The sequence below is a fragment of the Carcharhinus amblyrhynchos genome, chromosome 25, assembly GCF_965287045.1.
Source record: "Carcharhinus amblyrhynchos chromosome 25, sCarAmb.v2.hapA, whole genome shotgun sequence".
Taxonomy (NCBI): Eukaryota; Metazoa; Chordata; class Chondrichthyes; order Carcharhiniformes; family Carcharhinidae; genus Carcharhinus; species Carcharhinus amblyrhynchos.
Window position 1 is genome coordinate 42346462 of NC_137348.1, and position 286518 is coordinate 42632979.

The window sequence follows — 286518 nt, forward strand, 5'->3', positions numbered from 1 at the left end:
TAGATGTTCCAGGGTTGAGTGCAGGGCATTTGCTGTGGACCTGTTGCGACAGTAGGCAAACTGTAGTGGATCCAACTAGTCCAGGAGGCTGGGATTGATTCATGCCATGACTAACCTTTTGAAGCACTTCATCATGATGGATGTCAGAGCCACCGGCCAATAGTCATTAAGGCACGCTGCTTGGTTTTTCTTAGGTACCGGGGTGATGGTCATCTTCTTGAAGCAGATAGGGACCTCAAAGAGAGGTTGAAGATGTCTGTGAATACCTCTGCCAGCTGATCTGTGCAGGATCGGAGTGCACGTCCGGGTATTCCATCTGGGCCAGTCACTTTCCGTTGGTCGACCTTCAAGAAAGCTGCTCTGACATAGAACATAGAACATAGAACACTACAGCACAAACAGGCCCTTCGGCCCACGAGTTGCGCCGATCACATCAACACCTACCAATCATAGACCTATCTATAACCCCCAATCTCACTAAATCCCATATACTCATCCAGAAGTCTTTTAAAAGACCCCAGCGAGTTCGCCTCCACCACCACTGACGGCAGCCGATTCCACTCACTCACCACCCTCTGAGTGAAAAACTTACCCCTAACATCACTTCTGTACTTGCCTCCCCACACCTTAAATCTGTGTCCTTTCGTAGCGACCATTTCAACCCGGGGAAATAGCCTCTGAGAATCCACCCTATCTATTCCTCTCAACATCTGCAATAGTGACTCCAGATACAGCTTCACCCAGGGTGGAGAGCAAGCTCTCACTGACCTCTTGCTCAAAACGGGCGTTGAATGCATTGAACTCATCAGGGAGGGGTGCATTCAAGCCGGCGATTTTACATGCTTTCATTTTGTAGCCTGTTTTGCAGACCTTGCCATAGTCAGCAGGCATCAATGTGACTAACCTGGGACTCTAGCTTAGATGTGGGTATGCCGGCGTTGGACTGGCGTAAACACAGTAAAAAGTCTGACAACACCAGGTTTTAGTCCAACCTATTTATTTGATAATATACTCACAAGCTTTCGGGGTTAGTCCCTTCGTCAGGTGAATGGAGAGTGAATGGAGAGTCTGAGGCCAGAACTCTCCATTCACCTGACGAAGGGACTAACCCCGAAAGCTTGTGAGTATATTATCAAATAAATAGGTTGGACTAAAACCTGGTGTTGTCAGACTTTTTACTCTAGCTTAGTCCAGTATTGTCTTTTGGCAACTTTGATGGATCTCCTTAGATCGTATCTGGCTTTCTTGTATAAGTCTGGAGCAATATCTTGAGGAACCATCAAGAGACCAAGCCATCTTGGACTGGGAGTTGTACAAAGAGAAAGGATTAGTAGATAATTTAGTTAGGAGAGAATCATTGGGGATGAGCGACCATAATATGGTAGAATTCTTTGTCAAGGTGGATAATGATGTAGCTGATTCTGAGCCCAGGGTACTGAATGTCAATAAAGGTATGATGGACTGGGAAATATTGAAAGGAAAGACAGTAGACAGGCAATGGCAGTCATTTAAGGAACAAATAGGTGAACTTCAGAAGTTGTTTATTCCTGTTTAGCACAGGAGAGGTAGGGGAATTGTGGCCAAACCATGGATTACAAGGAAATTTGGAATAGTCTCAAATTCAAAGAAGCAGCATACAAATTGATTTGATCTATTATTGTCATATACAGTAGTATACAGTGAAAAGTATTGTTTCTTGCGTGCTATAGCGACAAAGCATACTGTTCATGGAGAAGGAAAGAAGCAAGTGCAGAATATAGTGTTGCAGTCATAGCTAAGGTGTAGAGAAAGATCAGCTTAATATGAAGTAGGTCCATTCAAAAGTCTGATGGCAGCAGGGAAGGCGCTGTTTTTGAGTCGGTTGGTATGTATTCTCGGACTTTTGTATCTTTTTCCTGATGGAAGAGACGATACCCAGGGTATGTGGGGTCCTTAATTATGCTGGCTGCTTTTCTGAAGCAGTGGGAAGTGTAGACGGTGTCAATAGGTGGGAGGCTGGTTTGAGTGATGGACTGGGCTTCGTTCACAACCCTTTGTAGTTTCTCATGGTCTTGGAGAGACCAGGAGCCATACCAAACTGTAATGCAGCCAGAAAGAAAAAGCAATAGGCCTAAAGATTGGGAGCAGTTTAAATTTCAGCAAAGAAGGACTGACTAAAAAGGACAAAATAGAGTATTACAGTAAACTAGTGGGCAACACAAAAACTGACTGTAAAAGTTTTTATAGATATATAAAGTGAAAGAATTTGACAAAAACTTACAATCAGAAACAGGAGAATTCATAACAGGAAACAAAGAAATGGCTGAGGAATTAAATTTGTATTTTACTTCAGGTTTGTAATAGACGGTTCCGCTCTCTCTCTCTCTGGGGTTTGTAATAGAGGAGTCCCTCTCTCTGGGGTTTCTAACAGAGGGGTCCCTCTCTCTGGGGTTTATAACAGAGTGGTTGTAATAGAGCACCCAGAGGAAACACGGGGAGGACGTGCAAACTCCACACAGACAGCGACCCAAAGCTGGAATTGAACCAGGGTCCCTGGCAGCATGAGGCAACAGTGCTACTCACTGTGCAGCCCAAAATAGGCCTGTCCTCTGAGGATTGACCTCAGGACCTTCAGATTATGAGAGTGATGTGTTGTCCCCTGCACTAAGAAAGCACCAAGAGGGAGAAGGAGAGGCAATGTTTTGCCTCTGGTAACTGCAGTAGTTCATGTCAGCCTGAAGCAAACAATATTTAACATTTTTGTCCATATTTTTGTGCATTAGCACAAATTAGTGTAAAAAAGTCAAATCAACATAAAGTAATCTGGACTGAGATATGACTGAACAATTTGTGTGTCAGGGTTTTAGCCTGACAGAGTTTGTGGACAGTGACACTGTTCAGACTGAACACATTTGCTGTTAGCGACTCCATCTGAATCTCCCCAACGCAGAGTCCCAGGATTTACACAAACTCAGCAACATCTGAATAGATCTATTCCAGACTTCCAATAGCCTGTGAACCAGAGTTAACCAAATTGTGGGTTGTGACACCCGAGGGGCAGTGATCTACCAGGCAGCAATGACTGCCACAGCCTGGACTAGTTTCTATTGGTTGGTGGGTGCAGCCTCAGACTGCTCTCTGAAGCTGAATTGCTGCAAATCCGATGGAAAGCTAAGAGTTTGCTTCTTTCTGAGAAACCCCATTCGATCACTGTATACCCTAATGCCAAACAGGTTGAGTGTGCCAACCTGACAATCCTTCCAAACATGCCAATGGCTGGCGGGAAGAGCGAGAGAGATTCCTCATTGGCCACACTTGATGTGGGGTGGAGCCCCTCCAGATGCAAGCCCCCTGACGACAGACCAACAAACTGTTCCAGGAAAAACCAGAGTGGAAACAGACGGGATCTGTCTCAGTCGCCACTAGGTGTGGGAAGAGAATGGGAATTAGACAATGTACTAGCTACCTGTAAGGATAAATGAAAGGCATTTGGGAGCCCTTGGAGCAGTCCAGATGGAGGTGGAACTGAACTGTCACATGACTGTTGTAGCGGATTCAGCAATGAATCTTTATCAGCAGATTGCAAATCTCGCAGAGCTTGTTATGGAGCCCATGCCACAGTGAGATGATTGCTAATCCACTTAATATTGGAGACGCAGAAAGCGAGCCCAGTCCTGTTCCATGCTTGGAAAAACAACATTGGGAAGGGAAACCAAGAGGTCCTGTTTGGAGAACACTGAGAACTAGGAGCAAATGTATAGGAGACCTTTAACTTCCTGATTATTAGTGAAGCCCTGGACAAATTGGTGGCGACAAGCGGATCAGGCAGGTGAACCACGGCAAATGAGAGAGGTGGAAATAAGAGGTTCCATTTACTAGGGCACTGACACAGGACTGGAGCAGGAAGGAACTGTATTGCTGGGACACTGGGTCTGAGTGGAAAGGATAAATAATGCAGTTACTAGAACATTAAAACAGTTAATGGCGGTTTGAGGTTCAGGTGGAAGTCGCAATATAGACAAGAGTTCCAAAACAAATGAAGAAGAGAGTTGCTGTCAGAAATTCTGAAATCAAGACAGAAAGTACCGGAAACACACAGCAGATCAAGCAGTATCTGTGGAGAGAAACAGAGCTAACGTTTCAGGTCGAGAAGATCTTTCGTAGAATCCATACAGTGCATAAGGAGGCCATTTAGCCCATCGAGTCTGCACCAACAGCAATCCCACCCAGGCCCTATCACTGTAACCTCGTGTATTTACCCTGCTAATCATCCTAACAATAAGCAGCAATTTAGCATGGCCAATCACCTAACCCACAATCGCCTAATCTTTGGACTGTGGGAGGAAACTGGAACACTCGGAGGAAACCCGTGCAAACATGGAGAGAAAGTGCAAACTCCACACAGACAGTGACCTGAGGCTGGGATTGAACCCATGTCCCTGGCGCTGTGAGGCAGCAGTGTTAACCACTGTGACATCCAATTTCATTCTGATGAAAGATCACCAACCCTGAAACGTTAACTCGGTTTGTCTCTCTACAGAAGCTGCCTGACCTGCTGTGCGTTTCCGGCACTTTCTGTTTTTAATTCCAGCATCTGAAGTATTTCGCTTTGGTTGTGATCAGAAATTGTGCTTCAGGCAATGAAGGGAAAAAGTGAACAAAAAGATGATGAGACCCAGAGAGAGAAAAAAACCTCAGGAAACTGAAGTATGAGGGCAGGAGGGCAGGTTAGGGTGTGTAACTCAAATAAACATTTTCCACAGAAATTCAGAACACGTCATGAATGAATCACAAGTTCCACATGACTGCCATTATTGACTGAAGACTATAACAAGATGGTCAAAACTGGGAACTAAGTAGAACAGATCATAAAGGTTTATCAGAAAAATGGAGAAATGGTAAGTAGGGAGGAGAAAACACCACAATAATTCTCAAGAATCGATGGAGGGGTGGAGAGGCAGTGAACATTTCAAAGGTGAATTAAGAAACGGAACAAGGTGAGAGATCACTGTGGGAGTTCCTTATAGGCCTTCTGGTGGTGTAGTGGATGGTATAAGTACAGAGATTCGAGTAATAAATGGCAAAGCTGAGTGCTTTATAGGCGGTTGTTTAGAGATGGGGAAATGGGGAAAAGCAAACCAATATGTGTTAGAGATACTAGCCACATAAATATACTGGCTACAAGAGCAGGTCAGAGACTAGGAAGCCAGCAGCGAGTAACTCACCTCCTTACTCTCCAAAGCCTGTCTACATGTACAAGGTTAATGTCAGGAGTGTGATGGAATACTCTCCACTTACCTGGATGGGTGCAGCTCCAACAACATTCAGGAAGCTCAGCACCATCCAGGACAAAGCAGCCCCACTTGATTGGCACCACATCCACAAACATTTACTCCCTCCACCACCAATGAACAATGTGTGTACCATCAACAAGATGCACCTCAGCAACTCATCAAGTCTCCTTTGGTAGCACCTTCCAAACATACAACTGCTACCACCTGGAAGGACAGGATATTCACTCGTCTCCATGCAGGGCAAGCTTGTCCACAACAAGAGCCACATCCAGGAGCGTCCCAAATTCCGGGAGGATGTTGCCAAGTTGGTGGGAGAAGACAGAGATTGCTCCTGTGGGATAAGTAAGATCAGTCCCTCCCAGCAGGATAGTACAGATCAGCCCTCCAGGAGCTGATCACATCCTAACTTTCACAGTGAGTGACACATTCAGCCTGTTCATCAACAAAATCTACCTTCTCTCTCTTACTAGCAGGTCCAGACAGACTAGCAGGAAGCCCCCAGTCCCAGCAGCCACCTCAGAGGAGGAATCTGAGGTTCCATTTGAAGAACACCCTCCATTGTGTTCACCCTCCATCAGTGCAGAGACACATGCCCCAGTGCATTAGAGTTCTAGGTCAGGCTTGGGGTCACATTCTGGGTAAACCTAACAAAACATCTCCACAACAGGCAAGGGCAATGGCAGCCCAGGTCCCTGGCACTCGGGGGATTACTGGAGGTGATCCAGTCGCTGATGGTGAGCTCTGAGCACAGCCATGTCATACACACTGGAGACATATCAACAGGAGGTGGACAATCAGCTGGAACTGTAAGAGACAGTCAGCAGACAGGGCAAAGCATGAAGGAGTCTGTCCACATTCTCTCTTATCTCATGGATCAGAAATGGGAAAGGGGACAGCTCCTTGGAGACCTTGCTCCAGTAGATCCTGTAGATTTGTGCTTGTACCGGCATTCCATCACTATAGGCTTTCGTGGGATCCATCAGGGGCCAGGCAAGAAGAGCGTGGGACCTCCCTCCAGACACCCCTTTTCCTCAGGGAGTCAGGTGGGGCCCCTCCAGCACTCACCCAGAAGCTGGGTTCCCAGGGCCATCCACCTCAGTGACTTATAGGGTCCAGTCAATCCCAAACCTTTCTGCCTTTGGTCACATCACATCCAGCTGTCCAGGCCACAGAGGGAGCTCCTATACCACAGCTGGCTGGGCCCTCCAGAAATTGGCCCTCTAGAGAACGCTCACCAAATTGAAACATATAAGATGATTAGAGGTTTAGATAGGGTGGACAGTGATATCCTTTTTCCTCGGATGGAGAAAGCTAGCACGAGGGGGCATAGCTTTAAATTAAGGGGTCGTAGTTATAGGACGGATGTCAGGGGTAGGTTCTTTACCCAGAGGGTGGTGAGGGATTGGAATGCCCTGCCTGCTGCAGTTGCAAATGCGCCTAGTTTGGGGGCGTTTAAGAGATCCGTGGATAGGTTTATGGATGGTAAGGGTTTGGTTTAGGTTAGAGGGTCATTGTTTTTTAACTGGTCGGCGCAACATCGTGGGCCGAAGAGCCTGTTCTGCGCTGTAATGTTCTATGTTCTAAAGCCATCAAAGACAATGTGGCAGAGAGCAGGCTGGCTCCACCTCTGCTGTGGATGTTGGGGATGAACCTAGACATAGTGGGAGGTTAGAAAAATGAAGAAACTTTGGCTTCTGGGTGTTTAATTACTGTCTTTATCATGCACCTTTGCACACAGTTTCCCTTCAGGAGAATGGTCTCAACATTTGACAGCACTGCGAGGGTGGGCCATGTTCCCACTCAGTCATCACCTCCTTTTGTAAGCGTCACGTTCCCACAATGTATAGCTGACTCACGGTGGTTATTAGCTCTTGTGTTACATCAGGGAGATGTGTCTAACTCATCACTGGAAGTATCTGCAACTTATGTTAGAAACCTCTTTCTTTTGAGACAACATGCAGTTTGGTGTGTCCAATAACTTCGCAGGATTAGCTGCAATGTTTCTCACAATAAGGTAACTGTCTTCATTGGTAGCAGGCACAGCCACATAGTCTCTATAGGACACCCATTGGTGCATCCATAGAACCACAGAAAATTACAGCTCAGAAACAGGCCTTTTGGCCCTTCTTGTTTGTGCCAAACTATTTTTTGCCTAGTCCTACTGACCTGCACTTGAACCATATCTCTCCACACCCCTCTCACCCATGAACCCATCCAAGTTTTTCTTAAATGTTAAAAGTGACCCCGCATTTACCACTTTATCCGGCAGCTCATTCCACATTCCCACCACTCTCTGTGTGAAGAAGCCCCCCCTAATATTCCCTTTAAACTTTTCTCCTTTCACCCTTAACCCATGTCTTCTGGTTTTTTTTCTCCCCTAGCCTCAGTGGAAAAAGCCTGCTTGCATTCACTCTATCTATACCCATCAAAATCTTATACACTTCTATCAAATCTCCCCTCATTCTTCTACACTCCAGGGAATAAAGTCCTAACCTATTCAATCTCTCTCTGTAACTCAGCTTCTCAAATCCCGACAACATCCTTGTGAACCTTCTCTGCACTCTTTCAACCTTATTTACATCCTTCCTGTAACTAGGTGACCAAAACTGTACACAATACTCTAAATTCGGCCTCACCAATGCCTTATATAACCTTACCATAACACTCCAACTTTTATACTCGATACTCCAATTTATAAAGGCCAAAGTACCAAAAGCACTCTTTACGACCCTGTCCATCTGTGACGTCACTTTCAGGGAATTCTGTACCTGTATTCCCAGATCCCTCTGTTCAACTGCACTCTTCAGAGTCCTACCATTTAGCCTGTACGTTCTACTTTGGTTTGTCCTTCCAAAGTGCAATACCTCACACTTGTCTATGTTAAATTCCATTTGTCACTTTCCAGCTCATTTTTCGTTTATATCCGTTTACTAAGATTTTATTTGGGAGTTATTTCAAGATTTAAGTGAAAAATAATTTGATTTTGTTTTGGTCATCAGAACAATCTGCAGAATAAATCCTTCCAATTTGGAGTAAGTTGTTCCAGGCATGCCATCATTTAGCAAGATGCTTTATTTCAGCGGCAGTGGGTATTTGGATGTGGACAGGACTGTGGCTGAGGACAGGAATATTGCAATCTAATTTTTCAATCAAGTCTTCCACTCCTCTCACTGCTTTTATTATTCTGAGCTTCTTTATATAATGCAGCAAAATGTTAGATTCTTTGATGCCCCTGAGCTGTAAAAGTGTCTGTGACGGCTATCTGCAGTTGGAGAATGGTTGTTGGATCCACCCATGTGTTTGCTGGGCATTGCTTAGAGCTCTCACCCGCTGTGTTTCAGCCTTTTGGCTAAGATCAAGCATCAGATCAAGTCCAAGATGGGCTGCAAAGCCTCATTTTGTCAGCTTGGTTACTGTTTGTTTCCCTTGCATTGAATTGCATTCAATTGGATTTTGGATTTGGAGAGAGCAAGGAATGGATTTGGGTTTGTCCAGTCTGCTCTGAGGATTAGCTTTGTAACATTCAGAATGGAGTAAAACATCAAAAAGTAATTTAAAAAAACTCATTGTCAGTCAAAATCTCAGCAAGACATATTTAATCAATCCAAAGTCAGAACAGATGCTCATCCTGGGTTGTCACCTGATGATGGGGGTCACATGGTGTGTCATGAGGGTGGAGTTTGACAGGATTACCTGGGACCTCGGGCTGAATAGCTGTGTCAGTGAGAATTTGTATATTTGGCTAATAAATCTCTTGTTTGCTCAAAGTTTCTCGTGTAGTAATTAATATAACAGATCACGTAGAACTACAGAGTAAAACTGGGGAGGCAGTGGGGTGGTGGTATTGTCACTGGACTAATAATCCAGAGACCCAGGGTAAAGCTCTGAAGACACGGGTTCAAATCCTACATGGCAGATGAAATTTGAATTTAATAAAAATCTAGTGTCTAACGATAATTGTTGTAAAAACCCACCTGGTTCACTAATGATCTTCAGGGAAGGAAATCTACCATCCATACCTGGTCTGGCCTACATATGACTCCAGAGCCACAGCAATGTGGTTGATTCTCAGCTGGACTCTGAAATGAAGGGCAGTTAGGGATGGGCAAAAAATGCTGGCTCAGCCAATGACACCCCCATCCCATTAATGAATATAAAGCATCATGGATAAATGTAAGATCATACAGGGCAGGCTGGAATCAATTCAGGTGACTTACTGAATCGCATCTGGTGAGTTGTATCACTGAGCAGAAACAGACACAAGCCAGTATAGAATAACGTGAACACAATAATGCAGGTTTATTGAATCGGTGATAACTCGAAAAAGCTTTGAGAGGCAAAGGCCCACAAAGCAGCAAATAGTGTCACAAACTATAAACATCATTAGACTCTTAAAGTGACAGTGCAACAACACAACAACAGCTCCATGGCATGATGGCACAGTGGTTAGCACTGCTGTCTCACACAGCCAGGGACCCAGGTTCAATTCTGGCTTGGGTCACTGTCTGTGTGGAGTTTGCACATTCTCCCAGTGTCTGCATGGGTTTCTTCTGGGTGTTCCAGTTTCATCCCACAATCCAAAGGAAACTATGATGGCATGAGGCACGGGTTGGGCTGTGATGGATTGGGGAATGTTACTTAAAGGGATGACAGTGGAAAGGTGATGGCAAACATTGAAAGAGTGCATGAGTATCATTGGATCCTTTGTTGACTTTCTCAACCAGTTGGTTTAACGGCGTTGCCTTAACCAAAAATTATTCATAGAATCCCTACAGAACAGAAAGAGGCTGCACTGACCACAATCCCACCCAGGTCCTAACCCCATATCCCTACATATTTATCCTCTTATCCCTCTAACCTACGCATTTCAGGACACTAAGGGCAATTTTAGCATGGCCAATCAACCTAACATGCACATCTTTGGACTGTGTGAGGAAACTGGAGCACCCGGAGGAAACCCACACAGAGGAGAATGTGCAAACTCCACACAGACAGTGACCCAAGCCGGGAATTGAACTCAGGTCCCTGGAGCTGTGAAGCAGCAGTGCTAACCACTGTGCTACCGTGCCGCCCTCTCTGTGTGTTTTTGTGCACTGAATGAGCACATGGATGAACTGCAACAATTATTCAATCTTGTTTGGTGCAAAAATATAGGAAAGGTGGCCAAACCAGGAAAGAGGCATAAAAATTTGATCAAGAGAAGCAGCAGACCAGAGCATAGGGAGCAGTTTAGAATTCAACAACAAAAGACAAAGGCATTGATTAAGAAGGGGAAACTAGAGTATGAAAGCTTGCAGGGAAGAGAACATAAGAACATAAGAAATAGGAGCAGGAGTAGGCCATCTAGTCCTTTGAGCCTGCCCCGCCATTCAATAAGATCATGGTTGATCTGAAGTGGATCAGTTCCACTTTCCCGCTTTCTCCCCATAACCCTTAATTCCCTTGTCTATCAAAAACCTATCTACCCGCGTCTTAAATATATTTAACGAGGTAGCCTCTACCACTTCAACAGGCAGAGAATTCCAGAGATTCACCACCCTTTGAGTGAAGAAGTTCCTCCTCAACTCCGATCTAAACTGCCCTCCTAATCTTGAGGCTGTGTCCTCTGGTCCTGCTATCCTTTCTAAGCGGGAGGAATCTCTCTACCTCTACCCTATCTAGTCCCTTCGTTATCTTATACGTCTCTATAAGATCTCTCCTCAGCCTTCTAAACTCCAACGAGTACAGACCCAGTCTACTTAGTCTGTCTTCATAGGCCAACACCCTCATCTCTGGTATCAGCCTAGTGAACCTCCTCTAGGTAAGAGATAAACTAACAGATCAGAAATGTTTGACAAACACAGAATTTAGTGAGAGAGAGGAGATAAAGGAAATCAGGAAGGGAGAAGGAGGACAATGGACGGGAGGGGAAATGGGGGAGAGCAAAGAGGGTGGTGGAAGAGAGGGAGACAGGGAGGGAGTGAGGGAATGGTGGAGAGATGGAGGGGCAGAAAAGGGAAAGGGAGGGAAAGAATCGGAGGGAGAGAGTAGGAGGTAGGGATTGAGGGAGCGAGATAGTGACAGGTAGAGAGAGACAGGGAGAGGAAGACAGAGATAGAGAGGTAGTGAGAACGGACAGAGAGAGAGCGATGGGGCGAGGTGGATGTAGGGAAGATGACTGAAAGAGACAGAGCAAGATAGACAGTGAGAGAGAAGAAGGCAGAGAGAAAAAGAGAGACAGACAGACAGAGAGGTAAAGGGACAGAGAGACAGAGAAGGAGTGACAGAGGGGAAGAGACAGTCACAGAAAGAGACAGAGAGAGAGAGAGGGAGGGAGACAGACAGTGAGACAGAGAGAGAAAGGACAGAGAGAGCTAGAGATTGAAAGAAAGAGACAGAGGGAGACAGACAGAAAGAGAGACTGAAAGGGAGAGAGATTAAGAAGGATAGAGCGAGAGAGAGAGAGCGAGAGTCATAGAAAGGGAGAGAAAGAGGGTGATGGTGAGAAAAATAAATTAAATCAATAAGAACCAATAAGCACCTTGGATGATGATTAAAGATAGATGAAGGTGAGGAGACAGAGTCTTAGAATCCTCGACTGATTTGATTTATTATTGTCACATTTAATAGCATACAGTGAAAAGTGTTGTTTATTGCACACTATACAGACAAAGCATAACATTCATAGAGAAGGAAAGGAGAGGGTGCAGAATGTAGTGTTACAGTCTTAGCTAGGGTATAGAGAAAGATCAACTTAATGCGAGGTAGGTCCATTCAAAATGGCAGCAAGGAAGATGCTGTTCTTGAGTCAGTTGGTACGTGACTTCATACTTTTATATCTTTTTCCCAATCAAAGAAGTTGGAAGACAGAACACCCAGGGTGTGTGGGGGCTTAATTATGCTGGCTTGTTTCTGAGACGGCGGGAAGTATAGACAAAGTCAATGGATGGTAGGTTGGTTTGAGTGATGGACTCGGCTTTGTTCACAACACTTTGTAGGGTGGTCTTGGACAGGCAGGAGCCACACTAAGCTGTGATACAACCAGAAAGAATGTTTTCTGTGATGCATCTGTAAAAGGTGGTGAGACTCATTGCTGACATGCCAAATTTCCTTAGCTCCTGAGAAAGTAGAGATGTTGGTGGGCTTACTTAATTATATCATTGGCATGGAGGGACCAGGGCAAGTTGTTGGTGATCTGGACACCTAGATATTTGAAGATCTCGACCATTTCTATTTGATCCCCATTGCCCCAGATCACAGAGTTTAGAAATGAGTTTTATAGGAATAATGGTGTTGAAGGCTGAGCTGTAGTTGATAAATAGGAGTCTGACATATGTCTTTGTTATCTGGGTGTTCCAGGGTTGAGTTGCCAGGGAGGTGGTGTCTGCTGTGGAACTGTTGTGGTGATAGGTGAACTGTAGTGGATCCAGGCCATTTGGAAGGCTGGAAGTGATTCATGCCGTGACTAACCTTTCAAAGCAATACAATACAGCAAGTAGCCATTTGGCTCATTGAGTCTGTGCTAGCCCTTTGATCCATCCTGTTAATCCCACTCCCCCAGCTCTTCTTCATAACCCAGGTGAATCTTTCTCCTTCAAGTGTTAATTCAATTCCCTTTTGAAAGATATTATTAACTCAGCTTCCACCACACTTTCAGGCATTGCCTTCCAGATCACAACTTACTGCGTCAATGTTTCCTTATCTCCCACCAATCAACTTCAATCTGCCCCTCTGCTTAATCACTTTCCTGCCAATGGAAACACTTCCTCTATCAAAATCCTTCCTGATTTTCCTTTAAATCTCCTTTTAACCATCTCGAAGCAGAACTTTCCCAGAAAGGGAGTGGGAGAGAAGAATGGAAAGAGGATAAGGAGAGTGTGGATGCTGGGGAGAGCTGGAAGTGAGGGGGAGAGGGAGTGGGGAGTGAGAGAGAGAGAATGAGAGGAGTCATAGAATCATAGAATCCTATAGTGCAGAAGGGGACCATTCGGCCCATTGGGTCTGTACTGACCACAATGCCACCCAGGCCCTATCCCCATAATCCCCATGCACTTATCCTAGCTAGTGCCCCTGACACTTAGGGGCAATTTAGCATGGAGTGTGGGAGGAAACCAGAGCACCTGGAGGAAACCCACGCAGAAACGGGGAGAACATGCAGACTCCGCACAAACAGTCACCCAAGCTGGGAATCAAACCTGAGTCCCTGGCGCTGCATGGCAGCAGTGCTAACCACTGTGCCACTGTGCCACCCGTGCTGCACTTCTCTGAGAGGAAGGGAGAGTGAGAGGGAGAATGAGGGGAGAGAGAATGGTTGACGGAGGGAGGGAAAGGAAAAGAGAGAGTGTGGGAAAGGGAAGGGAGGAGAGGGAGGGAGAGGGGAAGAGGAAGAGTTGACAGAAGGAAAAAGGGACAGAGGGAAGAAGGGAGTGTGTGCGAGGGAGCGAGAGGAAAAAGGGGAGGGTTGACAAAGGATACAGGGAGGGAGGGAATGAGGGAGGGAGGTAAAAAAGGACGGAGAGAGGGAGATTACAAAAGCCTCTTGCTTTCTGCTTCAATATGGTTATCAGGGTGACAGTATTTCCATATCTATTTTCCTCTCTGGGATGGATTACCCATAGCAACCAGCTTTGAAAGGATGAGATTGAAAATGGTACAGCCAATCAGAGAGATTGAATCAGGAATTACAAATTTAGGACCAATAATAAGGGAGACTTTTGCAACCTCAGTGCCAATGATGCAGGAGCTGGATGCAGCATTGCAGCATCACTGGGAGCTGGGAGGAAAGGGGCTTCTCTCCTCCAGACAGTGAGAGGCCAGCGAGACAGACAGCAGCGGCGGAATCTGTGTTTGCAGTCACTCAGGCTGTGTCCCAGGCTGGCATCCTGAGCTGGGACTGCAGACAGGAGGCAGGCTCCGGGCAGGGGCGGGGGGGGGCTACACAGGCAGCAGCCCCACCAAGATGCAGCATCGCATGCCGCTCCTCATCACCTTCATGGTGCTGTTCCCGGTGCAAACCCAGACTGCGCCCAAAGTGGTGAATATCGGAGCGGTCCTGAGCACCAAGAAGACGGAGAATATCTTCAGGGAGGCGGTGGCGAAGGCGAACCGTAAACACGGCACCTTCAAAATCCAACTCAATGCCACGGCTGTCACTCACAAACCCAACGCCATCCAAATGGCCCTGGCAGTGTGTGAGGATCTCATCAGCAGCCAGGTAAACCTGCCAGCGACTCACTAGCACACTAACTAGCACACTAACCAACACTGAGCATTCTGCATGGGGACTAACATCAGCAACATCTATGATATCAGATATTAACCAGCAGGAACGTAAAATACTCACTGGCAGCTTTTACTAATCAGTAACATTGGGGATGGCGGGGGTGGGGGGGGCGGTAGGGTTGGGGATGGGGGTGGGGAAGGGGGGAATATAAATATAAAACATTTGAGGTTTAGGAACTAAACGTGATCACCGAGGATGGGGCGTCAGAATTTGCGGCAGTGACAAGGAGGGTGTTGGGGGAGGGGGCGGTGGGGGGGTTTTGGTGGAGGGCGTTTTGGGGGTGGGGGAATTGGGGAGAGGGCTGTTGGGGGGAAGGGGCTGTTGGGAGAGGGGAGGTTTTGGGGAGAGGGTATTAGGGAGAGGGTGTTGGGGAGGGGGTGTTGTGGGAGGAGGGTTTTGGGGTGAGAGATTTGTGGGGGGAGGGCGTTTTTGGGGAAGGGTTTTGGAGGAAGGGATGTTGGAGGAAGGGGGTGATGGGGGAGGGGGTTTTGGGAGGAGGGGATGTTGAGGGTGAGAGATTTGGGATGGGGAGGTGATTTGGGGTGGGGATTTGAGAATGAGCAGCCACTCTGGAGAATTCTGGAAAAATCATCTGGGGACTGGTCCCAAATATCTGAAGGAGAAATGTAAGAGTGGAGTGACTGGGGGCTGGCTGATGGAGTGACTGGGGGCTGGCTGATGGAGTGACTGAGGGCTGGCTGATGGAGTGACTGAGGGCTGGCTGATGGAGTGACTGAGGGCTGGCTGATGGAGTGATTGAGGGCCAGTGATGGAGTGACTGAGGGCTGGGTGATGGAGTGACTGAGGGAAGGGTGATGGAGTGACTGAGGGAAGGGTGATGGAGTGACTGAGGGAAGGGTGATGGAGTGACTGAGGGCTGGGTGATGGAGTGACTGAGGGAAGGGTGATGCCGTGAAGATCTTGCTGATGAATGGGATGGGGAGGATGTGGGACGGGGGAGTTGAATTTGAAATGCAACAAGAAGAATTTCCAGTGATCTTGGGCTTTCAGAATGCCATGTGGTCCCAAAGTAATATCAATAAATATTAACCCTGAACCATCAGGGCAGCCAACTAAAAACTTTCACACAGGCAACTGAAAGAGAGAGGGGTGGAGAGGTTTTGGGAAGGAATTCCAAACATTCCTATCTTGGGAGCTGAAGACATTGCCACCAATGATGGCTGAATGGAATGAGGGTACAATCGATTGGTGATTTCCACCCTAACCTCAGTCACTCCCTGACTGAAACTCTGCTCCCTGTGACCAGAATTCGTGCAGATACCTCAGAGGGTTGTAGAGGCTGCAGGAATGAGGGGCAGATGTGAAATTTAAACATCAGGGTGTTGCTAATGTAAATCAGCAATCAGAGGTAATGGCCATGCAGGTTTGGATATGAGATGTGGGCTGAGGGTTGCTGAGTGGTGAGAATGTAATGAAATTACATATTGAAGGAGCACTGTGTTTGGGTAAAATCAGATAACCGTTCAGCCAATTAACACACAAATGTTGATGCACATCTAACTCTTAATGCACAAAATATGATCCCTTTTGATGGTTTATATCTTAAACCTGCAACAAGCACTCAAACAGCTGACATCTAAAATAATATCTCCCTTTTTTATGTGGATGTTCTCTGGATATTTCAGGTATGTTTCACCCTTTTTAAAAAAAAATTTATATCAAATATAACTAGGTGCCGGGGAGCTGTCAGACAGAATTGCCTGTCTGATTAACCCTTCCCATGCTGGGGAAGTCTCTGCAGGTACTGCCTGGTATCTCCTGGCTTATTCTGACTCTGTTGAAACTCTTGAGTCCATTCACACTCCGTGGAGTGCTGATGTTGCATACAATCACACACTCATTGCCAAGTCATTTGCTAACCACCAAATCTGTGCATTGCTGGATATTACCCAGACTTTACAGCACCCAAGTGGGGTAACGGAGTTCTCCCAGTTCCAGTTTTCCATTGCCCTCCCCCCTCCCACCTCAATGGGCATAACCAGGATGGAGAGAGTGAGGAAAATCTATACAGATAATGTTTCCCAGCATTTCGGCATGTCCAAGAGTATTTGACAACCGATGTCGTATGATTAAAGAATAGTTCCTGATGTAATGTAGGAAATGCATCTAAATCTGGGCATAGCAAGATCCCATAAAAAGCACCATTTTAATGATCAGATAATCTATTTTAGTGATGATGGTTGAAGGGCTGCAGGCAGCACTTTACCAAGCATAAATAACCATGGAGCAATCTAGTTGAAGTCCGGGGTCACTCTTGCCCTTTAGGGTATGGTACCTGAGGAGGAGGCAAGGGATAAGTATTGGCCAGAACACCAGGGAGAGTTCCCCTGCTCTTCTTCCGTGGAATGTTTTGCTGAGGCTGAGAGGGGAGTTGCTTTAACGCTTCACCAGTAAAGCAGTAACTCACACAGAGCAATACTGAATTATACACTTCAATAATCTGATCCAGAAATGTAAGTGAGAGAGACCTTGCATTTGTGTAGTTCCTCAGGATGTTCTGAAGCACTTTACAGTCAATGAAGTCCTTTCGATGTGCAGTTTTTGTTATAATGTTGAACTAGCTCAGTGCTGCTTGTTGGATAGTTTTCTGCAGAATAAGTGTCATGTTTGTCTACACTAACATGTCTGTGGTTTAAATGCCAGCTATGTCTCTTTGTTAATATTAATTTATGTTTGTGGCACTGGGCTCCCAAGCAGCAGACTGAAGGAAGGAGGTTTGTTGCCTTCTGGGAGATTCTCCAGTTGGCCTATAAATAATGGTCATGCGGCCCTGTTGCTGAGTCTGTGTGTTTTAAGAAAGGAGATTCTTGGGATGGTGTTCATTAAAAAAGTTTTCATAGTCTTCTGAATGTTAATAGCAAGTCTTTACACATATATACATTAAGGAGTATCAGCAAGGAGATATCGCCATGTCAACATCTCCAACCAGCCCTGGCAGAACCCCACAATGATGCTAGGACTGGGTCATGTGCTCTTTTAGTTTATTTATTTGTGTCACAAGTAGGCTTGAAATTACTGCAAAAACCCCCTAGTCGCCACACTCCGGCACCTGTTTGGGTACACTAAGGGAGAAGTTAGCATGGCCAATGCACCTAACCAGCACATCTTGGAACGATGGGAGGAAACCAGAACACCCGGAGGAAACCCTCACAGACATGGGGAGAACGTGCAAACTCCACACAGCCAGTGACCCAAGCTGGAAATCGAACCCGGGTCCCTGGTGCTGAGGCAGCAATGCTAACCACTGTGCCACTCCACATCACTGTTGTAGGTGGTACTGTACCCAGTCCCACATTAACCCTATCTGTGCCAGACCCTTACACTACAGGGGTCAACTTAGCTTGCTCCACATTGGTACATACTTGGGAAACGTGCACCTTTCATGTTACCAAACTGTACTTCTTAGAAACAGAGACACAAACTAGCATTAATTATCTGCAGTATTGGATGAACACTGGAGAGTGATTCTTGTTTGGCCTTGTGCTCCACAGTTTTACAGCAACCACTACTAGCTCTGGCTGTAGTCAACTTCAGGAAGTGTAGTGAAACACATACCCCTGTCTACATCAATGGTGATGAAGTGGAAATGGTCGAGAGCTTCAGGTTTCTAGGTGTCCATATCACCAACAATGTGTCCTGATACCCCCCCATTCTGTGCTATAGTTAAGAAAGCCCACCAACAGCTCTACTTCCTCAGGAGGCTAAGGAAATTTGGTATGTCCGCTATGACTCTTTTACAAATGCATCACAGGAAGTATCCCTTCCGGATGTATTACAGCTTGGTATGGCTCCTGTTCTGAGTAAGGTTGAAAGAAATTGCAAAGAGTTTGGAGAATGGAGTTTGCACATCTCCCCTTGTCTGCGTGGGTTTCCTCCAGGTGCTCTGGTTTCCTCCCATAGTCCAAAGATGTGCAGGTTAGTTGGACTGGCCATGCTAAATTGACCTTCGGGTCCGAAGATTTGTAGGTTAGGGGAATTGGCAGAGTAAATATGTGGGGTTATGGGGATAGGACCTGGGTAGAATTGATCTTAGTGTAAGCTCAATGGGCTGAAAGGCCTTCTTCAGCATTGTAGGGATTCTATGAGTTGTGAATGAAGTCCAGTCCATCACACAAACCAGCCTCCCATGCATTCCGTCTACATTTCCCGCTGCCTCTGAAAAGCAGCCAGAAAATCAAAGACCCCACCTCAGGCATTCTCTCTTCCATCTTCTTCCATCAGGAAATACAAAAGTCTGAGGTCATGTACCAACCAACTCAAAAACAGCTTTTTCCCTGTTACCATCAGACTTTTGAATGGACCTACCTTATATTAAGCTGAGCTTTCTGTACACTGTAGCTATGACTAACACTACATTCTGCACTCTCTCCTTTCCTTCTCCCCCATGAACAGTATCTTTTGTCTGTATAGTGCAAAACAAACAATACTCTTCATTGTGTCCCAATACAGATGACAATAAGTCAAATCAAATCAGCCCTGCCTGTATCTGTGAAGTTCCTGTTCCACAGTTTACTGTAGCCCCTACCAGCTCCACCTATATCTGTGAAGTTCCTGTTCCACAGTTTACTGCAGCCCCTACCAGCTCCACCTATATCTGTGAAGTTCCTGTTCCACAGTTTACTGTAGCCCCTACCAGCTCCACCTGTATCTGTGGAATTCCTGTTCCACAGTTTACTGTAGCCCCTACCAGCTCCACCTGTATCTGTGGAATTCCTGTTCCACAGTTTACTGTAGCCCCTACCAGCTCCACCTGTATCTGTGAAGTTCCTGTTCCACAGTTTACAGCAGGTTTGATTAGCTCATTTGTGTTGAGTTTTTGCACACAGTGTAATGCTATTTCAGGATTCTCCCACCCACTCACGTCTGCTTGTGTTCTGTGGAATATTCTGAGTAAATGCCATTGTGAATTCCTTCAAGAGGCTGATGTAAGGCTCTGTATAATCTGTCCTATCTAATTACATATGATTTGCGCACTCATACAAATTGAATACGATCACCTTCTGCACATATCTGCAACATGTACCAACATGTGTGTACACATACCACTAAAGCACACTTATAATCATCTGTAGGATGCATGATCTGATCCCTTATCGCCAGCAAGGGTTAAACCCGACAATCACCGTCACCTCTCTCTCTCTGCAGTCATATGTGTGTCACTGCAATGTTAAAAATACAATGAAATCTGAAATAACAGAAACACTGCGCAATCCTGTCCTGGAATTGGCTGCATACAGTTTCAACTTGACTTTAGTAACAGCGTTCATTCGTTACTGCTCTTGTCAGATGCCGACTGACCCTGTTTCTGCCCGTACCTGAGATCCTCTGGTTCATTCCCTGAACTTGCCTTTACCCTGAGACAATCCCGTGTCCCTGATCTTCAGGGACAGACAGTGGCACAGAGGAAGCAGCTGAATCGGAAGGCTCCTTGCTCTAATGGGAGTTTGATTAGCAGTTTGTAGATAGTGTGTGTTCTTGAAAGCACTGACTGAGGTGGAGGGGGTGGGGGTGGTTTACATATTGGACACTGAACCTTAAATTTACGATGTGGATGTGCCGGCGTTGGACTGGGGTTTACTGCAGTGGGGTCCCTGGAACATTTGATTTGGATTTGTGCTGACCGCTCTCCATTAGTGATTTTGTGAGAGGTTATTTGCCTGTGAGTCTCAGTATCCCTTGCTGTGAGCTACTTCCAACTGACTGCATTGTTGATATGATGGACTCAGTGCAATAACCGTCCGATATTAAATGCTGCTTTAGGCAAATCATATTATAAACAGTTTAACTGCAATCTTCAAAAACCATCTGAAATCAGAGCCATATCCACGTCAGGATCCAACTGAGTTAGTGCTGCTGATGCAGTGCAGACCTCCGCATCCAGATTTACTAACACGCAGCAATATCGGTGCACAAAAAGAGCAAGAAAAGATCATTTTGACTCATTGGGCATTACCTCCGATCCTAACTCACCCGCCCGTTCCTACCTCATCCAAACATCCCCCACCCTACCTCACCCAAACACCCCCCCGACCCTAACTCACCCAAACCTCCTGAGCCTAACTCACCCAAACACCCCCCATCCAAACTCACCCAAACCCCCCCGACCCTAACTCACCCAAACACCCCCCATCCTAACTCACCCAAACCCCCCCGACCCTAACTCACCCAAACACCCCCCATCCTAACTCACCCAAACACCCCCCATCCTTAACTCACCCAAACACCCCCCATCCTTAACTCACCCAAACACCCCCCATCCTAACTCACCCAAACCCCCCCGACCCTAACTCACCCAAACCCCCCCGACCCTAACTCACCCAAACACCCCCCACCCTAACTCATCCAACCCCCCCCCCACCCTAACTCACCCAAACCCCCCACCCTAACTCACCCAAACACCCTGAGCCTAACTCACCCAAACCCCCCCCACCCTAACTCACCCAAATACCCTGACCCTAACTCACCCAAACCCCCCCCACCCTAACTCACCCAAACCCCCCCCACCCTAACTCACCCAAATACCCTGACCCTAACTCACCCAAACCCCCCCCACCCTAACTCACCCAAACACCCCCCCGACCCTAACTCACCCAAACACCCCCACCCTAACTCACCCAAACCCCCCCACCCTAACTCACCCAAACCCCCCCCACCCTAACTCACCCAAACCCCCCCACCCTAACTCACCCAAACCCCCCCCGCCCTAACTCACCCAAACCCCCCCCGCCCTAACTCACCCAAACCCCCCCGACCCTAACTCACCCAAACCCCCCCCCCGACCCTAACTCACCCAAACCCCCCCCCCCGACCCTAACTCACCCAAACCCCCCCACCCTAACTCACCCAAACCCCCCCGACCCTAACTCACCCAAACCCCCCCCCCCACCCTAACTCACCCAAACCCCCCCGACCCTAACTCACCCAAACCCCCCCGACCCTAACTCACCCAAACCCCCCCCCCCACCCTAACTCACCCAAACCCCCCCCACCCTAACTCACCCAAATACCCTGACCCTAACTCACCCAAACCCCCCCCGCCCTAACTCACCCAAACCCCCCCGACCCTAACTCACCCAAACCCCCCCCACCCTAACTCACCCAAACACCCCCCCGACCCTAACTCACCCAAACACCCTGAGCCTAACTCATCCAAACACCCCCCACCCTAACTCACCCAAACCCCCCCGACCCTAACTCACCCAAACCCCCCCCCACCCTAACTCACCCAAACCCCCCCCCCACCCTAACTCACCCAAACCCCCCCCACCCTAACTCACCCAAATACCCTGACCCTAACTCACCCAAACCCCCCCACCCTAACTCACCCAAACCCCCCCCGCCCTAACTCACCCAAACCCCCCCGACCCTAACTCACCCAAACCCCCCCCACCCTAACTCACCCAAACACCCCCCCGACCCTAACTCACCCAAACACCCCTGACCCTAACTCACCCAAACACCCCCCCGATCCTAACTCACCCAAACACCCCCCCCACCCTAACTCATCCAAACACCCCCCACCCTAACTCACCCAAACCCCCCTGACCCTAACTCACCCAAACACCCCCCCGACCCTAACTCACCCAAACCCCCCCACCCTAACTCACCCAAACCCCCCGACCCTAACTCACCCAAACCCCCCCCGCCCTAACTCACCCAAACCCCCCCGACCCTAACTCACCCAAACCCCCCCGACCCTAACTCACCCAAACACCCTGAGCCTAACTCATCCAAACACCCCCCACCCTAACTCACCCAAACCCCCCCGATCCTAACTCACCCAAACACCCCCCCGACCCTAACTCACCCAAACACCCTGAGCCTAACTCATCCAAACACCCCCCACCCTAACTCACCCAAACCCCCCTGACCCTAACTCACCCAAACACCCCCCCACCCTAACTCACCCAAACACCCCCCACCCCAACTCACCCAAACCCCCCCACCCCAACTCACCCAAACCCCCCCCCACCCTAACTCACCCAAACCCCCCCCACCCTAACTCACCCAAACACCCCCCCACCCTAACTCACCCAAACCCCCCCCACCCTAACTCACCCAAACCCCCCCCCACCCTAACTCACCCAAACCCCCCCACCCTAACTCATCCAAACCCCCCCCACCCTAACTCACCCAAACCCCCCCCACCCTAACTCACCCAAACCCCCCCCACCCTAACTCAACCAAAACCCCGAGCCTAACTCACCCAAACCCCCCTGACCCTAACTCACCCAAACACCCCCCACCCTAACTCACCCAAACACCCCCCACCCTAACTCACCCAAACATCCCCCACCCTAATTCACCCAAACCCCCCCGACCCTAACTCACCCAAACCCCCCCGACCCTAACTCATCCAAACCCACCCCACCCTAACTCACCCAAACCCCCCCGACCCTAACTCACCCAAACCCCCCTGACCTTAACTCACCCAACCCCCCCCACCCTAACTCACCCAAACCCCCCCAACCCTAACTCACCCAAACGCGCCCAACCCTAACTCACCCAAACCCCCTGAGCCTAACTCACCAAAATCCCCCCAACCCTAACTCACCCAAACCCCCTGAGCCTAACTCACCAAAATCCCCCCAACCCTAACTCACCCAAACCCCCCTGACCTTAACTCACCTGAAACCCCTGACCCTAACTCACCCGAAAGCCCCTACCCTAACTCACCCAAAACCCCCGACCTTAACTCACCCAAAACCCCCAACCCTAACTCACCCAAAACCCCCCGACCATGGAATAAGGGGAAATATGAAGACATCAGGAAGATAATTGGACGAGTAAACTGGAAGGAGGTGTTCTTGGGGAAAAGTACTGAAGGAAGGTGGCGGATTTTCAAGGAATGTTTGACTGGAGCTCTGCACGACAACGTTCCGATTAGACAAGGAGGTTTTGGTAGGTCGCGGGAACTGTGGTGCACGAAAGTTGTGATTAACCTAATCAGGAAGAAAAGAAAGGCGTACAAAAGGTTCAGAGAGCTAGGAGATGTTAAGGATCTCGAGGAGTATAAGGCTTGTAGAAAGAAGCTTAAAAAGGAAATTAGGAGAGCCAGAAGGGGTCATGAGAAGGCCTTGGCAGGTAAGATCAAGGAGAATCCCAAGGCCTTCTACAAATATGTGAAACGTAAAAGGATGAGAAGTGAAGGGATAGGACCTATAAAAGGTGAAGGGGGAAAAGTCTGTGTGGAACCGAAAGAAATGGCTGAGATGCTTAATGAGTACTTTGCCTCGGTATTCACGGTGGAAAGTGATCTGGGAGGTTGTACTACAGGTTTGCGGCAGTCTGAAAAGATTGAGTATGTGGATGTTAAGACAGAGGATGTGTTGGAACTTTTAAATTCTATCAAGATAGATAAGTCGCCGGGACCGGATGGGATGTACCCCAGGTTACTGTGGGAGGTGAGGGAAGTGATTGCAGAGCCCCTGGCAATAATCTTTGCATTGTCGATGGAGACGGGAGAGGTTCCGGAGGATTGGAGGATTGCGGATGTGGTTCCTATTTTCAAGAAAGGGAACAGGGATAGCCCAGGAAATTACCGACCGGTGAGTCTGACCTCAGTGGTTGGTAAGATGATGGAGAGGATTCTGAGGGACAAGATTTATGAGCATTTAGAGAAGTTTAGAATGATCAGAAATAGTCAGCATGGCTTTGTCAAGGGCAGGTCGTGCCTTACGGGCCTAGTTGAGTTCTTTGAAAATGTGACTGAACTCATTGACGAAAGAAGAGCGGTGGATGTGGTTTACGTGGGCTTCAGCAAGATGTTTGATAAGGTCCCCCATGCAAGACTTCTTGAGAAGGTGAGAGGGCATGGAATCCAAGGGGCTTTGGCCTTGTGGATCCAGAACTGGCTTGCCTGCAGAAGGCAGAGAGTGGTTGTGGATGGGTCTTTTTCTGCATGGAGGTCGGTCACCAGTGGAGTGCCCCAGGGATCTGTTCTAGGACCCTTGCTGTTTGCCATTTTCATAAATGACCTGGATGAGGAAGTGGAGGGATGGGTTAGTAAGTTCGCCGACGATACAAAGGTTGGTGGTGTTGTGGATAGTCTGGAGGGATGTCAGAAGTTGCAGCATGACATAGATAGGATGCAAGACTGGGCGGAGAAGTGGCAGATGGACTTTAACGTGGATAAATGTGTAGTGGTCCATTTTGGCAGAACCAATGGGATGAAGGAGTACAATATCAAGAGTAGGAGTCTTAGCAGTGTAGAGGAGCAGAAGGATCTTGGGGTCCGCGCTCAAATCGGCCTCCCAGGTGGAGGATGTGGTCAAGAAGGCGTATGGTGTACTGGCCTTCATTAATTGAGGGATTGTGTTTAGGAGTCGGGAGGTAATGCTGCAACTTCATAAGACCCTTGTCAGACTCCACTTGGAGTACTGAGAGGGTGCAGAGGAGATTTACAAGGATGTTGCCTGGATTGGGAGGCATGCCTTATGAAGATAGGTTGAGGGAGCTAGGTCTCTTCTCCCTGGAGAGATGAAAGTTGAGAGGCGACCTGATAAAGGTTTATAAAATGTTGACAGGAATAGATAGGGTGGATTCTCGGAGGCTATCTCCCAGGGCTGAAATGGTCGCTACGAGAGGACACTGGTTTAAGGTGCAGGGGAGCAGGTACAGAGGAGATGTTAGGGGTAAGTTTTTCACTCAGAGGGTGGTGAGTGAGTGGAATCGGCTGCCGTCGGTGGTAGTAGAGACGAACTCACTGGGGTCTTTTAAAAGACTTCGGATGAGTATATGGGATCTAATGGGATTGGGAGTTACAGATAGTTCTATGGCTTGGTATTTATGGATGCGATCAGCACAACTTGTGGGCCGAAGGGCCTGTTTGTGCTGTAGTGTTCTATGTTCTATGACCCTAACTCACCCAAAACCCCCGACCCTAACTCACCCAAACCCCCCCGACCCTAACTCATCCAAACCCCCCCGACCCTAACTCACCCAAACCCCCCCGACCCTAACTCACCCAAACCCCCCGACCCTAACTCACCCAAACCCCTCCGATCCTAACTCACCCAAACCCCCCCGACCCTAACTCACCCAAACCCCTCCGATCCTAACTCACCCAAACCCCCCCGACCCTAACTCACCCAAACCCCCCCGACCTTAACTCACCCAAACCCCCCGACCCTAACTCATCCAAACCCCTCCGATCCTAACTCACCCAACCCACCTCCACCCTAACTCACCCAAACCCCCCGACCCTAACTCACCCAAACCCCTCCGATCCTAACTCACCCAACCCACCTCCACCCTAACTCACCCAAACCCCCCGACAACGCCTCCTACCACCCCCTCCACCATCCCTGCACCCTAACCCTCCCATCACAATGTTTGTTGCTATTAGATGAACTCTGAGAACATCAGAAAGGCCCAGGAATGAGGTCTATATTTACCTGTTTTGGGCTGCAGCAATGGAGGCAGAAAAGAACATAAGGTGCTTGCAGAGTCTGAAGGACAGGAAGAGTTCTCATTAGGAAGCCTTACCCACCTTCAGTCTTCCAGGGGACATTTCTCCCCTTTACCCCAGCCAGGAGCAGTGTATTGGTGATGCCGATCCTCCATGGAGTTGCTCACAGAACCCTGCCACCTCTCGAAGCAGACCAGCAGCCTCAGAGCAGGGTGCCCAAAGTCATGTTGCCCCAAACCTTTTCACCAGTAAATCGTCCAGGTTGGAATCGGCGAGGCAGAAAACACCTTGTAGTTTTCCATGCATCGCTGCACCCACAAAGGCTCTGCGGAGCAAGAGAGAGGAAGAATCAAATGGAATGGGCTTTCCCACAGTGCAGTGTGCCATGGACAACACAGATGTGACCTTGAAGGTGCCATATCTCAATGCTGAGATGCATCCCAATTGCAGAGAGTGTCTGTTACACCCAGCACATTACCCTGCTGAATGATTACTATCTAGCAGCACTCATGATATATTCACCCCTTGCCAGCAATTTTCAGCCTCTCCATCAAACCCAAGGCTGGCTTCTTGGCAGTGAGGGTTATTTGCTCTGCACCTGTCTAATGACTCCCCTTCACAGCCCATGGCACGTGGCCAGTTCAGACAGCGAGAGGCAGGCTGCAATAAGGAGCAGATTTTCTGTGTGTTCTCTGAGCTGTTTGTGTGGAAGCCACCCCCTAGCAGAATGGATGGGCTTATGAATCTGTTGCCATCAAAGGGGCACAGCCTTTGCTGTCAAGTGTTTGGTGATCATTTCGGGAGGAGGAAGAGGGGAAGGAAGAAGAGAAAGGGAGAAGGAATCTGACAGACTTGTGTTCTGTTTGTGAGCATATCATCAGACGCTGGCTTCAAATGAAAGGCCAGATCCCCATTGTTCAACATTTCCCTGTCGCTATCCTCCTCCACAATGTTGAAATAAGATACGCAACTATTCAATACTATTTTGATCCAACATTGTGTACAATACTCAGCCTTGTCTCCTTGTTTCCTCTGCTGCCTGTATTGAGGTTGCCTTGTCCTGACCTAATGTTTTGACCCTAGTGGCTGCAGCATGGTTAGTGAGAAGCTGTTACCTTTCCTTGGGCTCTGCCAACAGCCTTGGAGGATGTGGCAAGGCTGCAGAGTTTTGATATGGGGTTGCTTTGCTCTGTTGGTCACATGCTGCTCTTGCTGTTTAACACACACAGCGCCGTGTGTTGGAGCTTCACCAAGCTGCGGAAAATCTGTTTGACTTGTGGGAAGTACACAACATAGGGGTAAATATAAAATCAAAAGACTTACATTTTGACAATGTCTTTCACAACCAGAGGACATCTTAAACTGTCTCATGGTCAATGAGCTGTAGCTACTGCTGTGATGTTGGAAATGTGGCAGCCAACATATGCACAGCAAGATCCCACAAATAGCAAAGAGCAGATCATCTGTCATTGTGATGTTGGCTGAGGGATAAATATTGTAAGAAGTTTGACAACACCAGGTTTAAGTCCAACTGATTTATTTGATAGTAAACTCACAAGCTTTCTATCAAATAAATCGGTTGGACTTAAACCTGGTGTTGTCAGACTTCTTACTGTGTTTACCCCAGTCCAACGCCGGCATCTCCACATCAGGATAAATATTGGCCAGGTCACTGGGGAGAACTCTCCTGTAAGATCAAATCAAGAATTTAGGAGGAATGTCTTTACTCAGAGACTGCTGGGAATGTGGAAGTCTTTACCACATGGGAGTCACCACTCCAGACACCAGTAATGCATTTAAAGGGAGGCTTGATATAAACAAGGGGAAAGGGAACACGGAGAAGTGGGTTTAGATGGCAAATGATAGGAGGCTTGTGAAGAGCCGGAACACTGGCACAGGCTCAGGCTGATAACCTGTTTTCAGTGAGGGGCAGGGAGGGGGAGAGGTGTGTAATTTCTTGACTGGGGAGGGGGAAAGAATGCACCAACTGGGCGTATTGTAAATTGTGTGGCCAGTGTAGAACTTCAGAAGCACATAGACAAATTGGTGCAGTGGGCAGATAGGTGGCAGATGAAGTTCAATGAGGAGAATTGTGCTGATGCATTTTGACAGGAAGAACAGAAGAGACAATATAACATAAGGGGGTAAAATTCTAAAAGGGGTGTAGGAGCAGATAAACTTGGATGGATGTGTGCATAGATCATTGAAGGTGACAGGACAGAGGAACAGTGCAGTTAATAAAGCATAAAGTATTCTGGACTTTATTAAAGTGATGGATAGACTTGAAACTGGGAGTGTTTTAGACCAGTTCTGAGGTGCCTCTACACACACTCTGCCTGAAAAAACTGGACTTCTGTGGAGCATGTCTATTTCACACTGATTCTGGATGGGCGAATGCAGAGATAAAGGGGTAAGTGCTGGTAGGGTTGGACGTGTGGCTCATTAAATCAATTTAAATGCATGCAAGCCTGCTTCCAGCGTGGCCCCAATCGTGGTCATTTTCAGGCCTTGGTAAAGGGGGAACTGGAATGGAGGCGGGTGTGGATCACATACTCGTTTCATGTCCTATTTTACCAAGATTTTGTGCCCTAAAACAGGCGCAATGCAAAAGTAAAACCTGGCCCTTAGAGTCCAAAAGCAAGGGCGAAATGCTGAACTTATACAAGACACTAATTAGACTTCAGCTGGAGTATTGTGTACAGTTCTGTGTGCCACACTATAAGAAAGATGTGAATGCATTGGAGAGAGAGCGCAGAACAATTTACAAGAATGGTTCCAGGGATGAGAAGGGTCAGTTATGAGGATGGATTGGAGAGGTTGGGCTAAAAGGAGATTTGATAGAGATCATGAGGAGGCTGGACAGAGTACATAGAAACTGATCCTCCTTAGAAAAGGATCAAGAACAAGAAGGCGCAGATATAAAGTGATCTGCAAAAGAAGCAAATGTGATGTGAGAAAGTAAGTTTTCACACAGCGAGCGGTTGGGGGTCTGGAATGTTCTGCCTTGAAATGGGGTGGAGGCAGATTCAATTGAGGCATTGGAATTAGATGATTATTTGAACAGAAACAATTTGCAGGGGGACAGGGAAAATGCAGGAGAATGGCACTAAATCATTATGTTTATTTGGAGAGCAGTGCAGACATGATGGGCTAAATGACCTCCTTCTGCACCATAACAATTCTATCAACTGGGGCAATAATGGAGAGAGAGAGAGTCAGGCGTGATGGACAAGTGTAAGGGAAAGAATGTTATTAATAACCAAGTGAAAAGGATTGAATATCTGAGTGAGGATATGAAACAGAGGAGTGAAATCAAGATTGCTCCTGGCTGATTGTGGTGGAGAGTCTGCGGGTTAATGATGCTGTGATATTGGAGGAGTTTTGTGTGTGTTTTCACATCATTTTGTGTGGTTCTTCCCCACCAGGTCTATGCGATATTGGTGAGTCACCCACCTGGTCCAAGTGACCATCTCACACCAACTCCTGTATCCTACACGGCTGGCTTCTATCGAATCCCTGTGATTGGCTTGACCACACGTATGTCAATATATTCTGACAAGGTAAGGGACACCCAACCAATAAGGGCGACTCGGTCTGAAATTTAATACCTCAAATTGGAGTGAGTCACTACCTTTTTCACATCATCTCTTGATAACAACTGAGTAAAATTCACAGTCAATGAGCAGAGATTCAGAGATTCCCACTTTAGTTACAGTCACAACTGGGGCCTTCCATTCTGTATACAAACTACCTGTTTCACTCAATGAGACTTTCTCCTGGATATCTAGTAGATTTCTAAGCGCTACAGAAGGTAGGTGGCTTGGAGTGCTAACTGAGCAGATATTGTACATCTATGCATTAGTATATTTTAATACATTAAAATAGCTTAGGGGAGTGGGAGGACAGGACACCTACTTGCATTGCCCCTAAGAAATTAGACAATGCCGTACAAAAATAGACAAATTATGTTAATAATACTAAATTCTTAGATACATAGAAAATAGGAGCAGGAGTAGGCCATTCGGCCCTTTGAGCCTGCTCTACCATTCATTATGATCTTGGCTGATCATCCATCTCAATACCACAATGTGATTGGCAAGCTGTCTTCTGTTAGAACATAGAACACTACAGCACAAACAGGCCCTTCAGCCCACAAGTTGTGCCGATCACATCTATACCTACCAGGCCGATCTATAACTCTCAATCCCATCCAGCGGTCTCTTAAAAGACCCCAGCGAGTTCGCCTCTACCACCACCGATGCAGCTGATTCCGTTCACTCACCACCCTCTGAGTGAAAAACTTACCCTGACATCTCCTCTGTATCTGCTCCCCAGCACCTTAAACCTGTGTCCTCTCGTAGCGATGTCCTGTAATGAGATGTTTCCTCAGTGGAGGGATATTTCCTCTGGATTTCTATCCAGCTCCCTTATATTGAATCTGTTCACTGTCCATTGATTGGTTTGTAGACAGGGTGAGCTCCTCTTGCTGCTGTTCGGCCGCTGAGTTATCTCATTGTTCAACAAGACCATAGTCATTATGTCTCCCTGTATATCAACTTCACCCTAGAATCCCTTCATAATTTTGGATAATAAAAACCAAGCAATCTCTGTTTTAAAATTAAACATTTGTTTTGAATTAATGGCCATTTGTAAAAGGTGGAGAAATCCCAAATATTTCTTAATTTCACTCCTGTGCTGTATGTGCTGAAGTTGTGCCTATGCTGTATGACTGGGGTAGGGGCTGTGCGACTGAGGGTGGGGCTCTGTCACTGGGGCAGAGACTCTGACTGGGGGAGGGGCTGCATGGCTGGTGGAGAGTAATGAACTCTTGGAAGAGTTCTGTGAGTTTGGGTTAAGGCAATGGCGTCTGGGGGAGAGGGAGGGTAGTTGTGTCAGATTGGTTGTTTCTGGGGGTGGGGGAGTTGCATCTGAGGTAGGGCGGTTGTGACTGTGGGATGGCAGTTGTGTCTGGGGGAGGTTGAGTTTGCGGGAGGTTGTGTCTGGGGGAGAGTTGTGTCTGGGGGAGAGTTGTGTCTGGGAGAGAGTTGAGACTGGGAGAGAGTTGTGTCTGGGAGAGAGTTGTGTCTGGGGGAGAGTTGTGTCTGGGAGAGAGTTGTGTCTGGGAGAGAGTTGAGACTGGGAGAGAGTTGTGTCTGGGAGAGAGTTGTGTCTGGCGGAGGGTGTGTTGAGTCTGGGACCTCTCTCTTTGCTGACTGATCCTGTGTTGTTCCACAGAGTATCCATTTGTCTTTTCTCCGCACTGTGCCACCGTACTCCCATCAAGCTCAGGTCTGGTTTGAAATGATGAGACGATTTCGGTGGGGACACATCATTCTGGTGGTTAGCAATGACCATGAGGGCCGAGCAGCTCAGAAGAAGCTGGAAACTCTCCTGGAAGAAAAGGAGTCAAAGGTTAGTGTGTAGCCTTTGTGTCAACCCCCAGCTGTCCTGTGTATGTAGATATCTGTACGTGAACACATTTTCTCTCCATTATGAACATGGCTAACATTATGCTTTAAGCATCTACGGTGTCTTGAGTGGTACCTGACAAAACTTGTATTTATCATTCCACGTGCTTCATCATAATCAATATCTGCTACGTGTAATCAGCGACAGGATGAGAGCCGTACACTGGAGCTGTGCAAAAAAAATCTACCTGCAGCTCTTCTTAAAGTTGGACCAAATCCTCCTCCCAATGGATCATTATCAACCCAGTGGCACCAGGATGCTGCCCACTGTCACCCTCTCTGTTAAGCTGCCACTCACCGCAGCACAGCTTCAACATGACTCCTGAGACCGCCACACTCCACCCGTCCCATTCCTCTCCCAGTCCCCATTCCTGGTCCAGTTAATGGAATGGATGAGAATGACTTTGACCCCACACCTTTCTTTAAGCCTCAAGGCATCTCCCGCTCCATTGGCCTTTTGTGTATTGAATGTGCAAAGAGAGTGAATTTACCACATTGGCAATCTGATTGCCAATAAATCCTGGTCTATTGGCCATAGGAGAGCTGCTCAAACCCAGAAGAAGACACAGCAACGTCAAGCAACTGATATATGAGTAAAGTAATTAACATTCCCACTTGAGAATCTCTCCAGCTGCTTCCCGCCCTCACCAGCTATCCCAGCGATTTACCCCTGAACATCCCCTCACCATCTCTCCCACCTCACTTACCCTCAAACATCCCCACCCCCAACCTTCCCACCTTCCCTATCCCTCCTTTTCTTCACCTCCCATCATATTTGTCTTGTTCAGATGGTGTAGGGTTAGTTGTGCCACTAACGCAAGGCGCTGACCATCACATTTGGGCAAATGATGCAGTGAGAATGGACTAGTTGAAGGGTGAATAGGTGAAGGGTCACTCATCCAGCTGGGTAAGGGGGTGACGGTAGCAGTCTGATCTTATGGAACAGTCTGTGAAAGCTCAGTTTTGTGTTTCGTGATTTGTTCAGAGTCAGTGGTCTGAATCAGTGAAAGGTCAGTATTCAGACAGGCTGAGGGGTCAGAGATTTGGATGGAATGAGAGGTCAGTGATTATGTTAGTTGAGGAGTTTCTGGCCTGGTTTAGCTCAGGTTAATGTTTCAGGTGGATTGGGATTTGATGATCCGCTGGTTTGATACTCACTGCCTGATGGGGCAGTTATCAATCTGGATTAGTGATTCCTGAACTCCTGGATCAGAGGTTAGAGATGCGGGGAGGAGGGGGGAGGGGGAGGTGAGGGGTTAGAAATGTGGGTGGGGTGAGATATCTTGGTGGGTGAGGGATTAGATATCTGGGTGGGATGAAAAGTTAGAGATGTGGGAGGAGTGAAGGGTTACAGATGTGGGTGGGGTGAGGGGTTAGAGATGTGAGTGGGGTGAGGGGTTAGATATCTGGGTGGGGTGAGGGGTTAGATACCTGAGTGGGGTTCGGGGTTAGATACCTGGGTGGGGTTCGGAATTAGATATCTGGGTGGGGTTCGGGGTTAGATACCTGGGTGGGGTTCGAGGTTAGATACCTGGGTGGGGTTCGGGGTTAGATATCTGGGTGGGGTTCGGGGTTAGATACCTGGGTGGGGTTCGGGGTTAGATATCTGGGTGGGGTTCGGGGTTAGATACCTGGGTGGGGTTCGGGGTTAGATACCTGGGTGGGGTTCGGGGTTAGATACCTGGGTGGGGTTCGGGGTTAGATACCTGGGTGGGGTTCGGGGTTAGATACCTGGGTGGGGTTCGGGGTTAGATACCTGGGTGGGGTTCGGGGTTAGATACCTGGGTGGGGTTCGGGGTTAGATACCTGGGTGGGGTTCGGGGTTAGATACCTGGGTGGGGTTCGGGGTTAGATACCTGGGTGGGGTTCGGGGTTAGATATCTGGGTGGGGTTCGGGGTTAGATACCTGGGTGGGGTTCGGGGTTAGATATCTGGGTGGGGCTCGGGGTTAGATATCTGGGTGGGGTTCGGGGTTAGATATCTGGGTGGGGTTTGGGATTAGATATCTGGGTGGGGTTCGGGGTTAGATACCTGGGTGGGGTTCGGGGTTAGATATTTGGGTGGGGTTTGGGGTTAGATATCTGGGTGGGGTTCGGGGTTAGATATCTGGGTGGAGTTCGGGGTTAGATATCTGGGTGGGGTTCGGGGTTAGATATCTGGGTGGGGTGAGGGGTTAGATATCTGGGTGGGGTTCGGGGTTAGATATCTGGGTGGGGTTCGGGGTTAGATATTTACATGGTATGAGGGGTTCGAGATATGGGGTGGGGTTATTTATCCAGGTTGGGTGAAGGCTTAGAGACCTGGATGGGAGTGACAGATGCGGGTGGATTGAGGGGTTAGATATCTGGGTGGGGTTCAGGGTTAGATACCTGGGTGGAGTGAGGGGTTAGATATCTGGGTGGGGTTCGGGGTTAGAAATCTGGGTGGGGTGAGGGGTTAGATACCTGGGTGGGTTTAGGGGTTAGATATCTGCGTGGAGTGAGGGGTTAGATACCTGGGTGGAGTGAGGGGTTAGATATCTGGGTGGGGTGAGGGGTCAGATATCTGGGTGGGGTGAGGGGTTAGATATCTGGGTGGGTTTAGGGGTTAGATATCTGGGTGGGATGAGGGGTTAGATACCTGGATGGAGTGAAGAGTTAGATATCTGGGTGGGGTTCGGGGTTAGATATCTGGGTGGGGTTCGGGGTTAGATATCTGGGTGGGGTTCGGGGTTAGATATCTGGGTGGGGTGAGGGGTTAGATATCTGGGTGGAGTGAGAGGTTAGATATCTGGGTGGGGTGAGGTGTTAGATATCTGGGTGGGGTGAGGGGTTAGATATCTGGGTGGGGTGAGGGGTTAGATATCTGGGTGGGGTGAGGGGTTAGATATCTGGGTGGAGTGAGGGGTTAGATATCTGGGTGGGGTGAGGGGTTAGATATCTGGGTGGAGTGAGGGGTTAGATATCTGGGTGGGGTGAGGGGTTAGATATCTGGGTGGGGTGAGGGGTTAGATATCTGGGTGGGGTGAGGGGTTAGATATCTGGGTGGGGTGAGGGGTTAGATATCTGGGTGGAGTGAGGGGTCAGATATCTGGGTGGGGTGAGGGGTCAGATATCTGGGTGGGGTGAGGGGTCAGATATCTGGGTGGGTTTAGGGGTTAGATACCTGGGTGGAGTGAGGGGTTAGATACCTGGGTGGGGTGAGGGGTTAGATATCTGGGTGGGGTGAGGGGTTAGATATCTGGGTGGGGTGAGGGGTTAGATATCTGGGTGGGGTTCGGGGTTAGATATCTGGGTGGTGTTCGGGGTTAGATATCTGGGTGGGGTTCGGGGTTAGATATCTGGGTGGGGTGAGGGGTTAGATATCTGGGTGGGGTGAGGGATTAGATATCTGGGTGGGGTGAGGGATTAGATATCTGGGTGGAGTGAGGGGTTAGATATCTGGGTGGGGTTCGGGGTTAGATACCTGGGTGGGGTGAGGGATTAGATATCTGGGTGGGGTTCGGGGTTAGATATCTGGGTGGGGTGAGGGGTTAGATACCTGGGTGGAGTGAGGGGTTAGATATCTGGGTGGGTTTAGGGGTTAGATATCTGGGTGGAGTGAGGGGTTAGATACCTGGGTGGAGTGAGGGGTTAGATATCTGGGTGGGGTTCGGGGTTAGATATCTGGGTGGGGTTCGGGGTTAGATATCTGGGTGGGGTGAGGGATTAGATATCTGGGTGGAGTGAGGGGTTAGATATCTGGGTGGGTTTAGGGGTTAGATATCTGGGTGGAGTGAGGGGTTAGATACCTGGGTGGGGTTCGGGGTTAGATATCTGGGTGGGGTGAGGGGTTAGATATCTGGGTGGGGTTCGGGGTTAGATATCTGGGTGGGGTGAGGGGTTAGATATCTGGGTGGGGTTCGGGGTTAGATATCTGGGTGGGGTGAAGGGTTAGATATCTGGGTGGGGTGAAGGGTTAGATATCTGGGTGGGGTGAGGGTTTAGATATCTGGGTGGGGTTCGGGGTTAGATATCTGGGTGGGGTGAAGGGTTAGATATCTGGGTGGGGTTCGGGGTTAGATATCTGGGTGGGGTTCGGGGTTAGATACCTGGGTGGGGTTCGGGGTTAGATACCTGTGTGGGGTTCAGGATTAGATACCTGGGTGGGGTGAGGGGTTAGATATCTGGGTGGGGTTCGGGGTTAGATATCTGGGTGGGGTTCGGGGTTAGATATCTGGGTGGGGTTCGGGGTTAGATATCTGGGTGGATTGAGGGGTTAGATATCTGGGTGGATTGAGGGGTTAGATATCTGGGTGGATTGAGGGGTTAGATATCTGGGTGGGGTTCGGGGTTAGATATCTGGGTGGGGTGAGGGGTTAGATACCTGGGTGGGGTGAGAGGTTAGATACCTGGGTGGGGTGAGGGGTTAGATATCTGGGTGGGGTGAGGGGTTAGATATCTGGGTGGGGTGAGGGGTTAGATATGCAGGGGGCAGAGGAGGATGAGAGATGTGGATGGGATGAGGGGTTACAGATGTGGGTAGAATGAGGGGTAAGATCTCTGTGAGGGGTTAGATATCTGGATGGGGTGAGGGTTTAGAGATTGAGATGGGATGAGGGGTTAGATATCTAGGTGAGATAAGGGGTTAGAGATGTGGGGGAGGGGTGAGGGGGTAGAGATGCAGGGGGGCTGAGGGATTAGAGTTGTGGGGAGGGGTTAGAGATGTGGTAGGGTGAGGGGTTAGAGATGTGGTAGGGTGAGGGGTTAGAGATGCGATGGGTGAGGGGTCAGAGATGCGAGGGGGGGCATGAGGGGTTAGAGATGTGGGGGGTGTGAGGGGTTAGAGATGTGGTAGGGTGAGGGGTTAAAGATGTGGTAGTGTGAAGGGTCAGAGATGCGGGGTGGGGTGAGAGGTTAGAGATGCAGGAGGGGGCGTGAGGGGTCAGAGATGTGGTAGGGTGAGGGGTTAGAGATGCGATGGGTGAGGGGTCAGAGATGCCGGGGGGGAGGGGGCGTGAGGGATTAGAGATGTGGGGGTGCGTGAGGGGTTAGAGATGTGCTAGGTTGAGGGGTTAGAGATGTGGTAGTGTGAGGGGTCAGAGATGCGGGGTGGGGTGAGGGGTTAGAGATGCGGGGGGGGGCTGTGAGTGGTCAGAGATGTGGTAGGGTGAGGGGTTAGAGATGCAGGGGGGGTGAGGGGTTAGAGATGCAGGGGGGTGAGGAGTTAGAGATGCGGGGGGGTGAGGGGTTAGAGATGTGGGTGAGGAGAAGGGTTAGAGATGTGGGGGGGGGGTGAGGGGTTAGAGATGCAGGGGGGTGAGGGGTTAGAGATGCAGGGGGGTGAGGAGTTAGAGATGCGGGGGGGTGAGGGGTTAGAGATGTGGGTGAGGTGAAGGGTTAGAGATGTGGGGGGGGGTGAGGGGTTAGAGATGTGGGTGAGGTGAAGGGTTAGAGATGTGGGTGAGGTGAAGGGTTAGAGATGTGGGGTGGTGAGGGGTTAGAGATGCGGGGGGGGTGAGGGGTTAGAGATGCAGGGGGGTGAGGAGTTAGAGATGTGGGGGATGAGGGGTTAGAGATGCGGGGGGGGTGAGGAGTTAGAGATGTGGGGGGGGTGAGGGGTTAGAGATGTGGGTGAGGTGAAGGGTTAGAGATGTGGGGGGGTGAGGGGTTAGAGATGTGGGGGGGTGAGGGGTTAGAGGTGCAGGGGGGTGAGGGGTTAGAGATGTGGGTGAGGTGAAGGGTTAGAGATGTGGGGGGGGGGTGAGGGGTTAGAGCTGTGGGGGGGGTGAGGGGTTAGAGATGCAGGGGGGTGAGGGGTTAGAGATGCAGGGGGGTGAGGGGTTAGAGACGGGGGGGTGAGGGGTTAGAGACCGGGGGGGTGAGGGGTTAGAGATGCGGGGGGTGAGGGGTTAGAGATGCGGGGGGGTGAGGGGTTAGAGCTGTGGGGAGGGTGAGGGGTTAGAGATGCAGGGGGGTGAGGGGTTAGAGATGCAGGGGGGTGAGGGGTTAGAGATGTGGGGGGGTGAGGGGTTAGAGATGCGGGGGGGTGAGGGGTTAGAGCTGTGGGGGGGGTGAGGGGTTAGAGATGCAGGGGGGTGAGGGGTTAGAGATGCAGGGGGGTGAGGGGTTAGAGATGCGGGGGGGTGAGGGGTTAGAGATGCGGGGGGGTGAGGGGTTAGAGCTGTGGGGGGGGTGAGGGGTTAGAGATGCAGGGGGGTGAGGGGTTAGAGATGCAGGGGGGTGAGGGGTTAGAGATGCGGGGGGGTGAGGGGTTAGAGATGCGGGGGGGTGAGGGGTTAGAGCTGTGGGGGGGGTGAGGGGTTAGAGCTGTGGGGGGTGAGGGGTTAGAGATGTGGGGGGTGTGAGGGGTTAGAGATGCGGGGGGGTGAGGGGTTAGAGATGCGGGGGGGTGAGGGGTTAGAGATGCGGGGGGGGTGAGGGGTTAGAGATGTGAGTGAGGTGAAGGGTTAGAGATGTGCGGGGGGGTGAGGGGTTAGAGATGCAGGGGGATGAGGGGTTAGAGATGCAGGGGGGTGAGGGGTTAGAGATGTGGGTGGGGTGAAGGGTTAGAGATGTGAGTGGGGGTGAGGGGTTAGAGATGTGGGGGGTGAAGGGTCAGAGATGGGGGGGTGGTGAGGGATTAGAGATGCGGGGGTTGTGGGATGTGGGGTCCAGATGGAGAGAGGGTTTAGATGTCTGTCTGGGCTGAGCTGATGTGATTGAAATGGTGTGAAGGATAATGATTTGGATTGAGTAATGGCTCTGTCACCTCGACATAATATTTGTCCAGTGATCTGGGTGTTACGTATGGCTCCATGATCCAATGGGATTGAGTGTCAGTGATCCCAATGGAATGACAAGTGACTGTCCTGTGAGGGGAAACGGCCTTTCAATCTATGATGCTAAGCCCCCTCAGAATCTTAGTTCAATGAGATTGCCTATCTTTCAAATAAATGTCAGCAAATATAGGTGAACTCATGAGAGGACAGCCCTCTCACCCCTAGACCCAGGTAGTTTGTTTCACATCTTCACACACACTTTTCCATTGAGGAATAATGGGCAAGTGTTGGGAGGATTAGCAAGCTGATTACTAACCAATCTATTACAACCAAAGTATATCTTCGCTGTGCTGCCTCCAATATAACATTTAAATGTAATAAACACAGAAAATGTCAGAAGCACTCTGCACGACAGGCAATATCTGTGCTGAGAGAAACATCTGTTACTCATCCCAGATGAAGCCTTGCTTGCTGAACATTTCTGACATATTCTGTTTTTATTTCAGATGTCCAGCACCTGCAACTATTTGCTGAAGTATATCATGAAAATGGATTGTAAAAAGCTCCAGCACTGACCCTCAAAACACCCTAATTATAGCCTGACCCATTGGAAACACCCTATTTATCAATATCTGATTTCTCTAGCCATGAACATCTATTCCCAACTCCATAAGCCCTTGTGTAAGATCATTTTAGTGTGGCACTTTATCAAATTAATTAATACAATTTAAAAAGTCAAATATACTGCATCCACTGGTTCCCTATTATCTATTCTGGTAAATCTCAAAAATTCTAATACATGTTTCAAACATGATTGCCCTTTCATAAAGGCATGTTGCTTCTGCTTAATCCTGTTATGGTTTTACAAGTGCATTGTCACCACTTCCACAATAACAGATTCCAGGATTTTCCAGATGTCAGGCAAATTTTGTAGTTTCCTGTTTCCTCTCCCTTCTTTTCTCGAGTAACAGTGTTACAAGTTGTTTGAAGGTATTTTGTGGTGAAATGATCATGGTAACATTGCGGAAGGTGATTTTATGGTTATACCATGCAAATTCTGCTCTGAGAAGAGCGATTGTTATCTTCAGAGTTCCTTGGAAGAGGTGATAGGCCTGAAAATTTCAGCAGCGTACTCTGCCTATCTCCCAGAGGAACAGGTGAGGGAGGTCATTACCTACAGGTGGACGGTGGGATTATGGGCAGGATCTTACTGTTTATTGGTTGGCTGTTCCATTTGTAATATGTCAATATATATTAACATTCTTGCTGCTGATTGGTTGGCTGTACAGATGATAATGTGTTTCTTCACTAAGGGAAACCTAATCTCATTGCTGACTTTACACATGATTAACACACGCCCACTTGTTACTTGCTGCCTAATAACTCCTTTATTATGTATGGCAAGATCCAACCTCCCATACACTGTGCACATATGACAACGTATACACAGGACATAGGATCTTAATGTCCAACACAGCTCATTGAAGAAGCCTTTCTCCAGAAGAGCTGGAGATTTACCAACACCACGCCATCCCCAAAAACAACATCCTTTTGTGTAAAATTGAACACCATGGGATTAAGGGTAATGTATTAAGATGGATAGAAAATGACAGGAAACAATGAGTAGGAAAAAACAGGTATTTTTCTAAGCGGCAAGCAGTGACTAATGGCGTACCGCAGGGATCAGTGCTGGAGCCCTAGCTATTCAAAAATTTATTTATTAGTCACAAGTAGGCTTACATTGACACTGCAATGAAGTTATTGTGAAAATCCCTGAATCACTAGAATCCAGCGCCTGTTTGAGTACACGGAGAGAGAATTTAGCATAACTAATCCACGTAACCAGCACATCTTTGGATAATGGGAGGAAACCGGAGCACCCAGAGGAAGCCAATGCAGACACAGGGAGAACGTGCAAGCTCCACACAGACAGTGACTGAAGCCGCAAATTGAACCCAGGTCCCTGGGAGGCAGCAGTGCTACCACTGTGCCACTGTGGTGCCCATAGAGTTTACAATAGATAAAATAGGTAAAATAGGTCTTGATAGGTAAGTGCTGTCTATAGGTCACCTGTCCATACTTGTCCCAAAAAGAGAGTAATCACATTATATGTTAATGATTTAGATGAGGGAACGAAATGTAATATCTCTAAATTTGCAGATAACACAAAGCTGGATGGGAGAATGAGCTGTGAGGAGCATGCAGAGAAATATTGGTGTGATTCGGACAAGTTGAGTGACTGGGCAAATGCATGGCAGATGCAGTATAATGTGGATAAATGTGAGGTTATCCACTTTAGTAGTAATAACAGGAAGGCAGATTATTATCTGAATGGCTGTAAATTGAGAGAGGGGAATGTGCAATGAGACCTGGGTATTCTCATATACCAGTCATTGAAAGTAAGCATGCCAGTGCAGCAGGCAATGAAGAAGGCAAATGGTATGTTGGCCTTCATAGCGAGAGGATTCAAGTACACGAGCAGGAAAGTGTTGCTACAGGACCTTGGTGAGGCCACACCTAGAATTTTGTGTGCAGTTTTGGTCTCCTTTTCTGAGGAAGAATATTCTTGCTATGGAGGGAGTACAGCGAAGGCTTACCAGACTGATTCCTGGGATGGTGGGACTGACGCAAGAGAAGAGATTGAGTCGGTTAGGATTGTATTCACTGGGAGTTTAGAAGAATAAAGGAAGGTCTCGTAGAAACCTATAAACTCCAAACAGGATTAGACAGGGTAGATGCAGGAAAAATGTTCTGATGGTGGGGGAATCCAGACCAGGAGTCACAGAATGAAGGTACGGGTAGACCATTTGGACTGAGATGAAGAGAAATTTATTCACCCAGAGAGTGGCGAGCCTGTAGAATTTGCTACCACAGAAAGCAGTTGAGGTCAAAACATTGTATGTTTTCATGAAGAAATTAGATGTATCTCTTGGAGCTAAAGGGATCAAATTATATGGGGAGACTGTGGGAGCAGGTTATTGAGTTGGATGATCAACCATAGTTGCAATGAATGGCAGAGCAGTTCGAAGGGCCGAGTGACCTCCTCCTGGTCCTATTTTGTTTGTTTCTCCTCAGTGACATCTAACTACCTTTATTGTGCAAACACATTGCCAACCATCCTGCATAGTCAATCAATCAGGCACAAGAATGTTAACATGTTTTAATCTATTGTTAACATAGTAGCTGGACCAATCCTATCAATTCTACCAAGGAACTCTGAAGGTTTTTAGTCCCATTAATTTCTCTAGTACTCATTCTCTGCTGGTTATTAATCTCCTCACCCTTTGGTTCCTCAATATGTGTTTTGTGTCTACTACCATGAGGACAGACACAAGCTATCTGTTTAACATTTCTGCCATTTCCTTAATCCCTATTATAATTTCTCCTATCTCATCGTCCAGGGGTCAGTTGTTTCCTTTTACATCCCTCCTCCCTTTTCCATACTTGCAGAAGTTCCGACAGTTGTTTTTAATATTTCTCTAATTCTCCCAATCCTCATACCTGCTCTTCTTGGCAATATTATAAGCTTCTTATTCAAATCTAACACCAATCTAGCCATGACTGGATCTCTTTTCCTATGGACTGGTTCTTTCTTAAACGGGTGTATTCTCCTTGAGAATTTTGAGCTATTTCTTTAAATATTTGCCACTTGTTATTGCGCTCCATGTCTTTTAACCTTATCCCCCAACTAATCTTAAACAACTTGTCACTCATATCTATGCAATTGGCTTTATTTAAGTTGAAGTTTCTTGCTTGGTACGTCACTCTCAAACTGAGGCCAAGGTTTTCCATCTGTGGAAACAGCTCACCACTGGCCACCAATAGGATCTTCCAGTTCCACCGAAGCCAATGGCCATCTGCATTGCTCGCTGACTTCACCGTCAGGAAACCCAGCATGGACATTGCCTTTGTGAGACCGGACAATCCCAACCTTAATGTATAATTCTAACATATTCTCATTACTCAGCCCCATGCAGTCCTTTACTGTGAGATCACACTATACCTCCAACTCAAGATCTAAGATCAATTTATCACTACTCAGTTCCATGATGTATTGTTCTGGGAAACTGTATCGAAAGCTAAACAATGAACACATTCTACAAACTAATTGACCAATTTGCCTGGTTCACTGCTCTGAAGATTAAGTTCAGCGAGCGTCCGTAACCCAGACACAATGAGAGGGTCAATGTGCAGATGGTGGGAGGGAGATCAGTGTGCAGATGGAGGGAGGAGGTCAGTGTCCGGATGCAGGGAGGGGGTCAGTGTGCAGACAGAGGGAGGTCAGTGTGCAGATGGAGGGAGGGGGTCAGTGTGCAGACAGAGGGAGGTCAGTGTGCAGATGGAGGGAGGGGGTCAGTGTCCAGATGGAGGGAGGGGATCAGTGTCCGGATGGAGGGAGGGGGTCAGTGTGCAGATAGAGGGAGGGGGTCAGTGTCCAGATTAGGGTCAGGTTCCAGGATGGGGGTCGGGTTGTGGGTTGGGTACTGGATGGGGGTCGAGTTCCGGGATTGGGGGAGTCAGTTTCCAGATGAGGTTTGGGTTCCAGATGGGGGTCGAGTTCTGGATTGGGGTCGCTTTCTGGGATGGGTGTTCAGGTTCTGGATTGCGATTGGGTTCCGGGATGAAGGTTGAGTTCCGGATGAGGATTAGGTACCAAGATGGGGCTCGGGTTCCGAATGAGGGTCGGGTTCCAGGATGGGGGTTGGGTACCGGATGAGGGTCGGGTTCTGGAGTGGGGGTCAGGTTCCGGGACGGGGGTCAGACTCCTGCTGAGGGTTGGGTTCTGAATTGGGGTCGGGTTCCGGATGTAGGTCGAGTTCCGGGACGGTGCTCGGGTACTGGCTGAGGGTTGGGTTTTAGATGGGGGTCGGGTTCCGGGATAGGGGTCGGATTCCAGATGAGGGTTGGGTTCAGGATGTGAACCGGGTTCCGAATGAGAGTTGGGTTCTGGATGGAGGTTGGGTTCTGGATTGGGTCTTGTTTCCGGGATGAGGGTTGGGTTTCAGGATGGGGGTCGGGTTCTGGGATGGGGGTCAAGTTCCGGATGATGATTGGGTTCCAGATGAGGTTTGGGTTCTGCGATGGGTGTCGGGTTTCGGGTGGCAGTCGGGTTCCGATGGGTGACGTGTTCTGGATAAGGGTCATGTTCCGGATCAGGTTCGGATAGGGGACAGGTTCTGGATGAGAGTCGGGTTCCAGGATGGGGATCGGGTTCCGGATGAGGATTGGATTCCGGAATGGGGATGGGTTCCAGATGAGGGTCAGGTTCGGATCAGGGTCGGGTCCAGGTGAGGATCAGGTTCCGGAATGGGGGTCGGGTTCTGGATGAGGGTCAGGTTCGGATGAGGATTGGGTTCAGGATGAGGATCGGATTCTGGGGTGGAGGTCGGGGTCCGGGATGGAGGTCGAGTTCTGGGATGGGCAACAGGTTTCGGATGTCGGTAAGCATTCCAGATTAGGGTCAGTTTCCAGATTGGAGTCGTGTTCCAGATGTGGGTTGGGTTCTGGATAGGATGAACATTCTGGATGCGATGAGCTTACGGATTGGCTTCAGTTTCCAGATGAGGATCACGTTCTTGTTTTGGGTCCGGTTCCGGGATAGAGGTCGGGTTCTGGGATGGAGGTCGGGTTCCGGGATGGGGTCTGTGTCCAGAATGGGGGTTGGGTTCCGGATGGGAGTCAGGTTCCGGGATGGGGGTCGCAATCCAGGATGGAGGTCACATTCCAGGTAGGGGTCGGGTTCCGGGATGGGGTCGGGTTCCGGAATGGGAGTTGGATTCCGGATGGGGGTCTGATTCTGGGATGGGGATTGGGTTCCTGATGGGGGTCAGGTTCTGGGAGGGGGTCAGGTTCTGGGATGAGGGTTGGGTTCCTGATGGGGGTCAGGTTCCGGGAGAGGGGTCAGGTTTTGGAATGGTGGTTGGGCTCTGGCATGGGGGTCGGGTTCTGGGATGGGGATCGGGTTCCGGACTTCGGTAAGCATTCCAAATTGGGGTCAGTTTCCAGATTGGCGTCAGGTTCCAGATGGAGGGTCATGTTCCTGATTGAGGCCAGGTTCCGGGATGGGGATTGGGTTCTGGGACAGGGGTTAGATTCCAAGATGGGGGTCGGCTTCTGGGATGGGGGTCAGGGTCCGGGATGGAAGTCGAGTTCTGGGATGGGGGTCAGGTTCCGGGATGGAGGTCGAGTTCTGGGATGGGGGTCAGGTTCCGGGATGGGGGTCAGGTTCCGGGATGGGGGTCGGGTTCCAGGATGAGTGTCAGGTTCTGGGATGGAAGTCAGGGTCCGGGATGGAGGTCAAGTTCTGGGATGGGGGTCTGTTCTGTGATGGAGGTCAGGGTCCGGGATGGAGGTCCAGTTCTGGGATGGGGGTCAGATTCCGGGATGGAGGTCGGGTTCTGGGATGAGGGCCGGGTTCCAGGATGGGGGTTAGGTTCCAGGATGGGGTCGGGTTCTGGGGTCGAGGTCGAGTTCTGGGATGGGGGTCAGGTTCTGGGATGGGGGTCGAGTTCTGGGATGGGGGTCGAGTTCTGGGATGGGGGTCGAGTTCTGGGATGGGGGTTGAGTTCTGGGATGGGGATCAGGTTCTGAATTGGGGTCGGGTTCTGGGATGGGGGTCGGGTTCTGGGATGAGGGTCGGGTTTCCGAACGAGGGTCAGGTTCTGGGATGGGGTTCAGTTTCCGGGATAGAGATCGGGTTCTGGGATGAGGGTAGGGTTCCGGGATGGGGGTCGGGTTCCAGGATGGGGGTCGGGTTCCGGGATGGGGGTCAGGTTCTGGGATGGGGGTCTAGTTCTGGGATGGGGGAGGGGTCAGGGTCTGGATGGGGGCAGTGGTCAATGATAAAGATTGTTAACTCGTGTTGAGTTGTAAAATGCTAATTTCGTGTTCTCCCTGCTCTGACCTATCACTGTAATAGGAGGAGGCCATTCAGCTTCTTGCACCTGATCCCTCTTTGTATTAGATCATGGCTGATCCAGCTTAAACTCTTTGTTGCACATCTCTTGGCACTTTTGGGTCATGTCAGGACTAAGACGGTCAAGAAAGCTGCCCAAGTGATCATGAGAAATACCACAGCCGATGCCATCAACAAGGGGGAGGTTATCAACTTCCCAGCAAGAAATCTCACAGTGTATTGATCTATTGATTTTATCCATGAAAGCTCTGAAACTCCATGGGCTTAGGAGGAGAGAGATTCCAAATTTCTACTGTAATTTGAGTGAAAAGGTGCTTCCAATGTAATGTGACTCTAATTGTAAAATGATGTCACCTCGTTCTGAATTTTCTTACCAGAAGAAAGTTTTTTTTAATCAACCCAAACATTTAAACACCTATATTAGATCAATCCTCAACCTTTTATACTCAAGGGAACACAGGTTGTCTTCGAATGTCTTAACATTATCCTTAGACCAATAATACCAATTGCTGCAAGGCCTATATATACACAATATATATCATTTCTGAGGTACAGGACCCAATCCTGATCACAGTCTTTCAAATGTCTTTAACCAGAGTTTTATATGACTGCAGCATAACTTCCCCCACACTCTGTACTCTAACCCTATTTGAGATAAAGACCAACAATATATTAGTCGTTTTGATTACTTTCTGTGTCTTCATCCAAGTCATTGATAAGTAGGGTAAAATACCTTACATTTATCAAGCAGACAACATTACCTCATGTTTGCTAATAATGCTCTCTTCAGAACCTTCATAAATCTATATCAACAATGTCCATGGACACTCCCTCTCATCCACTGTCTGTGACCCCTTCAAAAAATACTCAGATTCATCTCACATGACTGACTGCACACAAATCTATGCTCATTCTGGCTAAGTTAAGAATTGTCTAACTGTTCAGTCACTCTGTCCCCAGTAGCAGATTCCAGTACCTTGCCCACAACGGAGGTTAGTCTCACAGGGTTGTGGTTATTTCCTGGTTTCTCTCCCACCCTTACAGTGTCAAAGATATACACAACACAGGAAATTGCCCTTCGGCCCATCATGTCTACGTTGGTCAAAGTCAAACCACCTAACTATTCTAATCCCATTTTCCAGCACTTGGCCCATAGCCTTGTATGCCTTGGCACTGCAAGTGCACATCCAAATTCTTCTTAAATGTTATGAGGGTCCTGCCTCCACCACCCTTTCAAGCAGAGAGTTCCAGACTCCCACCTCCTTTGGGTAAAAAAGATTTCTGTCACATCCCCTCTAAACCTCCAACCTCTTACCTTAAATCTCTGCCCCTGGTATTGATCCCTTCACCAAGGGGAAAGGTTTCTTCCTGTCTCTTCTGTCTACGCCCTACATAATTTTATACATCTCAATCATGTCCCTCCTCAGTCTCCTCTGCTCCAAGGAAAACAATCCCAATTTATCCAATCCCTCTTCATAACCATATAATGAAATGGTGTCTACAATTCCCAATCGAATGGCACAATTCCCAAGAGAGGGCTAGAAGAGATTGCAGAAAGGATGGGAGAGGCTGTAATAATGGGATGAGAATGTAAAATTTGACATGAGGATAATGGGTCAATGCAACATGGTGCAAAGTAAGATACAAGCCACGGAGTTTTGGAGGAGCTGAGGTTTATGGAGAGTGGAAGGAAGGCTTTGGAATAGTTCTGTTTAGAGTGGCAGAGAAATACAGGAGGATTTCAGCATCTGATGAACTGAGATGGGTAGAGAGAAAAGTGCTGTTACAGAGATAAAAGTAGGAGCTTTCATCCAGAAAGCCCAGAAACTCAACTCAGCAAGTTGTCTGCTTATGGTTAAATCTGATTAGAGACCTATTTGTAACAAAACACAGACCACTGTGGAGTGACAAGCCCAGAAAGACTAAGTAAGTACAAGGTGTGATAGATAGTCAAAGACAATGGCTTATAATTAGGTGAAATTTCTTCACTCGGAGGGTGGTGAACCAATGGAATTCTCTACCACAGGAAGCTGTGGAGACCAAGTCACTGAATATATTTAAGAAGGAAATATACAGGTTTCTAGACTCTAAATGTGTCAAGAGGTATGGGGCGAATGCTGGAGTATGGTGTTGAGATAGAAACATGTCTCAGCATGATTCAGCATTCCAGCTGACTTCTGCTCCTATTTTCTGTGTGATCATCCAAATTGATAAGGTCACTCTGCTAATGTGCTCAGAGTCACCTTAATGTGGCAATTGGAAGTAAATGGTGAAAAGAGTTACTGATATTTTGTTGAGTAGACCCATGGAATAACTCATTAGGAAAGATCATTAAAAGAAGTCAAGTGAAGATGTAACTAGATATGCTTCTACACAATCAAACAGTACCAAGGCATGAGCCTCACAGGTCAATGTGAGGAATTACACAGCAGAAACTAAGGGACATTTCTTCATCATTGGCCACTACATCTCATACAGCAAGATAACGAATTTGGAAGCAGGAATAATCACTGACCCACTTGAGACCTCTATTCAGCCATCAAACCAGTTCACGGATGAATCTAAGGACACAGTAACATACAGCCCAAAAACAGGATGGTAGAGTGAGTGGGACAGGAGGCAGATAAAATTCAATGCAAAGAAATATGAAGTGATTCATTTTGATAGGAAAAAGATGGAGAAACAATATAGAATTAAGGAAATAATTCTAAAAGGGTTGTGGGAGCAGAGAGACCCGGGAGTATATGTGCGTAGATCCTTGAAGGTGGCAGAACAGGTTGAGAGTGTGGCTAATAAAGCATAAAGCATCCTGGATTTTAACAATAGAGGCATACAGTGCAAAACAGGGAGTTAATTGTAAGAAACACTGGTTAGACTTCAGTGAGAGTATTTCACCCAGTTCTGGGAACCACACTTTGGAGATGGATTGGAGAAATTAGGACTGTTTGCCTTGGAGAAGGGAAAGTTGAGAATGTTTGGACAGAAGTGTTCAAAATCATCAGGGGTCTGGATAGAGCTGATAAGGCAAAACTCTGGCCATTGGTGGAAGGATTGAGAAACAGAAGGTACAGATTGAGGTAGTTGGGAAAAGAAGCAATGGAGACATGAGAAGAAACTTTTTTTCAAGTATTAATGTAAGCCTACTTATGACACTAATAAATAAACTTTTCAAACTAAACACTTGGAAGGATGATCTCATTTATGTTAGCTAAAAGAAGAGCAGAAATGACAGCCCAACTGGATGAGCAGGGTAAAGAAGAAGTCAGGGAGTCATAATATTGAAGAATATTAAAGAAATATGACAGATGTGAGGAGGGATGATGTGCTAGAATGGTTGAACTAAGGAATTAAAAGGGACAATCACATCACTGGGAAAGTACTACAGATCCCAATCAGAAAAGTAAATATATAGTGGAGCTGAGAATCAGCAAGGGGCAATAACCATGAGTAGGGGTTGTATATAGACCCCCAAACTGTAGTGATGATTTTGGGAATGGCATTCAACAGGAAATTTGAGACACATGCAGTTAAGGAACATCTGTAATTATGGGCAGCTTTAATTTACGTATAGATTAGGCAAATAAAATTAGTCACAATATGTTAGGGGAGGAATTCCTAGAGTGCGGATAAGATGGTTTTCTGGACTGAGGAACCAACAGGCCAACCTAGACTGGATATTGTGTAATGAGAAAGGAATAATTGGCAATCTAGTTGTGTGAGAACCTTGGGGATGAGCACCTGTAACATGATAGAATTTTTCATCAAGTTGGAGAGTGAATTGCTGGCTGTGAGACTAGTGTCCTGAATCTAAATAAAGGAAACTATGAATGGAGTGAGGCACGAGTTAGGCTGTGATTGGGGAATGTTACTTAAAGGGATGATGGGCAATAGCAAACACTCGAAGAGTGCATGGGTAAACTGCAACCATTATTCATTCCTGTCCGACGCAAAAATATAACAGGAAAGGTGACCAAATCATGGCTTACAAGGGAAATTTGTGATAGTATTAGATCCAATGGAGAGGCATATGGATTGGCCATAAAAAAAACAGACCTCAGGATTGGGAGCAGTTTAGAATTCAGAAAAGGAGGACAAAGGGATTGATTAAGAAAGGGAAAGTAGAATATGAGGATAAGCTTGTGGAGAACATAAAAACTGAATGTAAAAGCTTCTATAGGTATGCGAAGTGTAAAAGATTGGTGAAGACAAATGTAGGTCCCTTATAGTGAGAAACAGAGGAATTTATAACAGGGAACAAAGAAATGGCTGACCCACTAAATACATAGTTTGGTTCTGTCTTCACAACGGAGGACATAAATAATGCACCAGAAATGTTGGAGACACAGGGTTTAGTGAGAGGGAGGAACTAAAGAAAATCAGTAGTTCGGTATTAGTAGGAAAATGTTACTGATGAAATTAAAGGGATTGAAGAATGATAAATCCCCAGGGCCTGATAATCTACATCCCAGGAAGTGTCCCTGGAAATAGGAGATGCATTGGTGGTCATCTTGCAGGATTCTATAGACTCTGGAACAGTTCGTACAGATTGGAGGATAGCTAATGTAACCCCATTATTTAAAAAAGGAAGTAGAGAGAAAATAGGGAATTATAGAACAGCCAGCTTGATGTCAATAGCGGGGAAAATACTAGAGCCCATTACAAATGATTTAATTGCAGACCACATTGGAAAACAATGGCAGGATTGGACAGAGTCAGCATGGAATTACGAAAGGGAAATCATGCTTGACAAATCTACTGGAATTCTTTGAGGATGTAACCAGTGGAGTTGATGAGGAGGATCCAATGAGTGTGGTTTATTTGGACTTTCAGAAGGCTTTCGATAAAGTCCCACATAAAAGATTAGCTTGTAAAATTAAAGCACATGGGATTGGGGGAAGTGTGTTGGGATGGCTAGAAAACTGGTTGGCAGACAGGAAACAAAGTGTATGAAAATATGGGTCTTTTTCCAAATGGCAAGCAGTGACTGGTGGGACTTCGCAGGGATCAGCACTAGGATTCAGCTACTCACAATGTATCTTCATGATTTAGTTGGGGGAACTATACTTTTGAATTTGCAGATGATACAAAGCTGGGTGGTAGGGTAAGCTGTGAGAAGGATGCAGAAATGCTTCACTGTGATTTGGACAAGTTGAGTGAGTGGCAAATACATGGGAGATAGAATATAATGTGGGTATATGTGAGGTTATTCACTTTGGTAGCAAAAACAGAAAGGCAGATTATTAACTGAATGGCTATAGATTGCAAGAGGGGAATGTGCAACAGGATCTGGGTGTCCTCATACACCAGTTGATGAAGGCAGTAAAGAAGCCAAATAGTATGCTGGCCTTCATAGGGAGAGGATTTGAATACAGGAGCAGGGATGTCTTGGTGCAGTTATACAGGATCGTGAGGCCAGAGCTGGAATATTGTGTGCAATTTTAGTTTCCTTATCTGAGGGGGGGCGGGGAAAAGAGAGATAGAGAGAGAGGTGGGACTGATGTATGAGGAGAGATTGACTTGGTTGGAATTATATATGATGGAGTTTAGAAGAATGAGGGCAGATCTTATAGAAACCTATAAAATCCCAAACAGGACTAGACAGCATAGATGCAGGAAGGATGTTCCCAATGGCGGAGAATCCAGAACCAGGGCCACAGTCTGAGGATATGAGATAAACAGTTTAGGACTGAAATAAGAAGAAATCTCTTCATTCAGCATGGTGAATGTGTGAATTCGCTACCACAGAAAACAGTTGAGGCCAAAACCTATGTTTTCAAGGGGGGATTAGATACAGCACTTGGGGCTAAAGTGATCAAAGGATATTGGGAGGAAGTGGGAACTGTTTATGGAGTTGCATGATCATCAATGATTATAATGGATAATGGAGCAGAATGGTCTACTCCTGCTCCTATTTTCTGTTTCTATACAGGCAAATATTAAGACAAATATATAGGCGTTCTGAAAAGTGCAGAAGCACAAAGGCAGTAATAGTGGGAATGTCAACTACCCTAATATTAACTGGAATAAAATCACAGCGTTCTTACAATATTTTCAGCAGAATTTTTTTTTAGCTAGTTTGCAGCAAGCCCTACAAGAGATTTTGGGTTCAGTTTTAGAAAATAAATGAAAGGGGTATCAGTGGGAGAGCATTTTCTTGATTGTGATACTAACATATTTTAACTTTGAGTTAGTTATGGAAAAAGTTAAGGGTACACTGAGATTTGGCCGATTTAGTCTGCACCGACTCTCCAAAAGAACATCTTACCCAGGCCAAAAAAATCTCCTGTCAGATGCTGAGAGGTCAATACTGCAGGGAGCTGAGAGGAGTACAGAAAGCTCAGGAATGAAATTAAAAACAAAATTAGGACAGCAAAGACAGCATGAAAAATATGGCAAGTAAAATCAAGGAGAACGTTCAGATATTTAATAAATATATAAAGAGCAAAATGATAACTAAAGAAATAATAGGGCCAATTAGAGATCAAAATGTAACTTGAGTGTGGAGATGCAAGACATTGTTATGGTTTTTAATGAATACTTTGCATCTACTTTCACAAAAGAGCGTGACAAAGCACAGAGTGTAGCTAAGGAAGGGATTGTGATAAACACAGTGAGGGAGAAAATATCAAAATGTTTAATACCCTGAGTGGCAAAATCACTGGGCCTATATGGGACATATCCTTTGTTGCAAAGGGAAGAAATAGCAGAGAGTCTGACCATCATTTCACTATTCTCTCTGGCTACAAGCATTGTGCCGAAGGTCTGGAGGATTGCTAACTTTGTAGCATTTCTTAATAGGGGAAGAAAGGCTAATCCAAGTGTCAATACTGTGGCTTCAAGAGCAAGAGCAAGTAGCACACGGTCTGACTCCCCAAAGCCTGTCCACCATCTAAAAAGTCAGGAGTATGTGGAATATTCTCCACTTGCCTGGATGAGTGCAGCTCCAACAACGCTCAAGAAGCTCGATACCATCTAGGACATGGCAGCCCCGCATGATTGGCACCCCACCCACCCCCTTCAAACATTCATTCCCTCCACCACTGATGCACAGTGGCAGGTTTTCTTTGGCCTGGGTAAGATATTCTTTTGGAGAGTCGATGGAGACTCGAAGGGCTGAATAGCCTCCTTCTGCACTGTAGGGATTCTAGGAATTTGAATATTCCATGAATTCTATCCAGCTGTTTAATGTCCATTTTTACCAAATCATACCTCACCATAGTAACAAGACATATCAGGTGCACTGCAGCAACTCACCAAGGCTCCTTAGGCAACACCTTCCAAACCCATGACCACCTCCATCTAGGACAAGAGCAGCAGGCACATGGAAACACCACCACCTGGAGCTTCCCCTCCAAGTCATTCACCATCCTGACTTAGCAATATATTGCTGTTCCTTCACTGTTGCTGGATCAATATCCTGGAACTCTCTCCCTAATAGCATTGTGGATGTACCGACACCACATGGAGTGCAGCTGTTCCAGAAGGTAGCTCACTGCCACCTTCTCAGGGAAATTAGGGATGGGCAATAAATGCTGGCCTAGCTAATAAAGCCCACATCACAAATTTTTAATGAAGTAATTTTAAGCCACTCCATCTGGTACTTCTGATGGGCAAATTATTGGGGGGAAAAAAATCAGAGAATTGTCATTTAAAAAAGCCAGTATTAATTAAGCACAGCCAGCATAGATTTGCTGAGGGAAGGTGGTGTCTGACAATCTTGTTTGACATTTTTGAGAAGGAGACAGATTGATCAGTAAATTAACCACTCCTGGGACTGCAAAAGGTTAGGGTGCACGGACTTCGGGGGTAAGGTGTTAGCGTGGATTGAGGATTGGTTGTCTAACAGGAAGCAGAAAGTTGGAATCAATGGGTGCTTTTCTGGCGGTTGGTGACTCATGGAGTGCCGCAGGGATCGGTGCTGGAGCCTCAACTGTTTACCATTTACATAGATGATCTGGAGGAGGGGGCTGAATGTAGGGTAACAAAATTTGCTGATGACACGAAGATGAGTGGAAAAGCGAATTGCGTGGAAGGTGTGGAAAGACTGCAGAGGGATCGGGATAGGCTAAGCGAGTGGGCGAGGACCTGGCAGATGGAGCATAACGTTAGTAAATGTAAGGTTATCCGCTTTGGTAGAAATAATAGTAGGAGGGATTACTATTTAAAGGGCGAAAAGCTGCAGCATGCTATGATGCAGAGGGACCTGGGGGTCCTTGTGCACGAATCACAAAAACCCAGTCTGCAGGTGCAGCAGGTGATCAAGAAGGCGAATGGGATGTTGGCCTTCATAGCGAGGGGGATAGAATATAAAAGCAGGGAGGCCTTGCTGCAACTGTACAGGGCACTGGTGAGGCCTCAACTGGAGTACTGTGTGCAGTTTTGGTCCCCACATTTGCGAAAGGACATATTGGCCTTGGAGAGAGTGCAGAGAAGGTTCACCAGGCTGATACCGGAGATGAGGAGGTTAGCCTATGAAGAGAGACTGAATAGACTGGGTCTGTACTTGTTGGAGTTTAGAAGGCTGAGGGGGGGATCTTATAGAGACTTACAAGATAATGAAGGGGCTAGATAGGGTCGAGGTAGAGAGATTCTTCCCACTTAGAAAGGATAGCAGGACTAAAGGGCACAGCCTCAAAATAAGGCGGGGGGGGAGCAGTTTAGAACAGAGTTGAGGAGGAACTTCTTCACTCAAAGGGTGGTGAATCTCTGGAATTCTCTGCCCATTGAAGTGGTGGAGGCTACCTCACTGAATATATTTAAGTCTCGGGTAGATAGATTTCTGATAGACAGGGGAATTAAGGGTTATGGGGAGAAAGCAGGAAAGTGGAACTGATCCACTTCAGATCAGCCATAATCTTATTGAATGGCGGGGCAGGCTCGAAGGGCAAGATAGAACATAGAACATAGAACATTACAGCGCAGAACAGGCCCTTCGGCCCACGATGTTGCGCCGACCAGTTACAAAAACAATGACCCACTAGCCTATACCAATCCCTTTTCGTCCATAAACCTATCCAGAGATCTCTTAAACGCCCCCAAACTAGACGCATTTACAACTGCAGCAGGCAGGGCATTCCAATCCCTCACCACCCGCTGGGTAAAGAACCTACCCCTGACATCCGTCCTGTAGCTACCCCCCCTTAATTTAAAGCCATGCCCCCTCGTGCTAGCTTTCTCCATCCGAGGAAAAAGGCTATCACTATCCACCCTATCTAAACCTCTAATCATCTTATATGTTTCAATAAGATCCCCTCTTAGCCGCCTTCTTTCCAACGAAAACAACCCTAGATCCCTCAGTCTCTCCTCATAGGACCTCCCCACCATACCAGGCAACATCCTAGTAAACCTCCTCTGCACCCTCTCCAACGCCTCCACATCCTTCTTGTAATGCGGGGACCAGAACTGCACACAGTACTCCAAGTGCGGCCGCACCAGAGTAGTGTACAGTTGCAACATTACACTGCGACTCCTAAATTCAATCCCCCTACCAATAAACGCCAAGACACCGTACGCCTTCTTGACAACCTTATCTACTTGGTCTACTCCTGCTCCTATTTTTTATGTTCTTATGACCTGGGGCAAAGCTGAATCCAAAACTGGCTGAATGGCGGGAAGCAAAAGGTCAATGGGTGTTATTGTGAATGGAAGGCTGTTTCCAGGGGGATCCCACAGATTCACCACTGAATCACCACTGAATTCCTTGCTGTTTATTGAACAATTATTTAGACTTGCGTGGAGGGGGCATGGTTAAGCCATTTGCAGATGTGTAAAGAATTGGCTGTGTGGATGAGTGAGGAGGAGATGGCAGGAAGTGAACAATGGGCTTGTCAGACTGACAGAAAAGTGGCCAACAGAATTCACTCAGGAGAAATGTGAGGTTAGGGTTAGAGTGAACAAGGGGAAGGAAAACACAATAAATGGTGGGATACTGAGGCATGTAGAGGAACAGATCCCTGAATGATGCAGAGCAGGTAGATAAGGTCAACAAGTGGAATACTCTCTTTTATTGACTGACACCTAGAGTATAAAAGCAGAGTGGTTATGCTCAATGTGTTTAAAACACTAAATAGGCTACAGCTAGCATTCCATATACAGTGCAGGTCACTGCATTATGGGGATGGTGGCATAGTAGTAATGTCACTGAACTAGTAATCCAGAGGCTCAACTCCTCCATAGCTTGGGGACAAGGGGTTAAATTCCATCAAAGTAAGTGGTGGATCGGAATACCATAAGACATTGAAGCAGAAATAGGGTACTCAGCCCATCGAGTCCGCTTTGCCATTCAATGAGATCATGGCTGATCTAATATGATAATCCTCAACACCACTATCTATCTCAGCGCTGAATATACTCAATGACCCAGCCTCTACACCCCTCTGTGGTAAAGAATTCCACAGATGCACTACCCTCTGAGAGAAGAATTTACTCCTCATCTCTGTTTTAAATGGTGATTCTTACTCTGAGGTTATGCTGTCTGGTCCCAGACTCTCCCACAAGGGGAAGTAACCTCTCAGCATTTAACCTGTCAAGCTCCTGAGCAATGGCGGACCTACACTTTGTGAGTCCCCATCATTTCTGCGGCCCCCCCCAATGATGTCATGCCCTATTCCCCCCCCCCATGACATCACACGCCATCCCCAATGATGTCATACCTCGCCTCCAACGATATTTGCGTTTCAAATATTAAATAATTATTGGTCTTACTCCAGCTGATGTTCATCCTTCAAGAACGGAAGTTATCAACTCAGATTAGTATTTTACACTCCCAATTAATATTGCTAAATGTGACGATACAAACATTTATAAATAGTTTCAAAAACTTTCTAAAATATAACCTGTGTTGGTAGACACACGCCCATGTGTGTAACTTCAAGCCAGGCTACAACATAAGGCCACAGAGCCCTAGAATCATACAGCACAGAAACAGGCCCTTTGGCCCACCATGTTTATGCCAACCATCAAATACCAATCTACACTAATCCCATTTACCAGCACTTGGACCATAGCCTGCTAATGTCTTAATGATTTAAGTGCTTGTTCCAATACATCTTAAATGTTGTGAGACTAACTGCCTCCATCATCTTTTCAGGCAGCACATTCCATATTTCTGTCACCCTCTGGGTGAAAAATGTTTCCTCAGATCCTCTCTAAACCACTTACTCCCCACCTTAACCTACACCCTCTGGTCTTAGACACCTCAGACATGGGGAAAAATTCAAATGATTTACCCTATCCATGCCTCTCATAATTTTATATACCTCTATAGAGTAGAATATAGGGCTAACGGTAGGACTCTGAATAGTGTTGATGAACAGAGGGATCTAGGTGTATGTGTACATAGATCCCTGAAAGTTGGGAATCAAGTAGATAAGGTTGTTAGGAAGGCATACAGTGTCTTGGCGTTTATTGGTAGGGGGATTGAATTTAGGAGCCGCAGCGTCATGTTGCAACTGTACAAAACTCTGGTGCGGCCGCACTTGGAGTATTGTGTGCAGTTCTGGTCCCCACATTATAGGAAGGATGTGGAGGCATTGGAGAGGGTGCAGAGGAGGTTTACCAGGATGTTGCCTGGTATGGAGGGGAGGTCCTATGAGGAGAGACTGAGGGATTTGAGGTTGTTTTCGTTAGAAAGAAGGCGGCTAAGAGGGGATCTTATTGAAACATATAAGATGATTAGAGGTTTAGATAGGGTGGACAGTGATAGCCTTTTTCCTCGGATGGAGAAAGCTAGCACGAGGGGGCATAGCTTTAAATTAAGGGGTGGTAGTTATAGGACGGATGTCAGAGGTAGGTTCTTTACACAGAGGGTGGTGAGGGATTGGAATGCCCTGCCTGCTGCAGTTGTAAATGCGCCTAGTTTGGGGGCGTTTAAGAGATCCGTGGATAGGTTTATGGATGGAAAGGGATTGGTTTAGGTTAGAGGGTCATTGCTTTTTAATTGGTCGGCGCAACATCGTGGGCCGAAGGGCCTGTTCTGCGCTGTAATGTTCTATCAAATCTCCCCTCAGCCTCCTCTGTTCCAGGGAAAACAAAGACAGCCTATCTAGTCTCTCCTTGTAGCTGAAACTTTCCATCCCAGGCAACATCCTGGTGAATCTTCTCTGCACCCTCTCCAGTGAAATCCTTATTAAATTCATGAGCTCCATAGCAAAGTCTCAAATATATGCACAAGGTTTTCAAAAGTGGTTCTATTGCTTGGATTGTGTTCCCAACATTTTTTCATGATAATGTGGTGATATTCCACCTGTGGTCTAACCAATGTTTTATTAACTTGTACCATGTCCTCCCTACTCCAGTATTCTATGATGTGGAGACAGCGGCATTGAACTAGGGTAAGCACAGTTAGAAGTCTCCTAAATTCTTTTCCCCAGTTAATTAAGGCAGACATTCCATGTGCCTTCTTCACCACCCCATCAACCTGTGCTGCCACCTTCAGGGATCAATGGACTTGTACACCAAGGTCTCTTTATTCCTCAATACTCTGTAGAGACCTACCATTCACTGATTTGATTTGATTTATTATTGTCACATGTATTAGCATACAGTGAAAAGTATTGTTTCCTCACGATACAGACAGAGCATACCATTCATAGAGAAGGAAACAAGACAGTGCAGAATGTGGTGTTACAGTCACAGCTAGGATGTAGGGATAGATCAACTTAATGCAAGGTAGGTCCATTCAAAGTCTGATGGCAGCAGGGAAGAAGCTGTTCTTGAGTCGACTGGTACATGACCTCAGACTTTTGTATCATTTTCTCGACAGAAGAAGCTGGAAAAGAGAACGTCCGGGATGCGTGGGGTCCTTAATTATGCTGGCTGCTTTGCCAAGGCAGCAGGAAATGTAGACAGAGTCAGTGGATGGGAGGTTTGCATGATGGATTGAGCTACATTCATTATTTTTTGTAGCTTCCTGCTATCTTGGACAGAGCAGGAGCCATACCAAACTATGATATAACCAGAAAAAATGCTTTCTATGGCGCATCTGTAAAAGTTGGTGAGAGTTGTAGCTGACATGCCAAATATCCTTAGTCTTCTGTGAAAGTAGAGTCATTGGTGGGCTTTCTTAACTATAGTGTCGGCATGGGGGAACCAGGACAGGTTGTTGGTGATCTGGACATCTAAAAACTTGAAGCTCTTGACCCATTCTACTTTGTCCCCGTTGATGTAGACAAAGGCATGTTCTCCTCTACGCTTCCTGAAGTCAATGATAATCTCCTTCATTTTGTTGACATTGAGGGAGAAATTATTGTGTATATTATTGTGTATATCCTCCCTTCATTAGCCCATCCAAAATGCATCACCTTACACTTATCAGGATGAAATTCCATCTGCCATTGCTCTGTCCAACTTACCAGCTGATCAAAATCAGGCTGTAGCCTTAGACTATCCTCCTCACTATCAACAACATCACTAATATAACAAACACCAAGGGTCCTAGCATCGATCCCTGTGGTACACCACTGGTAACAGGCTACCAATCACAAAAACAACCTTCCACTTTTGCCCTTTGCCTCTTATTAACAAGCCAATATTGATTCCAATTTGCCAACTTGACTTGGATCCCACGGGTTCTAACATTTCAGTGCAGCCTTCTGTGTGGGAGCTTGTCAAAGGCTTTACTTAAGTGGGGTGGCACGGTAGCACTGTGGTTAGCACTACTGCTTCATAGTTCCAGGGTGTGGGAGGTGTTATCCTGGCCACTTTGGTTTTGTCCTTCTTCATCTTGTCTCTTTTGGTGATGAAATCGTTGAAGTTCTTGACATCTCATTCGGCTATGCTGGGCTGGGAATTGGGGCTGGGCTGAAGCCAGACACTCTCAGCCATCCCAACGACTCAGGGAGACAGGGCAGTGCAGGAGGGACTGGGATCTGACCAGAGCTGCCCGGAGCATTCTGTACAGGGGCATGGAAATTAGGGACAGCATTGGCAATAGATGGTCCACAATTTGCCACCTGGATTGCTGGAATTGACCTTCTGAAATCTGACTGGGCGGTTGCAATATCCTCAGTTTCTCATCTGTTGTCAGTGCACAGTATGATCGAATCCTCAGGGTTTTAACGGGAGGGGGTTGAGTATTAAGCTGGGCTAGCGTTTAATATAAAAAAGGACAACAAGTGTTTTTATAAATATATAAAAAGGAAGAGGCTGGCTAGGGTGAACGTTGGACCCTTAGAGGATGAGAAGGGGGACTTAGTGGTAGGGGATGGGGAAATGGCTGAGGTCTTGAATAACTTTTTTGTTTCGGTCTTCACGGAGGAGGATGTGAATACTTTGCCGGGTGTTAGAGATGGAAAGGTGGTAGGACTGGAGGGTCTCAATGACATTATTGTTACTACAGAGGCGGTGCTCGACAGACTGGAGGGACTGATTGTGGACAAGTCCCCAGGACCGGATGGAATGCATCCGAGGGTTCTGAAAGAAATGGCGGAGGTGATAGTGGATGCCTTGGTGGTTATTTTCCAAACGTCGCTGGATTCCGGGGAAGTGCCGGAAGATTGGAAAACGGCTAATGTTGTTTAAGAAGGGTGCCAGGCAAAAGGCAGGGAATTATAGGCCGGTTAGTTTAACATCTGTTGTAGGTAAAATGTTAGAATCCGTGATCAAGGAGGAAATAACTAGGCATCTTGAGGGGAATTGCTTGATAGAGCAGACGCAGCACGGTTTCGTTAAGGGGAAGTCGTGTCTGACAAATTTACTGGAGTTCTATGAGGATGTGTCTAGGGCGGTGGATAGAGGAGAGCCGGTGGATGTGGTCTTTCTTGATTTTCAGAAGGCGTTTGACAAGGTACCTCACAAGAGATTATTGCAGAGTTGGGGGTAGGGTGTTAGCATGGATAGAGGATTGGTTGTCAAATAGGAGGCAGAGAGTGGGGGTCAGTGGGTGCTATTCGGATTGGCGGTTGGTGACTAGTGGAGTGCCCCAGGGGTCGGTGCTGGGGCCTCAGCTATTTACCATTTATACAGATGATCTGGAGGAGGGAACCGAGTGTATGGTGTCGAAATTTGCTGATGACACCAAGATTGGTGGAACGGCAAATTGCGCGGAGGGTGTGGAGAGTCTACAGAAGGATCTAGATAGGCTGGGCGAATGGGCCAGGAACTGGCAAATGGAATTTAATATTGGCAAGTGTGAAGTTGTCCACTTTGGTAGGAATAATGGTAAGAAGGATTATTACTTACGTGGCGAAAAACTGCAGCAGGCGACGGTGCAGAGGGACCTCAGGGTCCTTGTGCATGAGTTGCAAAAACCCAGCCTGCAGGTGCAGCAGGTGGTCAGGAAGGCTAATGGGATGCTGGCCTTCATAGCGAGGGGGATTGAATATAAAAGTAGGGAGGTCTTGCTGCAGCTGTATAGGGCATTGGTGAGGCCGCAGCTGGAGTACTGTGTGCAGTTTTGGGCGCCGCACCTGCGCAAGGATATTTTGGCCTTGGAGGGAGTGCAGAGGAGGTTTACTAGGCTGATGCCAGAGTTGAAGGGGTTGAGCTATGAGGAGAGGCTGAATAAACTAGGCTTGTACTCGTTACAGTTTAGAAGAATGAGGGGAGATCTCATTGAGACATATAAGATGATGAATGGGATGGATAGGATAGAGGTGGAGAGACTCTTCCCACTCAGAAAGGACAGTAGGACTAGGGGGCACAGCCTCAAGATAAAGGGGGGGCCATTTAGAACGGAGTTGAGGAAGAACTTCTTCACTCAAAGGGTGGTAAGAGAGGGGATTAAGGGTTATGGGGAGAGGGCGGGAATGTGGAACTGAGCCACGACAGATCAGCCATAATCTTATTGAATGGCGGGGCAGGCTCGAAGGGCTAGATGGCCTACTCCTGCTCCTATTTCTTATGTTCTTATTAAACATGACTCTAATTGATCCCACAATCTAAGGGGACTCAACCAGAGTTCTGATGTTGTTCTGCATTGTCTGCTGATAGTTCTGCACTTTTTGGTGTGCTCAAGAGCCTGTCAGGCTCTAATTGATGCCCCCACAGCCAACAGCCAGCATGCAGTATGTTTACTGGTGAGGCCTTGTGCCAAGGCATGGTGTGTTTTGTTGTAAGTCCACCTCTGCCCCTGAGAATCCAATATGTCTCAATAAGGTCACCTCTCATTCTTCTAAACTCCCAGGCCCAACCTACTCAACCACTCCTCATAATAAAGTCCTTCCATACCCAGGGTCAACCTAGTGAACCTTCTCTGGGCAATTTCCTTAAGGAAAGATAAGGGGACTAAAACTGTTCACAGTATTCCAGCTGTGGTCTACTATACCTTGTATAGTTTTAGCAAAACTTCCTTATTTTTATTCTCCATCCCTTTTGAAATAAAAGCCAACATTCCATACCTGCTGAACTTGCATGTTAGTTTTTAGTGATTAATGCATGAAGACCCCAAATCTCTCTGTGCTGCAGCACTTTCTGCAGTCTTTCTCCATTTAAATAATATTCAGCTCCTTTATTCTTCCTACCAAAGTGCATCAATTCACATTTTCCAACATTATATTTCATCTGCCAAATTCCTCCACACACCTAACCTGCCCATATCCCTCTGCAGATTCTGTGTCATCCTCACCACTTGCCTTCTCATCTATTTTTGTGTCAGCCACAAACTTGGCAATAGAACATTCACTTCCCTCGTCCAAGTCATTAATATTTTTGTAAACAATTGTGGCCCCAGCACTGATCCCTGAAAGACTTCATCGTTACAGATTGCCATCTTGGAAATGCCCCTCTTATCCCAACTTTCTGTCGTCTGTCAGTTAGCCAATCCCCTATCCATGCTAATATACTACCCCCAACACCATGGGCTCTTATTTTATTAAGTAGCCTTTTATGCATCACTTTATCGAACGTTGTTTGGAAATCCAAGTATATTACATCTACTGTTTCCCCTTTATCTATCCTCCTTGCTACCTCCTCAAAAGATTCCAATAAATTTGTCAGGCATGATGTCTTCTTCATGAAGTCATGTTGTCTCTGCTTGATTATATTAATTATTTCTAAATGTTCTGCTATTACATCCGGGGGCAGCATGGTGGTTAGCACTGCTGCCTCACAGCGCAAGGGACCCAGGTTCAATTCCAGACTTGGGTAACTTTGGTAAAATGAGCTGTAGTCCAGAAGCCAGTGTTGAGGGTAATGAGGACTGAGGAAGGTATCAAGGTCGCAGGAGTGTACAGGCAGACAGGATGGTGGATTGAAGTGTATCTACTTCAATGCAAGGGGCATCCGAAATAAGGTAGGTGAATTTGGAGCGTGGATTGGTACTTGGGACTATGATGTTGTGGCTATTACAGAGATGTGGTCAGAACAGGGACAGGAATGGTTGTTGGCAGTTCCAGGGTATAGATGTTTCAGTAAGAATAGGGAAGGTGGTACAAGAGGTGGAGGAGTAGCATTGTTAATCAAGGATAGTTTAACGGCTGCTGAAAGGCATTTCAAGGGGGATCTGCCTACTGAGATAATATGGGCTGAAGTTAGAAATAGGAAAGGAGCGGTCACGTTGTTAGGAGTTTTCTATAGGCCCCCAAATAGTAATAGAGATGTAGAGGAGGAAATGGCAAAGCAGATTATGGATAGGTGTGGAGGTCACAGGGTAGTTATCATGGGTGACTTTAACTTTCCAAATATTGATTAGAATTTTTATAGGTGGAATAGTTCGGATGGGAGACTTTTTGTACAGTGTGTGCAGGAGGGTTTCCTGACACAATATGTGGATAAGCCGACAAGAGGTAGGGTCACATTGGACTTGGTACTGGGTAATGAACCGGGCCAAGTGTTAGATTTGTTTGTGGGAGAGCACTTTGGAAACAGTGACCACAATTCGGTGTCCTCCATTATTGCAATGGAGAGGGGTAGGGTCACACAGCAGGGCAAGATTGTAATTGGGGCAGGGGTAATTATGATGCGATTAGGCAAGAATTAGGGAGCATAAGATGGGAACAGAAACTGTCAGGGAAAGGCACAAATGAAAAGTGGTGCTTGTTCAAGGAACAAATACTGCGTGTCCTTGATAGGTATGTCCTTGTCAGGCAGGGAGGAAACAGCCGAGTGAGGGAACCATGGTTCACAAAGGAGGTTGAATGTCTTGTCAAGAGGAAAAAGGAAGTGTATGCAAGGATGAGAAAACAAGGTTCAGTTGGGTCGCTTGAGGATTACAAGGTAGCAAGGAATGAGCTTAAAAAAAGGACTTAGGACAGCTAGGAGGGGGCATGAAAAGTCTTTGGCGGGTCGGATCAAGGAAAACCCCAAGGCTTTTTACTCTTATGTGAGAAATAGAAGAATGACCAGGGTGAGGTTAGGGCCGGTCAAGGATAGTAGTGGGAACTCGTGCATGGAGTCAGAAGAGATAGGTGAGGCATTGAATGAATGCTTTTCTTCAGTGTTCACTAAGGAGAGGGCCCATGTTTTTGAGGATGAGAGTGTGATACAGACTGATAGGATGGAGGAGGTAGATCATATGAGGGAAGATGTATTAGCAATTTTGAAAAACTTGAGGGTCAATAAGTCCCCTGGGCCAGATGGGATACATTCTAGGATACTTGGGAGGCAAGGGATGAGATTGCGGAGACTTTAGCTTTGATCTTTGGGTCCTCACTGTCCATGGGGATTGTGCCAGAGGACTGGAGAGGGACGAATGTCAAGAAAGACATAGGAATGACCCTGGCAATTATAGGCCAGTTAGTCTTACTTCAGTGGCCAGTAAGTTAATGGAAAAGGTCCTGAGGGATAGGATTTATGACATTTGGAAAGATACAGCTTAATCTGGGATAGTTAGCACAGATTCTTGAGGGGTAAGTCTTGCCTCACAAATTTGATTGAATTCTTTGTGGAGGTAACCAAGTGTGTAGGTGAAGGTAGGGCAGTTGATGTTGTATACATGGATTTTAGTAAGGCATTTGATAAGGTTCCCCCTGGTAGGCTCATGAAGAAGGTGAGGAGGTGTGAGATAGAAGGAAATACGGCCGATTGGATAAATAACTGGCTGTATCATAGAACACAGATGGTGGTGGTGGAGGGAAAATTTTCAGACTGGAGGCCAGTTACCAGTGGTGTACCACAGGGATCAGTGCTGGGTCCTCTGCTATTTGTGATTTTAATCAATGACTTGGAAGAGGGGGCTGAAGGATGGGTTAGTAAATTTGCTGATGACACCAAGATTGGTGGAGTAGTGGATGATGTGGAGGGCTCTTGTAGGCTGCAAAGAGACATTGATAGGATGCAGAGCTGGGTCGAAAAGTGGCAGATGGAGTTTAATCCTGATAAGTGAAAGGTGATTCATTTTGGTAGGACAAACTTGAATGCGGATTACAGGATCAATGGCAGGGTTCTAAGGAATATGGAGGAACAGAGAGATCTTGGGGTTCATATCCACTGATCTCTGAAGGCTGCCACTCAAGTGGATGGTGTGTTAGCGTTTATTAACAAGGGGTTTGAGTTTAAGAGCCATGGGATTATGCTGCAACCGTACGGGACCTTGGTGAGACCACATTTGAAATATTGTGTTCAGTTCTGGACACTTCATTATAAGAAGGATGTGGAAACATTGGAAACAGTACAGAGGAGATTTACCAGGATGCTGCTTGGTTTGGAGGGTAGGTCATATGAGGAAAGCTTGAGGGAGCTAGGGCTTTTCTTTTTAGAGCGGAGGAGGGCGAGAGGCAACTTAACAGAGGTTTATAAGATGATGAAGGGGATAAATAGAGGGGACGTTCAGAGACTATTTCCTCGAGTGGATGTAGCTGTTACTAGGGGACATAACTATAAGGTTCATGGTGGGTGATATAGGAGGGGTGTCCGACGTAGATTCTTTACTCAGAGAGTGGTTGGGGTGTGGAATAGACTGCCTGCTGTGATAGTGGAGTCGGACACTTTAAGAACTTTCGAGCAGTTATTGGACAGGCACTTGGAACACACCAGAATGATAGGGAGTGGGATAGCTTGATCTTGGGTTTGGACATAGCTTGGCACAACATCGAGGGCCGAAGGGCCTGTACTGTGCTATAATTTTCTATGTTCTATGTATGTAATTATGTGGAGTTTGCATATTCTCCCTGTGTCTGCGTAGGTTTCCTCTGGGTGATCCTGTTTCCTCCCACAGTCCAAAGATATGCAGGGTTAGGTGGATTGGCAATGAAAGAATTGCCTCTTCATGCCAGGGGGACTAGCTAGGGTAAATACATGGGTTATGAGATAGGATCTGAGTGGGATTGTTGTCACTGCAGACTTGATGGGCTGAATGCCCTCCTTTCTGCACTGTAGGGCTTATATGATTGATAAAGGATTCTAACATTTTCCCAATGTGAATTCAATTAATAATTCTGGAATATAAAGCTAGTCTCAGTAAAGGTGAACACGAAACATCATCAATTGTCATAAAAACGCATCTGGTTCATTGATGACCTTTAGGGAAGGAAACCTGCTGTCATTGCCAGTCTGGCCTACATTCCTGATCCACAGCAGTGTGCTGATTCTTAACTGTCCTCTGAAATTGCCTCACAAGCCACTCGGTTTAGGGACAATTAGGGATGGGCAACAAACGTCAGCCTGGTCAGTGATGCCCACATCTCATGAAATAGCTTTGAATAGGGTGTGACTGCACTCAAGAGTGTACCAGAGGTGGTTCACAAAGGTGAAGAATCGAAGCTAAAGGATGAAAAATTGAATAGGCTTGTGTTATTTCCTAGAAATGGAGGAGCCTGAGGGGAGATTTAATTGTTGTGTATAAAGATAGGAGAGGCCTGGACAGCACCCATTCCCCTGAACAATGAACAACAACATCAATAACCAAATCATTGGTGAAACGATTAGAGGTGAGTTGAGGAATTTTTTGAGAATATTGGGAGTCTGGAACTCACTGCCTGAACTCTTGCTGCATTTAGAAACATTTGGACATGAACATCAAAGCCACTATAAACCAAGAGCTAGAAAATGGGATTTGTCTGATTAGAGCTTTTATCAGTTGGCATGCAGATGATGGGCTGAGTGGCCTCCTGTTGCAAATCTACGCTTCTATATCTCTCAGAATGAAAGATCCTTCTCACAAGACCAGTAGGTGTAAGTGTCCCTTCTCATTAGATCTCACAAATTGGAATGCAAGATCCCTCTCATTGGATCAGTAGGAATGAGATCTGTCTCATTGGGTCAATAAGAATGAGAGATTAGTCTCAGTAGATCACTTGGCTTCAGACATTTGCCCTAGACGTGATCCGGGATCACTCATGAGCTGGCTGGAGATCAACCAATTCTCCCACTGCAACACTGGGATCAAGCATTTGTCCAGTGAGAACTGTCCTCTCTGAATGGGAAGCTCTTCCGGATGTTGCGATTGAACAGCTTTGTTATTCATTGTTTCACTGGACATTCTCACTCTGGGAATGAAAGGAGGGGTTGTTGTCCGGGACTGATGGAGATCCACATTTTCCCTTTGCAACACTAAGAGACAAAGGGCCTCTTTTTGCCAGAAATACAGAAAAACCTCCTCCAAACTCCAAGATCTGCAAAGGATTGAGCTTTTCCTAATCCAGGGACCAGAAACAAACTCACCTCTTGTAATCCCGGAGTGGTTGCAGACTCCCTCCACATCAGTATCCTGATGTCACATTCTCTTGACCTCCACCACTGATCGGATACTGTCCCTATTCAACTTTAACATCATGTATTCCCATACCGGATGCTGGCACTCAATAAGCCCCATGCTATGGGGAGATATGATGTTAATCAGAATCACCATCTTGCCCATCCCCATCCCCAGCATCCCCTCCTTCCCCCACCAGCCCCTGCATTGCAACAATACAATGCAGCAAGTTGGCAAGCAGCCAATCAACAGGAAGGACTCACAAAGTCAGTGTCACTGAGCCAGTGGCACAGAAACTGCATCAGAAAGCTTATGTGATAGAACCACTCACACAGAACCAGTGTCATGGAGCCAGTGTGAAGAAGCCACATTTGTAGTGCCAATGTGCAAGAGATAGTCTCAGAAAGTCAGTAACAAACAGCCAGATTCACAGAGCCACTATCAAAGATCAAATTCACAGATCTAGTGTCCCAGGGTCAGAAGGCCAGTGAATCAATGATGGTGAAATGGAACCAATATCACAAGGTCAGTGTAACAGATGACAGAGTCAGGATTATACTGCCTGTATTACTGAGCCAACATTGAAGCCCCAGTCTCACAGAGCCTGTTACAGACCTACTTCCACACAACCTGGAATATTGTGCTGGTCTAATGTCACAACATTACTCACAACAGGGCTCACCTTAAGAAGGAGCAGTGCTTTGAAAGCTCATCTTACCAAATAAATCTGTTGGACTTTAACCTGGTATTGTGAGCCTTCTAACAATGTCACAACAGACTCACTGTAGTCCAGTCAGGGTCATAGATCCACTTTCATGGCGATAGTTTCAGAGTTGCGTCATTAAGCCAATCTCAAAAGCTCATTTCATAGATCCATTGTTCTGGAAAGAGTGTCACAGAGGCAGGTCAAAGTGCTGACGCCATGAGGATTTATAGCCCTGTATCCAGTGTTGCAGAGCAAATGTCATAGAACCAGTCTTCGAGAACCAGTGCTAGACAGCCAATGCCACAAGGCCAGTGTAACAGAACTAATGTCACTAAATGACTCTTTGTCACTGTGACAGAGAACCAGCTGCAAAAAACCAGTGTTACACCAGTTCAGCCAGTGCTCACTCAGTGTCACACCAATTCATACAGCCAGTGCTGAAAGCCAGTGTTATACAAATTCACATAGCCAGTGCCTCAGAGCCAGTGACACACCAATTCATATAGCCAATGCTCAGAGCCAGCGTTACATAGCCCATTCAAAGGGGCAGTGTATCACGGCCAGTCTCAGAGAGACAAAGAGAAGGGTCCAGATTTGGATGCAGAGATCCGATTGCACTGAGTTAGTGTTGTAGAGTCAGTGTTGTGGAACCTTTGATATGCAGCCAGTTTTATGGAGCCAATCCATGCCACAGATCAAGTACCATAAAGAGGGGATGTATTCATGAAGGCAGGGGGAATGGCTGAGGTATTAAAGGAATACTTTACATGTCTTTAACTAGCAAGAAAATGTTACTGAGGTCCTGGTGAAAGGAGGTAACTCAGATCCTGGATGGGCTGAACAGTGATGAAGGGCACGTATTAGAATGGCTGACTGTGTTAAAAATTAAGTCAGCAAGACCAGATAGGACACATCCAAGGATACTGAGGGAGGTGAAGGTGGAGATTGCAGCATTGGTGTTTCAGTCTTCCTTAGACTTGGGGTTGGCATCAAACACTTGGAGAATTACACTTTGTTCAAATACAAGTGTAAAGATAAACCTGGCAACTACAGGACAGTAAAAAGTCTGACAACACTAGGTTTTAGTCCAACCGATTTATTTGATAGTAAACTCACAAGCTTTCGAGGGGACTCCCTCTTCGTCAGGTGAATGGAGAGTTCTGGCCTCGGACAGAGCATATAAAGCACAGACAGTTTAGAGATTACTGATTAGAATGCGAATCTTTACACCTAACCTGCTGTTCAAGTCCTAAAGTGGCCGACAATGTCTGTGGAAGGAGCACTGATCACAGGTTAAAGAGATGCGTATTGTCTCCAGACAGCACAGTGAGTGAGGTTTTGCAAACCCAGGCAAGCCACGGGGGTTACAGATAGTGCAACATGAACCCTTAGGTGTAAATATTCACATTCTAATCAGTAATCTCTAAACTGTCTGTGCTTTATACGCTCTGTCTGAGGCCAGAACTCTCCATTCACCTGACGAAGAGGGAGTCCCCTCGAAAGCTTGTGAGTTTACTATCAAATAAATCGGTTGGACTAAAACCTGGTGTTGTCAGACTTTTTACTGTGTTTACCCCAGTCCAACGCCGGCACATCCACATCATAACTACAGGACAGTCAGTTTAGCCTCAGTAGCGGGAAGGATTTGCAAATGATAACTTGGGACAAAATTAACCAGTCACTCGGACAAATATGGATTAGTTAAGGAAAGCAAGCATGGAATTGTTAAGGAACAGCTGGATTTAACTACTTTTTAGGAGTTTTCTGAAGCAGCAACAGAGAGAGTTGATGAGGATAGTGTGGTTGGTGTACGTGGACTTCCAGAAGGCATTTGATAAAGTGTCTCACGACAGGCTTGACGGCAAAGTTGAGGCCCACAAAATAAAAGGGACAGAGACAGCAGAATTATGGAAGGAGTAAAGATGAACAGATGTTTTTCTGACTGGAGGGTGGTATACATGGGGAATCCTAGGGGTCGATGCGAGGACACCTGCTTCTTGATGCCTTCACTGGCTTCATGTCATTGATCCACAGCACTGCTCTGAAACATTGGCTGCAGATCTCTAGATTTGTGACACTGAATCTGTTTTTATTCATGATCTTGGCTTGGGTGCACAGGACACCATTCCAAAATCTGTATATCACACAAAACCTGGAAATATTGTGAAATGATAAACTTCAGGACAAATCCAGGTTGGTGAAATGGGCAGACAAGTGGCAGAAATTTAATGCAGACAAGTGTGAAGTGATTCAATTTGGTAGGAGAATAAAGAGATGCATTATAAAGCAAAGGGTACATTCTAACAGTGGGTGCAGGAGCAGAGAAAGCTGGTGGTATTTATATACAAATCATTGAAAGTGGCAGAACCAGCTGAGAGAGCGGTTAACGAATTATACTGGATCCTGTAGAGTTGATGTGTAGAGCAACTCTCAAAGATTCATTATCACAGACCTGACTTGCAGAGCCAGTATCTCAGATCCAGTGTCACACAGCCAGATTCACAAATCCGGTTTCACAATTCTAGTGTAACACAGCCATGCAGCCACAAAGGGCCAGCTACCTACCATACAGGTAGATTACAGTTACAGATTTCAGAGGCACCTTCACAGAGCCAGTATCACAGAGCTAATGTCATACAGTCAGTCTCACAGTGCCATTGCCATTGAGCCAGTGTAAGGCCGCCAGTGTCATAGTTCCATTTGCCCAGGGCCAGTGCAGCAGTGCTATAACAAGAGTGCCAGCCACCCAGAGCCAGTGTCACACAGGTAGATTCACATTGCCAGTATCACACAGCCAGTGGCACATAGAGCCAGTGGCACACAGAACCAGTATAGCATGACTAGTGCCACACGGAGCCAGTGCCACACGGAGCCAGTGCCACACGGAGCCAATGTCACACGGAGCCAGTGTCACACGGAGTCAGTGCAACGTGCAGCCAGTGTCACACTAAGCCAGTGTCACACAGAGCCAGTGCCACGTGGAGCCAGTGTCACACTGAGTCAGTGTCACACGGACCCAGTGTCACACGGACCCAGTGTCACACGGACCCAGTGTCACACAGAGCCAGCGTCACACAGAGCCAATGTCACACTGAGTCAGTGTCACACGGAGCCAGTGTCACACGGAGCCAGTGCCACGTGGAGCCAGTGTCACACTGACCCAGTGCCACATGGAGCCAGTGTCACACAGAGCCAATGTCACACAGAGTCAGTGTCACACTGAGCCAGTGTCACACGGAGCCAGTGCCACATGGAGGCAGTGTCACACGGAGCCAGTGCCACATGGAGGCAGTGTCACACGGAGCCAGTGCCGCACGGAGCCAGTGCCACACACAGCCAGTACAACACAGCCAGTGTCATGGAGCCTTCAAATAAGTGAGGAGCTGTTTTTTTTGCGAGCTCCAGTGATACGTTTGACCCTGAGGAGGAGAGAGGGTTAAATTGCTTACTACACGTCATTTTCAACTGTTTATAATATTCTTCTGTGTCTACATATTTTCTCTGTGCACATTACTCATCAGAATAAAAAAAGGAACTTTGAAAACAACGACCAACATTCGTATGACAGCAGGCGAGGACCAAAGGTATATTTGCATGTAAGACTGCACGAGCCAGCAATGGTAAACTAACGGAGTAGCTCAGCCACAGTCACACAGTAACCAATGAGACTGTTCTGGTAGCACGCTGTTAGTTTCAAACAGATTATTTTGGTTTGTCAATGAGAATGGTTAAAGAACATGAGTCGCCCCTACCTAACCAAATCTTGTTATAAGGACACATGCATGTTGAATAAAGACTAACTTGCAAGTTTCTTAAAGTACATTTTAGAAATCGAAGCCATGACCGTTTTCCTCTGACTTCACCCTGTTTAAGACTTTTTTTTGAAAGACCGACCAACTCTCTTTCAGGTTGAGATGCATTTCCCCCTCTCTATTCTACTCTATAAGATGCACGCACCCTTTTTTTGGTCTTGTTCTATCTTAGTTTGCATGCCCAGTACAGAGACCTCTGTAGCTCACATTGGCTCCACCCGGGCCCAGTTACCTGATCGCCTTTAAGCTGATCTATGCTGGAGATCAAAGGCGTCGTTGATGGAAAGAGGCCGAAAAGGATGGGTTTTGGACAAATCGTGTAGTAATTCTGAATCCCTGCACCAACTACAGGCTGAGAAGGTCCTACAGTTTGAACCAGGCACCACAAACATGACATCAATGCTGCTTGAAGCCAAGGAGTTGGAGGCCAGAGTCATCATCCTGTCAGCCAAGTAAGTGACAAACTGTCGAAGAATATCAACACCAGTTCCTGTCCTGTGTGTCTGTCTCCTCCTAGTTCCACCCTGAGCATTGTGGCCCACTCTCTACTCTGACACTCAGCAGACATCCAACTCCATCCCTCTAGTATCCATGCCCTCTGGTCTGTACACTCCCTCTCCAATTCTTGGGTCTGTAAACTCCCCCAGGTCTGTACAAACCCCCTCCATTCCCCTGGTCTGTACACTCCCCGGTCTGTACACTAATCTAGTCTTGTACACTCACTTAGTCTGTACACTTCCCTAGTTTGTATAATCCCCCAATCTGTACACTCCCCCAGGTCTGTACACTTCCCCTCCATTTCCCGATCTGTACATTCCTCAGTCTGTATACTCAGCCAAGTCTGTAACTCCCCCAGGTATGTACACTCCCCCTCCGCTCCCCAATCTGGATACTCCCTGGTCTGTACATTTCCCTAGTCTGTACACTTCCCTGGTCTGTATAATCCCTTGGTCTGTATATTCTCCCGGTCTGAATACCCCCTCATTCTGCACACTCCCCTCTATATTCCCCTTGTCTATACAGGTCCCCGGTCTGTACACTCCCCTAGTCTGTACACTCCCCTGGTCTGTACAGTCCCCTAGTCTGTATACTCCCCTAGTCTGTATACTCTCCCAGTCTGTATACTTTCCCGGTCTGAATACCCCTCATTCTGTATACTTCCCCCCTCCATTCCCCCTGTCTGTATATCTTCCCATGCTTCTGTCTGTTCCTGCTCCTTTTGTTAGGCTTTGTCTCCACCAGCTAAACTTCCACTGTATATATCTGTACCCAGCTCCATTTCCCCAGAGTCTTTGTATATCCAAGATGGTGGGGGCTAGGGGTACACCCCGCTCACAATCTGACAGCCCTACTTCCATTTTACACTCTAACGAGCACTGATTGGCATTAGGCGGAATTTCCACAGCTTGCCAATGTGGAAGCCTCCTCTTGGAGAGCTGCCCACCAATCAGATTGGCCAGCAGCTCTCCACCAACTCCATAAACAGCGCTGCAGTGGCTGGAAGAGGCACTACAAGGAGCTACCAGAACCAATGTCCCAGGAATGGGAAACTCAGGTAAGTGTCAGGGAGTCAAAGTGAGGAAGTTAGGGAAGGCCTAAGGTATTGCAAAGGGGTTGACTGTACCCAGTTTCACCCCGCAGAGTCGGACTGTACCCAGTTTCACCCCGCAGAGTCGGACTGTACCCAGTTTCACCCCGCAGAGTTGGACTGTACCCAGTTTCACCCCGCCGAGTTGGACTGTACCCAGATTCACCCCGCAGAGTCGGACTGTACCCAGTTTCACCCCGCCGAGTCGGACTGTACCCAGTTTCACCCCGCAGAGTCGGACTGTACCCAGTTTCACCCCGCAGAGTCGGACTGTACCCAGTTTCACCCCGCAGAGTCGGACTGTACCCAGTTTCACCCCGCAGAGTCGGACTGTACCCAGTTTCACCCCGCAGAGTCGGACTGTACCCAGTTTCACCCCGCAGAGTCGGACTGTACCCAGACTCACCCCGCAGAGTCGGACTGTACCCAGACTCACCCCGCAGAGTCGGACTGTACCCAGACTCACCCCGCAGAGTCGGACTGTACCCAGACTCACCCCGCAGAGTCGGACTGTACCCAGACTCACCCCGCAGAGTCGAACTGTACCCAGATTCACCCTGCAGAGTCGGTCTGTACCCAGATTCACTCTCCAGAGTCTGACTGTACCCAATGTGACTTCCCAAAACTATTTCCACAGCAAAATCTGTCTGGACTCAGTGTAATTTCCTGTGAAACACATTGTATCTTGCTGCATTCCTTCTGTGCCTCCATCTCAATTCACTCTGATTCTGTTTATACAGAACATCATTGCACCGATGCCCTTAGTATACACCTTCATTCCCAAAGTCTTTCTGTAACTCATTCAATTCCCATCAATGTGACTCCAGTTGTAATCCTGGAATCTAACAGCATTCAGCAACAATTCCCAGAATCCGTCTCTTCCAAGGTTCCTTTCTGTAAGTAGTTCCATTACACTGTGACTGGCTGTAACTGGTTCCATTACACTGTGACTGGCTGTAACTGGTTCCATTACACTGTGACTGGCTGTAACTTGTTCCATTACACTGTGACTGGTGTAACCAGCTCCATTAACACTGAGACAGGCAGCAAACATCTCCGGTACACTGCTTCTGGCTATAAGAAGTTCCATTAACATTGCGACTGGTGTAACTTGTTCCATTGAAACTGTGACTGGCTGTAAGTAGTTTCTTAGATACTGTGACGGGCTGTAACCCGCTCCATTGACACTGTGACTGGATGCAACGGCTCCATTAACATTGTGACTTGCTGTAACCAGCTCCAGTAAGACTGTGACTGGCTGTAATCAGTTCCATTAACACTGAGACTGGCTATAACCACTCCAGTAACACTGTGACTGACTATAACCAGCTCCATTGACACTGTGACTGGCTGTAACCCACTCCATCAGTACTAAGAACACTGAGACTGGCTGTAACCAGCTCCAATAACACTGATTGGCTGTAACCCGCTTCATTAACACTGTGACTGGCTGTAACCAGCTCCATTAACACTGTGACTGGCTGTAACCAGTTCCATTAACACTGAGACTGCCTGTAACCAGTCTACTAACACTGTGACTGGTTGTAACCAGCTCCATTAACACTGAGACTGGATGCAACCAGCTCCATTAACACTGAGACTGGCTGTAACCAGCTCCAATGACACTTTGATTGGCTGTAACAAGCCTCATTAACACTGCCACTGTCTGTAACCAGCTCCATTAACACTGTGACTGGCTGTAACCAGTTCCATTAACACTGTGACTGGCCGTAACCAGCTCCATTAACACTGTGACTGGCTGTAACCAGTTCCATTAACACTGTGACTGGCCGTAACCAGCTCCATTGATACTGTGACTGACTGTAATCAGTTCCACTAACACTGTGACTGGCCGTAATCAGTTCCATTAACACTGTGACTGGCCGTAACCAGCTCCACTGACACTGTGACTGGCCATAACCAGCCCCATTTACACTGTGACTGCCTGTAACCAGCTCCATTGACACTGTGACTCGCTGTAACCAGTTCTATTAACCCTGTGACTGGAGATAACCAGCTCCATTAACACTGTGACTGACTGTAACCAGCTCCATTGACACTGTGACTGACTGTAACCAGCTCCATTAACACTGTGACTGGCTGTAACCTGCTCCATCAACACTGAGAATACTGAGACTGGCTGTAACCAGCTCCAATAACACTGTGATTGGCTGTAACCAGCTCCATTAACACTGTGATTGGCTGTAACCAGCTCCATTAACACTGTGACTGGCAGTAAACAGCTCAATTAATACTGTAACTGGAGATAACCAGCTCCATTAACACTGTGACTGACTGTAACCAGCTCCAATAACACTGATTGGCTGTAACCAGCTCCATTAATACTGTGATTGGCAGTAACCAACTCGATTAACACTGTGACTGGCTGTACACAGCTCCATTACACTGAGACTGGCCGTAACCAGCTCCATTGACACTATGACTGACTGTAATCAGTTCCACTAACACTGTGACTGGCTGTAATCAGTTCCACTAACACTGTGACTGGCTGTAACCAGCCCCATTGACACTGTGACTGGCCGTAACCAGCTCCATTAACACTGTGACTGGCTGTAACCAGCTCCATTAACACTGTGATTGGCTGTAACCAGCTCCATTAACACTGTGATTGGCTGTAACCAGCTCCATTAACACTGTGACTGGCAGTAAACAGCTCAATTAATACTGTAACTGGAGATAACCAGCTCCATTAACACTGTGACTGACTGTAACCAGCTCCAATAACACTGTGATTGGCTGTAACCAGCTCCATTAACACTGTGATTGGCAGTAACCAACTCGATTAACACTGTGACTGGCTGTACACAGCTCCATTACACTGAGACTGGCCGTAACCAGCTCCATTGACACTATGACTGACTGTAATCAGTTCCACTAACACTGTGACTGGCTGTAATCAGTTCCACTAACACTGTGACTGGCTGTAACCAGCCCCATTGACACTGTGACTGGCCGTAACCAGCTCCATTAACACTGTGACTGGAGATAATCAGCTCCATTAACACTGTGACTGACTGTAACCAGCTCCATTAACACAGTGACTGGTTGTAACCCGCTCCATCAACACTGAGAACACTGAGACTGGCTGTAACCAGCTCCAATAACACTGTGATTGGCTGTAACCTGCTTCATTAACATTGCCACTGCCTGTAACCAGCTCCATTAACACTGTGACTGGCAGTAAACCTCTCAATTAACACTGTGACTGGCTGTACACACCTCCATTACACTGAGACTGGCTGTAATCAGTTCCATTAACACTGCAACCGGGGGTAACCAGCTCCATTAACACTGTGACTAGCAGTAACCAGCTCCATTAAAACTGTGACTGGCTGTAACCAGCTCCATTGAAACGGTGACTGGTTGTAACTAGCTTCCATTAATACTGTGACTGGGGGTAATGAGCTCCGTTAACCCTGAGTTCTAGAGAGGTTGAGGAAAGGATTGCGGAGACAATCCTGGATAGGAGTGAAAGTAATAGGGTAATTGTTATGGGGGACTTTAACTTTACTAATATTGATTGGAATAGCTATAGCTCTAGCTCATTAGAGGGGTCAGTTTTTGCACAAAGCGTGCAGGAAGGTTTTTTGACTCAGTATGTAGATAGACCAACTAGAGGTGAGGCTATATTGGATTTGGTGCTGGGAAATGAGCCAGACCAGGTGTTAGACTTGGAAGTTGGTGTGCATTTTGGTGATAGTGACCACAATTCGGTTACGTTCACCTTAGTGATGGAAAGGGATAGACTGGAACCTCGGGACAGTAGTTTTACCTGGGGGAAGGGTAATTATGAGGCTGTTAGGAGAGAATTAGGAAGCATAGGTTGGACTAGGAGACTACAGGGGCTGGGAACGTCCGAAATGTGGAGTTTTTTCAAGGAGCAGCTACTGCGAGTCCTTGGTATGTATGTCCCTGTCAGGCAAGGAGGTAATGGTCGAGCAAGGGAACCGTGGTGCACTAAAAAAGTTGTTTCGCTGGTTCAAAGGAAAAAGGAGGCTTATGTCAGGATGAGACTTGAGGGCTCAGGTAGTGCACTAGAAAGCTTTAGATTGGCTAGGAGGGAGTTAAAGAGTGAGTTAAGAAGAGCTACAAGAGGACACGAGAAGACTTTGGCTGATAGGATTAAGGAGAATCCTAAGGCGTTCTATAGATATGTTAAGAACAGAAGATTGGTTAGGGCAAGATTAGGGCCAGTAAGAGACTGCAGTGGGAAGTTATGTGTGGAACCGGAAGAGATTGGAGAGGCATTGAACCAATATTTTTCTTCGGTATTCACGCAGGGAGACATAAATGTAGCTGTGGAGAACACTGGGTTACAGGGTTGTAAACTGGATAGTATTGCAGTTGATAAGGAGGATGTGCTAGATATTCTTGAGCGTTTGAAAATAGATAAGTCCCCTGGGCCGGACGGGATTTACCCTAGGATTCTCTGGGAGGCAAGAGAGGCGATTGCAGAGCCTCTGGCTCTGATCTTCAGGTCGTCGTTGGTCACAGGTATAATGCCAGAGGATTGGAGGATAGCGAATGTTGTCCCATTGTTTAAGAAGGGAAACAGAGACTTCCCCGGGAATTATAGACCGGTGAGTCTTACTTCTGTTGTGGGCAAAGTTTTAGAAAAAATTATTAGGGATAGGATTTATAGTTATTTAGAGAGTAATGTATTGATTGGAGATAGTCAGCACGGTTTTGTGAAGGGTAGGTCGTGCCTTACTAACCTTATTGAGTTTTTTGAGAAAGTGACCAAAGAGGTGGATGGGGGTAAGGCAGTTGACGTGGTATATATGGACTTTAGTAAGGCGTTTGATAAGGTTCACCATGGAAGGCTTCTGCAGAAAATGCAGATGTATGGGATTGGGGGTGATTTAGTTAATTGGATCAGGAATTGGCTAGTAGATAGGAGACAGAGGGTGGTGGCTGATGGAAAGTATTCGTCATGGAGTTCGGTTACGAGTGGTGTGCCTCAGGGATCTGTTTTGGGGCCACTGCTGTTTGTAATTTTTATAAATGATCTGGATGAGAGTATAGTTGGGTGGATCAGTAAATTTGCTGATGACACCAAAGTCGGAGGAGTGGTAGATAGTGAAGAGGGGTGTCATAGTTTACAGAGAGACTTGGACAAGTTGCAGAGCTGGGCCGAGAGGTGTCGGATGGAGTTTAATGCGGATAAGTGTGAGGTAATTCACTTTGGCAGGAATAACAGATGTGTAGAGTATAGGGCTAGCGGTAGGACTCTGAATAGTGTTGATGAACAGAGGGATCTAGGTGTATGTGTACATAGATCCCTGAAAGTTGGGAATCAAGTAGATAAGGTAGTTAAGAAGGCATACGGTGTCTTGGCGTTTATTGGTAGGGGGAACTGAATTTAGGAGCCGCAATGTCATGTTGCAACTGTACAAAACTCTGGTGCGTCCGCACTTGGAGTATTGTGTGCAGTTCTGGTCCCCACATTATAGGAAGGATGTGGAGGCATTGGAGAGGGTGCAGAGGAGGTTTACCAGGATGTTGCCTGGTATGGAGGGAAGGTCCTATGAGGAGAGACTGAGGGATTTGGGGTTGTTTTCGTTAGAAAGAAGGCGGCTAAGAGGGGACCTTATTGAAACATATAAGATGATTAGAGGTTTAGATAGGGTGGACAGTGGTAGCCTTTTTCCTCGGATGGAGAAAGCTAGCACAAGGGGGCATAGCTTTAAATTAAGGGGTGGTAGATATAGGACGGATGTTAGAGGTAGGTTCTTTACCCAGAGAGTGGTGAGGGATTGGAATGCCCTGCCTGCTGCAGTTGTAGATGCGCCTAGTTTGGGGGCGTTTAAAAGATCCGTGGATAGGTTTATGGATGGAAAGGGATTGGTTTAGGTTAGAGGGTCATTGTTTTTTTAACTGGTCGGCACAACATCGTGGGCCGAAGGGCCTGTTCTGCGCTGTAATGTTCTATGTTTAACACTGTGACTGGCTGCACACAGCTCCATTCACACTGTGACTGCTTGTAACCAGCTCCATTCACACTGTGACTGCTTGTAACCAGCTCCATTCACACTGTGACTGCTTGTAACCAGCTCCATTCACACTGTGACTGCTTGTAACCAGCTCCATTCACACTGTGACTGCTTGTAACCAGCTCCATTCACACTGTGACTGCTTGTAACCAGCTCCATTCACACTGTGACTGCTTGTAACCAGCTCCATTCACACTGTGACTGCTTGTAACCAGCTCCATTCACACTGTGACTGCTTGTAACCAGCTCCACTGACACTGTGACTGGCTGTAATCTGTTCCATTAACACTGAGACTGGATGTAACCAGCTCCATTAACACTGTGACTGGCTGTAACCCGCTCCATTAACACTGCTACTGCCTGTAGCCAGCTCCATTAACACTGTGACTATATGTAACCAGCTCCATTACACTGACTGACTGTAACCAGCTCCACTGACACTGTGACTGGCTGTAATCTGTTCCATTAACACTGAGACTGGATGTAACCAGCTCCATTAACACTGTGACTGGCTGTAACCCGCTCCATTAACACTGCTACTGCCTGTAACCAGCTCCATTAACACTGTGACTATATGTAACCAGCTCCATTACACTGACTGGCTGTAACCAGCTCTGTTACACTGTAACTGGCTGTAAGCAGTTCCATTAACACTGTGACTGGCCGTAACCAGGTCCAATAACACTGTGGTTGGTTGTAACCTGCTTCATTAACACTGCCACTGCCTGTAGTCAGTTCCATTAACAATGTGACTGGCCGTAACCTGCTCCATTGACACTGAAAACACTGAGACTGGCTGTAACCAGCTCCAATAACACTGTAATTGGCTGTAACACGCTTCATTAACACTCCCACTGCCTGTAACCAGTTCCATTAACACTGTGACTGGCTGTAACCAGCTCCATTGATACTGGTGCTGGGGCCTCAGCTATTTACCATTTATATCGATGATCTGGAGGAGGGAACCGAATGTATGGTGTCGAAATTTGCTGACGACACCAAGATAGGTGGAACGGCAAATTGTGCGGAGGGTGTGGAAAGTCTGCAGAGGGATCTAGATAGGCTGGGCGAATGGGCCAGGAACTGGCAAATGGAATTTAATGTTGGCAAGTGTGAAGTTGTCCACTTTGGTAGGAATAATGGTAGGAAGGACTACTACTTACATGGCGAAAAACTGCAGCAGGCGACGGTGCAGAGGGACCTCGGGGTCCTTGTGCATGAGTTGCAAAAACCCAGCTTGCAGGTGCAGCAGGTGGTCAGGAAGGCAAATGGGATGCTGGCCTTCATAGCGAGGGGGATTGAATATAAAAGTAGGGAGGTATTGCTGCAACTGTACAGGGCACTGGTGAGGCCGCAGCTGGAGTACTGTGTGCAGTTTTGGTCACCGCACTTACGTAAGGATATCTTGGCCTTGGAGGGAGTGCAGAGGAGGTTTACTAGGCTGATACCGGAGTTGAGGGGATTGAGCTATGAGGAGAGGCTGAATAAACTAGGCTTGTACTCGTTAGAGTTTAGAAGAATGAGGGGAGATCTCATTGAGACATATAAGATGATGAATGGGATAGGTAGGATAGAGGTGGAGAGGCTCTTCCCGCTCAGAAAGGACAGTAGGACTAGAGGGCACAGCCTCAAGATAAGGGGGGGGGGGGCAGTTTAGAACGGAGTTGAGGAGGAACTTCTTCACTCAAAGGGTGGTGATCTCTTGAATTCTCAGCCCGTTGAAGTGGTGGAGGCTGCCTCGCTAAATATATTTAAGACGCGGGTAGATAGGTTTTTGATAGGCAAGGGGATTAAGGGTTATAGGGAGAGGGCAGGAAAGTGGAACTGAGCCACGTCAGATCAGCCATGATCTTATTGAATGGCGGGGCAGGCTCGAAGGGCTGGATGGCCTACTCCTCCTATTTCTTATGTTCTCATGTTCTTATGTGGCTGGCTGTAATCAGTTCCACAACACTGTGACTGGCTGTAACCAGCTCCATTGACACTGAGAACACTGAGACTGACTGTAAACAGCTCCAGTAACACTGTGAATGGCTGTAACCCACTTCATTAACACTGCCACTGCCTGTAACCAGCTCCATTAACACTGTGACAGGCTGTAACCAGCTCTGTTACACTGTGATTGGCTGTAACCAGTTCCATTAAAACTGTGACTGGAGATAACCAGCTCCATTAACACTGTGATTGACTGTAACCAGCTCCATTGACACTGTGACTGGCTGTAACCTGCTCCATCAACACTGAGAACACTGAGACTGGATCTAATTAGCTCCAATAACACTGTGATTGGCTGTAACCTGCTCCATTAACACTACCACTGCCTATAACCAGCTCCATTAACACTGAGTCTGGCTGTAACCAGCTCTGTTACACTGAGACTGGCTGGAACCAGTTCCTTTAACAGTGTGACTGACTGTAACCAGCTCCATTAACATTGTGACTGGCTGTAACTAGCTTCATTAAAACTGTGACTGGCTGTAAGCAGTTCCATTAATACTGTGATTGGCTGTAACCTGCTTATTTAACACTACAACTGCTCCATTAACAATGTGACTATCTGTACACAGCTCCATTGACACTGACTGGCTGTAACCCGCTCCATCAACACTGAGAACACTGAGACTGGCTCTAATTAGCTCCAATAACACTGTGATTAGCTGTAACCTGCTTCATTAATACTGCCACTGCCTGTAACCAGCTCCGTTACACTGCAACGGGCCGTAACCAGCTCCATTAACCCTGTGACTGGAGATAACCTAGTCCATTAACACTGTGACTGACTGTAACCAGATCCATTAACACTGTGACTGGCTGTAACTAGCTTCATTAAAACAGTGACTGGCTGTAACCAGTTCCATTAACAATGTGACTGGCTGTAACCTGCTCATTTAACACTGCAACTGGGGGTAACCAGCTCCATTGACAGTGTGACTGGCTGTTCACAGCTCCATTGACACTAAGACTGTGACAGCAGTAATCAGTTCCATTAAAACTGTGACTGGCTGTAACCTGCCCCACTGACACTGTGACAGGCTGTAACCTGCTCCATTAACACTGTGACTGCGGGTAATGAGCTCTGTTAACACTGTGACTGGCTGCACACAGCTCCATTACACTGACTGCCTGTAACCAGCTCCATTCACACTGTGACTGCCTGTAACCAGCTCCATTCACACTGTGACAGCCATAATCAGTTCCATTAACTCTGTGACAGGCTGTAACCTGCTCCACTGACACTGTGACAGGCTGTAACCTGCTCCACTGACACTGCGACAGGCTGTAACCTGCTCCACTGACACTGTGACAGGCTGTAACCTGCTCCACTGACACTGTCATTGGCAATAACAAGCTCCACTGGCACTGATACTGGCTGTAACCCACTCCAATAAAACTTTGACTGGTTGTAACATGCTCCATTGACACTGAGGCTAGCTGCAACCCACTCTATTTAACACTGAGTGGCTGCAACCAGCTCCTTTGCCACTGTGACTGGATCTCACCAGCTCTACTGACACTGTGGCCAGCTGTACACAGCCCCATTAACACTGTTACTGGCTGTAACTGGCTCCATTAACCCTATGATTGGCTGTAACAAGCTCTATTGATACTGTGACTGCCTGTAACCCGCTCCATTAACCCTGAGACTGGCTGTAACACTCTCCATTAACACTATGACTGTGTGTAACCCGCTCCATTAACACTGAGACTGGCCGTAACCCGCTACATTAACACTGAGACTGGCTGTAACACTCTCCATTAACACTATGACTGTGTGTAACCCGCTCCATTAACACTGAGACTGGCCGTAACCCGCTACATTAACACTGAGACTGGCTGTAACGCTCTCCATTAACACTATGACTGTGTGTAACCCGCTCCATCAACACTGAGACTGGCTGTAACCCTCTCCATTTACACTGTGACTGTGTGTAAACTGCTCCATTGACAGTGAGACTGGCTGTAATCCGTGCCATTTACACTATGCGTGTAACCTGCTCCATTAACACTGTGACTGGCTGTAATCCGCTCCATTAACACTGTGACTGGCTGTAACCACCTCCTTTGACACTCTGACAGGATGTAACCAGCTCCATTGACACTGTGGCTGGCTGTAATCTGCTCCATTAACACTGACTGGCTGTAACCCACTCCATTAACTCTAAGGCTGACTGTAACCCACTCCATTAACACTAAGGCTGACTGTAACCCGCTCCGTTAACGCTGAGACTGGCTGTAACCTGTGCCATTAACACTGAGACTGGCTTTAACCAGCTCCATTAACAGTCTGACTAGCTGTAACCAGCTCCATTAACAGTCTGACTGGCTGTAACCTGTTCCATTAACACTGGGACTGGCTGCAACCACCTCTTTTGATGTTCTGACGGGATGTAGCCTGCTCCATTAACAATGTGACTGGCTGTAACCTGCTCCATTAACACTAAGGCTGACTGTAACCAGCTCCATTAACAGTCTGACTGGCTGTAACCAGCTCCATTAACAGTCTGACTGGCTGTAACCAGCTCCACTAACAGTCTGACTGGCTATAACCTGCTTCATTAACACTGGGACTGGCTGCAACCACCTCCTTTGATAGTCTGACGGGATGTAATCTGCTCCATAAACACTGTGGCAGGTCGTAATCAGCTCCATTACAATAAGACTGGCTGTGACTTGCTCCATTAACACTGAGACTGGCTGTAACCATCTCCATTGACACTGTGAGTGGCTGTAACCAGCTCTGTTGACACTGTGACAGGTTGTAAATATCTCCATTAACACTGAGACTGGTTGTAACCCGCGCCATTAACACCGAGACTGGCTGTAACCTGCGCCATTAACAGTGTGACTGGCTGTAACCTACTCCATTACACTGCGACTGGCTGTAACCAGCTCCATTCACACCGTGACTGCCTGTAACTGGCTCCAGTGACAGACTGTAACCAGCTCTATTGACTCTGTCACTGGATGTAACGTGCTCCACTAACACTGTGACTGGCTGTAACAAGCTCCATTCACACCGTGACTGGCTGTAACCAGCTCTGTTGACACTGTTACAGGTTGTAAATATCTCCATTTATACTGAGACTAGCAGTAAACAGCTCCATGGACACAGAGACTGGCTCTAACCCACTCCATTAACACTGAGATTGGCTGTAACCTGCTCCATTAACATTGTGACGGGCTGTAGCCCGCTCCATTGACACTGTGACTGGCTGTAACCATTCCAGTAACACTGTGATTGGCTGTAACCTGCTCCATTACACTGTGACTGGTTGTAACCCACTCCATTAACACTGAGCCTGGCTGTAACCCGCTTCATTAACACTGAGACTGGCTGTAACCAGCTCGATTGATACTGTGACTGGTTGTAACCCACTCCACTAACACTAAGGCTGACTGTAACCAGCTCCATTAACACCTTGACTGGCTATAACCCGCTCCATTAACACTGAGACTGGCTGTAACCATCTCCATTGACACCGGAACTGGCTGTAACCAGCTGCATTAACACTGTGATTGGCTGTAACAAGCTCCACTGACACACTGATTGGCAGTACCCACTCCATTAGCACTGTGACTGGTTGTAACCTGCACCATTAACACTGTGACTGGCTGTAACCAGCTCCATTACCTGTAACCAGCTCCATTACAACTGTGACTGGTTGTAACAAGCTCCCTTATCACTGTGACTGGCTTAAGACAGCTCCATTAACACTGTGACTGGCTGCAATCAGCTCTATTGACACTGAGACTGGCTGTAATCTGCTCCATTGACACTGAGACAAGCTGTAACCAGGACCAGTGAGACTGTGACTGACTGTAACCAGCTCCATTAACACTGTGACTGGCTGTAACCAGTTCCATTTAACACTGAGACTGACTGTAACCAGCTTCATTAACACTGTGACTGGCTGTAACCAGCTCCATTGACACTGTGACTAGCTGTAACCAGCTCCATTAACACTAAGGCTGACTGTAACCTGCTCTATTAACACTTTGACTGGCTGCAACCATCTCCATGAACACTGTGATGGCTGTATCAAGCTCCATTGACAGTCACTGGCTGAACCAGCTGCATTAACATGTGATCAAGTGTAACCAGCTCCAGTAACACTGTGACAGACTGTAACCAGCTCCATTAACACTGTGACTGGCTCTAGCCAGGTGCATTAACACTGTGACTGTGTGTAACCAACTCCATTTAACTCTGTGACTGGCTGTAACCAGCTCCATTGTCACTGAGTGGATGTAACTCGCTCCATTAACACTGTGACTGGCTATAACCCTCTCCATATAAGACTGTGACTGTCTGTAAACCACTCCATTAACATAGTGACGGGCTGTAACATGCTCCATTGACACTGAGACAGGCTGTAACCAGGACCAGTGAAACTGTGACTGACTGTAAGCAGCGCCATTAACACTGTCACTGGCTGTAACCAGCTCCATTAACACTTTGACTGGCTCTAGCCAGCTGCATTAATAGTGTGACTGTGTGTAACCAACTCCATTTAACACTGAGACCAGCTGTATCCAGCTCCATTGTCACTGTGAGTGGATGCAACCTGCTCCATTAACACTGTGACTGGCTATAACCCTCTCCATATAACACTGTGACTGTCTGTAAACCACTCCATTAACACTGTGACGGGCTGTAACTCACGCCATTAACATTGTGACAGGCTGTAACTCATGCCATTAACACTGTGACGGGCTGTAACCCGCTCCATTAACACTAAGGCTGACTATAACCCGCTGCATTAACACAGACTGGCTGTAACCATCTCCATGAACACTGTGATTGGCTGTAACAAGCTCCATTGACACTGTGACTGCTGTAACCCACTCCATTAATACTGTGACTGTCTGTAACCAGCTCCATTGGCTCTGTTACTGGCTGTAACCACCTCCACTAATACTGCGACTGGTTGTCACCAGCTCCATTAACACTGTGACCGGCTCCATTTCCACTGTGACTGGCTTTAGCCAGGTGCATTAACATTGTGACTGTGTGTAACCAGCTCCATTTAACACTGAGATTGGCTGTACCCAGCTCCATTGTCACTGTGACTGGATGTAACCCGCTCCATTAACACTGAGACTGGCCAGAACCCTCTCCATTTAACACTGTGACTGTGTGTAAACCACTCCATTAACACTGTGACGGGCTGTAACTCACACCATTAACACTGTGACGGGCTGTAACCCGCTCTATTAACACTGAGACTGGCTGTAACCCACTCCATTAACACTGAGACTGGCTGTAACCCACGCCATTGATACTGTGACTGATGTAACCAGCTCCGTTGACACTGTGACTGGCTGTAACGCGCTCCATTAACACAGGGACTGGCTGTAACCCACTCCATTAACACTGAGACTGGTTGTAACCCGCTACATTAACACTGTAGCTGGCTGTAACCAGCTCCATTGACTCTGTGACTTAGAACAAAGAACAAACAAAGAACAGTACAGCACAGGAACAGGCCCTTTGGCCCTCCAAGCCTGTGCTGCTCATGCGCCCAACTAGACCATTTGTTTGTATCCCTCTATTCCCAGTCTGTTCATGTGGCTATCTAGATAAGTCTTAAACAATCCCAGCATGTCCGCCTCAACCACCTTGCAATCCCCCACAACCCTCTGTGTAAAATACATCCCACTGATATCTGTGTTGAACCTTGCCCCCTAACTTTGAACCTGTGACCCCTTGTGTTCGTCACCTCCAACCTGGGAAAAAGCTTCCCACTGTTCACCCTATCTATACCCTTCACAATTTTATACACCTCTATTAGGTCACCCCTCATCCTCCCAGGGAGAACAACCCCAGTTTACCCAATCTCTCCTCATAGCTAAGACCCTCCATACCAGGCAACATCCTGGTAAACCTTTTCTGTACTCTCTCCAAAGCCTCCGCGTCCTTCTGGTAGTGTGGGTTACTTGCTGTAACCCACTCCATTAACACTGTGACTGGCTGTAACCAGCTCTATGCAGACTGTGACTGCCTGTAACCAGCTCCATTGACACTGAGATTGGCTGTAATCTGCTCCATTAACACTGAGATTGGCTGTAACCCGCTCCATTAACACTGAGATTGGCTGTAACCCGCTCCATTAACACTGACACTGGCTGTAACCCGCTCCATTAACACTGACACTGGCTGTAACCCACTCCATTAACACTGAGACTGGCTGTAACCCGCTCCATTAACACTGAGATTGGCTGTAACCTGCTCCATTAACACTGAGATTGGCTGTAACCTGCTCCATTAACACTGAGATTGGCTGTAACCCGCTCCATTAACACTGAGATTGGCTGTAACCTGCTCCATTAACACTGAGATTGGCTGTAACCTGCTCCATTAACACTGTGACTGGCTGTAACCAGCTCCCTTAACACAGTGACCGGCTGTAACCAGCTCCATTGACAGTGATTGGCTGTTACCCACTCCACTGACACTGAGACTGGACGTAACCTGCTCCATTAACACTGTGACTGTGTGTAACCTGCTCCATTAACACCGACACTGGCTGTAACCAACTCCATTAACACTGAGGCTGGCTGTAACCCGCTCCATTAACACTGAGATTGGCTGTAACCTGCTCCATTAACACTGAGATTGGCTGAAACCCGCTCCATTAACACTGAGATTGGCTGTAACCCACTCCATTAACACTGTGACAAGCTGTAACCAGCTGCATTAACACTGTGACAGGTTGTAACCATCTACATTGGCACTGGTACTGGCTGTAACCAGCTCCAATGACACTGCGACTAGCTGTTACAAGCTCCATTGACACTGTGACTGGCTATAACCAGCTCCATTGACACTGTGACTGTCTGTAACCCGCACCATTAACACTGAGACTGGCTGTAACCTGCTCCATTAACACTGTGACAGACTGTAACCAGCTCCACTGACACTGTGACTGGCTAAAACCAGCTCCATTTAACACTGAGATTGGCTGTAACCAGCTCCATTGTCACTGTGACTGGATGTAACCCACTCCATTAACACTGTGACTGGATATAACACTCTCCATTAACACTGAGACTGTCTGTAACCAGCTTCATTAACACTGCGATTGGCTGTAACTTGTTCCAATGACACTGTGACTGGCTGTAAGCAGCTCCATTAACACTGTGGCTTAACAAACTCCACTGACAGTGTGACTGGCTGTAACCTGCTCCATTAACACTGCGACTGGATGTAACAAGCTGCATTAACACTGTGACAAGCTGTAACCAGTTCCATTAACACTGTGACTTGCTGTAACCCACCCTATTAACACTGTGGCTGGCTGTAACCAGCTCCATTCACACTGTGATTGCCTGTAACTGGCTCCATTGGCTCTGTGACAAATTGTAACTAGCTCCATTGACTCTGTGTTGGGCTCCGCTCCATTAACACTGACTGGCTATAACCCTCTCCATTAATACTGTGACTGTGTGTAACCCGTTCCATTAACACTGAGATTGGCCGTAACCCGCTCCATTAACACTGTGACTGGCTGTAACCAGGTCCGTTGACACTGTCACTGGCTGTAACCTGCTCCATTAACACTGAGACTGGCAGTTACCTGCCAATTAACACTGTGACTGACTATAACACACTCCATTAACACCGAGACTGGCTGTAACCAGCTCTATTTAACATTGAGACTGGCTGCAACCAGCTCCATTGTCACTGTGACTGGCTATAACCCTCTCCATTAACGCTGTGACTGTGTGTAACCTGCTCCATTAACACTGCGACTGGCTGTAATCCGCTCCATTAAAACTGAGACTGGCTGTAATCCGCTCCATTGACACTGAGACTGGTTCTAACCCACTCCATTAAAACTGAGATTGGCTGTAACCTGTTCCATTAACATTATGACTGGCTGTAACCTGCTCCATTGACACTATGACTTGTAACCTGCTCCATTAACACTGTGGCTAGCTGTAACCCACTCCATTACCACTGACACAGGCTGCAACACGCACCATTAATACTGTGGCCGACTGTAACCTGCTACATTAACACTGGCTGGATGTAACCAGCTCCACTGACTCTGTGACTGGCTGTAACCAGTTCCATTAACACTATGACTTGCTGTAATCCACTCCATTAACACTGGGACTGGCTGTAACCTGCTCCATTGACAATGTGATTGGCTGTAACCCACACCATTACACTGTGAGTGTCTGTATTCCACTTCAATCTGGTTTCCAATGGGGGTACCATAAGCATAGACATGGGTCAAGGGAGGTGTAGGAAAAATGCTTTGTTAAGATGGCGGTGCGGGCTCGTTGGGCCGAAGGGCCTGTTTCCCGTGCTGTGTTGTTCTTTGATGTTTTGTTCCATTATGACTGAGACTGGCTGTACACCACTCCATTGACACTGTGACTGGCTGTAACCAGCTCCATTAAAACTGTGACTGGCTGTACCCACACTATTAACACTGTGACTGGCTGTAACCCGCTGCATTGACACTGTGACGGGCTGTAACCCGCTCCATTAACACTGAGACTGGCAGTAACCAGCATCGTTAACACTGATACTGGCAGTAACCCATTCTATTGACACCGACTGGCTTTAACCAAGTCCATTGACACTGTGGCTGACTGTAATCAGCTCCATTAACACTGTGACCAGCTCTAACCAGCTCCATTGTCACTGTGACTGGCTGTAACCCATTTCTTTAACACTGTGACTGGCTGTAACCAGCCGCATTAATACTGTGACTGGCCTTAACCAGCTCCATTAACACTGTGACAGGCGGTAAACAGCTCCATTGACACTGTGACTGTCTGCAACCATCTAAATGAACACTGTGATGGGCTGTAACCAGCTGCATTAAGACTGTGACTGGCTGTAACCCGCCCTATTGACACTGTGACTGGCTGTAACCTGCTCCATTAACTGAGACTGGCAGTAACCTGCTCCATTGACACCGTGACTAGCTTTAACCAGATCCATTGACACTGTGGCTGACTGTAACCAGTTCCATTGTCACTGACCGGCTGTAACCAGCTCCATTGTCACTGCGGCTGTAACCAGGTCCACTGACACTGTGATGAGCTGTAACCCACTTCATTAACACTGCGACTGGCTGTAACCAGCTCTGTTTAATACTGCAACTGGCTGTAACCCTCTCCATTGCTACTGAGAATGGCTTAAACCAGCTCCACTGGCACTCTGACTCGCTGTAACCAGCTCCATTAACACTCAGACTGGCTGTAACCAGCTCCACTGACACTGTGACTGTCTGTACCCCGCTCCATTACCACTGAGACTGGGTGTAACCCGCTCTATTATCAGTGTGACTGGCTGTAACCAGATCCATTGATACTTTGACAGACTTGCCAGCTCCATTGACAGTGTGACTGGATGTAACCTGCTCCATTAACAATGTGACTGGCAGTAACCAGCTCCATTCACATAGTGATTGGCTGTAACCCGCTCCACTAATACTGTGGCTAGCTGTAACCCGCTCCATTACACTGAGACTGGCTGTAATCCGCTTCATTAACACTACAACTGGCTGTAACCAGCTCCATTGTCAGTGTTTCTGGCTGTAACCAGCTCCATTAACACCGTGACTGGCTGTAACCAGCCCATTTGACACTGACTGGTCTTAACCAGCTCCACTGACACTGACTGGCTGTAATCAGTTCCTTGGACACAGCGACTGGCTGTAACCAGATCCATTGACACCGTGACTGTTTGTAACCAGCTCCGTTAACACTGTGACTAGCTGTAACAGCTTCATTACCGCTCTGGCTGTAATAAGCTCCGTTAACACAGTGACTGGATGTAACCAGCTCCATTTACAAAGTGATTAGGCGTAATCTGCTCCATTGACACTGTGACTGCATGTAACCCGCTCCATTAACACTGAGACTGGGTGTAACCCGCTCCATTGACACTGTGGCTGGCTATAACCCGCTCTGTAACTACTGAGACTGGCTGTAAACAGCTCCATTAACACTGTAGCTGGCTGTAACCATCTCTATTAACAATGACTGGCTGTAACCAGCTCCATTAACACTGAGACTGGCTATAACCCGCTCCATTAATACTAAGACTGGCTGCAACCCACTCCAATCACACTGTGACTGACTGTAACCAGCTTCATTGACTCTGTGACAGACTGTAACCAGCTGCATTAAAACTGAGACTGCATGTAACCCACTCCACTAACACTGACTGTGTGTAACTCGCTCCATCAACACTGAGACTGGCTGTAACCTGCTCCATTAACACTGTAACCAGCTCCACTAACACTGTGACCGGCTGTAACCTGCTCGATTGACACTGTGACGGCTGTAACCTGCTCGATTGACACTGTGACTGGCTGTAACCATCTCCATTGACACTGTGACCTGCTGTAACCATCTCCATTGACACTGTGACTGGCTGTAACCATCTCCATTGACACTGTGACTGGCTGTAACCATCTCCATTGACACTGTGACCTGCTGTAACCATCTCCATTGACACTGTGACTGGCTGTAACCATCTCCATTGACACTGTGACTGGCTGTAACCATCTCCATTGACACTGTGACCGGCTGTAACCATCTCCATTGACACTGTGACCTGCTGTAACCAGCTCCATTAACACTGTGACAGGCTGCAAACCGCTCTATCAACACTAAGATTGATTATAACCCTCTCCATCATCACTGAGACTGACTATAACCCTCTCTATTAACACTGTGACTGTGTGTAACCTGCTCCATCAACACTGAGACTGATTATAACCTTCTCCATTAACACTGTGACTGTGTGTAACCCGCTCCATTATTAACACTGAGACTGGCTGTAATCCATTCCACTAACACTGAGACTAGCTGTAACCCGCTCCATTAACACTGACAGGTTGTAACCAGCTCCATTCACATTGTGACTGTCCACAACCAGCTCCACTAACACTGTGATTGGGTGTAACCTGCTCCATTGACACTGTGATTGGGTGTAACCTGCTCCAATGACACGGAGATTGGCTGTTCCCGCTCCATTAACACTGCGATTTGCGGTAACCAGTTTCATTAACACTGTGACTGGCTGTAAACAGGTCCATTCACACTGTGACTCGCTGTAACCAGCTCCATTGATACTGTGACAGATTAACCAGCTCCATTGACACTGTCACTGGATGTAACCTGCTCCATTAATAATGTGACCGCTGTAACCTGCTCTATTCACACTGTGACTGGTTGTAACCAGCTCCATTTACAGTGATTGGCTGTAACCAGCCCCATTCACACTGTGACTGGGTGTAACCCGCTCCATGAACACTGAGACTAGCTGTAACCAGCTCCATTAAAACTGAGACTGGATGTAAACCACTCCATTAACACTGTGACTGGGATGGATAGGATAGAGGTGGAGAGGGTCTTCCCACTCAGAAAGGACAGTAGGACTAGAGGGCACAGCCTCAAAATAAAGGGGGGGCGGTTTAGAACGGAGTTGAGGAGGAACTTCTTCACTCAAGGGGTGGGGAATCTCTGGAATTCTCTGCCCGTTGAAGTGGTGGAGGCTGCCTCGCTAAATATATTTAAGACGCGGGTTGATGGGTTTTTGATAAGAGAGGGGATTAAGGGTTATGGGGAGAGGGCGGGAAAGTGGAACTGAGCCACGACAGATCAGTCATGATCTTATTGAATGGCGGGGCAGGCTCGAGGGGCTAGATGGCCTACTCCTGCTCCTATTTCTTATGTTCTTATGACTGGCTGTATCCCGCTCCATTAACACTGATACTAGCTGTAACCCGCTTTATCAACAGAGACTGGTATAACCCTTTCCATTAACACCGAGACTGACTGTAACCCACTCCATTGACTCTGTGACTGGCTGTAACCCACTCCATTAACACTGTGACAGTTTGTAACTCGCTCCATTAACACTGAGACTGGCTCTAACCCACTCTATTAACACTGAGACTGGTTGTAATCTGCTCCATTAACACTGTGTGACTGGTTGTAACCAGTTCCATTCACACTGTGACTGGCCATAACCAGCTCCATTGACACTCTGACTGGATGTAACCAACTCCATTAACACTGTGACCGGCTGTAACCAGCTCCATTACCAGTGTGACTGGCTGTTACCTGCTGCATTAACACTGTGACGGGCTATAAGCAGCCCCATTGACACTGGGACTAGCTGTAAGCAGCTCCATTAACACTGTGACTGGCAGTTACCTGCCAACTGACACTGTACTGGCTATAACCCACTCCCTTGACACTGTAACTGCATGTAACTTACCCCGTTAACACTGTGACCAGCTGTAACCAGCTCCATTCACACTGTGACTGACTGTAACCAGCTCCGTTAAAACTGAGGCTGGCTGTAACTCCCTCCATTAACACTGAGACTGGATGTAACCCATTCCATTAACAATTGAGACTGACTGTAACCCACTCCATTGACTCTGAAACTGGCTGTAATCCACTCCATTAACACTGAGGCTCAATGTAACCCACTCCATTGACTCTGTGACTGGCTGTAACCCACTCCATTGACTCTGTGACTGGCTGTAACCCACTCCATTAACACTGACTGTGTGTAACCCGCTCCATTAACACTGTGGCTGGCTGTAACCCGCTCCATTGACTCTGTGACTGGCTGTAACCCACTCCATTAACACTGACTGTGTGTAACCCGCTCCATTAACACTGACTGTGTATAACCCGCTCCATTAACACTGAGACTGGCTGTAACCCGCTCCACTGACACTGTGACTGCATGTATCCTACCCCATTCACACTGTGACAGGCTGTAACCAGCTCCATTCACACTGACAGGCTGTAACCAGCTCCATTCACACTGTGACTGGCTGTAACAGCTCCATTCACACTGTGACTGGCTGTAACCAGCTCCATTACTCTGAGACTGGCTGTAACCCTCTCCATTAACACTTGACTGGCTGTAAACCGCTCCATTACACTGAGACTGGCTGTAACCCACTCCATTAATACTGGGACCAGCTGTAACCCGCCAGTTGACACTGTGACTGGCTGTAACCCACTCCATTAACACTGAGACTGGGTGTTATCCACTCCATTAACAGTGTAACTGGCTGTAACCCCGCCCCGTTAACACTGTGACTGGCTGCAACCATTCCAATGGCACAGTGACTGGATGTAACCAGCTCCATTAACACTGTGACTGGCTGTATTGTGCTTCATTGACACTCTGTCTGCCTGTAAATTGCTCCATTAACACTGAGACTGCCTGTTCCTGCGCCATTAACACTGAGACTTGCGGTAACCAGTTCCATTAACACTGTGACTGGCTGTAAACAGGTCCATTCACACTGTGACTCGCATAACCAGCTCCATTGACACTGTGACTGGTTGTAACCTGCTCCATTGACACTGTGATTGGCTGTAACCTGTTCCATTAACACTGTGACCGGCTGTAATCAGATCCATTTACACTGTGACTGGCTGTAACCCGCTTCATGAACACTGAGACTGGGTGTAACCCACTCCATTAACACTGAGACTGGCAGTAACCCACTCTATTAACACTGTGACTAGCTTTTACCTGTTGCATTGACACTCTGACATGCTGTAAGCAGCTCCATTAACACTCAGACTGGCTGTAACCAGCTGCATTGACACTGTGACTGGCTGTAACCCATTCCATTAACACTGTGACTGGCTGTGTCCCACTCCAATCACACTGTAACAGACTGTAACCAGTTCCATTGACACTGTGACCTACATTGCATGTAACCTACACCATTCACACTATGACCAGCTGTAACCATCTCCATTACCACTGTGATTGGCTGTAACTCCCTCCAATCATACTGTGACTGGCTGCAGCCATCTCCATTGACACTGTGTGTGTAATGCACTCCATTAACACTGAGACTGGCTGTAATCCACTCCATTAAAACTGAGAGTCACTGTAACAAGCTCTATTGATATTGTGACAGACTAACCAGCTCCATTGACACTGCCACGGGATGTAACCTGCTCCATTAACAATGTGACCGGCTGTAACCAGTTCCATTCATTCTGTGACTGGTTCTAACCAGCTCCATTTACATTGATTGGCTGTAACCAGCTCCTTTGACACTGTGACTGGCTGTAATCCGCTCCATGAACACTGAAATTGGCTGTAACCAGCTCCATTAAAACTTAGACTGACTGTAACTTGCTCCATTAACACTGTGGCTGGCTGTAACTGGCTCCATTACCAATTGAGACTGGCTGTAACCCGCTCTATTGACTCTGTGACTGGCTGTGACCCACTCCATTAACACTGTAACTGTGGGTAACCCGCTTCATTAACACTGAGACTGGCTGTAACTTGCTCCATTAACACAGAGTCTGGCTTTAACCCTCTCAATTGACACTGTGACTGCATGTAACCTACCATATTAAGACTGCGACCAGCTGTACCCAGCTCCCTTCACACTGTGACTGGCTGTAACCAGCTCCATTAAAACTGAGACTGGCTGTAACTTGCTCCATTACCAATTGAGACTGGATGTAACCCGCTCCATTAACACTGACTGTGTAACGCGCTCCATTAACATTGAGACTTGCTATAATCAGCTCCATGAACACTGTGACTGGCTGTAACCCACTCCATTAACACTGTGACTGGCTGTAACCTGCTCCATTAACACTTTGATTGGCTGTAATCAGCTCCATTAACACTGTGGCTGGCTGTAATCAGCTCCATTCACACTGAAACTGGCTGTAATCCACTCCATTAACACTGTGACTGGGTGTAACCAGCTCCATTACCAGTGTGACTGGCTGTTACCTGCTGCATTAACACTGGGACTAGCTGTAAGCAGCTCCATTAACACTGTGACTGGTAGTTACCTGCCAATTGACACTGTGACTGGCTATAACCCACTCCATTGACATTGTGATTGCATGTAACTTGCCCCATTAACACTGTGACCAGCTGTAACCAGTGCCATTCACACTGTGACTGACTGTAACCAGCTCCATTGACACTGTGACTGCATGTAACCTACCCCATTAACACTGTGACCAGCTGTTACCAGCTCCATTCACACTGTGACTGACTGTAACCAGCTCCATTAAAACTGAGACTATCTGTAACTCCCTCCATTAACACTGAGACTGAATGTAACCCATTCCATTAACACTGTGGTTGGCTGTAACCCGCTCCATTAACAATTGAGACTGACTGAAACTTGCTCCATTGACTCTGTGATTGGCTGTAACCCACTCCATTAACACTGTATAACCCGCTCCATTAACACTGAGACTGGCATAACCAGCTGCATTAACACTGTGACTGGCAGTTACCTGCTATCTGACACTGACTGGCTATAACCTGTTCCATTGACACTATGACTGCATTGTAACCTACCCCATTAAGACTGTGACCAGCTGTAACCAGCTCCATTGACACTGTGACTGCATGTTTCCTACCCCATTCACACTGTGACAGGCTGTAACCAGCTCCATTCACACTGTGACTGGCTGTAACCAGCTCCATTACACTGAGACTGGCTGAAACCCATTCCATTAACACTGAGACCAGCTGTAACCCACTCCATTAACAGTGAGACTGGCTGTAACTGGCTCCATTAACACTGTGACTGGCTGTAACCAGCTCCATTGACACTGTGACTGGCTGTAACCTGCTCCATTAACACTGAGACAAGCTGTAAGCAACTCCATTAACATTGAGACTAGCTGTAACCACTCCAATGGCACAGTGACTGGCTGTAACCATCTCCTTTGACACAGTGACAGGTTGTAACCAGCTACATTAACACTGTGACTGGCTGTATTGTGCTTCATTGACACTCTGTCTGCCTGTAAACTGCTCCATTGACACTGAAACTGGCTGTTCCCGCTCCACTAACACTGAGACTGGCTGTAACCCACTTCATTAACACGGAGACTTGCGGTAACCAGTTCCATTAACACTGTGACTGGTTGTAAACAGGTCCATTCACACTGTGACTCACTGTATCCAGCTCCATTGACACTGTGATTGGATGTAACCAGATCCATTTACACTGTGACTGGCTGTAACCAACTCCATTGACACTGTGACTGGTGGTAACCCACTCCATTAACGCTGTAACTGGCTGTAACCAGCTGCATTGACACTGTGCCTGTGTGACTGGCTGTATCCCACTCCAATCACACTGTGACAGACTGTAACCAGCTCCATTGACATTGTGACTGCATGTAACCATCTCCAATACCACTGTGATTGGCTGTTACCCGCTCCAATCACACTGTGACTGACTGTAGCCATCTCCATTGACACTGTGACTGGCTGTAGCCATCTCCATTGACACTGTGACTGGCTGTAGCCATCTCCATTGACACTGTGACTGGCTGTAGCCATCTCCATTGACACTGTGACTGGCTGTAACCAGCTCCATTAACACTGTGACTGGCTGTAACCCGCTCCTCTATACTCTGACTTACTGTAAACCGCTCCATTAACACTGAGACTGGGTGTACCCAGCTGCATTAACATTGTGACTAGCTGTAGCCAGCTCCATTGACACTGTGAGTTTCTGTAATCCGTTCCATTAACACCATGACTGGCTGTAACCCACTCCGTTAACACTGTGACTGGCTGTAACTCGCTCCATTAACACTGTGACTTGCTGTAACCAGCTCCATTAACACTGTGATTGGCTGCAACCATCTCCATTGACACTGAATGGCTGTAACCAGCTCCATTAACACTGTGACTGGCTGTAACAAGCCCCATTAACACTGTGACTGGCTGTAACTAGCTGCATTACCACTCTGGCTGTAACAAGCTCCATTAACACAGTGACTGGTGGTAACCTGTTCCATTACGCTGTGACTGGCTGTAACCCGCTCCGTTAACACTGAGACTGGCTGTAACCCGCTCCGTTAACACTGAGACTGGCTGTAACCCGCTCCATTAACACTGTGGTTGGCTGTACCCACTCCATTAACACTGGCTGGCTGTAGGGGCAGGACTGGCAGCTGAATAGGGACAGGAGTGGCAACTGAATATTCCGGGGTATAAGTGTTTTAGGCGAGACAGAGAAGAGGCTAGAAGAGGTGGGGGAGTAGCAATACTGGTTAGGGACAATATTACAGCGGTACAGAGGGTGGACAATTTAGAGGGGTCATGTAACGAGTCACTGTGGATGGAGCTCAGAAACAGGAAGGATGCAGTCACTATGCTTGGGGTATAGTACAGGCCCCCCAACAGCCCGCGGGAAGTGGAGGAACAGATATGTAAGGAGATTCTGGATAGGTGCAAAAAAAAAGGGTTGTTGTAGTGGGAGACTTTAATTTCCCTTGTATAGACTGGAAAGTGCTTAGGGCTGGGGGTCTGGATGAGGAGGAATTTATAAAATGCATACAGAAAGGTTCTTTGGAACAATATGTCGATAGTCCAATTATAGAGGGGACTATACTGGACCTAGTACTGGGGAATGAGCCCAGTCAGGTCATCAAAGTTTCAGTGGGGGAATATGTAGCGAATAGTGACCACAATTCTGTAAACTTTAGGATAGTCATGGAAAAGGATGAGTGTTGTCCAATGGGTAAGGTACTGAATTGGGGAAAGGCTAACTATAGCCAGATTAGGCAGGATCTCATGGCTCTTGATTGGGAGAGACTGTTCCGAGGGAAAATCCATATCTGGTATGTGGGAGTCTTTTAAGGAGCAGTTGATGGGGTTGCAGGACAGGCATGTGCCTGTAAAAAGGAAGGATAGGAAAGGTAGGATTCAAGAGCTGTGGATAACCGGGGAAATTGAGGGCCTGATCAAAAAGAAAAGAGAGGCATACATAAGGTCCGGGCAGCTAAAAACAGATGGAGCACAGGAGGAATACAGAGAGAGTAGAAAAGAACTCAAATGGGGAGTTAGAAGGGCAAAAAGGGGTCATGAAGTGTCCTTGGCAGAAAGGATTAAGGAGAATCCTAAGGCATTTTATTCACAAATTAGGAACAAGAGAGATGTCAGGGAAAAAATCAGCCCTCTCAGGGACAAAGGAGGGGAATTATGCTTAGAGTCCAAGGAAGTAGGTGAGATCCTAAATGAATACTTTGCATCAGTGTTCACAAAGGAGAGGGACGTTTGACTGGGAGTATCTCAGAGGGATGTGTTGACCCGTTAGAGAAAATCTCAATTACAAGGGAGGAAGTATAAATATAAAAGTAGGGAGGTCTTGCTGCAACTGTACAGGACACTGGTGAGGCCGCAGCTGGAGTACTGTGTGAAGTTTTGGTCGCCACACTTGCGCAACGATATTTTGGCCTTGGAAGTGCAGAGGAGGCTTACTAGGCTGATACCAGAGTTGAGGGGGTTGAACTATGAAGAGAGGCTGAATAGACTGGGTCTGTACTCATTGGAGGTTAGAAGGATGAGGGGGGATCTTACTGAGACGTATAAGATGATGAAGGGAATGGATAGGGTAGAGGTTGAGAGGTTCTTCTCGCTCAGAAAGGACAGCCTCAAGATAAGTGGGGGGCAGTTTAGAACAGAGTTGAGGAGGAACTTCTTCACTCAAAGGGTGGTGAATCTCTGGAATTCTCTGCCCGTTGAAGTGGTTGAGGCTACCTCGCTAAATATATTTAAGACACGGGTAGATAGGTTTTTGGTACGCAAGGGGATTAAGAGTTATGGGGAGAAAGCGGGAAAGTGGAACTGAGCCACTTCAGATCAGCCATGATCTTACTGAATGGCAGGGCAGGCTCGAAGGGCTAGATGGCCTACTCCTGCTCCTATTTCTTATGTTCTTAAGTGTTAGGTTTTCTAAAGAACATTAAGACAGACAAATCCCCAGGTCCTAATGGCATCTATCCTAGACTGCTCAGGATAGACTAGACAAGAGATGAAATTGCTGGGCCTCTAACAGAAATCTTTGTCTCTTCATTGAACACAGGTGAGGTCCCAGACGATTGGAGGATAGCGAATGTGGTCCCGTTATTTAAGAAGGGTAGCAAGGATAACCTGGGTAATCATAGGCTGGTGAGCTTGATGTGCATGGTAGGGAAATTGTTGGAGAGGATTCTTAAAGATAGGATGTATGCACATTTAGAACGGAATAATCTCATTAGTGATGGACAGCATGGTTTTGTAAGAGGGAGGTCATGCCTCACAAATTTAGTGGAGTTTTTTGAGGAGGTGACAAAAACGATTGACGAGGGAAGGGCCGTGGATGTCGTCTATATGGATTTTAGTAAAGCATTTGACAAAGTCCCTCATGGCAGGTTGGTGCAAAAGGTTAAATCACACAGGATAAAAGGAGAGCTGGCTAGATGGGTGGAGAACTGGCTTGGCTATAGAAGACAGAGGGTAGCAGCGGAAGAGTCTTTTTCCAGCTGGAGGTCTATGACTAGTGGTGTTCCACAGGGCTCTGTAAGGGGACCTCTGCTGTTTGTGATATATATAAATGATTTGGAAGAAGGTGTGACCAGTGTGATCAGTAACTTTGTGGACGACACAAAGATGGCTGGACTTGCGGATAGTGATGAACATTGTCAGAGAATACAGGATATAGATAGGCTGGAAAATTGGGCAGAGAAATGGCAAATGGAATTTAATCCAGGTAAATGTGAAGTGATGCATTTTGGTAGAACTAATGTAGGGGGAGCTATATAATAAATGGCAGAACCATCAAGAGTATAGACACACAGAGGGACCTGGGTGTGCAAGTCCACCGATCCTTAACGTTGGCAACACAGGTGGAGAAGGTGGTGAAGAAGGCATATGGCGTGCTTGCCTTTACAGGATGGGGCATAGAGTATAAGAGTTGGCGTATGATATTGCAGCTATATAGAACGTTGGTTAGGCCACATTTGGAATACTGTGTCCAGTTCTGGTCACCTCACTACGAGAAGTATGTGGAGGCTTTGGAGAGAGTGCAGAAAAGGTTTACCAGGATGTTACCTGATATGGGAGGTCTTAGCTATGAGGAGAAATTGGGTAAACTGGGGTTGTTCTCCCTGGAAAGACAGAGGGTGAGGGGCGACCTAACAGAGGTGTATAAAGTTATGAAGGGCATAGATAGGGTGAACAGTGGGAAACTTTTTCCCAGGGCGAGGTGATGAACACAAGAGGTCACAGGTTCAAGGTGAGGGGGGGCGAGGTTGAACACAGATGTCAGAGGGACATATTTTACACAGAGGGTGGGGGTGCCTGGAATGCACTGCCAAGCAAGGTGGTAGAGGCGGACACACTGGGATCGTTTAAGACTTATCTGGATAGCCACATGAACAGACTGGGAATGGAGAGATACAAACGAATAGTCTAGTTAGAAGCATGAACGGTGCAGGCTTGGAGGGCCGAAGGGCCTGTTTCCCGTGCTATTTTGTTCTTTGTAACCAGCCCCATTAACACTGTGACTGGCTGTAACCCGCTCCATCACCACTGTGTTTGAGTGTAACCAGCTCCATTAACACTGTGACTGGCTGTAACCAGCTGCATTATCACTCTGGCTGTACCCGCTCCATTAACACGGTGACTGGCTGTAACCAGCTGCATTATCACTCTGGCTGTAACAAGCTCCATTAACACAGTGACTGGTGGTAACCAGTTCCATTAGACTGTGACTGCTGTAATCTGCTCCATTAACACTTAGACTGATGGTATTCCACTCCATTAAGACTAAGACTGGGTGTACCCCGATCCATTAACACTGACTGGCTGTACCTGCTCCATTAATACTCTGGTTGCCTGTAACCAGCCCCATTGACACTGTGACTGGCTGTAACCCGCTCCATTAACATTGTGACTGGATGTTACCTGCTCCATTGACACTGGGACTGGCTGTAACCAGCTCCATTAACACTGGCTGTAACCAACTCAATTTGTACTGTGACTAGCTGCAACCAGTTCTGGCTGTAACCAGCTCCATTGACATTGTGACTGGCTGTTACCTGCTCCATTGACACTGTGACTGGCTGTAACTAACTCCACTGACACTGTCTTTGGCTGTAACTAAATCCATTGACACTGTGACTGGCCTTAATTAGCTCCATTAACACTGAGACTGGCTGTAACCAGTTCCATTAACACTGTGGCAATCTGTAACCAGCTCTTCTGACGCTGTAACTGGCTGTAACCATCTCCATTGATACTGTGACTGGCTGTCACCGGCTCCATTGACCCTGTGACTGTGACTCGCTGTAACCAGCTACATTGACACTGACTGGCTGTAACTAACTCCATTAACACTGTAACTGACTGTAACCAGCTGCATTACCACTCTGATGGCTGCAATAAGCTCCATTAACACAGTGACTGGCGGTAACCAGTTCCATTACACTGTGATTGGCTGTAACCTGCTCCATTAACACAGTGACTGGCGGTATTCCGCTCCATTAAGACTGAGACTGTCTGTACCCCACTCCACTAACACTGATTGGCTGTACCCACTGCATTAGCACTGAGACTGGCTGTAACCCGCTCCATTAAAATTGTGATTGGCTCTACCCATTCCACTAACACTGTGACTGGCTGTAACCAGCTCCATTACAACTTTGATTGGCTGTAACCAGCTGTATTACAATTCTGGCTGTAACAAGGTCTATTAACACAGTGATGGCTGTAACCAGCTCCATTAACACTCTAACTGGCAGTAACCAGCTCCATTAACAGTGTGACTGGCTGTAACCAGCTCCATTAACAGTGTGACTGGTTGTATCCAGCTCGATTACACAGTGACTGGCTGTAACCCACTCCATTAAGACTGAAACTAGCTGTACCCTGGTCCTTTAAAATTGTGACTGGCTGTACCCATTCCACTAACACTGTGACTGGCTGTAACCAGCTCCATTGACACTGTGACTGGCTGTAACCACCTACATTAAGACTTTGATTGGCTGTAACCAGCTGCGTTACCACTCTGGCTGTAACAAGGTCCATTAACACAGTGATGGCTGTAACAAGCTCCATTAACACTGTGACTGGCTGTTACCTGCTTGTTTGACACTGAGACTGGCTGTGACCAGCTCTATTGACATCAGACTGACTGTAACCCGCTCGATTATGACTGTGACTGGCAGTAACATGCTCCATTAACACTGAGACTGGCTGTAACCTGCTCCATTAACACTGAACTGGGTGTAACCATCTCCATCGACACTGTGGCTGTAACCATCTCCATTGAAACTGGGACTGGCTGTAACTCCCACCATTAAAATTGTGACTCACTACAACCAGCTCCATTGACACTGTGATTGGCTGCAACCTGCTCCATTACATTGTAACTGGCTGTAACCTGCTCCATAACCACTGTGACTGGCTGTAACCTGCTACACTGACAATGTGACTGGCTGTAACAAGCTACATTGACACTGTGACTGGCTGTAACAAGCTACATTGACACTGTGACTGGCCGTAACAAGCTACATTGATACTGTGACTGGCCTTAATCAGCTCCATTAACACTGACTGGCTGTAACCAAATCCATTAACACTGAGGCTGGCTGTAACCAGCTGCATTATCACTGTGACTGGCTATAACACGTTCCATTAACACTGAGACTGGCTGTAACCAGCTGCATTGACACTGTGACTGGCTGTAACCCGCTCCATTAACACTGTGACTGGCAGTTACCTTCCAATTGACACTGTGACTGGCCATATCGCGCTCCATTGACACTGTGACTGCATGTAACCTCTCACATTAAGACTGTGACCGGCTGTAACCAGCACCACAGACACTAAGACAGACTGTAACCTGCTCCATTCACACTGTGACTGGCTGTAACCAACTCCATTCACACTGTGACTGGCTGTAACCAGCTCCATTTGCACTGTGACTGGCCGTAACCAGCTCCATTTGCACTGTGACTGGCTGTAACCCGCTCCATTGACACTGTGACTGGCTGTAATAAGCTCCATTGACACTGTGACTGGCCTTAACTCGCTCCATTAACACTGACTGGCTATAACCAGCTCCATTAACACTGAGACTGGCTGTAACCAGCTGCATTATCACTGTGACTGGCTATAACACGTTCCATTGACACTGGGACTAGCTGTAACCAGCTGCATTAACACTGAGACTGGCTGTAACCAGCTGCATTGACACTGTGACTAGCAGTTACCTTCCAATTGACACTGTGACTGGCTATATCGCGCTCCATTGACACTGTGACTGCATGTAACCTACCACATTAAGACTGTGACCTGCTGTAACCAGCACCACTGACACTAAGACAGACTGTAACCAGCTCCATTCACACTGTGACTGGCTGTAACCAGCTCCATTCACACTGTGACTGGCTGTAGCCTGCTCCATTGATATTGTGACGGGCTGTAACCCGGTCCATAACCACTGTGACTGGCTGTAACCTGTTCCACTGACACTGTGACTCGCTGTAACCAGCTCCATTCACACTGTGACTGGCTGTAATCAGCACCACTGACACTAAGACAGACTGTAACCAGCTCCATTCACACTGTGACTGACTGTAACCAGCTCCATTCACACTGTGACTGGCTGTAACCAGCTCCATTCACACTGTGACTGGCTGTAACCAGCTCCATTCACGCTGTGACTGGCTGTAACCAGCTCCATTCACACTGTGACTAGCTGTAACCTGCTCCATTCACATTGTGACTAGCTGTAACCTGCTCCATTCACATTGTGACTAGCTGTAACCTGCTCCATTGACACCTTGACTGGCCATAGCAAGCTACATTGACACTGTGACTGGCCTTAACCAGCTCCATTAACACTGACTGGCTGTAACCAGCTCCATTAACACTGAGACTGGCTATAACCAGCTGCATTATCACTGTGACTGGCTATAACACGTTCCATTGACACTGAGACTAACAGTAACCAGCTGCATTAACACTGAGACTGGCTGTAACCAGCTGCATTGACACTGTGACTGGCTGTAACCCGCTCCATTAACACTGTGACTAGCAGTTACCTTCCAGTTGACACTGTGACTGGCTATATCACGCTCCATTGACACTGTGACTGCATGTAACCTACCACATTAAGACTGTGACCGGCTGTAACCAGCACCATTGACACTAAGACAGACTGTAACCAGCTCCATTCACACTGTGACTTGCTGTAACCTGCTCCAGTAACACTGACTGGCTGTAACCAGCTGCATTATCACTGTGACTGGCTATAACACATTCCATTGACACTGGGACTCGCTGTAACCAGCTCCATTGATACTGTGACTGGATGTAACCTGCTCCATTTATACAGTGATTGGCTGTAACGAGCTCCATTAACATTGTGACTGGCTGTAACCAGCTCCATAACCACTGAGAGTGGCCGTAACCTGCTCCATTAATGCTGAGGCAAGCTGTAACAAGCTCCATTGACACTGTGACTGGCTGTAACCCGCTCCATTAACAGTGTAACTGGGTGTAACTGCTGTAACTGGCTGTAACCCACTCCGTTAACACTGAGATTGGCTCTAAACTGCTCCAATAACACTGAGACCAGCTGCTCCCTGCTCCATTAAGACGGTGACTGGCTGTAACCTGCTCCATTACACTGCGACAGGCTGTAAACAGGTCCGTTCCCACTGTGACTCGCTGTAACCATCTCCATTGATACTGTGACTGGATGTAACCAGCTCATTTACACAGTGATTGGCTGTAACCAGCTCTATTGACACTGTGACTGTGTGTAACCCGCTCCATGAACACAGAGACTGGCTGTAACACTCTCCATTAACACTGCCTTTAACACTCTGACTGGATCTAACCAGCTCCATTTACACAGTGATTGGCTGTAACCTGCTCCATAACCACGGAGACTGGCTGTAACCAGCTCCATTAACACTGTGGCTGTCTATAACCAGGTCCATTGACACTGTGACTGGCTACAAACCACTCGTCTACACTGTGACTGGCTGTAAACTGCTCCATTGAACTGACTGGCTGTAACCAGCTCCATTAACACTGTGACTGGCTGTACCCACTCCATTAATACTGTGGTTGGCTGTAAACAGCCCCATTGACACAATGACTGTCTGTAACCAGGTACATTAAGACTTTGGCTGTAACCAGCTGCATTACCACTCTGGCTATAACAAGGCCCATTAACACAGTGATGGCTGTAACCTGCTCCATTAACATTGTGACTGGCTGTAACAAGCTACATTGACACAGTGAGTGGGTGGAACCAGCTCATTTACGACTGTGATTGGCTGTAACAAGCTACATTGACACTCTGACTGGCTGTAACCAGCTCATTTACGACTGTGACTGGCTGCAACCTGCTCCATTGACACTGAGACTGGCTATAACTTGCTCCATTAACACTGTGACTGGCTGTAACCTGCTCCATTGACACTGAGACTGGCTATAACTTGCTCCATTAACACTGTGACTGGCTGTAACCTGCTCCATTGACACAGGAACTAGCTAGAACCAGTTCATTAACACTGGCTGTAACCAGCTCCATTAACACTGAGACCAGTTGTAACCAGCTGCATTGACACTGTGACTAGCTGTATCCATATCATTAACACTGTGGCTGACTGTAGCCAGCCCCATTGACACTGTGACTGCCAGTAACCTGCACCATTAACGCTATGACTGGCTGTAACCAGCTCCCTGAACACTGTGACTGGCTGTAATCAGCTCCATTAACACTGTGACTGGCTGTAATCAGCTCCATTAACACTGTGACTGGCTGTAATCCGCTCCATTAACACTGTGACTGGCTGTAATCAGCTGCATTAACACTGAGACTGACTGTACCTCGCTCCATTAACACTGTGACTGTCTGTAACCAGATCCATTGACACTGTGACTGGCTGTAACCTGTTCAATTAACACTACATAGCTGTAACCAGCTCTATTGACACTAAGATTGGCTGTAATGAGCTCCATTAACACTGTGACTGGCTATAACAGCTCCTTTAACACTGTGATTGGATGTAAGCAGCTCCATTGACACTGTGACTGGTTGTTAGTAGTTCCATTTGCACTGTGACTGGCTGTAACCAGCTCCATTAACACCGTGACTGACTGTCACCAGATCCATTAACACTCTGACTGGCTGTAACCAACTCCATTTACACTGTGACTGGCTGTAACCCACACCATTAACACTGACTGGCTGTAACTCACTCCATTAACACTGTGACTGGCTGTAACCAGCTCAATTAACGCTGTGACTGGCTGTAACAAGGTACATTGTCACTGTAAGTCGCTAAACCCAGCTCAATTATCACTGTGATTGGTTGTACAAACTACATTGACACTGTGACCGGCCTTAACCAACTCCATTAACACTGAGACTGGCTGTGACCCACTCCATTAACACTGTGACAGTCTGTAGCCTGCCCCATTGATACTGTGACTGCCAGTAACCCACACCATTAATACTATGACTGGCTGTAACCAGCTCCCTGAACACTCTGGCTGTAATCAGCTCCATTAACACTGTGACTGCCTGTAACCAGCTGCATTAACGCTGTGACTGCCTGTAACCAGCTGCATTAACGCTGTAACTGCCTGTAACCAGCTGCATTAACACTGTGAACAGATGGAACCAGCTCCATTACCACTGTAATTGGCTGTAACACACTCCACTGGCACTGTGACTGGCTGTAACCAGCTCCATTGACACTGTGACTGGCTGCAACCCACTCCATTACACTGTGACTGGCTGTAATGCATTCCATGATCACTGAGACTAACTGTACCTCACTCCATTAACAGTGTGACTGTCTGTAACCAGCTCCATTGACACTGAGACTGGCTGTAATGAGCTCCATTAACACTGTGACTGGCTGTGACCCACTCCATCAACACTGGGACTGGCAGTATTCCATTCCATTAAGACTGAGACTGGCTGTAACCCGCTCCATTAACAGTGTGACTGGCTGTACCCGCTCCATTAACACTGTGGCTGGCTGTACCCGCTTCATTAACACTATGGCTGGCTATAAACGGCCCCATTGACACTGCAACTGTCTGTAACCAGGTACATTAAGACTTTGATTGGCAGTAACTAGCTGTAAACAGCCCCATTGACACTGCAACTGTCTGTAACCAGGTACATTAAGACTTTGATTGGCAGTAACCAGCTGTATTACCACTCTGGGTGTAACAAGGTCCATTAACACGGTGTGGCTATCACCAGCTCCATTACACTGAGACTGGCTGTAACCCACTCCATTAAGACTGAAACTGGTTATACTCCACTTGATTAACATTGTAACTGGCTGTACTTGTTCCACTAACACTGTGACTGGCTGTAATCAGCTTCATTAACACTGGGACTGGCTGTGACCCGCTCCAGTAACACTGTGACTGGCTGTAACCAGCAGCATTACCACTCTGGCTGTAACAAGCTCCACTAACATAGTGAATGGTGGTAACCAGTTCCATTACACTGTGACAGGCTGTAACCAGCTCCATTAACACTGTGACTTGCTGTAAACAGCTCCATTAACACTGTGACTGGCTGTAACCCACACCATTAACACTGTGACTGGCTGTATGTAACCCACTCCATTAACACTGTGACTGGCTGTAACCAGCTCAATCAACACTGTGACTGGCTGTAACAAGGTACATTGACACTGTAAGTGGCTGTATCCAGCTCAATTATCACTATGATTGGCTGTACAAGCTACAAAGACACTGTGACTGGCCTTAACCAGCTCCATTAACACTGTAACTGGCTGTAACCCACTCCATTAACACTGAGACTGGCTGTGACCTGCTCCATTAACACTGCGACTGGCTGTAAACAGCTCTATTAGAACTGTGACCGGCTGTAACCAGCTTAATGAACACTGTGATTGGCTGTAACCAGCTCTGTTATCACTGTGATTGGCTATAACCCGCTCCATTAACACTGTGACTGGCTGTAACCAGCTCCATTAACACTGTGACTGGCTGGAAGCCGCTCCATTACACCGTGACAGTCTGTAGCCTGCCCCATTGACACTGTGACTGCCGGTAACCAGCACCATTAACACTATGACTTGCTGTAACCAGCTCCCTGAATACTGTGACTGGCTGTAATTAGCTCCATTAACACTGTGACTGGCTGTAGCCAGCTCCATTAACACTATGACTGCCTGTAGTCAGCTGCATTAACACTGTGAACAGATGGAACCAGCTCCATTACCACTGTAATTGGCTGTAACATGCTCCATTGGCATTGTGACTGGCTGTAACCAGCTCCATTGACACTGTAACTGGCTGCAACCCACTCCATTACACTGTGACTGGCTGTAACACATTCCATGAACACTGAGACTGACTGTACCTCGCTCCATTAACACTGTGACTGTCTGTAACCAGCTCCATTGACACTGTGACTGGCTGTAACCAGCTCCATTGACACTGAGAATGGCTGTAATGAGCTCCATTAACACTGTGACTGGCAATAACAGCTCCATTAATACTGTGATTGGATGTAAGCAGCTCCACTGGCACTGACTAGTTGTAACTAGTTCCATTTGCATCATGACTGGCTATAATCAACTCCATTTACATTGCGACTGGCTGTAACCAACTCCATTGACACTGACTGGCAATAACAGCTCCATTAACACTGTGACTGTCTGTAACCACTTCCATTAACATTGCGACTAGCAGTATCCCTTGCCATTAACACTGTAACTGGCTGTAACCCGCTCCATCAACACTGTGACTGGCTGTAAGAACATAAGAAATAGGAGCAGGAGTAGGCCATCTAGCCCTTCGAGCCTGCCCCGCCATTCATCAAGATCATGGCTGATCTGAAGTGGATCAGTTCCACTTTCCTGCTTTCTCCCCATAACCCTTAATTCCCTTGTCTATCAAAAACCTATCTACCCGTGACTTAAATATATTTAGCGAGGTAGCCTCCACCACTTCAATGGGTAGAGAATTCCAGAGACTCACCACCCTTTGAGTGAAGAAGTTCCTTCTCAACTCCGATCTAAACTGCCCCCCCTTATTTTGAGGCTGTGCCCTCTAGTTCTGCTATCCTTCCTAAGCAGCAAGAATCTCTCTACCTCTACCCTATCTATCCCCTTCATTATCTTATATGTCTCTACAAGTTCCCCCCTCAGCTTTCTAAACTCCAATGAGTACAGACCCAGTCTATTTAGTCTCTCTTCATAGGCCAACCCCCTCATTTCCGGTATCAGCCTAGTGAACCTCCTCTGCACTCCCTCCAAGGCCAAAATATCCTTCTGCAAATGCGGCGACACTCCCTCCAAGGCCAAAATATCCATCTGCAAGTGCGACGACCAAAACTGCACACAGTACTCCAGCTGCGGCCTCACCAGTGCCCTGTACAGTTGCAGCAAGACCTCCCTGCTTTTATATTCTATCCCCCTCGATATAAAGGCCAACATCCCATTCACCTTCTTGATCACCTGCTGCACTTGCAGACTGGGTTTTTGCGATTCGTGCACAAGGACCCCCAGGGCCCTCTGCACCGTAGCATGCTGCAGCTTTTCGCCCTTTAAATAATAATCCCTCCTACTATTATTTCTACCAAAGTGGATAACCTCACATTTGCTAACATTATACTCCATCTGCCCCATTGACACTGCGACTGTCTGTAACCAGGTACATTAAGACTTTGATTGGCTGTAACCAGCAGTGTTACCACTCTGGCTGAAAAAAGGTCCATTAAAACTGTGACTGGCTGTAACCCGCTCCATTAAAACTGTGACTGGCTGTAACCTGCTCCATTAACACTGAGACTGGCTGTAACCCACTCCATTAAAACTGAAACTGGCTATACTCTGCTCAATTAACATTGTAATTGGCTGTACACATTCCACTAATACTGTGACTGGCTATAATCAGCTTCATTAACACTGCGACTGGCTGTGACCTGCTCCATTAACACTGCGACTGGCTGTAACCAGTTCCATTAACACTGTCACTGGCTGTAACCATCTCCGTTGACTGTGGAACTGGTTGTAACAAGCTGCATTAACACTGTGACTGGCTGTAAGCAGCTACATTGACACTGTGACTGGCTGTAACCTGGTCCATTAACACTGTGACTGGCTGTAACCAGCTCCAGTAACACTGAGACTGGCTGTAACCAGCTCCATTAACACTGTGACTGGCTGTAACCAGTTCCATTATGCTGTGACTGGCTGTAACCAGTTCCATTAACACTGCAACTGGCTGTAACCCGCTCCATTAACACTGAGACTGGCTGTGACCTGCTCCATTAACACTGCGACTGGCTGTAAGCAGTTCTATCAACACTGTGACCGGCTGTAACCAGCTTAATGAACAGTGTGATTGGCTGTAATCCGCTCTGTTATCACTATGATTGGCTATAACCCGCTCCATTAATACTGAAACTGACTGTAACCAGCTACATTAACACTGTGACTGGCTGGAAGTTGCTCCATTACAACGTGACTTGCTGTAACCTGCTACAGTAACACTGAGACTGGCTGTAACCAGCCCCATTGACACTGTGACTGGCTGTAACCAGCCCCATTAACACTGTGACTGGCTGGAACTCGCTCCATTGCAACGTGTCTCGCTGTAACCAGCCCCATTAACATTGAGACTGGCTGTAACCAGCCCCATTAACACTGAGACTGGCTGTAACCAGCCCCATTAACACTGAGACCGGCTGTAACCAGCTCCATTAACACTGTGATTGGCTGTAACCAGATACATTAAGACTTTGGCTGTAACCAGCTGTGTTACCACTCTGGCTGTAACAAGCTGCATTAATATAGTAACTGCCGGTAACCAGTTCCATTATGCTGTGACTGGTTGTAACCCACTCCATTAAAACTGTGATTGGCTGTAACCCACACCATTAACACTGTGAGTGGCTGTAAACAGCTCCATTACACTGTGACTGGCTGTACCCCACACCATTAACACTGTGACTGACTGTAACCCACTCCATTAACACTGTCACTGGCTGTAACCATATCCATTGACTTTGGGACTGGCTGTAACCAGCTCCAGTAACACTGAGACTGGCTGTAACCTGCTCCATTAAAACTGTGACAGGCTGTAACCAGCTCCATTGAAATTGTGACTGGCTGTAACCAGCTCCATTAACACTGTGACTGGCTGTAACCCACTCCATTAACACTGTCACTGGCTGTAACCATATCCATTGGCTTTGGGACTGGCTGTAACCAGCTCCAGTAACACTGAGACTGGCTGTAACCTGCTCCATTAAAACTGTGACAGGCTGTAACCAGCTCCATTGAAATTGTGACTGGCTGTAACCAGCTCCATTAACACTGTGACTAGCTGTAACCAGCTCAATGATGGCTGGCTGTAACCCACACCATTAACACTGTGACTAGCTGTAACAAGCTACATTGATACTGTGACTGGCCTTAACCAGCTCAATTATCAGTGTAACTGGCTGTAACCTGCTCCATTAATACTGTGGCTGGCTGTAACCTGCTCCGTTATCACTGTGATTGGCTATAACCCACTCCATTAACACTGCGACTGGCTGTGACCTGCTCCATTAACACTGCGAATGGCTGTCACCAGCTCCATTAACACGGTGACTGGCTGTAAACAGCTCCGTTAACACTGTGACCGGCTGTAACCAGCTCATGAACACTGTGATTGGCTGTAACGAGCTCCATTAACACTGTGACTTGTTGTAATCCGCTCCATTGACACTCTGACTGGCTGGAAGCCGCTCCATTACACTGTGACTGGCTATAACCCGCTGCTGTAACACTGTGACTGGCTGTAACCAGCTCCATTAACACAGTGACTGGCTGTAACCAGCTGCATTACCACTCTGGCTACAACAAGCTCCATTAACACAGTGACTGGTAGTAACCAGTTCCATTGCACTGAAACTGGCTGTAACCCGCTCTGTTGACACTGAGACTGGCAGTAACCAGCTTGTTGACACTGTGACTGGGTGTAACCCGCTTCATTAACACTGACTGGCTGTAACCTGCTCCATTAACATTGACTGGCTGTAACCTGCTCCATTAACACTGACTGGCTGTAACCCGCTCCATTAACATTGACTGGCTGTAACCTGCTCCATTAACACTGACTGGCTGTAACCCGCTCCATTAACATTGACTGGCTGTAACCTGCTCCATTAACATTGACTGGCTGTAACCTGCTCCATTAACACTGACTGGCTGTAACCTGCTCCATTAACATTGACTGGCTGTAACCTGCTCCATTAACACTGACTGGCTGTAACCCGCTCCATTAACATTGACTGGCTGTAACCTGCTCCATTAACATTGACTGGCTGTAACCCGCTCCATTAACACTGACTGGCTGTAACCCGCTCCATTAACAGTCTGGGCAGAATCTTTGCACAAATTTCAGTTTTGGGTTGAGAAAGTAGCATGGAGCCTCTGTGACAATGGGAACTGTTTCCTGCTGAATTGCATGGCACTTAAGGAAAATAATTAGTAGGTATGAGTTCCACACCTTTTCTGTTGGTGGGCAGCCAGAGGTTTTCCTCAGCCCTTCACTGGTCTGGGTGCCATATTTAGAAGCTGTCCTGCACAGCTCACACACTCAGAGTTCACTGGGAAATGATGGTGCCAGACCCAGGGATCACCCAGCACTCACACTTACTCACATTTACTTCAGGCACCTGCTAATCACAGTGGAGACTTTCCTCGATTATTAGTACCAATGCCCTGGGCAAAGATATGCAACTAGTGTGACTAATCATGTGTTTTACAGCAAGGAGGAGGCCCTTTGGCCCATCGTGTTTGTGCCATCCATCAAGCACTGATATATTCTAATCCCATTTTCCACCACTTTGTCTGTAACTTTGTATGCTATTGTGTTTCGAGAGATCATCTAAATGCTTCTTAAATGTTGTGAGGGTTCCTACCTTTACCACCCTTTCAGGCAGCGAGTTCCAGATTCCCACCACCCTCCAGGAGAAAATGTTTTTCCTTAAATTCCTCCTATATCTTAAGTCTATGCCACATGGTTACTTAACTCTCAACTCAGGGGAAAAGTTTCCTCTTGTCTACCCTCTCTATGTCCCTCATAAATTTGTACCTCAATCAGGTCCCCCCTCAGTCTTTTCTGCTCTAAGGAAAACAACTGCAGCCTAACCAGCCTCTCTTCATAGCTGAAATGCTCCAGTTCAGAAACCACAGTCGTGACTCTCCTTTGCACCCTTTCTAGTGCAATCACATCCTTCCTATAGTGTGGCGACCAGAGCTGCACACAGTACTCAAGCTGTGGCAACAAGCATTTTATACAGCTCCATCATAACCTCCCTGCTCTTATATTCTATGCCTCAGCTAATAAAGGCAAGTATACCATATGTCTTCTTAGCTATCTTATCTACTTGTCCTGTTGCTTTCAGGGATTTATGGACATGTACCCCAAGATCCCTCTGGTCCTCTGTACTTCCTGGTGTCCTGTCATTCATTGTGTTTTCCCTTGTTACCCCCAAAATGCATCACCTCACACTTTTCAAGGTTAAGTTCTATTTGCCGCTGTTCTGCCTATCTGACCAACCTGTCCTGTTACCTAAAGCTTTTCTTCTCACTATTTACCACACCACCATATCATCTATGAACTTACTGATCATAGCCCCAACTTCACGTCTGGATCATTAATGTACAAACAGTCAGCGACCCAGCACCAATCTGGATCACAGGCTTCCAGTCACAAAAACAACCTTCAGCCATCACTCTTCGCCTCCTGCCATGAAGGCAATTTTAGATCCAATTTGCCAAATTGCACTGGATCCCAAGGGCTTTTACCTTTTTGATCAGTCTCCTATACGGGACTTTGTTAAAAGTCTGACTGAAGTCCATGTAGACAACATCAATTGCACTGTTCTCATCTACACACTTAGTCACCTCCTTGAAAAATTCAATCAAATTTATTAGACATGATCTCCCCCTGATAAAGCCACACTGACTATCCTTGATAAATCTTTGCCTCTCCAAATGGAGATTAATTCTGTCCCTCAGAATTTCTTCTAATAATTTTGCTACCACTGATATTAAATGCACTGGTTTATTTCTTCTTAAATAATGGTACCACTGTCTTCTAGTCCTCTGGAACTTCTATGGCCAGAAAGGATTTGAAAATTAGCATCAGAACTCCTTCCATCTCCTCTCTTGCCTCACATAACAGCCTAGGATACATCTCATCTGGGCCTGGGGATTTGTCCAATTTTAAGCATGATAAAACCACTAATATCATCTCCCTCTCAATGCTAATCTCTTCAATTCGAGATTAATTAAACCTCCCTCTCTTCTTTCTATACCTACATTTTCTTTCTCCATAGTGAACACAGATGCAAAATACCCATTTGATACCTCACCTACATCTTTCAACTCCACACATAGATTGCGACTTTGGTCCTAAATGGACCCTACTCTTTCCCTGGTTACCCTCTTGCCCTTAATATACTTAGAAAACACCTTAAGGGTGTCCTTCTTAATGCCAGCATTTTCATGACCCCTCTTCAGCCTCCTAATTTTTTTAAGAACTCCCTGCATTTTCTCTATTCCAAGGCATCCACTGTTTTGTGGCCCTCTATCTGCCATAAATCTTTCTGTTTTTCCTTATCCAATCCTGTATATCCCTTGACATCCAAGATTCTCTGGACTTTTTGGTCCCACCTTTTACCTTCACTGGAAAATGTTGGCTTTGCACTCTCTCTGTTTCCATTTTGAATGATTCCCACTGCCCTGATATGAATCCTCCCACAAATAGCTGCTCCTGGTCCATTTTGGCCAGCTCCTGTCTTATGCTATTAACTTTCCTGGATTCACTTGAAGAATTGCATCCCCTCTAAGCTTTCACACTTTGATTATCCCAATTAATATTGAGGAAGTTGAAATCCTTCACTATTATTTCCCTATTACTTTTACACTTCTTTGAGATTTGCCTGCATTTCTGCTCTTATGTCTTTCCCTGACTTTTGGGGGGAGTGACAGTGGAGGTACTGGTAGTAGTGTTCAGTGGCAATGTCTTACAAAAGAGGATCGCCATCCAGTGCTGAAAGATGAAGACTCCTCTTTTCGCCAGAGTAAGTTACTCTTCTCATCACTCACAAACTCTCACACATACCCAACATACATCTACAGGAATGCCACTCACTGCCAGGTCAAGGGACTTCACCACTCACTCTCTCACACTCACATTCACCTCCCCTGCAGGCCAGGTCCTCATCACCTCCCTGGTCTCACTCACCACCCACACAGCCAGGCATCTTCACCATCTGCTCTGACAGCATCTATGAAGACAGAACAGAGCCAATGTTTAAAGTCTCGATGATTCTTCATCTAGACTCAAAATGTTGGCTCTATTCTCTCTCTACAGATGCTGTCAGACGTGCTGAGATTTTCCAACATTTTCTGTTTTTGGTTCAGATTCCAGCATTTGCTGTTACCTTTATCATCGGCACTGGCACGCACCCTGCTTACACTCACTCCATCTATCCTCATGCAGGACAAGAGGGAGAGATCCCAGACAGGTGAGCGATGCACTGGAGGTCCTCACAGAGGAGTCATCCAGCTGGGATAGTGAGGGTGTGGACTGTTCCCGTGCTGATGGTGAGGTTGGTAGTGTTCAACCAAGTGAGGACCCAGCACTGCATCATCCATCAGACTGCAATGCTGTGAGCATGTCCCCTGTTTCTCAGGCTCCTGCCACGCACTAATCTCCTCTCCTACTATAGCAGGCACATCTGGGAAGAGGCTCGGAGGGTCCACTAACCAGATCCTCGACCCCAAATCCTACAACAGCATAGAAGAATCCATATGGTTCACAGAGACCAACATAAAAGAACCATCATAGCTTTCACTCACACCTTCCACTAGCACAGAGACGCACAGCCCAATGGAACCTAATTCTAGAGTAGTCTTGGGGTGACAACATGGTGAACACATCACATTCTGCAGAAATAGGGGCGTCCAAGGATGCCAGCAAAGGATTGCTGGAGGCCAGAAATCTGCTGAGTGCCAGTCAGATGATGAGCCTTTGGACTCAGTCATGACTCAGCTGCTGAAGCTGCAGAGACAATCTGAGGAAAACCAGGAAGGAATGTCTGTACACTCCTCGGATTGAAAGGCTCCATGGAAAGTCAGACTGAGGTGATTGCACCAACATGCCCACACACTGTCAGACGAAGGGGCTAACCCGAAAGCTTGCGAGTATATTATCAAATAAATAGGTTGGACTAAAACCTGGTGTTGTCAGACTTTTTACTGTGTTTACACCAGTCCAACGCCGGCATACCCACATCAATGCCAGAGGATGGCAGGGCTTCTCTCAAGCTCATGCCAGCTGCCCCTCCCTCTCAAGAAGGAACAAAGGACCAGTGGACACCCATCAGGAGGTGCATCAGCTGGTGCACACCCTGGAACCACCTACTGCGGTGACTCTGGGAGTGTCCCATCCATCTGAGTCCCTCCTTCCAGTGGCTGCTTCAGCTCCAGCTCCACAGACTGAGGAGGGTGACACTGCCACATGGCAGCACTCCAGAAGCCTGCCAGGTCCTCCAGTGGTTGCCCATCAAGGTCATCACAGACAACAGGGTGTAGCATTCAGCAGACTACTGCGACCTTACAAAGAGTACAAAGAGTACAGCACAGGAACAGGCCCTTCGGCCCTCCAAGCCTGAGCCAATCATGTTGTCTAATCTAGACCAACTGCCTGTATTGCTCTATTCTCTGCCTATTCGTGTGTCTATCCAGATAAATCTTAGATGTCACTAACGTGTCTGTCTCAACCACCTCACTTCACGTGCCTTCCAGGCCCCCTTCACTCTTTGTGTAAAAAAGTTCCCCCACACATCTCCACTGAATGTTCCCCCCCTTATCTTGAACTTGTGCCCTGTTGTAATTGTCATTTCTGCCCTGGGGAAAAGCTTCCAACTGTTCACCCTATCTGTACCCCTCATAATTTTATAAACTTCCATCAGGTTGCCCCTCCACCTCGATCTTTCCAGGGAGAACAATCCCAGTTTATTCAACCTCTCTTCATAGCTAATACCCTCCATACCAGGCAACAGCCTGGTAAACCTTTCCTGCACTCTCTCCAAAGCCTCCATGTCCTTCAGGTAGTGTGGTAACCAGAGTTGGACACAGTATTCCAAATATGGCCCAACCAACGTTTTATATAACTGTAACATAATTTGCCAACTTTTATACTCGATGCTCCATCTGATGAAGGCAAGCATGCCGTATGATTTCTTCCCCACCTTTGCTGCCACTTTTAAGGATCTATAGACCTGCACACCCAGATCTCTCTGTGTGTCTATGCCCCTGAAAGTCCTGCCATTTATTTCATAGCTCCCACCTGAAATGGATCTACCAAAATGCATCACCTCGCATTTGTCCGGATTAAATTCCATCTGTCATTTCTCCGCCCAATTTTCCAGCCTATCAATATCCTGTGACAATTTTCATCACTATCTGCAACTCCACTTTCGTAACAAAAACAGAAAGGCAGGATATTATCTGAATGGCTATAAATTGAGAGAGGGAAATGTGCAATAAGACCTAGGTGTTCTCATACACCAGTTGTATGCAGATCCAGCAGATGGTAAAGAAGGCAAATGGTATGTTGGCCTTCATAGTGAGAGGATTCGAGTACAGGAGCAGAGTGTCTTGCTGCAATTATACAAGGCCTTGGTGAGGCCACATCTGGCAGGTTGTGTGCAGTTTTGGTCTCCTTATCTGAGGAAGGATGTTCTTGCTAAGAGGAAGTGCAGTGAATTCTGCCATGGATGCTGGGGTGCACCTAAAGTTAGCAACAGGGTAACGTAGGACAAGAAGTTGTAATTGCACAGTGTGAGTGCAAGTGTTAATCATTGTATATGGTTATGATGAGTAGTGTTCCCGTCAGGCTGAAGCGCAAAATTGATTCCAGCACAAGATAAAAGCAGAGTACACAGTCCAGAGCGTCCTCTCTGTGCTTTGTTCAACTTTTCCAGCGAACATTGGAACATTGATGACGTTCCTTCAGAGCAACTGAGCACATCAATCTTCCCTTTATCTCAGTGGGAATTCTAATGTCTGTCAGAATGTCCTGAGCTGGGGTCACAGAGTTCATTCACCCTCCCCATGAGCTCTCTGAATCTTTTGAGATGCTTTGTAGGTATAATGGGACGCTGCTGCATCCCCATGACAGCAACCTTAGTAGACAGGGTGTCTGCTCCATCAGACAAGGGAAGCTAAGTGAAGATAATGGGATGTTCTTACTGGATGTCCTCATCACCCTCCAAGAATCTAGCGGCAGTCAGCGTATCCCAATCTCATCTGCCTGATCTGAACATTGCCACTGCCTCATTGTTGACATCCTCTCCCAAGAGGAACTCCTCAGCCCCATCCCCTTCAATGTCCACCTTATTGGAGGACTCCATCTCCTCCGCAGGCAGTTCCTCCATGATTGAAGTACCAGGTTATGCAGGGAGCAGCAGCCACAATGCATGATACCCTCTGCTGGTGGTATTGCAGGACTCCACCAGACCAGTCCAGGCACTGGAGTCTTATCTTCAACACCCCTATGGCTGGCTCCACCACAGTGTGAGTTGCAGCATGGAATTTCACAGAGGTCACCTGTAGAGATTTGGAAGGAGCCACTGGCATAAAAATTGAACACCACCCTTCTCACTCTTCTAAAGTCCAGGGAATATAATCCTAACCGATTTAGTCTCTCCACATATGATAGACCTGCCATCCCAGGAACCAACCTTCCTCTAAAGCAAGGATGTCCTTCCTCAGAAAGGACACAAAAATTGCACACAATATTCCAGGTGTGGCCTCACCAACACCCTATACAATAGCAGCAAAACATCCCTATCCCTATACTCAAATCCTCTTGCCAACAAGGCCAACACATCCTTTGCTTTCTTTACTGTCTGCTGCACCTATGTGTTACTTTCAGTGACTGATGCACAAGGACATCAGGATCTTGCTGAGTATCGACCTCTCTCAATTTACACCCATTCAAATAATAATGTCAAACAATTCAAATGATAACAATGTGCATCTGTTTGTAACCAGTTCCATTAGCCTTATGTTTGTTCCATTCAGATTCCATGTCTATTTTTGTTTCTTTTCCAGAGTCTATCTTTAACCACGTCCTTTCTCAGACTCCTCAAGCCTTGGGGCTTCCAATTCCTTTTTTTGCAAAAATATACTTATGAATAAAATATCTAAAAGAGCATTACAAAACATTGTAAAATGCTCATTATAGAAAGTGCAATGATATTCAAACTATTTACATTGATCAAGTTGCACTGTGAGATGTTTCAGAACAATTATGCTACATGTAATATTCGGTGAGTCATCCAGCCCAAGGGGATTCTATATAATTCCCCTCTCCACAGTTCACTGTGGTTGAAAGATCTTAGACAGCAACTTTCCCGATTGCACCTCTGCAATGACTGCCCCAAGTTTTAGTGCATCCCTCAGTACTTAGTCCTGGGCTTTGGAATGTGCCAGTCTGCAACACTCGATCGGGGACAACTCCTTGCACTGGAAGATCAACAGGTTTCAGGCAGACCAAAGAGCATCTTTCACCACGTTGATGAACCTCCAGCAGCAGCTGATGTTTGTTTCAGTGTGCGTTCCTGGGAACAGTCCATAGAGCACAAAGTCCTGCATCACTGAGCTGCTTGGAATGAACTCAACAAATACTGCTGCACCTCACTCCAGACCTTCTCTGCAAAGGCACATTCCACAAGGTGGTGGACAACAATCTTTTTCCCACCATAGTCACCTCACGACAACATGCAGATGGGGTGTGATTCCGGACATGTAGGATCTGACAGGGAGAGCCTTTCTCACCACCAGCCAAGCTAGGTCTTGTCGCTTTTTTGAAAGTTTGGTGATGAGGCATTCTGTCAAATGATTCTGACAGTCTGCTAAGGGAACCATCTGATAGGATTCATCTTTTCCCTCAGGGCCTTGAGAATGTTACGTGCAGATCACTGCCTGATGGACTTGTGGTCGAATGTATTTTTATGCATCAATTTTTCCACAAGGAACAGGTGGTACGGCATAGTCCAACTGCTTGGAGTGTTCCGCGGCAGCGAGGCCAGACCCCTCCTTCACAACACCAGAATACGCAGAATCTCAGCATATAGTGACACTTTGTGTTTTCGAACTGAGGGTCTACATACAGCTTGATGTGCTTCTAATTACTTCCCCAGAGTTATTCTGTACTTCCTCCATTCTGCTTTGTCGAACAGTACCAGCTAGCTTTTTCCTGAGTTTGCCTGTACCAGTTTTTATTCACTGTGTCTATATGTACCATACAATCCATAGAATCCCTACAGTACAGAAGGAGGCTATCTGGCCCATTGAGACTGTACTGACCACAATCCCACTCAGGCCCTATTCCTGCATTCAACTTGAGTCCAAAGCTACCATGTGTAATCCGCTGCATTCCCCTGTCTCTAACCAACCACATCCCCTGGAATGTTTGCACCCGTCTCCGTAGCAACCTGATATAAGAATACAAGTATTCTGGAAATGTGAAATAAAAACTGAAAATGCTGGAAATGTCCAGCAGGTCTGGCAGCATCTGTGGAAAGATAAACAGAGTTAATGGGCAGAATTTTACGCCTAGCCTGCCACGGGAATTGGAGTAGGTGAGGGGCAGAATGGGAAGGTCCATTGACCTGGGGTGGGATTTTACGGTTTCGGGACGAGTGAGGCTGTAAAATTCCACCCCTGTTTTAGGGAGGGGGGGGTGTGGTGGGGGAGGGGGGAGTGGAAGGTGTAGGGGGGAGTGGGTGGTGTAGGGGGGGAAGGGGAAAGTGGGTGGTGTAGGGGGGAGTTCAGGGGGTATAGGGGGGAATGGGGGGTGTAGGGGAGGGGGAGTGTAGGGGGAGTGGGGGTTATTGGGGGAGGGAGGAATGGCGGGAGTGAGGATGTGTTGGGGTGTGGGAGGTTGAGGAGGGATTGGCAGGGGAGTGGGTGGGAGAGGAAGAGTGAGTGGGGAAGAGGGAGTGAGTGGGGGCTGGAGGGGAGGGGAAGGGGTGGGGGGAATGAGGATTGGCAGGGCTGGGGGGAGTTGGGAGAGGGGGCGCAGTGAAGGGGATGGGGAAGAAGTGGAGTTGGAGGGGGAGTGAGTGATGGGTAGAGGGGAGAGGGGATCGGTGGAGGTGGGGGAGGGGGAGTAGTGGGGGGGAGGGAGTAATTGGAGGGAGGAGTGGGGGGCTATGCTGGTGCATCTGTGAGAGCAGGATGCAAAAGTCAAAACTACAGAACCAATCAGATCAAATATTAGGTGGTAAAATCCAGGATTGTTTATCACCCACAGGCAGTTACCAAGAAAAATAACAAAGATGTCTTTAAGGGAAAACAATAAACAAAAGCAAAAGATAGACAGGAGGATGGGTTGAAAGGAGGATAGGTTAGATGATCAGGGTGAGAAGTTTGTATGGAGCATGAACACTATCAGGGCATTAGGCCAAATGGCCTGTTTTTGAGCTGTAAATACTTTGGAATAACATTCACGTGAGGGGGAGGATTCCTGTGAGCTCACCCCCTTCTGTGTCTTGTTCCTCCAGTTCTGGCTGTCTTTTCCCTCTGCCAGATCTTCCTCTGCCTCCTTGCAAAAGGATTCCTGATCAAGAAAGAAGCATAAAGTATGTAGCAGGTGGTGAAGGAACCAACAAGAGAGAAAAACATACCTGACCTCGTCCTTACCGATCTGCCAGTAGCAGATGCATCTGTCCATAACAGTATTGGTAAGAGTGGTCACCGCACAGTCCTTGTGAAGACGAAGTCCCACCTTCGCATTGAGAATAATGTCCATCATGTTGTGTGGCACCATTACGCTGCTAAATGCGCCAGTCTTCAAACAGATCTAGCAACTCAAAACTGGATGTCCATGAGGTGTTGTGGGCCATCGACAGAAGTGGAACTGTACTCCAGTGCAATCTGCAACCTCATGGTGTGGCACATCCTCCACTCAACCAATACCGTCAAGCTAGGGAATCAACCCTGGTTCAATGGAGAGTGCAGGAGAGCATGCCAGGAGCAGCACCAGGCATACCTAAAATTGAGGGTTCAATCTGGTGAAGTTACCAAATAAGACTACTTGCATGTCAAACAGCAAGTGATAGACCCAGAGCTAAGCGATCCCACAAACAATGGATCACATCTAAGATCTGCAGTCCTGCCACATCCAGCTGTGAATTTGGTGGACAATTAAACAACTCACTGGAGGAGGAGGCTCTCCAAATATCCCCATCCTCAATGGTGGAGGAGCCCAGCACATCAGTGCAAAAGATAAGGCTGAAACATTTGCACAATCTTCAGCCAGAAGAGACAAGTGGATGATCCATCTTGGTCTCCTCCAGTGGTCCCCACCATCTCAGATGCCAGTCTCCAGACAATTCGATTCACTCCACGTGAAGAAATGGCTGGAGGCACTGGATACTGCAAAGGCTGTGGGCCCTGACAATATTCTGGCAATTGTACCGAAGACTTGTGCTCCAGAACTTGCTCCTCTAGCCAGGCTCTTCCAGTACAGTTAAAACACTGGCATCTAGTCAACAATATGTAAAATTGTCCTATGTCCTGTACGCAAAAAGCAGGACAAATCCAATCTGTCTAAATTTCCACCCCCTTGGTCTACTCTCGATCATCAGTAAAGTGATGGAAGGGGTCATCAAAAGGGCTACAAGCAGCACCTGCTCAGCAATAACCTACTCAGTGGCAGCCTGTTGGATTCTGTCAGGGTCACTCAGCTCCTGATCTCATCACAGCCATGGTTCAAACATGAGCAAAACAGCGAACTCCAGAGGTGAAGTGATAATGACAGACTTTGACATCAAGGCCACATTCAACCGACTGTGGCATCAAGGAGCCCTAGCAAAACTGGATCAATGGGTATCAGGGGCAAACTCTCCACTGGTTGTGGTTGTGAAGGTCAGTCATCTCCACTCCAGGACAGCTCTACACAGTCCCTCAAGTTGGTCCTAGGCCCAACCATCTTCAGCTGCTTCATCAATGACCTTCCCTCCATCAAAAGGTCAGAAGTGGCGATACTTGCACAATGTTCAGCACCATTCGTGACTCTTCAGATACTAAATCAGTCCATGTTCAAATGCAACAAATGCAATATCCAGGCTTGGGCTGACAAGTGGCAAGTAACATTCGTGCCACACAAATGCCAGGCAATGACCATCCTCAATAAGAGGCAGCCTAACCATTCAATGGTATTACCATCACTTTATCTCCCATTGTCAACATCCTTGGGGTTACCATTGACCAGAAACTCAACAGGACTCACCACATAAACACAGTAGCTACAAGAACACGTCAGAGGTTGGGAATACTGGGGCGAGTAACACACTTCCTGACTCTCAAAGCCTGTCCACAATTTACAAGGCACAAGTCAGGAATGTGACAGAATGCTCCCCACTTGCCTGGATGGGTGCAGCTCCAACAACACTCAAGAAGCTTGACACCATCCAGGATAAAGCAGCCTATTTGATTGGCACCGCGTCTACAAACATCCAGTCCCTCCACCACTGATGTTAAGTAGCAGCAGTGTGTATTATCTACAAAAAGCACTGCAGCAATTCACCAAAGGTCCTTAGACAGCACCTTCCAAACCCATGACCACTTCCATCTAGAAGGACAAGGGCAGCAGATACCTGGGAATACCACCACCAAATTCAAGCTCCCCTCCAAGCCACCCACCATCCTGACTTGGAAATATATCATGATGTAGAGATGCCAGCTTTGGACTGTGGTAAACATAGTAAGAAGTCTCACAACACCAGGTTAAAGTCCAACAGGTTTATTTGGTAGCAAATGCCACTAGCTTTTGGAGTGCTGCTGCTTCATCAGGTGAGTGGGGAGTTCTGATCACAAACAGGGCATATAAAGGCACACACTCAGTTTACAGAATACTGATTAGAATTCAAGTCTTTACAGCTAATCAAGTCTTAAAGGTGCAGACAATGTGAGTGGAGATAGCATTAAGCACAGATTAAAGAGATGTGTATTGTCTCCAGACAGGACAGTAAATAAGATGTTACAAGCTCAGGCAAGTCATGGGGGTTACAAGTAGTGTGATTTGAACCCACAATCCCGGTTGAGGCCATTCTCACGTATGCGGAGCTTGGCTATCAGTCTGTACTCAGCGGCTCTGCGCTGTCATGTACTGTGAAGGCCACCTTGGAGGACATTTACCCGAAGATCATAGGCCAAATGCCCGTGACCACTGAAGTGTTCGCCAGCAGGAAGAGAAGTCTTGCCTGGTGATTGTCGAGCGATGTTCATTCATGCGTTGTCATAGTGTCTGCATGGTTTCCCCAATGTACCAAACCTCGGGACATCCTTTCCTGCAGCATATCAAGTAGACAACGTTGGCCTACCAGATGCGCTGCAGGAAAGGATGTCCCGAGGCTTGGTACACTGGGGAGACCATGTAGACGCTATGCCAACACATGAATGAACATCGCTCAACAATCACCAGGCAAGACTGTTCTCTTCCTGTTGGCGAACACTTCAGCGGTCACGGGCATTCAGACTCTGATCTTCAGGTAAACGTTCTCCAAAGTGGCCTTCACGGCATATGACAGCGCAGAGTCGCTGAACAGAGACTGATAGACAAATTCCACACACGAGGGTGGCCTCAACGCTATTTGTAACCCCCACGACTTGCCTGAGCTTGTAACATCTCACTGACTGTCCTGTCTGAAGACAATACACATCTCTTTAATCTATGCTTCATACTATCTCCACCCACATTGTCTGCACCTTTAAGACTTGATTAGTGTAAAGACTCGCATTCTAATCAATATTCTGTAAACTGAGTGTGTGCCTTTATATGCCTTCTTTGTGATTACAACTCCCCGCTCACCTGACGAAGGAGCAGCGCTCCAAAAGCTAGTGGCATTTGCTACCAAATAAACCTGTTGGATTTTAACCTGGTGTTGTGAGACTTCTTACTTGGAAATACATTGCTATTCCTTCACAGTCGCTAGGTCAAAATCCTGGAATTCCCTCCCTAATGGCGTTGTGGGTCAATCCACAGCACATGGACTGCAGCGATTCAAGAAGGCAGCTCACCACCACCTTCTCAAGGACAAGTAGGGATGGGCAATAAATTCTTGCCAGCCAGCGACACCCATGTCCCACAAATAAAAAAAAAGTGCAGACTTTCCTTTCAATGTCCCATCCAGAGTTGATGGGTGGGGATAGAGGGTGGCATTAGTCAGGCCACATCCATGTCCATTCCCAGTGATAGACCATCTTCTTCCCTGTTGGGCGGGGGCTGAGAGGGTAAATTTGGCCCACATAGATCCTCTGTTTTGCCTCTGAAGATTTGCTTGCTCTTGCTTCACGTTGTTCTCACTTTTCCCTCCTCCACTGATTTGTTAAAATTTACATTTCCAGAAGAACCTCCTTTGAAAAGTAACTGCATTGCTGGGAAGCCCAGTTGAGTTCTGAGCATCCTACAGGCCACAGCAAGCTGTTTACAATTATTCCAAGAGCAAAAATCTGAAAAGCAGGACAAGCAAAATGTCTGCAAAACTGCCCAGTACTTTAGCTGACAGCAGCTGATGACCCTTTCTAGACAGACTTTGGGGGAGAAATCAGCAACTAACGATTTCAAGTGGGGCAGGAACAGAAATGATGTGAAACATTGTGATTACATCGTCCAACCTTGATTAGCATTTATTTATAAATCCTGACCTATTTCAAGAGGAAGGTGTGATCATTGAAATTGAGGTCAGTTTGAAGTTGGAGTAACCACATTTGATGATGGATTGGGACTTTAGTCTCCCTAGATGGTCTGGTCCCTTCCATCCTGTGCTTTGACACTAATCAAGCGATAGGGACTTGATCAATCCATCAAAGTCTGACCCTTTGATCAGGATCAGAGAGAGCCTCAGTCCAAAATAAAGCAGAGAGGTGGTGAGATATTTATAATGAAAAGGTAGCCTGTGGAGTGTTCAGCAGTGGTTGAGTTTGTCAGCTCCAATCTCAATTCTCCACAACTATCTCGCCGAGAGAATTGATACCAAAGCTCGAAGGCTCCTTCCTTAGTCTGAGTGCCCAGTTATTTCACAGTGTATATAAACTGTCCAGTGATGCAGAATTTATTTCTTGTGTTTTGACATTGTCAAATCCAGCTGGACAGATCAACATCCAAGTGCCCACAAGCCCAGTGAGTCCATTACAGTAGTTACAGGCTGATAACTGCCTCATCAAACATTAATGTCTTCCTCTTCATCCTCCTCAGTGAAGATGATGCTGTAACAATGTACAAGACTGCAACACTGCTGAATATGACGGGGCCTGGCTATGTATGGCTTGTTGGAGAAAGAGAGATATCTGGCAGGGCCATGCAACATGTTCCAGAAGGTATGGTGACAGTAAATTGCTGAATTGCAATTCAAACCGTGTTCTTTAGTGTATCCACACCTTCCTCATCAATTTCCTTATGTGTCATCCAAACATACTGGCCTTCACATAGCCCTCACTGTAACATTCTGATACACCCAAACCTCTCACTGTAACACTTTGATATACCTCACACCCCTCACTGTAACTTTCTGATATATCCCAAACCCCTCACCATAAAATTCTGATATACCCCACGCCCCTCATTGTAACTTTCTGATATATCCCACACCCTTCACTGTAAAATTCTGATATACTCACACCCCTCACTGTAAAATTCTGATATAACCACACCCCTCACTGTAGCACTCTGATGTAGCCCACACCCCTCGTTGTAACACTGGTATAGCCCACAGCCCTCTTTGTAACAATCTGATATATCCCACACCTCTCACTGTAATACTCTCTGATACACCTCAGACCCCTCACAGTAACACTCTGACATAGCCCACAGCCCTCAATGTAATGCTCTGATCTACCCCATGCGCCTCACTGTAATATTCTCTGATACATCTCAAATCCCTCACTGTAATATTCTGATATACCCCACACCCCTCACTGTAAAAGTTTGATATAGCCCACACTCCTCACTTTAACACACTGATATAGCCCATACCCATCACTGTAACATTCTGATATACCCCATAGCCCTCACTGTAATACTCTTAGATACCCCACATCACTCACTATAACACTCTGATCGACCTCACACCTCTCACTGCAACACTGTGATATAGCCCACACCCCTCCCTGTTACACTCTGATGTACACCACACCCCTCACTGTAACACTCTTATATACCCCACGTCACTCACTATAACACTCTGGTCGACCCCACACTCCTCACTGCAACACTCTGATATAGCCCACACCACTCACTGTAACACTCTGATATATCCCAGACCCCTCACTGTAACACTCTGATATGTCCCAGACCCCTCACTGTAACACTCTGAAATAGTCCACACCACTCACTGTAACATTCTGATACACCCTATACCCCACAACTTCACTGTAACACTCTGATATACCTCACATCCCAGAATGTAACATTCTGATAAAGCCCACACCCCTCACTGTAACATCCGATATATCCCACAGCCCACTAAACACTCTGAAGTACCCCACACCCCTCACTGTAACTCTGATATATCTCACACTGCTCACTGTAGCATTCTGATATACTCCACACTGCTCACTGTAACACTTCAATGTAGCCCACACCCATCATTGTAACAATCTAATATAGTCTACACACCACATTGTAACACTCTGATATAGCCCACAGCCCTCTTGTGATATACCCCACACCCCTACTGTAATACTCTCTGATATACCCCACAACCCTCACCATAACTCTCTGTTATACCCCACAGCCCTCACTATAGCACTCTAATGTAGCCCACATCCCTCATTGTAACAATCTGATGTAGCCCACACACCTTATTGTAACACTGTGATATAGCCCACAGCCCTCTTTGTAACAACCTGATATACCCCGCATCCCACACTGTAATATTCTGATCTACCCCACATTACTCACTTTAACACTCTGATATACCCCACACCCCTCAATGTAACAATCTGACATACCCACACCTCTCACTGTAACACTCTGATATAGCCCACATCCCTCGTGGTAACATTCTGATATAGCCCGCACCGCTCACTGTAATGCTCTGATATAACCCATACCCCTCACTGTAACACTCTGATATAGCCCACACCCCTCACTGTAACATTTTGATATACACACCCTTCACTGTAACATTCTGATGTACCCCATGCCCCTCAATGTAACACTCTGATATACCCACACCCCTGACTAAACACTCTGATGTAGCCCACACACCCCTTTGTAACACTCTGATATATCCCACATCCCTTAGTGTTACACTGTGATTATAGCCCACAGCCCTCTTTGTAAAAATTTGATATACCAAACACCCCTCATTTTAATAGTCTCTGATATACGCCACACCCCTCAGTGTAAGGCTCCAATATGCCTCACCTGCCTCACTCTAATACTCTGCGATATACCTCACACCCCTCACTGTAAGACTCTGATATACCCCACACCCCTCACTGTAACACTCTGATAAATCCCACACCCCTCACTATAATATTCCGATATACCCCATATCTTTCACTGTAACACTCTGATATACCCTACAGCTCTCACAATAACATTGATATTACCCCACACCCCTCACTGTAACATTCTGATAACCCCACAACCCTCACTGTAACACTCTGATAAATCCCACACCCCTCACTATAATGTTCCGATATACCCCATATCTTTCACTGTAACACTCTGATATACCCTACAGCTCTCACAATAACATTGATATTACCCCACACCCCTCACTGTAACATTCTGATAACCCCACAACCCTCACTGTAACACTCTGATAAATCCCACACCCCTCACTATAATATTCCGATATACCCCATATCTTTCACTGTAACACTCTGATATACCCTATAGCTCTCACAATAACATTCTGATATTACCCCACACCCCTCACTGTAACATTCTGATAACCCCACATCCCTCACTGTAACACTCTGATAGACCCCACACCCCTCACTGTAACACTCTGATAGACCCCACACCCCTCACTATAACACTCTGTTGCATCTCATGACCCTCATAGTATCACTCTTATATCTCATATCCACTTTCTCCAAATATCAATGGATTTTGTCTGGCTCAGCAGATTTCCTGTATTGGGTTGGCACAATGGGTCTGGAACATCCCAGGCCACGGTTTTCTGCTTTGATATGTGCTGGTTTGAATTCCTGTGCAGGTGTAATTGGTTTGCAATTGATCGATGGTAAAAATGAAAGTGCTCACATTAATGACGCTGTTGGTATCGTGGCACAATCCATCCATGAACTCTTTGAAAAGGAAAACATTACTGACCCTCCGAAAGGTTGTGTAGGGAACACCAACATCTGGAAAACAGGACCACTGTTTAAAAGGTATGAAGTTAATTCCAGGCTTATATTCACTGTATTCATGATGCTGTATATCTTCATCTTTAAATAATCACCTCAATGCTTTGTGTGGAATGCTGGACCTGCTCCTTTTATATCCTACATGTTCACTGCTGGAAATGAATTTCTTTGGGAGTTTAAAATATGTTGTTAGCGGAACAAAAGTCAGTTAAAAGAAGTGTGGATGCTGTAGTGTAAAGGTCTGGCACGGAGAGGTTTAATGTGTACAGTACCATCCATATAGTGATGTAAGAAATCACATGGCTCAGTCCAAGGGTCAGTGTGGGCTGGAGTTGGGACTGGTTAAAGACCTCGACATGGGGATAATTCCTTGCCGATACTCATTACTGTATATAGAGTCACAGAGGTTTACAGTATGGGAAACAGACCCTCCGGCCCAACTTGTACATGCCGCCCATTTTTTTTAAAAACCCTAAGCTAATCCCAATTGCCCTCATTTGGCCCATGTCGCTCTATACCCATCTTACCCATGTAACTAGCTAAATACTTTTTAAAAGATAAAATTGTACCTGCTTCTAATACTACCTCTGGCAGCTTGTTCCAGACACTCACCACCCTCTGTGTGAAAAAACTGCCCCTCTGGACACTTTTGTATCTTTCCCTCCCACCTTAAACCTATGCCCTCTAGTTTTAGACTCCCCTACCTTTGGGAAAAGATATTGACTACCTACCTTGTCTATGCCCCTCATTATTTTATAGACCTCTATAAGGTCACCCCTCAGCCTCCTATGCTCCAGAGAAAAAAGTCCCAGTCTGTTCAGCCTCTCCTTATAATTCAATCCATCAAGTCCCAGTAGCATCCTAGTAAATCTTTTCTGCACTCTTTCTAGTTTAATAATACCCTTTTTATAATAGGGTGACCAGAATTGCACACAGTATTCCAAGTGTGGCCTTACCAATGTCTTGTACAACTTCAACAAAACATCCCAACTCCTGTATTCAATGTTCTGACCAATGAAACCAAGCATGTGTTTACAGTTACAAATAGTTAATAAAGACTTGCTGTTAACATGTAGAAGATTGTGAAGAATTCTTTAACAGACACATTCCGTAACCCCAACACCATCCCAACAGACTTTGTGGTTTACTGGAGAAAAGTGAGAAAGGAGAAAAGTGAGAAAGGAAGAGGTTCTGAGTGATCTGAATTTTCAGGATGGTAATCGCTTGGCGCCCATCATCCAGAAAGTCAGCAGGAAATGCCTCCTCACTGTCTCCAACAGATCCACTCTTATTTCATGCTCTAATGAACATTGATTGGTGGCAGTTTAGGTCTCACTTGGAAGGAAGTCCCACTTTGGCGAATTACTTGTTTTTTGTCTCCCTCTGATTTTGAATGTGTGATTGGCAGTTTTCCAATCAACTGGATCAATTGCCAGAATTTAGGTATTATGGAAGGTTATTGCCAAGTGCACCCACAATCTCTGCAAGTAGTCTCACCTGAGATCAGGAGCAGTATTGACCACATGGAGTTTAGGATAGGCTTGAGCCTCAGTAAAATAGTCCACAAGTCAGCACACACACATTAACATTTAGCCACTATCAATTTCAGGAGATAGGGCACTCAGATCTGATTAATTGTAGTTATGTCCACATTATAGTTGCTGAGGTGTTGTGTGTCCATTCCCCGCAGGGTTCTGCTGTCCACTAAATATCGTGAAGGCTTCACAGGACAAGTGGAGTTTAATGATGAAGGGGATCGAAAGTTTTCTAACTACAGCATTGTCAACGTACAGAAAGGGAAACTGGTGCAAATTGGAGTGTACAATGGGACAAACGTACGTATGAGAAACTGAGAGTTAACCTTAGCATTGAACTGGGATTGATCCTGACCCGGACACTACCCGAACACTGACCCTCATTGTTCCTGATCAAGTGTAGCACTGGGGGGAAACAAGCACATTGTTTAATTTTCTCTCTGTGAAGCAACCAGGGCGGCACAGTGGTGCAATGATTAGCACTGCTGTCTCACATGCCAGGGACTCAGTCATCTCAATGCCAGTGCTTAGTCATCTCCACCCCTGCCTCAACTAATCTGCTTCTGAAACCCTCATGCATGCTTCTGGTAGCTCCAGACTTCATGGCCGGTATATAACATTGCTTGGGCGAGGCTCATAAAATCCCACCCAAGGACAACAAAGGACAATTCCATTCTGCAAGCCATGCCCACCCATCCTGATTCCAGGGCAGGCGTGGTGGTAAAATTCCAGCCCAATATTCCAATGCTGTCCTCAGCTTCCACTGTCTGTAAACTGGAGTTCATCCAAAACACTGCAGATTGCCCATCTCCTTTCTCATAACGAGTCCTACTCACCAACACCCCTCTGCTCACTGATCTCTGCTGTCTCTCAATTCAGCAATTTAAATTTTTGAATCCTTGTTTTCAAATCACTCCATTCTTCACCCCTTCCTATCTCTCTCTTCCAGCCTAACAATCCTCTGGGATATTTACACACCTCTTGTACAATCCTGATTTTAATTACTCCATCACTGGCAGCCGTGCCTTCAGCAGCTTCAGTCCCTAATTCTGGAAATGCCTCCCTAAACACCTCTGTCTCTCTAAGCAATCTGACTTGATCAGAATCAACTTAAACATCCCTCCACTCACCATGCATAGTAAGAGAATAAGAACATAAGAACATAACATAAGAACATAAGAAATAGGAGCAGGAGTAGGCCATCTAGCCCTTCGAGCCTGCCCCACCATTCAATAAGATCATGGCTGATCTGAAGTGGCTCAGTTCCACTTTCCCGCTTTCTCCCCATAACCCTTAATCCCCTTGCCTACCAAAAACCTATCTACCCGCGTCTTAAATATATTTAGCAAGGCAGCCTCCACCACTTCAACGAGCAGAGAATTCCAGAGATTCACCACCCTTTGAGTGAATAAGTTCCTCCTCAACTCTGTTCTGAACTTACCCCCCCTTATCTTGAGGCTGTGCCCTCTAGTCCTGCTGTCCTTTCTGAGCGGGAAGAGCCTCTCTACCTCTACCCTATCCATCCCCTTCATCATCTTATACGTCTCAATATGATCCCCCCTCATCCTTCTAAACTCCAACGAGTACAAGCCCAGTCTATTCAGCCTCTCTTCATAGTTCAACCCCCTCAACTCCGGTATCAGCCTAGTGAACCTCCTCTGCACTCCCTCCAAGGCCAAAATATCGTTGCGCAAGTGCGGCGACCAAAAATGCACACAGTACTCCAGCTGCGGCCTCACCAGTGCCCTGTACAGTTGCAGCAAGACCTCCCTACTTTTATATTCAATCCCCCTCGCTATGAAGGCCAGCATCCCATTTGCCTTCCTGATCACCTGCTGCACCTGTAGGCTGGGTTTTTGCGACTCATGCACAAGGACCCCCAGGTCCCTTTGCACCGTAGCATGCTGCAGCTTTTTGCCCTTTAAGCAGTAGTCCCTCCTACTATTATTCCTGCCAAAGTGGATAACCTCACACTTGCCAACATTGTATTCCATCTGCCAGGTCCTCGCCCACTCGCTCAGCCTGTCTAGATCCCTCTGCAGGCTTTCTACACCCTCCGCACAATTTGCTTTTCCACTTATCTTTGTGTCATCAGCAAATTTCGACACCCTACACTCAGCTCCCTCCTCCAGATCATCTATATAAATGGTAAATAGCTGAGGCCCCAGCACCGATCCCTGGGGCACTCCACTAGTCACCAACCGCCAATCCAAATAGCACCCATTGACACCTACTCTCTGCCTCCTATTTGACAGCCAAACCTCTATCCACGCTAACACCTTACCCCCAACTCCATGCCCCCTAACCTTCTGTAACAACCTTTTGTGCAGCACCTTATCAAACACCTTCTGAAAATCAAGAAACACCACATCCACCGGTTCCCCTCTGTCCACTACACTAGACACATGCTCATAGAATTTCAAGAAATTCGTCAGACACGACTTCCCCTTAACGAATCTGTGCTGCGTCTGCTCTATCAAACAATTCTTCTCAAGATGCCTCGCTATTTCTTCTTTGATGACAGATTCAAGCATTTTTCCTACAACAGACGTTAAACTAACCAGCCTATAGTTCCCTGCCTTTTGCCTGCTACCCTTTTTAAACAGCGGCGTAACATTAGCCGTTTTCCATTAGCCATTTAACATTAGTCGTTTATAGAATGTGTGCTCTATACAAGATGCACTGCAGCAATTCACCAGTCATCCTTCAACAGCATCTTCTAAACCACAACCATCTAGAGACCTAGGTGCATATACCTGGGAACATTACCATCTGCATATTTCCCAGCAAGTCACTCACCATCCTGACTTGGGAATATATCACTGTTCCTTCACTGTCATCGGGTCAAAATCCTGGAACTCCTTCCCAAACAGCACTGAGGATGTACCTACACCACAGTCTGCAGCAGTTCAAAACGGCACCTCACCACTATCTTCTTAAGGTTGGTTAAGGATGGGCAATAAATGCTGGCCTAGCCAGTGGATGCCCAAATCCCACGAAATAATAAAATTTCTTATTCCTCCTTTAAGACATCATGGGCAGGATTTTACAGCCTCACTCATCCCGAAACTGTTAAATCCTACTCAATGGACCTTTCCACGATCCGCCCCAATTCCTGTGGTGGGCAAGGCAGTAAAATTCTGGCCAGCATCTTTGATCAAGCTTTTGATCATCTGATCTAATGGGAGACAACAGTGAGGGCTGTAGCAAGATATGCCAGTCACAAGACTCCCAGAGACTTGAGCGTAATGAGCTCCATGCTGGAAAGCAGCGCGGTGCTGATTATGATATTATTTAAAGTTTGTTTATTGGTCACAAGTAGGCTTACATTCACACTGCAATGAAGTGACTGTGAAAATCTCCAAATCGCCACACTCCGGTATCTGTTTGGTACACTGAGGGAGAAATTAGCATAGCTAACACACCTAACCAGCACGTCTTGGGACTATGGGAGGAAAACCACACAAACACGGGGAGAATATACAGACTCCGCACAGACAAACCGGGAATTGAACTGGGTCCCTGGTACCGTGAGGCAGCAGTGCTAACCACTGTGCCACCGTGCCACCATTGAAATTGCAATTTATGATTAGCGGACTCGGAACAGCATGCTCCAGGTCCACTAGCATCTCTCCCCATTGCCATCCCTACCCCACCCAATAGGAGTGGTTCTCTCCAGTGGTATTTATGACTACTGCCCACTAATGGGGGAGAGGCACCTTGACCCTGCTGCAGTGGATCTTAGGGCACTGAAGCCCCCCAGGAAGGTCAGGGGTCAGGGAAGACATCTTGGCACTGCCCACCAGGCACCTTGGCAGATCAGCGCATGCGATGGCCTGCTCAGCTTATGCTGCCAGTTTGTTGGGTGGGAATAGGCCCCAGCCTTTACTTTCCAGAGTGAATTCCACAGAAGCATTCTGCAATGCTTAGAGTGTCAGAGAATCGCTCTGGTAAGAACACTAAAAGAACTGGCAAGAAATACTCCTGTTTTCCCGCATGTTGGGCATTTGATTTTTTTTGGAAGAATCCCAGCCAATATCTCTTCCGTATGGTCTGGTGTCAAATTTTGTTTGATATCCCTTCTGTAAAGGGACTTGGAGAATTTTACAGTGTAAAGGTGCTATATGAATGCAAGTTATTGCTGGTTTTGTTGCATGGTGGTAAAATTAGGGTTAAGCCATATTTTAATTATTTCAATCAACCTAGCTCCCCAGAACTCCATGGTGAAGTGATAGATATTCACCTGACTTGACTGGCTCCCGGCATAGCTGACGCTAGTCAGCTCTCTCCTGATCTTGAAATCACTCTGATCTTGAAATCAGGAGGGTACGGATACAAGCCTCACTCCAGACACCTGAGCACAAAACCTAGGCAGATTCTTCACTGCAGTATTGGGGGAGTGCAGCATTGTCCAGAGTACCATATTTCAGATGGGATGTCAAACTGAGGCTCCATCTGACCTCTCATAGATATAAAAGGATTCCTGGTACCAGTCAAGAAAGGGGGAATTCTGGCCACTAATTACCCCTGAGCCAGCAGCACCACACAAGCAGAGTAACTGATTATCACATTGCTGTTTGTGGGAATTTGCTGTGTACAAATTGGTTGCCACGTTTCCTTCATCACAACAACAATACTTAAAAAATCCCTCACTGGCTGTAATGCACTTTAGGATACCATGAGAACCCAAGTTCTCCCTCATTTAATTGTTTATCCCGTTAAATGAAAAAAGAAATAACCCCTCACTTCTTTGTCTCAGACTTCCCATTCTACATTAGATGAACCTCGTAGGTAAAATGCAGGAATGCTCACAGGATTGTAAGTTAGGTGTTTTCTACCTTTATCTTTTATTAAGTATTCTCACCCTGCTGCATTGCTGTTACAACATAAAAAATGCAGCTCTGATCATCCTAAGAGAATTAATTTTGTTTTATGATTGCGTAAGAGCTTAAAATAACTCAGCCTTTTTGTGCTCACTGAAGCCCTGCTGTGAGTCTAATTGCACCAGAGTGATGTGGAGTTTTTCTGTGACTGTTGAACATGGGGTTGTTGGTGTGATAACAAGTACCCAGACCCATACACTGAGTTCATTTCTTCCACATTCTAATGTTTCTTTTAACCAAAGAAAAGTCAAAAATTTTGGTACTTGCCAAATCATAAAATGTTTAAATTGAACATCATATGTTAATCAATCATATCCACACCTCAGACCCAAAGATTGTAAAATACCACATACAGATAAATAAATAGAACAATTGGAAAGGTGATTTTCAGAACATTAAGTAGGTGGTTATTTACAGCTTGTGGCAAGTACAAGTTAAAGGGCATGTTGGCAGTTCTGACAAAATCATACAATACAGTGTAGAAGGAAGCATTTGGCCCATCAAGTCTACACTGACAACAATCCCGCCCATGCTCCATTCCCATAACCTTGCTACTCCCTCCAACACTAAGGAGCAAATTAGCATGGCCAAACAACTAATCCGCACATGTTTGGACTGTGAAAGGAAACTGGAGTGCCCAGAGGAAACCCATACAGACATGAGGAGAACATTCAAACTTCATACTGACAGTCACCCAAGGCCGGAATTGAAACCGGGTCCCTAGCGCTGTGAGGCAGCAGTGCTAACCACTGTGCCACCGCGGCACCCTTTTTTATACTGACAAAAGATTGAAAAAGATTGCATTTCCAGCTCCCTGTAATGTATTAATATTAATAATTTACTTATTATCTGTAATAGGATTGACTGCTAGTTGGACACATACAGATATCAATGATTGGAACAATCTTTGCTTAATAAAATCACTGAAAGACTTCCTGCAATCTAATTAATCATATTGAAAGTTGTAATCCACTTTTGGAATTTTTGAAATGTGGCAGTTCGGTATTTTCATAAATTTTCCCTGTTAGTCACTCCATGTCAATGGAAGTAAAACTTGTTGAGCTGGTAATAGAGCAGATGGTATTTTGTTAGAAGCTTCGGCTGGAATTTTCCGGCCATTCATGCTGGCCATTCACGCCAACAAGATTCTCCAGCCCCGCTGCTGTGAATGGAGATCTGGCTGATTGGTAAATTCTCCATCCTCACTTGCAGCAGTGACAGGGCGTGAATGGCCGGAGAATTCTGCCTTTGTGCTTAATTGTTCTCCCTTACTGAGTCTACCTTCCATATCGAGAATGTTTTTCTGACAGTATGTGATCAATTCCACAGGTTCTGCTGAATGACAAGAAAATAATTTGGCCAGGAGGAGAGTTAAATACACCCAAAGGCTTTCAGATGTCGACAAAATTGAAGGTAGAAACCTGGCAAAATTACTCTAGCAGTCCAGCAGCTGTGAGGCTAAAACATTGCATTCTCTGCAGTAATCCTGATGTCGAGAATAGTTCAACTTCAGTGCTTGAGTCATTATAGATAGGGATTAATGTCCAGTTTCACAATACAGAAACCAGGACTGCTAGCTATTCGTGCAGTAAGTTCCCAGTTAGCTGGACAGCTGGTTCTTGATGCAGAGCGACGCCAACAGCATGGGTTCAATGCCCCGAATCGGTTGAGGTTATTCATGAAGGCTCTGCCTTCTCAACCTTGCCCTTCACCTGAGGTGTGGTGATCCTCAGGTTAAATCACCACCAGTCAGCTCTCCCCCCTTCAAAGGGAGAGCAGCCTATGGTCACGGACTATGATGACTTTCCCCTTACTTTAAGCTCATGGTTTGACGTCCAAGTCAATATCAATGAAGGAGGAGAGGAGGGTGAATGGCCTGAATTGCAGTATGAAGGTAAGGGAAGAGTGTGAATCACCAATGATAGAGTAAAGGGATGAAAATCCCAGATTAATGTTCAGGGCTTATGCAGGAGAAGTGGCTCTGTTCTTTACTTACATTTTCAGACTAATAACGGTTGCAGTAACTGCAACACACTGTTTGTACTGAAAATAGTCCAACTATCTGTTCAATATACAATAACTTAGTCCCATACTTTCCAATCTAAGCTGCAAACTGGTACAGACTATATTCATTTATTCCAATCGATGATATATTCAAACCAACCTGAGTACAATGCCAGGGGTTTGCTGTTTTCCTCTCACTCGCAGGAGTGATCAATGATGCTGAAGACAAGGAAATCATTTCACATAAAACATTCCAACAACTATCAATCTGTGTATGTTTATGTAACATGATACAAGATCCTGGGAATAAATGAGGAGAATTGTATTGATTTCCACCATTGCTGAATGGGTTCAATAAAAAGCCTACATTGTGGAGTTCAGTGTGTGGCATCAGGGACCTATAATGGAAGATGTTTCAAACGTAATGGTAAAAGGCCTATTACAGCTGCTAAGAGGCTGGGTTATTTAACTTCAGCATTTACAGCCTAGATTTACACAACTCTCAGGACAATATTTTACCATTCTGATTCTAAATGCTGGGCGGACTTGAAACTGGGAGTGTTTTAGATCTGACTTTTAGAACCATTCTCTGCCTGAAAATAATATCAGCAATACTGAATTGTGCTGCAGAAGTCTGTGGGCGGGGCTTAATGCACCAAAAATCCTGCAGCTCCAATCAGTGCCTCCAACTACGCACACGCAGAAACAAATATGATAGAATGCTGCTCCCCTGCCACATTGCTCCCGAACTGAATAATGCCTCCCCATGGCCCCCACAGATATTGCCCTACCTCCCACAACATTACTGACCCCCTTATCCCACCACCTCCCTGCCACCCAGACCGATCACGGGCCCCTCCCCACTTTTCCCCCTCACTGATTTCAGGCAGACTGGCAGCGGACCTCCCTTACATAGAGAACATAGGACATTACAGTACAGTACAGGCCCTTCGGCCCTCAATGTTGTGCTGAGCTATGTCCAATCCCAAGATCAAGGTATCCCACTCCCTATAATTCACCCCTACTAATCTCATGCAGAGTGGCAGTGGACCCCCTTCCCCCTCACTGATCTCATGCAGAGCGGCCGCGGACCTCCCCGCCCCCCACCAATCTCCAGCAGAGAGCCAATGGACACTCAACACTTACCTCCTCACGAACCGGAGCACTCGAATTGGACTTTTATGGAGCATGTATGGTTTGCCCCATTTCTGGATGGGCGAACATGGAGGTCAAGGGGGAAGTGCTGGTAAAGTTGGGCATGCAGCCCATTAAGTCAACTTATGTGTATGCAAATGCATTTAAATGGCTGTTGCACCCATTTTGAGTGCGGCTCCGATCGCAGTCATTTTCGGGCCTTGGTAAAAGGGAAATGGGCACTGGCCTCATGCCTGACTTTACCAAGTTTTCGGGCTCAAAAATGGGTGCATAGTCTCCTGCCTTCAACATGAAGCTCCTAACTTTGAAGATTTTGTTCTAATGTATCATGTCTAAACTATAAACAATAATAACTCGTTACATTTGGGGAGATTTTTCTTACTTTCCATGTAAACTGTTTATAAACTGCTCACAAGGAAATACTTTATGTAGAAAGGTGATTAGATTTTTTTCACTTTATCCAAAGATTGTCAGTATTTATCAGGAGCCTTTTGTATATGTGAAGCCAACATTACCAGATGGAACATGTGAAGAAGAGTTTACAATTAGTGGTGACCCCATTAAAAAGGTGATCTGTACAGGACCCAATGCAACTGTGCCAGGTAAGCCATGTTATGTCACTATCACTGTTCGCAGCAAACATAATCTTGGGCAGAATTTTACGAACATCATCACACACTCAGACAATGTCTCAGTCAGCAGGCATGGGTCAGCAGCATGGCCATCAGCAGTTATGAAGCCACCCGAGAGGATTGTCTCTGCAATTGTTCCCAATATTATGGTGCTCGTGCTGTTTTTATGTGATCACATGGACACATGGCCAATCCATTTTTACAGTTTTCTCATCCAAGGGTGGGATGAAAGGGAACTAGAGGGAGCTAGTTCTGTCTGAGGCCAGAACTCTCCATTTACATGATGAAGGGACAAACCCCGGTAGCTAGTGAGTTTACTATCAAATAAATTGGTTGGACTTAAACCTGGTGTTGTCAGACTTTTTACAGCTAGAGGAAAGGCAGGCTGAGAATGAGGAGTTTTTGGGAGTGAGGTGAAGGGCTTTTTCTAAGCATTTTCAGTGTTATCTCTGCATTCTGTGGAAGGTTCAACATAGCCTGGAGCTTCAGGACATTGCTGTCCTCTGATGTTGGAAATCTGGGTTCCAAAGTTACCCTCCGTGTACGGTTCAGACCCACTTGCATTTGTGCAGATAGGTATAGTCTACTCAGTAGCATATCTGAGAAGGAGGCAGACAGGGGACAGATGGAGAGGAAGCCAGGTGGCTGCAGGCACAGAGTACTCAGGGAGGGTAAGGAGGAAATCCCCAAGGAAGACACCACTATTCACCTGTCAGAGTATACAAACAGTGAAGCAACTACCCTGACATGACTAAGGTGCAGTGCCACAGGAGACTATAGTTTTCAAGGGAAGCCGTCACGATCATTTGTCAGATGATTGGACCAGAGATAGCTTCCAGTTGTGTGGGTGGACACCTGATGCCGTGTCTTTCAAGATCACTGTGACACTAAACACATGCATGTGGAATTTTTCAGGGTAATCTTTATGAATTCCTGTGTCAGCTGCACACAAGCTGGTGACTGATGCTTTATTCAAAAGGGTGAGAACATTCATTCATTTCAAGTCTAAGTCAGCCAGGTGCAAGAGGCTTTGCTGTAATTGTAGTGGTCTTCCAGATCCAGGGTGCATTGATGGTACCCATGTGGCTGTCAAGGTGCCAGCTGGTCAGCCAGGTGCCTTTGTCAACAGGAAATGATTTCACTCCTTGATATTTAGATAGTTTGTAAGCACAAGACCCAGATTCTGTGGTCTGTGGGAGGTACCCTGTCTGCTCTCATGATGCCTACATTCTTCCTCACTGACAAGGCTGTACACGGCTCCAGCTCACCTCAAAGACTGGATACTGGGTGACGAATGAATTTGAAAAGGTGACTGATAATGCCTCTCTGACACCCAAAGACAGAGACAGAGAAAAGATATAATCACTGCCAGTATCCACAAGGTCAAGAGAGGACCATTAACCTGCTGAAGAGGAGGTTCCAATGCCTGGACCAATCTGGGGGTGCCACATTCACTCTGCTAGAGCGAGTGTCACTCCTATCATTGTCTGCTGTGCTCTTTCGAATGGGGAGCCACTGAACCAGGGAGCCGCTGATACTGCTGCACCTGCCTCAGAGGAGGAATCCAGCATTGACTCAGATACAGAAGTTGGCAGCCAAAAGGTGAGGACAAAGAGGCTGAAATCACAAACCTCCAGGGAGTCCAGGACACCAAGGAGGCCTTGATTCAGCATTTCTCGAACTAGGCTGGCAGGCCTGTCTTTCCCACTGAGTCTATGGGCACCACTTCCATCCAAACAACTCACACTTAACCACTCCATGAGCCCACTGTGGCATGACTGTCCAAGTAACAAAGTCAGATACTCCAAATGTTTCCCCTGGGGCACTGACGAGACTGACCACCTATCAAACTATACTGAAAACTTACAGCTTGTGGGTAAGCAGTGATAACATTAACTTAAAACAAAGCAAAACCATCCAGTTGGATCATTTATAAACTCAGGTGATATGAAAAGAAAACATAGGCTTCCAGTGCAAACTTCTGCTGAGGTCTTAAGCTAATGTTTGTGAATGTAACATGTAGGTGTCCCCCTTCTCCCCTCACAGAGAGTGGTATTAGAGGCAGGTTGCTGACTGTTATGTCCTGTTGGTATTGATGATCTTGGTGGTCATCCTCTGGTTGGAAGAGCCTGAGCAGGCACCTCCAGGGGGTTGCACTCAGCAAGGGCACACCTCACTGCCCAGGGCTCAGAGGATGGATCTGTGGATGGCATTGTAGCACAGTGGTTAGCACTGCTGCCTGACAGCACCTGGGACCCAGCTTTGATTCCCAACTTGTGTCACTGTGTGGACTTTGCATGTTCTCCCCGTGTCTGTGTGGATTTCCTCCGGGTATTCCAGTTTCCTCCCACAGTCTGAAAGAAATGCTGGTTAGGTGCATTGACTCGAACAGATGTCGAAGTGTGGCGACTAGGGGAATTTCACAGTAAATTCACTGTAGTGTTAATCTAAGTCTTACTTGTGGCTAATAAATGAACATTGACCGACAGAGGGTGGAGGAGCTGCTGTCCTCATTCAGAATGCCATGAGAAGAGGCCCCAGAAATGGTAGGCCGCTTGTGTGCCATTGTGAAGTTTATCCTCACCTCCCTGCTCATCAATGAAGGATGGGCACTCTCTGTGAGACAGGGTGCTGCACCCTCCTCCCACACTGTGACCTCCTGAGGTCAGTGTCCATGTGAGGGCTTGCAGGTCTTTTTGAAAAATCTGAGCCTGGCCCCAGGCTCAATGTTCTCCAGGATCTTTAACTGATGCAGGCTGGAAGCAATGGGACAGGAGCAGAAATTTCCCATTGAAATAAGAAAGTTATGGACCCCTTGAGGTCTCACATGCATTTCGAGCATTCTTCTTGACCATCTTAGCACTGATTCTAGGAAATACAATTTCTCAGTGTTAGATGATTTTAATTAACTATTAAGTGTTACTGCAGCAACATTCCATTCAGAAATTGTATTTTTAAGTTTACACTTTTTGACAATCATATGCATTTCAGATATTTTTAAACAACTGTGCTGTGATGTATTGAAATATAGAAGCTGTTAGTTAAGAAGAAGAGCAAAGAACAAAATCAGCCCGGAAAACAGGCCTTTCGGCCCAACGAGCCCGCGCCGCCATCTCAACACCACCAGTCCACCTCTCTACCCACGACCCCTGTCTAATGTTTTATGGCCATCCAGATTGAGGGAAATTGATTTAGGGACAACTTATTCCTGCCAATCAGCCTAACAGCACATCTTTGGGGTGTGGGAGGAAACTGGAGCACCCGGAGAAAACCCACGCAAGCACGGGGAGAATCCCACAGACACCGGCCCAAATCCATGTGTCTGCACAGCAATCAGTGATAGTCACTGAGCTGTCGTCTTGCCCAAAGTTGTAAGATGTTTTGATTGAAGCCATGATAACTGCGCTCCATGTTGTATTTGGCAGGTCGCCCCATTGTTCCTCAGTGCTGCTATGGATTCTGTATTGATTTGCTCATCAAGCTTGCAAGCACTCCTGCACTGAACTTTACCTATGAGGTTCACCTCGTCCAAGATGGGAAGTTTGGGACACAGGAACGAGTAGGTATTTCTTCTCTCATTTAACATGGTGAAGGAGTGAATGAGGGACAACTTGGGTAAGATCTGAAAACATGTACGGGGTTTGTGGTCCATTAATAACCCACAGTCAATTCATTGTGTATTAGATGTCATGAATCTTTAAATGTAAGATGTCTTCCCAAAGTTAGCCGTGAACAAAATGGATATAAAACGTGAGCGTACGTGAGTGTGTGCACGTGTCTGTGAATGTGTTTGTGTGAATGTGTGTGTCCGTCATTGTGTGTGTGCGTGTGTGTGTGTTGTGTCTCTCTGTGTGCCTGTGTACATACATATGTGTATTTTCCTACTTGTGGACTGAGAAATTCAATTTAAAATAACCCAGATTTAAAGCCTCTTTAATAAAAAAGGTCAGCTTAATTTTCATTATTGTTTTGGTAGGTACCTAACCCATAAACAGTGCTGGATGAAGTGCTGGGGGGGTGGTGGGAGCAGTGGCAGGTGGAGTTATCTGGCTAACTGTCCCAGCAATGAGGGATTTCCAACAGAGAAGTTCTAGAGTTTTGTGAAGAAAAGTCTCCAATCTGTTTTAAATAAATGTTAAAATGTTTTTTAAAAAAATGATTCGTACTGCAGCTTTGAAAGGGAAAAAATAGAACCAGTCAGAGACATTCTGAACCTGTATTGATACATTTGTTTGAAATACACCTGCAAAGAGAGGCCAACTACATCTGAGCAATAACTGTGTGCATGTGTCTGTTACACTTCATATGCCAATGCATTCAAAGCAGCAACCACAAGAAGAAACAACGGCAATGGACAGGCAAATCAGAAAAGACAGACAGTAACTCTCGTAAAGGGAATTCCTAAGCAACGCAAAACCTCAGCAGAGGAAATTAAGACTTCAAGGAAGGGACAGCACCACACTCAGAATAGATAGTAAAAAATCCTGGAGTCGGGGGAGCACACTGGAAAACCCAGGAGAAAGCTGAAGTACTGCAAGACCTCGGAGAGGGAGGAATACAAATGGAACTCAGCAACAGAGGTCGTAGAAAGGAACTCGAGAAAGGCCAATGAAATCCCAAGTAATGGATGCTATCTGTTTTGTGATCAGTGAGAGAACTGCTCATCTCAGAATGAAGCACCTCAAGGATTTGATCCATGGAACACATGTAGGACATCCTGTATCATCAACTCCAAGAGTAGAATCTGTTGAGGCAGAAACTGGAGCAGAGCTATTATCTCCCAGAGCCATTAATGGGAATTCTCTAGAGATACAATTGTATGATCAAATGACTTATCATGTGGAAAATACAAATGAGCTGGAGAAATTGGTATTCTGCAGAGAGGGAGAAACTGTCCGTGTTCCAGGGTGCTGTGGAGGACGTAGTAATGGAAAAACCCAAAGGGAGAACACAACTGTTGACCAAGTTAACAATTTAGGAGAATTGACTAATAAATATAACAAGAAGCAGGAAGAAATGTTGAACGTAGAAGTAGAGTTTGTTGCAACTACAACAAAAGCAACGTGTCAGTTCTCTGAAAACATGCAAAGCATGAGTAGGGAAAAATCATTATCAAATATTGTTAGAAGAGATTGTATCTTGGAAGAAATTCAGAAATGAATAAACTGAATGAATTTCAAAAGCAGAGCGATGGGCTAAAGAATGATTGTGATTCTCTTTGACAGGGGAAGTTATTCTGACTGAAAAACTGTAATAGTTTGAGGAAGAACTCCAACATGCTCAGCAATAGAGTGCTAAGCTGAATAAAGATGTCAGTGCACTGGAAATTTCTCATAAAGAGCTGGAAGTTGAGGTCGGAATGTTGAAGAAGCAATGTTTACAGAAGACAATGTAAAATAAGCTGAACTCCATGGAAAAGCCACTCGAAAATAAGAACATGTTCAGTGAAGAATTGGAGCAGGAGAATGAGAGCATGAATAACAGAAGCTTGGCAATGAGAAATTAACTGAAGGGATAAGAAATGATTGACACTGCAACAAAATTGGCAATTCAGAAAATAAACTAAGATTGTGCCACAATAATAGAAAAGCACAAGAATCAATATAATAAAATGGTTGATGAAAAAAATGCTGAATTAAAATGTTAGAAAGAGAAGAAACTTTATCACATGGGCCAAGTACCAGAAATAGAATGCCATCACTATTTCCTTCACATGTGACAGACAATTTGTGAATGAGTTCTCAAGACATAAGATTGTGTTGCATTGTGACGAAGGTACCTGCATACATTATAGAGTAAGATGCTTGACAAAGAAACAATCAACAGCGGAGAGTGACACTGTTCACAGAGTAAAGTATGTGGTCCTTGGTAAGTGCACAGTCTGGGACAGAACTCAGAAAGCAGCAAATCTGAATAGAAGGATCCCTTGGTTGGGATTTTGCGGCCTCGCTTGGGCGAGACTGGAAATTCCCACCTGAGGTCAACAGAGATATCTGTTGTTGGACTCTTGCTCGTGCTGATTCCGTGGTGGACAAAGTGGTAGGGTTCCAGCCTATATTTGAAATTGTGCATAGTTGAAGCCTACTTGTAGAAGTGTTACGTTAAAATGCAAACCTCAAGATTTCATCATTGAACAATCACTACATTGATTTGCCAATGTCTAACTTGTGTACATAATGTTTGTTTAGAATGTGGGTTTGAGTAAATCAATTTTGAACATTGTATATAAAAAGTTAAAGGTGAAGGGATGTAGTGATTGTTGTCTATTTCTTTAAGACAGCACAGTGGAAGAGGGTAACCTGGTTTGAGGGATCACTAGGAACTAAGAATGAATGAGGGTGGAGTCCTCTCTCAGGGTAGAGTACATCTGGAAGTCATGAAATAAGCATGTAAAGATAGGGACAGCCAAGGGCTGCACACCCCAATATCAAGTTTCTGTTTATCAGTAAATACCTTTTGTTCTTAACAAAGTCTGAAGTTTCTTGATGACGCTTGGGGTGCCATTACACAACATTTTGTATTCCTGCATGCTTGGATCCAGCACCTGGGAGAGAGTTTCAGGAGTCAATGATGATGTTTCTATTTTGTGCAGTATTTTAATGAGCTGATGACTACAAACACAACGTTGCAAAAATTCATTATTAATTTTTAGAATGCCATCAATCTTATGGAGGGTTGAAGACATGGTTACATCTTTGTGAGACTCGGTGGTGTGGAGTAAGTTCAGCAAATCCAATGGCCTGTGGGATCTTCAGTTCAGTCCATGGGCAAGAACTTGGTTTAATCTCCAGCTAAATAAATAAATGCCAGCAAGGCGGCATAGTGAACTGGCTGACTGTCCAAATTTGCTGCTTCAGTTTTTCCAGCAGATTTTAGGGGTTGGGAGATTGGTGTGGTCAATAAGTATGATACCAAGGGATTTGTGTACTTAAAGGTAAGTGATTGCATGGGAGGACAGAACGTTTGACTTATTTAAGATTGTTAAGCATTGCCAAAACTTGCAGCAGACAAGACAGGGAAGGAATTGTGGAAGCTCTAAAAATCCAACACAGAGGTACAAGTCAGACACAGTGCCAGAACATTTTCACCCCCATGCCACCAGCACCACCCTGAAGCTCTGGAAAAGAGGCCACACACAGCTGCAGGACTAGACGTTTCAGGTTTCTGTAGTTCAACAGATCCTCTATAGAGGGCAGTACCGCACCTTTGCTGGCACCAGATATACAAGACTTTACACAGGAACATCCTGAAAGTAATCCTCTTTGAAAAACCAGGATGATGGAATTGAGACCGTGATTCTCACATCCCAAAACATTAACGCAGCAGGCTGGCAGAATCCCACGGTGGCTGATTTGCAGGGTTTGCGCAAATGTTCGCACCCCACTTGCGTCTCCAGAGCCAGATTTCCGGTGGCGTCTGTTCCACACTGGAAATCGCAGAGAGATGCATAGACTATTTAAATGGTCATTTCAATTTCAGTTGCATGTAAATGGGGGTGGCATTTGCAGACCCCCAGATTTTGGCCGGGGGGGAAGGGTGCCCCTGGCCATTGGCACTATAAGAAGTCTCACAACACAAGGTTAAAGTCCAACAGGTTTATTTGGCAGCACAAGCTTTTGGAGTCCCAGGCTCCTTCTTCAGGTGAGTGAGGAGTTGTATTCACAAACAGGGCATATTTAGACACAAACTCAATTTACAAGATAATGGTTGGAATGCGAGTGTTTACAGGTAATCAAGTCTTAAAGGTACAGACAATGTGAGTGGAGAGAGAGTTAAGCACAGGTTAAAGAGATATTGTCTCCAGACAGGACAATTAGTGGGATTTTGCAAGCCCAGGCAAGTCATGGGGGTTACAGATAGTGTGACATGAATCCAAGATCCCAGTTGAGGCCATCCTCATGTGTGTGGAACTTGGCTATCAGTTTCTGCTCAGTGAATCTGCATTGTTGTGTGTCGCGAAGGCTGCCTTGGAAAATGCTTAACCAAAGATCAGAGGCTGAATGCCCATGACCGCTGAAGTGTTCTCCGAGTGGAAGGGAACACTCCTGCCTGGTGATTGTTGAGCAGTGTTCATTCATCCGTTGTCGTAGCGTCTGCATGGTCTCCCCAATGTACCATGCCTCGGGACATCCTTTCCTGCAGCGTATCAAGTAGACAACGTTGGCTGAGTCGCAAGTATAAGTACTGTGTGTTGGTAGACAGTGTTCTCACACGAGATGATGGCATCTGTGTCGATGATCCAGCACATCTTGCAGAGGTTGCTGTGGCAGGGTTGTGTGGTGTCGTGGTCACTGTTCTCTTGAAGGCTGGGTAGTTTGCAGCAGACAATGGCTTGTTTGAGGTTGTGCAGTTGTTTGAAGGCTAGAAGTGGGGGTGTGGGGATGACTTGGTGAGATGTTCGTCTTCATCGATGACATGTTGAAGGCTCTGGAGAAGATGTCATAGCTTCTCCACTCCAAGGAAATACTGGACAATGAGGGGTACTCTCTCTGCCCTGTCCCATGTTTGTCTTCTGAGAGGTCGGTGAGGTTTTTTGCTATAGTGTGTTGGAACTGTCAATTGATGTTCTTATGAGGGCATCTTTCAGCATCTGTAGATGTCTGTTGCGATCCTCCTCATCTGAGCAGATCCTGTGTACATGGAGAGCTTGTCCATAGGGGATTGCTTCTTTAATGTGTTTGGGGTGGAAGCTGAAGAAATGGAGCATCATGAGGTTATCCATGGGCTTGCGATACAGTGAAGTGCTGAGGTGACTGTCATTGATGGAGATGCATGTGTCTAAGAATGCAACCGATTCCAGAGAGTAGTCCGTGGTGAGTCTGATGGTATTCAGTTGACTCCATGTCTGCATATGCCCTGTTTGTGAACAGAACTTCTCACTCTCCTGAAGAAGGAGCCTGAGATGCCAAAAGCTTGTACTGCCAAATCTGGTGTTATGAGTCTTCTTACTGTGCTTACCTCAGTCCAACGCCAGCATCTCCACACCACTGGCACTTTGGCTGTAGACATCTGTGCCCCTGGCACTGCCCAAGGGACAAAGTGCCAATGCCCATTGGAGACCTTGGCCCTGCCCATTGGGCATCTTGGCACTGCCCACCAAGCACTGGGTAGTGCCAAGGGAACGGGGTTTGATGAGGCAGGGCTTACGGAGCGATCGGTAGGGGTAGGGGATCCCAATGCCATTCTGCAGTTGGGATTAGTGGCAGAAGGAGGGAAGCCAGCAATCGGGGTGGGTTGGGAGGGGGGTTGGCACTGCGGGTATTGACACTGTGGAGGGGGTAATGTGGGGGGGGGGGGGTGGTATGTGGAGGGGAGTGGCTGGAGACCGCGGCGGGCTGGGGGTGGGGCTTGTGGCTGGGCCGGGAAATAGTTGGCGGATGGAGAGCCAGTGTTGCGAAGGCACGGGGCTGGCCAGCGATTAGGAGGCTAGCAGTGCGGGGCCACTGCGCATGCAGCAATCTTGGCACTGACCGATCAGCGCATGTGCAGTGGCCCACTCAGCACACTGATTTCAGCCTCTCCAGTGGGAATTAATGATATTCACACTGGTGGCCTCTGCTTTCCACAGAGTGTGGGGTAATCTTGTCTGAACTCCCACTGAAGAAAAACAGCATGAATTACCCCAGTTTTCACGCAAATTCAACACTTAGTGCATGCAGCACTTTATGGCTTTGCTTGAGCGAGACTGGAAATTCCCACCCGAGCTCAATGGATATTTTCATTGGACCCTCCTGACCCGCTCCAATTCCATGGAGGGTAAGGTAGTAGAATTCCAGCATTAGAATTTACTTGTGACTAATAACTTTAGAATATTTTTGGGAAACTTACACCCAGAATGTTTGCAACTGAAGACAATCAGTTTGCAGAGGTGGGTTGGGAACGTTACTCAGAATTAGTTTCCAGTTCTCCCTCTCTTAATGTCTTTGCCATTAATGTTTCAGAATGCTCACACAGATGTTTTAACTATTTCCAGGTGAATAACAGCAATAAGAAGGAATGGAACGGGATGATGGGGGAGCTGCTGAGTGGGCTTGGTGACATGATTGTTGCCCCTCTCACCATCAATAATGAACGTGCTCAGTACATTGAATTCTCCAAACCATACAAATATCAAGGACTCACCATTCTAGTGAAGAAGGTATCGATCCAGCTAATCGATCCCCCAGCTCACTATTCACCCAACCATTCAACCATGTAATCATGCAGCTTTCTAGTCATCCATCATTGTCCGTCAAGGTGCTTCGCAATGTTTATAACAAGTAAATGAGGTTGGCTTTCTGTTTATTTATTCTTTTCACGGGATGTGGGATTCACTGGTAAGTCCAGCATTTATTGTCCATCCCTAATTGCCCTTGAGAAGGTAGTGTTGAGCTGCCTTCTTGAATTTGCTGCAGTCCAGTGGTGTTCGGGAGGGAGTTCCAAGATTTTGACCTAGTGACAGTGAAGAAACAGGTGATATATCTCCAAGTCAGGATGATGCGGAACTTGCAGGTGGTGGTGTTCCTAGCTATCTGCTGCCCTTGGCTTTCCACGTGGTAGAAGTTGCGGTTTTAGAAAATGCTGTTGAAGAGTGCTTGGCCAATTCCCGCAGTACATCTTGTAAATGCACACTACTGCCACTGTGCATTGGGTGGAAGGAGTGAATGTTTTACTAGGTACTTATCAGTGTTAAAGTTAGTTTACATTAACATTGCAATGAAGTTATTGTGAAAATCCCTTAGTCGCCACACTCCGGCACCTGCCTCGAGTACACTGAGATAGAATTTAGCATGGCCAATGCACCTAACCAGTGTGTCTTTCGGACTGTGGAAAAAAGCGGAGCACCCAGAAGAAACCCATGAAAACATGTGGAGAACATGCAGACTCTGCACACAAAGTAACTCAAGGTGGGAATCAAACCCAGGTCCCGGCGTTGTGAAGCAGCAGTGCTAACCACTGTGCCAATCCAGTGGGCTGTTTTGCCTTGCGTGTTGTTGGAGCCACATTCATTCAGGCAAGTGGAGAATATTCCACCATACTCCTACTTAGGCCTTGTAAATGATGGACATGCTTTCGGGAGTCAGGACATTTCCTCTCTGCAGAGTCCCTAGCCTGTGGCCTGTTCTTAAAGCCGCAGTATTTATATGACTAGTCCACTTCACTTTTTGATCAACGGTAACCCTCAGGATGTTGGTAGTATGGGAATTCAGTGATGGTAATGTCACTGAAAGTCAAGGTGCGATGGCTAGATTATCTTCTCTACAGAAGGGTTTAAGATTTCAGAGTGAGCAGGAGAAGTAGTAGTTAAGGAAAGGAGACTCTAGTTAAGAGTTTGGAAAACTGATAAGTGATAGACCAGAAGTAAAAACAGGAAATGGTCAAAATACTCAGCAGATCAGGCAGCATGTTTAGCGAGAAACATTGTTAATGCTTTGGACTGATATGATCCTCCATCAGATTTGAGGGAAAACAGAAATGTCACAGCTTACGGCACAGTCTCAAACAGTTCTGCCACCTTCAATGAAATACACCCTGGTCCCTCTTTTCCTGCGCATCATTGAGAGTCGCACACTTTATTTTATACTGTCTCTCCATGTTCTTCCTGCCAAAATAAATCATTCACGCTTTTCTGCATTGAATTTCATCTGTCACTCCCATTTCACAATCTGTCTGTGTTCTTTTGATGTTCCACATTATCCTCATCACAGTTCATGATTCTTCAAAATTTTTGTAACTGTGGACTATACACAAAGATTCTAGTCATTAATAATTATCAGGAAGAGCAGGACTCCAAACACAGACCCCTGGAAGAACTCCATCTTCCTCTGTTCTGATAAACAACTGTTCGCCACTACTTCCTGTTTCCTGTCACACAGCCAATGTCATATCCATGTTGTTACTGTCCCGTTTATCCTTTTGTTCACGAGTCTGTTGTGTAGCACTTTATCAAATGCCTTCTGGAAGTCCATGCTCATCACATCAACTGCATTACCCTCATTAATCTCGTCACAGACACACTATCCAATATCTCCTCCTTATCAAATTTAAACCCTTCAAGAATCTGAACTGCCAACTCTTCCACCATGACCTGTGCAAAATCATCTTCCTTGGGAAAGATGGATGCAAAGTATTAATTTAATATCTCATCTCTGCTCCTTGGTTCAATGCATAAATCTCCTGTTTTGGTCCCCAGTCAGCCACTGCTTCTTTTACCACCATTTTAATATTTATGTGCCTGTAGAAGACTTTTGGATTCTGTTTTGTGTTAGTTTCCAGTCTCTGCTCATATTCTCTCTTTGCTTCCACTGATTTGCTTTTTCAGTTCCCTCTGAATCTTCTACATTCAGTTTGGTTCTGAGTTGACATTTGTCATAAAAATACTTTTACTTCTTCAATTTTCCTTTTTTGATATCCAGGAAGCTCTGGAATTTTTGAACTTACCTTTTCCCTTTGTGGGACTATACCTTGACAATGCCCCAACTATCTCTTCTTCAAAGGTGCCCATTGTTCAGGTACAGTTTTGCCTCTCAGCCTTTTACCCCAACTTACTTGACCCAAATCAGTTCTTACCCTTTTGAAGTTGGCTTTCCCCATTGGTCTCACTTTGGATCAAAATTTGTCCTTTTCCATAATCAGCCTAGACACTGTGATACAATAATCACCATTCTCTAAATAATCCCCTTCTGACACTTGAGCTACTTGGCCAATCTGATGTCCAAAAATGAGGTCTCGCAATGCTGGCTGTCTGGATTGGAAATATATTGCTGTAGCAAATTCTCCTAAAAATACTCTCAGAACCCTTACCCTTTTCTGCCCTTTACACTTTGCTCTCCGAGTCTATATTTGGATAATTGAAGTCCTCCATTATAACTACTCGATCATTCTTGCAATTCACTTTAGTTTCTTTGAAAATTTACTTCCCAACACCATTCTCACTAGTTAATATCCTATAGGTTACACCAAGCAATGTAATCGCACCTTTTTTATTTCTTAGCTCTAGCCAGATAGATTCTGCCCGTGACCCCTTGTGGTGATCTTCTCACTGCAGCAATGCAATGTTCTTCTTAATCAATACTGTCACTCTTCCCCTTTTCTTTCTTCCTTTCCTCCATGTATTCAGGAATATTTAGGAGAATTCCCATCTCAGGCACTTTGAAAAGGGCCTGCCTGTGTGCTGCAACACTTAGTTGAATACAATTAAAAAATGATTAAAACAAAAAACAGCCCGTAAGCATTGCCCCCCCCATTTACAATCTCCATGCCCCATATGTGTCAACCTAAGCCATCTGACGCCCCCATTCCCATAGCCCCTCATACACCCCTGTGCCCCACATCCCTATGGCTCTTTATATAGCCCTATTCCAATTTAGTGCCAGCACATGACTCCACCCACCACCCTTTTCCCTTACCGCTCCATGCTACAACACCTAGTATCCACGATGGACGAACCTCAGGAGTTGTGTCAACATAAAATAAAATTATGTCTATTGGTGACATCACTATTTTAAACAAAAACACTCCCACTGATTTAAAAAATATATACATTGAAATTCCTTCAATGATTCTCTTATGAAAAAAAAATTATTCCATTACCACTTGGAACTGTCAATCTAATTGTTCACTTAACAGGCACCCACTGTGATATTATTAGATTGCAAAATCAGTTATTGCAACACACATCTCATTATGATAACCTCAGGTTCATGTCAATGGACAAAATAAAATATCAACTGATTATTTAAATTAAATTCCAGGCTGATTTTTTTGTATTTAAAGCCCAGCAGAGTTAAATCCATTGACGGTCTGACAGTTCCAATTAATTCATGCACTTTTTACACGTATTTACTTTTAACAATTCCAAAGAATGCCATACCTCTCTCAAAGGTGCCATATCCCTCTCAAAGGTGCCATATCCACAGGGTAATTTGGCAATCCAAATGAATCCAGCAAGTTCATTCCCTTTCTCCCTGCTTGCAGGGTGACCATATCAATAAACATGTTATCCATGAGGATCTCAAGCTTATGGATGTGTTGCAGTGATGCCAACTGCTGCTCACAATCTGAAACTTGGTAATGAGTGATTTTGATGGCTGTCAACCTCTTGGGTAGGAAAAAGTGGCCTGAGCAGAAAGAGACAGCAAGTACATTGAAGCTTATGGGAAGTGAGAGATTGAGATATGTTTATTTTGTTGTTTCCACTACATTACATACACTGCTGTAAGAATGAGGCCAACCTTGTGTACACTGACTGTTCTGTCTCTGTTTCTGTTATCCAGGAAATTCCGCGCAGTACTCTGGATTCATTCATGCAGCCGTTTCAGAGCACACTGTGGCTGCTGGTGGGCCTATCTGTTCATGTGGTAGCTGTGATGCTTTATCTCTTGGATAGATTCAGGTTTGTGACAATTCACTTTCTCCTTTTCCTCCCTTCATCTGATAGGATCAGATGCCTGTCTTTCCTCAGTCACAGTTACTTTTACAGATTGAAATTAAGGGCTGTAAAAAGGGCCTGGTTGATAGGTATGCAACATTTTGATGAATGGCAAGTCTGACAAAGAAGTGACAGAATTATCAACTCAATACTTGAGGTGTACAAAATATCAACGGTAAAAAGGAACAAAGAAATAAGTTGGGGTAAGGAAATTAATGAATTTACTCTAAGTTTTCTTTAATTGGTAATGGTGATGTTACTCAGACCTTAGAATACCTAAATATTGAGAAGTTGATGGACTTCAACAGTAAAAATAGAAAATGCTAGAAGTACTCAGCAGGATTGGCAACATTGTAGAGCAAGAAACAGTGCTGATTACTGACACTGATGGGGATTGAGGTAACCTAACATTAACTAGCCCTATACTACTGCAACAGGATGCCACCCTACAGCTCGACAGTCTGAGGTAAATTAGGGAAATTTCATCAGTTGGTTGCCCAAACGTCAAAATCGACCCCATTGTAATGTACTGAAAACCAGTGATTATTGTGACAACAGTGTAAATAGTAATTTTGTACCATTAACTTTCAATATTTCATTCTGTATCAAGGACTCTATCTTGTGAGGAAGACTTTTCAAGGATAATCTTTGATTGTTACATAAATTGGCAACCCATAGATCTCTGGTGATTGTAACATCTGAAGCTTCTTTCTTCCAGTCCTTTTGGGAGGTTTAAAGTGAACAGTGAGGAGGAGGAGGAAGATGCGCTGACACTGTCCTCAGCAATGTGGTTCTCCTGGGGTGTCCTCTTGAATTCTGGAATTGGAGAAGGTAAGAGGGAGGAAGGCTGGGTACCTACAGCATACACAGCCTCAGAGAATAATTACAGACTCCTACTGATGGTAATAATTCAGTTTCTTGTTTGCAGTTAGTCATACAGTCATAGAGGTTTACAGCATGGAAACAGACCTTTTGGCCCAACTTGTCCTCACCGCCCTTTTTTGTTTAAAACCCCTAAGCTAATCCCAACTGCCTGCATTTGGCCCATATCCCTCTATACTCATCGCCTCTACTACAATCTCTGGCAGCTTGTTCCAGACACTCACCGACCTCTGTGTGAAAAAATTGCCCCTCTGGGCATTTTTGTATCTCTCCCCTCTCACCTTAAACCTAAGCCCTCTAGTTTTAGATTTCTCTACCTTTGAATGCAGTCAGCCTGCATTCAGAAGAAACTCCCATTTCCCAATCAGTTCTCCTGCTCTGATTCCCAAACTATCATGCAGTTTGCTGCATAATTATAGATATAAATCAATATTTTTCATATTAAAAACAATGGTTTTAATATGGGGGTCTATATTCCCTGATCCAGTTATCCATTCTGTCTAACCCTGTCTCATCAGAAGATTCATTTGGGCTTGATTCCCTCTGTATAAACTATGGGAAATTTACTTGTTAAAAATCCAATCCAATTCTCAGCTGGTTCATTTATAATGAAGCATAGTCATTGACAAGACCCCTCCGAGTCAATTGTAAGTGTCTGGATGCTCAGGCAATTGGAACTTTCAATTCTTAAGTTGATAGATTTTTATTTGGTATGAGTATCATGAAATCATAGAATCCCTACAATGGAGAAGGAGGCCATTCGACCCATCAAGTCTGCACTGACCACAATCCCACCCAGGCCCTATCCCCATAACCCCAAGCATTTATCCTAACCAGTTCCCCTGTTACTAAGAGACAATTTAGTATGGCCAATCCACCTAACCTGCACATCTTTTGATTGTGGGAGGAAACTGAAGCACCTGGAGGAAACCCACGCGGAACACACAGAGAATGTGCAAACTCCACAGGTGGGTGAATGTCGTTGAATTCCAGTTCAGCCATGATCTAACTGAGTGACTTGAGGAGCTGAATGGCCTTTCCCTGTTCTGATGTTCTAATGCCTGCTCCTATGCTCCAAGACACATACATTACCAAATGAGGGGGGAGAATAAACAACTGACTTGGGAGAAGGCTAGAGTTTCATAAGCATTGCATTTGGACAGTGCTTTCTGGTGCTCTGGAATCTGAGAAAAACTGATTAGAAAGTGGAAAGTAAAGTGTCTTAGCAGTACAGAGAGGGTAGAGTGAGTCTGAGATGGTAAAGAATGAAGTCACTTAGCTCTAATATGATGCCTCTCCAATCTGCATTCCCAGGGGCTCCGAGAAGCTTTTCTGCTCGAATCTTGGGGATGGTTTGGGCTGGATTTGCTATGATTATTGTTGCCTCATACACTGCCAACCTGGCAGCTTTCCTGGTGTTGGACAGACCTGAGGAACGGATCACCGGAATCAACGATCCCAGGGTAAAGCTTTCATGCTAATATCACTGCTCCAAGTGCTGCAGCGACAGCACACCACAGAGCACATATCTCACAATTCTCACATCCTCAGATTGCATGAACTGTTGAGCAGAGCTTCTTAAACCACATCTCCGAATTCAATGATAGAAGTTACCACTGCCACTTTGTGATAATACTACGTTCATTAATGTTAGAATTCTCCACACTTCCACACTCAAATTTGAGATCATATTTTCACCCATGGCCACAACAGCTAACACAGTAAGAAGTCTCACAACTTATATAAAATCAAATAAACTGGTTGGACTTTAACCTGGTGTTGCAAGACTTCTACATAGAACATTACAGCACAGCACAGGTCCTTCAGCCCTCAATGTTGTGCCGAGCTATGTCCAATCCCAAGATCAAGCTATCCCACTCTCTATCATTCTGGTGTGCTTCATGTGCCTATCCAATAACCACTTGAAAGTTCCTGAAGTGTCTGACTCCACTATCACATGTTTACCCCAGTCCAACGCTGGCATCTCCACATCATCACAACAGCTAACCCCAGGTATTAACGTTTTTTTGGAACGAGTCCGCGGAATGCTTCTCCAGAAAGTAGTGATTTTTCACGCGTTATTTGGAAAGTATTTTAGTAGTATGCTGTAGAATTTTTGTACATATTTCAAATGCATACATGTTGTTGGATAGCTACCAGCTGTATCAGGCCCATTGTGGCAATCTCCTCTGCTTTTTGATATTTCTTTCAGTGAGTTTCTTACTGAGACACTTTAGTGAGCCTAGTTTTAACCAGAGTAACCACAAACACTTCAGATCTTTATAAAATGCTTCTTTATCTATTATTTTTCCCTGGTATTTTGAGTTTTGTTGTAGCAGGGAAGGTTAAACAAAGCTACCATTAAAATTGCCATTTTACTCCAATCTGAAGTCCACACTGGAATTGCCTTCCTAACTCACTAACTGTGGGATAAATTTTCAATGGAAATGTTAATTGTATCATTTCTGAACTGGTGGCTGATACCCAGGTGAAAATCTACCTCAGTGTCTCTAGTCATTGCGAATTTGAAGTAAGAACCCAAACTCTTATAACTGATTGTTATTTTGTTTACAGCTTCGAAATCCTTCCGATAAGTTTATTTATGCTACAGTGAAGCAGAGCTCTGTGGATATCTACTTCCGCAGGCAGGTGGAACTGAGCACCATGTACCGCCACATGGAGAAGCACAATTACGAAAATGCAGCTGACGCTATCCAGGCTGTACGAGATGGGTAATACTTTCAACAACCATTCATTAATCCTTCCCATACTGTTCCTGGAGATACAAAGTCATAGCACTTTTCCCTGTACAGTCCTGAATGCTTGTAAGCCAGATAGTTCAATTTTCCATTTCTCAGCCTAAGTTAACTGATGTCAGGAAAAGCAGCATTGAGATTTCTACAATTTCTTTTAGCAGCAATGACTAATGAAGTAAATATCAGCCAGCGACTCTCAAAAGCACAAAAGTATATAGTGAATGTTGCAAATGGTCCATAGTCATTTAGCCAGATGGCATTCATTCTCTAAAAATCACATCTGAAACCTGGGACAACTTGGTGAGATTGTGCAAGATGTGGTGTCTATGATGGATGCACTGGGTGATGCAGTGCATATTGAGGGTGATGCACTGAACCAGTCAGTGCAGGTTGTGTGTCTGAGCTACACAGGAACTCTCAGATTCCATCTCGAGTTGTTAATGTTAGTTGATCTCAGCTTGTGCAGCAGTTAGATGCATGACTGACATCAGTACCATGGGGTAAGTGAACAGGGAAAAATCAGACAAGATTCCCAGTCACAATCCAGAAAAGTCTGAAAAACATATTCTTGTCAACTGAGAACCATTTGAGGTTAAAGCCTGGTCTGTATATCCTTAGAATAAAGGTCAGAAATCCTGAAGTCTGTGAGGCTGAAGCCCAAGAAGGAGTCTTCCAATGTACGTAAAGAAAGAGCTGCATTTATATGCACCTTTCGCAACTGGACAACTCAAAACACCTTCCAGTCAATGAAGGCTATGGAGTGAAGCTTGGGGCAGTGCCTGTGCCTTAGATTTGAGCTCAGGCCAAAGCTGTGGCCACTTGGTCAAACTGTGAGGGGCTAGGGTGGTGTTGTCCATTCAGGGAGCAAGTGAAAGACAAGTCATCAATGTGGTGGCCAGCATCTGAATCACTGGCTGTCGAGATGCAGCTGCCAAGGTGAATGGGAAATAGAAGAACCCTGGGAGACAAAAGCTAACCTTCACTTTTGCAGTGATGTGTGCAAGGGAAAGATGGAGCCTGTGTAACTGGCTACCATTCTCTTGGCACATAGAGAGGAAAGGAGACATCAGTGGGGGGCCTGGCTCTCCAGAGGCACAAGAAGAACCCTGAGGAGGAATGGGTGCTTCACTGCCATAGGAGGGACCCCAGAGAGTGGCTGCTCAGAGGTATCATTCCAGATGGCTAACCTTCCTGCAGGCAAGTCAGAAGCAGTGTCGGCGAAGACTTTATCTGTCAAGGGAACTGGTGCCTTGCTTATGTATCCTTCTGCAGGAGTTGGTGCCACAGAGACTTGTAGAGCATCCACTCCCTGTGGCATTGGAAATCACAGCACTCTCAATGTTTACACAACTGGTTCTTTCCAGGGCTTCATACGTGTTCTTTGCGGCCTCGCGCAAATCTCCGCAGGCAGGTGCATCTAGGAGTTGTCAGATGCACTCTTCACTAGAGCACACAACTGAGTTTGTTTCAACCAGGATTTGCTCAGCTGTTCGGTTTTCTGTAGTTGCAGGATACCATTGAGTGCATTCACATAGCTCTCCGATAGCCATGGCATCAAGGAGTACAGTTCGTGAACTGCAAGGGCTCCCACTCACAAAATGTTCAGCTGGTCAGCGATCACACAAAATGCATCCTCCAGTGTGTCCTTGCTTCCCAGGGAGTGTGCATGATTCATACATCCTGAGCTACTCACAGTTCCCCGCCATGTTTGAAGATCTACAATGACTACAGTGATGGCTCTTTGGAGACAAAAGATACCCATTTAGGACATGGTTGATGATGCTAGCAGATTCAGTGAGGCTCACACTGCTACTCACACTTTGGTGGAACAGACCATAGTGATGCTAATGATTAGGTTCTGGTGCCTGGGCTGGGCTGCTGGAGCTTTGCAATACAATCCACAGAGTATGTCACACATCTTGGTCATCTGCTACACCCTTCATGGCCTGGCACTGCAATAGAGCTAGGAACTGGCTGAGGAGATGGAAGAGCAGCACGATAAGAAGCATGTCGAGGTGGTCAATAAACAGGAGGTCTTGGAAGGGAAGATGATGGCCGGGGCCAGTGGCAATGACCAAGCGGGGCAGACGAGTTACAGATGCCCTCATAATTGCCTAATTCATTGATGGTAATGAGACAAATTACTGAGGACATCCCATCATATTGACATTCCTTCCATGGTCATTGCTCTGAAACCTGACTGCTGACAACACACACCCTCACTGATAAGGCTCCTGTCACAGGAGACAGCAGCTGCCTATAGTCCCAGCAGCTGCAGTGAGCTCAAGAAGCCCTGCTGTCCTCTAGCATTGGCACTGATGGATCCTAGCAATCACCCGCACCACGGAGCGCGTATCCCATGCCACGAAGTGCGCGTCCCATACCAAGGAGCGAGTGTTCTGCAGCAGTGCAGAACTGAGATCTTGCACCAAGGTTTCCACGGCAGCCACCACTTTTACTGTGTTGATCTGGTGACCACGGAGTGTTGGCACTGTCGCCTTGGACAGAAAACAATAGGACTCCTCATTCTGTCGGGCAATTGAAGGTAAGTACCAGGTATCATTTCCTGATGCCCAGAGGCACATCAGCTGATTGGGCCTCAGTAGATTTCTAGCCTCTAGCAATTTTCTGAGCGGCAGCACCCTGGGTCATCCCTGTCTCCACTCGCTGTGGATCAGAGAAAGGGAGGTCCTCACCAGTTTGTGACCCCCAAGGCTTCTTTAAAACTCAGTCCCACCAAAATGTATTTCTCTGCGCTGGTGGAGGGTGTGGATGAAAGCTATGACAGTTCTTCAATGTCCACATCTGGGAAATCATCTTAGCTGATGTTGGAGCTCTTGTGGATCTGGCTAGTCGACTCCCTGAGCTGCTCCCCTTGTGTGTCTATGAGAGGAGGGAGATTTCTTTATGAATGGCAAGTGCCTTCATTTACAGAAGACATGAGTCACATCACCTTGATGTGATGGATGATGGTGTACTGGATCCTCACTTGGTTAATCAGCGCCCGCATCACCATTGGCACCATTGGCAAGTCGACTTCCTCCACAGCCAGCTGAAGGATTCCCTCCTTCAACTCAGGCATCCCTCCACCTATCTGGGATCTCTCCCTCTTGCTGTGTGCCAGCTTGTCCTGCATGAAGACAGGCGGAGTGTAAGCAGGACACTTGTCAAGGCAAATGCTAAGGATACTTGGCATGTGTGGTTGGTGAATAGGAACAGTGAGGTGATGAGGACATGACCCATAGGGGAGATGAAGATATGCATGGGAAAGCGAAGTGTGTCCCCACTGAGTTGGCAATGAGTGAGCTCCCTGTGAATGTATGATGGGTGTGGGTGTGTTAGAGTGGAGATGGGAAGGAAGACTTACCCTGGTTGAACAGAGATCATTCATCCTTTTGTGGCACTAACTGCCCATCCTCTGCAGGGGGTTGGCGTTGACCAGCACTGCTACCACCTCCCATGTTTTGTTGGTGTCCCTGATAGTTGGGTTCCTCCCTGTGAGGATACAGGATGTCATGCCGCTTCTCCACAGCATCTAGCAGTCTGTTGAGGGGGGCATCTGGGAACCTGGGGCAGATCTCCTTGCAGCAATGAGTAGCTGTAGACCAAGAAGTGGCTGATGTGTGCTGGAACTCCTTCATGATTAAAGTGATGGGATGATGGCGGGATGGGTCAATCCAAGGCCATGGAACCAGCATGAATCACGTGGTCTGAATTTTTTCTCTAAAGTGCGTAACACCACAGCGTGAAAACCTGCCATCGCCACCAACAGTTAAACACTGCTTTGCCCATCTGCTGCCATCACACTTCGCTAAATATAGGAAAAATTCCACCCTGTGCCTCAAGAAGAGTTGGATTGGGTTAATCTGGCTGGACTGTCAGAGAGAAAATTGATTCTTGTGATAGCAATAGGCAGGAGGTCAGATGGTCAGATTATAGCCTGTATATAATGCAGACTGGATGTTATGCTCAGTGTTGTAAAGTGACATTGAACATTTTTGTTAGATAAAACTAGTCACAGAAGAGTCAAACCATGAAATTAATTTGGGTAGATGGCAAGGGGTTGTTTGATACAGTTAAGTCCTGCTGCAATTCTGAAAGTGTTTTGGCGATATTTCTGAGATATTGATGGACTGTTAGACTATTCAGATCCTTTAATAGATACAGAGAAAACTGCTGTTAATCAGAGTTTGTTTCATTCTAGCAAATTACACGCATTCATCTGGGACTCGGCAGTTCTGGAGTTCGAAGCCTCCCAGAAGTGTGACCTCATCACCACAGGGGAACTATTCTTCCGATCAGGGTTTGGTATTGGGATGCGCAAGGACAGCCCATGGAAACAGGCTGTCTCACTCGCTATATTGAGGTAAGGACACACTATGCTAATGTTTCAGAAGCCAAGCTTATAGCTGCACCTTTATCTTCTTGGAGAGATCAGTGTTTGACATTGTAACCTTAAAATTTTCTAATCTATCTGGCTTTCCCCGTCACTCTGAGCCCACCACATTTAGTTTATCATACTCAAAGCTCAGCTCAGTCTAAATCAATCATTTCCCCCATATCCTCTCAAACTCAACACAATCATCCTTCTCAAAGAATAGTAAAGCACAGTAACAGGTCCTTCAGCCCACCAATTTTGTGCTGACACAGATGCCTCTCTAATATTTTCTTGCCTCTACATGGTCCATATCCCTCCACTCGCTGTCTATTCATATATCTATCCAGCTGCCTCTTGAATGTTGTTATAGAATCTGCTTCCACCACCTCCTCCGGCAGCATGTTCCAGTCATTCACTACCCTCTATGTGAAAAACTTGCCCCATACATCTCTTTCAAACTTTCTCCCTCTCACTTTCAATCCAAGCCCCTGAATAATTAACTCTTCGATCCTGGGAAAAAGACTCTGACCATCCATTCTATCCAACCCTGTCATAATCATGTAAACACATAAGAAGTCTCACAACACCAGGTTAAAGTCCAACAGGTTTATGTGGTAACAAAAGCCATTAGCTTTCGGAGTGCTGTCCCTTCATCAAGTATATGCGAGTTCTGTTCACAAACAGGGCATATAAAGACACAAACTCAATTTACAAAATAATGGTTGGAATGTGAATCTTTACAGGTAGTCAAGTCTTAAAGATACAGATAATGTGAGTGGAGAGAGGGTTAAGTACAGGTTAAAGAGATGTGTATTGTCTCCAGCCAGCACAGTTAGTGAGATTTTGCAAACCCTGACAAGTCATGGGGGTTACAGATAGTGTGACATGAACCCAAGACCCCATTTGAGGCTGTCCTCACGTGTGCAGAACTTGGCTATCAGACTCTGCTCAGCAACTCTGCATTATCGTGTGTCATGAAGGCTGCCTTGGAGAACACTTACCCAAAGATCAGAGGCCAAATGCCCATAACTGCTGAAGTGTTTCTCAACAGGAAGAGAACACTCTTACCAGGTGATTGTCGAGCGGTGTACATTCCTCCATTGTCATAGCATCTGCATGGTCTTCCTAATGTACCATGCCTTCGGACGTCCTTTCCTGCAGCATATCAGGTAGAAAACGTTGGCCGAGTTGTAAGAGTACGTACAGTGTACCTGGTGGATGGTGTTCTCACATGTGATGATGGCATCCATGTCGATGAACCGGCACGTCTTGCAGAGGTTGCTGTGGCAGGGTTGTGTGGTGTTGTAGTCACTGTTCTCCTAAAGGCTGGGTCGTTTGCTGTGGACAGTGGTCTGTTTGAGGTTGTGCGGTTGTTTGAAGGCAAGAAGTGGGGCTGAGGGGATGGCCTTGGCGAGATGTTCGTCTTCATCAATGACATGAAGGCTCCGGAGAAGATGTCGTAGCTTCTCCACTCTGGGGAGGTACTGGACGATGAAGGTACTCTGTCCGCCATGTTCCATGTTTGTCATCTGAGGAGGTTGGTGCGGTTTTTTGCTGTGGCGTGTCGGAACTGTCGATTGATGACTCGGCCAACATTGTCTACCTGATACGCTGCAGGAAAGGATATCCGGAGGCATGGTACATTGGGGAGAACATGCAGACGCTACGAGAACAGAGGAATGAACACCGCTCGACAATCACCAAGCAAGAGTGTTCTCTTTCTGCTGGGGAACACTTTTGTGGTTACAGGCACTCGGCCTCTGATCTTCGGGTAAGCGTTCTCCAAGGCAGCCTTCACGACACAGAGTCGCTGAGCAGAGACTGATAGCCAAGTTCTGCACACATGAGGACGGCCTCAACCGGGATCTTGGGTTCATGTCACACTATCTGTAACCCCCACGACTTGCCTGGGTTTGCAAAATCTCACTAACTGTCCTGGCTGGAGACAATACACATCTCTTTAACCTGTGCTTAATCCTCTCTCCATTCACATTGTCTGTACCTTTAAGACTTGATTATCTATAAAGACTCGCATTCCAACCATTATTTTGTAAATTAAGTTTGTATCTTTATGTGCGCTGTTTGTGAACAGAACTCCCACTTACCTGACGAAGGAGCAGCACTCCGAAAACTAGTGGCTTTTTCTATCAAATAAACCTGTTGGACTTTTAACCTGGTGTTGTCAGACTTCTTACTATGTTCACCCCAGTCCAACTTTGAATCTCCACATCATAATCATGTAAACCACTATCAGTTCCCCCTCATTCTCTGACGCTCCAATGAAAACAATCCAAATTTGTTCAATCTTTCTTCATAATCTATATCCTCCAAACCTGGCAACCTCCTGGTAAATCTCCTCTGCACCCCTTCCAATGCATCAATATTCTTCCGGTACTGTTGCGACCAGAATTATATACAATACTCCAAATGCAGTCTGACTAAAGTCTTATACAGCTGCAGCATGATTTTCCAATTCCTATACTCAATGTCTCGACTGATGAAAGCTACCATGCCATATGCCTTTTTGAACACCTTGTCCACTTGAGTTGCCACCTTCAGAGAACTGTGAATTTGCATGATCCCTCTGGATGCTAATATTTCTAAGGGCTCTATCATTTTCTGTATACTTTCCTTCTGCAGGAGACCTTCCAAATGGCATCATTTCACATTTGTCTGGGTTAAATTCCATCTACCATCTTTCAGCCCAGGTCTCTAGCCAATTTATATCCTGCTGTATCCTTTGACAATCCTTTTCACTATCCACTACTCCCCCAATTTTTGGAATGGAGTGGATAGTCAGAGCATTTTTTCCCAGAGTTAATTAACTTAATTACTCAGGGGCATAGATTGAAAGTGAGAGGGGGAAAGTTTAAAAGAGATGTATGGGGCAAAGTTTTTCACATAGAGAGTGGTGAATGCCTGGAACAACCTGCCAGAGAAGATGGTGGAAGCAGCTTCTGTAACAACTTTCAAAAAGCATTGGGATAGATACAAGAATAGACAGGGAATAGAACTGTATTGACCACATAGAGGCAAGAATATTCACTAATCAGACCACCGACATTTTCTTCCAAATCATTTATATAAATATTACAAACAACAGCGGCCCCAGCACTGATCCTTGTGGAACACCACTTATCACAGATCTCTAGTTAGAAAAGTTACCTTCCACTGCTATTCCCTACTCTCTATGCCCAAGCCAATTTTGCATCCATCTTACCAATTCACCCCAGATCCCATATGACTTCACCTTCTGTATCAGCCTGCCATGAGGAACCTTATCGAAGGCTTTACTAAAGTCCATGTATACAACATCCACTGCCCTGCCCTAGTCAATTCTTCTTGTCACTTCCTCAAATAACTCAAATCAAGTTTGGTAGATATGACCTCTCCTTCACAGAATCATGCTACTATCACTAATAAGTCTATTCTCTTCCAGATGTGAGTACATCCTGTCCCTAAGAATCTTCTCCAATAATTTCCCCACCACTCATATAAGGCTCACAGGCCTGTAATTTCCTGGATTATCTCTTCTGCCCTTCTTAAATAGGGAAACAATGTTAGCTACTCTCCAATCCTCTGGTACCTCACACGTGACTAAAGAGACACAAAGATTTTGACCAAGGCCTCAGCAATTTCTTCCCTTGCCTCTCTCAGTATTCTGGGATAGACCCTATGTGGTCTTGGGAACCAGTCCACCTTAATGTTTTTCAAAACCTCCAATACCTCCTTTTTAATCACAACATGTCCTAGAATGTCAACATCCTCCTTTCTACACTCACCATCCACCACAAAGTACTCATTAAGGACCTCATCCATCTCGTCTGGCTCTTGGACCTTTCCTTTCCTTAGCTACCCTCTTCTTCCTTATATATGCATAAAAAGCCTTAGGATTCTCCTTAACCCTGTCTGCCAAGGGCATTATATGGCTCCTTTTTGCCCGCCTAAGTCCCTGTTTAAGTTCTTTCCTGCTGTTTTTGTATTTGTCACAAGCCTTATCCACTTTCAATTTCCTGAAACTTACGTATGTCTCATTTTTCTTTTTCGCTAAGCTCACAATCTCTCTTGTAATCCAGGATTTCCGAATCTTGCCACCTTTATCCTTCATTTCCACAAAGACGCACTTGTCCTGAATTGTTAACAACTGACTTTTAAAAGACTCCCACTTATCGGATGTGAACTGACCCTCCAATAGCCAATCTCAGTCTACATTCTCTAGCTCCTGCCTACTGCTGTCATAGTTAGCCTTCCCCCAGTTTAGTACTTCCACTCTGGGACTACTCTTCTACAAGTATCTTGAAACTTATAGAATTGTGGTCACTGTTGCCAAAATCATCCCACACAGAGACATCAATCACCTGGGCTTGTTTCCCAGAACCAGGTTTTATTCAGCCCCTTTCCAAGTTAGACTATCTACATACTGCCTCAAGCAGCATTCTTGGACACACTGAACAAACCCTGCCTGGTCCAAGCCCCTGGCACTAAAGGAATCCCAGTCTATGTTGGGAAAGTTAAAATCGCCCATCACAACCCTGTTGCTGATACATCTTCCCATAATCTGCTGACATATCAGTTCCTCCATTTCACACTGGCTGTTGGGAGGTCTATAGTACAATCCCGACAGTGTGATTGCACCACTCCTATTCCTGAGTTCTACTCATATGGTCTCACTGCATGATCCCAACAAGATGTCCTCCCTCTGTACTGCTGTGACATTCTCCCTAATCAGAAATTGATCTACACGTTCTTTAATTCCTAGTCTGGATCGATCAGCTACTCTTAGAAGAGAATCCATAGAATCTCTACAGTGCAGAAGGAGGCCATTCAGCCCATTCAGCCTGCACCAACCACAATTCCACCCAGGCCCTATCCCCGCAACGCCATGTATTTACCCTGTTAATCTCCCTAACGCTGAGGGGCAATTTAGCATGATCAATCAATCTAATCCACATATCTTTCGGACTCTTTGTTGAGGTTTAGTTAGATGGATAATATCTAAACAGGTTAGAAACACTTAGCAGCAACTGTGGAAAGAACAGATAAATTAATGATCCCTTTAGCAATGCCCTCTCTGAGCTCACTTTGTCTATGGGATCCATCTCCAGTTTCCAGTTAAATTGCCGACCACCCAACTTCACTTATTTTGCCTCATATTATTGATACTTCTCTCCCTTCAGATACTGTCACTCTCTCTTTCAGAATTGGTGTCATCAGCCCGTCTTCAAAAAAACCAAACCTTCACCCCACTGTCTTTGCCTGTCACATAGGGTGCCTTATCCATCCCACAGATATTTTACCCTCCCAAAGTGTGTCTGATCTCTCCCATAGTGTGTTTTACACTCATAAAGTGTGCAAGTTTTAGATTATATGATGGTCTATACAAAGAACTTGTCATCAAACCTTTTGAATAAAAACAAATGTACAAAGTTTAAGGAAGCTTCAATCTAGAATCTGCTTAAATATTCTGGTTCCTCAATATGATTTTCCCAACACAAGTTTATGGAATTGCAAAATATGCATGACATACTGTCAAAGCAGAGTAATGATATATTTTCAGCAGAATTTAGCTATCAAATAAATCCACAAAATGACAAAATGTACAGCAAAGAAACAGGCCATTTGGCCCAACAGATCTATGCTAGCATTTATGTTCCAATGACCCTCCTCCTGCCCTACATTAAAATAACCTATTCTTGTTCCTCCCTCACATACTTGGCTTACATGCATCTAAATTATTTGCCTCAACTATCTCATGTGGTAGCAAGTTCAACTTTCAAACCACAATCTGGGTAAAGACATTTCTCCTGAAGTCCTTATTGGATTTTTGATATTCGTTGCTAGGATGTGGATGTTGCTGGATAGGCCAGCATTTGTTGTCCATCTCTAACTGCCCTTGTGACGCTGGTGGTTAGTGGCTTGCTCAGACATTTCAGAGAGCAAATAAGAGTCAACCACATTATCATGGATCTGGAGTTCACATAAGACCAGAGCGAGTAATTTCTTTCCCTAAAGGATATAAGTGAACCAGATGGATTTTTTAGTAGTTTTGAGGTGATCATTAACCAAGGCAACTTTTTATTCCAACTAAAACTCAGGTCTCCAGATTATGACATCTGAATTACTAGTCCAGTAAAACTGTCACTACACAACTATACCCTTGATTATTAATGGAAAAAACTTGATTCTTTGACAGTGATTGGCTCCAAATACTGTGATTTTCCAATATTTGTTTGCCCAGTTCCTGGAGGCACACCTCATCACCTTGCTCCATGCCTGTGGAATAGTGTGCCTTAAACTATATAATCTGTTATCTCTCTCTGATGGAGAGAGGTGTCCATGGTCCTTTGTGTACTAGAGTTAACTGGCATCATCATTACCACACCATTCAATAAACCTAGGTGGAGTCCAGGGGAAATTGGTGACACACAGGGAGATGAGTTCCCTAAAGCGCACACATACAAATTAGAAGCAGGAGTGGGCCATTTGGCCCCTCAAGCCAGTACCTAGAACATAATGTTCAGTTCCTCTCAAAAACTTTAGTAACTAGTTCTTTTTTTTTCATCTTTTTCTAGTTTCCATGAGAATGGCTTTATGGAGGACCTGGACAAGACCTGGGTTAGATATCAGGAGTGTGACTCTCGTAGCAATGCTCCAGCAACTCTGACCTTTGAAAACATGGCAGGTAAGCTATCCAAGTACCTGATGGAAAATTCCATATTTTGCTGCTTTGGAGGAGCCCTTAGGAATAAAAGACTTCAAGGACCCAATGCCTGATCAAATCACTTTTCAATCCCCTCTTAATCACACTGCCAGCATAATAATCAACCCAACATCATCCATTTGTATTGCCAGTATAGAAAGCAAAGGCAGGAAGGTACAATAGAGGCACAGGACTCGTTCCACAGCCTGGCACTACCATGGCGATTCGTAATGATCAAAGATGAGACAGTCAACTATTTTCATCCATCAATATGAGAACAATTGGATATCAGAATTTATTTTAAATTTAAAAGCCTGCCTTTTAGTGGTTTCTTGCAATTGCTGTTATACAACAGTCAATATTCACCTCTCCAGAGCTGCCAACATCCTCCAGGTAATTGGTGAAAGAGTAATGACCATGGAGAGAATTTGATAACTGGAAGGGCTGTTTCCAGGGTAACATGACAGCGAGCTTTGATTAAAGTTGTACTCGGCATTGATGAGTACAGGTTACCGCATCGTAGTCACATTTATGTTGTTTGTGACACAAGTTGCAGTCAACCTGTGAATGAAAATCTCGCAGCAAGGATTTGTTCAATGTTGTTCTCTGGGAGGCTAGAGAGGTGATTGCAGAGCCTCTGGCTCTGATCTTCAGGTCATCAGGTCATCGTTGGTCTCTGGTATAGTACCGGAAGATTGGAGGACAGCGAATGTTGTCCCCTTGTTTAAGAAGATGAACAGAGACTTCCCCGGGAATTATAGACCGGTGAGTCTTACTTCTGTTGTGGGCAAGGTTTTAGAAAGAATTATTAGGATAGGATTTATAGTTATCTGGAGAGTAATGAATTGATTAGAGACAGTCAGCATGGTTTTGTAGCAGGTAGGTCGTGCCTTACTAACCTTATTGAGTTCTTTGAGAAAGTGACCAAAGAGGTGGATAGGGGTAAGGCAGTTGACGTGGTGTATATGGATTTTAGTAAGGCGTTTGATAAGGTTCACCATGGTGGGCTTCTGCGGAAAATGCAGATGTATGGGATTGGGGGTAATCTAGGTACTTGGATCAGGAATTGGCTGGCAGATAGGAGACAGAGGGTGGTGGTTGATGGTGAATATTCGTCATGGAGTTCAGTTACGAGCGGTGTGCCTCAGGGATCTGTTTTGGGGCCACTGCTGTTTGTAATTTTTATTAATGATCTGGATGAGGGTATAGTTGGGTGGATTAGTAAGTTTGCTGATGACACCAAAGTCGGTGGTGTGGTAGATTGTGAGGAAGGGTGTCATAGTTTGCAAGGTGACTTAGACAGGTTGCAGAGCTGGGCCGCGAGGTGGCGGATGGAGCTTAATGTGGAGAAGTGTGAGGTAATTCATTTCGGTAGGAGTAACAGATGTGTTCAGTATAGGGCTAACGGGAGGACTTTGAATAGTGTGGAGGAGCAGAGGGATCTAGGTGTATGTGTACATAGATCCCTGAAGGTTGGGAATCAAGTAGATAAGGTAGTTAAGAAGGCATACGGTGTCTTGGCGTTTATTGGTAGGGGGATTGAATTTAGGAGTCGCAGCGTCATGTTGCAACTGTACACAACTCTGGTGCGGCCGCATTTGGAGTACTGTGTGCAGTTCTGGTCCCCACATTACAGGAAGGACGTTGAGGCTTTGGAGAGGGTGCAGAGGAGGTTTACCAGGATGTTGCCTGGTATGGAGGGGAGGTCATATGAGGAGAGACTGAGGGATTTGGGGTTGTTTTCGCTGGAAAGAAGGAGGCTAAGAGGGGATCTTATTGAAACATATAAGATGATTAGAGGTTTAGATAGGGTGGATAGTGATAGCCTTTTTCCTCGGATGGAGAATGCTAGCACGAGGGGGCATGGCTTTAAATTAAGGGGTGGTAGTTATAGGACGGATGTCAGGGGTAGTTTCTTTACCCAGAGGGTGGTGAGGGATTGGAATGCCCTGCCTGCTGCGGTTGTAAATGCGCCTAGTTTGGAGGCGTTTAAGAGATCTATGGATAGGTTTATGGACGAAAAGGGATTGGTTTAGATTAGTGGGTCAGTGGTTTTTTTTTAAAACACTGGTCGGCGCAACATCGTGGGCCGAAGGGCCTGTTCTGCGCTGTAATGTTCTATGTTCTATATGTTGTCACCCCTGACAAATACTCTGTGAGATTAGTTAACAACTGACACATACCCATCAAGCGTGTTAAGAATAGGTGTGACATACACTGATTAGAAAAGAAATGGGATTTGCTGGGACTTGCAATTTGAATCTTTTATTTGAGTTTCATTCTGGGGAATCAGTGCTTCCATCTCTCACTGAACTTTGTTCCTTATTTCCTTTCCTTTAGGTGTATTTATGTTGGTTGCTGGAGGGATTGTTGCAGGAATATTCTTGATATTCATTGAGATTGCTTACAAGCGCCACAAAGATGCTCGGAGGAAGCAGATGCAGTTGGCTTTTGCTGCTGTCAATGTTTGGAGAAAGAACCTGCAGGTATGTTTTAGAACTTGGTCCCAGAATCTTCCAGATCACATCACTGAGGTACTACTAGTGACATAAATCCTGCTTAAAGATTGCAAAATAGCATTCTTCTGTGCTATACCATTCAGCCTAGTGAGCCCAATCCCGTTCCTGGCACAAACAATTTAACTAATCCTTATAGATCTTGGAACCTTTTCTCTCAGATGTTTATCCAATTGAAAGTTACAGCTGAAGCTGCCTCCACCACACTCCCAGGCAGTACATTCCAGATCCTAACCATATGCTGTGTAAGGAAGTATTTCCTCATCTGACCATTGGTTCTTTTGCCAATTAATCACCTTAAATCACTGCCCCACCTTAAATCACTGCCCTCTACTTTAGGATCCTTCTGTGAATGAGAACAATGTCTCCTGATTCACTCTGCCCAGATTCCCCATGAATCTCTATCAAATATCCTCTTAACCTGCTCTTCTCTAAGGAGAACAGCCCCAGCTTAAGTACATTAGCACTTGGAAATAGGAGCGGGAGTACACAGTACAACCTGCTCAGTTATCCAATACAATCACAACTGAATTTCTGCCTCAGCTCCACTTTTCTGTCTGTTTGTCTTAACTCCCTGAGAGATTAACATTTCAGTTATCATTCCTCCGTAACCCTCTGGGATAGAAAGTTTTAAAGATTTGCAACCAGGTGAGTGAAGAAATTTCTCATCATCTCAGTCCTGAATCATTGTTCCCTTAAACTGAGACTGCTCCTATGTTCTAGACTCCTCAGCCAGCGGAAACAACCTCTGTATTTAACCCTGTCAAGCCCCTTCAAAGTCTTGCGTGTTTCAATGAGATCATCTCTCATTCTTCTAAACTCCAGAGAATATAGCCTCAATTTATTCAGCTTCTTATCACAGGAGAACCCTCTCATCCCAGGAACTAATCCAAAGAATCTTCGCTGTACCACCTCCAAGGCAAGTATATCCTTCCTTAGATACGGAGACCAAAACCATGCACCATACTTGAGGTATAATCTCACCATATACAACTATAGCAAGACTTTCTTGTTCTTGTACTCCAATCTCCTTGCAGTCAAGGCCAATATGCCATTTGTCTTTCTAATTGCTTGCTGCACCTGCATGTTAACTTTCTCTTTTCCTAGTATGAGTACAAGTCTCTCCAAACATCAACACTGAAAAGTTCCATACCTTTCAAAAATATTCTTTTTTAATTCTTACTACAAAATAAATAACCTAACACTTGCCTATAGTATATTTCATCTTTGGTTTGTTGCTCACTCACTCAACCTGTCTATAACTTTTTGCAACTCTTTGTGTCCTCCTCACAGCTTACGTTCCCAACTAGTTTTGTATCATCAATGTCACTCTCAGTCTCTTTATCTAAGTCATTAATATTGTTTGTAAATAGTATGGCCCTTACATTGATCTTTACGGCACTCAAAGTTACAATCTACCAATTTGAAGACACCCCATTTATCCTGAATCTCTGTTTTCTGTCCATTAACCAATCCTCCATCTACATACATTATCATGAACTTTATCTTACAAGTTAACTTCCTGCATGGCATCTTATGAAATGGCTTTTAGAATACTAGGTCTATTAATTCTCTTTTATCTACCCTAATAGTTGCATCTTTAATCAGCTTCCCCAATTTATCCATGTAACTGAAGGCTCCTCATTCTCATACCCATTCTCTTAAATCTTTCGCCACCCTCAAGCCTTGACATCCTCCCTAAGGTACAGTGCTTAGAATTGAGCATAAACTCCATTTAAGACTGAACCAGTGTTTTATAAAGGTTCATCATAATGTCATTACTTCTGTACTCCATTGCCAGAAATTTACGTCTGCCCCGATTCTGGGAACAGGCGAGGCTCAGAGAATGGCATTCTCCGTTGGCTTTGGGCAAAACTCAGGCGGACGTGTCGGTCAAATTCCGCCCTATGTCTCAAATTATAAAGCCCTAGACTTCATATTTTCTTCCTCAACCTGCCCTATCACCTTCAATGATTTATACACGTGCTCCCAACTCTCCCTATTCTTGCACCCCCCTCCTGTAGAATTGTACCTTTATTTTGTATTGCCTTTCCTCTTCCTACCTAGCAAAACAAAATACTTCACACTTAGAATCATAGAGTCACAGAGGTTTACAGCATGGAAATGGGCCCTTCGGCCCAACTTGTCTATGTTGCCCTTTTTTTCAAACCCCGAAGCTAATCCCAATTGCCTGCATTTGACCCATATCTCTCAATACATTTCATACCCATGCAATTATTTAAATGTTTTTTAAAAGACAAAATTGTACCTGCCTTTATTACTACCTCTGGCAGCTTGTTCCAGACACTCACCACCCTCTGTGTGAAAGAATTGCTCCTCTGGACACTTTTGTATCTCTCCCTCTCACCTTAAACCTAAGTCCTCTAGTTTTAGACTCCCCTACCTTTGGGAAAAGATATTGACTATCTAGCTGATCTATGCCCCTTATTGTATAGACATCTATAAGATCACCCCTCAGCCTCCTATGGTCCAGAGAAAAATGTCCCAGTCTATCCAGTCTCTCCTTATAACTCAATCCATCAAGTCCCAGTAGCATCCTAGTAAATCTTTTCTGCACTCTTTCTAGTTTAATAATATCCATTCTATAATAGAGTGACCAGAATTGCACACAGTATTCCAAGTGTGGCCTTACCAACGTCTTGTACAACTTCAACAAGACATTTCAACTCTTCTATTCTATGTTCTGACCAATGAAACCAAGCATGCCAAATGCCTTCTTTACCACTCTGTCTACCTGTGACTCCACTTTCAAGGAGCTATGAACATGTACCCCTAGATCTCTTTGTTCTGTAACTTTCCCCAACGCCCTACCATTTGCAGAGTAAGTTCTGCCCTGGTTCAATCTACCAAAATGCATCACCTTGTATTTGTCTAAATTAAACTCCATCTGCCATTCGTCAGCCTGCTGGCCGAACTGATCAAGATCCCATTGCAATTGGAGATAACTTTCTTCACTGTCCACTATGCCACCAATCTTAATGTCATCTGCAAACTTACTAACCATGCCTCCTATATTCTCATCCAAATCATTAATATAAATGACAAATAACAGTGGATCCAGCACAGATCCTTGAGGCACACCACCAGTCACAGGCCCCCAGTTTGAAAAACAACTCTCTACAACCACCCTCTGGCTTCTGTCAAGAAGCCAATTTTGTATCCATTTAGATACCTCACCCTGGATCCCGTGAGATTTAACCTTATGCAACAATCTACCATGCCGTACCTTGTCAAAGACCTTGCTAAAGTCCACGCAGACAACATCAGCTGCACTGCCCTCATCTACCTTCTTGGTTACCCCTTTGAAAAACTCAATCAAATTTGTGAGACATGATTTTCCACTCACAAAGCCATGCTGACTGTCCCTAATTAGTCTTTGCTTTTCTAAACGCCTTCTAACAATTTACCCACCACAGATGTCAGACTCACTGGCCTGTAGTTCCCAGGCTTTTCCTGCAGCCCTTTTTGAACAAAGACAACTTCTCTGCATTCAACTGAATTTGCCTTGTATCCGTCCATTCCACCACCTGTCTATATCCTCTCAAAATCTATCACCATTCTCCTTATAGTTCACAATACTTCCAAAAATTGTGTTACCTGCACCCTTTTGAAATTGTGCCCTGGCCACCCAAGTCTACACCATTAGTATAGATAAAGAAAAGCAATGGTCCTAATACTGACCCCTGAAAAACCCCACTGTGCACCATGGTGTAATCTGAAGAACACCTGTTCACTACTCTGTTTCCTGTCTCTCAGTCAACTTTCCTTTCCTTTCTGTCCCACAGCCTTCAATTTTGCTAACAAACCTGTTACATGGCACTTTATCAAATGCTTCTTGTTATTGTCTCAACAAAACTGTGCACATAAACAACCCGAGAATCTCACAGTCCTCTCTTTAACATTTCTGGGGAATAATTGAAGTGTGCTGTTGGTTGTGATCATAGAACATAGAACACTACAGCACAAACAGGCCCTTCGGCCCACAATTTGCGCTGATCATATCCCTACCTACTGTGGAGTGATCACCACTCCGCAGATTGCAGTTAATTTCACAAACTATTTTCTTCATCAGTGTTGCAATATCACACATTGGTGTAGCTATCTGACTGCTTAACAAGTTACACTCCTTCATTAGTTTAGAATTTGGAATTTTCTAAATCAGAACGAGGAGATTATGCGGATGTCCCACTGACTACACTGGGCCCTCTGTATTTTATGATATACATTACTGCCCTAATTTCTCACAAAACAATCCTCAAGCCCTTTGTTCATGAAAACCACTACCACGTAGCCAACTCCTCTCCCATCCAAAGTCCTTGAATGAGTTGTTAAATCTTAAATCCATGCCCATCTTTCCCAGAACTACATGTTTTAAATCCTCCAGTCACATTTCCACTGCCACAGTACTCAAACAGTTCTTAAAGATAAACTATCCCTCCTTGTCCTTGACGATCTGTCTGCATCTTTTAACCTGGTCGACCATCCTCTTCCAAAGCCCCTTCACTGTCTGGATGGGACTAATCTCACCTGATTTCATTCTTATCTGTCTAATCTTAGCCAAAAAATCATTTCCCCCTTTTGTTCCATTATGTCTAGTGACTCCCAAGAATCTTTCTTTGCCCCCTCCCATTTTTCATCTACAAACTGCCCCTTGGTAACATTATCCAAGTGTCAGGGCCCACTTGTAAGCTGGCAATCCTCAGCTCTACCTCACTTCTCTTGATCATTTCACTGTCACTACATTATCAAGCTACATGCCTGACATCCAATACTGATGAGCAGAAGATTCTTCCAGCTAAATACTGGGAAAATTAAAGCCAATGGCTGGTGTCTTTCAGCCCCCCACCCCTCCCGTGCCAGCGGCATGTTTCCCATGTCAGAGGCAGCTCGCCATTGGCCACTGGTGGAATTTTCCTGTGTCGCTGAGGTCTCTGACATTTTGCATGACTTGCCCACCCCACTGCTGAGGAACCCACCGTAAGGGAGCACTTTCAGAGGGACTGGAAAATCCCACTGACAGAAACGCTGGAAAATCTTATCCATTGTCTTTGGTACCCACTGCAAATTCCATCCATTTTCACCACTGTAACACTACCCAATTCCTCTCCTGCCTCAGCTCATCAGCAGCTGAAAACTTCATCCATGCCGTTTTTACTTCTAAACCTGTATACTCAATGCACTTGAGGCCAGCTCTCCAAATACTACCCTGCATAAATGTGCGGTCATTCAAAACTCTGCTGCCCATGTCCTAACTCACACCAACTCCCATTCATCAATCCCCACTGTGGTCACTAAACTGCATTGGCTCTGGATAAGCAATGCCTCCATTTTAAAATTCTCATTCTTGTTTTCACATCCTGTTTCACACCATAGCCTCCTGCTCGCTAACCCTGTAATCTCCACCAACCCTATAACTCACTTAGATCTCTCCACCCCACCAATCCTGTTCTCTTAGGCACTCCCGATTTTAATTGCTCCATCACTGGCGGCCTTGCTTAGGCCCCTAAACTCTAGAATTCCCCCCTTAAATCTCTATGCTTGTCTTTCCTGCTTTAAGATGCTCGTTTAAAACATATCTCTTTAACAAGCCTTTGGTCATTTGGGATAATACCTCTTTATCTAGATCAGTGTCAAGTTTTGTTCTAGAATGCTCCTGTAAAGCATCTTGGCATGTTTATTATATTAAAAACGCTATATAAATGCAAGTTATTTTTACTGTTGCTTTGTGTACTCTGTATATGTCCTGACCTTGTAATGTGCACTCTGTATATGTCCTGATCTCGCAACGTGCACTGTGTATATGTCCTGCCCTTTGCAACGTGCACTGTGTATGTGTCCTGCTCCCTGTGATGTGTATCTGTGAAGCAGAGTATGGAATTCCCTTCACAGATTTGGATTTGGCCACCAGGTGAAACAGATTGCTTCTTTTACAAGTTTAGAAACTACGTGGTTTGTGATAAATTTCTGCTGATTTTTCAAAAGAATTGGTCTTAATGTAATCTTGTCAGGGATGGAATTGCATTTGTTTTAAAACCTTGTATAAGTGTAGTTTCTCCCCCTCCCTTAATGTTTAAGTCTAATGTATATTTCCATATGTGATATAGAGTCCATGATCGAAGCATTGATGTATTACATAGACTCAGTACCTCTATGCCCTCCAAGTGGGGCAGAGACACTAAAAGGTGTGTGAGTTTGGGCACCAAAGTGCCTGGCTTGGGACCTTACTCAAATGGGCATTTTCCCAGTGGGTGCTGAACAGACTATTTAAGATTCGAATGATGCTGTAATGAGAACCCTGTGATGCCACGCCTCTGATTTCCATAATGGCTGTCAAGAGCACCCAAAAGGTAAGTGACTGTTCCTCTGTGATTTTTTGAGCACTTTACTGATTTCTGTTTGGGAATATTAGCTCAGGGAATAGTCACAGATCCGGTTCCAATTGTGACGTTAACTTTCTAGGGTTTTAGAGAAGTGCTCTTGTCATTGGTTTTGGTTGTCGTTTGGAAAGATGAATACATGGAGAGATGTTGGGCTTCTTCTAGATGGTGGGAGCATCAGAAACGTTTGAAATGTACAATGTCTGGTGGCTTACTGGGGCTTTGTTGCAGTGTAACCCTGTTCGGCACTTTGTCCACATAGTGGAGGTCTGTGGGATTCCAGATGGGTGGGTGGGGGGAGACATTGTGGCACTGTGGGGAGCAGGGGGTGAGGGTGATGAGGGTGAGGTGCTTTGCAAGACTGCGGTCATAGTCATCATTTGAATAATATAATCATGTTTAGCTTTTGAAATGAAATTATATCAGGTGGGCACTTGTGTGCCTTCCGGTAGCAATTATCAAAGTGCAGGTGACACTTTCTTCATTCAGCACCTTCCATAGGCCTGGAAGCAAGTTTCATCACGAGAATTTTATCACAGTGCCTACTCTCTTTTATCACTTTTAGTCCAAAGCCTGAAATATTTGCAGCTTCTGTGAAGGTTCCTGGCTCCTCAGAAAATTCACAGATTAGACTCGCCACAAGCAGTTCGGATTTTCCAGAAAAGCAACTGACTGGAAAACTGTTTTATCAAGAGCTCCTGTCCAGGGAACAGATGGATATTGATATATGGAATTGCAATCCATAACATTTTTAGCCCATTAAGTACATTCTCCTTCCCTGACAAGCCTGTCTTTTGATGAGATCTCAGCACAATTTGAATTGCTCTCTAACCCACTTCTTTATTTGTAACTCAACCTAAAAAGAAAGGTTTAAATAGCACCTTCCAAGACTTCAGGACATCCGAAAAAGCTTCACAGCCAGTGAAGTATCATTATTATTGTAGAGCAATGCAACCATCAGCATTCAGCAAGGCTCCACTACCAGATGTTATAATTTATTTCAATGCTATTGACTGAGGGATAAGTATTAGCAAAGTTATCAGAAGAACACCACATTCTTTTTGAATAGTTCAGTGGGATCTTTTGCAAAATCTGAGCAGGAAAATGAGTTCTCAGTTTAACATCTGATCTGAAGCAGAGTTCAGCTGAAGGACAGATTTCTGTCAGCCTATAGTACATACTCAACTCACTGCAAGATCAGGACTTGAATCCACAACTTCCTGACTCATAGGTTGAGTGAAAAATGTTCAGATTGCCGGACCACAAGGGACATTATAGCCAATCTGGATACACTTTGACCTTGGGTCCCTTCCAGCAGGGCTGCTGGATTTTATTAAAGAACAATGGCCAATGTTTCGTTTCACTGGACGACCTGACACTGAGGAAAAGTTTAGTGCCTTCCAGCAGTGTCAGATGATGTTTCAGAAGACTGTCTCAGCTGCCTCATCGAACACTCAGCTCATTAGATATAAATAAGGGGTCTTACACCTATTGTTCAATGACAGCCTGGTCCACTCAAGAGGTTGTCAATGGTTACTGCAGTTAAGCAGCAAACACCAACATCTTTTTGTAAAATGAGATGTAGAGATAGGAAGAGAAAAGAATCTTCTGGCTCTGCGGCCCACCCGAAATTTGCTGCCAGCGTGCAATAAGTCCCCTTTTTCAATCTTTCCCTCCTTCCTTTCTACATACTCTCCTCGCCCTCTCAGGACATATCTGAGGGCTTCTGTACACAAGGCAAACAGCCAAAATTAATCTTTGCGAAATGGGCGAGCAGCCTCTGGACACACCGCAGACAGATCAGGTTGGCAGATCATGCAAGTGATTGAAATTCGGCTCAATCCTCTGTCTCGGGTGAGCACCAAGCCATAGATAATTTCTACCTCACTTTCTCTGTGAGCTGAGCAAGCTGGGAATATCATGCCACTGTGAATTGAGTGCAGCAGGAAGACAATGGAAAATGTTCACTGAGATAACTTTTAGAGAAGTGTTGGCCTAACTGGTTTCTTGGAAATACAAATATCATTTGTCTTCTCTTTCTTTAAGAAACACTGAATTGTGAATTCTAGGCATGGTTAAAATTAACAAACTAACATCTATTTTATTGTAAAAGTTCAAAATCCTTCTGTGGAACAAGTACAAATTCTTCTAGGAATGCAATATCTACTTTGTGTCTGCAAAATCTAGATATCTCCATTACCTTTCCTGTATGTATTTATAGTGCTTTCCAATATGATAGAAATAGAATGACAGAAACCCTGCAGTGCAGAAAGAGGCCATTTGGCCCACCAAGTCTGCACCAACCACAATCCCACCCAGACCTTACCGCCATATCCCCACATATTTTACCCAATAATCCCTCTAATCTACGCATCTCAGAACACTAAGGGACAATTTTAGCACGCCAATCAACTTAACCCACATATCTTTGGACTGTGGGAGGAAACCAGAGCACCCGGAGGAAACCCACACAGACACGAGGAGAATGTGTAAACTCCACACAGACCGTGACTCAAGCTGGGAATTGAACCCAGGTCCCTGGAGCTGTGAAGCAGCAGTGCTAACTGTGCTACCATGCTGCCCTTATAAACCATCAAGAACTCACTGTGCATTGGAATGTGTATTCATGGTTGGAATTTGTACATCTGGTTCAAGGTTGCTTGTTGTGGTTTCAAAAGTAATGTTGATGTTTACAATGTGATCCTGGGATTTGGGATGTGGATATTATGAATGGAAGGATTTTTCTTGTTTTAATTTCCACCCATGGATTTGGCTTTATATAGATTAGATGATCTGGAGGAGGGAACCGAGTGTAGGGTGTCGAAATTTGCTGATGACACCAAGATTGGTGGAACGGCAAATTGTGCGGAGGGTGGGGAGAGTCTACAGAAGGATCTAGATAGGCTGGGCGAATGGACCAGGAAATGGCAAATGGAATTTAATGTTGGCAAGTGCGAGGTGGTCCACTTTGGTAGGGATAATGGTAGGAAGGATTATTACTTACGTGGAGAAAAACTACAGCAGGCGACGGTGCAGAGGGACCTCGGGGTCCTTGTGCATGAGTCGCAAAAACCCAGCTTGCAGGTGCAGCAGGTGGTCAGGAAGGCGAATGGGATGCTGGCCTTCATCACGAGGGGGATTGAATATAAAAGTAGGGAGGTCTTGCTGCGGCTGTATAGGGCATTGGTGAGGCCGCAGCTGGAGTACTGTGTGCAGTTTTGGGCGCCGTACTTACGCAAGGATATTTTAGCCTTGGAGGGAGTGCAGAGGAGGTTTACTAGGCTGATGCCGGAGTTGAGGGGGTTGAGCTATGAGGAGAGGCTGAATAGATTAGGCTTGTACTCGTTAGAGTTTAGAAGAATGAGGGGAGATCTCATTGAGACATGTAAGATGATGAATGGGATGGATAGGATAGAGGTGGAGAGACTCTTCCCGCTCAGAAAGGATAGTAGGACTAGGGGGCATAGCCTCAAGATAAAGGGGGGGCGGTTTAGAATAGAGTTGAGGAGGAACTTCTTCACTCAAAGGGTGGTGAATCTCTGGAATTCTCTGCCCGTTGAAGTGGTGGAGGCTGCCTCGCTAAATATTCTTAAGACGCGGGTTGATGGGTTTTTGATGAGAGAGGGGATTAAGGGTTATGGGGAGAGGGCGGGAATGTGGAACTGAGCCACGACAGATCAGCCATGATCTTATTGAATGGCGGGGCAGGCTCGAAGGGCTAGTTGGTCTACTCTTGCTCCTATTTCTTATGTTCTTATGTTCTTTATGTGGCATTTTGCAATGTGTATCTATTTCCTGGGGACTGTGGAATGTACACTTATGGTTTGGAGAGTATATTATAGTTTGGAATATGGATTGTAGTTTGAATGTGCATTGGAATGTTGCACCTCTAAATATGGCTTGCACCTGGTACCTGTGCTTTGAAATGTCTTATAGTTTGGCACGGGTATGTGCGGGAGTGGTCCATGTGGATCCAGGTCAGGTCTAATCACACAGGTCTTCAGTATCATGAAATGAGCAGGCTGCCAACTAACTCATATAATACCATGTATCCATGATCTTATGTAAGAACAGCCTGTGCTCTTAAAGGGGAGGTGCCATTTTGTGATAGGCAATCAGATGCCAACTGAGATGACAGGAGAAGGAGTAGCTTTAGGTGTCTCCTGCTTCTCCGATGCAGCACTGGATATCTTGGTGGAGGCAACTGCCATAAGGGGGGATGTACCTCTCCACCAAGTGTAGGAGCAGGAAGGTATCCTGCAAAGCAGCAGTGGACACAGGTGGCAGAACACATCCATACCAGGAGCATGCAGGAAGTTCAGTCACCTGGACAGGGTTGTTGAGGTAAGATTCCCAATTCCTGTCACTCAATATAGTCTCAATATAGTCTCAATATAACCCTGCACTAGCTGAAATCCCAAAACCCACCCCTTTTTTCATCCTCTGATGAGAAGCATTCCCTCCATCAATGCAGCACATTTTCCTTCATCTCCTCCTGCTGCATTCCATCTCTCCTCAATATCACTTCCTATTTTTCTAAACACGTTTGCTAACCCTCATACACAGGTAGCACTGTTTGACCTTGACATGCACATTGTTATGGTTCAGGTCAGAAATTCTGAAGTATTTTATGGAGCCCACCTGGATCATAGGTTTTGCTAGTTCAATTTGGCTAGGACAAGTATGATGTGTTTTACTTCAGGTGTGATTCAAAAGGCCCACTAGGGAGCTTGTATCAAAGTTTAATTAAGGATATAGTTAAGATGTATAATAAGAAAATTAGCAATAACTTTTATCAATTACAACCAACACAACAACCAAAATAATGTATAATCCTTAACAATATATCTATGATGTTCCAATCAAACCAAAACCATTTAAACAAGCTCAACACAGCAAAGTATATTGCAGCATTGCAAATGTCAGAGCAGCCTTTGCAAAGGTCAACCCACAGAAAATGACTGGTCCAGATGGGGTACTCGGACAAGCACTCGGATCCTGTGCGGATCAGCTGGCGGGGGTATTCAGAGACATCTTCAACCTCTCTTTACAACAACCTGAGGTCCCTACCTGCTTCAAGAAGACAACCATCATCCTGGTACCAAAGAAAAGCCAAGCAGTGTGTCTTAATGACTGTCTTCTGGTGGCTCCAACAACTACTATTAAGAACTACTTCAAATGGTTAGTCATCGCACGAATCAATTCCGGCCTCCCAGATTGCCTGGATCCACTACAGTTCGTCTACCATAGCAATAGGTCCACAGCAGACGCCATCTCCCTGGCCCTGCTCTCAACTCTGGAACACCTAGATAACAAAGACACTTATGTCAGACTCATATTTATTGACTACAACTCAGGGAACAACACCTCCTCCACAATCACCCTTAACACAAGGCTGTATCCTCAGCCCCATTTTCAAAGTCTGCTCCCTGTATACCAAAGCCTTTCAATAAGAAGAGTGGCCAGCAGAGAGCTTACCCACCAGCACAAAGCATGTCAGAGTCCAGCTCTGGCTTTTTGTTTGTTTTTGCATAGAATGTGAAATTTGTTGACAAGGCCATCATTTGTTGCCCGTTCCTAATTATCCTTTCTAGAAGGTGATAGTGAGCTGCCTTCTTGAATCACTGCAGTCCATCCAGTACAGGTATACCCACAGTGCTGTTAGAGAGGGAGTTCCAGGATTTTGACTGACAGAGAAGGAGCAGTAATATAGTTCCAATTCAAGATAGTGTGTGATTTTCAGGGGCACCAGCAGTTGGTATTTTTCCCACGTATCTGCTGCTCTTGTCTTTCTGGGTAGTAACAGTTATGGGTTTGGAAGCTGCTGTTGAAGGAGGCTTGGCAAGTTGCGTCTTAGCTATGTTACCACTGTGTACTGGTGGTGGGGTGGGTGAATGTTGAAGGTGATGGAAAGGGGGTCACAAGCTACTTTGTCCTGGATGGTGTTGTGCTTCTTGAGTGTTGTTGGAGCTGTGCTTATCCAGACAAGTGGAGAGTATTCTATCATACTCCTGACTTGTGCCATGTAGATGGTGGACAGGCTTTGAGAAGTAAGGAGGTGAGTTACTCATTGTAGAGTTCCCAAACTCTGATCTTACCTTGTAAACACAGTGTTTTTAGTGTTCCAGTTCAGTTTCTGGTCACTGTAACACCCAGGATGCTGATGGTAGGCAATTTTGTGATGGTCACTGTTATAAAATTGGGTAAATGTAGTGTTATTGTGCTGCCACTTTAAGAGTCTAGACATGTTTAGTTTGTGATATCATCAGCACCTTCTCAGGTATTTAGTGAATCTAGAACAAGCCTTTGTGCAGTGAACAACTTCTCAATAAACTTGCCTTGTTGACTGCAACCAACCTATGCTCTGCAATTCCACTTTCTTTTATCTTCACAAGCGCAACAAATACAACAAAACTGCCACAGGAAGTCAAGGATCATGATCTCCATCGAGATCAGTTTTAGTAAGTTAGAGGTTGGAGAAACTTGGTTTGTTCTCACTGAAACAATGGAGGTTGAGGGGTGACCTGATAGAAGTCTACAAGGTTATGAGGGGCATGGACAGAGTGGATAGTCAGAAGTTTTTCCCAGGGTGGAAGAGTCAATTACTAGGGGGCATAGTTTAAGGTGCGACGGGCAAAGTTTAAAGGAAATGTTTGAGGCGAGATTTTACACAGAGGGTGGTGGATGCCTGGAACTCACTGTTGGGGGAGGCAGTAGAAGCAGATACCATAGTGACTTTTAAGGGATGTCTGGATAAAAACATGACTAGGATGGGAATAGAGGGATATGGTTCCCAAAATGTTAGGGAGTTTTAATTCAGTTGGACAGCATGGTCAGTGCTGGCTTGGAGGGACCTGTTCCTTTGCTGTAATTTTCTTTGTTCTTTTGCTGCTTTTATGGTTCTAATATCTTATCAGCTTTCTAATAAATGAAGGGAAGTGTTGATGTTCTGAGGGGAGGATAGAGGGAGTGTTGGTGTTATGAGGAATTGTTGGTGTTATGAGGGGAGGATTGAGGGAGTGTTGGTGTTCCAAGGGGAGAATTGCCAAGGAGAATCTTTCCTTAATAACCTTACCTCTGGCAACTGGCTTTGTATTCCTGTTCCTCAGCATCCTCTTTTTTCTCCATCTCCTTCTTCATTCTCTGAAGAACTTCTTCCTCCTTCCCCTTGGTCCTCTGAATGCTGAATGTTGCACAATTATATCAATCTACTAAATGTTTAGAAACATGTACAGGTCTGTAATACAGCTCTCAATTGGATTGGTCCAGGCTCCAGACTTCTGCAGTTTCCCCAGTAAGACCTTTGGATTAAGTATGGTTCTCAGTCTCTTTGCACTTTGCATCAGTATGTGGGTTTCTGGCAGGAGTGCTAGCCAGATGTAGAGGGAAATCTACTGTCCATCAATAGTCAGCCTCACAACTGCTGGTCTGGGTCAAAGACAGGGTGGATCGAGGATCCTGATGACTCAAAGATAGAATAGAAGCATCACATTACAAAGTGATATTGATAGGTTAAGTGGCTGGACAAAACTGTGGCAAATGGACTGCAATGCAGCCAACTTTGAGTTCATCCACTTTGGATCTAAAGAGGATAGAAATAGATCATTTCCTAAATGAAGAAAAGCTCGAACAGCAAAGGTCAAAAACACTTGGGAAATCCAGGTTCACAGATCTTTAAAATGTTATAAACAAATATATAAAATAATCAAAGCGGCTAACAAAATATCTAGTGGATTAGAATTCAACTATACAAAACCTTCGTTAGACCAACACCTGGATTAACAGTAGGATTAAGGAAAATCCCAAGGCTTTTTATACATATATAAAGAATGAGAGGGAAGCCAGGGAGAGGGTTGGCTTACTCAAGGACAGGGGAGGGAATCTATGCGTGGAGCCAGAGGAAGTGGGCAAGGTATTAAATGAGTACTTTGCGTCAGTATTCACCAAAGGGAAGGATTTGATGGCTGATGAATCTGAGAAAGGGCGTGTAGATAGTTTGAGTTGTGTTGAGATTGAAAAGGAAGTAGTAGAGGTTTTTGAGAAACACTAAGGTAGACAAGTCCCCATGGCCTGATGGAATATTCCCCAGAATACTGAGAGAGGTGAGGGAATAAATTGTTGGGGCCTTAAGAGAAATCTTTGTATCCTCACTGGCTATAGGGGAGCTCCCAGAGGATTGGAGAATAGCCAATGTTGTTCCTTTGTTTAAGGATTGCAAGAATAATCCAGCGTCAATGGTAGGGAAATTATTGGAGAGGATTCTTTGAGGCAGGATTTACTCCCACTTGGAAACAGGTGGACATATTAATGAGAGGCAACGTGGTTTTGTGATGGGGAGGTCGTGTCTCACAAACTTGATCGAGTTTTGGGGAAGTGACGAAGATGATTGATGAGGATAGGGCAGTGGATGTTGTTTATATAGACTTCAGTAAGGTCTTTGACAAGGTCCCTCATGGCAGGCTGGTGCAGAAAGTGAAGTCGCATGGGATCAGAGGTGAGCTGGCAAGGTGGGTACAGAACTGGCTTGGTCATAGAAGACAGAGGGTGGCAGTGGAAGGGTGTGTTTCTGAATGGAGGGTTGTGACATGTGGCATTCCTTAGGAATCAGTGCTGGGACCTTTGTCCTTCATAATATATAAATGATTTGGAGGAAAATGTAAGTGGTTTGATTAGTAAGTTTGTGGACAACACAAAGGTTGATGGATTTGCAGATGAGGACTATCAGAGGATACTGATCAGTTGGAGACTTCGGCGGAGAGATGGCAGATGGAGTTTAATCTGGACAAATATGAGGTAATGCATTTTGGAAGGTCTAATACAGATAGGAAATATACAGTAAATCGCAAAACCTTAAGAATATTGATAGGCAGAGGGATCTGCGTGTAGAGGTACATAGGTCACTGAAAGTGGCAACGCAGGTGCAGAAGGTAGTCAAGAAGGCGTACAGCATGTTTGCCTTCATCAGCCGAAGCACTGAGTTTAAAAATTGGCAAGTCACTTTGTAGCTTTGTAGACTTTAGGTTAGGCCTCACTTGTAATACAGTGTTCAATTCTGGTTGCCACACTACCAGAAGTGCAATGTTCCTCCTGCAGGATGTTTGAGGTGAGGGATGCCGTTAGTGTCCCTGCTAAATTCACCTGTGGGAAGTACACCCATCTCCAGCTCCTTAAAGATTGCGTTAGGAAACTGGAGCTGGATGAACTTTGCATCATTCGAGAGGCAGAGGTGATCACAGATAAGAGCTTCAGGGATTTGGAGACTCCAAAAAATGAGAATAAATGGGTGACAGTGAGAGGGGCTGACAGGAAGCAGCCAGTGCGGGGATCCCCTGTGGCTGTTCCCCTCAGCAAACAAGTACACCGCGTTGGATACTGTTGAGGGGAATGACCTACCAGTGGTAAGCCAGAGCGACCGGACTTCGCGCACTGAGTCCTTCCCTGTGCCTCTGAAGGGAAGGGAGGAGAGCAGAATAGTAATTGGGGACATGATGGTTAGAGGGACAGATAGGAGGTTCTGCGGCAGCAAAAGGGACTCATGGATGGTATGCTGCCTCTGGGTGCAAGAGTCCGTGATGTCTCGGACCGTGTTTTCAAGATCCTTAAAGGGGAGGAGGATCAGACACAGGTCATGGTGCACATTGGTACCAACTATGTAGGTAGAAAGAGGGATGGAGATTTAAAACAGGAATTTAGGGAGCTAGGCTGGAAGCTAGGACAAAGCATATTGTCATCTCTGGTTTGTTGCTGGTGCCACGTGCTTGCGAGTTGAGGAACAGGGAGAGAGTGCAGATTGACATGTGGCTGCATGGATGGTGTAGGAGAGAGGGTTTCATTTACTTGGATAATTGGACCACATTCTGGGGAAGGTGGGACCTGTACAAACAGGACGGTTTGCACCTGAACCAGAGGGGCACCAATATCCTGAGAGGGAAATTTACATCTGCTCTTCGGGGGGATTTAAACTAATTTGTTAGGGGGTTGGGAAAATGAGATGTAGTCCAAAAGTCAGTGTTGAGGATCGCAAGGTACTGAGGAAGGTACCAAGGTCACAGAAGTGAACAGGCAGGCAGGATGGTGGATTGAAGTATATCTACTTCAATGCAAGGGGCATCAGGAATAAGATAGGTGAATTTGGAGCATGGATTGGTACTTGGGACTATGATGTTGTGGCCATTAAGGAGACATGGTTAGAACACGGACAGGAATGGTTGTTGGCAGTTCCAGGGTATAGATGTTTCAGTAGAAGTAGGTAAGGCAGTAAAAGAGGTGGAGGAGTAGCATTGTTAATCAAGGATAGTTTAACAGCTGCTGAAAGGCAGTTCGAGGGGGATCTGCCTACTGAGGTAATATGGGCTGAAGTTAGAAATAGGAAAGGATCAGTCACATTGTTAGGAGTTTTCTAAAGGCCCCCAAATAGTAATAGAGATGTGGAGGAAATGGCAAAGCAGATTATGGATAGGTGTGGAGGTCACAGGATAGTTATCACGGGTGACTTTAACTTTCCAAATATTGATTGGAACCTTTATAGCTGGAATAGTTCGAATGGGGCACTTTTTGTACAGTGTGTGCAGGAGGGTTTCCTGACACAATATGTGGATAAGCCGACAAGAGTTGGGGCCACACTGAACTTGGTACTGGGTAATGAACCAGGCCAAGTGTTAGATTTGTTCGTGGGAGAGCACTTTGGAAATAGTGACCACAATTTGGTGTTGTTCATTATTGCAATGGAGAGGGATAGGTCACACTACGAGGCAAGGTTTATAATTGGGGCAGGGGTAATTATGATGCGGTTAGGCAAGAGTTAGGGAGCATATGGGAACAGAAACTGTCAGGTATGGGCACAAATGAAAAGGGGAGCTTTTTCAAGGAACAAATACTACGTGCCCTTGATAGGTATGTCCCTGGCAGGCAGGAAGGAAATGGTCGAGTGAGGGAACCATGGTTCACAAAGGAGGTTCAATGTCTTGTCAAGACGATAAAGGAAGCGTATGTAAGGATGAAAAAACAAGGTTCAGTTGGGTCGCTTGAGTGTTACAAGGTAGCAAGGAATGAGTTAAAGAAAGGGCTTAGGAGAGCTAGGAGGGGGCATGAGAAGTCCTTGGCAAGTCAGATAAAAGAAAAGCCCAGGATTTTTTACTCTTATATGAGAAATAAAAGAATGACCAGGGTGAAGTTAGGGCCAGTCAAGGACAGTAGTGGGAACTTGTGCATGGAGTCAGAAGAGATAGGAGAGGCATTGAATGAATACTTTTCTTCAGTGTTCACTAAGGAGGGGCCATGTTTTTGAGGATGAGTGTGTGATACAGGCTGATAGGATGGAGGAGGTAGATGTTCTGAGAGAAGATGTATTAGCAATTTTGAAAAACCTGAGGGTGGATAAGTCCTCTAGGCCAGATGGGATACATCCTAGGATACTTTGGAAGGCAAGGAATGAGATTGCGGAGACTTTAGCTTTGATCTTTGGGTCCTCACTGTCCACAGGGATAGTGCCAGAGGACTGGAGAGTGGCAAATGTTGCTCCTCTTTTCAAGGAAGGAAATAGGAATGACCCTGGTAATTATAGGTTAGTTAGTCTTCGGTAGTCAGTAAGTTAATGGAAAAGGTCCTGAGAGATAAGATTTATGACCATTTGGAAAGATTCAGTTTAATCCGGGAGAGTCAGCACGGTTTCGTGAGGGGTAAGTACTGCCTCACAAATTTGATTGAATTCTTTGAAGAGGTAACTAAGTGTGTGGATGAAGGTAGAGCTATTGATGTCGTATACATGGATTTTAGTAAGGCGTTTGATAAGGTTCCCCATGGTAGGCTCATGAAGACGATAAGGAGGTGTGGGATAGGAGGAAATTTGGCCAATTGGATAAGTGACTGGCTGTATCATAGAAGACAGAGGGTATTGGTGAAGGGAAAATTTTCAGACTGGAGGCCAGTTATCAGCTGTGTACAACAGGGGTCAGTGCTGGATCCTCTGCTTTTTGTGATTTTTATCAATGATTTGGAAGAAGGGGCTGAAGGGTGGGTTAGTAAATTTGCTGATAACACCAAGATTGGTGGAGTAGTGGATGAAGTGGAGGGCTCTTGCAGGCTGCAAAGAGACATTGGTAGGATGTAGAGCTGGGCTGAAAAGTGGCAGATGAAGTTTAACCCTGGTAAGTCTGGGGTGATTCATTTTGGTAGGGCAAACTTGAATGCAGATTACAGGGTCAACGGCAGTGTTCTAAGGAATGTAGAGGAATCTTGGGGTTCATATCTACAGATCTCTGAAGGTTGCCACTCAAGTGGAGAGAGCCGTGAAGAAGGCTTATAGCGTGTTAGCATTTATTAACGGAGGTTTGAGTAAGAGCCGTGGGGTTATGTTGCAACTATACCAGATGTTAGTGAGACCACATTTGGAATACTATGTTCAGTTCTGGTCACCTCATTATAAGGAGGATGTGGAAGCATTGGTGAGAGTGCAGAGGAGATTTACAGGATGCTGCCTAATTTGGAGGGTAGGTCTTATGAGGAAAGGTTGAGAGAGCTGGGGCTTTTCTGTTTGGAGCGGAGGAGGATGAGAGGCGACTTAATAGAGGTTTATAAGATGATGACAGGGATTGATAGAGTGGACGTGCAGAGACTATTTCCTCGGGTAGATGTAGTTGTTACTAGGGGGCGTAACTATAAGGTTCATGGTGGAAGATATAGGAGGGATGTCCGAGGTAGATTCTTCATTCAGAGAGTGGGTGGGGTGTGGAATACACTGCCTGCTGTGATAGTGAACTCGGACACTTTAGGAACTTTCAAGCGGTGATTGGATAGGCACATGGTGCACTCCAGTATTACAGGGAGTGGATAGCTTGATCTTGGGATTGGACATAGCTCGGCACAACATTGAGGGTCAAAGGGCCTGTACTGTGCTGTAATGCTCTATGTTTCTATGATGTGAAGGCTTTGGACAGGCTACAGAAAAGATTTACCAGGATGAGGGCAGTAGCTATGAGGAGAGATTGGGGAAATCAGGACTGAAATGTTTGTGTTTTAAGTTTCACATTCCTATTTACCCTTGATTTGTTTCCTTTACCCTAACAAGAATCTGCTTTAAAAATATTCAGGCAGTTTCCACTGCCTTCGAGGCATAGAGTTCCAAAGTTGCACAATACTGAAAGAAAAAATGTCTCCTCAGCTCTGTCCAATAAGAGCGACCCCTAATTTTAAAACAGTGCCTGTTAGATTTATACTCAGCCACAAAAGGAAACATGTTTCCAAGTCTACCTTGTCAACACTGTTCAGGATCCTATACACTGCAATCAATTCTTCAAATCACACATTATGCTCATGCTCGCTAACTGACATTGACTCCCAGTTAAGCAACAATGCCTCAGTTTGAAAAATTCTCAATTTTGTCTTCCAATTCCTCCTTGACCAGCCCACTCCCTATCTCTAGTCCAGGGAACTATACAAACAATTTTTCTGTCATAGAGGTTTACAGCATGCATGGAAACAGGCCCTTTGGCCCAACTTGTCCATGCCACCTAGTTTTTACCAATAAGCTAGTCCCAATTGCCCATGTTTGGCCCATATCCCTCTATATCAATCTTACCCATCTAACTATCTAAATGTTTTTTAAAAGATAAAATTGTACCCACTTTTACTACTACCTGTGGCAGATCATTCCAGACACTCACAACTCTCTGTGAAAAAATTGCCCCTCTGGACCCTTATGTATCTCTCCCTTCTCACCTTAAATCTATGACCTCTAGTTTTAGACTCCCTCCCCCTAGTGTTGGAAAAGATAGACACATCACCCAAACATGTAGACTCTTTGATATATTTTTGATAAGAGAGGGGATTAAGGGTTATGGGGAGAGGGCGGGAAAGTGGAACTGAGCCACGACAGATCAGCCATGATCTTGTTGAGTGGCGGGGCAGGCTCGAGGGGCCAGATGGCCTACTCCTGCTCCTATTTCTTATATTTATTCTCTCTTATAGGATAAGATGGCACAGTTGCACATTGCAACTTCTTCCTTCTTGAAAGGGGAAGTCCTCATGCTGATAGCACACCATTATTAGAATGGCCACAATTGAGGTTGTGGCTAATGACAGGGTTGAAAGGTTTGAAGATGATGGTACTTTACACGTAGCCCTCCTTTTTACATTCATTTCACTCATACCACAACATTTTCTAAATTACAAGCTACAGATGGTGTGAGTATTTACCTTTCCGCAAAGACTTCAATAGGGCAGGGAAGGCATGTTTGGTGCCTTGGCAGTCTGCTAGGAAATCTACAGTCAACATCAAGGAGCACTGCGGAGTCAGCACTAACCTTGCTCAAGGCTTTGTGAAGAGCATGGCGCCCATCCTTTCTAAGCTGGATGTAGCAACCAGCAGCACTTGTGGATCCAACCATAGTGCAATGTCTAAGGCCAATGTCTCAGCTTCCATTACAGCACAAACAGGAACTACCCAAATTCAGACTGCTGCCACAATGGGAGAAGATGACAATGCTCAAAGAAGCATGCAGGATGTCATAGCAATTCAGTAATCTTTCCTCCAACAGCTCACAAGAATTGCTGAGGCCCACCCTGAAAACTTGGCAGTGGAAGCACAATCAAAATGTCCATTCTTCTGATGGCGGCCTTCATCTTCGCACCACTGCTGTTACCTATCAGCCAGCCTGGACTGGTACACTCCATATGGCGTTTTGCAGTCTGAGGCTGGGCCTTCTATAGGAAAAGCTGTGCATGATCATCCTGCATGACAATCTGCAGTGTCCCGCGCTGAAAATCCACAGCCACGCTGCACAGTGTAGGAGCACTCAGTTAAACAAAGACACATGGAATCCAGGCAAAAAGAGAATGCACAAACACATATGTGTGTTTAGTTGACTTCTGTAATGGAATATTGGATAGTTTGATTGATAAAGTTGGTTTTGGGTGATTGTTTTGTGGTAACTTTAATATTGACAATGTGGCTATGATAGCGTAGTGAGACTGTTACTGAAAGAGGAATTGGGGTCTACATCATTGATACAGCACTGAGGGAGCAAGTCACAGATAATCTGACCAGTAAAGATTCTTCATCCCTTCCTCTTCCTGCACCACCCTCTCTTCCTTTCATTCCTCTCCTCAGCTCCTTACCATTGGAACTGTTGGCAAGGGCTATGCCCTCATTCATGATGGCATGATTGTGCAGGATGCAGTAGATCATGACAAATTCTGGTTCATTGGACAGTACTGCAGGGCTCTCTTGAGCAGTCGAGGCACAACAAACATTGCTTAAGCAACTTAATGTGGCAGCATGGCTCTTACTATATATTATATATATATAACCAACTTTGTGTGGGTTCACAGCAAAGTTATGATGCAGCTGGTCAGTTAACCTTTTTGACCAAAACAGGCCCTCAAATACTGATGGTACAGTGGACTGGTGCAGAATAAAAGTATAACGACTGTTGCCAAGATGGTGGGCACTGACTCGGATAATATGCTATGTATAGTCACATATTAATTGGACTCCAGAGAATGGCAGTCCGTGGAACCCTGCATCATAGGGATGCTGCACGCTCTCTTTGCCTGCATTTCCCTGGATTTAACAGGGGATGGCAAACTGCAAGATGTTTAAGTGTAGAAGGAGCCCAACACAAAGAGGTTCATGGCCACAGTCATCTTTACAGACACTGGCATGCCGCCCTCAGCTTGCTCCGAAGCTGCAGTTCTGCCTGAAACAGGTGGCAGGTTTCAGTGAGGATCTCCTTGTTGAAGTGACAGTGTGACTCACACAGTGCCCCTCCCTTAGCTTGAGGCAGGAGAATTGCTCCCTCCCGGCTCGAGGTGAATATGGCTTCCTGCTGAGAGTCCCTGTCTGCTCCTCTTCCCACTTTGTGGTCCTCTACTTCTGCTCATTTTCCCTATCATGCTGCAGACTAAGGCAGGTACAAACTCCATGACTGGGAGCAAGTGGGCTGAGCAGAACAAAAACCAGCATACCACACCACAGCCATTTCACCAACTTCAGGTAGGAACACAAACATCCAAGCATTTCTACCAGCTCAGAAACATGCACTCTAAATCAACCATCAATTAACCTGTTCCCTTCTTGTTGTTCAATGCCTGTTTAGCCGTGCAAGGTTAAGAAAGAATATTAGCTAAAGTATCAAGGTAGAAGTGACATCCTTAGAGTCAAAGCAGCATCACACACTGACTGATGTCACAGTGTGGCTACTACCCTCTGCATATTTTCTATAAAGTTGCTGACCTGCGTAAAAAGGATGACAAAGGATTACAACTTAAACAGTTTACTATAATATCTTCAGCAGCTCTTACACAACATGCCCGTAGCTACACTGATGGGAACTCCTATACGACTAACACGTCACCTCCTGTGTACATGTCATTGTGATAAAGACATGAATACACATTCTACATCATTCCCATTTTAGTTGAGGCAATCCATACTCACACGAAAAGCTCAATGTTGAATGCAGTAACAGAATATTGAATATTTAAATTGCACAGAACATGAACATGGGCCACAGACCCTGGCACAAAGCCCAAGCTTGTCTCTCCCACTGCCACCCCACTTTTTTTAAAAAAACAGCACATACAGACCCAAGGTACATAGACCTTGAGATTGGGGTTTGGTCTGCTCAGCCACCCTCAGTGTGTAATTACACCAGTTTGCTGTGGTCAGAATGCACCCGGGTTATTATCCACAGTGGGTGGTATCAAGTGTTCCTGGTGTATGCATGATGGCTGCAGGACTTGTTGAATTGGTAACAAGAGGGTGCTCCATCTCCACCGGTGCAGGGGCCGTACACTGTAGACTTGGTATATCAACCTCTGCAGCAGTTGGTGGTGATGATTCAGCTAACTGTAACAGATGATGCTAGTTCCTGACATACAAAGTACCATCTGAGATGACCATGTAACTGTCTGATTGGGGGGCATGGCTGCGGACCACTGTCAGTTTGTCATAGCCACATGTTTTGCATTCTGACCGTTTGGCCTGTCTCCATAGCGCAGAGTCTGTGGATCATGGTATCTTTTCTCTGTCGCATTTCATGAGGACTCCCCTCACATTCATTTCCACTTGGGTAGCAGCAGGGCCTTGGCGACAGGGATCATGGCTCTGGTGTATCTGGATACCATTCCTGAGAATTAATTAACACAGAGTAGATGTCTCTCATTCCACTCAAATATATTTGCCACAATGAGTGATCATGGAAGGTCTGGGACCTCAAGGAGGTGCAGTGGTTCTCTGGGTTGTTGAAGCTTGAACGTTTTGCATGATGCACATCTGGACACTTCTCTATGTCACTGTACATTGAAGGCCAATACATAGTTTGCTTTGCCCTACATTTCACTATAGTATGTTTTTGTTGCCTCTCGGTATTTGGTATAAACCAGTTAAATTTATATAGTTCTATAAAACCTAAATGTTACAGCAATTACACAAAGTCTATATAAAATATATATCAATGCTTGAAAGTGATTGTGTGCTAAACGTAACAGTACATTCAACTAATTGATACTAAAATTTAAAAGAGCTACAGAGTTACAAAAGCTACTTACATAACTCAACTCTAAATGTACACAATGATGGTTACCTACTGTGAAAGAAAGTAACTTCTAAACATCACAAGTTAAACTGCACTAATTCAATGTACAAGGCTGAATGTTTTAATATTTGCTTTTCTTGACACAATAGGACTTTGAATTTAAAGAATGGAGCTGATCATTTTAATTGCAGGGGAGATTCATTCCAGGAATTGTCCAACCTTGACGTCTTGCATCACTACCTTAAGGCCATATATTCTTTCTCCCTTGTGAAGTTTGAGTGTGATGCTATGACCAAGTCAAGTGATGAGAATGTCCCCCAAAATTCAGCATAAGACCATATTGGGGTTGACATTTTTTGATTGTGTGTAAACTAAACTAAAACAAATCATTAAATATCAATTTCTCTACAACATCCAGGATGCTGAAAACTTTAGCATGCGCACATGTTGGTTATGACCTGCTCAACTGTCTTAATAGGATAGTGGAGTTTTGGAAGTGCTTTATTTAGGTGAACTGGGATATTGACTGTGCCATCTCTCTTTCCCACAGTTGCCAAAACAGAAACTTATGGGGACTATGACACCCAATCTCATCATTCTATCCAATTTCTCAATTATCTATTGTTTCATGGCAAGGTGTTCTCTTCTTGCAGCAGAGAGCAGGTATTACTACGTTGACCAACCTCATGTGATATATGACAAGCAGCTTCCCAATAATATCATGGTCAAACATGCCTTTGTATTCTAGCATCTCTAGGGAATAGTGATGTAGGGTGTGTATATCCGACCCAAGGTGGATTAGCCCCATTGCAATGATATCTTGGAGACCCAACAGTGGTTTAATGTTCTGGTTCAACATAAGAACGTAAGTTGGTTCACTACATGGAATTGGAATGTGCCTTAAGTGCAGTGCAGGGTGACTATCCCTTCTGTGCATATAGTTAGTCTGGTATGTGCAAAGCGATTTACTTCGCTGGTGGAACCTAGTGCAGCAAGGGGATCAATTTTCTGGAGAAGCAGCTCAACAAAACATTGCATTCTGTCCCGGTGTTGATTTTGACTTTAAATTTCGTATTGCTGTGAGCAATGTTTAACATTGTGAAGATATGTTTTTTCCCAAAATAAAGTCAGCACTTTTGCAGAAGAATGTTTTAAGGGGCTTGCTGCTTTGGTCCTTTTGATTTATCTCCAGTTCATTCATGTTCACGTTCCGAACCTTGGCAGAGTAGCCAGCTGCGATGTGACTTACGGCAAATTGCTATGGTTTTGACCTGCAAAGCCCAGCAAAGTAATTTCATTTGAAACAGTTATTACAATGCTTATTAACTGTGAAGCTCAGTTTTTTTGTGGATGCTGGCCACTGCAGTTCAGGCTGTTTCTCTCCTTAATTCCTTGGTGTTCCACTCAGACTGTTGATTTAGTATGCAGATACCAATGGCAGATTTCAATGTGAGTTTTTTTTCGAGGAGCATCTGCTTGTACACAGCATCACTGTGTATTCCACACAGTAAATGGTCTCTTATGAGTTCCTCAAATATGCACTTTTTGCTAGAATTTTCACTGTTGAAGCATATAATTGTACTGATTCATTGAGGTGCCAGTCGGTGGTATTAAAAATGTGTTTGGCCATGATGGTAGTTTTCAGAGTCATGCATATCTGTTCAATTTTTTTTAATAGCAGATCAGGATCCTCTTGGTCTTCCTGGCCTTGGCAGATCAAGGATTGAGATTTTTCAATGGCCTCCAGGCTCACTAAGTGAAATGGTGTGTGTATTTTCTTTGATTTATAGGATAGTCCAGCACAGCAATATACGTAATGCCTTTTCAAACTTTTTCCAATTGTCGACGAAGTTCTCATTGAAGATGACGGAGTTGATGCTTCGAGGTCCTTGTGCCAACACAGCTAATTCCTGACATGTACAGTTGCTGGGTTTTGTAAAAATGATGACAAAGGACTACAACCAAAACAGTTTACTATAAGATCTCCCCCATGCCTGTAGCCACACTGGTCATAGAGGTTTACAGCATGGAAACAGGCCCTTTGGCCCAACTTGTCCATGTCGCCCTTTTGTCTTAACCTCTAAGCATATAAATTGGCCATGTTTGGTCCATATCCCTCTATACCCATCTTATCCACGTAACTGTCTAAATGCTTTTTAAAAAACAAAATTGTACTCGCCTCCATTCCTACCACCTCTGACAGCTTGTTCCAGACACTCACCACCTTCTGTGTGAAAAAACTGCCCCTCTGGACCCTTTTGTATCTCTCCCCTCTCACCTTAAACCTATGCCCTCTAGTTTTAGACTCCCCTACTTTTGGGAAAAGATATTGACTATGTAGTTGATCTATGCCCCTCTTAATTTTATAGACCTCTATAAAGTCACTCCTAAGCCTCCTATGATCCAGAGAAAAAAGTCCTCGTCTATCCAGTCTCTCCTTATAACTCAAACCATCAAGTCCCAGTAGCATCCTAATAAATCTTTTCTGCATTCTTTCTAGTCTAATAATATCCTTTCTATAATACCGTAACCAGAACTGTACACAGTATTCCAAGTGTGGCCTTTTTACAACTTCAACAAGACGTTCCAACTTCTGTATTCAATGTTCTGACCAACGAAACCAAGCATGCCAAATGCTTTCTTCACCACTCTGTCCACCTGTGACTCCATTTTCAAGAAACTATGAACCTGTATCCCTAGATCTCTCTGTTCTATAAATCTCCCCAACGCCCTATCATTAACTGAGTAAGTCTTACCTGATTCAATCTAGCAAAATGCATCATCTCGCATTTATCTAAATTGAACTCCATCTGCCATTCATTAGCCTACTGGCCCAATTGATCAAAATCCCATTGCAATCCTAGATAACTTTCTTCTCTGTCCCTATGCCATCAATCTTGGTGTCATCTGTAAACTTACTAACCATGCCTACTAAGTTTTCATCCAAATAATTTACATAAATGACAAATAACAGTGGACCCAGCACCGATCCCTGAGGCATACCGCTAGTCACAGGCCTCCAATTTGAAAAACAACCCTCTACAACCACCCTCTGGCTTCTGTCATCAAGCCAATTTTGTATCCATTTGGCCACCTCACCTTGAATCTCATGAAATTTAACCTTATGCAACAACCTACCAAAGGTCTTGCTAAAGTCCATGTGGGCAACATCAACTGCATCACCCTCATTTACCTTGGCTACTCCTTCAAAAAAGTCAAACTTGTGAGACATGATTTTCTACTCACAAAGCCATGCTGACTGTCCCCTAATCAGTCCTTGTATCTCTAAATCTCTGTAGATCCTGTCTCTCAAAATACCTTCTAACAACTTACTCGCTACAGATGTGAAGCTCACAAGGCTGTAGTTCCAGGCTTTTCCCTGCAGCCCTTCTTAAACAAAAGCACAACATTTGCCACTCTGCAATCTTCAGGCACCTCACCTATGACTATCAATGACTTAAATATCTCTGCTAGGGGATGTACAATTTTCTCCTTAGTCACCCACAGTGTTCTGAAATACACTTCATCAGTTCTAACTTTATGTGCTTTAACATTTCCAGCACCTCTTTCTCTGTTATATATACACTCCTCAAGACATCATTATTTATTTCCCCAGTTCCCTCACATCCATGCTTTTCTCAACAGTGTATACTGATGAGAAATATTCATTTAGGATCTCCCTCGTCTCTTGTGGATCTGCACACAGATGACTTGTTGATCCTTAAGAGGTCTTATTCCCTCCCTAGCTATTCTTTTGCCCTTTGTGTATTTGTAGAAGCTGTTTGGATTCTCCTTTGCCTGATCTGTCAAAACAATCTCATGTCCCCTTTTTGCCCTCCTGATTTTTCTCTTAACTCTACTCCTACACGCTCTATAATCTTTGTGCCTCCTTTTTCTTCTTGACCAGGGCCTCAAAATCCTGAGTCATCCAGGGTTCCTTACTTCTACCACTGTAAGAGTAGTGTACTTACCCTGAACCCTGGCTAAAACACTTTTGAAAGCGTCTCACTCACCAGATGTCCCTTTGCCTTCCCACAGACTCCCCCAATTAACTGGTGAGAACTCCCAGTAGTGAATATATATAATTTATTGCCATAGAAGGCTGTGGAAGTCAGGTCATTGAGTATATTGAGGATGGAGATAAATAGGTTCTCAATTGGTAAGGGGATCAAAGATTTCAGAAAAAAGGGGTTGAGAAACTTATCAGCTCTGATTGAAAGGCAGAAAAGACTCAATAGGCTCAATGGCCTAATTCCATTCCTATATCTTATGGTCTTATAATGGTCTTGTGTTACCGACATTTCAATTCCTGTGTACATGTAATGGCAACATATTCTACACTTCCGATGCACACCCTTGGCGCATAACCAAAATGCCATTCAGCATGACCCAATACATACAAGTACATACATGGTGCACGTCATCATGGTCCCAAACCTGACTCATTGTACTGAAAATACAGACACTACACAGCCACATTTTGTGACACATGTCTCGCGTGTGCATTCATCTTAAAGAATGTTCACAGCTGCTGTCTTTTTTTAAACAAGCATAACAGTTGCTATGGTCACTTGCGGAATATAAGTTGTTAGTTACGTATTTTGAAGGGAATCTGAAGGCTTGGACTCAGGAAAATATGAATTATTTTATAAGTTCAGTATAACTGACTTCTGCGTTTTTTTAATCTATCTCAGTGTTTTTTTTTGGCAATAAATTGTGCTATACTTGTGTGTTGTCTCAATGAGATTAAAATTGTTGAGAGCCTTGCAATGAGGAACAGATTTGCAAATCTGCACTACATGTAACTCCACGTTTTTCTTGTAGATAAGGAGCTAATTTGTAATTGTGCTTTTAATGTCTCCAGAAAAGCAATAGCCTTTTCTACATGAAGTGTGACATGCAAAAGGAGTATTTGTGTAAATTTGTTACCCCAAAATAGAAATAATTTTTTGGTAGTAACAATTAATATAGCCAACAGAAAGGGACATTTTATTTAAAAAACTGTATCTGCTACTATTGGTTTTCAAAGCAGCTGTTAGTCAACTGATTTTATATTCACATCTGGAATTCCAAACCATTAATGGCCTTAATTAACTCTTGGCTAAAGGAGTAGACTTTACCTTGCTATTTAGGACACCTGATTTTGATGGAGTACTGAAAATATAGATCTGACACCTTAGCTGAAATATTAGGTGAGAAGTTTTATTTTGGTCAAAGCACTAGATGAGGTAGGCTTTGAAACTCTCTGCCTGAGAAGGTGGTGGATGCAGGATCATTGAATGTTTTTAAGGCAGATAGAGATAGATTCTTGTTTAGCAAGGGAATCAAAGGGTGGCAAGGATGGATGGAAATGTGGAATTAGAAACACAAACAGATCAGTCATGATCTTAATGAATGATGGAGCAGGCTCAAGAGGCCAAATGGCCAATTCTACTTCTATTTTATATGTTTGTATGAATTATTTTTGTTCAATGCATTAGACGGAGTAGTACATTTAAATGAAAAGGATTTAAATTGCCTAGTATGGTAATAACAATAAATGTGTTAATGCATTTGTATCAATTCCTTTGTCTGCTATTTCAATTATGACATTAACCCATTTATGTTAAAAAGCTTAACATTTCCATTAAAATTGTGGTTAAAGAAATTTCTTATGAACATATCCATTGCTAATGTTGCTTGTACAATCTCCACCATTGGCTGTTTCACTGCACCAACTGCACCTGTCAATAGAGAGCATTGTGAATTTTGAAAGAATGTTATGTTGTATATCAGAAAACTGTTTATGTAACTTTGTATAAGAGCATAAAATAGAAGGTCTTATATAAGATTACCTCAATGTCATTCCTGGAGCCAAATTAAGAACAAGTTAAGGAAACTAAAACAAAAATTGAGTGAACAGTAGAGGTAACAGAAATGGTTGTTTTTTGAGATTCCAACTTTCCTTCATTATGTAGTTAGTGTTCGAAAGAAGTACAAAATAGAGATGTAATCTGCATTGATTACTTATGTAAAGAGTCCCTATTCAGTATCAGTGCTAATTTCAATCCTACAGTGACTTTATAGCGATAAAAGGCTAATGTACCTGAGGCTCTTGTGCAATTTAACATTTGCATCACACAAACTGGATCAATGCTATGAAAATCATCTTGCCCTGGTGTCTGTCTTTTGAGTGTCTTGACTGTCTATCAGTCCATGTGCTGTTTACTAGCATCTGTCTCTCTGCCACAGTCTTTTTGAATGTAAAAATTCTTTTAAAAGAATTCCAGTTTTGTTTTCAAACTTGGCAGACATTGTCTACATTGGCACTCTTGTTACTGTGCTTTTGACTCCACAATTCAGTGCTCAAGATTTTAAAAACCCTATATAATGTTTTTATTTTGGTTTGAAACCAAATAGTAACGGATCCAAGCAAATGAAGAGTCCAGCTTCACACAGAAATAATGACTGCAGACACCTCAGCCTTAGATATATGAAGTGGAGCCTACTACTGGCTGTTTGAGTCAAGGTTCTCAAAAGCATTCCTCTGCATTCTTTGAAAAGGACTCCAACTCTTCAGGATACTAATGGAGAAATCAATTTGGAGCAAGAGTTACTCATTGGAAGGACCTGATTGTTTTGCCTCAAAATAATATACTGTTCACAACACAAAGTCATCGATTTTTAAAAAAGTAATAGTGTGAATGTGATTTAATGATAATGGTGCATTTTGTTTTACAGTATTTAGAAAGTACTTATTTTGTTTTGAATTCATACTGATTCTAACAATTTGTTAGATTTTATTTTACTTCTAAAATTGTTTTAGAACTCACACAAAGAACACTAGTGTATTAGTGACAAGTGCACTACATACACAAAGGTTCATACATTCTCATCTTCAAGATCTGAGCCACATTCATTAGATTCACTGCTCTTTCACAAATCTCAGCTTGTGGTGAACTTTTTCCTTTGATTCTACCATTAGTGCTGCTTGACAGACCCTCCTTTGCCAGATGACAATATGGACCCTGATAGTGATTAATCACTTCCTTTCCTGGACAGTTCACTAGAGCTGCCTTTCTTGGGCCAGGTTACCACAAATATTTGCCGAGCCAAATATCTGTAGTGTACATCTACTTGATTTCTGCTTACCAGAACAATTATTAGACAAAGGTAGATTATAAATAGCTACTACCAACAGAAAAAAGTCAATAACATCAAATATATCTGTTCTAGGATAGAAAAAGTGGTAGCGCAGAGCCTGACCCTAAAAAGAAAGCACCTTTTAGATCGCTCACTTCAACACTGACCTCCAGCTTCAAGAGACGTAGGTCTTCCAAAGACACGGTAAGAGGAATTGGGACTCCTTTCACCATGCCATGAGTCCATTAGCCCAAAGTTCATTCGGTGCAATTACATATCCACCTCACCACATGCCCATGTGAAACAGCTGCATTACATCTTTAACACTGGGCAAAGGAAGGAGGCGAACTTGGGAGAACTCCAGAAGTGTTGATAACATCCTTGAATGTTTATGTCTGACACTTGTTCTTACTCTCATTGCCATTGTTAGTTGCCCTGGTGTTCTAAAGAAAATTCCCCATGCTGATTGCTGATCCATTCATAATGAGAATAATCTTCAATTAAATCCCACAACCACCACAAGAGTCTAGGTTCATTCCCAAGATTCATATATTTCATCCTTCCTAAGCATCATGTCTTCTGCCATGTCCAAGCATCATGTTTTACACTATTTCAACAAATCATGTTCTTTATCATTCACAAGAATCATTGACAAGGATCATGTTCTTTCAACTGCTTTTTGATGATGGTGATGATGAGGATGAAATTTCTAAATTAAATTACTGACATGACTTTTTTTGATACATTTGTTAACTGTGATGATGTAATGATGTTTTTTTTCTCTCTGCAGACACTTTTTCTTCCTTTTAGATTTTTTTCTTGGCCAATTTTATCAAGTTCTTGTTGAAATTCATCTTTATCTTGGCTTGTTGCTGTAAGGTCACCAAAATCACCTAATAATCGCACATTATCAATTGCAAACTTCCTTTACTTTCATCTTGACATTTTTCACCTCCTATTTTGGATTTCTTTTCCATGTATTTAGTGATATATTTATAGGGTGGATTTCTGTTTTTTGGCTACAGACAAGCTCAGGAGTATTCCAAAAAGAGATCTTATATAAAGTTGGGGAAGGGTGGTTGGGGGGGAGAGGGAAAACACAAGGATGTTAATTTTGACTTGGTTCAGTGCTCATATGGAGTTTGAAAACAGGAGCTAGACCCTTATTGAATATGCATTCTCACCAAAGTGAGCTGGACCATTACTGAAACTATACACAACAAATGGGAGTTGGACTTACGGTACAAAGCTGAATTTGGTCACACCATCACAAAAACAAGCTGAGATGTAATAAGCTTGGGTCTGGCCTTGCTCAATTTAGATTTCATCCACAGAAATTGAGCTGGACCACAAAATAATTTGGGGCTGAAGTTTCTCAAATGAAAAACAGCACGATGAATGTTCTAGCTAACAACCAACTAGCAAAATTGCAGGAATGCATAGCTTTGAAATGCGTAGCACCTGATAATGTAATTTTGTTAACCTATCTTACATTTTGAAGAAAAGTAGGCATTCTCCTGTTTTTCATTAGAAGATAAATTTGACTTCCAAATGTCACAGCATTGATGTCCATGCACATGATAACATCACGAAACCATTTTAGCTGCTTCAACATTTTTCTGGTTCAACTGTAATTTAGTAGTGTTCTTTTCACATTTATGTTACTGAATTTTCTGTTTAATATCGTTGTTTCCCTTGAAAATAGATTTTATGAGAAAAATTAATATAAAGCCAGGAAGTCCCTGGAGCACTGGCAATACATGAAAAACTGAAAAATTAAGACATTTTGATTGAATGCATGAAAACTACTGTGTAAATTGAATAGCAATATGAGAAATATAGCCAACCCATCTACTGTAAAATAAATTAAATGAATCATGGCAGGACAGAACAGCAAAGTAAGGTTTGTTCAGGGCCTGGAAGGCAGGGAGCATTGAATCAGGCTGCCTGGTTCATGCTTTTTTTGAATTCTAATCACAAATACAAGCTTAATAAAACTTAATGTCAAAATTCACAACTGCAACCGAGCACAATGCTGGTACACCTTTCTGTTCCCTAGAGCTGTTAAGCAAATTTAAAAGCTGGGAGTTGCTCTGTCATTTGTCATCCTGAATAGAGTCAGTTATTAGCAGGCACAATATAGAAGACAGTTCTCATTTACTGCCACATGAACAACGCATATGAATCTATGCTCTCTCCTTCTATTAACTATACAACAGTGCTGTAGATCCAAAATAGGATTGCCAATTCTGGTTGGACATATTCCTGGAGGTTTCATCACCTGACCTCCTGCTGCAACAGCCCCATTGTCAGATCCTCACAATTGGTCACTCGGCATGTCCATCCACATGGTGCACAACCTTCTAAGCCAACGGTAAAATGCATAAACTCCTCATTTCTCAATTGGATGATTTTTTTTTAACCATGAGTTTTCTCCATGTTCAATATTTTTTACAAACAAAAGTGTTCTTAGAACATTTTCAAATATGTTTTAATTAGCCTATTTTTCTGCTGGTGTACCTTGCAGCCTGAAGTCTGGAGACACCAAGGCAATCCTGGAGGGTTGGCAACCCTAGTCCTGAATAATCATGCCATTCTGCTTCTTCAATTGTACTCATTCTGAGAGGCTTGCCATGTTTCCTGGAAATTTTTTCATGCTTTTTAATGAACCCATTGCTTAACATGCATTTCTTATTTCAAATACAGGGCTCTAAGTTGTGTTCTGTTATATTCCTCTGGCTGCCTGAGGGACCCTTGTTTTATTTGATGTCTTCATCACCTCACCAGTCATAGCTTAAAATCCTATTGTTTCCAAAGTGTTTCAAACTTCATTTATATTTTTAAAATCAGACAATGTGACACATCAGAAAATCTGCATCAGTAACTCTTGGTTCCCATTCTCCTTAATTGTACACTGTGCCATTATCCTTTCAGATCTTGTTTAGAGAATTTTAATGTACTCTTTTTAAACTGAAGAAGCATTTTACTTTCTGAATAAAATAAAATGCAAAAATACTTGTCTTGTCTGTCCGCCTGATTTATGTGCCTTCCTAGTCTTTGATATCAATTGAACAATTTCATCTTCAACAAACTCCAATGTTGCTAGTTTCATGTGTCCCTCATATCTTCTGCTCCATTGTGCAAGCTCAGCCTGCCAGCTGTCATTTCCCAAACCCAGCCACATTGGCGGTCCTCAAGAAGGCAGAATCTTTATATGCTGTAGTTTTTATTCTGTTGTTCTGACAAGAAACCATTTCTCTTTCTCCTTGCTTTCAGACTGAACACTGATGCTTCTTTCTGCTTCTCCTTCTTTAGATTAGAAGGTAGACTCCCCAAGCAAAGAAAATGAATGCATACCATTTGTGAACTGCTTCTTCACCTCAGTCTGGCTCTCTAGAACTATTGCAAAGACCAGCAAGCTAGGCATGATAAAATCCATATTAGTAAAATGTAACTTGGGTACTCTTTGTTTTCTCTTTGAATAATAAATGGCATATAATGCGGTTGCTTGGAAAATGGTGACCTCATAGGGTCATGCGTACACAGGTGGTATTTGTAAAAGTTTAGAGATCCTTGCTTTAATGAAGGAAAGGATATTGATGCAGTGGATTCTGGTTCACATTTTCACCCAAATCATAAAAATCATTGGGCGTTTACTTCTGCAGCACTCCAACTGATCCTTACATTATCTCATACTGTCTTGTAATATAAGTCAAAATCATCATGCAACAAATTTTATTGTATTAGATACTGTATTGTAATTTGTGTTTTAGATTAATATACATAATGCTAATTCCAGATGCTTACAATTATTCACCCACCATGAAGGATATAACAAAATTAATGTATTCTTATTAAAACACTCTATAAAAATAAAAATGCAAAAAGATTATTTCCAAGAGCAAGTATGATATGGATGGTGACACAGTCCACGATGAGGGCAGTGAACAAAATGGATTGAAATTGTTCACCTGAGTGAGGGGTCAGCCCAATGTAAAGGTTCATGACCTCAACTGTGACAATTAGAGGACATAGAGTTTTATAAATGGAGACACACACAATCACCATCACTGGCAGTAAGTACACCTAGTTTTAGTGCATTAAGAATTTCCACATGCACTGCCTACTCCTCAGTGTTCAAAAAGGGCTGGACTTGAATAAATAACCATTTGGTTTTGAGAAGGAAGCATGTCATGTGGGAAATTCCACAGATTCATTTTTTTTTGTGTTCCTTTCTAATACATTTATTTCACTGAGTAACTATTGGTACCTAGTTTTACTGATTGTATAGTTGCTAACTGGATTTTTGTCACTTACTATCACTTTTGGGTTATGACAGTCCTTGATAAGTCCCAATTGTTTCCCTGATTTCTAGGTTTCAGGTTGATCCTGGACTATCCTTATAATCCCCATCTTCCTTCAACCATCACTACACCAACAGTTGACTATGTGAAATTCTGAAGTCAAAAATAGCTGACAGTTCAGCTGATGAACTTTTGTGAAGTAGTAAAGAAAATACTGGCCCTATCTGGTTTTCTATGACATTGAGTTTTGCCAAAATGTAGGGTTGATCACAGATGTTCAGCTGAACATTATTAAACTGTATGCCCCAACTCTAAAATGACCTTACAGCCATTATTTCTTGAGAGCATAACACAGCCTGAGAACTCTGATCTTGCACAGTATTTCTGATTTAATACCCAATAGTTTTCCTAAATATATCAATAAATATATCTGTGGTCAATCATTTCAAGAGCCACAATGACTTTGGACAACACACTTGAAATTGAAAATGCTGTGGATTCCTATAATCTGCATCAACACAATACTTCAAATTGATCGCAAGGTCTCAGATTTGTAAGCAGGATTTTTCAGAAATTCTGTCTTAGAAGCTTCAATTTTCTGCTGATCTCTTATTTCCGACATGCATGGTGGTTATCACCAGCAATGACAAAACCAACTCTCAACCTCACCACATTCCCAATCATTAATGTTCACAATAGCAGATGAGTTTTGAACAATCTTATTCACTGATAATAGCATTCATAATATGCAAGGTTTCAGGTTACGTTTAGTTCAATAGGATTGCAATCATTTTTATCTCTTCTGATGAACTGATACATTTTAAAATAAGCTTGTTTTGAAGCACTAATCTAATAGTTTGAAATAATTTCCATCCCTGACAGATCGAAAACCCTATTAAGATCAAGAATTTAGTTGCTCAGTCCGATTAATTTTGTTGGGACTCTCCTGTCTCTTTATCCCTATCCTTCTCCTGTATGTTACTGTTCGTACTTGATGCGGATTCTACAGTGTGACCACTCACTCTTCCATACCAAACATCTGTCAATGGCAGGATAAACACAGCTGGCAAAAACACAAAATTGTAACAGAATCAAAAGAGCTTGAAGTCAGAAGGACAAGAAATTGGCTGAGTTGAAACTGGACAGGTCCAAAGCAGGAAAAAAAAATGCTATTAGATTTTCTTAGAAACATAATTATTTTGTTACTTACAACTAGTGGCACCATTTCAGAATAATGGAATCGCCCATTTAAGATAGCAATGAGAAGAAGAATTCCTTCACTTGGAGAGTCATTAATCCTTGGAATATTCTCTACTCCACAGAGCACAGTGGAAGCTGGGTCACTGAATAAATTCAAAGCTGATATAGGCAGATTTTTGATTTATCAAGGAAATGGTTACAGTAGCAGGCAGGAAAGTGGAAATGAAGCCAAAATTAGACAACCATGATCTTATTCAATGGAAAAACAGGACATGGGGCAAAATGGCTTACTCCTGCACCGACTTTTTACGCGTTTATGTAAGAGCTTCAACATCCAGGCACACATTTCTCAACAAAATTGGGCAAATATCACCTGAAAGTCCAATAAGCATCTATTGTACTAATTTGTTCACCTGAACGAACCTTCGGGCGGGCCTTTAAATGTGCTCACTTAAAAGCCCCCCTTTAGCAGGTCAGCAATCCCTGCAAAATCAACAGAAGAACATTTAAATATGTCGCTGGGATCCTTTGCACGAGATAGGGTCCCAGTTGCAACGTTTGTTGAGAAATGGGCAAAGCATGTAACTACTTGCCAATCCTGTTTCTCCAAGTGCTGAGAGACCTAATTCACAATCCAGAAGTTGGAGGCTTCTCCCCAAATATAATATTTGGTAGAGCCAGAGAGAGCAACTCTGGCATCCAGTCCTCTCCCCAAATAGACATTACTGGAGGCAGGCTATGTCAAGTAGCTGAGCAATCTTATTCCCAATGAAGTGTTGAGTTGCAGCAAGTTTTGTCTATTTAATGATTACTGCTTGCTGAGAATATGTTAATGAAACCTGAACCTGAAAGTGGTTTGGCCTAGCATATGCTACGATGGAGGAGTATCACCATTATCATGCCTAATTAGTGCCCAACACAGAAGTCCCTTAACTTTCCATTTGACAGTTCACCTAAAGATTATATAACTTGTCATCTGAGGGTAATACTGATTGGTTCAAATGCACATCCATGGTCACTTTCAATTTCACTGCCTAATCTTATGAAGTGAGTCACTTGCTTGTTGTAGAACTTGCTAAAAATCAATGACATAAAATGGGTAAGTTTTGAGTAATTCATGCTGCCAGATTAACACCCAGGCAGTGGAAGTGAAAATTACTCCTTTCCACGAGTACAGAACTTTGAGATATATATTAAGAGCACTCCTTCGGGATCACTGTGGTGATCAGTGTTAAATTTAGCACCTTTCTACTTTCAAATTAGAGACCATCTCTGCTGGATTGATGTAATATTACACAATCACTGACATGCCATGCAGAGTAGTCGAAAGACCGAAGATGTGTAATAAAAAAGTGCAATACTTGATTTATCAATCATTGCTGTTGGCAATGATGAGTCAGATTCATGTTGAATCTAAACTGCTTCCAATGTACTATTTTGCTTGTCCTTCATTAATAAATACAAGTATGACATTTCTTGACAAATTCAACATATATTTGTCAGACTTGAATAATAAACTCTATAGCTGTCACTAAAGTTAATGCCTAGAGTGAAGGCATAGTCCTAGAGACAGATGTTTGGGACGGAAGACACACTGATTCTTCAATGTACTTGTGGAATACTGGCACTAACTTCTCTCTCTTTTATTTTGCAGCAATACCACCCTACTGATATAAGTGGGCAACTGAACCTGTCAGACCCCTCTGTCAGCACTGTGGTGTGATTCTGCCCAGAACATAGATGTTTAAAACCAGAAAGAAATAAAAGACTCCAGAATTATTGTCCAACAGCAGCAAGACTTTAGAACACCAGCAATGACCAGAGTGAAAGGGAAGGAGAGTAAAATGTTGTAATGGAATCATAAAATCATCAGTGTTAGTGTATTCTGCAAACTTTCAGTGTTAAGGTTACTGAGCCTTCAGTGTTACCCAGCAAAGCATTAGTCACACTATCAGTGTTTTATTTACTTACCAAGCATTTACTATTAGTTAACCCACGAAATTTTCACTCAAAATCATTCAGCAAAGCTGCAGTATTCCTCTCTGAGCTATTAAAATTACTCAACAAATGATTAAAACAGAAAAGCTGTGTGGCACAGTGAGCATGGCGCACCTCTGGGACCTGCCATGAATCAATCCTATACCAGGGTAATTTTAGGACAGTTTCAAGTCGGTATGCAGTAGGCATTATCCCACAACACAAAATTACTCTTTGTTCAATATATATCTTGGCATCTAAATGACAAACTCAATTACAGAGACAACAAGGAGCGCTATTGGTATAACAGATTGCTTCTGAAGGGGCAAAGGCAAATTGTGAGCCAGGGAGAGTAGAATCAACTTGTGTTTGTTTAAATAATTCTTATTCAAAATCTACAATTATTATTGAAGAGTTTTGCCATGATAAACATTGAAACTACGCTTGTTTTCCGGCCATGTTTTACTAATTATATATAAGGGGTGAATATTTTTTTCCACTGGCTAACATTAGTGAAATAAACCAATGTAAGGACAGCAAAGATTTAACAATATGATACAAGGAACGAGAGGTTAACGTCTGGAAAAACTGTTTTTCCTCTGGAACACGATAGTGAAGTAAAAAAAGGAAGGTTATTTTGAAAGGTATCTTTCATTTCTTCAGCACCCTGGAGTTGGGTTTGGAGACCAGAGGGGAGGAGCAGGGGTGCAGGGTGGAATGGCAAAAAAAAACGATTGGATCAGCTCCCTGACGTGTACTCACTTGCTTTCATATTTATCTAAAATAATTTCAGACATGGGACAGCAACCCATCTGTCAGCAGTAGGAAACTTATTCAGCTAATTATGAAGGCAATTAGCAGACGTTTTTGGAAGGCTATGGAATTCAGTCAGTGGTATTTGAGATTCGTACTGGGTCTTCAGCTCATCTATGCCCAGGAACCAAGAACAGAGACGGATATCGGAGTGTCATATGATTCCTATGCAATGGTCACTTGAGACAACAACTTATACGTTTCTAATGTCAGAACAGGATTGGCAAACTACAGGACATCCACGAACAAAAGTTTGTTACTGCAGGTTGGAAATTGAGCCACTGGATAGTGCTGGGCATGAAGAATTAGCTGTTGATCCCATTGGCACAATGACACTTCTAATCTTTGACATCCTTTCTTTCTCCATTCAACTCAGCAGCATGCAACATTTACAGTGGGTCTCCTAGCCACCCTTCTCTCTGGGCGCTCTGTATCCACCTGCTCTAATTGGAGGCAGCTTCACAATTGGCTTCCTCTGAGAAAGTCGCAGTAGATGTTCCATCACATGCACATCAGGATTTGCAGCCTGAAAATCAGCCCAATGTTGGGATTCATATCAAGCAGAAAATTCAACTCATGGTTCTGATACTTAATTTAAACAACTACAAGTAGGCATAAACTCAAGATCATTTTCAGAAGAATGATGGGAAAGTTGGAAGAAATGCTACAGAGAATCATAAGACATGGAATGCTTTACCATGCTGCAGGTTGTAACTTCATTTAAATGGAATTGTGTAAGTTTTTGAAAAGGAAAACATAAAAGCAAGAGAAAGAGAAGGGAAATAAGATTAGAAGAGATATCTCAACTTGAAGAGCTAGCGCAAAACAAGAAGTGATGGGCCAGAAGATCTCTTTCTGTATTGCAATTTTTATGAAAGTGAGAAGGCTTGCTTTATGGTCATACCAATTCCTTTGCTAAGATCAATGAATAGAAGAATAGGAGAGTTAATTTGCTGGGGGCTCACTAGTTATGTCCGGTGACCGGGGCCAGTATCATGATGGACTATCAACTTCATTATACATGCCTTTAGTGTTGGGTTTACTCATTGAACAGATTGTAACAAATAGGATTCCAACATGTATTCTCTCCCTTTAGAGTGAATAATAATTCCTTTCATATGCAACCAGTGTTATCTCTAAGGCAACCAAAATACAAAAGAATGCTGCCATACCTGCCCCCAGAAGTAGGAAAGCAGCAGTCAGGAAATCCTATGAAATTTCCTCCTGTCTACTTTGCACTGAATTTTAAGGTTATCCAGTTTTTTTGGAATAGAGGAGTTGGGTTTTGCTACCTAGACCTCCCATTTAAAGCAGGCAAAAGACTTATTAATATATTTAAATTGGAGATACATAATGTTATTATAATCCCATCGTGATTTCCTGATCTTTCTGTCCACATTTCTTAATCTTGCTCACCAATGAGGGGCAGTGGAAGACAGGAGGGTGTTTCAAACAGTAATTAACTAGTTTTTTAAAAGACAGATGTGTTTATTTATTAATACAGTAAGTTCTATATTTTGGAGGAGCTTTTGTTTACAGATTGAAGATTATTGTATATTTAGTTAGTCCAGCCTTATTATAGATCTTGCAATCCCACTCTGGGATGACAACAGAAAGAAACGAGAAGAACTGTAGCTGGAGGAATGAAACCTTAACCTGGCTGCTATTTTTGGGAGAATTGGGGTGGTTGCCAATGTACACTCCAGTGTTCACCAGTCTTCCTCAATTTTACTTTAAAAATTCTTTTAAATAACTATTCTTGAAGCCCTTTTCTTGACCTGGTCTGCCAGTGGAGCCCATTAATGTGTATCTGGAGGCCAGTATGCCTCTTCTCACCTGATGTATTGGTCTTTCAGTTTCTGTGGGATCTGTGGGAATCACTAGAACACCCCAAAGATCTATACGGCCTTGAAACCTTAAGTTTATGAAAGTTTTACACATTAATAAGGCAGAGATCCTTCCTTGAAAGGAATTGAATTAGGATATGAAATGGGGTAGGGACAGTAGAATAGTTAATATTTCCCAGCTAATCCTTTGTGACATCGTACCTCATGCAGGGCATTGTCAAAGAAAACATCTCACATCAGCTAAACTCAACTGAATCACCACCTTCTAATTCACTGGTAGTTGTCCTCTACATTCCTGACTCAACAGAACATTCTGAAAGTATCCTGCTGATCTCTGGAGAAAGTCATACAGGTTTACAGCATGGAAACAAGCCCTTCAGCCTATCTTGTCTATGCTGCCCAGTTTTTAACCACTAAACCAATCCCAATTGCCCTCATTTGGCCCATATCCCTCTACACCCATCTTACCAATGTAACTGTCTAGATGCTTTTTAAAAGTCAAAATTGTATATGCCTCTACTACTGCCTCTGACAGCTCATTCCAGACATTCACCACCCTCTGTGTGAAAAAGTTGCCCCTCTGAACCATTTTGTATCTCTCCCCTCTCACCTTAAACCTATGCCTTTGGGAAAAAATGTTGACTATCTACTTAATCTATGACCTCGTTATTTTACAGACCTCTATAAGATCACCTCTCAGCCTCCTACACTCCAATAAAAAAAGACCCAGCCTTTCCAGCCTCTCCTTATAACTCAAACCATCAAGTCCTGGTAGCATCCTAGTAAATCTTTTCTGCACTTTTTTGAGTTTAATAATATCCTTTCTATAATACTGTGGCCTTACCAATGTCTTGTACAACCTCAACAGGACATCTCAATGCCTATTCTGACCAATGAAATTAAGCATGCTAAATGCCTTCATCATCCTGTCCACCTGTGATTCCACCTTCAAGGAGCTTTGAATCTGTACTCCAAGATCTCTTTGTTCTATAACTCTCTCCAACGCCCTATCGTTAACTGAGTAGGTCCTTCCCAATTCAATCTACCAAAATGCATCACCTCACACTTATCAAAAGTAAACTCCATCTGCCATTTATCAGCCCCCTGGCTCAATTGGTCAAGATAGTGTTCGTTGCTGACCCTTTGTCAGAACTTCCTCAGTCCTGATGTCATCGACCTGAAAGGTTAACTCTGAGTCTGTCTTCACAGTTGCACAGTAAGAAGTCTCACAACACCAGGTTAAAGTCCAACAGATTTATTTGGTAGCAAAAGCCACTAGCCACAGGGCATATAAAGACATAAACTCAATTTACAAAATAATGATTGGAATGCGAGTCTTTACAGGTAATCAAGTCTTAAAGGTACAGGCAATGTGAGTGGAGAGAACATTAAGCACCTGTGAAGATTCACGTTCCAATCATTATTTTGTAAATTGAGTTTATATGCCTGGTTTGTGAATAGGACTCCCACTCACCTGACGAAGGGGCAGGGCTCCAAAAGCTAGTGGCTTTTGCTACCAAATAAACCTGTTGGGCTTTAACTTGTTCTTACTGTGTTTACCCCAGTCCAACGCCGGCATCTCCACATCTTCACAAATGCAGCCAGAACAGTGGAGTATTTCCAGCATTTTCTGTTTTCCTTTCAGATTTACAGCATCAGCAATACTTTATTCCACAAAATTCACTTCATTTATTTTGCAATATTGTCTTAATTAAATCTTACATAAAGCATCTAATATCCCCAAACTTGTTTAGGACTAAGATTGAAGACCATGAGTGAAGCAATAACATTATTACTGCTCTATCTTCCCAAGAACCTCTCTAAAGTGCATTTTAGACAGCATTCCTATTATTGACCTTTAAAGCTAAAAACATAATAGCAATTACATCCCTTATACGCACATAACACATTTTATTCCAACATACACCTGTAGAGTAGATCTGTACTCCTGTGGATTTTGTTGCCCCTCATATTGCGCTGATTAAGTATTCCCTATTTGCCCCGGGAAGGAAGGCTATAGAGAAATGCTGCACGCTATTTTCTTTTATTGGACTGAATGGGAATTCTTACATAATGAACTTCCAAAATATTTGTGAACATGACAGAAATTATTCTTCCACATTTACTGTGACAAGAACTAAAGATCTGTTAATTCATTTTTATATTGTGAATTGTGATTAGTAATTGTGATTATATGTTAACACTAGGGAGCTACTGTCATGCCTGCTTTCTTCAAGGAATTCCTGTAATGTACTTAACCTGTCTCATTCACCACTGCAGGAGATTTGATTGGTAATGTTCCCTATGTGAGTGAACAATAAATATACGGTGCCTGAGAATGTTCATGTTAGCTCAGTCATCTGTATTGGAACTCACAATAGGTAATGCATAGTACTGAAATGGACACACTTTTTTCAATAATTCAGATGCAATTAAAATTAATCATTTTAAAAAATGCTTGACATTTATGTGGTATTTTTTGCCTGAATGCATTCTGAAACTGCAGGTTTTGGTTCAAGTAAAACTCTTTGCAGGACATCTGTTCCCCAAAGTCTATTAACATTCCCCCATGTTGATGCTATAGTTAAGAGTCCACCAACTTTCTCAGAAGACTAAGGAAATTTGGCATATCCACTATGACTCTCACCAGCTTTTACAGATGCCCCATAGAAAGCATTCTTTCTGGTTGTATCACAGCTTGGTATGGCTCCGTTCGGCCCAAGATTGCAAGAAACTACAAAAGGTTGTGAATGTAGCCCAGTCCATCACACAAACCAGCCTTCCATCTACTGACAGTGCCTATACTTCCCGCTGCCTCGGAAAAGCAGTCTGCATAATTAAGGACCCCCACACCCCAACATTCTCTCTTCCACTTCCTTCCGTCGGGAAAAAGATACAAAAATCAGATGAAACGTAGCAAACGACTCAAGAACAGCTTCTTCCCTGCTGCCATCAGACTTTTGAATGGACCTACTTCGCATTACGTTGATTTTTCTTTACACCATAGCTGTAACACTATATTCTGCACTCTCTCCTTTTCTTCTCTAAATGTTATCCTGTCTGCATATTGTGCAAGAAACAATACTTTTCACTGTATACTATTATATATATATCTCACTGTATATTAACTGTGACAGTAATCAAATCCAGGATTTTAACCCAACATATCTGGGTGGAAATATGCCATGGTCCTGCCAGTTAGTTCAATGGTGAGCAGGGTGGTGGGAGAACTTAGCAGGAATCCAAAGATCAGTTTTACACCAGCATGAAGTTTCTGTGGGACCTTCCACTTGTGCCCCCTATGGAAGACTGGGAAACCCACTAGAAGCTAGCATGAAACTGATTTACATCCTGCTACTGAGATATCGGGGGAGGGGTGATTTTCCCAGCCTGCTGCACTGCTCTAGTTTCATGGGCTTTCTGCTGGGCGTCACGCCTCCCTGTGCGCCTCTCAAAGCAAAGATTTCTGATGTAATCAGCTCTGCACCAGAAATCAGTGAGGAGCTGATCACATGAAAATAACATGGTAATTGACATTTCCACACTATTAGCGGGCCTGGGACTAAATTCCCTGGCCTGCTAGCGTCTCACCCCCTGCCAGGAGTGGCTCCCTCCAGCAGGGTTTACTACTGTGCCCTATTAATGGGGAACAGGCAGCCTGACCCCGCTGGAGGGAAGAGAGACACTGAGGCCCAACGGGGCAGTGCCATGGAGGTGGATGATCTACCACCACTCTGCATTGAGATCACAGAGAGGGAGGGAGGGCATTTGGGATTGCTCACCAAGTTTGTTCAGGAGGTGGCGGGGGATACTGGCCAGGGAATGCCCGGGGGGCCAGTGATTGGAAGGTAAAGGTAGTGTCAGCAAAGCCTGCAATGGGGGGTTGCTGAGCTGGCCAGCAATCGGACTGGCCAGCGATCTGTAGGCTGGCAATGAGGAGGCCAATTGCTCATGTGCTGATCTCCGCACTGATAGACTGGCACATTGTGCAGTGGCCTGATCAGCGGTATGCTGCCAGCATCTCGGATTCTGATTTTCTGTGTGAATCCCGATAGGGCACTCTGTGATGTACAGATTCATTCCGGAAATCACACTAAATGGCGGGATTTACTCCCATTTTCCCGCATGTTGGAAACTTTTAGGAGAATCCTGGCCATGATGAGAAGGAAAAGAAAAGCTTTTTTTTAAACAGATATAAGGGGAGCAAATCAGTGGAGGCATTAGTAAAGTATAGAAAGTGCAGGGTGCAGCTTAAGAAAGCAATTAGGAAAGCAAAGAGGGATATGAGAAAGCTGACTGATAAAAGTAGGGAAAATCCCAAGACACTCTATATCAATTGGAAGAGGATAACCAGGGAGAGTGGGGCCGGTTAGAGACCAATGGGGCAATACGTGGGTGAAGCCAGAGGACATTGGCAGAGTGTTGAATGAATAATTTACATCTGTCTTCACCCAAAAGGATGGGGATGAAGTTTGGAATTTAGGGAGACTGCGAGGTTCTTGAGCAAATTAACTGGAAAGGACAAAGTATTGGAGGTATTGGCAGGCTTAAAAGTGATCAAATCTCCAGATCCGAATAAATTTGTTTCCCAGGCTGTTGAGGGAGGCAAAGGAGGAGATTGCCCTTTCTGTGGGAAGTGCCAGAGGACTGGAGAACAGCTAATGTAGTTTTGCTATTTAAGAAGAGTTGTAGAGATAAGCCAGGGAACTACAGATCTGTGCATCTCATGTCAGTGGAAGGGAAACTATTGGAGAAAATTCTAAAAAAGTGTCTATTTCCACTTGGAGAGGCAAGGCTTGATCAAGGATAGTGAGCATTGTTTCATCAGAGGGAGGTCATGCCTAGCAAATTTGATTGAATTTTCTGAGATGGTGACCAGCTGTATGGATGAGGATAATGCAGTTGATGTAGTTTACATAGATTTCAGCAAAGCCTTTGACAAGATCTCACATGGGAGTCCCCTAAAGAAGGCAAATAAACATGGGATAGAAGGTAATTTTATAAAGTAAATTCAAAATTTGTTCAATTGTAGGAGACAGAGGGCGACGACAAAAGACTGCTTTAGTGACTGGAAACCAGATGTAACATATCACAAGGATCTATGCTGGGATCCCAATATTCGTCCTATTATTTCTATTATTAAATTCTATTATATCCCTATCATTTATATAAATGATATAGATGCAAATGTAGTGGACAGGATTAGTAAGTTTGCAGATGACACAAAGATTGCCCAAGTGGTTAACCATCAAGTGCCTTGGGTTACAAAAAGATATAGATGGAATGCTCAAATGGGCAGATAACTGGCAGATGGAATTTAACCCTGAAAAGTGTAGTGTGATAACTTTGGAAGGAGTAATTTGACAAAGAAGTTTCAAGGAGCAGCATGACACTAGGAAGTTCTGTGGAACAGAGGATCTTGGTGCGTTTACCCATATATCTCTGAAGACGGAAGGGTACGTTAGTCCGGTGGTGAAAAAGGCTTATGAAACATTTGCCTTTATCAATCGAGGCACAAATTACCTCATGAGGGAAGTCATGTTGGAGTTATGTAGAACTTTGATAAGGCCACAGCTAGAGTACTGTGTGCAGCTTTGGCTGCCACATTATAAGAAGGATGTGATTCACTAGAGAGAGTGCAGAGGAAATTAATCAGGATGCTGCCTGGGATGAAACATTTAAGTTAAAAAGAGAGGTTGCATAGGCTTGGGTTGTTTTCATTGGATCAGAAAAGACTGAAGGGTGACCTGATTGAGGTACAAGATTTTGAGGGGCATGGATAGACTGGATAAGGAGTAGCTGTTCACCTTAGTTGAAGAGTCAGGCACAAGCGGACACAAGTTCAAAGTGAGGAGTAGAAGGTTTTAGGGGGGATGTGAGGAAAAACCTTTTTAGCCAGAGGGTGGTGATGGTCTGGAATGTGATGCTAGGAGGGTGGTAGACGTAGACTGCCTCACATCCTTTAAAAAGTATTGAATGAGAATTTGGCACATCAAAACATTCAAGGCTTTGGGCCTTGAAATGGTAAATGGGATTAGATGGGAAGTCAGATGTTTCTCATGTGTCGGTGCAGACTTGATGGGCTGAAGGGCCATCTGAATGATTAGGCAGATGAAAGCCTAACCAGGATCTTCCACCTACGCTTGATTCTCCATGACACCAATGGGTATTCACTAGGCCAGAACACGTTTGGAACAACGTGGTGTGCAGAAGTCAGGATTTAACTGAACTATGCCCAGGGCTGCTTCCAGAACTAGGGTAGAGGCCACCAGCATTCCTGGACCTGGAGGTATGGGGGAGCAACTACAGGTGGATCTTTCAGATTCAATGTTATCGAGGAGGTCCATTTTCCAACCTTCAAGCTTCCCTGGAGATCTATCTTCTTTTTCAGGAGGTCCAACTTTTTTCTTCAACAGTGGGTTAGTGATGTTGGGTACCTTTTCAATATGGCCCCCAAATATGACTAGTGCCATCACGTCTGCTCCGCCACAGAACATGATGCCAAATCGCTGAGTGCATAATTAATGAAGTCAGAGCAGAAAATATGCCAGACTCCATAGAGTGAAATACTCCTCTTCCCCACCGCCGCAACTTAGTTCCAGATAGGCAAATTCTGCCAGTGTGTCATTTTTTTCAATTAATTTATACAATGTAGGTGTCACTGGCAAAGCTAGTATTTATTACCCATTCCTAACTGTCCTTAGGAAGATTGTGGTGAGCCACATTCTTGAATCGCTGCAGTCTTTGCATCTTTGTAAGCCACCTAGTTTGAATTAGTAACTTTCCTATAGTAATTTTATTAATTACTAATTTATTAATTAATAATTAATTTATTAATTAATTTTACTAAGCGGCTTATTAGGCCATTTCAGGGAGCAGTTTACAATGAACCACATTGGGTCAGGAGTCACAGATAGGCTAGACTGGATAACAACAGTAGATTTCCTTCCCTAAATGAAATTAGTGAGCAAGCAACCTGATAGCTGCATGATCATTATTCGTGAGGTTAGCTTTTTAAATGCAGATTTATTTAGTGGAGCGGTGGGACTTGAACTCATGACTCTGAAACAGTAGTCAAGCTCATGAATTACTAATCTAATAATAATGCAACTATAATACTGTCCCCAATAACCTGAAAGAGAGCTTGGATGTGCTGGTGTTCCCATGCATCGGCTGTCTTTGGGGCAGATTTAGAAATCACAGAAACCCTACAGTACATAAAGAGGCCATTCGGCCCATCGGGTTTGTACCAACCACAATCCCACCCAGGCTCTACCTCCATATCCATATATATTTTACCCACTAATCCCTCTAACCTACTCATCTCAGGACACTAAGTGGCAATTTTAGCATGGCTAATCAACCTAACCCGCACATCTTTGGACTGTGGGAGAAAATCGGAGCACCCCGAGGAAATCCACACAGATACGAGGAGAATGTGCAAACTCCACACAGACAGTAACCCAAGCCAGGAATCGAACCCAGGTCCCTGGAGCTGTGAAGCAGCAGTGCTAACTACTGTGCTACCATGCCTGATGAGACTGGAACAGAAGCAGGACAGTAGAAAACATGGCCACAGTGAATCACAACCATGACTCCTACCTCCATTTACACCCTTGATTATTTTCCTAAGGGCGGGACAGAAAACAAGTTTCAAAATAGGCCAACTCCTGTTAATGAGGTATCTATTATTGCTGTGGGCTCCTTCCTGATTTTAAATAATTTGTCACTAGTGTATGCTGTCCTGGATTCTAGGTCTTCGACTGCCCTCCAAAATGTAGGAAATTTTACGTCCTAAAAGTTTAAGGAAAAAATGGAATCACAGCAATGGCTGGCAAAGCAAGGTATAGTGTGGCCTGCTTTGCGATTAATCCTGCGCAGTTACAGGTTCATTGAACAACCTTAGGCAATGAACTTCACGACTCAATGAAAGTTGTAGCCATTTCTTATTTTGTCTTGATGGCGAGTTTGTGACCCGGAATCAATCCTGCCTCCAAGGGGAAAATCCAGCCCATTTTGTTTCCATATGGTACAGGCTGCAGGTTTGGGAGCTACTGTTAAAAAGCCTTAGCAAGTTGCTAAAGTGCACCCTAGCATTGCTGCATACTGTAGCCACACTTCACATGCCGTAGTACTTATGTGGCTGGTCCAGTTAAATTTCTGGGCAGTGGTGACATCCAGAATATTAATACTGAGGGAGCTAATGATGGTAATATCATTGATTATCAACGTAAGTAGTTTAAATTCTGTTCTGTTGAAGATATTAATTGCTTGTCAATTGCGATGTGAATGCAACTTGTCGCTATCAGCCCAAGTTTAAATGCCAAAAACAATAAATCGATAGAAGATGATAGATAGAGTAGAAATTGGTGGGAAGGATATACTGGAAAAGCTGGCTATGTTTAGAGTGGATAAGTCACCTGATTAGAATGGCTTGCATCCCATCTGGCTAAAGGAAGTGGGAATGGAGAAAGTGGAAGGCAGTGTCATAACCTACCAACTTTCCAAGATAGATTGCAGAGTGGCAAAACAATATGAGAGAGGAACAACAGTGAAAGGCACATATTGCAAAGTGACTTCACACGACAAAGAGTCACATGTGCTGGATAGACTGTTAAGCTTTGAACTTTTGTATTAATACAATTTTATTTAAATGAGTTAACATTAAAGATTAGATCAATTAATAAACATATACCTGAGGCAAACTTGATAATTTACAATATGTTCAATTATTTATAAGATCTAGGGGATAAAGTTTAACATTAAATAAAGTTTATTAGTGTCACAAGTAGGCTTACATTAACACTGCAATGAAGTTACTCTGATAGTCCCCTAGTTGCTACAATCCAGTGCCTGTTCAGGTACACTGAAAGAGAATTTAGCATGGCCAATGCACCTAACCAGCATGTCTTTCAGACTGTGGGAGGAAACTGGAGCACCCATAGGAAAGCGATGCACTCACGTGCAGACCCCACACAGACAGTGACCCAAGCCAGGAATCAAACCCGGATTCTTGGTGCTGAGAGTGTAAACCACTGTGCCACCATGGCACCCCAAATAGGAAGGGATATTAACATTAAAGGGTTCCATGTATTTCAGAAAATTAAAGTGTAAGGCTGTTGGAAATCAGGAGTTAAGTAAAAATATTTCAGTAACCTCCTTACCAAAGGAAGTGACATCAGCATAAGAGAGGCAGCTGATGGGTCATTGGTTATTCAAGTTGTAAATTTTATTGCCAGATGTGTGCAGCATGTGCGCTGTCCCATCTGGAAGCTTTAGCATTCCCCTCATGTTCAGAATTTGCCTGTTCCATTTCAAACTTGAATTTGAGTGTAGGATGGAGCCTATTAAGGTATATAAGGAATTTTTTATGCTCTGCTACAGGTTCAAATATAGCAAATGTATTGTCTACAAAATGGATGTATGAAAGGGATAGGAAGTTAGGTGTCATTTTAACAAAAAGCTGGGCCTAAAGATGAGCCCATGACAACAGCATCTACTCAAGTATTCATGGTGTTGTTAAACCTGAACTTAACTGCAAGTTGCTGAGTTCACAAGTTCAATGAATACAGATCTGGTGCATGCATATTGTGGGATTGGCTAATTTTTACATAGTTGAATATCTGGTAATATTCTGATGGCTCAAGGCCAATCCAAACATACATATCCATAAACACAACAAATCGACTAGTATAGCCATCTTAAACAAGTGTGATTATATCAACATGCTGTTCTTAATGACGGGTCCAATGTGTATGCATTGGATCTATCACTAAGCATTACCACACAATCCTGCTTGAAAGAAAGTTATTACAAAAACAGAAAATGCTGGATAAACTCAGCAGGTATGGCAGCATCTGTGGAGAGAGAAACAATTAACCTTTTCAGTCCACATGAGCCTTCTATAGAATTCGTGCAGAAGGGTCAGAGGGACTTAAAACTGTACCTGTGTTTCTTTCCACAGATGCTACCAGATTTGCTGAATCTATCCAGTATCATCTATTTTTCTTTCAGGTTTCCAGCAACCCCAGTGTTTTGCTTTTATTACAGAAATATTTGTTGGAGACATGTAAGAGTAAAAAGCTGCCAGATGGCAATCCTCATGTATGTAATGGGGTGTCCAAGTCATATTAAAGTGATGTCTTGTTACACCCTATCTTATTTACGATTAGTCCTGCACAATATGAATTGACCAAATGGTTGAGCAAGTTGCTACAACAGTTCTGAGTAAGTTTTCACATACAAGATGAAGCATTCCTTCACCTTTTTGAAGAACTTACATATTGGTACCAATACCGTGTCCATTTACTCATCCAATATTGCTGGCTGATCCATTAATATACTGAGTGAGGAAGCCAGACATTTGCAGTGTCATTATGTCATGGTGATTTTGATGTAGCACCACTGTCTCAATCTGTATTCATTAAACTATTCAATGAAAGGGTGTAAAGATAAGCCCAACAAGTGCAGACTAGTCAGTTTAACTTGGTGGTGGGGGAAACATCTAGAAACAATAATTTGGAACAAAATTAATTGTTACATGCAGCTTAAGGAATGGCAACATTGATTTCTTAAGGGAATATCATGTTTAATCCTACCCCCTCCAGGGTCTTGTTGTTCAGTTTTGCTTTCACCGAGCACTGACCTTTGTTCTCCTATTAACACATTTTGCTTTCTTATCTGTATGCCACTTCTTCAGTCCTTAATGCCACCAATAACAGCCCTTACTTAACTCCAACCTGTCCCTGATCTTCTATTCTGCCTCACTCATATCATTCATTACATTTCTATTCTCTTCAGCTCTGAAAAAGTCAGATGGATTCAAAACATTGGGCAGAATTTTGTGACTTCATCATGCCCGTTTGGCAGCAGGAAGAAAGCTGTAATATCGGGTATTATGCAACTAGCGGGAATAGTGCCCATTTTCACACCTATTCCCATTTTACCAAGGAAAAGAAATTGGTGCAGTCAGGACCCTGCCGAAAACGGGTGAAACGTCAATTTGCATTTTTTGAATTCATTAGTGAGTTTCACTCCCAATCGTTCCAGCTCAATTGCCTTAATGACCTCGTTCACTGCAGCCGCATTGGTCACGAAAACACCTCAAATATAAAAGTCACATTCAGGCGCTTGAGCAGTGAGAGTGAGCGAGAAGGCAAGTCTTGGCCTTCAAACTGCTCCATGTTGCTCAACGGGAGTTATTTTGTGGCAGCCATGTTGCAATTCAGGTTGGGAGGGCCTGCGAGCATGTATGGGGATGCGGCTGTTCACAGGGTCTGAATTCAGCCTCTCAGCATGGACCTGGGTCTTAGCACTGACTCTGGGTCCTAATGCTCACAGCAGCAAGCACTATTGCTGGTGGGGAATGGGCTGGGAACTCTCTGAACAGGCAGTGCTACAGGTTCAGGACTGTCTGGGGCCACTACTGCACAGGTTCTGGATGTGTGTTTGCGAGTTGGGGCGGGGGGGGAGGGAAAATGATGCTGGGGAGCTGTGGGGAATGTGTGCTGCTAGGCTGGGGGGCAAGCAGAGTTCTTTAAACTCTCCATCTTTCTCTCCTTTACTCCAAACTTTCCCCTCCCTTTAGATTGACAAGATGGCTTTTGTAGTGCAACCAATTGATCTGGCTGTTTTCTTGGTTGCTGCTGGAGCTGAGGAAGAGGAGTAGGAGGATGAATTGCAGGCAGAGGCGGCCCAGGCCTTACCACTCGCAGAAGGGAGATGGCCATCAGAAGCAGAATGTGGCCACCATTCACACCAAGGGAGTGGGAGGCAGGGGCAAGAGAAAATGGAGACTCCAGCAGTTCCACACGCGATATCCTTTAAGCAACTATTGGACATCACGTTTCGCTGACAGCTCTGGCTCCAAAAGGAGACAGCACGACACCTGTGCCATCTGTTGCAGCCCTTGGCACCTGGGGGAATGGGGGTGCACCCACTCCCAGTAGCTGCGAAAGTGACAGTCACCTTAAACATTTACGCCACTGGGTCTTCCAGGCTGCCAGTGGAGACCTTCGTGGCATTTCCCAATCATCCATCCACAAGTGTGTGAAGGTCATGGATGCCCAAGCTGGCCAGTATATTAAATTTGACCTGGACCAGGCCCAGCTGGAAGCCCGGGCTGCAGAATTCACAGTCATCATGGGGATGGGGAGGCGATGGACTAGTGGTAATATCGCCATTAATCCAGCAACTCAGCTAATGTTCTGGAGACCTGGGTTCGAATCCTACCATAACAGATGATGGAATTTGAATTCAATAAAAAAAATCTGGAATTGAGAATCGACCGATGACCATGAAACCATTATCGATTGTTGGAAAAACCCATCTGGTTCACTAGTGTCCTTTAGGGAAGGAAATCTGCCGTCCTCTGTTCCATGGAGCTTGAAGAGATTCCTGTTTGTTTTGTAGTTTAGCTCCACTCCAGCAAGGAGCAGAGATTATTGCATCAAAGAAGATTGAGAAGAGCGTTAGTGTGGTGACACTACAGCTTATGAGGAAAATTATAGCTCATGGTATCAAAGGGACAGCAGCAAGAAGGATACAGAATTGGCCGAGCAACAAGAAACAGGCATGGCTAATTAATGTTCTTCCTCAGGGGTCAGTTTTTGGAGCCTTGATTTTCCTGCTATATGTTAATATCCAAGACCTTGGTGTACAGGGCACAATTTATACTGAACGACTTTTGAAAACTATACAAAACCTGAAAGCCCAAGCCATTTTCTCCCCATACAAGCTTGATGCTGAAATACAGCACCATCGAAGCTGTCTGACAGGAGCGTGGCTTCCCCGATCAGATTATTGCTCACTGTATGTCACGCAAACATATGAATGGGCATAAGGCTTTCACCTTTGGTCCTGAAAAGTGCCCAATCTTTCTCAGATTATGTGGAAGGGTAAGGTGTCCCAAACATTTGATATAAATTTAATATACTGGCCAGCCTGGGCATCCATGACATTTCATGTGCAGCAACACAGATGATATTCTTCACTAACAGGGTGCTACCATCAGGTCAAAAGGAAATTGCACTGACCGCAAATAAGTAATGTGGTGTACCAATCTCAGTGCCATATGATGCCAGGTATACAGGTTGTATGTGCCACTGGCTGGTGGATTGTATCAAATAAGCAAATGTCCCTTTGGCTGTCTGTAACAGGCAAGAAGTACTGACCATACCCAACCAGCCCCTATTCAGAAAATTCAAAATATAGCCAAAATTCTCCGATCTCGCCCATGGCTGGAATTATCCAGGCCCACTACTATGAATGGAGATTCGGCTAAGCGCTAAATTCTCTGTTTTCACTGGCAGTGGAGCATGCAAGACCAGAAATCAGCTCAAGTGTTCAAAATTGGATGTAAGAACATAAGAACATAAGAAATAGGAGCAGGAGTAGGCCATCTAGCCCTTCGAGCCTGCCCCGCCATTCAATAAGATCATGGCTGATCTGTTGTGGCTCAGTTCCACTTTCCCGCCCTCTCCCCATAACCCTTAATCCCCTCTCTTATCAAGAACCCATCAACCCGCGTCTTAAAAATATTTAGCGAGGCAGCCTCCACCACTTCAACGGGCAGAGAATTCCAGAGATTCACCACCCTTTGAGTGAAGAAGTTCCTCCTCAACTCCGTTCTAAACCGCCTCCCCTTTATCTTGAGGCTGTGCCCCCTAGTCCTACTGTCTTTTTTGAGCGGGAAGAGTCTCTCCACCTCTATCCTATCCATCCCATTCATCATCTTATACGTCTCAATGAGATCTCCCCTCATTCTTCTAAACTCTAACGAGTACAAGCCTAGTTTATTCAGCCTCTCCTCATAGTTCAACCCCCTCAACTCCGGTATCAGCCTAGTAAACCTCCTCTGCACTCCCTCCAGGGCCAAAATATCCTTGCGCAGGTGCGGCGCCCAAAACTGCACACAGTACTCCAGCTGCGGCCTCACCAATGCCCTATACAGCTGCAGCAAGACCTCCCTACTTTTATATTCAATCCCCCTCGCTATGAAGGCCAGCATCCCATTTGCCTTCCTGACCACCTGCTGCACCTGCAAGCTGGGTTTTTGCGACTCATGCACAAGGACCCCGAGGTCCCTCTGCACCGTCGCCTGCTGCAGTTTTTCGCCACGTAAGTAATAGTCCTTCCTACCATTCTTCCTACCAAAGTGGACCACCTCACACTTGCCAACATTAAATTCCATTTGCCATTTCCTGGCCCATTCGCCCAGCCTATCTAGATCCTTCTGCAGACTCTCCACAGTGACTCTGTGTTTGGAGAGCACTTACTAAACAATCCTGATAGTGTAATTCTTAGCACAATCAATTTCAGATGAATAGTCAAGCTCGCAGTATAGCTCACTTATAACATAAATTCATGCTGAGAGAAGCTTTGACAAAAAACTCTATTTTTCAGCAATACGCTATTTCTGCTTCATCGTCCTTAAGTTTATTTATTACTCACAAGTAGGCTTACATTTACACTGCAATGAAGTTACTGTGAAGATCTCATTGTCGCCACACTCCAGCACTTGTTGGGGTTCACAGAGAGAATTTAGCATGAGCAATGCATCTAACCAGCATGTCTTTTGGATTGTGGGAGGAAACTTGAGCACCTGGAGAAAACCCACACAGACACGAGGAGAATTTGCAGACTCCGCAGAGACAATGACCCAAGCCGGGAATCAAAGCTGGATTGCTGGTGTTGTGAGGCAGCAGTGCTAACCACTGTGCCATCATGTAGCAAATAATATTATTTCACAAAGTATTATCATGCCAGGTGTAAAGGGTTGTTTTATGCTTTTGTACAAGCCATGATGTGGCAAAGCCAGCATTGGACTGGGGTGAGCACAGTAAGAAGTCTCACACTTCGAAAAGAGGCAGACACTCCAAGAAGTGTGGAAAACATGCAGGCCTGCAGGTGAGGCTGAAACAACGCTGTCCCAAGGCCCCCTCCCCTTGCAAATGTCCAATCTCTGGAAAACAATCTAGACGAACTTACAGCCAGACTCACTTTCCAAAGAGAACTGACAGACTGCTGTGTACTCTGTTTCATGCAGACATGACTCACCCCTGCTTCACCGGACAGTGCCCTACAACCAGAGGGCTTCTCAATCCATCAAACTGACTGTACAGCGGCCTCAGGCAAGACTAGGGTAGATGGGGTCTATTTCCTAATCAACACCTTGTGGTGCCTAAACGTAGCAACACCGGCAACTTTCTGCTCCCCGGACCTAGAATACCTGACGCCCCTACTACCTTCCGCGGGAGTTGACCTCCGTTATCCTGATGGCAGTTTACATCCCAACTCTTGCAGAAGCGAAGATCGCGCTGGACGAAATATACACCACTACGAATACCCTTGAGATGAAACATCCCAAGGCCCTGTTCGTCGTGGACAGATACTTCAATCAGGCCAAGGTCAAGAGCATACTACCAAGTTATCACCAACACATCTCCTGCTCCACCAGAGGCCCAAACATCCTAGACCACTGCTACATAAATATCAAACATGCCACTGCTCTACTGCCCGCCCACACTTTGGCAAATCAGACCAGGCTGTGCTCCTGCTGCCAGCTTACAAGCAAAAACTGAAACAAGAGAATCCATCAAAGAGAGTCGAGCAATGTTGGTCTGAGGAATCGGATGATCTCCTACAGGGCTGCTTGGAATCAGTGGACTGGTCTGTAGTTTAAAACACTGCAACCAGCCTGAACAAGTACGCCACTACAGTAACTGACTTCATTAGTAAGTGTGTAGATGACTGTGTGCCAAAGAAGCAAATCTGTGTGCTCCCCACTCGGAAATCATGGATGAACAGGGATATCCATTGCTTATTAAAGTCCAGGTCTGAAGTGTTCAAGTCAGGCGACACTGACCTATACAGGAAAGCCAGATACGATCTAATGAGATCCATCAAAGATGCCAAAAGACAAAATTGGACCAAGCTAGAGTCCCAGGTTAGCCACACTGACGCCTGCTGACTATGGCAAGGTCTGCAAAACAAAACAGGTTACAAGATGAATGCATGTGAAACGGCCAGCTCCAAAACACCCCTCCGTGTTGAGCTCAATGCATTCTAAGCCCATTTTGAGCAAAAGATCAGCAACAGCATGCCCTTCATCCTGGATGAACCTGTATATGGGGTCACCGTTGCAGATGTCAGAGCAGCTTTCTTGAAGGTTAACCCACGGAAAGCAACTGGCCCAGAAGGGGTACCCAGATTTGCACTCAGATCCTGCGCAGATCAGCTGGCAGAGGTACTCACAGACATCTTCAACCTCTCTTTACAACAATTTGAGGTCCCTATCTGCTTCAAGAAGACCACCATCATCCTGGTAGCTAAGAAAAACCAAGCAGCATGCTTTAATGACTGTCGGCCGGTTGCTCTGACACCCATCATTATGAAGTGCTTCAAAAGGTTAGTCACGGCACCAATTAGTTCCCAGACTACCTGGATCCATTAGTTTGCCTACTGCTGCTACAGGTCCACAGCAGACATATTTCCCTGGCCCTGCACTCAACCTTGGAACACCTAGATAACAAGGATACCTATGTCACTCTCCTATTTATTGACTACAGCTCAGCTTTCAACACTATTATTCCCACAAAACTCATTTCCAAACTCCATGGTCTGGGCCTCGGCACCTCCCTCTGCGACTGGATTCTGAACTTCCTAACTCACAGACCACAATCAGTGAGGATAGGCAATAACACCTCCTCCATAATCATCCTCAACACTGGCATCCCACAAGGCTGTGTTCTTAGCCCCTTCCTGATATCCTTATACACCTATTACTGTGTGGCCAAATTCTCCTCCAATTCGATTTTCAAGTTTGTTGATGATACCACCATAGTGGGTCAGATCTCAAACAGAGATCCAATCCACTACAAGACAGAATACAGGAATGAGATAAAGAATCTGGTGAACTGGTGCAGCAACAATAATCTCTCCCTCAATGTCAACAGAACGAAGGAGATTGTCATTGACTTCCGAAGGCGTAAAGAAGAACGTGTCTACATCAATGGCGACAAAGCAAAAAGTAGAAAGGGTTGAGAGCTTCAAGTTTTTAGGTGTCCAAATCACCAATAACCTGTCCTGGTCCCCCCCATGCCAACACTGTAGTTAAGAAAGCCCACCAACACCTCTACTTTTTCAGAAGACTAAGGAAATTTGGCATGTCAGCTACAACTCTCACCAACTTTTACAGACGCACAATACAAAGCATTCTTTCTGGTGTATCACAGCTTGGTATTGCTCCTGCTCTGCCCAAGACCACAAGGAACTACAAAAGATTGTAAATGTAGCCCAATCCATCATGCAAACCAGCCTCCCATCCAGTGACTCTGTCTACACTTCCCACTGCCTCGGCAAAGCAGCCAGTATAATTAAGGTCCCCATGCACCTTGGGCATTCTCTCTTCCTCCTTCTTTCTTCGGGAGAAAGATACAAAAGTCTGACGTCACGTACCAACCGACTCAAGACCAGCTTCTTCCCTGATGCTGCTAGACTTTTAATGGACTTACCTTGCATTAAGTTGATTTTTCTCTACAGTCTAGCTATGACTATAACACTACATTCTGCACTCTCTTGTTTCCTTCTCTATGTACGGTGTGTTTTGTCTGTATTGCATGCAAGAAACAATACTTTTCATTGTAAGTTAATACATGTGACAATAATAAATCAAATAAAATCAAACATCTGGTTAAAGTCTAACAGGTTTATTTGGAATCACAAGCTTTCGAAGCACTACTCCTTGACTCATCTATTGAAGGAGAAGTGCTCTGAAAACTCATAATTCCAAATAAACCTGTTGGACTTTAACCAGGTGTTGTGAGACTTGCTATTGTGCTTTTGAACAAGCTTGATCTTAGACAAATTTGCTTCAGTCAACCAAAGTTTAATTATTCTAACATAGAACAAGAAAATCAACTGCAAGTTTTAAACAGGTGTGCAGGAAAATTGAAGGAATAACAGACATTAAACATAGAATTTGTTATTCTAAACATCAGAAATAAAACTGAACTTATTTCCAAATGATTTCACAGTCAAATAATTTCCTGAAAAGTATATTACTACTTCTCAGTATTGGATCTAAAACTGACAGTTTTTGTCACCTGTATTTGAGTACTGTTGAATATTAATATTTTGCCCATCTTGATATCCAGTGTTCCACTGCAATCTTCATTTACAAATATCCTGCACATACATGAATAAATGCGGTCAAGATGATGTAATGTTTTCTTATGCCAGTATCGGTAACTAAATGATAATTTAAAATGATATAATTTAAAAGGCAAATGCCAAGTACAAGGTTTACTTTATGTATAGCATTTAGATCTACTTGAGTCAGAATAATAAACATAACCTCTTCTTGACGTGGCTTCAGAGAAATTTCACATTTCAATGAATATGAACCTTTTGGATCTAATATCTTCAAAAATATTAGCAATACAATCTTAATAAAAGTAATGCTTGAATGGTCATTGATGGATTTATTTTATCAGATCTTTGCTAATACTTATTTAGTGTCATCCACAAGGTTGATTTTGGGCTCAACTGTATTGGCTGTAAAGGAGCAGATTATACACATTGACAAGCAAATGTTAGATGTGTTTTGAGTGTTATAAATTTTGGGTTAGCCTTAGAGATATTCTTTCATATTTGGCAATAGTTTTCAGTCCCCTACATGGTCCCAACATTGAACAGTATGCCGATACTGCCCAATATCTAATCACATGATAACATATAATAATCTCTTGTAATGATGGCAGGGCCTATAAAAAAAAACAAATAAACAACACTGCTTTATGCTGAGATCATCTGGACATCAGAAGAATAATTTGTTTCTTCACCACCTCGAGCCTCCAATATGAAGGATCGCAATCTCTCCAGCCATCATTTACTGGTGGCTGGGACAATGCTATATAGAGAAGCATTAGACTGGTAACCTGCATAAGAAGCTTTGCACTTTGCATTTTGTTGGCTTTTGTCGATGAAACTATTGCCTCAAACTTGTAGCCACCTTTATAGTATGTCCTCCATCAATCAGTTGCCCAAAATTCAAAATCAATCCCTACATGTGATAGTTGTTAAGAGGAAAAGGAGGATGAGGAAGAACATTTCAAAGTCAAGAAAGCAGCATTATTTGAAGAAGAAGGAACCTTGCTTTCCCTAATTCTGTAAAATGCATGGCACAATGTGATTACCTTGACCTGACAAAGTATTAATGCATTCAGAGCTAAATATTTTCCTTGGAGATAGTAATCAAATTATGAACAAACTCGACAGGATCTCTAGCTAAATTCCAGGGCAAGATGACATTACTAGTGGCAGAGAGAATTACAAAAACCATGGGCAGAGGTTTACTCTGGCGGGATTTTACAGTCCTGCTGAAGTCAGTGGGACTTTTGAATGGCTCGCTCCCCTGACATGACTGGGTTGTAAAATTCCATCCCATGAACTTGTTTGCTTTGAGCTCTATCCAATTTGCCAATGAGAACATCAGTAGTATCATTCAGTCTGCAATGCATTGGTGTATATAGCAGGTAACTTTGTTTGCAAGATTAAATATGTGATAAGCAATGAGGCAGATTTAATTAACGATCTAATTGTGCAGGATCATTATCAAACAGTGACCATAATATGATTGATTCAATGTAGTGTGATAAAGTGAGAAAAACGGAATTGCTACTAAGACTCAAGACTGGAAAGGTTGACTTCAGTGCTATGAGACAGGGATTGTCTGCAGTAAACTAAGTCTGTCAGTGGGTAAAATGACAGAAAACTAGTGGGAGACCTTCAATAAAGAGTATAATACAAAACCAGTTTATACCAGCAAGAGTTCTGTTCGTCAAAAGGGCAGTTATCAATAAACAAAGAGATGAGATAAAACCAAAAGAAAAAATGTGCAAAAAATTAGCAGAGCTCCTGGTAAATGGGAAATTTACAAAGAAAAAACAGAATGAAAAACCAATAGTGGGGGTTCAAGAGAGTATGAAAAGAAACTTGCAAAAAGGATGTAAATCAACACAAACAGTTTTACAGTTGTATTATGAAAGAAAGATTGGTGAGGAGCAATGTGGGTCCCTTGAAAACTGATGAGATGAATGAAAGTAAAGAAATGGCAAATACTTGAAATTAATGTGTCAATGCATACAACTGGAGGCTGAAGTCAGCATGACTAATGTCCCATGGAAACCAATACTAAATCAGGGACAACTACTCACCAAAGTTAACAGAAATAAAATAACTGTATCCAATAAAATAATGATGCCAAACAGTGACAACTCCTCAGGACCAGATGATTTAATTCACAGGGTTTTAAAGGAAGTAGATGAGAACAGTGCTATACAATCTCTAACTTTTTTTTTCTTAATTTGGGAACCTTAAGGATAGAAACTGATGCATATCATACTGCTTTTTAAGACAGACAAGAGAGGCAATCTAGGAAATTATAGACCAGTTAGCTGAACCATCATTGAGAAATTATTAGTCTATAATTAAAGATAGAGTAACTGAACATCATGAAAACGTTTCAGATCAAATTTTGTCCTCCAGTACTATCTAGCCAATTACCCCTATCTCCTAAATCATTTGGCACCCATTAAGTATAGGTGCTCCTTCATTTGCCCACTCTGTTCCACAACTCACATTTGGTTTGCTTTCCTTTGTTTTTCCATCTCATCTAGCCTCTATGTTGGCAGAGAAATATGAAAACATACGTTGAGCTTTTATAAAACAGTAAACATAATTCTATAATCCAGCACTCCAAATTCCATCATACTCATGTATGGAGCCGATGATTTTTCACATGAATAGCACTGTTCATCTATTCCCACAATACAGCCACCTACCTTTAATTAGTCACATTTTCCTTCAGTGAGCCCCAGGTTGGACGGGAACTAAATCAGGCGCTCACATAAATTATTAAATATTTTAAATATTTCAACATTTTAAAGCTACCTCCTCACCACCACCACATGACACTGATGTTTGTAACTTACTTAAGCGGAACCTGGCAAGACAGGCCTAATCCTGTTTGTAAAATAGTTTAAATCCATCTAGATATGCTTCGTCATTGACTGTTAAGATAGTAGCACCTCCAAAAATCCTTCCCTTTGCCAACATTACCACTGAAGCCTCGTTTTCATTCAAAACCTCCTCAGCGTTATCTAAAGAAAACAGGAAAACTTTATGAAAGTAATATTTACATTTTCAAAAACTTTCAAGTTACAACACGGGTTTAATTTTAATTGTCTATATTTAAGATTAACTTTGCTCTGAGAGGATTAAAGATCATTTGCATGAGAGAGTAGGGCATTGGAATCAAGATCTAATCTGGATGGTAAATAAATAATTCACAGGGAGATGGTGATGTAGTGATAATTTCGCTGGCCAGATAAGAAAGCCAAGGCTAATGTTTTGAGGAGATTAGTTCAAATCCCACCACGACTAATGATGGAATTTAAATCAATGAGTAAATTCAATTAATAAAGAAAAATCTGAAATTGAAACAGCATCAATAGAGGTAACCATGTAACTATAAATTATTATAAAAACTCAGGTTAGCTAACATCCTTTAGCAGGAAATCTACCATTCTTATCTGGTCTGTCCTACGTGTGATTCCAGACCCATGATTGACACTTAACTGCTCTCAAACTTTAGCCTTGCCAATGATACGCATACCCTGCGAATGTTATCATTGTATGTCTTTACCCTTTGAGATCAGACCAAAGGATATCATATAGGGAAAAGCCTCTTCGTTTCCGCACACTGCTTATTTTCTTCATCACTGATGATTCCACTGCAGAATGGTCTCCAGGATCCGAAAGGACCAACCTCTGTCTATGATACCTCAACCTTGGTTCTTCATAGGTTATTCAAACAGGCCAAAGACGCTTGTCCTCCGGACACCTAATAGCAGGTACAAAGATCTGGATGTCCAGGGATAATCACTGACTATCCTAGGTCAGAAGATCATGCTTCCCAATTTGTTAAGCAGTGGCAGGCCTCAACCTTCACAGTTTGAGGATCCTTGGCAGTCACTTGCGGCATCACTGATCCAGGCCTTAAGGGACAATGTTCCCAGCAGGACCAATGGGGAGGCACAAATCACTCTCGTATTGAAAAGGCCAAGATCCCCACAGATACAGTAGCTAGCCCACTTAGCGCATGTGGAAGGAACACCAACTAATTTATAAGTCGTGCATATACCGCTCCACTTTAAATGTAAACAACAGAAAATAATTCCACTTACTTTATCTTGTACAGTTTAATTTTTCAAAACATTTCCAACAACTATCTGATTTGAAATGCAACATAAAATAATTTAATTATGATCTCAGTACAGATCAATTACATTTAAAAAGGTTTGAGCTGCCAGTTATTAACAGAAGTAATTACACAAGTTTTCACATTTTAAGCAAAAAGTTTACTGTGCAAGATACAAACCAAATAAGTACTATTAACTTGACACTATGGGCATGATTTTGTCAATGGGAGGGCTGCAATGGGGGTGCCAGTCATGACTTTCTCAGGCCGTTTTATATGGCGTAGTCAGCCAGGTACTGGAAAACAGCGCAAGGCTGATTGCAGTATGGAAATTGACATTACCATCTCATTAGCGAGCCCAGGATGGTACTATCCAAGCTCACTAACGTTCCTGATCCTGCCAAGGGAGGTTCTCACTAGTGAGAATTAAAGATGGACCTCAGGGCACCAGCCATTATGGCCTTGTTGGCAGGGACAGAGACCATTGGGGCCCCCAGAGAAAATCAGGACATGGGGGCAGGGTGGGGGGGGGACCCCACCCCGCCTAGCGGCCTGGCAGTGTTCACAAATCACTGGGCCATGCTCAGGAAGTGGGACCAGACTGGAGGCTTGCTGATCAAAGGTGGTAAGAGGGGAAAACGCTGCACACTTAGCAAGCAATTGGAGGAGGAGGGAGGGAGAGTGGTGATCAGACTTGGCCATGGCAGGGGGTGGTGGTGGTGGTGGTGTCAGCGATTAGGTGAGGGGGAGGAGTGGGTTGGGGAGACAGGCGATTAGCGGAGGGAGCGGTGATTCTGGAACCCACTGGGAGGCCAGCAATCTGGAGACCACTGATGGGGGCAGGATGAGGGGAAGGTGCAGTGCGCATGCATGATTTCCCCACCAGGAGATCAATATATGCGCAGTAGCCTGCTCAGCATGCTGATGCCAGCTCGGTTGGGATTAGGCCCCTTACCAGTGTGAATCCCCCAGCGGACTCTGCAAACCACAGAATGCCAGAAATTGAACTAAGTGCACCCAAAAAACAGTTGGGAAAATCTCCCATTTTCATACTGTCCCCTTGTGACTGACTCTTCAACCAAGGGAAACAGCTGCTCCTTATCCACTCTATCCATGCCCCTCATAATCTTGTACTCCTTGATCAGGTTACCCCCTTAGTTTTCTCTGCTCCAACTAAAACAACCCAAGCCTATTCAACCTCTCTTCATAACTTAAAAATTCCATTCCAGGCAGCAACATGGAGTTTCCTCTGCGCCCCCATCAGTGGCGGGGTTTGTCCCTTCACATGAGGACGGTCTCAATTGGGATCTGGGGTTCATGTTGCACTATCTGTAACCCCTATGACTCGCCTGGGTTTGCAAAACCTCACTTACTGTACTGCCTGGAGACAATACACATCTCTTTAACCTGTGCTTAATGCTCTTTCCACTCACATTGTCAGCATCTTTAAGATTTGAATAGCAGGTTAGATGTAAAGACTCGCATTCTAATCAGTAATCTGTAAACTGTGTGTGTTGTTATATGCTCTGTCTGAGGCCAGAACTCTCCATTCACCTGATGAAGGGACAAACCCCGAAAGCATGGGAATTGTGCCAGAGGACTACAGAGTAGTGGATGTTGTTCCTCTCCAAGAAAGGAAATAGGAATGACCCTGGTAATTATAGGCCAGTTAGTTTTACTTCAGTGGTCGGTAAGTTAATGGAAGGGGTCCTGAGAGATAGGATTTACCACCATTTAGAAAGATGCAGTTTAATCCAGGATAGTCAGCATGGTTTCGTGAGAGTAAGTCCTGCCTCACAAATTTGACTGAATTCTTTGAGGAGTTAACTAAGTGTGTAGACAAAGGTAGAGCAGTTGATGTCATATACATGGATTTCAGTAAGGCATTCGATAACGGTCTCCATGATTGGCTTGTGAAGGTAAGGAGGTGTGGGATAGAAGGAAATTTGGCCGATTGGATAAGTAACTGGCTGTATCATAGAAGACAGAGCGTGATGGTGGAAGGAAAGTTTTCTGACTGGAGGCCAGTTACCAGCTGTGTACCACACAGGTCAGTGCTGGATCCTCTGCTATTTGTGATTTTTATCAATGACTTGGAAGAGGGGGCTGAAGAGTGGGTTAGTAAATTTGCTGATGACACCAAGATTGGTGGAGTAGTGGATGAGGTGGAGGCTCTTGCAGGCTGCAAAGAGACATTGATAGGGTGCAGAGCTGGGCCGAAAAGTGACAAATGGAGTTTAACCCTGATAAGTGCGAGGTGATTCATTTTGGTAGGACAAACTTGAATGCAGATTACAGGGTCAACGGCAGGGTTCTGAGGAATGTGGAGGAACAGAGAGATCTTGGGGTTCATAGCCACAGATCTCTGAAGGTTACTACTCAAGTGGATAGAGCTGTGAAGAAGGCTTATAGTGTGTTGGCGTTTATTAACGGGGGTTTGAGTTTAAAAGCCATGGGGTTATGTTGCAACTATACCACATTTTGGTGAGACTACATTTGGAATATTGTGTTCAGTTCTGGTCACCTCACTATAAAAAGGATGAGGAAGCATTGGAGAGAGTGCAGAGGTGATTTACCAGGATGCTGCCTGGTTTGGAGGGTAGGTCTCATGAGGAAAGGTTGAGGGAGCTGGGACTTTTCTCTTTAAAGTGGAGGAGAATGAGAGGCGGCTTAATAGAGGTTTATAAGATGATGAGGGGGATAGAGTGGACGTGCAGAGACTATTTCCTCGGTGGATGTAGCTGTTACTAGGGGGCATAACTATAAGGTTCATGGTGGGAGATATAGGAGGATGTCCGAGGTAGATTCTTCACTCAGAGAGTGGGTGGGGTGTGGAATACACTGCCTGCTGTGATAGTGGAGTCGGAGACTTTAGGAACTTTCAAGCGGTTATTGGAACGGCACATGGAGCACACGAGAATTATAGGGAGTGGGATAGCTTGATCTTGGGTTTGAACATAGCTCGGCACAACACTGAGGGCCAAAGGGCCTGTACTGTGCTATGTTCTATGTTGTTTCACTGATGCATGCTTACTGTTTGCAGTATGGCCAGTCAATGTTTGTGGCGCCTCTCACCAATCAAGTTTCAATGAGTGATGTTACAACAGGGTGCAAGCAGGTGTAATACCTTTAGCTGTTAGATTTTAGTAACTTGAGCATATTCGATTAAAATTCCTCCCATGCATCTAAAACAGACTAGAATTTTCAAGTCCTTCTGACACACCTATTTAATAGGGTGGTTCTGTGTGTAAACAAATTATTCTTTTTAATAGAAGAAACATGAAAAAATTAGCAAGACATGATTCTTGATGAAAAGTCCCTCAACTGGGATGAAAAATCAGGCTACAATGTTGAGGTCACATCTTTCCATAATGCACGCTGCCATCCTCAGCAAATAATGCTACAAAATTATCTCCATTTTGTAGTTAATTTTCATCCATATTCATGTTGAAATTAAATAAATGAAAAAGAAACATTTCACTGGGTTGTTACCTTGTAAGATTTTTCATCTATCATTGATCAATTTACTGTAAATAAAAATTAAAAGCCTGAGGTACTTGTGCAGGGTTTCAGTGGCACTAACCCCATTGTAAATTAATCATGATACTTGAAGGAGAGGCTGAGATTTTATGCAGCAGCAGGAGCGCTGGAGGAAGCAAGCAATGAAGTAAACTGGGCAACCAAATCAGCATTGTCCGCGGCAGACTTCAGAGAGATGGACCCGTGTGTCTTTGTAATGAATACATAGAACAAGAGCAACAAATCTTTTCTGGGTTGACAACCACTGGCAAATATTTTTCTGCTATGATACACTATGGGTCCCGGACAAGGAGCAATCCAGTCGGATACTAACCTGGGCAAACTGGGATACAGTCAGTGCAGTCTATGCCAAGTTTACTTTGCGCACAATAATTTCTGCAGGCTTTCACCGGAAGACCACACACTATGAAAAAAGTATAACATTATTGTATTGAATATCAGCTACTCTGCTACACATTGATTAAACATAAGAACATAAGAAATAGCAGCAGGAGTAGGCCATCTAGCCCCTCGAGCCTGCCCCGCCATTCAATAAAATCATGGCTGATCTGTCGTGGCTCAGTTCCACCTTCCCGCCCTCTCCCCATAACCCTTAATCCCCTAGCCTATTAAAAACCTATCAACCCGCATCTTAAGTATATTTAGCGAGGCAGCCTCCACCACTTCAGCGGGCAGAGAATTCCAGAGATTCACCACCCTTTGAGTGAAGAAGTTCCTCCTCAACTCCGAGCTAAACCGCACCCCCCTTTATCTTGAGGCTGTGCCCTCTAGTCCTGCTGTCCTTTCTGAGCGGGAAGAGCCTCTCCACCTCTATCCTATCCATCCCATTCATCATCTTATATGTCTCAATGAGATCTCCCCTCATTCTGCTAAACTCTAACGAGTACAAGCCTAGTTTATTCAGCCTCTCCTCATAGTTCAACCCCCTCAATTCCGGTATCAGCCTAGTAAACCTCCTCTGCACTCCCTCCAAGGCCAAAATATCCTTGCGTAAGTGCAGCGACCAAAACTGCACACAGTACTCCAGCTGTGGCCTCACCAGTGCCCTGTACAGTTGCAGCAAGACCTCCCTACTTTTATATTCAATCCCCCTCGCTATGAAGGCCAGCATCCCATTTGCCTTCCTGACCACCTGCTGCACCTGCAGGCTGGGTTTTTGTGACTCATGCACAAGGACCCCGAGGTCCCTCTGCACCGTCGCATGCTGCAGTTTTTCGCCACGTAAGTAATAGTCCTTCCTACCATTATTCCTACCAAAGTGGACAACTTCACACTTGCCAACATTAAATTCCATTTGCCAGTTCCTGGCCCATTCGCCCAGCCTATCTAGATCCTTCTGCAGACTTTCCACACCCTCCGCACAATTTGCCGTTCCATCAATCTTGGTGTCATCAGCAAATTTCGACACCATACACTCGGTTCCCTCCTCCAGATCATCTATATAAATCTGTATAAAGCTGAGGCCCCAGCACCGATCCCTGGGGCACACCACTAGTCGCCAACCGCCAATCCGAATAGCACCCATTGACCCCCTCTCTCTGCCTCCTATTTGACGGCCAATCCCCTATTCAAGCTAACATCCTACCCCCAACTCCATGCCCCCTGACCTTCTGTAATAACCTCGTGTGGCACCTTATCAAACGCCTTCTGAAAATCAAGAAACACCACATCCACCGGTTCTCCTCTATCCACCGCCCTAGACACATCCTCATAGAACTCCAATAAATTCGTCAGACACGACTTCCCCTTAATGAAGCCGTGCTGCGTCTGCTCTATCAAACAATTCTCCTCAAGATGCCTCACTATTCTCTCCTTGATCACGGATTCTAACATTTTACCTACAACAGACGTTCAACTAACCAGCCTATAATTCCCTGCCTTTAGGCTGTCACCCTTCTTAAACAACGGCGTAATATTAAAGCCATGAAATAAGTAAGGATTCTCTCTAATTTACTTTTCTGCAGCATAGTGGCAACATATGACTTTTTTCAAAATGGCTTTAACGGCTTGGAAACAAAGGAAAGTATGAGCATCTTTTTTGCTTAGAATTCTACCGTGCAGAAGACGACCACTTTTGGCCCACTAAGCACCGACAACAATCCCACCCAGGCCCTATTGCCGTAACCCCAAGTATTTACCTGCCATCCCCTGACACTAAAGGTCACTTTAGTATGGCCAATCAACCTAACCAGTGCATCTTTGGACTGTGGGAGGAAACTGGAGCACCCAGAGGAAACCCATGCAGACACGGGGAGAATGTGCAAACTCCACACAGACAGTGGCTGAAATCCAGGTTCCTGGCACTGTGCGGCAATAGCGTTAACCACTGTAGTGCCCGCATTCCACCTTATCAGTTTAAGTTTACCCCTTGAACCCATGGAAAATTCTCTGCCTCTCAAGAACCATGGCTGGGATTTTCTCAGTCTGCTGCGCTGCTCGAGTAGTGCAGCAAGCCAGGAGACAACAGCGGGAGGCCTTTAGCAAGATTCACAACTGGTGCCCGGCCGGTCACAAGTCTCCGAGGCCCATTATTTAGCGCAATCAGCTCCATGCTGAAAATCTGCGCAGAGTTGATAAGAACATAAGAAATAGGAGCAGGAGTAGGCCATCTAGCCCTTCGAGCCTGCCCCGCCATTCAGTAAGATCATGGCTGATCTGTCGCTGCTCAGTTCCACTTTCCCGCCCTCTCCCCATAACCCTTAATCCCCTCTCTTATCAAAAACCTATCAACCCGCGTCTTAAAAATATTTAGCAAGGCAGCCTCCACCACTTCAACAGGCAGAGAATTCCAGAGATTCACCACCCTTTGAGTGAAGAAGTTCCTCCTCAACTCCGTTCTAAACCGCCCCCCTTTTATCTTGAGGCTGTGCCCCCTAGTCCTATTGTCTTTTCTGAGCGGGAAGAATCTCTCCACCTCTATCCTATCCATCCCATTCATCATCTTATACGTCTCAATGAGATCTCCCCTCATTCTTCTAAACTCTAACGAGTACAAGCCCAGTTTATTCAGCCTCTCCTCATAGCTCAACCCCCTCAACTCCGGTATCAGCCTAGTAAACCTCCTCTGCACTCCCTCCAAGGCCAAAATATCTTTGCGCAGGTGCGGCGCCCAAAACTGCACACAGTACTCCAGCTGCGGCCTCACCAATGCCCTATACAGCTGCAGCAAGACCTCCCTACTTTTATATTCAATCCCCCTCGCTATGAAGGCCAGCATCCCATTCGCCTTCCTGACCACCTGCTGCACCTGATTATCATATGAAAATTGACATTTCCATATTATTGGTGAGCCTGGGACATATTCTCCGGGCCTGCTAGCATTCCCTCCCCCGCCAGGAGAGATTCCTACCAGCAGGGTTTACAACTACCCCTCGTTAAAGAAGAGGAGGTGACCTCAGCACTGGTGGGGACTACTGCCAAAGAGGCCTGGAGGTTGGGGGCAAGGGGAAGTTGCCCTTTGGCACCCTGGCACTGCCCAAGGGGCAACTGGCACTGCCCAAGCACCTTGGCACTGCCCACCAGGCAGGGCCAGAGGTGGTGGGGCATACTGGTGGCGAGGTCTATTGGGGTGTTTGGTGGTGGGGGGACCCACTGCCACTCTGCAATTGGGATTGGTGGGGGGAGGGACTGACGGGGCAACCCCACTGACCAACTGGCGCATGCGCAGTGACCCACAAGTATTATGCTGCCAGCCTCTCAGGCAGAATGAGGACCCAATCCCCACTTTCCAGAGTGAATCTCTCTCAGGCACTCTGCATTGCAGTGTCGGAGATTCATTCAGATAAGTGCAGCCAAACAGTGGGCAGGAAATTCTCCCATTTTCCCGCTCTTTGGGCCCTTAGTTTGTTTTGGGAGAATCTGAGCCCATGTTTTTATCATCTGAGGATTGAATTAAAAAAATGCCTGTATTTAAATAGAAGCTAAAACATTTTATTCACGTTGATGTTAAATTTTCTAATCAGGAGTATCAAAAGCACGCATAAAAAAAATCACTTGATGAAATTGCTTCTAAAAGCCCGGATTCTCTTATTAATGAAATGTTAAGCCATTTAACTCACTTGGCTGATTAGATCTTTCAGTGCCTTTCTGAAGGCCAGTACAGCTCAACTCTCATGCCAACCCTCAATCTAATAGCGATTCTTTTCTGGCCTTCTCTTCTGAGTCTTATGGAGCAAACTCCATAATTTAGGGAGTCCCTGCTTTGTGCACTTGGTGTCACTGGTTAGTAAACGCCAAGTGGAGGTTCCATCCTTACAAGACTCACTGGGATTTCCAATATCCACAGTGACTCAACTTATATAGAATCACGTTGGATTTTGATGTAACTCACAAGGTGGGCACAATCTTACAAAAAAGAGTTCCGAGTGCGGAAAGGCAAGTACACAGGAGAGTTTCAGACTTGTGTTTTGGACGAGTTTGAAAACACAATCTTATGGAGAACCTTATGCAAAAGAAGTACCAGGATGCAATTCTAACCAGCAGGGTAGGGGTGCATGGAGCCTAAGCCCACTGGTGAAACTGGCTGTTGAGCTCTAGGGGCATTATATCATAGGTGTCCCATCTCTCAGTGCACTGGGAGATCTCTTGCTTCCCCGCCACACCCCCCCCCCCCCAACCACCCCCACACTCCCCTACACATGGACATCAACACCCTATCAGAGCTTTGTCCCTCCCTTCCTGATCATGGATTCGCCCCCCTTCCTCCCCACATAGATGCCTTCACCCCCCCGGCCAGCAGAGATTCCCCCTCCCTCACTGCTGTTGGCCAACCCCCTCCACAGAAGAGTTGCCCCCCAACCCCCTTCCCTCTCACCCTGGCAGACCACTCTGCCTCCCACCGCTACAAAGCTCCTCGCTTGACAAGGGAGGGGGGGGGAGACATGACTCTGCCCTCTGGCTCTGCACTCTTGGCACTGCCTATGGCATTGTAAAGGTGCCAGTATGCCTGGTGGGTTCTGCCAGGATGGCTCTGCCCCATTGGCACTGCCTGGCCTTCCTCCTGATACCCAAGAACTTTGATGGCCTTCGATTCCCTTGCACCATAGCTATCGCTTTTCAGCCCCATTGGTGGGCACCACGTGATTCTCGTCAGGGAGATTCTCGGCCAGTGGGGTAAGGGCAAGTGAACCTGGACAATAGCATCCAGGACTCATTACTGATGGTGCATAGCTGATTTCACCAGCAAAACAGTGCTTATAAGACTGGGGGGGAGCAAAAAACAGGGCGTGAACCTGATTTTATGACTCCTGCCTGATTTTACCAACTCACTTCACCAAACCATGAGTGGGCTGAGGTTTTAAGATTGTAGCCAGAAAATTTAGCCATTTTTTCCAGGTATTCTTGCGCTGTGCTCCTCTATTTAATACTTCATTAAACGTTAACATGCGTCAGTGTATCAATTTCTGAGAAGCAGCAAATTTTCAGACTAAGTGCTCATGCCAGTGTGAAAACAAGTCTTTCCCACTAGCACTGGCAGCGTCTGTCAGGTGGGATTCAATCACCTAAAAGATGCAAATGAGGCCAAATCAGGGATCCTGACAGTTATTCAGATTGAAGTGTACTTTAAAAATGGTGCCCCAATCTCCACACTGGGAGATAGGTCCCTCTCTGGTTGGAAATGCCAGGTTCGCACTGCCCAAGGGTTACCCCCTCTTACCCTCAATCTTGCCAGAGGGATCCCAATGGCCTCCATTTATACTGGCTAGGCAATCACAACTGGTTCCCATTTGCAGGGGCCATACATGCCAGAGACAGCCTCACCCCTCAAGGCCACAAAAAGTCACGTGGGCCTGGACGATTGCATATTGGGCTCATTAAATCCATGTAAATGCTGTTTAAGATAAATTTAAACAATCTATTCAGCTTCTTGCCAGAAATAGGTGAGGGGCTGAATACTTCTAATATCCAGTGCTGGTAAAATCGCAAGAGGCGAGGAATCAGCATGAACCTGATTTCTTGGTTCTCTTGCAACTTTACTGGCTCGCATCATAGGGCTGGCCAAGCCAGTAAAATCTCTTCCCTGCCAGATCCACTTTGGTGATTAGCAACATCAAAATCCACTCGGTGAATTTTCTGCTGTGGGGGTGTGGTGGTGGTGGTGAATGGGCCAAAGGGTTTGTGTATGAATAAGGTTGCCACCTGCTTTGGGCGGGCACCCAATTGGGGCTGGCAGGACGGGTTGGGCGAATCCTCATAGTCCTCACACCCGGTTGTGATACCAAAGTCAGTGGGATTCCTGCCATGGGCAAAAGGGACTAGTAAGTCCCCCCATATTTTCTTTTGAGTGTAAATAATATGAAATCACAATTACAGTTTTCATTTAAATAACATCCTTAACATAGAAAAAAATCCAGTGGTCTTCACAAAGATATAAATTGCATGCACAGGCTATTCCCAAGGCTGTATTCTATGCAAAAACAATGCACTAGCAAGGTTAAGAGAATGAAAAGTTCACACACTGATGAATTAATTCTATACTCTTCTCTATCCCTGTACATAAATGTAGGCCATAATTCAGCTGCCATGCTACCCATGGGCTCAAATTCCATAATGCCCATTAAACCTCGTGAGAAGCCAAAAACAGGATTTACCTAGCCAAGATTTCAGTTTGGGATCTTTCTTACTCTCTCCAAATGATGCAATCAGCTTCACGCCCAGACAGGACGCAAGCCTGGTTAACATATTTTAGCATAGACTATGATATAATTCGCGGGCTTGAAGACGCCACTTCTGACAACATATCTTTCCACCCAACCAGCATGATGTCATAACTGTACAATTCATAAACCAGTTGTGATGACCATGCCAGGGGTGCACAGGTAAATATAAACCCCCAGGTGGTGAGGGGCAACAATAGGCAATGCACTGTACCCAGGTAGTGGCCTTACAGGAGCCCTTGGCTCTGCTTCCTGGAAACAGTGTCAATATGTGTGTGTGTGTGTTGGGGGGGAGCTTATGTCTGAAGGGAGTGTATGGCCTGATGCTTGTGAGGCGGTGAGGGTGTACCCCATGCTTGTAAAGAGTGGGAAATCACCTAGATGTGTGTGTGTGGAGGGAGGGGGAGGAGGAGGAGGAGGAGAAGGAGGAGGAGGAGGAGGAGAAGGAGGAGGAGAAGGAGGAGGAGGAGGAGAAGGAGGAGAAGGAGGAGAAGGAGGAGAAGAAGAAAGGAGGAGGCACTCCTTGATGCTTGTGGGGTGGAATCATGCCTCAACGCTTTTTGGGTGGGGGGACATATATAATAGAAGCTGAGATTTCCCAGTATAGAATCCTACAATGCAGAAGGAGGCCATTCAGCCCATCGAGTCTGCACCGACCACAATTTCATCCAGGCCCTATCTCCATAACCCCATACATTTACCCTAGCTAGTCCCCCTGACATTAAGCAGCAATTTAGCATGGCCAATCCACCTAATCCACACATCTTTGGATTGAGAGAGGAAACTGAAGCACCCGGAAGCAACCCAAACACAGGGAGAATGTGCAAACTCCATATAGACAGTGATGCAAGCTGGGAATCGAACGTGGATCCCTGGCGCTGTGGGGCAACGGTGCTAACCCCTGCGTCATCCTTGACACTTGCGGGGTGGGAGGGCTTATTTTTAATGCAGATTGGGATACCTTCACAAATGGCACCCCACTGTCCATAGAGCAAGCTCTGCCAGCCCTATCTGTCCCCAACCTGCCAGAGCGACAGTGCAAACCATGCCCCAGATTCTCTGTGCACCAAATGCCAGAGAACCTGGAGAGAAAATTCAGTTGTGCAGCGGGAGAGCTACACACTGGTTTTCAGTCTGAAGCTGACAAATTCTGGCATGATTCCACCAGCAATTTATGCAGTTTTCACAAATTATTTTGACTTCAATGTTGGTTCAACCAGAAAGGGAAGGTTAGTAATCATACCTTCAAATAAATTTGTCTTTACAGTACCGTTGCAATCACACATCTCATCATCAAAACCACACTGTGATCCTGGAAATCCTGAAACGCACACTTTAAAGAAATCAGAGATGATACTGAGAAACAACATTAACTAATGTGAAGCCTGGAATATAAAAATAAATGCTTTAAGAACTAAGATTATTAACTTTCCAATAAATCCGCTGGCAGCAGTTTAATGGACTCGAGCATTGCAGGAATCTTTACTTGAATCGCATAAATATTTTAAAGATTTTTTTAGCCTCGTGTTTAGTCAAATTTCCTTACTTGAGGCCAAATGATTTTATACAAAGTGTATTACATTTTTGATTTTGATTGATTTATTATTGTCCATGTACTTACAGTGAAAAGCGTTGTTTCTTGTGCACGATACAATGCATACTGTTCATAGGAAAGGAAATAAGAGAGTGCAGAATGTAGCTTTACAGTCATAGCTAGAGTGTGGAAAAAGATCAACTTAATACAAGGTAAGTTCATTGAAAAGTCTGACAGCAGGGAAGAAGCTGTTCTTGAGTTGGATGGTACGTGATCTCAGACTTCTGTATCTTTTTCCTGATGGAAGAAGGTGGAAAAGAAAATATCTGGGGTGCGTGGGTCCATTATAGGTCCATGAGTAAATATATCAGTTGAAGAGTCTTAGATTGTGCATTCACCTAAAACTTAATAGCCTTGAATGCAAATTTATTTTTACTATAATTATAACTAAAATATATATTTATGATATATGCATATATTATGATCAAATTACATAATAGGAAAGTTTCCTAGTTCCCCAGCTTTGCATTTAAGTTTATTTATTAGTGTCACAAGTAGGCTTACATTAACACTGCAATGAAACTGCTATGAAAATCCCCTAGTCACCATACTCCGGCACCTGTTCAGGTATACTGTGGGAGAATTCAGCATGGCCAATACACATTACCAGCACATCTTTCAGACTGTGGGATGAAACTGGAGCACCCAGAGGAAACCCATGGAGACACGGGGAAGACACGCAGATTCCACACAGACAATGACCTGAACAGGGAATTGAACCCAGGTCTCTGGCACTATGAGGCAACAGTGCTGACCACTGTGTCACCGTGCCATGCATTTGGGAGGGTACTGCCAATGATATGCTGAAGAATCACTCTAGGAAGTTCCTGGGTAAGGGTTTACCCAGCAATTGACCAGAAATGCAAACTTTCTCTGGCCAGCAATTAAAAGTGATTTAAATTGCTAACTTCAGAGGGTGCTGCCAGTTTTACACTGATTTGGAAGGAAAAAAACCTTTTCTAATTTTACAATAAATATTTTAAAGACCCAGACTAATCCCTGCCTGAGAACACCCCCAAGCCCCAAAGAACCCTACATTGACCCACCCCCAACCAAATACCCCTCTCAAGCCCAATCCCTTACACTCTGATAATCCCAGTGCGCCCACCAACCTGGCCCAACACTGGACACCTCCACCATTCTCCCAGCACAACCTCTCTCCTTCACCACCAGCACAATCTGTCACTGGATATCTTCCCACAAAGCCCTACACCTATCGTGCCCCCCCACTACCATCCTCTTCCCCAGTCCAACACCCTCACTCCCCAGCCTAGCATGACATCAAACCCCACTCCACCTTACACCATCTGACCCACGACCCAAAATTGGACATTTGGATACCCCCCTCACCAATCCTGAAGCCCGACAGCCCCGGTCCAATTCCCCCTCCCTCAGATACATACTTGTAATGTCAAACGATATTTATCAACTGACATCTTTGTCATCAATTTCTGTACTGCAATGATGATAGCAAAATTTGGCTATATACACAGCCAAAACTTTCCTGAGTCTCAGCTGATTATGCATGATGTCTGTAGGGTCACACTCGCACCCCCTTCCCTCACACACAACCTCTCTCTCTTCCTCCCCTCTATCCTCTCCCTCCTACCAAATTCCTTATTTCCCCCCAATTGTCTCTTACTCTTCTCCCTAACGCTTTCTTTCCCCTTTCCTTTTCCCTCTTCCCTTCTTCCTCCCCTCTTTCGATTCTCCCCTTCCCTTCCACTCTTCCCCTATCTCCCTCCCTTCTCTTCCTCCATCCCTACAAACTGATGATCTCACAGTTCACAGGGCTTGGCTGGAAACCAGAAGTGATGTTTCCTGGAGCGACCCTGTGAAGGTTTGAAATCGGCATGGGAGCAGCGCGGATTGTGGAGTGTAGTGCAAGGCCACGACTGGGATAGACGAATTGAGGCCTGGGTCAGACCAGAGCAAAGTGAGGCTTTGGTTTGAGCAAGGCAAAGCCTGGATGAGAACAAGGCCAGACAGGGGACATGGGGAGACAAGGCTAGGGCTGGAGCTAATTGAGGCCAGGGTCAGAACGGGATGCAGCCAGGGCTGGAGCAAGGCCACACCAGAATCAATGCAAGGTGAGGCTCCAGACAAAGAGTGAATGACGGCGAGTTAAATGCGGGGTCACTTTTAACATTTAAGAAAAACTTGGACAGGTACATGGATGAGAGGGGTGTGGAGGGATATGGTCCAAGTGCAGGTCAGTGGGACTAGGCAAAAAAAATGGTTCCGCACAGACAAGAAGGACCAAAAGGCCCGTTCTGAGCTGTAATTTTCTGTGGTTCTATGGCCCAGGGATTGGAGGGAGGGAGCAAGTTCCTGGAAAGAGGGGCTGAGAAGTTTGAAGGGGAGTCAGAGAGAGAGAATGTAGAGACAAGAAGAGAGGGGGGAGATTTTGGAGGCTGGAGGGAAATGCGAGTAAAACTACCCATTAAGATAGAATGAAGTGAGGTCAACAGCTGGAAGCTTTGAGGTAAAAGTTCTCTCTACCTGATAACATTCCATATCACCCTATTCCAGGACTAAGTTTTGAAGTTTTTCAATATACTAGGTTCATTTCCAAATTTAAAAGAAATGATGTAGAATCCTTTCTTGCCATTTCTGAGAAAGTAGAAGAGAACTAAAATGGGCATCAGATATCTAGAATTTTTGATGCAAGGGCAACTGTCAGGAAGATCCCAAAAAGTCTATTCTATGTGATGTTTGGGGTGGGTGGGGGAGTGACAGATCTCACAATGCACTGTTTGCTCTTGTATGTGCAGTGCTGCTCCTAGAGCTCAGAAATTGGCTTCCTGGCATGTAGAGGCTCTGTCCATTTCCCCCTACTGGTGAGAATTAAACTTTGCCTCTTTTTTTCCTAAGTGCCATACAATTGTACCTAGGAGCTGGACCAAAAATTGGGGATGATTTTCTGCCATTTTCATGTTTGTTTAGCACTTAGAATTTTTTGATAAGATTAGCCCTTGACTTCTCAAACTTTGGAAATCACATGAACTAATACTCAGTTCTGCAGTTCTCTTCCTGTTGTTACGTACAGGGCCCTATTTTACCATTTTGATTTAAGTGCTGGGCAGACTTGAAACTGGGAGTGTGTCAGATCCAACTTTTAGACCAGTTCTGAGGTGCCCTCCCTCGCACTCTGCCTGAGAAAATATCAGCAATTCCGAACCGCACTACACAAGCCTGTGGATGAGATTTAACGCACCCGAAATCCTGAAGCTCCAACTGGTGCCTCCAACTGCGCATTGCAGAGAAAAAGCATAAGATGTCGCCCTCCTGCCACATCACTCCCAGACCAGTTAATGTCTCCTCCTAGCCCCCACAGACGTTCCCCATGCCCATAACATTACTGATTCCCTTATCTCCCAACCCTCCCCACCATTCAGACTGATCGTGAACCCCTCCTCCTTTCCCACTCACTAATCTCAGTCAGAGCGGCAGTGGACTCCTTCCCCTTCACCTCAGGCAGAGTGGTGGCGGACCCCCCTCCCCTTCACCCTTAATGATCTCAGGCAGAGTGGCAGAATGCTATTCGACTCACGCCCGACTTTACTAGGTTTGTGCCCTAAAGCAGGAGCAACTTGACTGTAAAAATCAGGCCGTAGTTGCAAATCCTTTTTTCTATCCTCCTTACTGTACATGTATGGGCCTGTGAGGTTGAGAAAATTACCCCTATCCACCTCCCAGCTTTAAATTTGAATAAACTAGCTCCCTGAGTTAACCTTAATGTGAGTTTTCCGCAAATTATTATTAAATTGAATAGCACAAATTGAGCATTTGAGGAAATAGCCTATTTTAAACGCCTTTTGGCTAAGATCAAGCGCAGTATCAACATGCTGTGCTTGGTTCAAATCATCAGGCTACATTTTAGCTTCACTTGAAGCAATTTTTAAAAGCAGCATCTTGCCCTTTTGGCTTAGATGCAAATGAGATCAAGCCTTGGAAGAGGAGCTATACCTACTCCAACCAGCTTGGATCATGTAGATCAAGCTCAAGACAGGTGGTGAGAGCTCTGTCGTGTCAGCTTGGATCAGGAATGTCTTAACTTGTTGAGACTGAATTGGACCTGATTTGATTGAATTGGAATAAAAAACAAACAAAAATAACACCTCTGCTCACGGACAGATAAAAAGAAGAAAGAAGTGCAATTTCTCTCTCTTGTCCATAACTGATCTCTTATCACTTTCTTAAAATCTGATTCCTATTTTTAAAAATTCAACCCAGTTTAACTGTCTTCTTAAGCAATTCCTTCTCAACAGCAACTGTTTCCTTTGGTTGAATGCAACTTTTTAAAATTATTTGTGGGACATGGCCATCACTGGCATTATCGCCAGCATTTACTGCTCATCCCCAGTGGCTCTTGAGAAGGTGATGGCGAGCTGCCTTCTTGAAACATTGCAGTCCATGTGCTGTGAGTTGACCCACAATGCCATTAGGGAGAGAATTCCAGGACTTTGTCCCAGCGACTTTCGAAGGAATGACAATATATTTCCAAGTCAGGATAGTGGGTAGCTTGGATGGGAACTTGCAGGTGGTGGTGTTTTCATGTATCGCCTGCCCTTGTCCTTCTAGATGGAAGTCGTCGTGGGTTTGGAAAGTGCTGACCAAGGATCTTTGGTGAACTTCTGCACTGCATCTGTAGATAATACACACTGCTGCTAACGAATGGTGCAGGATATAGAGGTTTGTGGATGTGGTGCCAATTAGGTGGACTGCTTTGCCCTGTACGGTATTAAGCTTCGAGTGTTGTTGGAGCTACACTCGTCCAGGCAACTGGGGAGTATTCCATCGTACTCCTGACTTATGCCTTGTAGATGGTGGGCAGGTTTTGGGGATTCAAGAGGTTAGTTACTGCAGTATTCCTAGCCTCTGATCTGCTCTTGTAGCCACGGCGTGGCCAAATGGATACAAAATTGACCTGATGACAGAAGACAGGGGGTGGTTGTAGAGGGTTGTTTTTCAAACTGGAGGCCTGTGACCAGTGGTGTGCCTCAGGGATTGGTGCTGGGCCCATTGTTATTTGTCATTTGTATCAATGATTTGGATGAGAATTTAGTAGGCATGGTTAGTAAGTTTGCAGATGACACCAAGATTGGTGGCATAGTGGACAATGAAGAAGGTAATCTCGGATTGCAATGGGATCTCGATCAATTGGGCCGTGGGCTGACGAATGGCAGAGGGAGTTTAATTTAGATAAACGTGAGGTGATGCATTTTGGTCGATCGAACCAGGGCAGGACTTTTGATTTGATTTGATTTACAATTGTCACGTGTATTAATACACAGTGAAAAGTATTGTTTCTTGCATGCGGTACAGACAAAGCACACCGTTCATAGAGAAGGAAACGAGAGACTATAGAATGTAGTATTACAGTCATAACTAGGGTGTAGAGAAAGATCAGCTTAATGCAAAGTAAAGAGGCTCTCAGACAGGAAATTGGAGGCTTAAATTGGAAAGAGGTTCTCTCAGGGAAATGTATGGAAGAAATGTGGCAAATTTTCAGGGAATATTTGCCTGTCCTTCTGCATAGCAACGTTCCAATGAGACAGCAAAGTTATGGTAGGTTACAGGAAACATGGTGTACAAAGGCTGTAATAAAACTAGTCAAGGAGAAAAGAAAAGCTTACAAAATGTTCAGAGAGCTAGGTAATGTTACAGGTCTAGAAGAGTACACGGCTAATAGGAAGGATCTTAATAAGGAAATTAGGAGAGCCAAAAGGGGTCTTGAGAAGGCCTTGGCAGGCAGGATTAAGGAAAATCCCAAGGCATTCTACAAGTATGTGAAGAGCAAGAGGATAAGACGTGAAAGAATAGGGCCTATCAAGAGTGATGGTGGGAAAGTTTGTATTGGGCCGGAAGAAACAGCAGAGGTACTTAATGAATACTTTACCTCACAGTAGAAAAGGATCTTGGTGGTTGTAGTGCAGACTTGCAGCAGACTGAAAAGCTTGCGCATGTAGATATTAAGAAAGGGGACGTGTTGGAGCTTTTGAAAAGCATCAAGTTAGATAAATCGCCGGGACCAGATGGGATGTACCCAGGTTACTGTGGGAGGCAAAAGAGGAGATTGCTGAGCCTCTGGCGATGATCTTTGCATTATCAATGGAGACGGGAGAGGTTCCGGAGGATTGCGAATGGCGTTCCTTTATTCAAGAAAGGGAGTAGAGAGAGCCCTGGAAATTATAGACCAGTGAGTCTAACCTCAGTGGTTGGTAAGTTGATGGAGAAGATCCTGAGAGGCAGGATTTAAAAACATTTGGAGAGATATGATTAAGAATAGTCAGCCTGGCTTTCTCAAAGGCAGATCAAGCCTAACGAGCCTGATTGAATTTTTTGAAGATGTGACTAAACACATTGATGAAGGAAGAGGAGTAGATGTAGTATATATGGACTTCAGCATGGCATTTGATAAGGTGCCCCATACAAGTAAGTGAGGGGGCATGGGATCCAAGGGGACATTGCTTTGTGGATCCAGAACTGGCTTGCCCACAGAAGACAAAGAGTGGTTGTAGATGGGCCATCTTCTGCATGGAGGTCGGTCATCAGTGGAGTACCCCAGGGATCTGTTCTGGGACCCTTACTCTTTGTGATTTTTATAAATGACCTGGATGAGGAAATGGAGGGGTGGATTTGTAAATTTGCTGATGACACAAAGGTTGGAAGTGTTGTGGATAGCGTGGAGGGATGTCAGAAGTTGCAGCTAGACATTGATAGGTTGCAAGACTGGGCGGAGAAGTGGCAGATGGACTTCAACCCAGATAAGTGTGAAGTGGTTCATTTTGGCAGGTCAAATAGGATGGCAGAATATAGGTAGGACTCTTGGCAGTGTGGCAGATCAGAAGGATCTTGGGGTCCGAGTTCATAGGACGCTCAAAGTAGCTGTACAGGTTGAAGCTGTGGTTAAGAAGGCCTTCATCAATTGAGGAATTGAGTTTAGGAGTCGAGAGATAAATGTTGCAGCTATATAGGACCCTGGTCAGACCCCACTTCGAGTACTGTGCTCAGTTCTGGTTGCCTCATTACAGGAAGGATGTGGAAACCATAGAAAGAGTGCAAAGGAGATTTACAAGGATGTTGCCTGGATTGGGGAGCATGCCTTATGAGGATAGGTTGAGTGAGCTCTGCCTTTTCTCCTTGGAGAGACAAAGGATGAAGGGTGACCTGATAGAGGTATACAAGATGTTGAGAGGTACTGATCGAGTGGATAGTCAGAGGCTTTTTCCCCAGGGCTGAAATGATTACCACAAGACAACAGAGGTTTAAGGTGCTGGGGAGTAGGTACAAAGGAGATGTCAGGGGTAAGTTTTTCACTCAGAGTGGTGGGTGCGTGGAATGGGCTGCCAGCAACAGTGGTGGAGATGGATTCGATAGGGTGTTTTAAGAGGCACTTAGATTAGTACATGGAACTTAATAAGATAGCGGGTTATAGGTAAGCCTAGTAATCTCTAAGGTAAGGGCATGTTCAGCACAACTTTGCGGGCTGAAGGGCGTATTGCGCAGTAGTTTTTCTAGGTTTCTATGCAAGTCCATTCAAAAGTCTGACAGCAGCAGGGAAGAAGCTGATCTTGAGTCAGTTGATATGTGACCTCAGACTTTTGTATCTTTTTCCCGATGGAAGAAGGTGGAAGACAGAATGTCCGGGGTGCGTGGGGTTCTTAATAATGTTGGCCGCTTTGCCAAGGCAGCGGGAAGTGTAGACAGGGTCAGTGGATGGGAGGCTGATTTGCGAGATGGATTGGGCTACATTCACGATCTTCTGTTCCTTGCAGTCCTGCTTACTCAGTTAACTGATTACTCAGTTAATGGTAGAGCATTGGGGAGAGTTATAAAACAAAGATCTAGGGATACAAGTTCATAGCTCCTTGAAAGTGGAGTCTCAGGTGGACAGAGTGGTGAAGAAGGCATTCTGCACGCTTGGTTTCATTGGTCAGAATGTTGAATTTAGCAGTTTGGACATCTTATTGAAGCGGTACAAGACACTGGTAAGGCCACACTTGGAATACTGTGTACAGTTCTGGTCACCCTATTATAGAAAGAATATTATTAAACTAGAAACAGTGCAAAAAAGATTTACTAGGATGCTCCCAGACTTGATGAATTGAGTTATAAGAAGAGGCTGGATAGACTGGGACTTTTCTCTGTGGAGGCTTAGGGGTGATCTTATAGAGGTCTATAAAGTTATGAAGGGCACAGATCAGCTGGATAGTCAATATATTTTCCCAAGGATAGGGAAGTCTAAAACTAGAAGGCATAGGTTTAAGATGAGAGGGGAGAGGTACAAAAGCATCCAGAGGGACAATTTTTTCACACAAAGGGTGGTGAGTGTCTGGGACAAGTTGCCTGAGGTAATAGTAGAGGTGGGTACAATTTTGTCTTTTAAAAAGCATTTCCACAGTTACATGGGTAAGATGGTATAGAGGAATACGGGTCAAATGCGGGCAATTGGGTCTAGGCATGGACTAGGTACGAAAAAAAGGGGCTGCGTGGACAAATTGGGCTAAAGAGCCCGTTTTCGTACTGTAAACCTCTATGGCTTTAAATCCTGCTTTAAGTGTCCAACGGACAGGAAAACAGAGAATTTCTCGCCTGTTTTTTGGACATACTTACCTGAATGAATCTCCGACATGTGCAATGCAGAGTGCCTCAGGCTGATTCATGCCAGAAAGTGGAGGACTGGGCCTTATTCTGCCCGAGAGGCTGGCAACACAACACTCAGCAGGCCACTACTCGTGCTGGTCTGTCTGTGTGGGAATCAGTGCACATGCACTGCTCCCTGCCATCCCCATTACCAGCCTCCAATCACCAGTTTCCCAGAGTTCCTGAACCAACACCACCCTCCCCCACTCTGACTGCTGGCCTTCCTGACCAGGTTAACTTGAAGCTAAGAAGAATTTGGATCTGCAACACATGGCCTTACCTGCTGGGATGTACGCAGTATTTCTGGGGTTGGAGATAAACGTGACTGGAGTATCAATAACATAGAAAAGGTTAGAGGCAGCAACGTTCAGCACAGCTGTGCACTTTGCTCCTTTCTGCAAACAGACAATTTTGGCTTCAGCTAGGGTTGCTTCTGACTGATAAAAATGTGCGTGTCTGGTTATTATTCCCGTCTTCTCCTTCTTCTGAAACCAATCCATAGCTAAATGGAATAAATTTAACAGTTCTAAATCATTTTGAAATTTTATCTGTAAAAATGGAAGAATAAAACTGATTATTTGTTAATTAAATAGTATATTATTTATTTTGTGCATTCCTTTCCTGAAGCTTTAATTTATATTCGGAGCATAATTTTTGTTAGTGAAGCTGGTAACTTGGGTCAGGCAGTTTCCTGAGTCAGTGCACCCAACTTGGTAGAAATTTCTCTTCAAACCCAATTTTTACTCTGGGCATGCAGGGATGGGAGATAGTTGGGCCCACCAACCCAAGAAGCAGATTGGAGGCAGCTGAGTGTTCAGCTGGGGTGGTTAAAAGGCCCGCCTTGGTTCTCTGGAACTTCATCCCAGCTATTTGCTTACATCGTAAGCTCTCTAGCCCTCACTCCTCATGCTCCATCACCCCTCCAACCCACTCCTCATCAATGTGTCAATGCCAACTTATGCTCCCTATTTTTCCCCAACAGCTCCTCACACCCTCCACACCAATTCATGCCACTTCCACTCCCATTCACCCAGTATACACCAGTAATACTTTGTCGAATTTTACATTATGGGCCTAGGGTCTATGGCAAGGACAGGAACCATGAGTGTTTCTCATTTTGGAGGACAATGGGAATTTGCACAAAATCATGAGACACCGACTGAATTATAAATGCAGTTTGGGGGTTTCCAATATTTTATGAAACAGGGTGGGCTGATTGGCACACTTTCCACCATCATATCCAGGTTCCATATTTAACATCCAGTTACCCGCCACTGAAAGAGGAAATCACAGGAAACACCAGCCCCAGATTCAGTGATGCATCCCTCAAAGTGCTGCTCAATGCAGGGGAGGCCAGGAGGGACATCCTTTATCCTGAGGAAGGAAAGAGGAGGTTGGGCCATCTGAAAAGCTCTGCGTGGGAGGAAGTCTCCAAGGTGGCCAGTGCCCATGACCTCCAACACAGAACCGCTCTTTAATGCTTCAACAAGATGACTGACTTCTTCCGAACTGCCTCATCTACTTACACTCACATCACTGAATAGTTGAGAGGATAAGGGTTTCTGTAAAAGTGGCACCATCCATGCGGTGCATGCATTAAAGAACAACACAATATGGTAAGGTAATGTTTCTGAGCCCACTGCAGTCCATTTAGTCTGTAGGTGGAGAGAGGACTGACAGTGCCTGACCATTCCATAGACTCTTAAACAAATATGTGATGCCCCGCCTCCCTCATCACCTTGACAGGCACATTTCAGACTGGGTCTATGTCTCCACAGTCATGCATATGTAGGGAATTAAAGATATTTGGTAGGGCCTTTGCAAGCCATGTACAAGAAGTCTCTCATCACGTTGCCTCATACGTTCATCTGTTCCAACATCCTAACATTTTATGTATTGCATATGGGGTTCCTTCAGTTGTCCAATTAAGATGACTTGCTCTTCCACCCACATCCACTGACCCAATTCCCATGCAGCCATCTGAGACCTCCACCACAAAGCTGTGAGCAGCCATGACTTGTGTAACATCTGATAAAGACGAGTGTACCATATGCCCTTTTCACCCCCTATTTACCTGCCGTTCCTCCTTCAGAGATCTATGGACAAAGGTCCCTTTGTTCTTCAGAACTTCCCAGTATCAGACCTTTCATAGTATACTTCCTTGTCAAATTACTCCTTCCAAAGTGCATTACCTCACACCTTTCAGGATTAAATTCCATCTGCCACTTATCCATTCATTTGACCATCTCGTCTATATCTTCCTGTAACCCAAGACACTCAACCTCACTGTTAACACCCAATCAATCTTTGTGTCATTGGCAAACTTACTGATCCTACCCCCCACATAGTCATCTATGTCATTTATATAAATGGCGAACAATAGGGGGCCCAGCACAGATTTCTGTGGTGCGTCACTGGTTACTGGCTCTAGTCAGTAAAATTCCCTCAACATGTCCCTCAGGATTCACCAGTTGACACCACAGATGTCCCCTTTTGAGCACTTTTCCTTTCTCTCTCATATTTCTTCACATCTGCACAACCCTGTGCCCGCTCCCATCTGCATTACACTTCCCTGCCACCCCAAAGCTGCACCCCACTGCAGCCCTTCCCACTCTCCTGCTTCACACCAACACAGCCATTCCACGATGATCCTGGCTCTCTTTCTCCTTCCATCCCTAATCTCCCCCACCTCCCTCCAGGCATTCACCGCCACCCTAAATCTTCAGTTCTCTCCATCCTGTCTAATTCCACCCCACCTCCCTCCCTCCAATCCCAGAAGACAATCACCACCCAAAAGCATCTCACGCAGCAGTCCACTCGCACTGAGAAGATCCATCTCCTAGAAGGAACTTAAGTTTTAAGGCCCACTCTTTGTAGCATGAAGACCTATGTGGTTAATGCTCCACTGCTGCACAAGGTGTTGCAGGGTCCATGACCATTAGAAGCCTTCATCCTCCAATCTCTGCAAGTTACCCAGGCCTTCCAGGTGAGTGCCAATACGTCCACACCATGCGAGTCCAGGTGTGTCACAAATTGTTGAGATATCCCACTGCTGGCACAGATGATTCTGTCCCATCTGTTATGATTCCTGCGACAGGCTGGGCAGGAAAATTCCACCTATTGCAGGCTGATCATAGAAACAGAGAAAAGAGGAGCAGGAGGGTTCATTTGGCCCTTCGAGTCTGCTCCATGATTCATTATGATCATAGTTGATCATCCAATTCAATAGCCTAATCATGCTTTTCCCCCATAACCTTTGATCTCATTCACCCCATGTACAATACCCAGCTACTTTTTGAACACATTCAATGTACATTCAGCTACTTCCTGTGGTAATGAATTCCACAGGCTCACCACTCTTTGGGTGAAGAAACGTCTCCTCATCTCTGTCCTAAATGGTCTACCCTGTATCCTCAGACTGTGACCTCTGGTTCTGGATTCCTCCACCATCAGGAATATCCTCCCTGCACCTATCCTGTTTAATCTTGTTAAATCCTGTTAGGACGTTATAAGTCTCTTTGAGATCCCTCCTCATTGGTCTGAACTCCAGCAAAAATAATCCTAACCTAGTCAATGTCTCCTCATACATCAGTCCCGCCATCCCCAGAATCAGTTTGGTAAACCTTCACTCACGCTCCCTTGGGCGTAAGAACTTCCTTTCTCAGAAAAGGAAACCAAAACTGCACATGATACTCTAGGTGTGGCCTCACTACGGTTCTGTATAATTGCAACAACACATCTCCGCTCTTGTACTCAAAACTCTCGCAATGAAGCCAACATGCCATTTGCCTTCTTTACCACCTGCTGCACCTGCATGCTTACCTTCAGTGACTGGTGCACAAGGACACCCAGGTCCCATTGTACACTCCCCTCTCCCAATTTACAGCCATTCAGGTAGTAATGTGCCTTCTTGTTTTTGCTTCCAAAGTGAATAACCTCACATTTATCCAAATTATCTACTGTTGATTTGCCCACTCACCCAACCTGTCCAGATCATTTGAAAGATCTCTGCATCCGTGTCACAGTTCACCCTCCCACCCAACTTGGTATCATCTGCAAACTTTGAGATGTTACATTTTGTTCCCTCATCCAAATCATTAATACATATGGTGAATAGCTGGGGTTCCAGCACTGGTCACTGTGGCACTCCACTAGTTACTGCCTGCCAATGTAAAAAGCACCCATTAATTCCTACTCTTTGTCTCCTCTCTGCCAACCAGTTTTCTAACCATCTCAAAACACTTCCCCCAATCCCATGTGCTTTAACCTTGCATGATAATCTCTTATGTGGAACTTTGTGAAACTATTTCTGAAAATCCAAATTTGCCACATTGACAGACCCCAGCCCCCCCCTTGTCAACTCTACTAGTTAGATTGTCAAAGAATTCCAACAGATTTGTCAAGCGTGATTTCCACTTCACAAATCAATGCTGACTCTGATTGGTCCTGCCACTACTTTCTAAATGCTCTGCTATAAAGTCCTTGATAACGGATTCCAGAATTTTCCCCACAATGGCATGCTGACAGAAGTTAAACAATTAATAACCTTAACAGTTACTTAAATTCCTGCAAATGTATAGGAGAGAGCAATGTAAATGTTTGGTATTTTTAAATTAGCATTTGTAATCCCGCTACATGACGGCAGAAGTTCGATGTGGCATCACAAAAAATATGTCAGTGGAAGTGCTCTGAACTCCCTGTACTTACATTGCATGGATTTACAAATAAATTGTTTTACTAATGCGCAGTTGTGGTCTGTTAGCAGTCCTGTCGTTGGATCTAGTTGTACACAGTCCTTTGATTCTCCATGCACCAAATCATTCCTTAAAAATCTTCAATATACAAAATAAAAACAATGACTGACCTAAAAAGAATATTGGGCTCCACTGATAACAATAATTAAACATAGCTTGATTGTGACAATAAAAATAACTAACTTCAAAACACTTATTTAGCCATCACTGTGACATCCTGAGGTCATGAAGATTGCTTTACAAACGTAAGACTTTCCTTTCTTTTACTATATGATCTTGTGTCAAAATGGAGGACAAAGCCTGGAAAAAAAAAACAATATTTGGGGGTCCAAAACTTTATCTGCAGATAAGCTGAGTGGCCCTACTGGAAAGTTAAGGCTGCCAAGAAAACCCATTGTAAAGTTCTCCAACAGTGACGATTCTGACTGAAATTAGTTGGGGAGTGGCGGTGGAAGATGGCATACTCTTCACGCAAGATTGTGAATGCACTATCTATCCCAGAGATCTCTGGTTGCCCAGTCACTGAGCATTCCACAAGATCCCGTTTCAGATGTCTAAAATGTTCTACTTTTTAAATATGTACGGATAAGGAAAAAGTTTCACATTAACTAGGATAGACAATACTCAAATCTAAGATGGACAGAGCTATGGGATTGGACGGGAAAATGGAGTTGAAGTGAAACATCTTGTTAAATAGTGGAGTGGCTGGACGGCTGGTTTGTGATGCAAAGTGAAGCCAACAGCGTGGGTTCAATTCCTGTACTGGCTGAGGTTATTCATGAAGACCCCGTCTTCTCCACCTTGCCCCTCACCTGAGTATGGTGATCCACCAGTCAGTTCTCAAAGGGGAGAGCAGCCTACAGTCATCTGGCAACTCTACTTTTAAATAGTGGAGCAAGCTTGGACAGCTGACTCTCGCTATTTCTTGGGTTTATGACTGAGTATCAAAACTGTGTGATTATATCAACTACACCCACGTAGAAAAAAGTGGCACAAGTAGTGACTAGCAATACATCATGCTCTAGGATCATCTTCAATGCAGCTGTAGATTTAATAACTTCACATAGTTAGATAATGTAATTTGAATAGCAGAAACTCATGTTAACTTCCTTTCCTCATCACACTCTGGATCCTAGGACTGGGTCCCCCCCAACCTGGGGCAGCGGGCAGCATGGTGGTGCCCACAACCTACTTTCAGATGTGGGCCTTAGGCCAGTGTACAGTCAGAGAACAAGAGAAATCAGACATGCAATGCACAGGACAGCATCACTGTGCCACAGAACAAGTCATCACACCCTCCTGCCAATCTTTTTGGTAAAACAAATAAACTAAATCAAATAAACTGAGGGACAAATTGAAAGGGCAGCCCCCATAAAGAAGAAAACCGTCCAAAACAAAAAAAACAGGAAGAAAACTTAAAATATTAAGCCAAAATGTGGTTATGGGTATCAATAATAACCCCAGTCCCTGTGGTTCCCAATGAATACAGAGGGCCTCGATGGTGCCCTCGGACACTGATGCTCCCTCTCCAGGGACGCCCGGCTGCGAAACCGCACAGAGGGGAAGACACGTGGGCCGGATGACCCCTCAGTTGAACACTGCCTGGACCTGTCACTTTGCTAGGCCCAGGAGCAGGTTTACAGGGGTGATCCTCCACCTTCCCTGCATCCCTCCACACCGAGCACATGGGACATGGGATTGAAGTGCAAACAAAAATCAACAAGAAGTTTTTGAGATAACTAAAAAAGGAGTGCAGCCTATAACATTTAACGTAGATGAGGTCCATGGACTCCACAAGGTTGCAAAAAGGGCAGATTTCTTAAGATCCTGTGAACCATAAAGACATAGAACAGAACAGGCCCTTCGGCCCTCAATATTGTGCCGAGCTATGTCTAAACCCAAGATCAAGCTATCACTCCCTATAATTCTGGTGTGCTCCATGTGCCTATCAATTTGCAGTTGTATAGAACTGCTGCTTGCGCCACCATCCACCCCAGGTCCCCAGTGTAGTGAGGGAGGATCCCTGCCCCGCACGTAGAGGGATCTCCATTGGGTACCTCTGCCGCTGGATGGAAAACATTTGTGAGGTGGCTCAAACTGTAGGGCTCCATCCCTGAGGGAAGAGGTCTGGGCTTGGGGCCAATGTGAAATTCCGTCCGAGTAGGGGCACATTCAGTCAGGATTCCACTGCACAATTATGCCTCCTTGATCCTGTGTACGATGTCAGGTCTGAGCACCCTCTTGAGGCCACGGATGGCATCGGTCGCGAAATGGACACCCACTGCTGTGGACTCAGCCCACTCCTCCGCCACCCAACCCATCCCCGACCCAGCATCCATAGCCTGCCTCTTCGCCGGCAACCAAAATGGAAACTCCTGAGCAGTGGCTCTTGAACGACAGCCGCTACCTCAGATGGGGAGAACTGCAGCAGGAGGTGACTGTGTCCCAAACATTGAATAGTTTCTAGTAAAAGATGGGCAATGCTTGCAGGAAGTTCTGAAGATCCCTCAGGTCTATGAACAGGAGTTGCACATTATATTTCAGGTCGTTCACCTGGCGGAAGAAATACATCGTCAGGACACACCAGGGACTCAATGGAAAGGTATTGCTGCAGGGTTTGAAGGAGGAAGGTTGCCACCTTGGTGCGAAGGCACACCAACATCTGACAAAATCTTCCTAAGCAGGAGATTCAGAACCTCAGCAGTTACCCAGTGTAGTATTTGTCCAGAAGAACAGTACGAGGGTTCTCTGGATGCTTGTGACAAAATGGGGGGGAAGGGTCAAAGTGACCAACCGGTACTACAGTATGGAGGCAATCAAATGGTTTATGAGCAGAACTCATGCTCTGTAGGATAGCACTGTCCTGTCCTGTGATCCAGTGACCTTGGCCTCCAGTGTTGCCAATTCACTGACCAGGATTCCTCTGCCAAGCAAAGATGAACTCCCAAATAGAGGAGGTTGGTGTCACTCTCCTGCCTGGAACAGTAACTCACTAACACAATCTGGTGAACTAGTGCAACAACAATAATCAATAAAACGAAGAGATGGTCATCGACTACAGGTAGCACAGTGGAGAACATGCCCCTGTCTACATCAGAGATGAAGTGGAAATGATCGACAGCTTCAAGTTTCTAGGTGTCCAGATCACCAACCTGTCCTGGTCCCTCCGCACTGACGCTAAAGTTAAGAAAGCCCACAACGCCTCTTCTTTCTTAGAAAGCTAAGAAAATTTGGCACGTCTGCTACAACTCTCACCAATTTTTACAGATGCACCAAAGAAAGCATCCTTAGTGTGGCTCCTGCTCTGACCAGAGTTAAGTTAATCTTTCTCTACATCCTAGCTATGACTATAACTACATTCTGAAAAGTTTTTAAAGTTTTAAAGTTTATTTATTAGTCATAAGTAAGGCTTACATTAACATTGCAATGAAGTTACTGTGAAATTCCCCTAGTCGCCACAGTCCGACACCTGTTCGGGTCAATGCATCTAACCAACACGTCTTTCAGAATGTGGGAGGAAACCAGAGCATCCAGAGGAATGTCCTGCAAATGTGCAGAATCCTGCAAATGAGAGGTTATCCACTTTGGTAGAAATAATATTAGGAGGGATTATTATTTAAAAGGCAAAAAGCTGCAGCATGCTACAATACAGAGGGACCTGGGGGTCCTTGTGCATGAGTCACAAAAACTCAGTCTGCAGGTGGAGCAGGTGATCAAGAAGGTGAATGGAATGTTGGCCTTTATAGCGAGGGAGTTGGAATATAAAAGTAGGGAGGTCTTGCTGCAACTGTACGGGGTACTGATAAGGTCGCAGTTGGAGTATTGTGTGCAGTTTTGGTCGCCGCACTTGCAGAAGGATATATTGGCCTTGGAGGGAGTGCAGAGGAGGTTCACTAGGCTGATACCGGAGATGAGGGAGTTAGCCTATGAAGAGAGACTGAATAGACTGGGCCCGTACTCGTTGGAGTTTAGAAGGATGAGGGGGGATCTTATAGAGACGTATAAGATAATGAAGGGGATAGATAGGGTAGAGGTAGAGAGATTCTTCCCGCTTAGAAAGAATAGCAGGACTAGAGGGCACAGCCTCAAGATAAGGGGGGGCAGTTTAGAACGGAGTTGAGGAGGAACTTCTTCACTCAAAGGGTGGTGAATCTCTGGAATTCTCTGCCCGTTGAAGTGGTGGAGGCTACCTCGCTAAATATATTTAAGTCACGGGTAGATAGGTTTCTGATAGACAAGGGAATTAAGGATTATGGGGAGAAAGCGGGAAAGTGGAACTGATCCACTTCAGATCAGCCATGATCTTATTGAATGGTGGGGCTGGCTCGTAGGGCTAGATGGCCTACTCCTGCTCCTATTTCTTATGTTCTAGGAAACCCACGCAGACACAGGGAGAACATGCAAGCTCCCCTCAGACAGTGACCCAAGCCGGGAATCGAACCTGGGTGCCTGGCACTGTGATGCAGCAGTGCTAACCGCTGTGCTACCCTGTCACCCTCCCCGGAGAGGAAACAATGGGATTCCTCCAATCAGACTTACAATCCGAAGAGTGAAACTGACATCCCTTCCTAATATTCCTGATTTTGCCTTTGTAGCTCCAGCAGGTGAAAGACAACCGAGTCCAGAGGCACAACGTCTGACTGTAACTCAGTAGAGTCCTGGCCTCTAGCAGGCCACTGAATGTCGGATCCCTTGGATATACCTGCTGCAGATCATCATAAGTGAAGCACTCATCAGTGAGTGACCCAGAAGCCTGTTGCTGATAGTGTGAGTCACTGTGCTGGTGGAGGCTGTGGGTGACATCATTTCTATTGTGAGGTCCGAAAGGTTGCTCTCCTGTCTGGCTGCTAATGCTATACTAGCAGATGTATTAGGATGCTCCACTGATTTTCGTGCAAGAGAAAGGAATAGTATTAGTGCATGGCAGGGACATAAGGATCGGAGACAGAGAACTCATGCGAGGCTGTCAAGATGGATAACTTTTGTGGGTTCTCACTTTTTTCTCTTGCACCCACCATGTCCTCAGTGCAAGAGTCATCCTCTTCCTCCACAGCATGCTGGAGGGTCCTCTCCTTGAAAGGCAAGCCTGTCTGTGCTCTGTCTTTTTTGCTGTGAGCCAGCTTGTCCTGCAAGAAGACAGACAGGGTGAATATCAACAGGTCGCATGCCAGATCAAATGGTAAGGAAGCCTGCCATGTGTGGTTATGAGTGGGAAGTGGGATGCAAGGAGGTGAAAAGTCGCAAGGGATATAAGGAAACGTGTGAAAAGGCAACTGACAGGGGCCTGTGAGGTGGTAGTGAGTGAGTTCCCAGTTAATGTGTGATGGGTTTATGAGTGGGCAAGTGTTAACAAATGAGAACAGTAACTTACTCTGGCTGCACGAAAGTCATTCATCTTCCTGCGTCAAATGAGTGTGCTTGTGTGTGGGAGCTGGTGCTTACAACACCTCCCATGAGCGACTGGTCACCTAACTGGAGGGTCTTCGTCTCGCCTGATGGTACAGGATGTCACACTGTTCCTCCACCCCATCCAGCATTCTAATAAGTCCTCCTCAGAGAATCTCAGGGCGGCCTTCCTCGCAGCATCCTCTTGCCTCGCCTTGAAACAAGTGCTGAGGAGGTGTTTAAATGGGCTGCTCCCACTGACACTGGAGCAGGTAAATTAATCAGTTCACCATGGGGATGACATGAAACCTGTACTAAAACGTTCCTTTTTGTACCACGTAAAAACATAGCGTGACATCTCACCAACACCACCAATGGCCTACTCACCACTTTTCTCACTCAAAACGACACTTAACCACCAATGAGAAAATTCCGCCCAATGATTCTTGGCTGTAAAAAGGCCTTTTGTTCATTCATGACTGATCTGCCTAAAGGTAGGTCCTTGGCTCAATGCTGATGCTTCATTCTGAACTGTTTTCTTGGTGCTTTTTCTCCCCCCCAGTGGTGGTTTCTCATTGGCTGCCACTTTTAGGGGTAGGGTGAGATGTCCTCCAACCAGAACTGGAATTAAACCCATGCTGTTGGCATTATTCTGAACAACACACTAGCAATCTAGACAAATGAGCTATATGGCCCTATCTGTGCTTCCATCCACATTCAAAAATATAAATAAAAATAAATTGAAAAAGTAAAGCAATTGGAACAAACTTACGGTATTAGACTTGCACTCAGAGAATTATTTGTTGTCCACTGGAAAACAGATTCAGTTACCCGATCATTGAGTCCAGTCCAATAAGATCCAGGGATATGACCACTAAGCCAGTCCTGTTACAAGACAAATGTATTCATCAATATAAGTTAGATTAAAGATCTAAAGGTCTAAACTATGCATAGCTAGGAAATTAACCAACCTTTATTAGCTCAGGGAAACTATTTGCTAGGCATGTCCATAAACTTTACTTGGTTGTGATATACAATCTTCTGCCCCTCTTATGCACAGAGAATCAATTTAATTTAAATTTGAAGTTACATTATGGGAGTACTGTGCATGGTATAGGTGCCCAATGGCTATAAGCAAATTACTTTGTCCTTAGTCTTTCCGATTGGGTCAGCGTTGGAGTGGATTGAAGATTGATGCCCTACACTATCAGATGTCAAACCTTGAAAGAATCTCAAAAACCTATACTAACTTTTTGGTTTAAATTAAACTTGACTGAATAGCATGATAAATTTGAGAAGAAGAAAATTACGACGATACAAGATCCTTGAATACAAGCAGTTGCGCAGACAGACAGAAACAAAGCTATTTGCATGTTTGGCACCGTTTTGACTTTTGGCTCTCTAGCCAGTGGCATGCGTTGCCCTGGCAGCCAAGAGAAATCTGGCATTTTTTTGCAATTCAATTTGGCAGGTGTACTGCAAGATGTCAATAGGTGTCCTTAAAATAGTGTATTTGATTGAGTCCTCCAGTTTGTGCTGGAATAGACACCAGCCAGAAAAATGGCAGGGATGAGGTGGAGTGAACAGATTGTGAGGATGGGCTCCCAACAGCAACAACCTGATTATTTTGTGAGAGACAGAGGAGCACTTCCCGTTCTTCTGAGGGTGACAAAAATAACAATGTTAAGTTTTCCAGTCAGTAAGTGTATTTTGTGCAGGTTTCAAATGCGTGTTTAGGTTAGATGGTGCTCCCATCATCCACTTAGGTCATAGAGGTCACAGGTTTGAAACATACTGTTAATGGTGTGGGTGAGTTGCTGCACTGCATGGATGCACATGTTGCTTATTGATGGTACATACAGCTTATATTGCTGATAATGAAAGGAGTAAATTTTTAAGATGGTGGATCAAGCGGGCTATTTTGTCTTGGATGGTGATGTGATTTTTGAATGCTATTGCAGCCAAACTTATCCAGGCAATGGGATATTATCACATAGCGCTCCTAACTTGTGACTTATAGATGATAGATAGGCTTTGGGGAGGCAAAAAGGGAGTTTTGCAGACAGAGTTTAGTGCCACATTTCCTCCCTAACATCAGCCTTTACCAAAATTGGTGAAAATCATGACAGAGGTCATGGCAATGTGCCTTTAAAACATGTTAGGGTCCCATACCAGTACCCCACATTGCATTAGGTAGCCAGACTAGACGCCAACAATTTTTCCATTTTGGCATAGACATGAGGAAAAGATACTTCCTTCCAGGAAGTTGTCCACTGACAAAGCAGGGACTTTGACAATAGAACAAACTTTATTTAATAGTACTGTTTAAATATAACCCTAACATATTAAGTAACTTAATTAACAGCTGAACAATATTTAAAAATGTAAAGGAAACAACTTTAATTTCTAAATTACCACTGTTCCATTTCAAATAAGCAGCATTCCTCTTAGACTTTAGTGCAACTTTAAACACAGCAAATATACTTATGATTGCTAACTATGAGTATAAACAGTGTTGAAGCTTTCAGAGAGAAAATGAGTTTCACAGCAGCCTGCATAAGCCTGTCTTCAAGAAATTCCCATCTAGAACTGCAACTCTAAACTGTTTTCTGCAAAAACTTTTTTGCTTTCTACTACAGCCCAAGCTCTGCATATAAACCACATCATCACATGACCATGTCAATCATTTTAATCAGAAATCCCAGGGGAACTTAAGTAAATAAAAGTCCATTAACTCTACTTAACATAATCACAAGTGGGATTGGAATGAGTAGTTATCCTGCTCCCCCAAAATTTGAGCAGCATTCCCTCCAAATATGCCGACTGTCTGTATCTTAAATCTGAATTTTTAAACATTCGTCTTAAATACAAATCTATATCCATATCTATTGTACTACTGTCATCAAAACAGATGTCCTTAAAATATGTCATATCATAATTACACATGTGTGATACCATACTCAGTCAAATATTGCCTGATGTCAAGGGCAGCCACTCTCACCTTATCTCTTCAATTTAGCTATTTTGCCCATTTAGGCCTGAGGCTTTATTGAGAGCTGAAGCTGAGTGGCCCTTCCAGAGTCTAAACTGATCATTGGCAAACCAGTTATTATTTAATAAATGCCACTTTGCAACACTGTCAATGAAAACTTCTAACATTCTGCTGTTGACGGAGCATAGACTGATGGGGAAATTATTAGCCGAGTGGGATCTGGACTAATGTGATAGTAATTGACCAAAATGGATTTGTTCTACTTTTTATGGATAGGACATGTCTGTGCAGTTTTTTATATCGTCGGTTGTTGCTATACTGGAACAGCTTGGCTAAGTCCTGGAACAGAAGGCTTCAAGACTACAGCTGGGATGTTGTCAGGGTAAAAAGTCTGACAACACCAGGTTTTAGTCCAACCTATTTATTTGATAATATACTCACTAGCTTTCGGGGTTACCCCCTTCGTCAGGGGTAACCCCGAAAGCTAGTGAGTATATTATCAAATAAATAGGTTGGACTAAAACCTGGTGTTGTCAGACTTTTTACTGTGTTTACGCCAGTCCAACGCCGGCATACCCACATCATGTTGTCAGGGTCCATAGGTTTGGCTGTATCTAACTCCTTCAATGTTGTCTTGCAATCAGATGAATCAAAGTGGATGAAAACTGGAATCTATAATGGTGGGAAACTCAGGGAGATCACTGATGCACTCCTGTTTTGCACTAATAGATTAGAGGACATGTAGAATTTCAACAGGGATCAGATGAAAATGATTACAATACATGTTGCTCTTTCTCTCAATGCTCTCCACAAACACTACTCTTCTTCTCACACACATGAATACCCAAGAGACAGGAAATAGATTGGATCAGGCTTTCTCCACACCAGTCAAAAATTCACATTGGAATTCTGTGATCAGCTAGATCAAGTCCCCAGCACTAATTACCAGAGATACAACCAAAATCCCTTTTCTGATTTCTCAGTGAGTGCACTTAGAATTAGTGCTATGATAGATTGACAAACATCAACTTGGAAGAAGTGGGAGAGAGGAAAACATTGTGGCAACAAACATTAAAAACAATAAAACATTGTTCAAGCTCTATGTTCTTGTTGCTCATTTTGAATATAGATAAACAAGGGAAAACAAGATTGGGTGTGTAAAATGATGGTGTGGGAGTTGGCTGAGGTGAAGGTGGGACTGTGAAGCTACTCTTTTTACTCAATGGGGAATAGAGCTGTTGTATAATCAAAGACAAGGGAAATAACTGTTCTCCATTAACTATTTTCAAGCCATTTCAAAATGGAACAGTGGGTGAAGATGGGTGCGGGGTAATGTGTAACGATGGTAAGCATGAAAATGTACCAGAATTACTGAAAGGATAAACTTAATTGAATTTGTTCCTCAATAACTGACTCAATTGCTGCATTTTAAATAATTTACCAAAGTTATAATTTTATTGTTTTGTCTAATCAAAGATGTGAAATATAAACTCACATTACTACCACTGAACTGCACTTTTAAAGCAAAATGAATTTGATTATATGACATTAAATACATGTTAAATGACTACAATGTTGAATATTTCACCTATATTGCAATTCTACAGATGATTGTTACCTTTTCAGCCACACTTTCCAAATAGACCAGATCAGTGCCTCTGTAAGCTCTGCAGATATTTAGTGCTCGTTCCCAAGTAGCACTTAAAGATGGACTCAAAAAGTAACAGTGATCACTCCACATGTGCCAGTCAGGATTCCCAGGACAATTAATACTACCTAAACAAACAATCAAAAAGTAAACATGACTGACACAGTGATAAATATATCTTTGTTATGTTAAGAGTATCAAAGGATATGGATAAAAGACTAGTAAATGGAGTTGAAGTCCAGATGTGCCATAATCTCACAGTGACAGGAGAGATTTGAGAGCCTGAAGGGCCAATCCCAGTTTCCTACATCTTTAAACTCCAATATGTGACAAATCACATATTGTCCTAAAACAAAAACATTAGTATCATTGTGATTTATATGCTTTTGTTAAGGATATGTACATCTTTTCCAAATTATTTTCTCTGTCTTATTTCTTGGTTTAACTGTGTGCCATTCCAAAGCTGTGGCTGGTAACCAGATCCCAAACTTACCCCACTGCTACTGCCAATCAGATGCTAAGTAGCCGATACAGTTTGGGTAATTTTACCATAGCATTTTCCAATCTTTTCCTAAGAACAAAACAGCCTGGGAAAATCCTGCTAATCATTTCACAATGCATGTTTTGCAGTGGTTCAAAGTGCGTTGGTTGTTTGAAGACGTCACAAGTAGTATTTGAAATATTCATCAGATTCTGGCATCAATTTGCTGGAATCATTTTTTCACCCAAACTTCTCTAAGAAACCTCAAAGCCTCCTTGTTTTCCAAAGAAAGTCTGTCTAATTTCTTAATCCCGCCCTTATTGTATAAGCATGATCTCTGGCTATGGTTAGGTCAGGATTGTCCAACTGGCACTTTGTGGTATGCAGAACCTCACAATGGGGCCTCCTGGGGCTATTGTTTAAAATGCTGATAAGACAGGCAAGTAAAATTCCACATTTCACGAGGAGCAGCCCCTCCAATCCTAGGCAATTCCTACAAATGAGGGCAAGAAGCAGTCTTTTTCGAATAGCCTGGGGATGGAGCCTGGGGAAGTGAAGGTGCTTTGTGGCCAGGACCCAGGAGTGAAGTGAGAGATGTCCCACTTGGAGTGACCCTGGCGAAGGATGTGTCAAAGTTTTCAGAATAGTCAAGAAGGATGAGGAGGGAGAATTTACCTTTGTCACAATCACATTGGATCTCATTTGTGAAAACAGAAACATTCAAAGAAAACAAAATGCCAAGATAAAGTAAAGGTTTTCCATTCACAAGCATGATTCTGAGTTACAGTGCATCATTTTAATTCTCAACCTTGCTGACCTTTGACCTGTTGCAGTATTCCAAGAAGTTTAGTGTAAGTTCAATGAATTGTATCTCATCTTTTGATTAGACGTCCAAGTTCAACAAAATTAGTCTGTCATTTCTGCTCCCATTTTGTTGTTTTCTTTGCATGTTTTAATTTTTCTCTTGTTTTTGTTTTCCACCAAGTACATCCACTCTAGGTATATCTTCTGTTTCATTGTTTATTTTCTTGCACTATTACTACTCCTTTAAGCCTGGCACAACTAACTCTTCCGACATTTAATTTCCCTTGACTTCCACACTATCACTGATTTTCCCTTTTGTTCTTTCGCCTAGATTTCTAACTTTTCCAAATTCTGTTAAAAGGTCATCAAACTGAAAGACTGTTTCTCTTCACAGATGCTGCCAGACCTGCTGCATAATTTCATCATTTTCTGACTTTACTTTGAGATTCCAGGATCCGCAGTATTTTACTCTTTGGGAATAAACTCTGAGCTTTCTCCAATTATCTAATTTTGTTCCTTTCTGCCATTTAAGTTAATTGGAGGCTTCAGAATTCCAACAATCTCTGATTCTTACCTTAAGTATAAATGAAAGTTGCAGTCCAGGAACAGTTCCTAATGTGCCTTGAGACTTCCATTTTCATGCATTTAGGGAATCTAAATGCAGATAAGAACAGGAAGCAAAGCAGTAAAACAGTGCAAAACTGCAGATCAGGTGACCTGGAACCAGAGTGCCATTCCAAACAACGTGCCCAGGATGCAAGATATGAGGAGGGAGACAGAAAGAATTCCAAATCCAAGAAGGTGGTCCCAAACCAGGGAGTGGAACATGAAGAGGTCCCAGCAAAAGTGCAGGCAGGACAAAGACACGGACCAGGGATAATCCCACTGAGTCAAGATAAATGATAGGAGCAGAGAGAAATGTTCCAAGGTAAATAAAGAGCTGTGGACAGCAAAGTGGGTTTTAGAGAAGCACTGAACATCCAAGAGGGCAGTCAAAGATTAGTGGCTCTGTTACAGGTTGTAATGGCAAAGGTACCCTTTTGGAGCAGTAGTGTTCTGCTTGGCATGGTTGAAGCTCTAAACATGTGCTGAGAAGACAAAGCATGAATGTACTCTGAGATCTGAGGAAAGAAACTTGGTGGCAAGATTGAAACCCTGGTGGTGGGTCCTTGTTGAAGTTGTCCAGGTGCGAGTGATATTTGGAGAATGTTTGCACAAACAGTTCTTTGAAAGTGGAGATTGGATACTGTGATGTCTGGCTGCTTTAAAGGAGAATCTCAGATAGAGTCACATTATCAAGTGTCCAGGTTGGAGGATCATCCTAGTAGGATACAGAATTGAACATAAAATGCTGCAGAATTACTGAGGAGCTTTGGGTGATTGCACCCTTTTACCAAATCCACTATTTCTGCAAATGAATTTGAATCGGGCACGCTTGGAGAAGCAAGTCTGTGAATTAGATACAGGCTTCAGTTCGATCTAAGAGGCAGACTGGAAGCAACAAAGCTGCACTGCTCTGTAAATCGCATTTTGCATAAATAAATGTTTGTCTTTTTACCTAACTAGTGAAGCCAAGTTATTACATTGGTGAAGAAGAAAAAAGCAGCAAGTGCGGTTGCAAGATTGTGGGTACAGAACCCTGTTGAGTTTGAGGTCAGGTTGTGAAGTAGAAGTGAGCCGCATAGATGCCTTTATTCAGTCAATTGGAACCCTTCAATGGCTCTGTTAAAGATAAGGTATAGTATATTAAGTGGTTAGAATACTATTTCAAGGCAAACAGAAAAGAGGAGGAGGCAGAAGAAGGCAATCTTAAGTGTGTGTGAGACCAAAGCTTATAATCTAATTTGCAGACTCCCATGCCTGATTCTAATTAATTTGCAGAAAGAGTGGATTTGGTAAAAGGGCACAATCACCCAAAGCCCTCAGTAATTCTGCAGCGTTTTATATTCAATTCCACAGGAGAGCCCATTGCAATCTACAATACAAAGTTTAGACAAGTTGCAGAGCACTGTGATTTTGGGCCTGATTTCAAGGTTACACTGAGCCGCATGCTGAGAGATCACTTAGTTTGTGGAGTTAATCATGGCGGAGACTGAAATTGATTTTAAAAATTGACTTTAAAAAGTGCAGTTAAGGTAGGAAACTGCAGCCAACAGTTGCGCTGAAAGTGAAGACACCAGTTTAAGACAGAAAACAGCTATAGCAGCTGGTAGACTCAAAAGATTTAGAAAAGTGAATCAACAAAATAGGATTGAAACAGAAGGTTAGTGGTGTGAGATAATCAGTCCCCTGAAGTCTGCCGTTTCAATAAAGCAGAGTGCTTTATGTGCCACAGGAAGGACCGTTTGAAACATAAATGCAAGAGTAAGCAGAGACTACCCAGTAATAAAGTGAGCAACTCAGCACCAGTGCATAATGTGGGAGATTCTCTGGCAAGGGATCCAAACATTCTATCATTAAACAACGTGAAAGTAGGTTAAGTAGCCCCTATCACAGTGGTGCTTTTGGTGAATGGACCATTAAAATTGGAGTGGCAGCTTCAGCTACCAAAATAGGAGAACATGCATACAGATATCTGCAAGGTGTTCAGCCTTTAAATTTAAAGAACACATCTGCAAGATTGGCAACCTACACAGGAGAGGACATTAAGATAGTGGATGGGATTTTCTAGCCTCCTTTGCCCCGAAACTGGAAAATCCTGCCCAAGGTTAATGGACCTTTCCATAGCCTGTTCCTCGCCCCCTCTTATTCCTGTGTGGGTGAGACAGTAAAATTTGCCCCAGTGGATTCTACTGTAGTGCTTATGAGCCATGGACAACAATCTGCCCTACTTACATTAGTAGTTGTATCTGGCCAAGGGGCTAGTCTAATGGGCTGTGACTGGCTCCAAGAATCCATTTTGGTCACCTCTGTCATTTACTTTGGAGTGTGGTGTGTCTGACTACACTTTGCCAGTTGGTTCATATGTATTGCAAATTTACCCTGAATATATGAATACAAGATAGATGTGATAAATTGTTTTTATCTTTCTGAATTTGTATCCCTATGTGTCTGTAAATATATAGCTGGGGTGAAAGAATAGTGGCCATTTGAACCATTTTCCCAAACATGTGAACATACGAGCTACAAGCAGGAGGCGGCCATTTGGTCTTTCAAGCCTGTCCTGTCTTTTGATATGATCATGGCTGATCTAATTGTAACCTCAATGCCACATTCTTACTTATCCTTGATTTTCTTGTGTCTGTATTGAGATCTTTTCAACTTTTCAGACTGGTGTAATATAGTTAATTTTATCTTGTTTAATTTTAAAAAATTTTTAATGGTCTAACTTCATCAGTGAATTTATTCAGTAACCTGTGAATTTATTCAGTAACTTTCCTCCTTAGTTTCAGAAAAGAGTTAGGATCTATCAAACCAGGTTCACTCTGAAATCTAACTTGTGCAGCAGTAACACCAGCTGGGATCATAACAAAATCAAGAGAACTTCTAGTTCTGTGGCCTCATTTAATTGTGCAATCTGTTTCAAGCTTTGGTTTCTACTTGCAATTTACATCTACTGCAAGGTCTCGCTCTTCTCGTGCTGACCAATAGAATGATCCCTAAGGGAACAAAGTTCGCTGCTCTGAAGTTTGGTGACAGCCTATTGCACCATACCAGTATAAGAACATAAGAACATAAGAAATAGGAGCAGGAGTAGGCCATCTAGCCCTTCGAGCCTGCCCCGCCATTCAATAAGATCATGGCTGATCTGTCGTGGCTCAGTTCCACTTTCCCGCCCTCTCCCCATAACCCTCAATCCCTTCTCTTATCAAAAACCCATCAACCCGCTTCTTAAAAATATTTAGCGAGGCAGCCTCCACCACTTCAACTGGCAGAGAATTCCAGAGATTCACCACCCTTTGAGTGAAGAAGTTCCTCCTCAACTCCGTTCTAAACCGCCTCCCCTTTATCTTGAGGCTGTGCCCCCTAGTCCTACTATCCTTTCTGAGCGGGAAGAGTCTCTCCACCTCTATCCTATCCATCCCATTCATCATCTTATACGTCTCAATGAGACGTATGAAAGCAGGTTGTCAGTATGGTCAATTTAACATGCCACAGAGGAGAATCAACATTCAGTGCAAGCAAAGGATGAATGATTTCATCAGCTCAGCTAGTGCAAGTCCATCTTTTCCTTACTTTTAACTCACACTTTCACAAGACCATCATTGGCATTTACCAGTTTACAGACCACAGACTGTCACACACATGTTGTAACATCTTCATCTCGTCACATACTGTAAAGCCCACATCAGCCCTTACAGAGGTCCATTCAATATCCACAGAAGGCAGGCATGCATGCCATGTGCTGTGGCATCTGTCCTGTTCACAGTCTGTCGACAATTTTTTAAACTGGAGGCCTGAAACCAGCGGTGTGCCTCAGGGATCAGTGCTGGGCCCACCGTTATTTGTCATTTATATGAACGGTTTGCATGAGAATATAGAAGGCACGGTTTGCAGATGACACCAAGATTGGTAGTGTAATAGATAGCGAAGAAAGTTATCTCTGATTGCAATGGGATCCTGATTAATTGGGCCAGTGGGCTGACGAATGGCAGATGGAGTTTAATTTAGATAAATGCGAGGTGATGCATTTTGGTAGACTGAAACAGGGCAGGACTTACTCAGTTAATGGCAGGGCATCAGGGAGAGTTACAGAACAAAGAGATCTAGGGGTATACATTCATAGCTCCTTGAAAGTGGAGTCACAGGTGGACAGAGTGATGAAGAAGAACAAAGAACAAAAACAGCCCGGGAAAAAGGCCCTTCGGCTCAACGAGCCCACGCTGCCATTTTAACATTACCACTCCCCCCCTCCACCCATGACCCTTATCTATTGTTTATGACATTCCACATTGAGGGAAACTAATTTAGGGACAATTTATTACCTCCAATCAGCCTAATAGCACATCTTTGGGGTGTGGGAGGAAACCGGAGCACCCGGAGAAAACCCATGCAAGCACGGGGAGAATGCGCAAACTCCCACAGACACTGGCCCAAATCCATGTGTCTGCACAGCAAACAGTGATAGTCACTGAGCTGTCGTCTTGCCCAGCATCTGGTCCAGTTTAAGCACACACTAACGACATGAAGCACTAGGCTACTCTCGAACATTCAAGAGCAGCCCAAGTACAACCCATCGCACGTATGCCCCTCGTTGGACAACAAGGCGGACCAACTTAAAACCTGTGAATTAAAAGAGAAAAACATGCTTGGTTTCATTGGTCAGAACATTCTACATTCACAACCTTTTGTAGTTCCTCATGGTCTTGCTTACTCAGTTACTGGTAGGGCGTTGGGGAGAACTATAGAACAAAGATCTAGGGGTACAATTTCATAGCTCCTTGAAAGCGGAATCACAAGTGGACAGAGTGGTGAAGGCGGCATTCTGTATGCTTGGTTTCATTGGTCAGAACATTGAATGCAGGAGTTGGGACGTCTTGTTGAAGTTGTGCAAGACATTGGTGAGGCCACACTTGGAGTATTGTGTGCAGTTCTGGTCACTATTATAGAAAGGATATTATTAAACTAGAGAAAGTGCAGAAAAGATTTACTAGGATGTTATCGGGACTTGACGATTTGAGTTATGAGGAGAGGCTGGGTAGACTGGGACTTTTTCCTCTGGAGTGCAGAAGGCTGAAGGGTGATCTTGTCGAAGCCTATAATAATGAGGGGCATTGATCAGCTAGTCAATATCTTTTCCCAGAGATACGGGAGTTTAAAACTAGAAGGCACAGGTTTTAAGGTGAGAGGGCAGAGATATACAAGTGTCCAGAGGGGCAATTTTTTCACACAGAGTGGTGAGCATCTGGAACAAGCTGTCAAAGGTAGTAGTACAGCAGGTACAATCTTGTCCTTTAAAAAGCATTTAGACAGTTACACGGGTAAGTATAGAGTGATATGAGCCAAATGCAGGCAATTGGGGTTAGCTTAGGGGTTTAAAAAAAAAGGGCGGCATGGACAAGTTGGATCAAAGGGCCTGTTTCCATGTTGTAAACCGCTATGACTGTCTTTATGCAGGAGAAGATCACGCACAATAGCATGGCAAGTTCCCAAGATTGGAGGTGGGAAGCCTCAGCTCAGGCCACTCACTATATTTGCAGAGCAAGTGGCAGTGCTGGCCTGAGAGGACCAGGATCATGCATGTTGCAAGGGTGGGGGTGAGAGATGCTGATCTCTCAAACCAGTGAGGACCCATTAACAGCTCCTCAGGAACAGTGAATGCTTTGCAATATTGGTCACTATGCAGCAAATGGCTCTTAACCTTTCTTTTTAACAGGCCCCAATAGGAAGAGAAAGAGCGCCATCAGCAACCAGCCCATCAACTTCAGCACCCAGACCACCTCTGATGACAATCCTGAGGACATATTAGATGTAGTGTCATCACAGCATTTACCTGCATCATCAACCAGCGGAGGGACACAACTTGGTAGGACCCAGTTTTACAGCAGGTCTGGCGTCACCACCTGGAAAGCACAACACAGATTTGTGTCCAGAGCAAGTGGAGGCAGGAACATCCAAAGTCACTAGCACTCAGAGGATGCTGGAGGCTTGTGCAGATTCCAATTCAGATGACAAGCTTCTGGACTTGGCCCTAACATGTAACTGCAGCTGTGTAGGCACACATAGGCATATCAGGCACGATTGTCAAAGGCCATCACCAGATTGAAACGGAGGATGCAGGAGTCCATCCATGTTCAATCTGATGTCATTGCGCTGACGTGTCAGTGCATTAAGGTCAACATTGGTGGGATGGTTACTGCTATGGAGACCTTGGTCTGGGACTCTGGGCCAGGACTTGTATTCCATTGCTCTGGCCACAAGTGAGATCCATCAGTGGCTAGGTGATAGGAGATTGAAGCACATCAACCTCAATCCAAGTGCCCCTTCTCCTCAAGGTGCCAGGCAGGAGCCCACAGGCACGCAAAGGAGGAGGAACATTAGTTGGACATCCCAGAGCCATCCACCTACACGACTCAAAGTATTCAGACGCTCCTGCCTGTACCCCATCCACTCCAGCTCCTCAGGCCATAGAGGGTGCATTTGACTTACAGCGGAAGACTCAAAACACGTTTCAGCCTTACAAAGGACACCCATCAAAATTATCACAAAGAATAGGGCGTGGCAGTTAGCAGGCTTCCTCCACCTCTACTGTGGATATCTGAATGCACCAAGCTGTAGCAGTAAGATAGGAAAAATTAAGAAATACCAAGAGCACAAAGGTGGCACGGGTGTTCAAAATCTGTATATAATTTGCACATATGCAAGTAGAATTTGTTATTCCTCATGTCACTATTTCTCTTCTATCCGATGATATGCTCCATGGTCAGTCAAGTGTAACAGATGTCCCCTCTTCACAAATGTCTCATTATGTGCCTATGGCTTCTCTCGTCATGTCACAACGTCTGACTGTTCTCAGCGCAATAGTGATATGTAGAAAGTTTCTAAAAGCTTATTAGTTGAGCTATGCAAGACCTGCTTTAGAAGTTCAGACAACGTTGCTTCATGACTTTAGAAGCTGCAGAGTGGTTTGGTCTCCTGACGCTTCTGCATTGAAGAGGGTCTTGGAGGACTGAACGGTGAGTGTAATGCACTGACAGTAAAGGGCACCTTTCATTGACCTCCATGTAATGTTCATCAGTCTTGTGTGTCGTGTACATATCCACCAAAACTTGGGGCTCTCATGCACTTCTGGTGGCCTGCTCAGGGATCACCCCAATGGTAGCATCTACTTTCCACCTGCATGATGCTGACATACGGGACAATGGAACTCACTGATACATGTTAAGCTTTGCAATTCCGGAAAGAGGTCTGAGACTGTGCAATTTTGGAGGTATGTAATTGGCTGCAAATGCTGGACTTTGACATGAGAGGACGCTGCGCTGGGACAGATTGGCTAGTATCACTTAACATTAACCCTATGTCAGCTCTCAGATAGTCAGTCAACATAATAATGTGATTGCTAGAATGGCACTGATGTGCCTGGTTTGCATATGAATATGTCAGACTGGTAGAATGAAAATGTAGAGGCCTCAAATGGGATCACAGCAAAGCTCCAACACATCTGATGTGCGCTCTTTGTTGACAAAGATTAGATAATCAATACCTAAATGGAGTGTCAGCATTTGTAGGCCACAAATGCCAAACTAGAAAGAATAGGAATTGGTAGATCCAGGTGGAGGCATGGTCATGAGCACTTGGCAGAGATCAGACTGTGACGCTGAAGAAACTTTCATTGTCCATTGAAAGGTGAGCTAAAGTGCAGACTCGCATCCACGACTGAGAGTTACAGATGACGGCATCTTTAAGATATATCTCATGGCGTCAACTCAGTTTGATGATGAGGCCTTAACATTTGTCTTGTCTGTGCAGAGATACTGTAGTACGGATTCAGGTTAGACCTCAGATACCAAGCTAAGAACTACAGAGTGATTGTCCTCATTGAGGTGCCGTGTAACACTGCAGGCATACTCCAAGAATGAACGAGGAATGCAATGCTCCTCCTGCCTCTTGAAGACTGCCATAGGCATTGCAATGTTAGTGACAACATGCTTGAAAAATCTGCACCATGCCTACTCTCATTACAAAAGGGCAACACATGGACATGGTTCTTAATGGATACAATTTACCAAAAGAAGAAACAAAGCAGACATTACAAAGATGAGGATTGTGAAATATTGAATGGGATATTGAGCGAGAAAAAACTAAGGCGTTTATCATTATTGATAGTTGATAAATCACCAGGCCCAAATGACATATACCTTACATTGCTAAGAGAAGCAAGGGAAGAAACAGGTCCTGACTATCATTATCCAAACTGTGCTGGCTAAAGGAACTATGGCAAAGATTCGGGAGATTGTTAATAATCTATCAATGTTTAAAGAGTGGAGAAGGAACAGTAAAAATAATTAAACTCGTTAATTGGCAAACAACTGGAGAAACTTCTGTAAGGCAATGTAAATTGTCAATCGGAAAGGCACAGATTAATATACTCATGCTGATTGTTCTTGATTGATGGAAGATTGTGTCTTACTAACATGATTGCACTTTTGAGAACATAAAAAGCAAAGTCAGTGACAATAGCAACTCTGCTACAATGCATGTGGATTTTAGCAAGATTTTTGACAATGTTCCAAATGATATAGGCTGCTCAGAAAATTAAAAACTCCAAGGGTCCGAAAGGAAAGTGGCAAGTTGGGTCTAAAATTGACTGTGTCGGCAAACATAAGAACATAAGAAATAGGAGCAGGAGTAGGCCATCTAGCCCTTCGAGCCTGCCCCGCCATTCAATAAGATCATGGCTGATCTGAAGTGGCTCAGTTCCACTTTCCCGCTTTCTCCTCATAACCCTTAATTCCCTTGCCTACCAAAAACCTATCTACTCGCGTCTTAAATATATTTAGCAAGGTAGCCTCCACCACTTCAACGGGCAGAGAATTCTAAAGATTCACCACCCTTTGAGTGAAGAAGTTCCTCCTCAACTCTGTTCTAAACTGCTTCCCCCCCCCCCCGCCTTATCTTGAGGCTGTGCCCTCTAGTCCTGCTGTCCTTCCTGAGCAGGAAGAACCTCTCCACCTCTACCCTATCCATCCCCTTCATCATCTTATACGTCTCTATAAGATTCCCCCTCATCCTTCTAAACTCCAACGAGTACAAGCCCAGTCTATTCAGCCTCTCCTCATAGCTCAACCCCCTCAACTCCAGTATCAGCCAAGTGAACCTCCTCTGCACTCCCTCCAAGGCCAAAATATCCTTGCGCAAGTGTGGCGACCAAAACTGCACACAGTACTTCAGCTGCGGCCTCACCAGTGCCCTGTACAGTTACAGCAAGACCTCCCTACTTTTATATTCAATCCCCCGCGCTATGAAGGCCAGCATCCCATTTGCCTTCCTGACCACCTGCTGCACCTGTAGGCTGGGTTTTTGCGACTCATGCACAAGGACCCCGAGGTCCCTCTGCACCGTAGCATGCTGCAGCTTTTCGCCCTGTAGGTAGAGTCCTTCCTACTGTTATTCCTGCCAAAGTAGATAACCTCACACTTGCCAACATTGTATTCCATCTGCCAGGTCCTCGCCCACTCGCTCAGCCTATCTAGATCCCTCTGCAGGCTTTCTACACCCTCCGCACAATTTGCTGTTCCACTTATCTTTGTGTCATCAGCAAATTTCAACACCTTACACTGGGTTCCCTCCTCCAGATCATCTGTATAAATGGGAAACAGCTGAGGCCCCAGCACCGATCCCTGGGGCACTCCACTAGTCACCAACCGCCAATCTGAATAGCACCCATTGACACCCACTCTCTGCCTCCTATTTGACAGCCAATCCCCTATCAATGCTAACACCTTAACCCCAATTCCATGCCCCCTAACCTTCTGTAACAACCTTTTGTGTGGCACCTTATCAAACGCCTTCTGAAAATCGAGAAACACCACATCTACTGGTTCCCCTCCATCCACCGCACTAGACACATCCTCATAGAATTCCAATAAATTCATCAGACACAACTTCCCCTTAATGAATCCGTGCTGCGTCTGCTGTATCAAACAATTCTTCTCAAGATGCCTCGCTATTTCCTCTTTGTTGACGGATTCAAGCATTTTTCCTACAACAGACGTTAAACTAACCGGCCTATAATTCCCTGCCTTTTGCCTGCTACCCTTTTTAAACAGCGGCGTAACATTAGCCATTTTCCAATCTTCCTGCACTTCCCCGGAATCCAGCGAGGTTTGGAAAATAATCACTAAGGCCTCCACTATCACCTCAGCCATTTCCTTCAGAACCCTTGGATGCATTCCATCCGGTCCTGGGGACTTGTCCACCATCAGTCCCAATAGTCTGTCAAGCACTACCTGTCTAGTAACAATGATCTCATTCAGGCCCTCAACTCCTACCATCTTTTCATCATTAACACCTCGCATACCACTCGCGTCCTCCTCCGTGAAGACCGAAGCAAAAAACTTATTTAAGGCCTCAGCCATTTCCTCATCCCCCACCACTAAATCCCCCCTCTCATCCTCTAAGGGTCCAACATTCACCCTAGCCAGCCTCCTCCTCTTTATATATTTATAAAAACTCTTACTATCCTTTTTTATATTTAGCGCTAGCCTAGATTCATCGTCTATCCTTCCTTTATCAACTTCTTCGTCATTCTTTGTTGATATTTAAACCTCTCCCAATCCTCTTCTCGCCCACTACTTTTAGCCACTCTCAACGCATCAGCTTTTAATTTAATACTCTCCTTTATCTCCTTCGTTATCCACGGCTGATTATCTCTTCTCCTACAATCCTTCTTTACCATCGGAATAAATTTCTGTTGAGCACCGAGAAAGATCTCCTTAAAGATCCTCCACTGTTCCTCAGCAGACCTACCTCCCAATCTACGCCCCCAATCTACATTTGCCAATTCCTCTCTCATCCTATCATACTCCCCTCTGTTCAAACAAAGGACACAGGTCGGGGATCCTACTTTCTCATCCTCCATCTGCATCAAGAACTCCACCATACAATGATCACTCTTCCCAAGCGGATCCCTCACAACAAGGTCCCTAATTCTACCTACCTCATTACATAACACCAGATCTAAGATAGCTCGCTCCCTCGTCGGCTCCAGCACACACTGTTCAAGGAAACTATCCCGGCAGCATTCCAAGAACTCTTCCTCAAGCCCACCGCATCCAACATGGGTCAACCAATCAATATGTAGATTGAAATCCCCCATAATTATTGCCGTTCCATTCCTGCACGCATCATTTATTGCGCGTTTATAGCCCGCCCCACCTCCAGGTCATTATTTGGGTGCCTATAGACCACACCCACCAGCGTCTTCCTCCCCTTGCTGTTCCTAATCTCCACCCACAACAATTCCACGTTCTGCTCTTTGGCGCCTATATCTTCCCTTACTACCACCCTGATACTATCCTTAATCAGCAGAGCTACCCCCCCCTGCCCTTTTTCCTCCCGTCTATCCTTCCTAAACACTTGATACCCCTGGACATTCAGCTCCCAGTCCCTGTCACCTTGCAACCACGTCTCTAATGGACACCAGATCATATCCATTTGTACTGATCTGCGCCACCAGCTCATTCACTTTGTTCCGAATGCTTCGTGCATTCAGATAAAGTGTCTTCATCCCAGCCTTCACCTGGACCCTATTTGAAGGAACGCTACCAACCTTACTCATGCCTCCTACTCCCTTTATTATTGGGACATCCTTGACCTCTTCCCGTACCTGTACCCTCTCCTTTACTTTAGGCACTGTAATTTCACCTACCCTCGCACCGCCCCCCCAATTAGTTTAAAGCCCTATCTACAGTCCTAGTTATATGATTTGCCATAAACCACCCTGGCAAGCATGGTCAATGGGTGTTTTTGTGGTGGATTTGATACAGCGGCCATGAAGGACACGAGGCTTCATTAACAGATCCCGCTGTAAGCTTCGTGGAATGTGAGTTTCCTTATCGAGCGAGTGGAAGCTTGCCCAATGAGATATGCAGCAGCACTTTAAAACCCACCCTCACAGCCTGGGCCATCAGATTGTAGGTCCAGATCATTGCCTTGGGTTAGGGTATGCTGTGGATGCAAGTCTTTTCTTTATTTCAATAAAGCACGTTGTTCCAGAGGACAGGGTGGTTTATGATGAGGCCTTAACATTTATCTTGCCTGTGCAAAGATACAGTAGTACGGATTAAGGTTATAGACCTCAGACATCAAGGTAAAAACTAGAGTGATTGTCCTCCTTCGGGTGCCTTGTAACACTGCAGGCATACCTCCAAGAATGCACTGAGGAGTGCAAAGCTCCTTCTGCCTCTTAAAGATCGCCACAGGCATTGCAATGATGGTGACTGCACCACGTCTACTCTCATTACAAAACAATCTGTTGGGGTTCTTATGCCATGACAGAAAGGCCACATGCTCCAGAGGATGCCATGCCTTCCTAGGATGAGGACATCATGACACAAGAGAATAATTATTCAGAAACTGATGTACTTCATTGAGATGAGACAGTCATAACGTAGATCAAGCATGAAGGCACTAGCTCATATGAGCTAGTCATTGTCATCCTCCCAAAACATGGTGGCTATAAGAATTATCCATACATGCCTGTCTCATCTAGCCCGTGCTGTGGCCTCTTCCTCTGCAGCCTCAGCATTCTTGCCCTCATTGAACTCAGCCCTTTTGAAGTCCTCCTCATTGGAGGAGATGTGCAGTTCCTCCATCTCTCATTCAACAAGATAATTCCCCTCTGGAACATGCGGTTGTGTAGACGAATTGGGAGACCCTCTATAGAGCATACTAGAGACTGTTACCTGACCTGTCCATATACTGAATATGCATGATGATGCCAATGGACTGCTTGATCAATGAGTATGCTGCAGAATATGCAACATTATACCTCTCCAGTGGTTAGCATTGTTGCCTTACAGCACCAGAGACCTGGGTTCAATTCCAGCCTTGGGTGACTGAAGTTGGCACTTCCTCCCCATATCTGCATGGGTTTCCTCCGGATGCTCTGGTTTCTCTCAGTCCAAAAATGTGCAGGTTAGGTGGATTGGCTATGCTAAATTTCCCTTTAGTCTAAAGAAATGTAGGTTAGGTGGTTTAGGCATGGTAAATGTGTGGGATTACAGGGATAGGGTGGAGGGAAAGGTCTAGGTGAGTTGCTCTTTCTGACAGGTAGTGCAGACTTGATGGACAATGGCTTCTTTCTGCATAATTCTCCTTGTAAGACTTTGTTGCCAAACAGGCAATATCAGCCATACCTTTCACAGATAGTCTTTGTCACTGAGAAGCCAACCTTGGATGCGCTGAGGGCTCTCATAAATCTGTGGTAGGTGACTCAGTGTAGGAGCTGTTGAGTTTCCAGGTTATCTCACACATACCTGCATAATCTGCTTCTGGCAGTTGGAGACCAGCTGTATATTAAAAGTGGAAAACTTTCCTATTGCTGTTCACAAGAAGTTCTTGTAGCCACGCAAGTTGATGGCATCCTGAACCAGTGGAAATTCAGAGACCACTGCAAACGTCACTGCTCTGGTAGCCTGGCTGAATTCATCCAGAGATGTAATTGTGCACCTTGTTAAATAAGGCATCAATAACCCCTCAAATGCAATAATGAGCAGATGCGTGAGATATTCCACAGATTCCCAGTGGAGTTTTGGAACAAGCTACTTGCAACAAAAATTCAAAGTAGCGATCACTTTTGACCCAGTGGCAAAGCCTCATGCAAAGCCTGAATGTGGCACCTGTGAGGTTTAGAGGTTTTTGGACCATTAGGCATATGCATTTTGGTCATTGCCCCTTTACAGCTGGTGCTTTATGACCCTCACAATTTTCTGAGTGTCAGAAGGTGTTTGGAAGCCAATTCAAAAATGGCTCTGACTGGGAATAGACCATGCAAGAATGCACACCATGAACAAAGGGGCCACAATCGCTTAATTGGAAACTGACTGCTCCTGACGTATCTCAGCTGCATCATCCTGTCCATTTGGTAAAGTGGAAAATAGTAGAGTCCGCTCAAATGTGCAGTGGTTGACTCTCTCATAAGCTGATTGCCTGCCCCAGGGTTTTTTTTCACTCCCTGTTTTTCTACTTGATCTGCTTGAAAAATGGTGGTGGCTGAGTTTTTAT

General features: G+C 45.0%; 1 protein-coding gene across 5 annotated transcripts; it reads left to right on the forward strand.

Annotated features, from left to right (window-relative positions):
- Positions 1-14211: 14211 nt before the first annotated feature.
- On the forward strand, positions 14212-215507 carry grin1a (glutamate receptor, ionotropic, N-methyl D-aspartate 1a). 5 transcript variants are annotated; one of them, XM_080212517.1, is made up of 21 exons: positions 14212-14466; positions 29392-29526; positions 31202-31378; positions 70885-70947; positions 71527-71627; positions 126917-127038; positions 129891-130065; positions 131732-131876; positions 137789-137872; positions 140085-140220; positions 143676-143809; positions 150224-150388; positions 154506-154624; positions 155379-155491; positions 156857-157005; positions 158117-158274; positions 162503-162664; positions 169249-169358; positions 171717-171862; positions 203040-203150; positions 210105-215507. In XM_080212517.1, the coding sequence occupies exons 1-21, from the start codon at positions 14212-14214 to the stop codon at positions 210171-210173; spliced, it is 2829 nt and encodes a 942-aa protein (XP_080068643.1). In that variant the 3' UTR covers positions 210174-215507. The 5 variants fall into 5 exon arrangements, with proteins under 5 accessions (XP_080068643.1, XP_080068640.1, XP_080068641.1 ...); XM_080212514.1 differs by lacking the exon at positions 203040-203150; XM_080212515.1 differs by lacking the exons at positions 203040-203150; positions 210105-215507 and adding an exon at positions 202224-202437.
- The last annotated feature ends 71011 nt before the right edge of the window (positions 215508-286518 follow it).

Coding starts and splice junctions, on each gene's coding strand:
- grin1a (XM_080212517.1), top strand. CDS start 14,212: ATGCAGCATCGCATGCCGCTCCTCATCACCTTCATGGTGCTGTTCCCG. Junction 29,527..31,201: donor TGTCAATATATTCTGACAAG/GTAAGGGACACC, acceptor GTTGTTCCACAG/AGTATCCATTTGTCTTTTCT. Junction 143,810..150,223: donor AGTTTGGGACACAGGAACGA/GTAGGTATTTCT, acceptor AACTATTTCCAG/GTGAATAACAGCAATAAGAA.